The sequence below is a fragment of the Canis lupus genome, chromosome 6 (genome assembly GCF_003254725.2).
Source record: "Canis lupus dingo isolate Sandy chromosome 6, ASM325472v2, whole genome shotgun sequence".
Lineage (NCBI taxonomy): Eukaryota > Metazoa > Chordata > Mammalia > Carnivora > Canidae > Canis > Canis lupus.
This window is the reverse complement of record NC_064248.1, coordinates 55,615,786-55,839,017: the sequence shown is the minus strand read 5'-3', so window position 1 is coordinate 55,839,017 and position 223,232 is coordinate 55,615,786. Positions and strand designations below refer to the sequence as shown.

The 223,232-nt window shown below is 35.5% G+C and overlaps 3 protein-coding genes across 29 annotated transcripts; 2 read left to right on the top strand and 1 right to left on the bottom strand.

Moving 5' to 3' along the window:
• The first annotated feature begins 23,696 nt into the window (after positions 1-23,696).
• Positions 23,697-101,726, top strand: MTF2 (metal response element binding transcription factor 2). 12 transcript variants are annotated; one of them, XR_007411483.1, is made up of 20 exons: positions 26,480-26,606; positions 27,014-27,076; positions 58,261-58,459; positions 58,592-58,673; positions 62,642-62,737; positions 62,974-63,074; positions 63,459-63,607; positions 65,932-66,027; positions 67,160-67,228; positions 68,087-68,210; positions 74,656-74,723; positions 76,260-76,430; positions 80,423-80,528; positions 80,651-80,703; positions 80,815-80,919; positions 82,686-83,001; positions 84,610-84,661; positions 96,596-96,630; positions 97,166-97,248; positions 99,315-101,726. XR_007411483.1 is itself a non-coding variant. In XM_035718019.2 (18 exons), the coding sequence occupies exons 5-18, from the start codon at positions 62,662-62,664 to the stop codon at positions 86,650-86,652; spliced, it is 1,536 nt and encodes a 511-aa protein (XP_035573912.1). In that variant the 5' UTR covers positions 23,697-24,003; positions 58,261-58,277; positions 58,358-58,459; positions 58,592-58,673; positions 62,642-62,661; the 3' UTR covers positions 86,653-87,198. The 12 variants fall into 12 exon arrangements, 10 of the variants coding, with proteins under 10 accessions (XP_035573912.1, XP_035573911.1, XP_048967631.1 ...); XM_035718019.2 differs by lacking the exons at positions 26,480-26,606; positions 27,014-27,076; positions 96,596-96,630; positions 97,166-97,248; positions 99,315-101,726 and adding exons at positions 23,697-24,003; positions 86,603-87,198 and having other exon boundaries at positions 58,261-58,277; positions 58,358-58,459; XM_049111670.1 differs by having other exon boundaries at positions 96,596-101,726.
• TMED5 (transmembrane p24 trafficking protein 5) lies at positions 99,510-116,496 on the bottom strand. 2 transcript variants are annotated; one of them, XM_025417629.3, is made up of 6 exons: positions 115,939-116,496; positions 110,185-110,282; positions 105,443-105,626; positions 103,311-103,357; positions 102,605-102,612; positions 102,396-102,457 (listed from the first exon to the last, which is right to left on the bottom strand). In XM_025417629.3, the coding sequence occupies exons 1-6, from the start codon at positions 116,125-116,127 to the stop codon at positions 102,396-102,398; spliced, it is 588 nt and encodes a 195-aa protein (XP_025273414.1). In that variant the 5' UTR covers positions 116,128-116,496. The 2 variants fall into 2 exon arrangements, with proteins under 2 accessions (XP_025273413.1, XP_025273414.1); XM_025417628.3 differs by lacking the exons at positions 102,605-102,612; positions 103,311-103,357 and having other exon boundaries at positions 99,510-102,457; positions 115,939-116,444.
• A 66-nt stretch (positions 116,497-116,562) lies between these two features.
• CCDC18 (coiled-coil domain containing 18) lies at positions 116,563-222,926 on the top strand. Of its 15 annotated transcripts, none has more exons than XM_025417614.3 (30): positions 116,565-117,017; positions 118,768-118,903; positions 119,634-119,808; positions 122,342-122,500; positions 127,140-127,246; positions 128,363-128,491; positions 140,122-140,218; positions 142,043-142,164; positions 143,372-143,663; positions 146,553-146,671; positions 147,480-147,640; positions 152,037-152,257; positions 153,417-153,527; positions 154,584-154,715; positions 159,113-159,247; positions 159,417-159,494; positions 164,580-164,696; positions 167,010-167,177; positions 169,884-170,026; positions 175,335-175,498; positions 175,764-175,977; positions 180,763-180,862; positions 184,753-184,869; positions 186,014-186,157; positions 188,100-188,303; positions 191,182-191,319; positions 193,822-194,022; positions 203,308-203,775; positions 216,076-216,110; positions 217,759-222,926. In XM_025417614.3, exons 1-29 carry the CDS (start codon positions 116,675-116,677, stop codon positions 216,076-216,078), a joined length of 4,698 nt encoding a protein of 1,565 aa, XP_025273399.3. In that variant the 5' UTR covers positions 116,565-116,674; the 3' UTR covers positions 216,079-216,110; positions 217,759-222,926. The 15 variants fall into 15 exon arrangements, with proteins under 15 accessions (XP_035573903.2, XP_025273399.3, XP_025273393.3 ...); XM_025417612.3 differs by lacking the exon at positions 216,076-216,110 and having other exon boundaries at positions 116,613-116,752; positions 116,961-117,907; XM_025417616.3 differs by lacking the exon at positions 216,076-216,110 and having other exon boundaries at positions 116,619-116,752; positions 116,961-117,017.
• Positions 222,927-223,232: the final 306 nt, after the last annotated feature.

Below are 223,232 nucleotides of genomic sequence, written 5' to 3'. Positions count from 1 at the left end.
ATTTCCTGGGATTGAGCCCTGCATCAGGCCCCCTGCTTAGCAGGGAGTCTGCTTGTCCCTCTTCCTCTGCCCTCCCCCCTGCTTGTGCTCTTTCTCTTGCTCTGCTCTGCCCTCTCTCTCTCTCTCTTAAATAAATAAAAAATAATAATAATTCTACATTCAGAAAATACTTTGAGCTCCTATTCTTATAATATTTATAAAATAACTCAAAAGTGTTCTATGCTTTAGCTACATGAACCTTGATGGAAAAAAAGTATTTTTCTTGTTAAATAGCATTATAAATAACTTACTTGATGGATGGAATGAGAGTGTGTTACACTAGCAAAATAAGTCAGTCAGAGAAAGACAATTACCATATGATTTCACTCATACGTGGAATTTAAGGAATAAAACAGATGAACATAGAGGAAGGGAAGGAAAAATGAATAAGATGATAGATAGATAGATAGATAGATAGATAGATAGATAGATAGAGAGGCAAGCCTTAAGAGACTTTTACCTATAGGGAACTGAGGGTTGCTAGAGGGGCGGTGGGTGGAAGGATGGGGTAATTGGGTGATGGGCATTAAGGAGGACACATGATGTAATGAGAACCGGGTATTATATACAACTGATAAACCACTAAATTCTACCCCTCTAACTAATAATATACTATATGTTTACTAACTTGAATTTAAATAAAATGTAAATAAATAAATAACTTGAATATTTCTATTAGACAGTTTGTATAGATGACCTTTACTTATTAAGGCCATTAAATTAACTGTGGATATAAAGCTATTTGAATTTTATCATTGAGCATCTGCAATTTTAACTTACAAACTGCCTTTCTATTCATTTATTCTGGAGAGGGTTGGGGGCTGATGAGCTTTTCCTTAGACGTCTCCTGGTTTATTTGACACACATCCAGACTAGATACATGCCCTAATGAACCATAACCATGTTCCCACAGCATCCAACTGCTCACCCCCTCCCTTCTTCCCTCAGTCAACCACAGCCCTCTTGGGAATTAAAACCTTTTGTGCAGGGTAATCTGTTCCCACTCAAACTCATGCTTAGATATTCAAGTAATCATGGCATATATTTTTACCAAACTTCTCTTTTAAACTGAATTGGGAAAAGGTGTGAAAAAGGACTCAGTAATTTACTCTTCTAGCTTTTTTAGGTCAAGACAGTATATAGGAGAGATGGAAACATCCGATTAAATTGAGAGCCTGCAGATTAAAACATCATTTGCTCAAAGTCACTCAGTTGGAAGAAAAGACCAGAACTCAGGAAATTTTCTTCCCTCAGATGCATTGCTTATCCAAAGATGTAACTAAAATCATTTAGAAATAGAGTATTTCTCAATCAGAGTTGGCTTCATGGACATGCAAGCCCCTTAGGGCTCATGCTCAGAAATGTCCACCACTTGGTTTAATGCTCTGCTGTCTCCATCTGGAAATGTTTAATTATTTTATCTTTGAACTTAAATTTTGTAAGTGAAGTCTGGTGGGACAATGTGGCATAGGCAGAGATAAGAGTGTCATCCATTCTTTGCTGCTGAATTTGCATATACTTTTCTAGATTTGCCCCCACAAACACAAAATTCCAGTGGAGAGCCATACAGCCTGGGAGTTTAGTGAGTTGTAAAGCAAGCACAAGATAATCACATTATATCTAAAACTAGCAGGGCCCTGAGAAGCCATTTTTTCAATTCAGACCAGAACTTGCTCTAAATCAGAGAGCAAGCAATGGTATCCTAAAGAAACACAAATGACTCAAATCCCATCATATCCTTCTTTACTCATGTTACTTCCCTGTATTAGTCAACTACTTATGCTGAAAATGACAACATAGAAGGAAAGAAAGAGAGCAACCTATGGTTCTTTTCCTTTCAGTTCTTCCTCACTCATCAGTATGCTGAAGACAGTGCTGGTATAATGTGTGCATAACAAGAAGTGAAATAAGTGAAATAAACAGTTGAGTTTGTTTTGTAGAGTGTTTCCATTGTTCTGGTAAGAACGAAGTATTTGCACAAGTATGAACTATAATATATGAATTGTGTAATTTTGGTAATTGTACGAGTGAGATGCTCTTTTTTTAAAAAAATATTTTATTTATTTATTCATAGACACAGAGAGAAAGAGGCAGAGACACAGGCAGAGGGAGAAGCAGGCTCCATGCAGGGAGCCCGAGGTGGGACTCGATCCTGGGACCCCAGGATCATACCCCAGGCTGCAGGCGGCGCCAAACCGCTGCGCCACCGGGGCTGCCGAGATGCTCTTTTTTAAAAAAATATTTTATTTATTTATTCACGAGAGACACAGAGAGAGAGAGAGACAGGCAGAGGGAGAAACAGGCTCCATCCAGGAAGCCTGACAGGGGACTCGATCTGGCGTCCCCAGGATCACGCCCTGGGCTGAAGGCGGCGCTAAACCACTGAGCCACCCAGGGTTCCCAATGCTCTTATATTTACATTTAAAACTAGTTATCACGTAATACAAAGTGAACATTAAAATTCATGCTAATAATTTTAACTTTTATATTTTTTATATTTAGAATGACATTACATATCAAATAAACAACATCATGGCAAGTCCAGAAAGAAACTTCAGAAGAAAGGAAAAAATATTTTAGTACTTTTTGAAAACAACTTTATTAAGGTATAGATCACATATCATATAATTCACCTGTTAGAAGTGTACAATTCATTGGTTTCTGTTATATTCACAGAAAAGTACAACCATCACCACACTCCATTTTAGGACATTTTCATCTCTCTTTTTTTAAGATTGTATTTATTTATTCATGACAGACACAGAGAGAGGCAGAGACACAGGCAGAGGGAGAAGCAGGCCCCATGCAGGGAGCCCGACGTGGGACTCGATCCTGGGACTCCAGAATCACGCCCTGGGCTGTAGGCGGCATTAAACCGCTGAGCAACCCGGGCTGCCCACATTTTCATCTCTTAAAAAAAAAAATTCATTCCCTTTCCCCAGCAAATCCTCGGCCCCTCCCCCCCCCAATTCAGCTCTAGGTAATCACTAATCTATTTTCCATCTCTGTAGATTTCCCCATTAGGGATATCTCATATAAATAGAATCGTATAATATATGGTCATTCTGTGACTGGCTTCTTTTACTTAGCACATTTCTTTGAAGGTTCATTCACGTTGTAGCATGGATCAGTACCTCACTCCTATTTATGGCTAAATGATATACCATGTATGAATGTACCATTTTTGTTTATCCATTTTTCAGTTATAGACATTTGTGTTGTTTCCATATGTTTCCTTAATGTGGGTCTTATGAATAATACTGCCATAAACACACTGAGGTGGGCACTTGACGGGATGAGCACTGGGTATTATTCTATATGTTGGCAAATTGAACACCAGTAAAAAATAAATTTATAAAAATAAAAAAAACTGCCATAAACATTCCATTTTAGTACTTTTTATGGTGATTTTCTCCTGCTTTTTTAACAAAGTCACCTGGTATTTTCACTTTTTACCACACCGGGCTTTCCAAATTATGTAGCCAACCCTGGTTTCAATTAACCTAATTCAAGAAATATTCACTAGGTTTTACCCTGCCCAATGTGTTATAACTGATAGTGTCTGCCCTTAGGCAGTCTGCAGTGTGATAAGCAAGTATAAATTACATACATCTCACACTTGGATCATTGATTTCAAAGGAATTATAATATCAAAAAAGTTCTTAGCACTAAAACACTTTTTTTTAAAGATTTTGTTTATTTATTCATGAGAGATACAGAGAGACAGGCAGAGAGAGACACAGGCAGGGGGAGAAGCAAGCCCCACCCATGCAGGGAGCCTGACGTGGGACTGGATCCCAGGTCTCCAGGATCATGCCCTAGGCTGACGGTGGCGCTAATCTTCTAAGCCACCCGGGCTGCCCTAAAACATTTTAATATATAGAGTACAATCAAACCTGGAAAGAGAGCTTTCCATGGAACACTGTGGCTCCAACTTCTGGAATCAGCATTGATCAATTTCACAAAAAATGTTGTCTCAGGCTGATAAGCAGAGCACTTTTTCTCTAAAATAAGCAGGAAAAGACACATATGCTGACGAAGACCAGGAAAATCCAGCTTCTGAAGCTACCAGGTGGATCTGTTTGTAGAAAACAGGGTAGAAAGGATTTAATCTTTGGTAAAAGCCATTATAGTGACTTCATTCGATTGTGTCTTTCTGTTGCAGTTACTGTTTGCCATTAAAATAAATCACAGTTGACTTGTGAATGGTCCAAATGAAAAGAAGACTAGGACATCAATCTGAATCAAAAAGTACTTCTATGACTTAAGAGTAAAGATAAGCCTGAAAGACGCCTTCAAACTTCAGAATTAAATAGAATGGGTGGGAACTGAAGAAGAATGACTTCCAGGACACCCTTAAATAAGATTCCTGGGTTATCTGCAGTTATAAAGTAGGAAGGAAAAAAAATCTTGTAAGAAATATATAACAAGTAATTCACATTGGGTTTTCTTGCCTTTCTATGGGTATATATAGACTAATGCTACTGAAAAATCATTTCATTGAAAAGGCAAAAGAGAAATTCTGTTTTAAAAAAAGAAAAAAATTTTTTTAAATAAAAAAGAAGGAAACAAAAAAGTGGAACATAGAGCTACCCTACAGCCCACCCAGCAACTGCACTACTAGATATTTACCCTAAAGATACAAATGTAGTAAAAAAATAAAAAATAAATTTAAAAAAAGATACAAATGTAGTGATCCAAAGGGACACCTGCACCCCAATAGCAGCAATGTCCACAATAGCCAAACTATGGAAACGGGCCAGATGTCCATCTACAGATGAGTGAATAAAGAAGACACACACACACACACACACGGGAATACTACTCAGCCATCAAATAAATGAAGTCTTGCTATTTGCAATGATGTGGATGGAACTAGAGGGTATTATGCTGAGTGAAATAAACAATTAAAGAAAGAAAATCATCATATGATCTCACTTATATGTGGAATTTAAGAAAAAAAATGGAAGATCATAGGGGAAGGGAGGGAAAAATAGAGCAAGATGAAATCGAAGAGGGAGACAAAGCATAAGAGACTCTTTTCTTTCTATGATAGTCACAGAGAGAGAGGCAGAGACACAGGCAGAGGGAGAAGCAGGCTCCATGCACCAGGAGCCCGACGTGGGATTTGATCCCGGGTTTCCAAGATCGCTACCTGGGCCAAAGGCAGGCGCCAAACCGCTACACCACCCAGGGATCCCAGCATAAGAGACTCTTAATCAAAGAAAAGAAACTGAGGGTTGCTGGAGGGGAGGAAGTTGCGGGGAGGGAGTAACTGGGTGGTGAACATTAAAGAGGGCACTTGAGGTAATGAGCACTGGATGTTATATAAGATCAATGAATCACTGAAGTCTCCCTCTGAAACTAATAATACACTATATCTTAATTAATTGAATTTAAATTAAAAATTAGGGCAGCCCGGGGGGCTCAGCGGTTTAGCGCTGCCTTCAGCCCAGGGTGTGATCCTGGAGACCCGAGATCGAGTCCCACATCGGGTTCCCTGCATGGAGCCTGCTTCTCCCTCTTCCTGTGTCTCTGCCCCTCTCTCTCTCTGTCTCTCATGAATAAATTAATAAAATATTTTTTAAAATTAATTAATTAAAAATTAAGAAGAAAGACAATGTGCGTAATCAGTGTCAACACTTTTTCCCCCTCCAAATACAACTTTATTTTCAGAAAGCATAACAAGGAAACAAATGCTGTTCTTCTTTCTTAAAAGGTTTGTTTGTTTGTTTATTTATTTATTTATTTATTTATTTATTTATTTATTTGAGAGAGAGAATGCACACAGCAGGGGGAGGGGCAAAGGAAGAGGGAGTAGCAAATTCCCCACTGAGCAGGGTGCCTGATGTGGGCTGGATCCCAGCATCCTGGGATCTTGACCTAAGCTGGAGGCAGATGCTTAACTGACTGAGCCACCCAGACACAAATGCTGTTCTTCTGTTGTTTCATCACCCTATTTATATTGTGAGCCTCCCCTATAATAGGACATAGAGGGAAAAGGCATAGCCTTTTTTTTTTTTTTTCTCAAGAAGCCCAGACTAAAAGGAAGAAACAAATAAATCAGTATCTAAGTAAATCACAATGTGAGCAAGTGAAACATGGACATAGGAACAAAGTGAAGCACAGCAGGAGCTTTCCATGTTGGCACTAATGGGATGAAGATCTAGAACATCTAAACTGGTCTTTGAAGGATGAAGAGGAGCTCACACATGAACAAGGAAATGTCCATTTTCATAATGGTAACAGATTAACAAAAAGTTCACATCTCTAGGCCTTTGCTCCCAAGTCACAAACTTTCCTTTGCTTGCCTATATTTCTAAATTTATGTTCTCCTATTCCCAACACAATCCCCTTGTTCTAGTTAGACAAACCTACTTGCTATTCACTCCACAACACTCCATTGGTGGGGTACTGCATGGCTGCCATCTGTCACCTGCACATTTTATCTCATTGGATGTAGAACCTCCCTTAACTCCATACACTGGTTTCACTTTCCTCCTACTTTCTTTCTGTGCAAATTTAAAGGCTCTTCCTCCTCACATAACCTTGTTCTTATTTCTATTACAGCATTTAATTTGTATTGCAGTTGTTTACTTACTTTTCCTTCACTTAACTGTGAGGGTAGGATTCATAAAGACTCTTTGGTTTTTCTATCTCCAGCTGCTAGCGCAGTGCCTAGCACATAATAAGCACTAAATTAACTCTTATTAGAAAAAGGAAGAAGAAAGAGACAGGTATTTGTGTTTGCTTCTGATCATATTCTGCATTTTCATATATCTGTATCTAGTGCTAATCTTGAAGGTCTACTTCAGCCCTCCTCGATTAACATCTATTTACATTTTAAGGAATAGGTTTGTACTGTGTTTGTTGTAATATTTTCATCTTTACCTCTAAATATGCTAATTAACTATGTAAAGTGTTATTTTTCTAGTCCAGATTAATAATACACCATATCCAGTTGTATTTGTGTGTGTGTGTTAGTGACCAGAAACTCAGCATATGATACAAGTAGTGCTGTTTTAAAAAACCAAAACCAAAAACACAATCATGTCATCATATCTCTCTTTCATAATCTTTGTGTAAATTTGATGTTTCACAAAAGACTGTAGCTTTCAGGCAGCCTGGGTGGCTCAACAGTTTAGCGCCGCCTTCAGCCTAGGGCATGATCCTGGAGACCTTGGATTGGGTCCCAGGTTGGGCTCCCTGCATGGAGCCTGCTTCTCCCTCTGCCTGTGTCTCTGCCTCTCTCTCTCTCTCTCTCTCTGTGTGTGTGTGTTTCTCGTGAGTAAATAAATAAAATCTTTTTTTTTTTTTAAAAAGACTGTAGCTTTCATGCCAACTGAAATACTCATTTTGATTTATCCAGATACCCTTCCCATGAAAAGTTCTAGAAAAATGCTAATGAAACTTTACTTATTCTGGATCATATGAGACTCAGTTTCTTTTGATGATATTTAAAAACTATATTGTTCAACAGTCCTTTTAAAGTATAATTCTCTATTTTACAAATTATTTTTTATTATATTTTAAAGTAGATGCTTTTTTTTTTAAGTAGATGCTTTTTAATGACCTAAAAAGATATATACTAAAAGCCTATTAACATGAAAATGTAAATTTTAATATTTCAGGACTGTTTCTTGCAGACAACGATCCCCATCAATGTTTTCACTCAGTTCAACAAGTATTTTGTGAAAGCAGAAGAGTGAGTCAGAGCTTGGCTCAAGCCTGATTATCAGGAACCAAAATCTTTATTATTGTCTATGCTCCTAGTACCATACTTGGTAACAGGACAATGCAAAATTGAGTAATATGTATATATCCTACCTCCCGAGATGTCATTGATTAGTGAAGGAAGGAAGCAAAATATATAACTAATGACAATATAAGCCAGACTGTGTGATTATTTTTTCCCTTTTTTTTTTAAAGATTTTATTTATTTATTCATGAGAATACACAGAGAGGGGGGAGAGAGAGAGAGAGAGAGGCAGAGACACAGGCAGAGGGAGAGGCAGGCTCCATGCAGGGAGCCCAACGTGGGACTCAATCCCGGGTCTCCAGGATCACACCCTGAGCTGTAGGCGGCGCTAAACCGCTGAGCCACCGGGGCTGGCCTTTTTTCCCTTTTTTTAAAGTCCCGTCTGTGATTATAAGCAAATGCTGACTTAGTTCAATGGTTGAGGGACGCCTGGGTGGCTCAGCAGTTAAGGGTCTGCCTTTGGGTCAGGGTGTGATCCCGAAGTCCTGGGGATGGAGTCCCGCATTGGGCTTTCTGCATGGAGCCTGCTTCTCCTCTCTCTTCCTACGTCTCTGCCTTTCTCTGTGTGTCTCTCATGAATAAATAAATAAAATCTTTAAAAAAAAATCAATGGTTGAGTTAGGAGTAGCTTTACAAAACTAGGGACATTTGCTTTAGAACATTTGCTTAAAGAATATGATAGGGAAAGATGAAAGGATTAGCCAGGGCATTCAGGCAGATTGATAAGTATGAAAAGACAGCATATTCATCTGATATGCCTGAAATGATGGAAAGTGGAAGCAGGATGGAAGGTGGTAGAGAATATGGCCAAGATGAGAATACGGGGAGAGTGAGTACTTTCAGTGGAAGAAAGGAAGGCACTAAGCACTAAGTGCTATCCGATGAGTAACAATTGAAGGCATGGAAGCAGATGAACTAGTTTAGAAAGAGTAGACTGGAGAATAAAAAGGAAAAGGACTGATGAAGGTGTGTCATGGTTACTGGTTAAGGGCTCAGGAAATGGAAAAGAATCAGCAAACATGCAGGTGAAAAATCCATCACAAAAGTATTGAGATTTGCAGATTCATATTATTTTATTTTATTTCTCTTTTTCATTAAAAAAGTTAGTAACCTTAAAAAAAAAAGTTAGTAACCTTTAATTTTCAGAGCAGTTTTAGGTTTATAGAAAGACTGAGTAGAAAGTAAAGAGAACTTCCATATACTCCCTTTCCCTACCCTTAGGGCTTAGCGTCCCCTATTATTAGCATCTTGCATTGGGTGGTACCTTTGTCAAAATTGATGAGCTGACATTGATACATTATTATTTACTAAAGTCCACAGTTTACATTAAGGGTCACTCTGTGTTGTACAACTCTATAGGTTTTTTTTTTTTATATCTTCTTGATGTTCTTCCTCACTTTATTTTTTTTTAAGATTTTATTTATTTATTCATGAGAGACACAGAGAGAGAGGCAGAGACACAGGCAGAGGGAGAAGCAGGCTCCACGCAGGGAGCCTGACGCGGGACTCGATCCTGGGTCTCCAGGATCAGGCCCTGGGTTGTAGGCGGCACTAAACCGCTGAGCCACCAGGGCTGCCCTCTTCCTCACATTAAAGATATATCTTGAGGGGTGCCTGGGTGGCTCAGTCGGTTATGTTCCCACTTTTAGCTCAGGTCATGAGCTCAGATCCTGGAATCCAGACCTGCATTGGGCTCCTTGCTCAGCAGGTAGCCTGTTTCTCCCTCTCCCACTGCTCCTCCCCCACCCCACTCCACCCCCCCTTCATGCCCTCCCTCTGTCTCAAATAAATAAAAATCTTTAAAAAAGCTTTAAAAAATTAAGTTAAGTTTTGATAATGAGTTTATTCATCACTTATTCTTCTTTATGGCGATATTTTATGATTAGTCCTATGTAACATTTTTTGAAATTTTCTTGGGAATGGGAATTACAGATATATCCCATTCTGCCATCATAGAGCTATTCATCATTATCTCCACAATAGGTATTAGAAAAGAAAATATTCACAAATCTATCTAACCACACTTCTAGCATTTCCCACTTCCAATGTAAATGAACCAGGAATGTCATATTTCTTTCTTTTAAAATAAGTATTTTATATAGAACTATGAATACCACACTGTTAATGGTGTTCATGTCTATGTGGATTATGAATAATTTTTATTTTATGCTTTGTACTTTTCTATATTTTTCCAGAAATAACACCAACACGTTGTAATTGGAAAAAATATGTGTTAGAGACAACTATTGGCTGGCACAAAACTTTTTTTTTTTTGGTTTTGTGAAGATGCAAAAGAAAAATCAAATGTTATAATAGAAATATGTTATATGTTAACAGAAGAATCCTTTTACAGAAAGAAGTCCTTAGAAATAAAAGGCCAAAAGTCCTTTTTAATAAAAGGCTTAATTTTAAGGCCAAAGCTAAAGTCATGTCATGACTTAAAAGCACTTTACTTCCAAGTATATGAAATCTGTTAACTTAAACAGTGAGACTATTGTCCATAAGAGTACCAAATATTCTGGATGTAGAGAAGCCTCTAACTGTAAACTGAAGGACTTTTGTGATCTAAAAGCAGCTGAGGGTTTCAACCCTTAAGAAAGGATTTCTCATGTTACAGCAATTAAGACTGTGAAAACATATAGAACAGATTGTGTTTCACTCTTTATTTGCACAGCTTGTTGAAAGTGCATTAATACTGTGAGAATTCTTATTTCATTCATAACTGTGAATACGTACTTATGGTATTTATACATCCAGAGTGTAATTGGTCACTCTTGTCACCATCTGCACATGGATAATTTTTACCCTAAGAGTTACTGGATCCAATGTATTGTTTTGACATTAGACACTATACTTGATTCAAACAGAAGTAAATACCACAACAATTGGTGCTCTAAACCAAAATTAAGCCCAGTAATTTTCACATTATTATGAAATCTAATATACTCATCAAGCACACTGAGTTCACTACATATCAAGGTGAAAGTTTGAGAAAGTAAGAATAAGATCTGGGTAGAAATGATTACCATTTGCTTACCAAAAATTTCTCCATAAAATCAATTGAGACTACTGACTTCGATTTTAAAAAGTTAGACCTTCCCCAAATTTATCAACTATGACTATTGACTGATATCCATGGCCTCTCTTCCCATTTATGTTCTGCTGTTTCTTTTAAATCATAGTATAGTAGAGCCTATTTAAAATTTGTTCAAGGACTGAAGATTCAAAAAAATGAGCAATTTAAAACCAGAACTTCTTGGGATTATAGATAAACTAAAAAATATGAGCATGTAATATGGGGAAATCTTTATAGCTTATGATGTTTTAGAAATTTTAATAGCAGCCAAGGCAAAATAGGTACCAAACAATGAAATTGCAATTACAAAAGATGGTTTGAAAACTCATTTTAGAAAGTTTTATAAACTGCTCCTCAATAATTGTAACACTTCCCACAAGCTTAAAAAAAGAGTAAGGGGAAAGCACATGGATTATAGAGGAGAATCATTTTTAGACATAGTTGACAGTATCTATTTATAAGATTCATACATTTCTAAACATCATAATTAAAATTTTTGAAAGATTTTATTATTTAAGTTAAGTTGACGTATAATGATATACTAGCTTCAGGTGCACAACATAGTGATTTAACAAATCTATATATTATTCAATGCTTACCATGATAAGTGTAGTTAACGTCTGTCACTATACAACATTTCAATATTATTCACAGTATTCCTTATGGTGTACTTGTCATCTCTGTGACTTACTTATATTACAATTGGACATTTGTATCTCTTAATCCCTTTCACCTACCTCACTCATCCCCTCCCACCTTCCCTCTGGCAACCACCAGTTTGTTCTATGTATTTATGAGTCTGTTTCTGTTTTTGCTTGTTTTGTTTTTTTCTAGTTTCCACATATAAGTGAAATCATATAGTATTTCTTTCTGCATCTGACTTATTTTACTTGGTATAATATCCATAGGACCACCCATATTGTCAGAAATGGCAAGATCTAATTTTTTAAAAAAGATTTTATTTATTTATTCATTCACGAGAGACAGAGAGAGAGAGAGAGAGAGAGAGAGGCAGAAACACAGGCAGAGGGAGAAGCAGGCTCCATGCAGGGAGCCCAACGTGGGACTCAATCCTGGGACTCCAGGATCACACCCTGGGCTGAAGGCAGGCGCTAAACTGCTGAGCCATCCAGGGATCCCAAGATCTCATTCTTTTTTTAGCTGAGTAAAAATCCAGTGTATGCCTATCTGTCTATACCACATCTTCTTTATTCATTCATCTGTGAATAAACAGGTTGTTTCCATATCTTGACTATCGTAAATAATGCTGCAGTAAAGGTAAGTGTCCATATATCTTTATGAATTAGTGTTTTCATTTTCTTGGGGTAAATAATACAGTAGTGGACTTACTATATCATATAGGATATCTATTTTTAATTTTTTGAGGACTGTCCATACTGTCTTCCACAGTGGCTGCACCAATTTACATTCCCACCAACAATGCAAGAGGATTCTCTTTTTCCACATCCTTTTCAGCACTTGTTATTTCTTGCCTTTTGTTACTAGCTATTCTGAATGGTGTGAGTTGTTTTTTTTTGTTGTTGTTGTGGTTTTGATTTGCATTTCCCTGATGATTAGCAATGGTGAGCATCTTTTCACATATCTGTTGGTCATCTATATGTCTTCTTTGGATATATGTTTATTCAAGTCCTCTGTCCATTTTTAATTGGATTGTTTGGTTTTTCTTGATGTTGAGCTGCAAAAATTCTTTATATACTGTGGGTCTCAACCCCTTATCAGATATACCATTTGCAATTATCTTCTCCCATTCACAGGTTGTTTTTTCATTTGGTTGATGATTTCTCTGCCTATATGAAACTTATTATTTTGGTGTAGCCCCGATAGTTTATTTTCGCTTTTGTTTCCCTTACCTGAGGAGACATATCCATAAATATGTTGCTAAGACCAGTGTCCAGGAGATTACTGCCTATTTTCTTTTAGGAGTTTTATAGTTTCAGGTATCACATTTAGGTCTTTAATCCATTTTGAGTTTATTTTTTGTATATGGTGTAAGAAAATGGTCCAGTTTCATTCCTTTGAATGTAGCTGCCCGGTTTTTGCAACACTATTTACTGAAGAACCTGTCTTTTCTGCATTGTGTATTTTTGCCTGCTTTGTCAGATTAATTGACCATATATGCATGAGTTTATTTCTGGTATTTCCATCCTGTTCTATTGATCTATGTGTCTATTTTTGTGCCGATACAATACTGTTTTGATCACTACAACTTTGTAGTATTTCTTGAAATCTGGGATCCTTATACCTCTAATTTTGTTCTTCTTTCTCAAGATTGCTTTGGCTATTTGAGGTTTTTCATGGTTCCATAAAAATTTTAGTTATTTGTTCTAGTTTGGTGAAAAGTACTGTTGGTATTTTGATAGGAATTATATTGAATTTCTACATTGCTTTGTGTAGTATGGGTGTTTTAACAATATTAATTCTTCCAGTCCAGGAGCATGGTGTATCTTTCATTTGTCACCTTCAATTTCTTTCAACAGTGTTTTATAGTTTTTAGAGTATGGGGTCTTTCACTTCTTTAGCTAAGTTACTCCTAGATATTTTATTCTTTTTGATACAATAGTAAATGAGGTTGTTTTCTTAATTTCTCTCTCTGCTACTTCATTTTTTGTGTATAGAAAGGGAACAGATTTCTTTATATCAACTTTCTATTTTGAATTCTGGATATGTATTTTTGCAAATGTTTTCTCCCAATCCTTGGCCTTCTTTTCATTATCTAAATGGTGTTGTTCACAAAGCAAAAATATTTTTCATAAAGTACAACTTATCAGTGTTCTTAATTCATGGAACATGGTTTTAGTGTTGAATCTAAAAACGAATTGCCAAATGCAAGCCAAATAGATTTTCTCCTGTTATCTTCTGGAAGTTTAACAATTTTACATTTTACCTATCCATTTACACCAGTTTGTCAAACAAATTAGTGAAGGCTAATGGTAGTAGAAATAGAATAGATGAATTTGGGTGGGAAGAAAATTACTGGCTCTACAGATTTTGTAGGCATCAGTGTGTAATTAACAGTTAAAGCCTGTTGGGAACTCATTTAGAGAACTAAGTTGATAGTTAAGACATCGTTGAGACAGCCAGTTAATCAGAAGACAAAAAAATAAAAAAAAAAATCAGAAGACCAGGATTCAGTGTAGACCAAGGGCAAATAAGTCAGAAGAGAAACACAAAGATCTGATTCACTGGTCAGAATTTCAGGAGAGGCAGTTTAGTACCCTGGAGAGCTCCCCAAGGAGCCCAGATTTTGACAGCCTTGGAGCTTCAAAATGCCTCTGGCAGCATCTAAATTTTCTCATGGTCACATGACCGAAAACCTGTATTGCTGCACTGTATGAGTTTTAAATAACCTTTTAAATATTAGAAGTTCAGGAAAATTAGGAAATAGGGACAAGCACAAAGAAGAAGAAAAACTTACCGCTTAGAGATAACCATAAACTCTACTACTACTACCTCTACTATTATTATCATTTGTAAAGTTTTTGCTTTTAAGTGGTCTCTACATCCAGCATGGGCAAACTTACAACCTTGAGATCAAGAGCCACATACTTTACCAACTGAGCCAGCCAGGCACTCCAACTGTACATTTATTATTAACTGATGACAATGGTGAAACAAAATCCATAAACACTATTTGCTCATTCTTGTCTTCTTATCAGCAATCCTGCAAATCCTCTAGTTTAATATGTAAATTTTGTGAAATTAAATTTGATTGCCTAATATTTTATTCTGCTTCAATTATAATTGCTAATTGTGCCAACCTCTTATTCCTAGCATAGGAGAGTCGGGGGAGAATACTAATGAAGCAGATTGGATTGGAGTACTAAGGGTTGATTAGGTGTGTAGTTTTCCATCTAATAATACCAACCCACTCCTTTCTGGAGCTCCAGATGCATCATTTCCAGCTGCCCACGGGACATACTCATTTCAATATTCCATGGGCACCTTAAATTCAACTTCTTCAGAACTTAATTTCTTTAGTTTTTCCTTTAAATTGTTCCACAGATTTTATTACTTATCTTGGTTAATTTCAACATCAGCCACCTTATGTTTTTTTTTTTTCAGCCACCTTATGTTAAGATGAAGTAGGGAAGAAAGGGGAGAGAGAAGAAGAAACAAAGAAACACAATCATCATCTTTCATCTCATTCAAGCCACAAACCTCAAAGATTAAAGTAATTTTTTAAAAAGATTTTATTCATGACACACACACACACACACAGAGAGAGAGAGAGAGAGAGAGGCAGAGACATAGGCAGAGGGAGAAGCAGGCTCCATGTGGGGAGCCTGATGTGGGACGCGATCCTGGGACTCTGGGATTGCACCCTGAGCCAAAAGCAGACTCTCAACCACTGAGCCATCCAGGCGTCCCTCAAAGATTATTCTTAAATCAATTCACTCTTTCACGTACCTCTTCCAATGACTGTCAAGTTTTGTTGATGTCTCTTTCTGTCTTTGGAGTGCCTTCTTTTTCTCTGTCCAGGCATTCACCCATTACTCAACTGGACAGTTGCAGTGGCCTTTTCATTTGCAGTACTTCCAACCTTGAATCCAATTTCCACAACATTATTCGAGAGATATTTCTGAAGGATTTATCTTTTCTTTTAAAGATTTTATTTATTCATGAAAGACACACAGAGAGAGGCAGAGACATAGGCAGAGGGAGAAGCAGGCTTCCTGCAAGGAGCCTAATGCAGGACTTGATCCCAGGACTGCAGAATCACACCTTGAGCTGAAGGCAGATGCTCAACCACTGAGTGTCCCAGATGGATTTATCTTAAAGCCTCTGATGGTTCTTCTGTTTCTATATAGGAGAGTGGTTAAAGAATGGTTCCAAAGTAAACAAAACTGGATTCAAATCTGCACTTATTTGTGCGACTTTGGATAATTTATCTTCTCTGTGTCTTTGTTGCTTTACCTGTAAAATAAATAGGAATTAATATCTTTTTCTTAGGGTTTTTGGGAAAATTAAATAACATTTGTAAAGTACTTTTCATACATATTGACAAAGGATAAAATCCAACAGATGTTATTATTATTATTAACATTATTACTGCTATTATAACGGAAGTACAAACTTCACTGCATATTAGTAGACTTAAAATATTTGGGCAGCCCAGAAGAACAACCCCTTTTTTGGTGGAAACACCTTCTCTTCCACTTCAATTATGTGCTTCTTGTGGTGGCATCTGATAAGAAAACTCCACTTCTTTGGCTACTGGGATGGGTACTGATCTAATTTTTGCTGAACATCATAGCTCATCTTCTTGCCTGTAACATCAGGTCCAGGTTGGGCATCTGACCCAAGCCTAGTCCATTGGAATACTTCCTTTCCCTTCCCTTCTGTTCCCTTCCGTTCCCTTCCCTTCTGTTCCCTTCTCTTCCCTTACTTTCCTCCTTAGAGATCTAAAGGTGAGGAGTAGGGATTGGGAAAAGAGATAAAGGGAGAAAATTCTCTTTTCTTGACTGGTTACTATAGAAATATGTAGCCTTGCCAAATGCCCTGTTTCCTACTAACCAGAGATGGCCATCTGCAGAAGAAGAAAATGAAACACTCCAAGAAGAGCAGAAGCAAGAGAGGGAGAGAGAGAAGGGGGAAAGGAGGAGATTGAGAGAGACTGAGATGGAGGATCCTTCATCTTTCTTGTTTCTGTCTCCAGGCAAGACCAAGGCAAAGGGTTCTGGCCCTCCCAGGCTTGCTCGGGTTGCAGAAATGACCCTTGCAATAAAAAAGTCTTGACCTATATACCACTCATCATATGAGGTCTCTCGCAATAAGACCTGGCCATCTTTCTATCCTTGTTTATATCCTTCACACTAGGTCCCACTGAATTTGTTCTCACTCCTAGGATATATCATACCTTTTCACATTTTTATAGATTTATATTTTACCTTAATTACTTATTAATATCACTATCTCTAGACCCTTTAGCCTACTTTATGGATATGTATTATTGATGTTTGTATCCTGTCCTGAACAGTCACAGCATAGTTCTCCACATATAGAAGAACATACTTAACATTGTCAAGTAAATATCCATTTTAAAATTTAGTTATTGTAAGGGTTATTCTGTGGCCCAGATGTTTCCAGGGATAGAGAAATAAAGAAGAATAATGCCCTTCAGTATATGTGCTGCCGAAGCGAGCACAAGAATAATGCCCTTCAAACCTCAAAGAACTTGAAGTTGAATCAGGGGAGTCAAACATGTCATAATTGTTCCAAGAGGAAAAAAACACTTTTATATATACCATTTCAGTTATTCTGTGTGATAAAGATTGAATGTTGATATTCTTAGCCTCCCCATTGACCCCCAAAAAAGAGTCAGACTGTGAGAGTTTAGTGATTGTTCAAGATCACTCAGCTAATAAAGCGACATAATCTGGCTAGCACCTAAGGTCCTCAGTCCTCTGGGATTTCTACTTTTGTTTCTCTGCCTCTCACTTCATGCTGTCTCTCTTACCTTGTCCACATCTTTGGCTCAGTGGGCAAATTAACAGTGTAAAGATAGATAAGACAGTTTATCTTTCTTACTATTGGATATAATTCTCTCTTTCTCAACCTCTCTCTCTCTCTCTCTCTCTCATCTCCCTTCTCCCAAATTTTGGTGATTTAATTTTCCAAAGCTTGTGTTATAAGCAGGTATATGGAAATGGGAATTGGAATCTAGCTCTTATGACTTTTGAGTGATTTGTTTGGACTGAACACACCCTTTTCAATCACTCACCTTAAATTTCTGACTGCCAAGACAGCAGAAATGTCACTTTTAATGGCAGCACATGCTAATTCTTCTGGGGTTGGGGTAGAGTGAAGATGATTTCACAAGCCTGAGGAAGGTGCATATACGTCTGGATCTAGCTCTGGGGAAGCTGTGCACACTGTAGGAGGCTGCTGAGAGTGCACTTAGAACCAAAAGGGAAAACTGCTTTATAATGCATGGTCTCTTCAATTCTCTGACAAAGCTTAACGTTCTGGAAGCTGGCGAAGGAAAAATATTTAAAGGGTCCACATCCATTTTCACAAAGCAAGTAATGAGTGGATTTAGAAATTACAGGCAATACATTGATAATGGGCACACTACATTTTAAGGTGTATTATATGAGGGGTCTAAATTTTCTACACATTTGAGCCTCGAACAAACATGGGTTTGAAATGCACAGATCCATTTACACGCAGATTTCTTTTATAAATACAATAAAGTACTGTAAATGTATTTGACTTATGATTTTCTTCTTCTTATTCATTTATTTGAGAGAGAGAGAGAGAGGGGAGGGAGGGAGAGAATGAGTGGTGGGGGAGAGGAGCAGAAAGAGGGAGAAAGAAACTCAGACTCCCCACTGAGCGCAGAGCCTGATTGCTGCACTATCTCAGGACCCTGAGCCCATGACCTGAGCCGAGACCAAGAGCTGGATGCTTAACCGACTGAACCACCCAAGTTTTCAAGAAGATTTTATTTATTTATTTGAGAGAGAGAGCAAGTGAGGGGGTGGGGGAAGGGAAAAAGAAAGAAGCAGACTCCCTGCTGTGCAGGGAAGCGAGAAGAGAAGCGGAATCAGGGCTAGTTTGCGGCATGATCTCAGGACCCTCTGATTATAATCTGAGCTGAAGGCAGATACTTAACCAACAAAGCCACCCAGATGCCCCTTATGAATTTCTTTTCATCTTTTTTTTAAAAAAGATTTTATCCATTTATTCATGAGAGACACTGAGAGGGAGAGACATGGACAGAGGGATAAGCAGGATCCTCGGAAGGAACCTCCTGTGGGACTTGATTCGGATCCGCGGACCCAGGATCACACCCTGAGCGGAAGGCAGACACTCAGCCGCTGAGCCACCCAGGCATGCTCCCCTTATGATTTTTTTTTTAAAGATTTTATTTATTTATTCATGATAGACATAGAGAGAGAGAGGCAGAGACACAGGCAGAGGGAGAAGCAGGCTCCATGCCAGGAGCCTGACGCGGGATTCGATCCCGGGACTCAAGGATCGCTCCCTAGGCCGAAGGCAGGCGCCAAACCGCTGAGCCACCCAGGGATCCCCCCTTATGATTTTTAAAAAAGATTTTTATTTATTTATTCATGAGAGACACAGAGGGAGAAAGAGAGACAGACAGACACAGGCAGAGGGAGAAGCAGGCTCCATGCAGGGAGCCCGATGTGGCACTCGAACCCGGGACTCCAGGATCACGCCCTGAGCCAAAGGCAGACGCTCAACCGCTGAGCCACTCAGGCATCCCCCCTTATGATTTTCTTAACGTTTTATTTTCTCTAGCTTACTTTATTGTAACAATACAGTATATACTACACATAACATACAAAATATGTGTTACTCACTGCTTATGTTACTGGTAAGGGTTCTAGTTAGCAGTAAGCTGTTAGTAGTTAAGTTTTTTGGTACATGTACTCCCAAAGCTAGCACAGTAGTTAAGTTTTTTGGGAGTCAAAAATCATACATGCAGGATGAGGGTGGGGTCAGTGTTCCTAACTCATGTGTTGTTTAAGGGTCAACAGTACATACTTTTTACAACAAATAGCTGTGTTTTAAAAGAGGTGTTGTTATATATGGATGCTTAAACTTTGGACAAAACTAAAAGGGATTTTAACAAATCCTTTTGATTTGATAATTAGGAAACATTTATTTTTCTTTTGCTTTTTCAGTTTTACTTCCCTTTCCAGATTTATGAAAGCAAACTACAAAGACACAGAATGTCTTTCTTTGACATATCTGACTTGTCTGATGATTTGCATTTCTATTTACAGTGCACAATGTTAAGGGTCTTCTAGCCCTTTTCCATGAGAGAGTAATAACTAATAATTGAGAGCTTTTAGTCTTATAAATATAGTATTTTATTATATTCCTTGTGACTTCTCAATATTAAATATTGGGAATTACCTAGTGTTTTGAATATTCTGCTAAATTCTCATATTTTTTATCTTCAGTTTTTAAAAATATTTTATTTATTTATTCATGAGACACAGAGAGAGAGGCAGAGACATAGGCAGAGGGAGAAGCAGGCTCCCTGCAGGGATCCTGATGCGGGACTCAATCCTGGGATCGGGATCACGCCCTGAGCCAAAGGCAGGTGCTAAACCACTGAGCCACCCTGGGATCCCCTAATGCTATTATTGAGTTCTATTCCATATTAACATATCTAGGTTATATCAGTCAGGATAAGCAATACACATAAAAGATGCTGGGTGGCAGACAATTCCAAATTGCAGTGGTTCAATACAACAACATTTTATTTCCTCCAATTTAGTATGCACATGCAAAAAGATGAATACCCGTATCTCATAGTATACACAAAAATTAACTCAAATGAATCATGGACTATAAAGAAGCTAATCTATAAAACTAGAAAGAAACATACTAGAAAATGTTTGTGATCTTGGGTTAGGCAAAAAGTTCTAAGATATAAGATCTAAAGTTTTGGCATTTAGAAAAAAGATAAATTGGATTTAATCAAAATTAAAAAAAACTTTTGAGCTTCAAAAGACACCATTAAGAAAATGAAAAGAGAAGACACAGAGTGGGAGCAAATGTTTACAAATCATGTATCTGGTAAAGGATTTATATCCAGGATAAATAAAGATCTTATAACTTGATAATAAGAAGACTAACAGTCCAGTTAAAAATGGGCCAAAGATATAAGAATGGCTAGCAAATAAGCACATGGAAAGATGCTCAAAATCATTAGCCTTTAGGGAAATAAAAATTGAAACCACAATGAGAAATCACTTCACTCCCACTGGAGACAACAGTTCTTTGATTCTTTGTATAAATAGAAACATAACCAAAAAACAAGATGATATTCACCCAACATTTATGGAGTAAAAGAGGGAGAGAAAGAGAGAGAGAGAGAGAGAGAGAGAGAGAGAGAGAGAGAAAGAGAAAGAGAGAGACTCTGGGTTCTGTTAGCAAAAAATGAATCTATAAGACATCTCCTAAGAGGTAGGATAATCATACATTTGACTGGGGAATGGTTTGGCTAGGTTGAAGATAGTACAGTTAGGTCATGGTAGAAAGTTAGGTAACTTATCCTTCAATTTAAATAAGTTAGACAATATCAAGTATGGATGAGGATGTGGAGAAATTGGAACCCTCAAACATTGTCACATTTTGTAAAACAGTTTGGCAGCATCCTAAAAAGTTAAACATCAATGTGCCATACAACACAGCAATTCCACTTCTAGGAGTCAAGTATCTAAAAAGACTTGTACAAAAATTTTCATAGCAGCATTACTCATAATAGTCAAAAATTGGAAATATTTCAAATGTGCATCAACCGGTGAAATGATAAAGCAAAATATGGTACATTCATTCAATGAAGCAATCCAAAAGGAAGAAAACATTGTGGTGAGTGAAACAAGCCAGATCAAAATATTGTAGGAGTCCATTTATATAAAATGAGCAGAAGTGACAAATCTATAGAGACAGATACCTGGGGGTGGAAATGGAAATGGTGGTTGATTAGAAAAGGGCATAATGAATATTTTTGGGGTGGTAGAAATGTTTTAAAACTAGATTGTTGTGATGGTTGTACAACTCCAGTTTCTGCTTATTGTAGTCATTAAGGGACCTAAAGTGACAGATGTTCTCTTTCAACACATGGTTCCATCATCACCACAGCAGGAGGGAAAGGAATGTGCTTCTGCCTCTTAAAGCTTTTCCTAGGAAATGATACACATCACTTCTCCTCCCATTTTATTGGTAAAAGGGAGTTACAGGGCCAAGCCTAACTTCAAAGATGCAAGAGAGTACAATTTTACTATGCCTGGAAGCGAGGAGAACCAGAACAATCCTAATGACTATGGTATAAATAACAACAGTAAGGTTACAGTTTGACTGGAGTTACTTTGCTTTTGCTTCTGAGAAACTTAACATTAGGAGGAGGATCCTAGGCTCACTTCCTGCCACAGATATACCTACATAATACCCATATCTATGTAAAGTCCTAATCTATCACATGTTGCTTGGTTAACAGAAATTTCTAAGCCCCCAGTTATGGTTGTTCTTTATATTTTACTGTGACTCTCAGTGCCTTTGATACCCTGAGTACCTGATTTCCCTAAATCAATGAACTTCTGAACCTTGTGTGTTTATGTAGAAAAATGACAAGCTTTCTTTCTCTCTCTCTTTTTTAATAGGCATCATTGCTTCTGTAATGTGTAAGGGATTAGAATACTTCTGTGTGGCTAAAGAGGCCAAAAGTTAGATCAGTAAATGGAAATCATAGGAAGGCAGATTATACATTTACAGATGGAGTTTTCTAATTACTAGCATTTATGAAATTGAAATGACTGTCTCTGAGCTACTGAACCACTCAAGATGTTGAAGTTGTGGCTTGATGACCCGTTGAGAGAAACACTGAGGAGAACTTAGACCAAATGTTCTCCAGAACTGATGTTATTAGGCTTTTTTTTTTTTTTCAAGATTTTGTTTATTCATGAGAGACACAAAGAGAGAGAGGCGGAGACACAGGCAGAGAGAGAAGCAGGCTCCATGCAGGAGGCCGGATGTGGGACCCGATCCTGGGTCTCTAGGACCTCGCCCAGGGCCTAAGGCGGTGCTAAACCACTGAGCCACCCAGGTGTCCCTATGACTAGGCTTTACTGCACAGCAAATATACCTCTTTGATAATATCTCTATCCATTTTTGGACTGCATCTGCTTTATTTAAGTCAAAGCTCTTCTCAACCAAAAGTGTTAAGGGGACTGAGGAGGAATTTATGAGCAACTATAATAGAATTGAGAAAGTGAAACTTGAAAGATAGCAGATAGAGGCTACCTTTAGTAAGACAGACTGAAATTTGATTAGGATTATTAGGAGAAGCAAAGGACTGGAAGGGTATGACTAAAATATTAAAAATATTGAATGGTGTGTATAGAATGAATATTTATTTTCCAGACCCTGAGATTATAGGCTGAGGGAATCCCATTTGAAATATGAGCAAAGAGAGTTTAGGACCAAGAAGTACTTTTTCAGAGAGAAAGAAAACCATGTATTAATTTAACCGTGTATTAGTTATCCCTGTTATGTAATGAGACAAACATATAAAATGATTTAAAAAACATTTTGTCAATGCTATAAGCAAAGGTATCCCAGGTAATTACTAAGAGGAGTTGGGCAGCATCTAAGCCTAAGTCGGAGACAAGCATGCACTTCCAGTTTGTCACTTGGGCTTCCGGTCGGCAGCAGAATATTGGCAGGCTAAGGGTCTGCCCTGGTATGAAAAAAGTTCTGTATTCCTAAAATAAATCACTTTGCACCCGATGATTCTCAGGTTTCATCACAATGAGGAATGACTGCAAAGCAGACACACAGAAAAACCTTTCATTGTTAAGGGGGGAAAATGTCCGAAAATCTTCTATGCAAGGAGCTCCTGATAAAGAATTTGGGACTGGACAATAATCGCCGAGCACAATTTAATTCTGACATCCAGGATCTGCTCGCTGAAGGCAATTCTAACAGCAGGCTGCAAGGTGAAGATAGAAGAAACGTGCTTTATCTAAGGTTACAGGAGGAAATCGGCAAGACAAGACGTAGTACAGAGCACTGCCGCATTTCTCAGGATAAAAAAATAAATGCACGGTGCAGACTGGACACGACGCTTTCCTTTATAAGAGAGAGAAACAGCAGTAAGACAGCCGACCGCCAGAAGCGCAGCGACCACTATTGTGTTAGCGCCGGCGGCGGAAGGACCTGCCTGCACCGCTGCGTTAAAGAGTCCCTCTTTGTTCAGCTCCGGCCAGGGCCGCAGCGCGCCGTGTCCTTCCGCGCTCGCTGCGCAGTCCCCGCCCCCTCGCAGCCCTGGAGAGCTGCCATTCGGCACCGGAGTCGCTCCGCGCTCCCAGAATGCACCGGCAGTCCGCGGGAAACCAAAATGGCGAAGGGCTGTAGCGAAGTGGGCTGTGTTTGAGGCCGGTGTAAGAAGGCTCGCTCTACTCTCAACCCTCGTCCCCAGGACCTCGGTTTGTGCGTGTGCATGTGCGGGGTGCCCGGTGGGGCGGGTGCCCAGTAAGTGCTTGGACTCGCAGGGGAAGCGCCCAAGGGGACGTGATTGGTTGTTTTTTCCTGTATGAAGCGGTTGGCACCACTGAAGTGACCGAATGAGGTGAGAGACCTTGGCCTGGGAACCAGGCTCTTCCGGAGGAGGTGGGGGCGGGCGGGGGGGAAAGAGGGAAGAAAGGAAGCAAGTATAAAAGGGAAAGATGGAGGATCGAAGTGGGGGTGGGATCTTCAGTGTGTGTATGCGGGTCCCTTGCATTTATGTGTATGTTGAAAAGAATGGACAGAATGGAGTAGTCAGGTGTCGGAGAAAATAGGGAGCGAGCGAGGCATCAGGGAAGTCGGTTAGAGGACCAAGATAAAACGTTGAGACGGGGAAGCTGTGTTTGGAGGGGCAGGAAGGAACCTGGGGGCGGGAGACGGTTGGAGGGGCAGGATGAACCTGGTGATGAGGGGGTGGGGAGCCGAGAGGAGGAGCCGTTAGGAAATGCGGACTGAGGGAGACGTGGGGAGCTGAGTGGAGGGGCTGCCTGGGACCTTAGGGGGCGCGAAGGGAAGTAGCAGTTTGGAAGCAGGGGGTGGTGGAATTGTATGGAATTGGAGTAAGGGGCTGCAGTAGAAGGGCAGGATGGAGTACCAGGATAAGTGAAACGCTAAGTGGAGCCTGGAAGCAAACCCCGAAAGCTGTAAAGGGGACAAGTGGGAGGGAAAGTGTGAGAAGGGGGAGAGACACAATGAAATCTAACTCCTATTCCCTGCTCGGATGTAGATATGTATTATTCATTTTCACAACTGAGGTAATTACGGTTCAAGGGATTTTTAACTGATTTGCCAAGATTTCTTAACATATTTTGGTAGTGCCAGAACTCTTAACTCTGTGTGTGTGTGTGTGTGTGTGTGTGTTTTACAATCTGGTGTCTTTGGTTGCTAGAATTTTTTCTTTGGAAGCAACTAGAGGGAACAGATGGATTTATCGGGGTGATTTGACGAACAGAGAGGGTTCGTGAACAATGGGAAAAGGGATATGGAATGTTATTCTATGCTTGAAAACATTTCACTTTAAGCGTAGTTAGAACCATTTACAAATTCAAATATGCAGACTTACGTAGGCCTGTGGATAACGTAAGAAAGCACCACATGAGGTCAGTACAGAACTAGAAATATGTAAATAGTGCCTGAATTAATTGCACTCCAGATGCTCCGGTAGTAGTAACTTTCTCCCTCAGTATTGATTCCATGTGACCCCTCTGTATACCTTGCCTGCGCGCTGGTTTCATTTCCATGTTTTCATTCTCTCTTGAGAATTCCTTTTTTGTTTTCTTTTGGGCAGTAGATTGCAAAGACTGCATTTGAGAGTATTTTACGAGGGTAAAGTAAAATACACTTGCATTAAGTGACCTTTTTCAAAGGTTTGTCAAGCTTTACGGGGAGCCATTTTGACTAACAGCTTTAGGTGCCCTGTAGTTTTGGCAAGGAAAGAGTTGATTTTAAATTTCTTAACATAGAGCATTCTATCATTGATATTTATAATGTTATTCACACTCTGGCCATTTGCAGTAAAGCTTGAGAGGGAATACAAGGTGAAATTCTGTTCTTGTTTTTTTAGGTTTCTAAATATAAAAATATATTCGAATGCACATTTTAAGTTTGCTCACCTTCAGTTTTTTTTTTAAAGTGCTAAAAATATTCTGAAATATTTGAATTAAGAATGCACCTGTTTCCTGATGCTGCATATTCATGTTAATGGCATTAACAGAAATCTATACTTAATCAGGATGAAATGCACACAGTTTTAGAACTAGAAGTGTAGAAGTCATCTGGTTAAACTTTTTTTCTAGTGAAACAAAATATATTTAATGATCTTTTTAATTATGCCTTAAAGTTCAGTTTGGAAAGGGATTTTATTCTGTGTATTTTGGTATGGGTCATAAATTCTTTGATGTCATTGATTTATAAATATACCTTTCATTAGATCCTTAACTGAAAGTGTAATTTGCTTTATTCTTATTTCAGCATAATCTTTATATCTGACTTTAGGAAACTGGTGGTATAGTAATAATTTTTAACAGATGGAGAAATTTGCCTCTGAAGAGTTGTCATGGTCAACATCTGTAGCTAGGTGGTTCTGAAAGTAAAATTTAACTGCTGTTTTAGTTAGTCTAAACTTCCATGAATGATATTCTTTGGTTGATATTTTTATGTTTTGTTTCCCTTGTTTTTCAGGATTTGTTTATTACAGTAAAATACTGTGTAACAACCCTAAATTGGAGTGTATAGGTTTGTGGAGATTTTTTATTTACCTGTATAGTGCTGTTCAATAGTACTTTTTCCACTGATGGCAGTGACCTGTTTATGCTCTATCCACTTATGTTAGCCCATAGTCACATATGGATGTTGAACACTAGACATGTAACTGGTATGACTGAGAACTGAGTTTATAATTTAATTTAATTCATTATAAAACTAAGCTTTAAATGGCCATATGTAGCTAGTGGCTGCTGTATTAGACAGCATAGTATTAGAGGGTATTGCATCCATATATTAGGAATTGTTGCATCTCATAACCATGGAAACCATCAGAACCCAAGGGAAGGGAACAACTATCTTGGAACTAAGGATTGAAATTCTCTGTACATTTTTAAGATGAAGTAGTCTTCATTTTTGCCTCACATCAAGTCTTCTGTTGTATCCCTGCCAAAAAATGAAAAGGTAGCAACTTCTCTAACCTTTTTCTATTTTTTTTTTTTTTTTAACATTTTGTTTACTTGAGAGGCGCCCACACACCTGTGAGCATGGGAGGGGATGTGACAGAGGGAGATGGAGAAGCAGACTCCCCACTGAGCGTGGAGCCCAACTCTGGGGTTCCTACCTGATCATGACCTGAGCAGAAGTCAGAAGCTTAACCGAGCCACCCAGGCACCCCTTCTCTGATCTTTTAGTTATCTGATTCTGTTTCCTTTGTCAAACAACAACAAAAATGGATGTTGACAAAGTTAGTTTACTTTGTTATTTTTAAAAAAAATGTTTATTTTTATATTAAAAATTTTTTTAATAAGGAAAATTTAGAAACATAAAGTGAACAGAATAGTATAATAAACTTTTTTGTATTCCTATAGGTTTCATCTATATCTCTGCATTCCGCACTCCATTGTTTTTATGATTTTAAAAGGCTTTTTTAGGTAAAATTTACATATATTAACTATATACTTTTAAAATAATAGCTTTATTGAGATAATGCATATATCATATGTAAATAATTTACACGTATATACCCTTTTAAGGTATAATTTACTGACTTTTTTATTGTATTCACAGAGTTGTGCAACCATCACCATGATCTAATTTCAGAATATTTTTATCAGTGCAAAATGAATATCTGTAACCATTAGCAGTCACTTTCCATTATTCACCTTTTATATACAGCTTTTTAATATCTATCAATCTTGTGTAAACATAAGGAAAATATAATTGAAATACATTGTGTTAAGGTATTCCTACAATATCCTATTAAGTCTTTGGAGTCACTAAAGAAAATAACAACCTTATTGAAATATATCATATGCCATTAAAATTAAGCCTTTAAGTTCTAGAATTTAGTGGTTTCCCTCCACCCCATGGAACATGTAATCATCACCAACTGTCTAATTTTAGAAATTTTTTTACCCCCAAAAGAAATCCCATACCCGTTACCATTCACTTCCCATTTCCTCCACCCCCCTCCACCCCCTGGCAACCACTGATCTATTTTCTGTTTTTATTTTGCCTATCCTAGACATTTCACATAAATGGAACCATATAATATATGGCCTTTTGTGTCTGGCTTCTTCACTTAGCATAATGTTTTCAGGTACATCCATGTTGTAGCATGTATCATTCCTTTTTACAGCCAAAATGTGTTTCACTGTGTGGATATTTATATGATTTTGTTAATCCGTTCATCAGTTGATAGGCATTTGGATTGTTTCCACCTTTTGCTGTTACAGTTTTTATTTGCAGTGAATGTTCGTTTACAGGGTTTGTGTGGACATGTATTTCCATTTCTCTTGGTTACATATCTAGGAGTGGAATTGCCAGGTCAGATGACACCTGTGTGTTTAAGGTTTTGAGAAACTGCTGAACTGTTTTGCAAAGAGCCTGCACCCTTTTAGTCTCACCAGCAGCTGTGAGGGTTCTAGTTTCTTTACATCTTTACCAATACTTGTCTGTCTTTTTGGTTATAAGCACTCTAGTGGGTGTGCAGTGGTATCTCATTGTGGCTTCGATTTGTATTACCCTGATGAATAATGATATTGAGCATCTTTTCAAGCAGGTCCTTTGCCCATTAAAAAATTGTATTATTGTGTTTTCACTGTTGAGTTGTAAGCAGTCTTTATGTGGTGTGGATAGAAGTCCTTTATCAGCTTTGTGGTTTGCAATTATTTTCTCCTATTCTTTGGGTTGTTCTTTCGCTTGATGTTCTTTGAAACACAAAGTCTTTAATTTTGATGAAATCTAATCCTTTATCTTGTTTTACTTGTGCTTTTGATTTCATATCTAAGGAAATGTTGCCTAATGCCAGTACAGTTTTGACAAATGGATATACCTGTGAAACTTCAACTCTTATCATGGTATAGACTATTTTTCTCTTCCCAGAAAGCTAAAATTTAGTCTTTTTAGCCATTCTCTGCCGCAGCAATTGTTCTGATTTTTTCCACTTTAGATCAATTTTGTCTAGAATTTCATGTAAATGGAATCATTAAGTATGCATGTTAAAATTAAAAAAATTTTTTTTGTTTCATAAAGCTAGAACTGCAGCCTTACCTTGAAAATTCCATCCTGCAAGGAATATTGTAGAAGTGGCTTAAGAATCTTATATTGTGTTGTGACAGTCCTGACCACCACTACTTTGTGATATAAAGTTTTTGTTTTTGTTTTGTGGCTTGTGAAGACATTTCTGATATTTGAATGGATAAAGTTGAGTAAGGAATTAGTGAGTTTATACTTCCAAATATTGCCTAAGATTAGGGGAACAGGGCAACGTGAGGGATCCTTTTGATGTTGGAAATATTGGTAGCTTGCCTGTATTGATGCTAATATTTTGGTTCTTAAGTCTATCATTCTTAAAGATGCTACCTTTTGGGAGAGCTGGGTAAATGTTACATGGAATGTATTATTTTTCACAACTGCATGTAAATATACAATTATCTCAAATGAAAAAATTCAGTTAAATAAAAATTAGGGAAAAAAGTGGCCTAAAGCAGGCATAGCAAGAGTGGGTTGAATTTGTTTGATTTCTGTCAGGTGATAAAAACAAACTAAATATGAGCTTTTGTTTTTCTCTACCCCTGCTAGTGAAGTTTATATTGCAGTAAAAACTCTAAACTTTTTGGTTGTGGTGGGGGGTGGGAAAATGGGAAGGCAGTTGTCTAGTAGAGAGTACTGCATATATACTCAGAAGATTAGGATATGCTTTTAACTTGGAGCTCTGCAGTTGCTTTAGGTTTTGTGTTTTGTTTTGTTTTTAATCTACTAAATAGTAATGTTACCTGCCTTATTATTCACAGGATTGCTCCAGGGTCAAGAAGGAAATAAAGGAGACAGCACTTTATAAACTCTAGGTGTAATGTATATTATATATTTACAAAATCATTTTCCAGAAGAATTGCTATATAGAACAATGAATCGCCCAAGTATGATGAAGCCTATGAACAAAAAACACCCTGGGATGTTTTATAAATTGCTGAGCAGCCCAGGCACGTGGGTGGCACACTTGGTTAAGGATCTGACTCTTGGTTTCCACTCAAGGCATGATCTTTAGGGTTCTGGGATCAAGCCCTGTGTCAGTCTTCATGCTCAGTGGGGGTTTGCTTGAGATTTTCTCTCCCTCTGTCCTTCCATTCACCCAAATAAAGAAATCTTTAAAAAATTTGCTGACCAGTCCGTATAGTTCTAATTGACATTACATAAACACCAGAATCACCTGTAGAGCTTAAAAGCCCCCTCAAAAAACAAACCCTAACAAACAAAATCAGTTTCTTGGAACTCATATCCCAGAGATACCAAATTCCAGGTTTGGTGGGTGTATATTTTTCTATTTTAAAAATTTTCCCACTTGATTTTGTTTTGTAGCCAGGGTTGAGAAGTGGTAGATTCTGTTCTAGGGTCAAGATTAGAAATTTACCAGTTCTTATGAAAACATCACTAGGAGTTGTGCAAAGGAAATACTTGAAAAAGGAAAAATATTTTAGCACTGTTTTCATCACACTTATATTTAAGATATTTTAAATTGGTGGTTAATAAAGTAGTAGAACTTTGTAGTCTGGGAAACTTGTGGACTAGTAAAGGCTATATAAAATTGCATTTAGGTGTTGTGAGAGAAAATTCTCCATTCAACGAAGTGTTCAAGCAGAGGCTGCATGATCATCTTATTTAGGGATATTATAAAGATGGATTTTTTTTCACTTCCTTGGAAGTAAATGACTTTCCAGGTACTTTCTAAAACTGAAATAAGATTTAGGGCAGCCCGAGTGGCTCAGCAGTTTAGGGCCACCTTTGGTCCAGGGCGTGATCCTGGAGACCTGTGATCGAGTCCCATGTCGGGTTCCTTGCATGGAGCCTGTTTCTCCCTCTGCTTGGGTCTCTGACTCAATCTCTCTGTGTCTCTATGAATGAATAAATAAAATCTTAAAAAAAAAAGGTTTAGATTATAATGAAAACGATGGGCACTGTTTTTCCCTTAGATTAGTGACGAGAATAGTCATTGAGGATTGAATCCTTCTCAAAGTCAAGTTTGTCCTGAGTTTCCTTTTTTCTGTTTTTTTTCCTAGGTTTCAGTCTTTTCCACTTTTGACAGTTGTCTAAATCATCTATTTTTGGTTCTAAAAAACAAGCAGAAGAATATGATGTTATCTTAAGTTTTTAAGAGTTTTATTGCTGCTTATTGGAGAGGAATAAACAAAAGTGGTTATTTGCATACATTAAAAAATATTTAGAACATTATCACAGTATATCCTAGTTCAGTGATTCTCAAACTTTTTGGTCTCAGGACCCTTTTACACTCTTTAATTATTGAAGACCTCAAGAACTTTTATGTGGGTTATCTCTAATATTTACTGTGTTAAAAATGAAAACTGAGAAAATGTAAAAATGAGTACATATGTTCACATACCATTAGTTTTCAGAGTGAAATCATAACATATTACTTAGCCTCTGGAAAATCCCACTGTAAACTTGTGGGAGAATGAGAAGGGAGAAAGGCAGATAAAATAATGTTTTAATATTATTTTATTAATTTATTTTTAAGTAGGCTCCATGTCCAGCATGGAGCCTAACATGGGGCTTGAACTCATGACCCTGAGATCAAGACCTGAGTTAAGATCCAGTTAGATGCTTAACTGCCTGAGACATCCAGGTGCCCCTTAATATTATTATTATTTAAAAAAAATTTTTTTTTATTTATTTATGATAGTCACAGAGAGAGAGAGAGAGAGGCAGAGACATAGGCAGAGGGAGAAGGAGGCTCCATGCACCGGGAGCCCGACGTGGAATTCGATCCCAGGTCTCCAGGATCATGCCCTGGGCCAAACGCAGGCGCTAAACCGCTGCGCCACCTAGGGATCCCTTTTTTAAAAAAAATGTTTTATTTACCCCTTAATATTATTTTAAAACTAGCTATGACCTTGTAGACCCCCAGGGAACATACCTGAAGACCTGCTACTTTAGTCCTCTGTTTCTTTAGGCAGTTAGGGTTTCATATGTTACATGGTGTTTAATTTAGCATTCCTAGCCTCTCCTTAAGCAGATTTTTTTTGTCTCTTCATAGAAAAAATTTGAGATGCAGCCACCCAGGCACCCCAAGTTTGATTTTCTTGTAGGTAACTTGATTTTTGTCTTTGGAAATTTGTGATCTCCTATTGTCAGTTATGCAATTTTCTGTGAATTTAGTATTTTTAAAAATCAGTACTTTGAAAGTCCAGTTGTTTTGAAGATTCCCATTTCCCTTTGTTCCTGGGAAATTTTCTTTTATTATTTAAAAAGTAACTTTCCTTACACCTGTTGGAATGGCTATTATAGACAAGAAATAGTAAGTGTTGGCAAGGATGTAGGGAAAAGGGAACGTTTGTATACTGCTGGTGAAAATGTAAATTGGTCATTTACTATGAAAAACAGTATGGAGGTTCCCTAAAATATTAAAAATAGGGGGGCACCTGGGTGGCTCAGTGGTTGAGCATCTGCCTTTGGCTCAGGTCTTGATCCTGCGGTCCTGCGATTGAGTTCCCCATTGGGCTTCCCGCAGGGAGCCTGCTTCTCCCCAACTTATGTCTTTGCCTCTCTTTGTGTCTTTCATGAATAAATAAAATCTTTAAAAAAAATGAAAATAGGACTACCAAAGATTCAGCAATTCTATTTCTGGCTATTTAAAGAAAATGAAGACACTAACTCAAAAAACTATATGCATCCCCTTGTTCTTTGCAGCATTTTTTATAATAACCAACATATGGAAACAACTAGGCGTTCACTAATGAATAAGTGGATAGAGAAAATGTGGGATAAGCATGCAATGCAATATTATTTAGCCATATAAAAGAAAATCTTGCCATTTGCAGTAACATAGATGGATGTTTAAGACATTTTTTTTTTTAAGATTTTATTTATTTATTCATGAGAGACACAGGGAGAGAGAGAGAGAGGCAGAGACATAGGCAGAGGGAGAAGCAGGTTCCATGCAGGGAGCCCCATGTGGGACTTGATCCCGGGACTCTAGGATCACGCCCTGGGCTGAAGGCAGGCGCTAAACCCGTGAGCCACCCAGGTGTCCCAGATGTTGAAGACATTATGCTACTGAGGTAAGTCAGGAAGACAAATACTGTATGATCTCACATGTGGAATCTAAAACAGCAACAACAAAAAACTGAGTTCATGGATACAGAGAACAGATTGGTGTTTGGGCAGGGAGGAGAGGGCAGTGGTGGTAAATGGGTGAAGGGATCAAAAGGTACTATGGAAGTTATGAAGTAAATAGGTTACAAAGATGTAAAGTACATCATGGTGACTCTAGTTAATTATATCAAATTGCATATTTGAAAGTTAAGAGTTGCTTAAAAGTTCCCATCACAGTTTTGTAACCATGGTGATGCATATTAACAAGACATTGTAGTGATTATTTTGCAATATATACAAATATTGCAAAAGAAACAAAAACAAATATTGAATCATTCTGTACACCTGAAGTTAATATAATATATATCAGTGAAAAAATATTAGGCAGCAAAAATAAATAAAAAAGACGTTAAAGAAATATAATTGCTAGGTACAGAAAGATGTTCCTGATATATTGTTGAAGTAAAAGGGCATGTTTCAGAGCAGTATGCAAAATCAAATTTTTGAGTGATAATATACATAGGATCAAAACAATTATTTTGCCTTCTGCATTATCTTTTGTTGAAGGCTTCTTTTATATTTTCTCTCTCCTTGATTCCTGCTCCTAGTACTCTGGGGACATTTTCTTTCCGTTTTCTAAAGATTTATTTGAGAGAGAGAAAGAGAGAATAGAGGGAGGAGCAAAGGGAGAGGGAGAAGCAGCCTTCCTGCTGAGCAAGGAGCCAGGACTCTGGGCTGGATCCCAGGACCTTGAGATTATGACTTTGGTTGAAGGCAGACACTTAACCAACCGACTGAGCCACCCAGACACCCTGCCTGGGAACATTTTCATTGATTAGTCTTTTAGTTCAATTAAATATTTTTTCATTTTTTTTTTTAATTTTCAGGAGTTCATTGTTGGGCTCTGTACCTTTTTCATGTATTTTTAATTTATGGATTCAACAGATCCTTAACTCACTTTCTCTTTCCTGCCTTCCTGCCTTTCTTTCTTTCTTCCTTCCCTTTCCTTTCTTGAGAGCTCACGCAGAGGTGGGAGGGGCAGAAGGAGAGAGAATCTTAAGCAGCCTTCATGCCCAGTGTGAGCCTAACATGGGGCTTAATCTCACAACCCTGAGATCATAATCTGAGCCCAAATCAAGAATCAGATGCTTAATTGACTGAGCCACCCATATGCCTCTCCTTGATCCTTGACTTTTCCTATGTATATCAATTAGACTTTATTTTTTAAGCTCTCTCCTGTTCTCTGGATTGTTTTCTTTGGAGTCACTTTTCTTAGAATTTGTCTTTTGTATTTTAGGTTTTCAATTTTTATTATATCAGGAAACTATGTTTGGATACATGGCATGGCAGGCTTTAATTTATGATGAAATGTGGGGAGACGAAAGCTATTTCCCATGGTGCTAGAATTTATGGCTTTACTTTGGGACAACAGTGCTTATTCATCCTTCCTTATTAGTTCTTTTCATATACTTTTCTTGTAGGTTAAAGCCTCATTTTTCTTCTTTTCTTTTCTCCCAGGACAAGCTGCTGGTCATACCAATGATGGTTTAGATGTATAGGAGGCAGCCAGTTCTTGAGATGCTCCTCAAGAATGATGGTATATTAGGAACATGGGGAGATAAATAAGGCACTAGGGTGGCTTAGTTGATTGAGGGTTCTACTCTTGATTTTGGCTCAGGTCATGATATCTGGGTTCTGGGGTCTGGCTCTGCCCTTAGCAGGGAGTCTGCCTCTCTCCCTCTGCCCCTCCTCCTGCGACTTTTTCTTTTTTTTTAATTTTTTAATTTTTTTGATTTTTTTCTTTTTCTCTTAATAAATAAATAATCTTTAAAAATTTTAAATTCTTCTTGAAGAAGAAATGAAGGGAAGGAGAATTAATGCTTTAGTGAGTTGCTTTTATTAATGGAGATTTTTAGAAGCTTTGGGCCAAGATAGAAAAAAAAAGATTGAAACATACTTGTTTATAGGTTCCAAACATGACAGATAAAGCCCTTATGGTCTGTTTCTTGACAACCCCATGTACTTAACATGTAAAATTTTTATTTTATACCAATTGTAATACAGCTTTTTAATATCAATCTTGTGTAAACATAAGGAAAATATAATTGAAATACATTGTGTTAAGGTATTCCTACAATATCCTATTAAGTCTTTGGAGTCACTAAAGAAAATAACAACCTTATTGAAATATATCATATGCCATTAAAATTAAGCCTTTAAGTTCTAGAATTTAGTGGTTTCCCTCCACCCCATGGAACATGTAATCATCACCAACTGTCTAATTTTAGAAATTTTTTTACCCCCAAAAGAAATCCCATACCCGTTACCATTCACTTCCCATTTCCTCCACCCCCCTCCACCCCCTGGCAACCACTGATCTATTTTCTGTTTTTATTTTGCCTATCCTAGACATTTCACATAAATGGAACCATATAATATATGGCCTTTTGTGTCTGGCTTCTTCACTTAGCATAATGTTTTCAGGTACATCCATGTTGTAGCATGTATCATTCCTTTTTACAGCCAAAATGTGTTTCACTGTGTGGATATTTATATGATTTTGTTAATCCGTTCATCAGTTGATAGGCATTTGGATTGTTTCCACCTTTTGCTGTTACAGTTTTTATTTGCAGTGAATGTTCGTTTACAGGGTTTGTGTGGACATGTATTTCCATTTCTCTTGGTTACATATCTAGGAGTGGAATTGCCAGGTCAGATGACACCTGTGTGTTTAAGGTTTTGAGAAACTGCTGAACTGTTTTGCAAAGAGCCTGCACCCTTTTAGTCTCACCAGCAGCTGTGAGGGTTCTAGTTTCTTTACATCTTTACCAATACTTGTCTGTCTTTTTGGTTATAAGCACTCTAGTGGGTGTGCAGTGGTATCTCGTTGGGTTTTGATTCGTATTATCCTGATGAGTAATGATGTTGAGCATCTTTTCCATGTAGTTATTACCTTTTTGTATACCTTCTTTGGAGAACTGTCTATTCGGGTCCTTTGCCTATGTAAAAAATTAAATTATTTATGTGGTGTGGTTAGAAGTTCTTTATCAGCTTTGTGGGTTGCAATTATTTTCTCCTATTCTTTGGGTTGTTCTTTAACTTGATGATGTTCTTTGAAACACAAAGTCTTTAATTTTGTTGAAGTCTAATTATCCTTTTTCTTGTTTTGCATGTGCTTTTGATGTCCTATCAAAGAATGTTGCCTAACACAGAGTGACACAAATTCTGTTTTTTTTTCCTAAGAATTGTGTAATTTTACCTCTTAGGGTTAGTCTATAATCCATTTTGAGTTAATTTTTGCATGTGATGAGCTAGGTGTCCAGCTTCATTTTTTTAAAGATGTGAATACCAATTTCCTTGAACCATTTGTTAAAAAACTTCTTCCCTGTTGATTTGTTTTGACATTCTTTTCAAAGATCCGTTGAACGTGAATGTAAGGATTTGTTTCCAGATTCTCAATATTCTTTTTTCTTCCTTTCCTTTCCTGTCCTGTCCTTTCCCCTTTCCTTTTTCCTTTCCTTTCCTTTTTAAAGATTTTATTTATTTATTCATGAGACAGAGACACAGAGAGAGGCAGAGACATAGCAGAGGGAGAAGCAGGCTCCTTGTGAGGAGCCTGATGTGGGACTTGATTCCAGGACCCTGGGGTCATGACCTGAGCCAAAGGCAGACGCTCAACCACTGAGTCACCCAAGTGCCCTCAATTTTATTTCACTTTTGTGTCCTTATGCCTGTATCATAATGTCTCTCTTCTTATTACTTTGTGTTAACTTTTGAAATGGGGACTTGTGAGTCTTTTGGTTTCCTTCTTTTTCAATGTTCAATGGATATTCTGGATTTCTTGTTCTTATTTTTTTTTTTTTTAAGATTTTATTTATTTATTCATGAGAGACACAGAGAGGCAGAGACATAGGCAGAGGGAGAAGCAGGCTCCCCGCCGGGAGCCCCATGCAGGACTTGATCCCAGGACCCAGGGATCATGCCCTGTGCCAAAGGCAGATGCCCACTGAGCTACCTAGGTATCCCAATTTCTTGTTCTTCTATATGAATTTTAGGAGCAGTCTGTCAGTTTTTGCAAAAAAGATGCAGCTGGAATTTTGATACTGTAATGAATCTGTAGCTCCATTTAGGAAATATTGTGCTCTTAACAATGTTAACATCCTAACAACAACAACAAAAAACAAATGTTAACATCCAGAAACATGGGATGTCTTCTTTCTGGTTATGTTTTACTTAATTACTTTCTCTTTGTTATGCAGTTTTCATTGCACAAGCCTTATATTTCGTTGTTGTTAGATTTATTCCTAAGTATTTTGTTTTTATTTGGTGCTATTGCAAATGGAATTTTTTCCTTAATTTCATTTTCAGATTATTCACTGGTAGCACATAGAAATGCTTTGATTGTTATATATTAACCTTGTATTCTGCAACTTTGCTGATCTGGTTTATTCTCGTAGGGTTTTGTATGTGTGTGTGGATTCTGAATCACTTTTCAGTTCTGTAGTATAGTTTACTCAGTGTCAATTTTGTGTATTAGTATTGAGTATTAGTGACAGTATTGCTTAAGCTAATCTATATGAGTATTAAAGTAATTATAAAAATTGGTGCTGGGCTCTATTGCAGATTTATAGTTAAGGATAGTATGTCTGTTCTTGATTCTCACTTTGAGAAACCAGCTGAACATGTCTCATTTACTATGTACTCCACCTTCTCTCACAACCATTTGGTTTCTTTAGGGATAAAAGATGCCTCAGCATTTTCTTTAATATTTCCTCCCCATTGGCTATGAACACCAATTCTCTATGTTTTGAATCTGGTGCTGTTAGTGTATTTATATGCATTGGTAATGAGTACTTTGTTCATGCTGTCTGGCTATTTGCTGATTATATCACCACTTACACCACAGATCTACATTTCATAGAGTTAAAATGTGAAAAATTGTCCTTTGGTTAATGACTTGTCTAGGCAGTAGGACCAACCAGTTGGAGCTGTTTAGGCAAGAGAGTAATTAAAACAGGTTTTCCATACTGCAAATTGAAAGTGCATTAATTAAAGGATGGACCTGTAGCAGGAAGATCAGAGAAGTATATGGTAATAGTGCAGGTGAGAACTGGTAATGACCTGAAATAAGGTAGTGGTTTTAGGAGATGTTTGAGAGATGAACTTTAAGGAATAATTAGGACTTGGTGCATATTTGGAGGGTTAGGAAAGAGGGAAGAATCAAATAACACTTCTAGATTAAGAACTGGTGAGACAGTAATGGCATTAACTGGAGAAAGGGGAAGAATTTGAAGAAAATCTCATTTCTGTTAAATTAAAGGTGCTAGGAGAATCCAGGTTGAGATGTCTAGGGCAATTGGCAGTAATGGTCTAAAGCTTGTGAGACAGGATGAGACTGGAGATTTAGAAATTGGCAACAGATAAAAATTAAATGAAGCAATAGGAGAACATGCAGAACATGTAGGACAAAAGAAGGGAGCCCTAGACCACTGCAGCATTTTAAAGGGTTGGCAGGGGAGGAAAAATCAGTACAGAAACATCAGAAAGGTATGAGAAGAATCACTACAGGTGATAGATATCTCAGAAACAAAGGAAGTGAATTTCAAGAAAAAGGTCATGACCATCAGTTATTACACACAGATTGGGTATGGTGAGAACTGAAACAAGGACATTGTCTAGTATTTGGTTATTTGGAGGTCTTTGATGCAATTGTTAACAGTAATCAGGACAGTCAATTTGTAATGGATTAAGTGGATTGTACTTTTTAAAGTTTATTGGTGAAAGTGAGAAAAATGAAATCATTTGTAAGGACTATTGTTTTTCTTTTTTATTTCATTTTGGTTATGGCAGATTTGCATCAAGGAAAATTAAGATTTAAAATAAAGGAAAGAAGTTAATTTATCAATTAACTTTATCAAGTGAGATTATTCTCTAACTGGAGAAAGAAAAGCCATGTCCACTTTACAGAAGTGAATTAGGTACATGCTTTTGTGGATATATTTCGGGGAAGGAAGGGTAAGGAGAAAGTTGAGGAATTTCATGTTTGTGGCTTCTGTTTTCTCTGAAATAAGACCCTACCTTGCTAGTGAAGAAATTGAATGCTCCAACAGACCTTTCATCAAGTTCCTCTTTCTAAAGATTTGTACATAACAAAAATTATTTTTTTAAAAGAACTTTTTGTTGTGTAGTAATAACTTTGCATATACATCTAGCTAACGCTCCTAAGGTTTTTGAAAAATATGTATCTGCTTTCTCTTGATTTCAAGTTCCCAGAGGCCAAGAGACTAGATTTTTTTTTTTTTTTTAAGATCTTATTTATTCATGAGAGACACAGAGAGAGAGAGAGAGAGAGAGAGAGGGAGAAACAGGCCCCACATGGGGAGCCCAATGTGGGACTCCATCCCGGGACTCCAGGATCATGCCCTGGGCCGAAGGCAGATGCTGAACCGCTGAGCTACCCAGGGATCCCAAGAAACTAGATCTTAATCATTTTGAACTTTTAGCTCTTTCAAGAGTGGCTGGCATATTTACCACCAAATTGTCCTAGGAGAGTTGTTTGGTTTTGTTTTGTTTGAGAATTAGTTTTCTAATACTAAGATGCTCTAAACTTATACAGGAGCAAAACAAATCAGTTTTCATTGAGAAGAGAGTGTCATATCCTCCTGTCTTCAATATTAATCTTTTGTGAGCGCTTGAACTCCTCTGAGGACTTTGTGATAGTAATTTGCAAATTCTCCGTTAGGTAGATAGCATTTTATGCATCTTAACTCTGGTTAAGAGCTTACCTACTGGAAAACAGTCAACAAAACTAAAGGGCGACCTTCTGAATGGGATAAGATATTTGCAAGTGATATTATCTGTTAAAGGGCTAGTATCCAAAACCTATGAAGAACTTATCAAACTCAATACCCCAAAAAACAAATAATCCAGTTAAGCAATGGGCAGAAGACATGAGTAGACTTTTTTCCAAAGAAGGCATACAGATGGCTAACAGACACATGAAACGATGATCAACATTATTCATCATCAGGGAAATAAAAATCAAACAATGGGATACCACCTCATACCTATCATAAGGACTAAAATAAACAGTCTAGGAAACTGAACAGATATTGGTAAGGATGCAGAGAAAGAGGAATCCTCCTACTCTGTTGGTGGGAATGCAAACTGGTGCAGCACTCTGGAAAACAGTATGGAGGTTCCTCAAAATGGTAGAAATAGAACTATCTGAAGATCCAGCAATTGCATGACTAGGTATTTACCCAAAGGATACAAACACATTAATTTGAAGGGATACATGCACCCTGATGTTTATAGAAGCATCAACAATAGCTAAATTATTGCAAAAGCCCAAATGTCCATCAACTGATGAATGGATAAAGAAGAGGTGATATATACAAACAATGGAACGTTAGCCGTAAGAAAGAATGAAATCTTACCATTTGCAACGACACAGGTGGACCTAGAATGTGTTATGCTAAGCACAATAAGTCGGTCATAGAAAGACAAATACCACATGATTCCACTCACATGTGGAATTTAGGAAACAAAACAGATGAACATAGGAGAAAAAAATGAGAGAGTTAAACCATAAAGCAGACTCTTAGTTGTAGAGAACAAACTGAGGGTTGCTGGAGGGGAGGTCGGTGCGGGGGATGGGTTAAATGGGTGATGGGTATTAAGGAGGGAATTTGCTGTAATGAACACTGGGTGTTATATGTAAGTGATGAATCACTAAATTCTAGAAACTAACATTACACTATTATGTTAACTAGAATTTAAATAAAAACTTGAAATAAAAGAAAGCTTTTTTTTTTCAGCAACGCTTTATCTGTTGCTGAAAATATATTTATACTAAATTTCAAAACATTCTCATAGTTTTGGTTTCTAACATCTCTTAATCATAAGTTAACATAAATATCTATTGGTTGCCTCTCTTGAAGAAAATACTTGATAGTATGTGCTGTGGAGAATTTGTTTTCTTATTTGTTCAACAAATGTTATTGAGGACTCCTATATGTGACATTGTCTTAGGTGGTAGAAATGCATTGTTGAACAAAGCTATTTATACTGCCGTTGTGGAGTATGCAGTATTTTGAAGGAGTCACACACCCACATACAAAACAAGTAAACACAGCATCACCAATGTAGTGTTTCTACTAAAACTGTTTAACCTCATTTCAGTCATGAGGAAACAATAAGACAAATCCAGAATGTGTAGCATGTTAGCATTCAGAATAGAAGTTAGAAGATGACTTCAAAAAATATCCTGTTAAAACAAGGATATAGTTGAGATTAAGGAAAGGGAAGAGACATGACAAATACAATGTGTGAATTCTGCTGGATCCTAGATTTTGAAAAAGCTTTAAAGAACATTTTCATGTCAAATAAAGAATTTGGACTGTACATTAGGCAGTAATATTAATGTTAAATTTGCTGGCTATAATCGTAGTCCTGTGGCTGTATGGGACAAAGTTCATTCTGGGAGGAGGTACATCTTTTTTTTTTTTTTTTTTAAGGTTTTATTTATTCATTAGAGAACACAAAGAGGCAGAGGCATAGGCAGAGGGAGAAGCAGGTTCCCTGTGGGAGCCCAGTGTGGGACTCCATCCCAGGATTCTGGGATCATGACCTGAGCCAAAGGCAGATGCTTGACCAGTGAGCCACTCAGGTGCCTGGGGGGTGGGGGGGAGTGCATCCTAATATTTACAGGTAAAGTGTCATGATGTCTGAAACTTTCAAATGATCAGCAAAAAGGTGTGTGTGTATGGGAGTGAGAGAGAATTGTGAAATATTAATGGGTGAATCTAGGTGAAGAGTATATTGATGGTTATTATTTTCTTCTGATTATATTTGACAGTTTTCAAAATAAAGAATGGAGAAAAATGTAGTTACAGGTTATAATAAGCGCTTTAAAGAACAAGAGTTCTCTGAGAGAATACTGTAGAGTGCAACTACTTTATAGAGTTACTTAGAAGAATCAGTCGTATGCAAAGAAAGCTGGAGTGGAGAGTTTTGATACTAGGTACAGTATGTATGGATATCTTGAGTGGGAAAGATCTTGGTTTGTAAAGAATTGAAAAAGGAGCCCTGTATGGCTAGATCTTAAGGTGCAAAGATGTAATAACTCCTCCTACAGGAGGAAAAAACTAACCTGTATTTCTAACCTTTTCAGCCTAGTAAATATCTTTAAAATTTATTTTTAATTAAGTTTTTAAGTCCAGTATAGTTAACATACAGTACTATATTAGTTTCACATGTACAATACAGTGATTCAGAAATTTCATGTGTCACCCAGTGCTCATCATGACAAGTGTGCTCTTTAATCCCCATCACCTATTTAATAATCCATCCTCCTACCCTTCTCCTCTCTCTTAATGATCAGTTTGTTCTCCTTAGTTAAGACTCTTGGTTTGTCTCTCTTTCTCTCCCTTTTTCTCCTTCCTGGTCGTTAGTTTCTTTAATTCTGCATAGGAGTGAAATTGTATGGTATTTATCTTTCTCTGACTTATTTTGCTTAAATTTTTTTTTTTTTTAAATTGCATTTATTTATTCCCAAGAGACACACAGAGAGAGAGAGAGAGAGAGAGAAGCAGGCTCCAGGCGAGGAGCCTGATGCGGGACTCGATCCCAGGACCCAGGATCCCGCCCTGGGCCAAAGGCAGGCGCTCAACCACTGAGCCACCCAGGCGCCCCATTTTGCTTAAAATTTTAATCTTTAGCCCCATTCATGTCCAGCCTAGTAAATATTTTAATATTTTAGTTTTGTTTGAACTATTTATAAAGTCCTTTTGTATTTATCTACGTAAGACTCTTAAATGCAGAGCTTTGAAAAAGTAAACTAGAGACAGATGTCCTTGAGTTGTGTCAAAATCAGGGGCAGCCAGCTATTCCTATCCTAGGAAACTTAATCAAGTTGAATCATCTCTAGAAATGCCTTTCATTACTGGTAGACTTAAATTAGGCCAGTAAAAGCCTTGTAGCTAAATAAACCATGGTCTAGAGGCTCGATAGTGGCATTTTACCACTTGTTAAGTCTGCAAATATTTTTGACCGTACCACTTATTTTATGACCAGTTCATAATTGGGATACCAGATGACAAATACTGAGACTAACTTTGTCTACAAGACCATGTGGCCTGCTAGAGTTTACCATATATTAAGAGTCAAGAGCTTGGGGATGTAATCCAGTATTACCTGACATTTTTAGAACTTCAAGAGAGTGATTTAGGTATAAATTTCTAAAATATTGTTTGATTTGGTTTTTAATATGTATGTTACACAGATTAATCTCACTTTATCATCAGTGTACGCAAGTAAGAGAGTAGGTTTCTTAGATTATGAATGTTATTTTTCCTTTAGTTTTAACAGTTTCTTCATTTTTGTAAGCAACAGCTAGTATTAATGTTCAGATATTTTCCACCCCCAAACCTCCTTTGATTTCCTTGAGGAGCCACAGTTTTAGAAAAGTAACCTAAACTCAGCCTGTTTGTTTGTCTTTGCTTCTAAACCCCATGTGGTCTGGCATTTGAACTCTGTGGTCTTAGGTGACTTTGGAATTGTTAACTTCAATAAACAGTTTTTATTATTCATTTTATTTAACCTACTAGGTACATACTACTACTACTACTACTACTACTGGTTTTCCTTGTTTTTTTTTTTTTTTTTTTTTTTTTTAGGATATTATTTTTTCTAGGTTATCTTTCTATTTTTGTTTTGACTTATTTCCTCAGAGTTGTTTTTTTTTTTCCTATCATGCCAATAAGTGTTTTCTAAAGATTCTCTGATTTGATTTTCATGAACGATTGACTGTCTTTGGCAGAATGGAAATAGTGTACTGACATAGGGTTGCCAGCTTTTTATTTTGGAAAAGTAAGAATGTTTAGAAATTGCCACTTACTGCCTTCACTCACTAAAGAAAAGGTACTAAGAGTTTAAGAAGGATGTGCTCTCAAAATACAGAATGGCTTAAGTTGATTAATTTTAACTTAATTAAAAATATATTGTCCTTGCTTTTCTTACTTTGCTATAGATTGGTACTGGTCTATGGAATTGATTACATTTGAGAACCACTGCCTTAAAACTGTCGTGAGGGAGTGGGAGTCCTTGTGATCTAATGTTAGCAAAAAACTGTAACGTGTGTCTTAACATATCAAAGCTTCCAAGGTAGTTCTGTGAAAAAGCCTCCGAGTTTACCTGGTATTAGAGCCCCTTTCCACGTAGTATTTTTTTTTAAATTAAAATACTACTTTGGAATGCCTTGGTGGCTCAGTGGTTGAGCATCTGCCTTTGGCTCAGGACAGGATCTCAGAGTCCTGAGATCAAGTCCTGCATCAGGCTCCCTGCAGACAGCCTACTTTTCTCTCTGCTTAGGTCTCTGCCTCTCTCTCTCTGTGTCTCATGAATAAATAAATAAAATCTTAAAAAAAATTACTTTCTGAGAGTGTGAAACATCAAGCTCTAGTTACAAAATTCTAAAAATATGTGAGTTTTTGATATGTTCTCTCTACCTTTCTTGGAGGCAACTGCTTTTTAACTCTTAAGCTATTTCTTTATATTTCTGAGTAAAACATTGCTTTGTTTGATTCATCAATTTTGGGCTTTTTTTCAATAATGTTAGATGAGGAATTTCTATCATAGTCTTTTCTATTCTTTCAATACACTTATACAAAAAATTTCCTTTGTATGATTATATAAACATTGAGTATGAGCCACATGGAATATTGACATGGCAAAGTAATGCTCATAGTTAAATGAGTTATTACATGAGTTACTACATGCTGTTAAATGAGTTATTCTTAGAACTGTGCTAAACATTTGTTAGCTGTTTTTAGCTATTTTTTCGGGATTACATTTATTTCTTACAGAATCGGATTTAAAATTTTCCTCATTAAAAAAGTACAGTGTGTTTATGTTTTTTGAACATTGAGATCTTCACATGTCTTTCCACTGTTCTGTAAAATGTCTTGCATTTACTTGCAGTTTGCATTTGTCTAGCAGTTACTTTTCTATACTGCCCATCTGTCCTGTAATTTATCAGTTACATATGTTTTTCTTAGAGATACTTTCCTGGAGCTCTTCTGGAGTTCTTCTCTAATCTGGACTTGCTTTCTAGATTTAACTGTACAGATTTAGTCTTGGGGCTCAAGCTTCACAGTCACCCTGGGAATTCCCTTTATCTCCCCTGTGTTGATTCCTTTGCAACCCATGTCTGTCTTTTATTTGTTTATTGCCTCTCTTTGGTATTGTCTATTAAGACCCAAAAAAGGGTGTTTGGGTGATAAATCTTCATAGACTTGTGATTCCACAAATTTGTATATTATAGTATGTTCACCACAAGTGTAGCTCCAGCTCCTGTCTCCATATATTGCTGTTACAGTATCATTGACTGTAGGCTTTATGCTGTGCATTTTATTCCCATGACTTATTTATTTCATAACTGGAAGCCTCTATCTCCCACTGCCCTTTTACCCATTTTGCCCAACTCCCACCCTTCCCCTCTGGCAGCTATCAGTTTTTTCTGTGTATTAATTAATAGATCTGATTCTTTTTTTTTTTTTTTTTTCTTTTGGGGGTGGTGGGGCAGAGGGGAAAGAAGGAGAGGGAGAGAATCTCCAGTAGACAGTGCTGAGTGTGGAGCCAGATGTGGGGCTTGCTCTCAGGGCCCTGGGATCATGAACGGAGCCAAAACCAAGAGTCGGAAGCTTAATCAACTGAGCCACCCAGGTACTCCAGTGGAGAGAGAATCCTAAGCAGGTTCCATGCCCAGTGTGTGGTGCAGGAGGTGGTACCCAATCTCTCAACCCTGAGATCATGACCTGAGCCAAAATCAAGAGTTAGATTCTTAACTGAGTCCCCCACAGGTGCCCAAGTCTGATTGTTCCCTCCCTCCCCATTTTTGAGTGAAATCATATGATATTTGTCTTTCTCTGTTTAGCTTCATTTAGTACAACACCCTTTGGGTCCATCCATGTTGTCTCAGATGGCACAAATCTCAACCTTTTAATGGCTGTATAATATTCTATTGTGTATATACACCACATTTTTATAGATTCATCTATCGATAGACACTTGGGTTGCTTCCATATCTTGCCTCTAAATAGTGCTGCAATAAACATAGGGACACATATATCTTTGAATTAGTGTTTTCATTTTCTTTGGATAGATACTCAATAATGAAATTACTAGATCATATGGTATTTCTATTTTTAATATTTTTAGGAAACTGTATTCTATCTTCCACAGGGGCTATACCAATTTATGTTCCTACCAACACACCATGAGGCCTCCTTTTCTTTCTTTTTTTAAATATATCTTTCTTACGTCTTTTTTTTTTTTAGATTATCTATCTATCTATCTATCTATCTATCTATCTATCTATCTATCTATCTGAGACACAGAGAGAGAGAGGCAGAGACACAGGCAGAGGGAGAAGCAGGCTCCATGCAGGGAGCCCGACGTGGGACTCAATCCCGGGACTCCAGGATCATGCCCTGGGCCGAAGGCAAGCACTAAACCGCTGAGCCACCCGGGGATCCCTGAGGCCTCCTTTTCTCCACATTCTTCCCAACACTTATTATTTGTTGTTGTTGTTGTTGTTGTTGTTGTTGTTTTTAATTTTAGCCATCTTAACAGATGTTAAGGTTATATCTTATTGTGGTTTTGATTTGCATTTCCCTGACGATTAGGGATGTTGAGCATCTTTTAAACATATATACCTTAGGGGCGCCTGGTTAAGTGTCTGCTTTCAGCTCAGGTCATGATTCCGGGGTCCTAGGATTGAGCCCTGTGTGGGGCTCTGAACTCAGCAGGGGGTCTGCCCCTTCCTCTCTCCTCTCTACCCACCTCCCCCCCCCCCGCCCCACTTGTGTGCTCTCTCTTAAATAAATGAAATCTTAAAAAAAAAAAAAGTGTTTTAAATCTTTGTTACTTTCCTCTTTTTTTCAATTTAATTATTTTGGGGTGCAGGTTATTTGTGGAAGAAACTAGGTCATTTGACATGTAGATTTCCCAACTTGGATTTCGCTGATTACATCTGTATTGTATAGTTGAACGTCATTTCTCTGCATTTTCTATAAATTGGTGGTTAGATATAGAAGTTATCCCAGATTGCCTTTTTTTTTTTTTTTTTTTTTTTTTTGCAAGACTATTTCATAGGTGTGGTGTTCTCCCACCAAGAAGCATATAGTGGTTGTTTCTCTTGTGCTGTTAGAGCCACTGGTACTCAATGCCTAGATCCATTTATTTATTAGGTATTGAAAAATGTATTTTTAAATTCATTTCTTTTTCACGTAATGGCTTGAATTAATTGATTAATTATTAAAATATTATTTATTTATTTATTCATGAGAGAGTGAAACAGGCAGAGACACAGGCAGAGGGAGAAGCAGGCTCCATCCAGGGAGCCTGACGTGGGACTCGATCCCGGGTCTCCAGGATCACGCCCGGGCTGAAGGCAGGTGCTAAACCGCTGAGCCACCCAGGGCTGCCCTTGAATATATTCATAAAGAAAACTTACCCCATTTTCAGTAAGTACTTTACCTGTTCTCTCTGTGCTTTCTGTTTGTTTCCCTTTATTTAGTTCTTTGAATGGATAAACTTTCCTCCGTCTCCTGATATGATTTATAGATACAAGATGTGACTAGGGATCCACCTGTCCTTTTATGCAGACTTCCACATATTCTTCTATTCTTTGAGCTCACCTGACCTCTGTCTTTTGAGTCCGGTGCCACCAGTTCTTCAGTCTTTGGGGTTCTGAGGGACAAGTGGTTTGTTTCTCATCATTTTTTTTCCTTGCTGGGTGCTTAAGTTTAATTTTCTCCATTTTGTCAGTGTTGTTTATTCTTTCAGCTGTTTTCCATTTTCATATATTGTGATTTAGAGTTTCACCTATACTCTAGTATGATTGAAGATGGCGTGGTTTTAAGTTTTTCTTTTCTCTTTGTTTTAGCATGAGAAGGGGCAGAGAATTTTCACTTTGCTGTTTTACTATAGTAAAGTTCTCATTCCATTTCTCTTCTCATTTTTATTCAGGGCTCCAAATACCATCACTGTTTTCATGACTTCAAGTCTTTATTTCCAAACCTGATTTTCTTTCTGAGCTGTGCATCTTTTTATCCAACTTCCTAGATTTCCTGATTATTCTTCCCCAGATATTTGCCAATTTTATCAGTGCAATTTATAAATGAAATTTAAAATTTTTCTTCCTGATAGTCTGTTACTAGTGTATAGAAATGCAACAGATTTTGGTATATTGACTTTGTATCCTGAATTCATTTATTAGTTCTAACAGTTTTCTGGTGGAGTCTTAGGGATTTTCTATATATAACATCATATCATCTGCAAATAGTAACAGGTTTACTTCTTCCTGTCTAATTTGGATGTCTTTTATTTCTTTTTCTCACCTAATTGCTGCAGCTATTGCTTCCAATACTATGTTGAGAAAGATAAGTGAAAGAGGGCATCCTTGTCTTGTTCCTGATCTTAGAGGAAAATTTTCAGCTTTTCACTGCTGAACATGAGTTAGCTGTGGGTTTGTCATATATGGTCTTTATTATGTTGAGGTGTGTTCCCTCTATTCCCACTTTGTTGAGAGTTTTATCATAAATGAATGTTGACTTTTATCAAATGCTTTTTCTGTATCTGTTGTGATCATAAGATTTTTATCCTCTATTTGTGGTGTGGTGTATCACATTGATTTTTGTGGATGTTGAACCATCTTGTTGTTTTTTTTTTTTGAACCATTTTGTATCTGGAATAAATCCCACATAATCATGATGTTTGATTCCTTTAATGTATTGAATTCAGTTTACTTAATATTTTATTGAGGATTTTTGCATCAGTGTTCAAGAATATTACCCTGTAATTTTCTTTTGTTGTGGCATCCTTGTCTGGGTTTAGTATCAGGATAATACTGGCCTCATTAATGAGTTTGGAAATGTTATCTTTTTTTCTGTTTTTTTGGAAGAGTTTGAGAAGATTCTTTGAAAGTTTGGTAGAATTCACTGGTGAAGATGTCTTGTTTTGAACTTCTGTTTTTTTGGGAGTTTTTGATTACTGATTTAATCTCCTTAGTGGTAATTGGTATGTTTAGATTTTCTGTTTCTTCGTGATTCAGTCTTGGTAGGTTCTATGTTTCTAGCAATGTATTTCTTTTAGATTGTCTATTGTTTTATAATTGTGTATAGTAATCATTTGTATTTCTCTGGTATCAGTTTTAGTGTCTTCTCTTTCATTTCTGATTTTATTTTTATGGTTTTGTGGGTTTTTGACATAGAGTTGACACACAATATTATATTAGTTTTCCATTATGTTCTTCTCACCATAAGTGTAGCTATCACCCCACAATGCTTTTACAATGTCATTGACTATATTCCCTATTGTACCTTTTATCTCTATGACTTACTAATTTCTTAATGAATACCTCTACTGAGGTATCAGATTTTTCATCATCAGTGCTGAATATTAAATGTAACATAGGTACATCATCAAACTTCTTAGGGAAAATATTTTCAACATCAAATTCCATATCCAGGAAACAGCAGTCCATCATGAGTTTAGGATTGAGATAGGTTTAGATACATAAAGGCTCAGGAAATGTACATGTAGGGGCATCTGATGACACAGTTAAGTGTCTGGTGATTTCAGCTCAGGTCATGATCTCAAGGTCCTGGGATCGAGCTCCACATCAGGCTCCATACTCAGGACAGAGTCTGCTTGAGACTGTCTTTCCCTTTTTCTCTGACCTCCCCTTCACTTGTTCTCACTCTCTCTAAAATAAAATAAGTTATAAAAAAGAAAATGTACATGTATATATCCTTTAATTGTAAGCCATAGCTCCAACAAAAGAATATATAATCAAGAAAATAGAGTGATAAGAGAAACTTTGAAGATGATAAGGCCTAGAGAGTAATCAGTGCAGAGTGGTGCAGGAATATGGAGAGCTCCAAAAGCAAGAGTTACCTGTAGAGAAAAAGGTTTTAATAAATTCTTGACAATTTGAAACCAAGGAAACAAAGGAACACGTTAATAAGCAATTCCAGGAAAAAAAAAAGTAAGAAAGATTGTTTGTTGGAAGTGTGCCATTTAGCTTTGCGGTGATGAATATTTATAGTTTTAATTAGTTAAAACATAATTTTATTTATTTATTAATATTTTATCTAAGTTCAGTTTTCCAACATGTAGTATAACACCCAGTGCTCATCATGTGCCCTCCTTAATGCTTGTCACCCAGTTATCCTGTCCCCCCACCTACCTCTCCTTCTGCAACCCTTTTTTGTTTCCCAGAGTTAGGAGTCTCATGGTCTGTCTGCTTCTCTAATTTTTCCCCACTCATTTCTTCCTTTCCCTTATGTGTGGGTCCTTTCCTTATTTTTTATATTCCACATATGAGTGAAACCATATGATAATTGTCTTTCTCTGATGGACTTAGTTCATTTGGCATAATACCCTCCAGTTCCATCCATATCAACACATTATTGATTTCATGAAATTAGTCCAATAAGATTGTAGAGTTTGGGAGTTGGTAGTTACATTTTTTTTTTTAAGATTTTATTTATTCATGAGAGACGCAGAAAGAGAGGCGCAGAGACAAAGAGACATAGAGGGAGAAGTAAACTTCTTGTGGGAGCCTGATGCAGGACTGATCCCAGGACTCTGGGATCATGACTTGCGCCAAAGGCAGCTGCTCAGCCACTGAGCCAACCATGTGCCCTGCAATTTTTTTTTATTTTAAAGATTATTTATTTATTTGTTTGTTTATTTATTTATTTATTTATGATAGACATAGAGAGAGAGAGGCAGAGACACAAGAGGAGGGAGAAGCAGGCCCCATGCTGGGAGCCCAACGCGGGACTCGATCACAGAACTCCAGGATCGCCCCTGGGCCAAAGGCAGGTGCCAAACCGCTGAGCCACCCAGGGATCTCCCCTGCAATTTTTAAAAAAAAAAATTTTTTTTTTAAATTTTTTTATTTATTTATGATAGTCACAGAGAGAGAGAGAGAGAGAGAGAGAGAGAGAGGCAGAGACATAGGCAGAGGGAGAAGCAGGCTCCGTGCACCGGGAGCCTGATGTGGGATTCGATCCTGGGTCTCCAGGATCGCGCCCTGGGCCAAAGGCAGGCGCCAAACCGCTGCGCCACCCAGGGATCCCTCCCCTGCAATTTTTAATAATAAGTTAGATGTGAGGTGCACGTGGGCGCCCCAGTCAGTTAAGTGTTTGCCTTCAGCTCAGGTTACAGTCCTGGGAGTCCTGGGATTGAGCCTTGCATCAGGCTCCCTGCTTAGTAGGAAGTCTGGTTCTCCATCTCCCTCTGCCCTTCCCCCTCCTAATAGTGTTCTCTCTCTCTCTCTCTCTCTCTCTCTCTCTCTCTCTCGATCACACTCTCTCAAGTAAAATAAAATCTTTTTTAAAAAGTTAAAAAAAAGACTTGAAATAGATCCATTAAAAAGAGAAATATAAGCACATGCACATTATTTAGAGCTACGGAGGTAACCTCCCAGAAGAAATAGCTGAAAGAGTTAAGAAAGAAAGCACCGACCTCTGGAGAGCAAGATTGGGATGTAGGAAGGGATGGGTGGGCAACTATTGCATTTCATTTTAAACCTTTTTATCTACTTGAAATTTTAAAAATATGCATTGTTATGTTTTTATAATTTCTAAAACTAAGGATTAGAGTAGAGCCAGTCATTAAGGTGCCTGCTTTATGATTTCTATTTTCTCAGTCTGACCCTGGTCCTCTTTTTTTTTTTTTTTTAAATTTTTTTTTTTTTAATTTATTTATGATAGGCACACAGTGAGAGAGAGAGAGAGAGGCAGAGACACAGGCAGAGGGAGAAGCAGGCTCCATGCACCGGGAGCCTGACGTGGGATTCGACCCCGGGTCTCCAGGATCGCGCCCTGGGCCAAAGGCAGGCGCTAAACCACTGGGCCACCCAGGGATCCCACCCTGGTCCTCTTTGATGTTCTACTTTCAAGGAAATCTCTACCAAAAAGAATTTAGCCAGCCTCAAGCTTCATTTTACTTACACCTTCTGCAAGAGATAAAAGAGAATTATTTTCCCATACCTTTAATCCAGGCCCAAGCTTCAGTAGATTGTCTTCTGCTTGCACCTGGGCCCTGGTTCAGCCCTGCACAGCCTCATGAGTTTAACCATATCCTTGTGAAAAATCTCACCAAATGTGGCACTTGTTAGGTTATGTTATATCGTTCACATGTGATTCACCCACACATGTACTACTTTTTCCTGAGATGGGAAGAAATTGTGTGAAAGAGCCTGGGATAGATGGCAGCTCTTGTTTTTTAAGAGATGAGATTGGTTAGGACGGGACAGATAAAAGGATAGTGGCAAAATCAGTATTTTCTTCTTTTTTGTAGCAGTCCCTGTTATTTCCTGCAATTGCATACTCTTTTGACTTTTTGGAGTAGGGTGAGTCAGTGAGAGAAGTGTTCCACTGGAGGGTGACAATGCAAAGTGAGACTAGGTTTTCCTTCCTTTGCTGCCAAGTGGAACTTCATGGGTTGAAGAGTAGTAATAAGGGTACTAGAGACTTAGTGGGGGATCAGTCATGACTGATTGGGTTATCAGAGAATAGGAGGGGAAACTCAGCAGCAGAGGGATGAAAGTTCCTTATGGGGAGATAAGTCCTATGTTGGGGTAGTGGCATTTGGCTCTTAAGAGATTGCCTTTAATTAAATTACCAGTTAACTATTGGTAATTTGCTATTGATTATGTTCTTAATACATTCTGGCACTAGGCTAGGTCTGGGGAAGGAATGGTAAACAAAATGGGACATTTTCCCTCCGAATACAAACTGTTGAGGAAGTGGAGAGTAGATGAAGAGAACTAAGGCAATTGGAACACAGTATGAGAAATACAGTGATGGGAGAACTATTGCATACCAAGAGAACATCTAACCTGAACTAGGTGGGTGAGGTTGAATCAGGAAAAGAGACTTAAGAAGGAAGGTCTAGTTGAGTCTTCCCTATCAAAATCTTGGACCCTGAGGATAGAGACCTTGACTATCTTATTCACCAGGCTTAGAACAGATACTTACTAAATATTTATTGAAGGAAAAATAATTAACCTTAAAGTCAAATTTCTTTATATTTTTTGCCATTTATTGAGAAAATAGTTCTTAATCCATGTTTTTTAATATTGGCCTCATAGATTATTGTAGACAAAAGAAATTAACTGTCTGTGGTCTCCCATGTAATTAATATTCAGATAGTTTCCTTGTTAAGTGGGGGATATGCACTTTATTTGGCAGTAGAATGAAATTTAACTTTATCTAACTCCATTTGGGAGAAGCAACAGTATTATTGGCACTAGTAACATGAAAAACAAAAAGGCATGGACTGGAGATTTGATGGGTCTTGAGAAGAACATGGGCACCTTACATAACCCAACAACAGAGGTTGAGAGTACACAGCTTAAGAAAAAGGGCAAGCACACCAACTACTTTATTTGCTTTGGTTTTCTGTTTAAATTTTCTCTGATCTGATTTTTTTTTCTTTAAATTCAGTTTGCCAACATATAATGTAACACCCAATGCTCATCCCATCAAGTGCCCTCCTTAGTGCCTGTCACCTAGTCACTCCTTTTCCCCACCCTCTGTTTCCCAGAGTTAGGAATTTCATGGTTTGACTTCCTCTAATTTTTCCCCAGTTTCCCTCTTTTCCCTTGTAGTCCCTTTCACTATTTCTTATATTCCACATATGATTAAAACCATATGATGATTGTCTTTCTCCACTTATTTCACTCAGCGTAATGCCTCCCAGTTCCATCCACATCAAAGCAAATGGTAGGTGTTTGTCCTTTCTGACAGCTGAGTGTGTGTGTGTGTGTGTGTGTGTGTGTGTGTATATATATATGCATATATATATGCGTATACAGAATATATATATATGTATATGCATATATATATGCATATACAGAATATATATATATATATCCCAACATTTCAGTTTTAGAAAAAGACAGGATATCTGCTGTTTCAGAAGACATACAAATTAACAAACCTGTGGAAAAAATCCTTTTCTAATAATAATAGAACTTTAGATAGAAATCTGTGTGTGTGTATGTGTGTGTTGTCTGTCGAATAGGAAAAGGATAAATACTGTTGGTGAAGGTATGGGCCTTCAAGTACTGTTGTGGTAGTGTCAGTGAGACTACTTTTTTGGAGATTCATTTGATATTGTAATTTAAAATACATATAATGTAAAATGGGGTGTTTAAATGAAGTAGTTTTGGCCATGAGATGATAATTGAAACTGGGTGGTGAGTACCTGATGATTTGTTATACTTGTTTGGTCTGCTTTTGCATATGTTTGTAATTTTCTACAGCAAAAAGGGAAAAATGTGTATATTCTCTGATACAGTAATTATTTTTTATTAATTTATCTCATGTAGTGGCAGAAACACTTAAAAATGTAAAAGGATGAGCTTGGGATCCCTGGGTGGCGCAGTGGTTTGGCGCCTGCCTTTGGCCCAGGGCGCGATCCTGGAGACCCGGGATCGAATCCCACGTCGGGCTCCTGGTGCATGGAGCCTGCTTCTCCCTCTGCCTGTGTCTCTGCGCCTCTCTCTCTCTCTCTCTCTCTATCATAAATAAATAAAAATTAAAAAAAAAATAAAAGGATGAGCTTTATATTGCTTGTAATAGTAAAACATTGAAAACATACTAAATGTTCTTCAGTTGGGTTGTATTTGGAAAGTAGCTTGGCATTTGAAGAAACAATTATCTTACATACTTTTGTTTTATACTTACATAAATGGATATAACATTGTCAAGATACATTACTATATGTATGATAAGTTATAGAACGGTATATTTAATATTCCGCTCTTTATTAAAACATTAATTATGTCTTTGTATGTGGTATTTACATAAGAAAAGTCAGGAGATTAACAGTTCTTTTGTGGGAGGAAGTAACATGGAAAATTTTCATTTTCCACTCTTTCTGTATTATTTACCATTTTATGTTTACCTTTAATCAGAAAGGAAATAATAAATTCTAAAATTAGAAAAACTAATCCGGCTTCTAATAAAGGTCACATTCTAGAGAAGAGGGAAGTAATCAGTGACAATAATGGGTGAAATAACCTTGGGGGAGGAATAAATGTAGTGTTTATCCTTATTACATTTGAGTTGTGCTATATTATAGGTCATTTGCTTTACTTTCTTGCTTTATTTTTTGTTAGTTTCTTTGGGCAAAAATTCTAAAAGGATAATACTTTCCATAAATACCGGTTTATTAATGCAGTTTTGTATGATTTATATTCTTCATGTTTATGTGAATAAAAGATTGTATTTGTTGTGGTATGTGAATTAGATTCTATTGTTTATTCAGAACAAAACAGATTATTTGTGCATGCAATCATTTTTAGAAATAATATAACTCTTTAAATATAGATTTTTCTTGAATTGCTTCAACTTTATACATTTCCATATAACCTTTCTGCCTTTTATGTATCATGCCCTATGCAGAGCATTGTAAGACAGACACATTCCCTGTTTTTGGTGTGGAGTATTTGAGTGAGGGAACAGTGATTTGTGTTGCAGTGGGCTGAAGAGTAAATGGGGAAGAATATAGTAGAGAGAGTTGGAAGTGTGTAAATTTCCTCCAAAGATTTGGCTCTGAATGGGAGGAAAGAAAATGGGAGTGTGGTGGAAGGGAGCAGGGAGCATAAGGAAACAAGGGAATTTTAGTTGTTCTCTTTTCCCTCAAAGATCCTTATAACATTTTAAGAGAGTAAGGTGGGAGACAGTTGTGAAAAAGAATCTGTTGAAGTAATAGCATAGCATACAAAACCAATCTGGGAATGTTTGCAATTTTGATTTTTGTACATTTTCCAGTCTAGAATTGGAAGATTCTAGGTCCGAGTAGCCACCCTGGCATTCTATTAAGTCATTTTTCACCTATAATTAATTATATTGCTTGCTGTGCACACAAATGGGGGGAGGAGCAGAGGTAAAAGCAGACTCCCTGCTGAGCAGGGAGCCCAGTGTGGTTCTCAATTCCAAGACCCTGAGATCATGACCTCAGCTGAAGGCAGAAGCTTAACCGACAGAGCCACCCAGGTGCCCTGGATTTATAGTTTTCCAGAAAGTACTTACTGTGATACGAGTCATTTTCATATTGTGATTTGAAGGCAATAAGTTGTTTAGTGTCTAGTGAAAGAAGATTCTCAGCCTAGCATTGAGCACTCCGGTTGGTAAGATTAATGGTAGTTATTCATTCTCCATTTTTCTCTCTAGCACTCATCTTGTCAGACTTTTAACTCCTTAATCATCATACTAAATGCCTTTTCCTTACAGCTATCTATGGCAGACATAGTCCCTTTATTTAGATACATATAACATATATTCTTTTATTTAGAGCATGGTTCTCATAGTGTGAGATGGATCACACTACACTACATCCATTACTACAATAGATCCTTGTAGAAGTTTGAAAGATCAAAATTATTTTCTTAATACTTAGATGTTATTTGCCTTCTTCACTGTGTTGATCTCTGTATAGATGGCATGAAAACAATGTTTGGTCAAACTTCTGTGTACATTAGCATAAACAAGGCAATATTTTTTATTGTTGAGCACTTACAGTAAAAACAAAAACAAAAAACCCTCCATATACATCAACGTGCCCACACACACAGAGAAAACCCTGTTTCACTTAAGAACATTATTTTTTTTTTCCTTGAGATTTTATTTATTTATTCTTGAAAGACACACACAGAGAGAGGCAGAGACCACAGGCAGAGGGAGAAGCAGGCTCCATGCAGGGAGCCTGATGTGGGACTTGATCCCGGGACTCCAGGATCACACCCTGGGCGGATGGCAGCGCTAAACCGCTAAGCCACCAGGGCTGCCCTGATGTTATTTTTTAACTGGGATTTAAATAAAAACTTGAAAAAAAATACAGTATCTTTCAAACTGAAACTCTGTACTACTCTTTAAACACCAGCTCTGCATGCTGACCTCCTCCTGGCTCCAGGCAACCACCATTTTGCTCTCTGTCTCAATGAATTTGATACTCTAATTACATCATATAAGTGGGATTATACAATACTTGTTCTTTTTATCTGGCTTATTTTGCTTAGCAAAATGTCTTCAAGGTTCATCCATGTTCAAGCTGATGACAAGAATTTCCTTGAATTTGTGTATTCTTAGGTATTGCAGTAGGGTAGTTCCAATTCCTAGCTATTGAAACATTTTTTCTTCCCTACTTATTTTTTATTGTTAATTTTTTAAAGATTTTATTTATTCATGAGAGACACATAGGCGAGAGAGAAGCAGGCTCCATGCAGGAAGCCTGATGGTGGGACTCAATCCCGGGACTCCAGAATCACACCCTGGGCCAAAGGCAGAACGTTCAACTGATCAACCGCTGAGCCACCGAGGCGTCCCACCTACTTGTTTGTTTCTTTTTTTAAGATTATTTATTTATTTATACATGAGAGACACAAAGAGAGAGAGGCAGAGATAGGCAGAGGGAGAAGCAGACTCCATGAGGGAGCCTGATGTGGGACTCGATCCCAATACTTCAGGATCATGCCCTGAGCCAAAGGCACACCCTCAACCGCTGAACCACCCAGGGGTCCCTACTTGTTTTATTTTTACTTAACTTTTATACTATCTACTTTTCAGTTACTGTCTAGTTTTATACATTGTTGTATGTTTAATTAGTAAAGCATCTAAGTAAAGAAAGTGAAACAAAACAAACAGTACTTTGTTACCTTTGAGAAAAGTTGATAGTAGTTATGCTATGGATATGCTGTGCTGTTTGTGGAATAATTAATATGCAAATTATAATGTATTTTTGGGATACAATTTTGGAGTCTTGGTTAAAAAATGTAAGTGATGTTATACCTCTCGTTTGAATATGATTTTGTGAAATTGGTAGTTCTTAATTTTTATAAACTCTTAATCTTTGTATTTGAGGGACTTGGGACATGTTCTCATTAATATACAAGACTTAATTCAGTAGGGTTCCCTGAAAGGAGGTCATCACTACTCTTCCAATGAATTGAATATATGTAACCACCCCAAAGTCATTGGTCAGTGTGTTTTTACTATGTGTGGCCTAATCATTTTTATTCTTTCTCATGTGCTTATGGAATGTGCCATGTAACTTCTTTTAGTTTATTTAAACCCAGTCATGAGATTTAAGGCATCCTTTGCTCAAGACTGTGGCTTACCTACTTCGGTTTAGAGCTGTTATATTGATAATAGTTGACCTGAATATGTGTGATCTTGGAGTGGTTGCTGAATCCTTGCCTCAGTAAAAGTAGGCACTGAATGAATATTGAGAACATCTACCATTTTCTTTTAAAGTTATTTGTTCCTAGAGAGCATTTGTGATTTGAGGTTACCTATTATATTTTTCTCCAATTTAAGGTTCTTAATAAATCAAAATTTTTGATTAATATATAAAGCATATCATAAATAAGCTCTATAAGTAAGTTAATCTTATGTATGGTCTTTTACTTCCTAAACAGAGACTCTACAGGGGCAGGTAATTCACTGGTCCACAAGCGGTCTCCTTTACGTCGAAACCAAAAGACCCCAACATCCTTGACCAAGCTGTCTTTACAGGATGGACATAAAGTCAAAAAGCCAGCATGTAAATTTGAAGAGGGTCAGGATGTCCTAGCTAGATGGTCAGATGGCTTGTTTTATCTTGGAACTATCAAAAAGGCAAGTTACCTTTATATATCTTTTGCTGTTTTTTTTTTGCAGTAAACTTTTAATAATTTTGAATTATAAATTTAACTTCAAAACTTAGTTTTTGACTTAAAAGGAAATCACCATAATTCCTTTATATTTCAGATAAACATATTGAAACAGAGCTGCTTCATCATATTTGAAGACAGTTCTAAATCTTGGGTTCTCTGGAAGGACATTCAAACAGGCAGGTGCTTCTATTTCTCTTGAACATGATTTACACTAAAATTTGATTTCCTTTAGCCTGTCATTTTCTATTGAGTAACTCTGAATCACTTTTGAGAAAATGTATTCTTCACAGTCCTCAAGGAGTTATAATCTATGTCATTGACCCTGTAAGAATAGGGATTATTCTTGTTAGAGTAGTGATAGACTAAAGAACAGATGCATCAGTGATGCACATCTATGAACTATTGTTAGGACCCATCTAATAACTCTGAAGAAAAATTTTTAGCCACTGATATGGAAATACTTTGGGCTTCAATTTAACTGTTACTTGCTTATATTAGTAAAAGTAATGCAGAGAGCTAATATTTATTGAGAACATACTATTTGCCAGATGTTTTGGGGGAAATTAGGGTATTTTAAACAGGTTTAGAGTATTAGAAGTATTCATTAATAAGAATGATTTGAAATGATCGGTTAATTAGAATTTTTAATGTTTAGATGGGAAAATTATTCTGTATTTGTGTAGAAGTAAAAATGAATACAGGTATGACTTGGTTTGGTTATAGGTATGTTTCTTGTAATGCTTTCTATTTTATTGTAATAATTTCTATAATTACGTATGCCCTTTGAATCTGCCATATAAACGTGTTATTCTAGATATTTCATGAAAAGTGATTTATAAATTATGATTATTAAAAATCTAAGTATTGGGCAGCCCGGGTGGCTCAGTGGTTTAGTGCTGCTTTCAGCCCAGGGTGTGATCCTGGAGACCCGAGATCGAGTCCCGTGTCGGGCTCCCTGCATGGAGCCTGCTTCTCCCTTTGCCTGTGTCTCTGCTTCTCTCTCTCTCTCTATCTCTCATGAATAAGTAAATAAAATCTTTTTAAAAAAAATCTAAATATTTTAGTTGTATACCAAACCCCCACTTTTTTTTTTTAATTGCGATAAGACCTGTGTTTCATATCTTGTAGAAAGGAGACGTAAATTTTCTTTCCCTGAAGGTTGGATATCTTTCTAAAGTACTTAGTGCTTGGGTTTTTAATTTGAATCCCAAGTGGAACTCTGTGGTAGGTTACTACTGTGTTCTATTTCTTCATTTCATAATTTTTTTAAAGACTAAGAAAGTTTTGGTAAAAGAATTAGAATTTCTAATTACCATATACATAGTTTGGTACTCAGGCTTTGCTGGGGAACTCAATAGCTCGTAACTCTAGTAAAATGTCTTTTAAGACAAATTTTTTATAGTTTTTAAGACTAATCAGTTTAAAGTACTGAAAATATGTTTTGAACCTGAAATTGAGTCAATGAGGAAAGGGATAGGAGGATAGTTCTCCAACAGTAGTGATACTGAGCAGGTCTTGTTACCCTGCATACAGAATTTTTTCTTTCTTAGTTTGTAAACTTCAGTTTTTCTCTGTGGTAGGACTGAAACATGTTATACTGCTTCTGTTCCCCTGTTAGTTATGTGACTCTCTCAACTTTTCAGGGTTCTTGCAGGTTAAAAATAGATCTTTCTGTCTCCTTTCTTCCCTCTCTCTACTCCTTCCTTCCAGACAGGAAGAAAAATGTCAGTAGTACATATAGAAAGTTGTTACAGTAAGAAGTACTGTCCAATATGTGTTGCACCCAGTTTATCAGCTAAGTGGTCTGTGATTGTTTTTGCTGACTGGCTTTTTAAAAATTATTATCCTTAGAATTGAAAAGAAAAAAAGGATCACTCCTTAGCTATTTAACCCTTTAAAAAAAATTTTTTTTTTATTTATTTGAGAGAGAGAGTGTGTGCCCATTCATAGGGGAAAGGGACAGAATGAGAGAGAGAGAGAAACTCAGGCAGACTCTGTGCTGAGCATAGGACCCAATGCAGACCTCAGACTCACGATCCTAGGATCATGACCTGAGCCTAAACCAAGAGTCCAATGCTAAACCCACTGTGCCACCCAGGCACCCCTATTTAACTCTTTATAGCACCCAAAAAGCACACATGTAATTGTTATAGAATGACCAAGTGAAACTAAATACTGCACTATGGCAGATTTCAATGTAGGAGAGTAGCTTTAGTAATTTTCTTTCTGTAAGAAACTTGCTAACAATAGATATATATCAAAATAACTTGATAAATTGGATTAATTTCACCTGTCTAGTAAGACTCTTAAAAATTTTATGTAAATAAGGAAAAATATATAGTCATGTTAGTAGTGAAAGAAAAGTGCATTACAAAAGGGAGATAGGTTAAAACAAATTTAAAAGGATTTTAAAATTTAACAATATTATGGTTTCTGTGAAAATAATTTTTATCTTAAATATTACTTTAACAATTACATTAATGTTTTATATTCTTTAATCGATACTGCATATGCAGTTCTAGCAGTTTATTCAAAAGAAATAATTCAAATGAAAAGGTAGGTGGAAAGTATTTACTGTAGTTTTATTTTAACAAAAACAACAAAATTGATATACCTAAGACAAAACCTGGGGCTGTCAGTAATTGCAGACTTGGACTGAGAGGTGCCAGGCTCAGTCTGGTTGCTCTCCTGACTGGAATCATAAACTTAGAAGCTATGGAGGCTGTGTCCTTCCAAGTGTACAAAGAAGTAAACAATGCCTGGGAGAGAGAGGGTGAGAGGACGAGAGACCAAAAGACAAGAAAAACTGCAAAAAATGAACAAATAAAAAATTTGTTAACTTACAGATCTAAGAGTAGAGGTGTAATAAAGTAAATTTGGTTATTTCCACTGGATGTAATATTATACAACTATTAGAAGTTATAATTTTGAAAATAGCAGTGTGAATAATACTTTTGATAGAAAAAATAGGACAAAATAATGAAAAGAAGGAAGGAACTCACAGTGGAGAGAGTATGGACTCTGGCATATCTGGATTTGAATCCTAGCCTTGATACTTTCTAAGAGTCCTTGGGTTGGTTAGTTTATCTTTCTGAGCCTCAGTTCCTCTCTATAAGTGAGATACTCTAAAATTCTAATAATTTTAGAATTAAACAAAGTAATATATGTCAAGAGCCTAACAATACCTGGCCGGCTGATTGCCCATAAAGGTACATTTTTATTATTGTTGACCAATGAATATACTGTGTACTTTAACTATGAAATTGATGAGAAGAGAATACTGGGAATAATGATGTTAGAACATTAAAATCATATTCTAAATTCTGTAGAATACAGTTGTTTTTGTTTTGGTTTTTTAATAATAAAATTGTTTTTGGATACTGGGAATAATGATGTTAGAACGTTAAAATCATATTCTAAATTCTGTAGAATACAATTGTTTTTGTTTTTGTTTTTTAATAATAAAATTGTTTTTGGAGTAAAAATGCCTAAAGAAATAATTTACCTATTCAGGTAAAAAATACAATTAGTAACTGTGAAACAGCTTGACGTTTGTTGCATTGAGATTTTGTTAGGATATTCTATTGGACACCATATTTCCAGATTTCAGAAATGGGAGATTAAATCATTGGAGTTCAGCTTCTTTCATAAGTTAGTAAATAAAAAGAAATGTATTGAATCCACAAAGAAGTCACTGACATTATCTTCTTTGCCCTCTTTCTTTAGTCTCATGATGGTAGGCAGTGTAGGGTAAGTGAATATATGTATATAGGTAGATGTGTAGTCTGGAGAATAGTTGGAGTGTTCACAAAACATCCCATCTTCTTGTCCAGCAGGGGAGTAGTAATGTTAGAAGTGAATGATAAGAGATTTGCCTGAGAGCAGTTTGCATTATGCCCTCTGCTGTAAAAACAGGTTAAATTATCAATGTAGGTAGTTAGGTATCTTAAGTTCAAGTGGGAGGGACAGAGGGGGCATAGAGATAGCATTTTATAGATAGTACTTTGTCTTGAGAAGAAATCATTATGATCTAGTGAATAAATATTGCCATTGTGGGCTACCCACTGAGTCAAAAAAGTAGCTTTGTTATATGAGATACTTCTATATTATGACTGTCTTTTAATATATATTTTCAACATTTTAGGAGCCACTGGTAGTGGGGAAATGGTCTGTACAATATGTCAAGAAGAGTATTCAGAAGCTCCCAATGAAATGGTTATTTGTGATAAGTGTGGCCAAGGTAAACCTTTATTTCCTTTAATCTTGTGGAAAAGCTTTATTACCTACTTAATGCTCCTGTTGAAAATTAATGATTAAAAATACTTTACATTGATAATTTGAAGCTGTTATCATAAATTTATTCATCAATTGTAAATATATTAATGTAGGCGAAGAGTACTGAAATGCCTTCTTGAAATTGTGTTGCAGTATTTATTAATAAAATAGAATTTGCTTTATGCTTTTTTTGATATTAAGGATATCATCAGTTGTGTCACACACCTCATATTGATTCCAGTGTGATTGATTCAGATGAAAAATGGCTCTGTCGACAGTGTGTTTTTGCAACAACAACAAAGGTATCTTTTAAGTGTTTTGGGCTAAAGCCCTAAATGGAATTTGTAAGGCATTCTCAACGTAATGATTGTGTATGTTCAAAGTTTATGTGACTGAAATGAGCAATCAATGCTGGGTAGAAAGAGGTGATGCTTATTGTTTGACTAATGATGCTTAAGTGACTTGCAGCTATCCTTGCACTTATTTTCTGATAGTGAGTGGTCTTGGAATTGGGGCAATAATTTGAAAGACAAAATAAAGATTATTATTAGTCAAACAGTCTGTGATATGGTAAGAAATTTAGAATGGAAATTTCTTCGGAAGTTTCAGAATCATTTTTATGTTAAAGAATTGTATTTAAAATTTTATCCTTCATTCATTTAAATAACTTTTTCCCTCTAATATAGAGGGGTGGTGCGCTTAAGAAAGGACCAAATGCCAAAGCATTGCAAGTCATGAAGCAGACATTACCCTATAGTGTGGCAGACCTTGAATGGGATGCAGGTCATAAAACCAATGTCCAGCAATGTTATTGCTATTGTGGAGGCCCTGGAGAGTAAGTAAATAGTTATTTTATGCCCCTTAAGTGATTTTTGTTTATATTCTTTATTTTTGTTATTGATTGTGGTGTGAGAATGGTAGTGAATTGTAAATGCATGAAAATATCAATAAAGAAAATTAGGGGAGAAAATTAGAGGCCATAGTTATAGTCATCTTTATCATGGAATATGAGCTAAATAAATGAGTCTAAGAATGTTTAGAAATTTATCTTTAACTGCTGGTCACTGGTCCTACTTTTGCTCTTTGGAACTAAATGGGTACATCTTATCTTTCTTAGGAGGTAACTCTTAAAATATTTCAATCGAGCAATCATATTTCCTACTCTCATGATTCGTACCAATAGTTTTTTTTCCAGGTTAAAATCTCCATTATGATCAAACATTCTTTGCAACATGACATCTAACCTCTGTCTTTGTTGCTCTCCAGTTTTTGAAAGTTAATCTTGAAATACGGTGTTATGATTAGAAAATACAGTGTTTCTAAGAATAGCCTTAGAATATAATTGAGCTGTTAGAGTTCAGAACGGTATACTTCTGTTGTTTAAGGAAAGATTGTACATATTATTTCTCTTGAGTTGTCCCATTTTATTTTTTTTGGCTCATTTTGGGTTTGTGGTGGTCAACTGATACTTCTAATTCTTAATTTTTTTTTAATAATCTCATTAAGCCAAGTCATACATCATGTATTTGTACTACATTTAAAAAAAATGACTAGTGAATCATTTTATATTTCACTCTTTTAGATTGTAATTATTGGATTTTTGTGTCTTTCTTCCTTCCAGACTCAGTGTTTCTCTTAAGGCAAGGGTGCCATTTATTTAATTACTTTTTTAAAAGATTTTATTTATTTGAGAGAGCAGCAGAGAGAGAATGAGGGGTGAGGAGGGGCAGAGAGAGAGGGACAAGCAGACTTCCCATTGAGCAGGAAGCCAGACGCAGGGCTCAGTCTGAGGACCTAGAGATGTCCTGAGCCAAAGTCAGATGCTTAACAAACTGAACCACCCAGGCGCCTGATAAGGGTGCTGTTTAGGAGAATGCTGGGATAGTCATTGTCATTAAATGACAGTCATTGTCACTAACGTGTTCAAATGCATGGATAGAAAATGTCTTTAAAAGTTTACCATGACTGAGATATACGTTGTTCAGTGATGAAACATGAATAAGTGAATGTATAGATGAATGAATTTTTAGGTCTTCATTCTGCTTAATCTTTAGTACTTAATGGAGTTTTTTTGATTTAACATTTTTATAACAATTCTTAGTTTTTGGTCATGTGCAGATTTTTAAGAAATATTTGTCTAGTTTCTTTAATCACTTATAAAGGAGATACAGTGAATAATGATAGAGAGTGATCATTTCCTTTACTCAGTTTACACCTGCCATTTAGTTTAAAGTATTGCTCAAAATTGGTGGAAGTTGTCATAGGCATTTTATGAGGTGGATCATTTGTTGTTCTTTAAATACCATGACCACATGAACTGTGTTTAATATTGCTAGCCACTCTAACTTTAGCAGGGACCTAGCTAAGTACCTGGAACATAATTAGTATTTATTAGTCTTTTGATGAATGAATAACCTTACTTAATATCAGTCTTCTTGTCTTTGTGTACATATGGCTTACAGTTAATGGGGTACTCACTTGTTGAGCAAAATAATTATTGGAAGAAAAGGCATTATTTGGGTGGCAAAGATATCAGTATATCAAAACCATATACTAGCTGAAAATAGACGATATCCTTAGGCTAGAGATTCGGTTTTCTTAGCTTCTTCAGCTATCTGAAAAAGAACAAAACCTGCCACAAAGCCTTTACATTTGGTAGAGTCTTTGATTAGACTTACAATTTTGTTAACCAAATTTATTAAATTCCTATTCTTATTCCTTCTCATCATAATGGACAAAAATAATGGAAACACTGAAGAAACAAAGCTGCCTGTGACTATTTGGTATATGGGGCAAGTAGCTGCATACATCAGTAACTTCTGAAACTAATCTCTCCTTATTCAGTGTAGAGAGTTAATGTGAAAAAAAATCCTAGGTTGTTTTTTGAGATTCTTTACTAGTGTAGGAACCAGGCATTTGTTGACTGGAAATAGTACATGTATCTTTAAAGAGCTTATATAAATCTTCGTGGATAAGAAAAGAGGGGTGAAATCATTCATCAGTAGCCTTTTTGGGAAAGAAAAAATTTAATGCTAACTATAGCAAAAATGTCATAGTGTAATCAGAACTATTTTGTTATAATGCAACTTTTGGTTTGGTTTTGTTTTTAAAAGTTTATTTCCAAAGGTAGTAATTTTAACCTTAACTCTCTTGTTATAGCTGGTATTTAAAGATGCTACAATGCTGCAAATGTAAGCAGTGGTTTCATGAGGCTTGTGTGCAATGCCTTCAAAAGCCAATGCTATTTGGAGACAGGTGAGAAGGGTATTTGACCTTTACCAATTGACTTAAAAAAATTTTTTTTTTAGCTTTTATACTGTAGTTATGTTTGCAGTTTCAGATTTCTTTTTTTTTTTTTTTAAAGATTTTATTTATTTATTCATGATAGTCACACAGAGAGAGACAGAGAGGCAGAGACACAGGCAGAGGGAGAAGCAGGCTCCATGCAGGGTGCCCGACGTGGGACTCCATCCCAGGCCTCCAGGATCGCGCCCCGGGCCAAAGGCAGGCGCCAAACCGCTGCGCCACCCAGGGATCCCGCAGTTTCAGATTTCTAAATGTCATTGCAGCGGTGATTTGCAGAGTCACCTTATTTTTTAAATTTTTTTTTAAGGAGTCACCTTAGAGGGAAAATACTGAATGATATACTAGAATTATGCATAATTTTAAATACAAATAATTTTTGTGCTTTTAGATGTTATTCCAGAACAATTTTAAGTATTTGATCAGTGATTATATTTATTCCTATTGCCCCACAATGCTCTAAACTATTCCCATTGGTACCTTCCTTTAAAGAACCTCAAATGGATCCTATGACAGAAAATTGGAAAAGGCCACAGAATTTTGGTACAAAATTTACACCTTCGATCTAAAGATTTTACAAAAGCAGACCCACTGTACTTTCTGGATTAGGAGAAAGTGGAATAGTAGAGGGCTCTAGGAAGAAAAATGAAAGGGCACTGAACTTGGTGTAAAAATCTGGGTTTAAATGCTGCTTATGCTGCTTACTATCCTTCAGAACTTCGGAAGATCAGCTTATCTCCTTTTATTTTACCAGATTGTTTAGAGCATTGAATATAACATTGTATATGGGGGCTGCTATTTGCAATTCATGGTGCACACAAACCATTAGTAAACTATACCTGTGTATGAGTCTGTATGTGAACTCTGAATGTCTAATGGGTAAAAAATACTGCCTTTGCCCCCCCCCCCCCATTATGAACTATTCATCTGTTGTTACTGGAAAACTTTAAATCACAATATCATAATTCAAATTATACTTTGTGTATCACACAACTATTGTAGGATATGTACCTGCTGAATATTAGTTTTAACTGTTGGATAATTTATGTATACCCTTGATTATTCAACATTCTTTTTTCCTTAGGTTTTATACGTTTATTTGCTCTGTCTGCAGTTCTGGACCAGAATACCTCAAACGTCTACCATTACAGTGGTAAGTATGGACATTTCTGTTAAGGAGCAGTAAAGGGCCATGTTCTTAAACCTACAGGGTGAAACATTCTGTATACAGTAACTTGGTTTAAATAAAAAATCGCTTTTCTTTATGCCTGTCTTTATTTCTTTTATTTATCCTTAAATCTGATGTCATTTCACTAAAGATTATCTAGTCATCTTGCTAAAATAATAAAGCCAGTTATTTTCTAATGCATAAAATGTAGCTTTACATATTTTTTAGATTCTTAAATTCTTATTCATGTTTTTAATTCTTTTGGGTCGTCAGAATAGCATACAATAGAGGAGAGAGGTCTTATACCTAATATGCCAGTTTCTGCTTTGGTGTAATTCTTGGGTATGGGAAGTTTGATGAATTTTGGAGATTTACTGATAAAATGCTTATAGTAAATACTTAGGAATTTTTATTAAATGCTTAATGTATTTTAGGAAAAGATAAGATTTAACACATGAATCAGATAAAGTGTTAAAGTATGATCTGTTGTAAGGCTTATATGTAAGTGAAATACAAAATTTTTTATTTTAAGTTATTTTTTCATATAGTTACTTCCTCTTTGAATGTATTTGAAGTAATTATTCAGATATTTTTTACTTTATATTTACTACTGAGTGTATTTAATGTTTTCCAGTTATTTTCTTTTTTTTTTTTTTTTTTTTCCAGTTATTTTCATGTGATGTTTTATTATATTGTGAATATGACTTATGCTGTTGACCTTTTGGTTACCTAAATACTTCACTTTGGACTTTTTAATTGCTGTTTTTATTTTTTTTTAATGTGATTTCTTAACAAAACCCAAAAACATTGTTTTTGTATATTGTGATTATTTTTGGATTCCAGGGTAGATATAGCACACCTATGCCTTTACAACCTAAGTGTTATTCACAAGAAGAAATACTTTGATTCTGAACTTGAACTTATGACATACATTAATGAAAACTGGGATAGATTACATCCTGGAGAGGTAAGTGGTCTTAGTTAGGGTTAACTTCATTAGCTGTTTGATGTCTTGTTTTGTTTTGTTTTGTTTCTATTAAAAGCAACTAAGATACATGTACAAGTCACACATTTAAAGTAGAATTTTATTTTTAGTTCAGGGTGAAGTAACATTGATGAGGATATCAGGACTAGTCCTCTTATCCTCCCATTTATTGTTTCTTGACTCAGAGAAAAATGTAGAAGGAAGAAGAAAATTACTTGATTCTTCCATTTTCTGAAATGAGAATTGTTGTAGTTAAAGATAGAAGGGAGGGAGAAATCCTAATTATTGTATATCTTGCATTTGGTTCCTCCTCCTGTTTTTCTAAGTTTCTATAAGCTTAAGAGATGTAACCAATACTCTCCTTTCCTCTCTTATTGGTACTCTCTTATATATGTATGTATATCTTTGACTTCCAGGAATGGGAGGACCCAGTAATAGTGTAAAATAGTGAGTTAGGGAGTGAAGCTATCCTAGTTGGAGATTATCCCTCTCATTCTGCTTTTCATTTGCGAAGTCTAATCACATATGCTGGTTTACAGAGTCTTTTAGAAAAAGCAATATAAAAGTTAATGCATATTCATTGAAGAAGATTTTGAAACCATAGATGAGCACAAAGCAGAAAGTGACTTTAATAGCTACCTTGTTTTTAGCATTTTTAGGATTATTAAAATATGGATATTAACTACTCTTAGCTTAATGTTTTGTTTTTCCTTTAGAGAGCGTAGGAATGATGGGGAAGGGTAGGAGGAGGGCAGAGAGAGAATTTTAGCAAGTTCCATGCCTACTGTAGAGCCCAATGCCATCTTGGGCTCCATCTCACGATCCTGAGATCATGACCTGAGCTGAAATGAAGAGTCATATGTTTTGACTGAGCCACCAGGTGCCCCTAACTACTCTTAGCTTAAATAAAAATTTTGTTTTATAGTATGTGGAATTAGATGTGTGAATTTTAGTCACATTACTTTTTGAGGTATAAACTAATGTGAAATTTAGGAGGAATTTCTGTTTTTTGTAGCTTTTAGACATGGGACAGTTTATAAAAAGTTCTTGTCAAATAGGATATCAGGGATTTTTGGGTTGTTTTGGGTTATTTGGGGCAGTTTATAAAAAGTTCTTGTCAAATAGGATATCGGGTTTACAGGGCATCAGGGAGAGCAAATAATGCACATTTAAAAGTTGGTGGTAGATCAGCTACGTAAAATATAAATCAAACACTTGTAGAATACTTAAAAATAATATTTTTAAAATCAAAGATATTAAAATTAATTGAGTTAAGATGTTTTGAGTGTTTTAAGTTAGAAATAGAACATTCTTTTCTGTTACATGCTTTTTCTGGATGAAATTTGAGAGAACAAGTGACTAACAAAATTGATAAATTTTAATAAACGATTAGTAATAAAAGAAAAAAGTAAATATAAGGCACTAATAACTGTAGTGTTCATTATAGTCATCTTATTATATAATGCTTTAATATATTCTTTTTAAAAATGCTTTCTTTTTTGCCATGGTTCTTTTAGCACTTCATATGCAGATACATCTATAGTCTTAGTATATTTTATGGTTCACATTAAATTCTATCGTAGTTACTTCATGTAGATGGTGGGCACACATATAAAGACTCAAGTTATTTTATTTCAAATACTATCTTATTAAAAATGCTATTTAGATTTTACTCAAGAGACTGAAAATAAAAAACAAAAATCAGTCTGTTTCAAAGAAAGGAATTCAGGTTATGAATCTCAGGATTCTCAGTTCTAGCTGTACATCAGAAAAAATTCACTAGTAGATAAATTTTCATTTTCTTTAGCTTATGTAATAATGTCCTAGAAATAAATTTCTATTTCTTATTGCTAATAGGGAATTTTTTTAAATTAAAAAATTAAGAACATTATACTCTTTAAACTTTACAGTGGAGAAGTTTTACTTTTCTGAGGAGTGTTTCCATTTTTTTGGAGCCATCAAATTTATTATCAGAGGGACACTGGGTGGCTCAGCAGTTGAGCACCTGCCTTTGGCTCAGGGTGTGATCCCACAGTCCCAGGATCGAGTCCCACATTGGACTCCCTGCATGGAGCCTGCTTCTCCCTCTGCTTGTGTCTGCCTCTTTCTCTCTCAGTGTGTCTCTCATGAATGAATAAATAAAATCTAAAAAAAAATTTTATTATCAGAACAAATGATTTTCTAATCATTTCTGATTGCTTTTTCTCTGCATTAAAAAAAGAAAATATTCAAACTTAGTCATTCCATCTTCAGATATTTACAGATAGAAGTTAGCTTTTAATCCTCTGTATTAATCTTTTATATATTTATATTGTCATTATAATTGGTTTTGAGAGTGTGATTTTAATAATGAGACCATAAAATTTATACCAGCCTGTAGCATTTATTCAGTAATTTTCATTTAGCTTACTTTTAAATGTTTGTGATAATAGAATCAAAGGTAATACAAATAGTGGATTATTCTAGATTATTAAAATAGTATGTCTTTGGTTAACTGAAATTGAATTGCAAATTGAGTTTTGTCACTAGTCCAGACTTAGGTTTATAAAACTTTTTGTTCAAAAATCTTTTTATGTTAAAAATCTTTTTTAAAGTACCTTTAATTACTTTTAAAACATGGGAAATACTGTATGTTAAGTATATTGTTGGTTAAATGAGTACTTGAGTGTCATTTTGACCATTAGTTCTTACTATATATACTTAGATTATATGATATAGACACTTGCTCTAGAAGTTTCTCTTCAAAGATGAAACAATACAGAAAAATAGTTATGATTTTGCTCTCTCTTAAATGTGGAGTTTCTTCCCCCATGTGGGTAAAGGATGACTTGAGAAGTTGATTGAAATTTTTATGGCATTTTGGTTAAGAATACATGTGGACACACTAGTCATATGGAGGCACTTATATTTATCATTTCTGAGCTGAATTAGGACTTAATTTGAGCTGGTCAAAATTTAATGGTAACTATGTTATTTTGGAAGCTTCATAAATACTTATTTCTATTTCTAGTTAGTTGGAGCAATTTTAATTGAATCAGTAGTATCCATTTAGTGTTTTGTGCTTTGTTTTTGGTAAGAGAAAATACTATGACTTCTTTTATAACAAAAGTTTCAAAAATATTAAACTTTTTGGAGAGTATATCCTTTCATACTGAAAGGCAAATTTAACATTTATGTATAACTTTTTTTCTTAGTTGGCTATTTTGAGATTGTGAAGAGAAGCTGAAATTTCTAGGACATATTGGAATATAATGATAGTTCTATATCATGTTTCCTTATATGATTTTGTTTTCTTTTACATCTTTGTAACTGATTCCTTGTATAGACTGTAGCTATTTGAGAAACTATTGTTTTGTAATATTTTCTTGGAGATAGTAAAAGTATGTAATGCAACATTTGAGATCCCAAATAAATTTTGCTTAAGGTTTTTATTTAGATTGAGGAATTAACAGTTGTACCAAATTGCTTTTAGGAGTTAAAGTGAGATATTCATACTTTGGAATCTGCTTATTATCATTTGTCCTTAATTCCTAATGTGATCTGAAATCCTGATTCTGTAAGGGGAGCCTACTTTTCTGTTAACGGTAATCTTAAATTTTAAACCTCAAAGATTCATAGCAGAGTAGTGTATTGCTACCTTTTGAAGGATGTAAGGGAGAAAGGCATTGATAAAACTTAAATGAAATACTATAGCAGAAATGATGTTTTGGCTAGAGAAAAAATGTGTAATAGAGGTGTGTATTAATAATACTTGAGACTTTGTGTGTTTCATATTAATATGCAGCATATAGGTTGGCAAACAGATGACTTCATCTGTTTTTGCATACTTAAGCCTTGGCAGCATGGAATTCAAACTTGGTGATTTAAAGGTATATTTTATTGACAGGAAGAGTTTTAACTATACTGAATAGCATTTTTGTCTATACAGAATTTACAACCCTGAAAGTAAAAGCTTAGTGTGAGATTAATGTCTGTGACGGGAGGAACAAAAATGGTTATTATGAAAAAAAAATGGTTATTATGTTAGCAGTATAAATTATAAATCTCATGGTCAGGTGGTCAACATACAACATGATACTCTTTTAGTACAGGTTATTTGATTTAAACTGTAATATCTGTACTTAGAGTCTTCAAAATACAGAAAGGAGATCCTTGGCTCCATAATGCCAGTTGAAATTAATACTTCTATGCAAAATAGTTTTGGAGTGCCAAAGGAACTTACAGGTAAAATTTCTGAGAACCATAGAGAGGAAGTACCAAAAAAAGAGTTCATTGTACTTTTCAAAATGCAAAAGAGTAGATTTGAGAAGTTAGTTTTGTTGTCAGAAATTGTAGAGCACATTTTTCAGATGTGGTTTGTGAAGATTTAAAAAGCAATAAGGAAAAACACTATTAGAATATTAAATACACTAGTTTTTTTTTTTTTTTTTATATGGTTAACCACACTGGTATGTCAAATGCTATGGGTGTAGTATAGACATAGTATAACTGAATTTCACATTAGATACTCAAATTTGAACTGGTTAAGTTTAAAAGTAAAAATTAAATGGATATGTAGCCAATTGAATAATAGAAACAAAAGCAGTCAGTGTCTTGGAAATAACCTTGACAGAGTGTCTCCTGGAGAGCCACAGAGGTCTGTCTTTGTGTCTACCCCTAATTCTAGAAGAATGAGAGAATCTAGAGAAAAGATTATCTCAAACATTGACCTGAAAACCAAATCAGATTAACAACAGTTATAAAGTTCTGCTTTTAGACTTAAATATAACCAACCAGTTCAGAAGAAGCAATGTATGATAGCGAATACTTGATTTGATCAGTTTATCTGATAAGATTTTTGAGTTGAGATGGGGAGGTGAGGGATAAGGAAGAGCTGGAATTAGTTAGCCAAAGCTTAATATGAAGTAATCATGTAATGTGGCTGCTAAAAATTTTCAACTTAATTTTAAACTTAGACATATCCTATACTTAGACATGATAGCTGCTGTCAGATATTTGAAGAACTGTCTTGTCAAAGAGGGAATAGAAGAAGAGTTCCAGGAAGAAAGGTTTTGTCCATCTATGGATTGGGCTTCCTCAGTGGGTACCTCATCAGCTTTCATCATTGGTAATATTTAAACCAAGGTTGAATGACTATCTGTACTATATATTAAAAGGGATTGCAATATTGTTGGAACTTTGAATTAGATGGACATCTAGAGTGTCTTTCAAGCTTTAAGGTCTGATTCTGTTATTTCTTCTTTAATAAAAATTTTCTGTCATTGAACACTACAGAAATTAAGAGGAAATGGTATGGTTTAGAGGCATGGGCACAAAACTGTCCCATTTCTTTCTTTTTTCTAAAAGCACCCAGCACATTAGCACAGTATGGGCTCTTAGTGAATGTTGAATGAAAGGACTTATCATCACCTGTGTTCAGATTCTAGCTCTCTCACTAATCAGCTATGTGAATTTGAGCACTTTATTTAACCTTTATATCTGTTAACTAATCTGTAAAATAAAGAGAATTGAAGTAGATGGCTCTATAAGTCTCTTCTACCTCCAACATTCTATTTGGCAGATTTGTTTGATCTTTTTACCTGAAGCAGTTCTGAGGTTTGGAAATTTAAATTGGTAAAGAGTATACTGGTGGTACCCTTGAAAATCAATTGTAATATTCTGGATTTTTTAAAAAAGCTTTTGTGGCTTGAGTTGAAAATGGTCCTTTTATAATTTATATTTTTTGCTATTAGGTCTTTAAACTTGGAAGAGGCAGAAATGACTCTTAAGGAAGCCCTTTTGAAACAAAATAATCTTTTCTAGAATTGGATAGTGTTCAAAATGATTTGTGATAAGAAATTACTGAGACATTTTGAATTTTAGGGCTGGCTAAAGTCTATAACTTTTATGAAATAACCCCCTCCCCCCTGAGTTTCACAGAATTATTCAATGTTATAGAGATTATTGGGTTCTGCTAATATTACAAGTATCGGGAAGTAAAATTTTATCTTTCTCATTACATTTTATATTGTTACTTATTAGTATCGATTAGAATATCTATTAGAACCTATATATGGTTGATATTAAAGTCATTCTAATGTATTATTTCCTCAGATTATAGAATTAAAATAAATTTAATAAAATCCCATTTTTGTAGTGTTTTGCATTTTACAGTTCTTTCAGACATATCATTTGATTCATATAATTACTAGTAAGGTAATTAGAGAAAGATTTTTACTCCCTTTTTCTAGATAAAAAAACAAGTCTTAAGAGGTTAAATGGCCTTAGATCATACAGCTAGTCAATGAAGACGTGGAATTAGAACTTAGATCTTCTGACTTACCAGTCAGTACACTTTTCTTCTGCATCACATTGCCTCTGTCTAGCACCTGTATATTACTAATTGATGAAATTATAGTGCGTTAAATTGTTTCTTGATACTTCACAGCTGGCAGACACACCAAAATCTGAAAGATATGAGCATGTTCTGGAGGCATTAAATGATTACAAGACCATGTAAGTTGATTTATTTTATGTATCCCTATGAGGGAGACATTTAGTAAGTATAAGGAATAATGGCATTGTTTAAGAATTGTGGGATTGGTGTTTAGAACTAGTACAAACCATTAAAGCTTTTTAATGTCCTATTCTTTTTCAGTCAGAGGTAAAGCAGTGATTCTCAAGGGTTGGAGAAGGGAAGAGCATTCCTCTGGGACTGGTGGATGGGAGGCAGGCATATCAATATCTCAGGGGAATTTGGCCTGTTCAGTTGAAAAACATGTTCAGTAATGACTTGTTTTTATAATACAGTATTCTGAAAATAAAGTCTTAGCTGGTGGGAAAATGCAAACAGTGGAAAGTATTATAGAGAATATTGGTTTTAAAATGATTGAGATTTTCTATGGTTTTAAGATTCGTTATTGTCATCAGTTACAGAGAAGTAGTATTAGTACTAAGTTTTTGATAATTGATTATTGTTTAATATATTCTTCCATAGGGCTTTCTTTTTTTTTTTTTTTAAAGGCATATCTACGTTTCTTTAAAATATTTAAAAATTTCAATAGAAATAATTTTGTAAGTGTATATGCTGGCTCTAACCAACCATTGAGCTATTTTATAAAATACTTGTTTGTAACAAGTTGCTTTTTTTGAACTTGACGGCGTTTTCTCCTTTAAAATGTCATAATTACTAGTAGCTAGATCTTTAGGCCAGTTCAAAAAGCCATAAAGTGCTTGAGCAGTTACTGTGCTGGTAAAAATACTTTATGGGATGTGAATTCTGTAATCCAATCTAGGGTACCAGATAATACATTTGTTGCTAATCTGATAGAAACGAGAGCTCCCCTTTCTCAAACCTGCATAGCAGTGGAAGAACATTCCAACCATTTGGTGTAGTGGTTCCTGAGGCTAGGCAGGGTCCTAGTAGAATTAAGGTAGGTGGGGATGTTTTGGAAAAAGGAGCCTGAGGACTTTGGGAAAGAATTATGGGGCACATTTTTCAGAGATCTAAACCCACAATGAAATAACCTTTCTCTGCTCCAGGTTATTACCAGTTCTAGATCTGATACACTAGATACTCTTTTTATTTTTTTGGACCTCTCATACTGGGTCCTCTTTACCAGTGCTAATAACACTTGTTACTTTCTGACCAGTGGATCTGACAGATCCACCCTGAAATATAATTCTTCTTTTCCTAAATCTTTTTGGACATCTTTTAAACAGATGACACCAAAATATGGGAAAACACATGTTAGGACTAAAAAGACACTACTCTACTCTTCTTCCTTTAAGAAGTCAGATGCCACATTTTAAAAAGGGAAGTGGACATGTACTCTTCTCCCTTCCTTCTGATACTATCCCTCCCTCCTTATATCCTGTGGATTTGGCTCTGGAGCAGATAAGAATCAAGGAAAGCAAAGGGAAAGAGTGAGTTGTGTAGTATTGGGTGGACTTTCATGTGTAAAGGCTTTATATCTGAAAGTTATGAGTTAGGGTCTGCCATGTATATGTGTTCAGTTTTTAAATTTTTAGTTAATTTTTTTAAAAATTTAGGTTTATGTCTGGGAAAGAAATAAAGAAGAAGAAGCATTTGTTTGGGTTGCGAATTCGTGTTCCTCCTGTGCCACCAAATGTGGCTTTCAAAGCAGAGAAAGAACCTGAAGGAACATCCCATGAATTTAAAATTAAAGGCAGAAAGGCATCCAAACCTATATCTGATTCAAGGTAAAAGTTGATCTGTGGCTTAGTTTTTCTCTTTAGATTATTTGTAACTAAAAATGTATTATTTAGTCTTACTAGTATATTTGAAAGTACTTACTAGTATATTTGAAAGTACAAGTGGTAGTTACCTTGATTTGTTTTCCTGTTTATAATTTCTTGCTTAGACAAGGTACAAAGAGTTAAATTAGATGTTTATTTATTTATTTTAGATCTTAGGCTTTCCAGGAATAAGCCCTATTGATTTTGTTAGCAGACAGTTTAAGTACTGGCATATTCATTTGTTTGTTCATTTCTCATTCATTCATTCATCCATTTATTCATTCCATATTTCAAGCACCTTACTATCGAAGTGCTGTGGATGTAATAACAACAAGACAGACTTTCTTTCTGCCCTGATGGGGTTTACAGTATAATGGGGAAAAGTGACAAAATACAGATCATGCCAGTGCCATCTAGAACATAGCATATGGTTTTAGATTGTACTGGGATGGATAGAGGGTGAAACAGTTTATTAAGAAGAAGGCTTAAGGAATGCCTTAATATTTAAGATGATATTTAAGCTGAAACACCAAGAATGAGACTAACCTAACAGTGTGAAGAACAAAAGAAGAATACTGCAGGTGGTGGAAATACAAGTATGAAGACTATAAGGCAGGTTCTAGGAAATCACAGACTATTTAGGTATGAATGAAGGCTAGATAATAGCATCAGGTGTTGGAAAGTTTGGGTGGGGCCTGATCATATAGAGTTCTGTAAGTCTTCTATGGAGTTTTGGTTGGTTGTTTTTCAAGCGTAATGGAGAGCTATTTAAAGATATAAACAGATTGAATTATCCTTTAAAAGTTGGAAAGTTTGGGTGGGGCCTGATCATATAGAGTTCTGTAAGTCTTCTAAGGAGTTTTGGTTGTTTTTCAAGCGTAATGGAGAGCTATTTAAAGATATAAGCAGATTGAATTATCCTTTAAAAATACTCCTTGTATGCTATTTGGAGAATGGATAGGTATAGAGTTTAAGAATAGAAGCAAGAAAAAATACTTGTTGTCCAGGTGAGAGATTGCCCCGGTAGGTGGTATCAAATGGAGAGAAAATAGATCCAAGACCTCTGTTGAAGACAGAATTTATTGCCTTTGCTAATGAATTAAATTTATGAAAGAAAGGGAGGAATGAAGTTATATAATGCCCAGATTTCTGGCTTGAGCAACTGGTCAGTGGTGATATCTGTTACCAAGACCTACAAGAACAGATTTTGGCAAGGTGAGTGAAGCATTCTTCTGTCTCATACCAATTGAGTTCGGGATTTTTTATAAGGGATATGTAAGTGATGATGTTAAGTACAGACAACTGGGTGTATAAAGCCAGGAGCCTCAGGAGAGATCAGGGCACATGATAGAAATTTGGAAGCTGATTTAGAAGGCCTTGAAAATGAGTGTAATTGCATAGGAAGCAAGAGCGGGGTCGGAGTGGGGGGCTACTGTGACCCAGAATAATGCCCTGTTATCATTTGGAGATTTGGAAGAGGTAAAATAAACGAAAGAGGCTAAAAAAGGATGATCAGTAAGTTAGGAGGAAATCAGGAAAGTTTGGTGTCTTGAAAACCAAGAGAAGGGGAGTGTTGCAAGGAAGATGAGCATAATAAACAGTATTGAATACTGCTGAGAGGTGGATTTAAGATGAGAGAAAAATGTTTATTGCATAAAATAACATTCTGTTATTACTGACTTTGACAGAAACAGGAGGGTTTTTTGTTTTTTGTTTTTTTTGGAGGTAAGGATAGAAGTCAGATTGAAGTGGTTGAAGTGTGATTGAATCCAGCATTGCTCAATTAACATGTCAAGACTGGGCTTTATCTACAACAAAGGGACATAGGCAGATTCAAAATAATAATGATGATAATAAAGGAAAAGGGGAAAATAGGAAATAATCTTTAAGAATTCTGAATGAGAAGGGAGAAAGTGGAAAGGATATCTGTCACCAACACTCAAGTAGTTTTATTATGAAGAGAGGTAGACAAATGGAAGTTTGAAGAGGAGAAGGAAGTACTCAAGTGATGATATTTTAATAGATGGAAAATTAATTGGAACCTATTTTTATGTGCTAGTAGGAATGATACAGTGGAGAGGAGATTGGCACAGGAGAGTGGGAAGGTAAAGTCCTTGAGAAGCTAAAGGGAAAGGGATTTAAAACTTAAATGTGGGAATGGCCTTTGATTGAAGGACTTTACACTCTTGTTGAAATTGGGTGAAAATGGGTAAAGATGCTAGTACTATTATAGAGTTGACATTTGGAAGATGACTAAGATTATTGCATGGTAGCTTCTGTTTTCTAAGTGAAATAATAAGTTGTAAAGATGGCTGAGAGGTTTGTGTAGAGATTTAAGGAGCAAATAAAAGGTATGAGATAGTCATCTTGGAGAGTAAGAAAAGATAATTACACAGGGTTGACAGTGTTTCATATCCATTTGAATTTGTAATAAAGTAGATACTGCTTTCAAGTTTTTTTTTCCTAAAGGAAAAAATTTTCCTAGCACTTTCAGATTTTATCATCAATCCTTTGCTATCAGTTGCCCATATTATGAATTAGAAAGTTTACGCAAATTTTCTCATTTCTATCATGATATTAATAAGATAACTCCATATGGGTTAGCTATCAGGTTTTCATTTGATGCTACCAGGAAATGGTTCAACTTTCTTTAAAGGCATTTCTCTATTCCTTCTGGATCCTGTCTATGAATTGGTCCTTTTAATCTGAGAGTACTTTCTTGAGTCCCAGAGTCCTCTATAAATGTTGACCTCCCCCCCATCCCCCCGCCCCACCACCACCAAAATGTATACCCCATCTACCTTATCCTTGAGACTTTTGATTATAGTTCTAGTTATGCTTTGTTTTTCTAGTTGCCTTTCTCCTTCCTTGTACTTCCCCAACTTTAGTTGGGTGCCTGGAGTAGTTGTCTTCTGGTTTTCTCCATTCACCTCTTTCTAGCCTATTATATATTATTATTCCTCCTTTTCCATGTTTTTTTATTTAAGTTTTCCTGGGTAATTTTCTTACAGCACTGAACCCTTTTTATTAGCCTGCTTGTATATATCTTTGTTAACTTCTGACTATATTTTGAACCCCTTCACACAGGAAAAATCTTTATATTTCTATGATCTAATATTAATATCCCTTTTATATGGTACATATGTTTGTTGAATAAATTAAGTAGATGTTCTATATGTTGGTATTTGCCCTTTTTCTTCTTCCCTTCTATTAATTAGAGATAATCTTTGACCATTGTTTTTCCTCCCCCCTGCGTGGTGCTTGGATACTTGCTTTTATGTCTCAAAAATGGTTTTTTAGATCTTTATAATTGTGCCTTTTGAATGACTTCCTGCCTGTAAGAAGAATTCCTTCCTCTACACTGCCACCCTGGGCTTCATTTCTTTCTTATAAACATAATTCAAGGATAAATATATATTCATTTCTAAAGGCAACCTGTGTTTATAACTATTATATTTTAATAATGATACTTCCTGGCTCCATGTGGGTAACTACTAAATTTGTAATAACTTTTAGTAGTAAATTTTTGAAATATCTCCCAAGTACCCACATAATACCTAAAACTACCTAAACTAAATATTGAACTTCTGGGAGTTTTGAAATCGTCTAGCCAATATAAGTAGTCTATTTGTTTTTTGTTTTTGCTTTTTAACTCTTAGGTGCTATATATTTTTCAGAATTATAAAGAGAACACTTTTTTTCCTTAAACCTTTCTATGTAAATATCTCTTAAATCAAGAAATATATATTTAAATTAGAACGTATTATCTATGCCCTTGACTAAGCTTATAGATTCAACTTACATTTAATTTCTTTGTTTTTATATTACCATTAATATAAAAATATAAGAAGTATAACCTAATTATTACATAAGTAGAGCCAAGCCACTGTGTATTATCTATTGTCTTTTTGTTTTCTTTATGTAGAGATTAAATACTTAATGGTTTTATGTTTCAGGGAAGTAAGCAATGGAATAGAAAAAAAAGGAAAGAAAAAATCTGTAGGTCGTCCACCGGGCCCATATACAAGAAAAATGATTCAGAAAACTGCTGAGCCACCTTTGGTAAGAGGACGTGTTGTTATATGTTCTCAAAGAGGAAGGATGCTTGAAGTTAACTGAGAAATGAGCATCTTTTCCACTTACTTTAGAACACTGCTTTAAATATGTCATTTTTTATTTTGCAGGATAAGGAATCAATTTCAGAGAATCCTACCTTGGATTTACCTTGTTCTATAGGGTAAATAGCAAGTTATTTTCTCCTATCCTAGGAATTTTCTTTTGGGGGGAAATGAGTATTTCTATTGTTATGTAATATAGTCGTTATACCATTTAAATTCTTTTGTCTCAGGAGAACTGAGGGAACTGCACATTCATCCAATACCTCAGATGTGGATTTCACGGGTGCTTCCAGTGCAAAAGAAACTACCTCGTCTAGCATTTCCAGGCATTATGGGTAGATATTTTATATTCATACTCCTTACTCATTTTCTTCTAGATAATTTTTTTCTTGTAAAGTAATGATTAAATAAATTTTTAGCAATTAAAGTGATTTAAGTATGGCTTTCAGCATTTGGGAAGCAATCCATATGTAGATTCCTTAGGTTGTTAATATTTATCAGGAAATTTTCCTTTTGAACGGAAAAGAGGTATACTGGTGTTTATAGGCTATGTTCTTTTACTTGAGACCTTTTTATGCTTATAATATTTAGGTGTGCCTTGCTCATGAAGACTGTTTTTTTTTTTAAATATCTAAATCAGACATGTAAATCCTTTTGTTACTAAAAGGATTTTAAACTCAGGATTTCTGTCAATAGCAGACTTCTCCTCTAATATTTTAGTTAACCTGACTATTCAGAAGGACACCTTTCTAAAGCATAATACCAGGTATGAAGAGAGAGTTTCTTGGGGTCAGAGCTATGAGTTTGCAAGTTTTATATTTCCCTTAGGGTTTTTTTTTTTTTTTCCTTCCAAGATTTTATTTATCCATTCATGAGAGACACAGGGAAAGAGAGAGAGAGAATGAGAGAGAGAGAGAAAGGCAGAGACACAGGCAGAGGGAGAAGCAGGCTCCCTGTGGGGAGCCCAACGTGGGACTGGATCCTGGGTCTCCAGGATCATGACCTGGGCTGAAGGCAGCACTGAACTGCTGAGCCACCCAGGCTGCCCTATTTCCCTTAGTTTAATTTTTGTTCACAAATGAAAAACTGCTCATGTACATCATACGAAATTCAGAGTATTAAAAAGCTTAAAATGTAACTCATTTTTTAATGAATTATGATTAATAGGGTGAACTATTTTTGGCCTCTTACCCAAGCATTGTGCTGATCTTCATACATATATTGTCTTATTTAATTCATAAAACATTCTGTTGAATTGTAAGTCCTATTATTCCCATTTTAAAGATAAACTGAAACTAAGTTTTAAGAAATACGCCAAACTAGCATGTTTATTAGCAAGCATAACAGAGCTGGGATGTTGAGTTGAGCAGTGTTACTGTTAAAGCCTTTGAATTTAGCTGTAATGCTATATGCTTCCCTTGTTATAAGATTGTAAAATCCTTGAGTTCCTGAGCTGAAAATGACTGAAAGATGATCTATTTCAACCCCTTCACTTAATCTCTTTACAGAAGAGAATACAGAGGAATATTTGAATTTGGCCAATATCACAGAGCTAGATTCAGGGGTACCCTGATTTCTAGTTTATGCTTGTTCCAGTTCATTATATTACTTCACTAGGCCTAGAACTGGTAATAAGAGAACATTTATTCTAGTTTTACCATTTATTTAAGCACAGGGAACAATGTTGAGTATGGAGTAGGTGCTTATTAAATATTTGCTGTATTGAATGAGTGAATGAACTGTTTTCTATTTATTGATAACTGTTGACAATATATAATGCAATAGGACCTCTTCTTGGTAAGAATTTGTCTTATTGGCCTCGTAATTAAAAACTTCCTCTGATTCTTTTAAGCTTAATAGTACATTGTTAAGGAAGAAAAGCTCTTCAAAGGTCAGCCCCAAGAAGGTGATGGAATCTAACGAAGGCGAGTGATAATCCATTTATAAAAATAGCATGTATTGTTTTGGTTTGGCTGACTTTTATGTCAGCAAGGATATATACTTACAGTAGAGTGATAGAAAAAAATCTGAGAATGTACTGTTTGGTCAGAGGATGCTTTATAAACTCAGTAGACAATTATAGGACTCTGTTGTTCCATAGATTATCTGACTCCAGAAAAAGAACTCGTACAGGAAGATCTTGGCCTGCTGCAATACCACATTTACGGAGGAGAAGGGGTCGTCTTCCAAGAAGAGCACTCCAGACTCAGAACTCAGAAATTGTAAAAGATGATGAAGGCAAAGAAGATTACCAGTTTGATGAACTCAACACAGAGATTTTGAATAACTTAGCAGATCAGGAGTTGCAACTCAATCATCTAAAAAACTCCATTACCAGTTATTTTGGTGCTGCAGGTAGAATAGCATGTGGTGAAAAATACCGAGTATTGGCTCGTCGGGTGACACTTGATGGAAAGGTGCAGTATCTTGTGGAATGGGAAGGAGCAACTGCATCCTGACTGTAGGACTGAACATTATGTTCACTGCACTCTCATTTTCTGTAGGTACAGTTCAAAGCCCTAAAGGATAAAGGAGTCTGGCTTTTACTATCTTTCTTAAAAAAAAAAAAAAAAAAAAAAAAAAGTCAAAAAAGTTCACAAAAGGAGATGATACTAGCCTTAACATGTACCTGTCAATGTTATGGATATTGTCATAAAAAGATATCTTTTAAAAATCAGAACAGAGACTTAATTTTTTAAATCTTAAGATTTGTAGAATGTTTCTAGGATAGGATATTAAAAATGATTCAAATCCATGCATGGTGTTAGATAATTTTTCTAATTATTCCATTGAGTCAGTTTTTGTGATTAGTGGTTATCAGATCAAACAGATCATGTAGATAGATAGCACAAGTATTTGGAGAAACGTTGTCTGTTTTGTTACCAAAATGTTGGAAAAAATTTATTTCAATACCTTTCAGATTTCATAAAGTGCAGTGTATATAATGCCTACTAAAAGACTGTAAAATATTGAAATTTTCTTTCAAGCAAAGTGTAAAAAATATATTGAGCCTGTAAATTGCTCTGTGACTAGACTTCATTGTCGTCTTAATATATTCTTTGCATGTGCATATATATACACAAGGGTGTATATATATGTGTGTGATTATGTGACCTATGCAATACAAATTATGGGAATGGGCAGCTTTGGAGTATATATCCCATAATTCTTTTTTCAGGAATAGTTGCAGTATTTACACAGCAGCATTTCTTCTCAGGCTTTTATTGGGTGCTGTTGCTTGCTATGTATGAAGAGAAATGTGTCAAACAAGTTTAAAGTTTAGTGTGTTCTGAAGAAGGGTGTGAACAACAGTGTTCATGGGCTTTTAGAATGCTTTTCAGTTTCAGTCCTTGTAACTCAGCTGTTCAGTACCTAAAACCAATTCAAATAATATGAACATTATTTCCTACTAGAAGTAACGTTTTCAAGTTTTCATGGCACATTATGATTGTAAATGTCTCTCAGTTTTAACAGTAAGTCTATAGGAGTCCCGTGAAGATTCCTGAAATGTCTGTAGTAACTGTTAGTCATGTTGAATAAGTGTAGTATGAACAAAGTATTTTATTGCACAGGGTTAACAAACAGTATGTTGCCTGACAAGGCTACTGCTGTTTTATTACAACATTACCTCTTGTTTTTATAAAATGTACCAAGATTTAAATTGATAACTTTATTTTACATGTAAAAAAACAGTTTCTTTTATCACCAGTGTTAGAGTTGTCTTCTGTTTCTTTTTGTTTTGTTTTGTTTGTTTGTTTTCTTTTTTAGCCAAAGAGTAAACAGAAGAATATTCTTATTTTGGTGGCTATTCATTTTACTCTTAAAAGTGATTGGTGGATTTTGCCTAAAAATTGGGGAATTTGCCGCCAAAATGAAAAATATGTAAAGTGTAGTGGTTACAGAGCGGTAAAAATGTGGGTTAGTACTTATTTATTCCATTGATTGATTATTTGACTGTTTATAAAGAAAGTTGCTTTATTTCTTTAAACATCTTCAAAAGATGACCTTTTCTTATCACATTATAGCCAAAAGAAGCAGAGAACTTCGTTGTCCTGCATTTGGTTCCTGGTTGGCCAGGTATAAATGAGCTTTACAAAAGTGCAAATTAAAAACTGTCACTTCTGTTTACCTCCACCAAAACTTGATTTTCCCCTAGCTATTAATTTAAAGTTGCCTTTCCTGCAGCTGCAATATTTTGAATAACACACAGAGTTTGTGTTGATTTTGAATGTTTGTTTATATCTAGGGGTAATGGAAAATGTAAATCCCGTGTAACCTTATTCACTCCACCTGTATCATATTATTTCATTTTCCCCAAAGTCCTTTAATTCTAACTGAACACCAGCAGTATTTTTAGTAACTCTTTCTTTAGTATACTTGGAAGATGATTTATTAAGCTGAACTGTCTTTAGACGTAATTATTGTGAATGTCTGTCTTATTTTATCATGGTGGTTCCACATGGCTCTGATGTTCAGTTTGTATTTTTGGAATTGCTTTACTTAGAATTAAAACAGACCAACATTAAATGTGTGTATTTTTTAAAGAGCTAATGAGTTTTGCTTCTGTATTTGCTTGAAAATACACACTGATGCAGTAGATGACTGCTTTTATCTAGCCAGGGAGCTGAGGATTTTCCAATTCCATTGTAAATATGTTCACTTGAATTAATCGTTATGAAACTCGGCTTTCATTTTCCTCTTGTCCCTTAAATAGTAATTATTGTATGTTCATCTAAAATGATTCTTTAAAAAATAAACTATGTTTAGTCAGTTTATACACTTCCTACTTGAAAGACAATATATCTCCCCCTATCTACATTGTCCCCAAAATTCAAAAAATTTCAGACTTTCGACTTTTTTTTTCTTTTTGCTTATATAGAAGGTGTCAGGTTCACAGCAAAGGATTTTGGTTTTGTTTTTTTTTCCTAAAAAGCTTTGCCCCTAGACTATAGAAAGAAAAGATGTAAAAATAGTATGCCTTACTGGTTTTATTCAAAACAAATGCATTTTTATAAATATCCTGATTATAAAATGAGAAGTATGGATTCTTACATGATCTGACTAGATCAGAATGTGAGCTTATCAAGAGTTATTCTATAAATTCTAATGTAGGAGTGATGAAGTCAGATCTTGCTAGTCATCTTTTGTTACTAAATGTTTAACAAGTAAATGTTCACTGATGTGTGAGTGAGGGTACCTCTCTCCTTATATTTTACAAGTTACGTCCAACTGTACATGTTTGGTTTCTATTGTGTATATACTCAGAAGATTACTGTTATCAGTGTTGGGAGTAGAATTCTTTTGGACTATTTGGTTGAGTTCCTATCAGGTACTATTAAGTTTTGGTTGGAGCATAGTCTGACTTACATAGTTAAAGTAGACTGTTGTATAACGTAATTCTAGAGTTGTTTGAATGAGGATGTGATGACAAAGGAAGATGTCCATGCACCTTTGGAAAATAGTAAAAAGAATGCCCTTTTTAATGTGGGGAAGTTTTCGTCTTTAAGTTATATTTAAATACTTCTACAAATAATACACTCCCAAACATCTCCTTTAATTTCTTCTGCGGCAGTTGATCAGTCAACTTCTTTCCTCAGGAAAATAAAAACTTAACAGTTAAATGTAAAGTGAGAATTTTATCTGGTAATGGATTCTTTTATAATTAGTAGTGGTTAAGAAACCAGATGTCAAACTGATAAAAATTTAGAGATGAGAGAAGCTATGAAAGCAAACTGATTGGCTCTCTGAATAACAAATAGTATGGGAGTAAATACAATATTTGTACTTTTTAAGTTATATTAAAATGTCTTAGAGCAATAGCTAGATCAAACACTATATTGTCTTTATTTTTAAAATTAGGATAAGACTGCAAATTAACTAGCTCACTCTATTTTTCTTCCTTTCCTCACTTCTGCCCAACACAATCAGTCTTTGCTTGCTCCGTTTGCTATTTTCTCTGTTAGAAATGATGAGCATTGAAACTGAATGCTTAGTAATAATAATTCCTTACTTTTGCAGCACCTTCAAGGAATGTGATATCTTATTCAAGAAAATTCTACTGGATTTAAGCAACAAATGAACAAAACCTTCATAGATGATAAAATATACTTATTGGATGAAACAAAAATATACCTTGTTCAAAATCATTAGTCTAATTTTTGTTCTTGGATTTACCAGAAGATAATTAATTTTTTCTCTTTTTCTTCCCATGCATGCACAGTAAGGGTGATACCGTCTCAAAACAGACAGATTGGTTCATAGGGGTCAGAAAAAGTCTTAGATAATGGTTTGTGGCCCTCCAGAGCTCAACTTTATCCAATAAAAATCTTATTCCTTAATATTTAATTACTTTCATTGAATTTTCTTGAGTATCATAGGGATAGCGCTGCCATTGAGTTCATGAAACAAAATATATGCAAGATCGGTGCTACAGAAATATGGCAGATAAATGTTTTTGGAGGGCTCTATTCAATATTGAAGGCGTAGTGTGAGAGGTAATCTCCATGTGCCTATTAGTGTCTGCAGATTCCCTTGTGGATATTTTATGTTTGATCCTTAGTGCTTTGTGTGTGGCCTAGACTTAGGGATTAAATAAAACTAGTTTACATTTGTTACGGAGTTCTACCAAGTTTATTCAACCCATCATTAATTATGTCAAATGCTTAAAAGAAAAAAATGTTGACAATATCTGAATGAATATCTAGCAGCTAATTAAAAGTAAGTTTTTCATAGCCCACCAAAAACAATTCTTTTAAGAAATCAAGCTTTAAAATAAAATCTTAAAAAAAAAAAATCAAGCTTTTCAAATGTTTTGAATGTCTTTTTAAAATTTGGTGGGCACGTGACGGGATGAGCACTGGGTGTTATTCTATATGTTGTCAAATTGAACACCAATAAAAAATAAATTTATTAAAAAAATAAAATCTAATATTACTATTATAGTGTTTCTATAAATTATGCATATGTAGTTGTAGATATATAACAATTTATATAAGTAAATAAATAATAACTCAAAATGAGGTTGTAGTATTTGGTATAAATACTAAATATATGCTTAGTGAAGGGTTACAATTAGTATTGTTTTGGCTGGTAATTGACCTCTTATGTATTTTATCTTTGACTTTGTTAGTGGAAGTAAGGAAATTTTGCCTATATAGAATTTGAGACAAGATTTTTGAAAATTTGAGTCCCCTTTGCAAAGTATATAAAGCTTGCTTAGATATCTGTGAAGTTAAACTTTTTCTGGAGAAGTTTAAGGAGATGATGCACATTGGAGAAGGTTTTGGAAGGGAAAACCTATTAGCTCATCTAAGATTTGTGGAACCACAGTTTGATTCCTATATTCTTTTATTACCAAATCTCTTCCAGAATCCTAGAGTGGATCTATAACAGGTCTGGCTTTTCCTTTGTATTATAATTTTGCATAACCTGGTATTTGAGACTTTTCTATGTTATTTTTATCTTTGGGTGTAAAATTTCCAGTGAAATGTGTCACTAAAAACTCATTCTTGATCCTCCTCATAAATCATAGTTTGTTCTTTAAGAACTTTTAAGCCATTAAATGAGACCAGAAATATTTAAAATGCCACTTCATTAAAGATTTTCCTAGAATGTATTAAGTACTGATGTTTTTAAAACACTATCTTTAGCATGTTAATCTTTTTCCTAATTACTGAGACATTGTGAACATTAATCTATTATATGTTGCTATAATATGGTGGTAGTCTCAGAGGTCTAAATGTGGATAGGGGAATCAGTCCGTATTCTTCATGACTTAGGCTAGGTGGTGCTTTTATATTATACTTGTCTGCTTTACATATATCTTCTGTGGCAGTGCCACATTAATAAACTACATTTATTTACAGTGCAATGAGTGGCTTTCCTTTCTCCCACCTTGCTTCTAAACATTATTAATTCACTGTAGAATTGAAAAAAAATTTAAGCAAGGTTTTCTGGCACAAAGACAGAACCACGTAAAAATTTTAAACCTTATTTTACCCACAGTTCTGAATTTTTTTTTTTTAAGATTCTTGAGTATGTTTTCAAGAGTGATTTCCTTTGAAAAACTAGCAGCCCACTTTTGAAATATTCATTACTCAAAAGGATTTCTCATTTTGTTTTTCTTGCTTCCTATTTTATAATGTATAAGTGGTTGAGATTTTTAGAAATCTGACAACTGAATAAGTACATAGGCTAGAGTAGGTTGACTATTTTGTGCCTCTAAACGATGTTGAGATTACCTTAAGATAGCAAAAATGTATTGGAAAACGTAGCACCATTGTTTTCTATTAACTAGAAAGTGGAACAGGACAAAAGCAAAATTACAGTACAAAACCAATATCATTAGACAAAAGCAAAATTACAGTACAAAAGAATATCAGTGGATCTGCTTTTGGATTCTGGAACAGATTTGATGATAAACAGGGACATAGGAACCAAAACTGCCTCCATGGCTCATAGTTGAGCCAGGTGGCTTTTCCACTCCCGTAAGATGATAGACTGAATGGCCCATGCCATCTCTGCATTATGGAAAAGAGAAAATAGTGTCTTGTCTAGTGTGGTACTTGTCATATAAGAATAGCAAATTGACATGGCTTTGTTATATGCACATACTAAATAGTCATAAAGGTAGCTTGAAGGAATAAAAAGGAGAAAAGGAGATGATGTTTCAATCAGAGCAATAATTAACGACTGGAATTTCCATGACTTTGTAGGTTAAATGAGTGCAAGAATTGATACTAAAAATTTTAGCTTATTAGTACTTTGCTGAAATTGCAGTTAAAATGTCAGTCAAGCTTCAGAGGATCATAATTTCTAAGAAAATAATTGTTTTACCAAATTCATGTAAACTAATGTTTGTATGTCAGCTGAATTTTTTTGTTTGATTTTGGTGCAAAAAAAAGGTGCTTTTATTAAAGCATGGGGACAGGACCTTTGGGCAGAAAGACTAATAACTTTGGTTTGTTTTATGAACTTGGCTTAAGTCAGGAAAATGTGTAAAATTTAAGTTAACCTGTGCTTGTTACTTTTTTTTTTATGTGGGAGGTATAATTCAAAACATTTCAGGATTAAACTTCTGACTTTTAAAAAATTATTTTTGAAATGATTTTCAAAAGTTTGAAAATATTTTAAAACTAAGTTTGAACTTAAAAAGTAGTACTTATTATAAAGGCTTGTGCTCTTTAAAATACAATTTAGATTTATTTTGGGATCCTTCCTGGACAAAATATGTATGTTATCAGCTGTGTTATTATAATAGATTTTATCTGCTAATGGAAGTTGCCGGTGTCTTAGATAAGCAAAATTAGAAAAATACACAGTCATACATATATTTGGAATCTGAGAGCTTTACAGTTAGTTTAGGCTCATTGAAATTATTTGTGTTTCTTAAGCATACTGACTTAAGCGAAAGTTGGATAACTTTGAAACATGGCATAATAATTAAAAGGGAAGTGCTGGGTTAAATTTTTTTTAATAGAGAATAAACAAAATGTTGGTCCATACCTAATACCAAGTTAGGTTGAAAATATGAACCTTCACCATTAAGAACATTCAGATTTATATTGCAGTGAAAATACAGTGATAAAATAGAACTTCATCTATTCACAACGAATTATTTGCTTTAGAAATAGCATGGATTTCTTTTTCATAGCATACATGGGTATAACTTTGGTTTTACATCTTTTATTTTTTTTAAACATGTTTTTTTTTAATTTTTATTTATGATAGTCACACACACACACACAGAGAGGCAGAGACATAGGCAGAGGGAGGAGCAGGCTCCATGCACCGGGAGCCCGACGTGGGATTCAATCCCAGGTCTCCAGGATCGCGCCCTGGGCCAAAGACAGGCGCCAAACCGCTGTGCCACCCAGGGATTCCGGTTTTTATCTTTTAAAATTGTATCCTTAACATAGGACATTTTATATTGAGAGGTTGCACTAAACTCAGTTTAAAATAAGCCACAACTTATTTATAAATAAAATCCATTGCATAAAATGAGGTAAAATAAAGTTTTAGCAAAATAAAACCCAAAGAAATTATTTCCTAAGAATCTCATTATCTTTGAAAATGAAGAAAAGTTTATTTTCCTAGATGCTTAAATGCCATACAACTGAGGTGTTTGTATTTGTTTCCCAGGGCTGGCATAACATTTTGTCACAAACTTGGTAGCATTAAAACCACAGCAATTTATCTCTTAACGGTTCTAGAGGCTAGAAGTCTGAAATCAGGGTGGTGGCAAGGTTGATCCCTTCTGGTAGCAGCCAGCAATCCTTGGCTGTAGACACATTGCTCCACTTCCTATCTCCAATTTTATAGTTTACCCTCTGCCAAATCTCTTAATTCTTTATAAAGATAGCAGTCATTGAATTAAGGCCCCACCCTAAAACCAGGAGGATGCTCTCTCAAGATCTTTAACTTAATTATACCTATAAAGACCCTATATCTAACTAAGGTCCATTCACAGGTGCTTAAATTAGGACTTGGCATTGGTTGGGGAAGGGGGAGATAAAATTTAACCCACGAGTATTATTACAGGACTTTTTTTTGTATGTTTCAGTTCCTAATGGTATTTCAAACCATTTTGTGCTGTTTATTTAAATGCTACAGTCATTCTTTGAATACCTAGGAGTTGCTGTGAAGGGAGATGAAATATTAGGAATCCTGGTCTGAGTTCTTAAGTTTTGAAGGGCACAGACCTATAAATACAGCTAAATTTAAGTTGAAATGTGGTAAGTAGTATGGAATACTTGTCAAAGTTCCATAGGAACCTGGAGAGACATTAGAGAAAGATTTTTTTTTAAAAGAGATTTTATTTATTCATGAGAGACACAGAGAAAGGCAGAGACATAGGCACAGAAGCAGGGAGCCTGATGTGGGATTCTATCCCAGGACCCCAGGATCAAGTCCGCATCAGGACTTAAGCCAAAGGCAGACACTCAACCACTGAGTCACCCAGGCACCCCTAGAGAAAGACTTACTGAACAGAATGTTGTTTGCATTTGGCTTTTTTTTTTTAATATTTTATTTATTTATTCATGAGAGACTCAGAGAGAGGCAGAGACACAGGCAGAGGGAGAAGCAGGCTCCATGCAGGGAGCCAATGTGGGACTTGATCCTGGGTCTCCAGGATCAGGCCCTGGGCTGAAGGCAGCTCTAAACTGCTGAGCCACCTGGGCTGCCTCTGCATTTGGCTTTGAAGGAGGATCAGATTTTGACTGGCAAAAGTAGGATAGGATAAGAAACAGTATAAATAAATTCAGAAGTGATCTTTGGTTAAGGGAAAGTTCAAGAGATATAGAAACTGGCACAGTTGGGGAGGTAGGTTATAAACCTGAGAATTAAATAACATTGGAAAATGCGACTCCAGGTATCCAAGTATCCAAATAGGTGCTATATATATATCACCAGAGAAATGAGATTGTTTTGGGCTGTCATACTTGTTAGGTTGTACCTTGAAGAGTGGGTTAGCTTAAATATATAGGCTAAGGGAAAATAAAGCTCAGTTCATAATGAAGGAGCAGAGTAGGAATAGGCCTGGCGTTGAGATTGAACATCTCATTTGGTATTTTGGTGTCGGTAGTTTTCCAAGAGACCACTAGGAGGAAAATGTAGAATAGATGCAAGTTACCTTCATCCCCTAGTTTTCTTTTTGCTAGGAAGATAAGAATGTGTATGTTCAGTTATTTAAAGGGGTTAGAGTCGCAAGAGGATTTGAGGCAGGAGAGGTTACTTTTGTCCGGGGGGCTGGCTGTGGAGGACATTTTGAGAGAAGAATTATTACGGAAGACTTAATGAAGGAGTTTAAACTGGAACACGAAAGATAGGAACCTGTAGAAAAGGGAGCAAGTGAAAGAAGGAAGAAGGTCTTTAAGCCTACACACAGAAATGGTTGGGATGTGATGTGGGTGAGGCTGAAAAGGGTCAGGATTCTGATGAGACTGCCACGTGATAGTGTGTTTTGAGATTACTTTGACACTGGTGTGTAACATCACTTTGAGGGAAATGGTGATGAGTGCCAAGTCTAGATTTGCATGTAAATAAATCTGAGGTAGAAGCAGTGGGAATGGTAGGAATATGTCTAAGAGTGATTAGGGAGCTGAGCTGACAGTACCTGATGGCTGAGCAGGTAAGGCTTTTAAGTTTTGAGAACCTGGGAAGCCAGTGATATTAAATGGAATAGATGAGGAGCAGGTCTACTTAGAGAATAGTAAGGAAGGTAGATGTGGTTGTAATAAAAAGTTCATGCTTGAAAGTAATGGAAGAAGTAAAGAAATGGAGTAGGACTGTATTACTGAGCAAGAATAGTTGTTAGTTGCTACTGCTAGGCATTTCCCAGAAGCTTCTGTTCTTTAGTATTAAAAATTTGCTTATCACCATTAAGCAAAGACCCTAAAACTTACTTAAGTTTCTTCATGATGGTACTATGAAGAAAATTTGTAGAAAAATTTCAATAAAAATATGACCATATTCTGTCTCACCATACTATCATAGAGAACTAATTAGAGCAGAATTATCGTGTTAGCTGAACAAAAGCAAGTGATATCTGTATCAGGGGAAACTTACGTTTTATTCTGAAGCAAAAGCACTTGGAAGTGTTTCCAATAGAATAATTGGTGGGGCTTTGTAGGTGGACACTGTTGTGAATTCAGATGTCTGCTAAGTCCAAAGTGGTGTTGCATAAAAAGCAGGTTGTAATAAAAATAATAATTGGAAATACTTTCTGAAAAGAATACAGAAAATAATGTGCAAGTAGTTTGATTTTTAAAACGAATGAGGAAAAGACTGTCCTGGAGAGAAAAATTAATGATAATACTTAAAATACTTATATTCAGAGTGATAGAAAAGTATCAGGTGGGCTTCTTGGCTAACACTAAAAAACAGCATCAAAATATTCAAGTAGTTACTGAATCTGACCTCACTGAAAAACTACACTATTTTGTCTTTGGTATTAAAAAGTATAAGTTTAGGTTTAGAAAATGACAAGCATTTTGCTATAGCCCAGTATTAGAGGACCATGGAAACTAAATATTACTAAGTAATTTCTCCCTTTTATAAGTAACCTGCGGTAGTATTCAATACTGGATTTTCCTGTGATAGAAATTATTCTAACCTGGGGTGAAAAGTACTCCTTTGCCCTATTTAACCCTGACTTGGAGTTAATAATGCTAATGTTTCTAAAGTATTGCTTTTCTGCTTAACCCCAAGTTGTTTCTCAGCTGGCACCAAAAGAGAGAATTAGTGAAGCAGTCCTAAGAGAATGAAACTGTGGTTTAGAAGAAAAGGGCATTGGATATGGTAGATAAGAAAAACAAGGGAGGAAATCTTTTATCAACTGTTATTTTTTTTCCCTGAAAGGAAAAGCTTGGGATCCCTGGGTGGCGCAGTGGTTTGGCGCCTGCCTTTGGCCCAGGGCGCGATCCTGGAGACCCGGGATCGAGTCCCACGTCGGGCTCCCTGCATGGAGCCTGCTTCTCCCTCTGCCTGTGTCTCTGTCTCTCTCTCTCTCTGTGTGACTATCATAAATAAAGAAAAAAATATTTAAAAAAAAAGAAAGGAAAAGCTTTATTATTTTCTGTGATATAAAAATGATTTAGCAAGAAATTTGTGTAACACAGAACTCCAAAAATCTTCCATTCTACAGTCCAGAGATAATGTTATATAAACATAGCCTTAGGGATCCCTGGGTGGCGCAGCGGTTTGGCGCCTGCCTTTGGCCCAGGGCGCGATCCTGGAGACCCGGGATCGAATCCCATGTCGGGCTCCTGGTGCATGGAGTCTGCTTCTCCCTCTGCCTGTGTCTCTGCCTCTCTCTCTCTCTCTCTCTCTGTTTGTGACTGTCATAAATAAAGAAAAAAAATTTAAAAAAACATAGCCTTAAACTTGTAGACTTTTAATTTATTTTTACTAAAAGATCATTCCTGTCGTTTTGAACTTCACATCTCATTTCTAAACAGTGGGCATCATCTTTGCATTAACAGATACTGTGTTTTTTTTAGGCATTGTGCTGGATGCGTGGGTAGAATAGACCTATACTCTGCTGTCAGTCTGGTAGAGGGTTTGTATGCATTAATTATGATACGTCATGGTCAGTGCTTTGAAACAGTACATGAGAAGGACACAACCCAAGTTTGAGGGATCCCAGCTAAATTCTTGGAGCAATGAATGATAAAGCTAAGAAAAATGAGTAATTGATGAGTCCTGAATACTAGCCTTTCTCTCCAGTTACACTGTCAACTCTTAAAGGGCAGATTTTTCGCTTTTGTGTTCTACAAAGGCCTAGACAATAATGCTCAAATTTTTCTCATTCTAAAAATTAAAACTTAACCTGGAATATTGTGATAATTTTAATTTGTATTAGATGCTTTGAGGATATAAAGGTACTGCATCCTCATCTTCCCTTGGGTGCCAAATAGAAAATACCCTTCCTTTGATAATATATGTGGGCTATTTGCATAATGTTACCTAAACTTTCCCTCTTCCCCTGTCTCAACAAACTGGTTTTTGTTCATCCTTTTCTCCTTTGCTGTATGTCCAAGGATAGTGGAGTAGTAATTCCTAGCACATTTGGTTTTAAATTTATGTCCCTTTGGCATTTAAGAATTTATAGTAGTTTGTATTATATTTAGTAAGGTGCTTCTCAGTCATATCTGCCATATAGGCCTTAATCCTAAGGGTCTTTACAGCAAAAAGACTTTGTTACCTTTTGGGTGAAGGAATCAATCATTGTGTTCAAGAGTTTCATTATATACTTGTATGCCTGGATTGTCCACTGAAAAATCAGCTTTTGAGAAAGTCAAGGATAGCTTCTCTGTTGAGATACACGGAAAGCTGATTGTGCAACATTGGGAAATTGGTGTGGTTTTCCCATGGTGGTGTTCTGATAACCACGTAATTGTAGTATAACCTCTGGACACTCTTTTAGAATATAGAATTCCAAAAGAAAAAGTTTGACTTTCATTTTTCATGTAAAAACAATCAAGTTCAATTCTTAAGCTCCCTGAAATATATCGTGTTTCCCCTTTCTACTAATAAATCTTAAGGATTGAGGTAATACCTAAACTGACAATCTGTTTTTAACTGAGAATATTTTAATTTTATTTAAAAATAATTAAATTATATCACTTGTTCTGGCTTCACTCAGAGTATGTACATATATACCAATATTCTAATAATGTCTGTTTCAGGTATAATGTTAATCTGTGCCGTTTTGTTTAAAATTTTTATTTTGGAATATATATTCACAAGTTGCAAAATACCCACAAGGAGTCCCTGTACACTCTTCCATTTCCTTCAGTGGTAACATCTTGCATATAGTACAATATGAAATCTAGAAAGTTGATGCTGGTACAATCCAGAGTTTATTCAGATTTCACCAATTTTACACATTCATTTGTGTGTTAATATAGTTCATGTAATTTTATCATACATAGGTTTGTGCAACTACCACAATCAAGATACAGAATTGTTTCATCAGAAGGCTGTCTTTATAGCTACATTCCCTTTGTTCCCTTCATTCCTAACACCTGGCAACCACTAATCTGTTTTCTATCTAATTTTGTTATTTTAAGAATATTACATAAAAGGAATCTTACGGTTTGTAACCTTTTAAGATCCCCCTCCCAACATTTCCCTTGAAGTCCATCCAAATATTACATGTATCCAAAGTGTTTCTTTTTATTGCTGCATAGTATTCCAGGGTATGGATGTTCCAAAGTTTAACTATTCACTATTTGTTTTTTTTTGGGGGGGGTGGGTGGAGTGGGGCAAAGAATATTAAGCAGACTCCATGCCCAGCTTGTGAGCCTGGCTTGGGGCTCCATTTCGTATCCCTGAGATCATGACCTGAGCCGAATCGGATATTTAACCAGCTGAGCCACCTAGGTGCCCCTAACCAGTTTTTCACTCTTTGAAGGGCATGTGGGTTATTTCTAGTTTGAGGCTGTTAAATATGAAGTTGCTATATGTAACTTGTGTACAGCTTTTTATGTGCACATTTTTATTTCTCAGGGATGTGTCCAAGAGTATAAATGCTGGGTTGCATGGTAAGTGCATGTTCAATTTTATAAGAAATTGCTAAAATATTTTCCAGTGACTACCATTTTTTTATCCCACCAATAATGTAGTGATCTAATTTTTCTAGCATCCTTGTCAGCATCAGGTAACTTTCTAAAAATTTAGAAGACAGAAAATGTTACAGTAGTTTCAGCTGTTAGTGATGTTTATATTAGCCATTTGGGTAGTGATACTTCATTTTTTAAAAAAAGATTTTATTTATTTATTCATGAGAGACAGAGAAAGGGAGAGGCACAGACATAGGCAGAGGGAGAAGCAGGCTCCATGCAGGGAGCCCGATGTGGGACTCGACCCTGGGACTCTGAGATCACACCCTGAGCCAAAGGCAGATGCTCAACTGCTGAGTCACTAGGAGTAAACCTTCATTATGGTTTTAACTTGAATTTTCCTAATAGCTAATGAAACATCATTTTGTTGAATATATTTTCATATGATTATTAGGCATCTACATGTTTTTTATGGTTTTTGCCCCTTTTATAACTGATTTGGTTTTCTTGTTTTGAGCTTTGAGAATTTATGTACTTGACCCCTGAACAACACGAGTTTCAACTGCACAGAGTCAACTGTATAATCTGGTCCTTTTTCAGGTAAGTAGTTTGCATATATTTTATTTTCTATAGCTTACTTTTTCTAACCCTGTAACAGGGTCTTTGCTGGTGCAAAAGTTTTTACTTTTTTTTTTTTTTTAAAGATATATATATATATATATATATATATAGAGAGAGAGAGAGAGAGAGAGAGAGAGAGAGGCAGAGACACAGGAGGAGGGAGAAGCAGGCTCCATTCCAGGAGCCTGACTTGATCCCGGGACTCCAGGATCGCGCCCTGGGCCAAAGGCAGGCGCCAAACCGCTGAGCCACCCAGGGATCCCCAAAAGTTTTTACTTCTAATGAGTTCTGGTTTATCAGTTTTTCCTTTTATGGGTCATGTATTTACTGTCAGGTGTGAAAATTTTGTCTAGCCCTATCTAATGGTACTAAAGATTTTTAAATTTTTTTGAAAACCTTTGCAGTTTTCTTAATTTAAGTTCATGTTTTTACCTGTTTATTCCAATTGCTATAGACTATTTAAAATACTGTCTTTTCTGTATTGCTTTTGCACCTTTGTCAAAAACCATACGGTCTTCTTTGGTGTATTTCTGGAATCCCTGTTCCATTATATATCTGTCCCTCTACCAGTATCACATAGTGTTGATTACTGTAGACTTTATTCTTTTTAAAAATTGTCCATCCTTTTGTCCTGTTCTTAGTCTTTTGCCTTTCCATATACATTTTAGAGTAAGCTTGTCTCTGTCTGCAAAAAAAATCTTGCTGGGTTGCCTGGGTAGATGAGTCAGTTAAGCGTCTGACTCTTGATTTTGACTCAGGGCAAAATCTCAGAGTTGTGAGATCGAGCACTACAGGGGCCTCTGTGCTCAGTGGAGAGTCTGCTTGAGATTATCTTCCTCTCTCTCTGCCCCAGCACTTTCTCTCTTTAAAATAAATCTTAAAAAGAAACCTTGCTGGATTTTGATTGGAATTATGTTAAGTTTATAGATTTAGAAAGAATTGACCTTCCAATCCATGGCACATGGTACATTTCTCCACTTATTTGGGTCTTTAATCTTACCAACTTTTTCTAATTTTCAGCATACAGATCTTGGACATGTTTTGTTAGAGTTATACCTAAGTGTGTCATTTTCTTTGGAGTGATTGTCAATGGTTTTGTGGTTTTTTGTTTCCAATTTGGTTTTGAATAACAGGCAAGAATTCAGCAAAATGGAACTCTTAACTGTGTCTTTTTAACTGTGGCCTTAAAGCTTTCTCCTACAAATAGTATTACTAGTTTTTTTAGAATTGAAGTAAGGGTAGAAAGGTTAGGTTTATTAGTCCCTCCTCCCACTTGATATCCAATATAGAAATAAACTCTTTGATATCTGATAATTATTGCACTTGACAACTTCCAGGATTCAGGAGTAGTTTCTTTATATAGAAGGGAGTTCATGTTGGATAACAGATTCTCTTTTATCATTCTGCTGTTGACTCATGGACATTGAAGACCTCCAAATTTTTCCCTGCTTGGCATTTTCTCGCCTTTTTCTTTCAGATACAGGGATCCAGAGTCCCACCTCAACGTGCTCTCTTTCATGTAATATCATGTTAGGTCTGGATTCTTTATGGTGTACCTTTTTCCCAGACAGACATTACATGTAACATAGCTCTAGCTTCTGATGACACAAACATTCCAGAAACCCAGACACCTGAAAGTGATGGGAATGCAGAAGCAGAAAGGTGCGTAAGGAATTCTAACAGCTTGTGGGAGGAGAGTGTCTTGTCTGGATGGTATGAAGGAACTGACCAGTAACAACCTCCACCAAGCACAGGACTCTCTCATATGTGATTTTAACCAAGTGTTAAGATACTATCTAAAATATTTCTACAGATAAATGGGCTCAAAGGAATTTGATTTTCCAGTATCACCCAAGATAACACCAGAATCCCAAGTTGCATTGGTTAAAAATTAAGATTCTAGAGCCATGTTACAGACTAAACAATTTCTGGGGTGGGGTTAGAGGAGTGGAACAAGCTCTTTAGGGGCTTATTGAGCATTCCAATTTTCAGAAGTAATCTTTGCCTCATTTTTTTTCCCCTCTACATTTTGAACCACTGTATAGTTAAAATGCATGTTTGGACAACAGATGAATAAGAACACATGTAAAGAGAACTCCAATGCAAGGTAAAATGATAGACAATAAGCGCAGAGAACTATGGGTTTTCAAACGGAAGCAAAAGCACACATGGCTAAGATAAGATCAATGAAGGTTTTAAAGATTAGACAGCATTTACAATGACTGGTAGATTAACAAGACTTTCTTTGATTGTGATTTTTATTATATATATTCAGAACAGTATTCATTGCTCATTTAATATGGCCATTCAGAACTCTAAAGCAATTTGAGCAACACTGATGTGATATTTAAAATGAAAAGTTATTACATGCTGAGTCATTTTTTAAAGAAATTTAAGATAAAGAATTATTTGGGGATGCTTACAATTCTATGTATTCGATTTTTGTTAATTTTAAGACATAATAGCAATGCTTACGAAGGATAAACATACGTAACATAAAATTACATTTCAGTTTGTAATTTATTTCCATGCTGTTTTCAACCGTTATTTACCTTCTTTACCTTAACATTCACATCAAAGAATAGACATCATTAACAACCCAAATGCAAATTAGTAAAATCCTAGGCTTTAAATACTGTATTTTAAGAGTTTATGTAACTAAAAACCAAAGACAAAATCAGCCATTAAGTGGTAAGTAGATTAATTTTAGCATAATTTTACTTTCAAAATTGAATACTGGCATTTAAAAAGCCATGAAGCAGATTAATATCTTTAGAAATATTAAAGAATTTAGTTCTTTGCTCACTAATTATGCTTTTTTTGCTTAATACAAGTAACATTCTTCGCATTCCCACTCTTCATTTTGTTCCTAGAAAAATAAAATTGTCCTCAATATTCCTAAATTCTTTGTTTTCCATATAAGGCCATTATAAGGTAAGACATTACTGAATCACAAGTTTAAAATCAGTGGCATAAATCATCTGTAGATAAAGTAATGAATTCATTGGTAAGGAATCAGTACAGTACAGTAACCAGCCAGAGGTAGAATTCTTAATCACAGTTTTTTAGAAAAGATGCAGTAGTTTATATTTGTACTGTTTTATTCTAGTATGGTAAGTTTGCTTCTCATGATTAGTTTAACAGGAGGAGGTGGGGGAAGGTCTCTTCATAGGCGATTATTGGTCCTTATAATGAATGCATATATTATAGGCACTCCTGGACACTTAATTAAACATTTTCTTGGCCAGTTAAGGTAATCAGTTATATATGGCATTCAGGTCAGTTTTAAAGAGCTTCAGAGTAGGGATATCTAACCTTTGTTTTCCCAAGGGCATAAGGAGGAGGGAAATCTCTTTTTGTGCCACTCTGACTGTAAATTAATAAATGAAACCATTCTCTCAATATCATTGCTTATTAAGAATTCCAGCAGTACTAATGTACTATGCTCAAATTTTTAAATTGTTTCTAAATCATATTTGTCTTAAACAATATTACAAATGTGTATAACCTAAAATTTTATTTAATTCCTGATGTAGCTAAATTACTAGTATTTGAATAATACTCCACAGACTGCAATAAGCAAGGATGGCACAGACTTTACACAGGTTTATTCACATATTGACTTTATATTTGGGATTCTGTGGGTTTTCAATACTTACTTGAATGTCAATAAATAAAGTGATTAGAAAGGTCATTTAATCAGTTATAATAACAATTGTAAAGTATGTACCCAGTGCTAAACCTTACAGTAGAGTTTGTTTTATAAAATGTACCTGAATACTTAATAAAAGACAATTCAAAACAGAATAAAACTATAAAAAATAAAATCCTAGCCAAGTACAGTTTCTTCAATTATCTAGAATTTAGTCTCATGATATTAGGATTGGGTCATTATTATGAATCAATCAGATTCCAGATACTTAGAGTTTATTAAGTAAACTTAATTTTGATCAGATATTCTCAGGTTTACCTTAATTCTTTTTTATTGCTTTTGTTAGTTTTTTGTTCTTGTTGATTTTGAGAACTCAGAAAAGGAGATACTTATTTATGTAAAGCCCAGATTTTTAAGCAATATTTTCTTCACAACTGCTGGTAATGTATCATCCAAGTCAGTAATGATGTTAAAACTAACATAACACTGCTGATAGTAATATAAAAATAAAATTATTTTCCCTCACATTTAATTTCAAAATTCTACGTCTTACTTAAGGACTAGACAAAATGTGTCCTTATGGAACCTGAACAACCTTTAGCTATTTAATTTCAAAGAGAAAATCTGTTGAATTATAGTAACAATTAAGCATTTTTAAGAATTATCAAAATGTTGGCCTTTGGGGAATCTAAGCTAAGTACACAATACTTTTTGCTAATATTTTAAATTGAAATATATTTGGTTATAGAAATCTCACAAATCTGTTTTTCACAGCTATGCTTCTATTTACATAACAGGAGAGATACATATGTAAAAAGAAAAGAAAAGTTGAGTTTTTGTCTTCTGAAGATATATCCAATCCATGATTAAGTAATTTCCAGAGGATTTGGAACTTAATATATTGAAAAATTATACAATAAATTTATAATTGCCACCTTTACAAAGAAACTTCTAGGTAAGAGAATCTTTTAAAAACATTATTGGTGTTGCATTTAGGACCAAAGTTCATTTATTTAAATCACCTATGACAGCTGGAAAATTTTTTCAAACTTATGAAAATGCTGATTAATATGGTTTCATTCAATTATACCTATGTTCTGCAAAATATTTCTGTTATACACTTAAGTACAACTGAAGCAATAAGATTACTTGCACAGACGAAAGCGAAGACTCCTTTCACCTTAAAATTATACTTGTTTCACACTGTGGTAATGCCTGAAAACATTTTTAGAAAAGACTATTGGTCTTGATTATAACAGTGTATTGCATTTTTCTGTCTCTCTCTCTTTTTTTTTTAATGTTAAGTACTTTAAAGTTTTAAGTTCTACTTTTCCTCTTATCTTCAAATAGACTCTTTAGCATATAAACTTGAATGGCTGACACCACCACCATTACCACTAAGTTAACCATAGACCAGAAGTTGACTCTATCAAAGTTGCTTTCTTGTATGTTTCGATCACGGGCTTCAAATGCTCTAAGCAGAGTCTGGATATGGCCACTTTTGCTTAGTCTGGCCTTGATACTGTTGATGGATTCCTGGAGATAAATAAAATAATTTTACTATAAAAGAATGCTCAGTAATTTTAAGTTAATTTAAACATGTGACTCACAGTACCCGGACATTCATATTAGTTTTATATTCAAACACAATTTTAATTAAGGGACAAGAACTACTTGGATTACCTAAAAATCTTCTGTAGGTTTATGTAATAGTTCTCCTGATATATTTAAATTGTTTACAAATAGTTACTTGACAGTTGCAAATAGTTAACTTTAACAGGAGCAAAGCTAATGTAAATTGAAAATAATGTGAAAATATATTTCAGTGGCATACTGTCAGGAATTTTATATATATATTATCTTTCTTAGCCCTCACAACCATAAGAAAAAGACTTTAAAAAGTTTTAAAAAGGGGATCCCTGGGTGGCTCAGCGGTTTAGCGCCTGTCTCTGGCCCAGGGTGTGATCCTGGAGTCCCGGGATTGAGTCCCGCATCGAGCTCCCTCAATGGAGCCTGCTTCTCCCTCTGCCTGTGTCTCTGCCTTTCTCTGTGTCTCTCATGAATAAATAAATAAAATCTTAAAAAAATAAAAATAAAAATAAAAAGTTTTAAAAAACCAGATAAACCAAAAAAAAAAAAAAAAAAAAAAACCAGATAAACCCTGATAACAGCTTCTAGGTATTTATCTTTATATATAATGCATTGTGTTTATTTTCTTTGAATATTATCACTCTTGTCCAATTTAGTGTATAACAAAACAGCTAACTTTTTTATGTCAGAAAATAATAGTGAAATTAGAAAATATTCCAATTTCTGATATGCATATTATATATCCAAAAGTATAATCTATTTTTAATATGAAAATGTTCAAAGATTATATTTATAAAACACTCTAACTTGTACATCTTCTGAGAAATCTATTTTTATAGTAAGGTCCTGGAGAGAGAAGTGATTTGAAAACTATAAAAAGGCTATAAGAATATAAGTTAAAATTAAGTTGAGACTTAAAATAATGTCAAAGTACAGTTGACCCTTGAACAACGCGGGGGTTAGAGGTGCTAATGCCCTGCATGGTTAAAAATCCATGTAAAACCGTTGATTCCTGAAAAACTTTACTAATAGTTTACTGTTGACCAGAAGCCTTTCATAAACAACCAACACACATTTTGTGTTATATGTATTATATATTGTATTCCTATAATAAAGTAAGCTAGAGAAATGAGAATGTTACTAAGAAAATCATAAGGAAGAGAAAATACATCTACAGTACTGTACTACATTTACTGAAAAAAATCTGTGTATAAGTAGACCTGCAGAGTTCAATCACACATTGTTCTGGGGTCAACTGTATTTATGGCAAAAACAAGAAAATACTAGAAACAGATTTTCCTGGATTTTCTTACTTAAAATCCTTATTTAAGCAAAAACTATACTCAAAATTTCAGACTGTCCTGCTAAACCTACAAAACTACAAAGTGTAATATTTGTTATTTGGACTTATTTGTAAAGCAACTGTAACCTAGTAAATGCAAATATTTTCTAGAAAAATAAGGAATTCAGGTTCCCAAATAAAAAGATCATGCATAGTTCTTTTCAATATTACAGCAATGACAGTCAAATACAAAATTATTTATAAAAGTTTGCTGTTATGATACAAAATTTTGGGGAAATGAAGCTCTTCAGGGATACCTGAGTGGCTTAGCGTTTGAGCTGCCTTTGGCTTAGGTTGTGATCCCGGAGTCCTGGGATCAAGTCCCGCATTGGGCTCCCCACAGGGACCTGCTTCTCCCTTTGCCTATGTGTTTCATGAATAAATAAGTAAAATAAAAGAAGGAAATAAAGCTCTTGAAAAACATTTTCTTTAAAAAGGACTCCAAATATTCAAGCCATATTTAAATCTGGCTAATTTTTTTAACCATGTAAATGAATTAAATCTCTTGAGAATTTATAAGTACTAGTGTTTTGCTGGCAAAATAAATTTAAAACGGAAGAATAAGTTAATATGACTGAAATTTACAAGATATATACATTGGAAATTATGGTGAGATTAAAAACTGTCATGTAAAAATTCATACTAATCAAACTTAATCCTTTCAGTTTTGTATAGTAATACCAGTGGAAAAGGTAAGAAAACTAACATTTATTGTGCTATACACTGTTTATTTAATTTTTTTATTTTTTATTTTTTAAGATTTTATTTATTTATTCATGTGAGAGACAGAGAGAGAGAAGCAGAGGGAGAAGCAGGCTCCATGGAGGGAGCCCGATGCAGGACTCCATTCCGGGACCACGGGATCATGCTCTGAGCCAAAGGCAGACACTCAACCACTGAGCATCCCTAGACACTGAATAAACCTCAAGTGATCAAAATACGTTATTTTAGAAAAGTTCAGGTTATAAGAGTATTAGAGATTACAATTTTAATTTGCAATGACCATATTATTTCTTCTGCAGGAATTTCTATAATACAGCTATAAATGCTATTTACAAATACCACTCAGTAAATTCTATCATTTGATTACATCTACCTGTGGCTGAAGGGTAATGACCTTTTCCCCACTCACCAGTATTATTATAAGCAAATAAGTTCTTACACATGCACATTTCATTATGCACGTTAATGATAAAGTATAAAGCAATTCAAACAAGCCATATTCTAAAAGTTTTTACTCCTGAATGTAGTCATAGTTTCTGATAACTGCTAGGTCTGGTCTGAGTAAACAGTGTTCCCAAATTAGTCATGTAATATCCAATTTCATGTTATAAAAACTATGCTGTGGGAAAAATGCCTATACATCATCTTAAGTGTTAACTGCTCACTTTTTTTCTATGTGCAAGCATGCTATAGATTATTACATTAATCTCCCCAAGCCAAAACTGTCATTGGAAAAATGGAAATAAATAATCCTCACAGAGTTAAGTAAAGATTACATGAGATAATGCAGAGAAAATGCTTATTTCAGTGCCTGTCACACAGTCATATCTCTGGATAATTTTTATTTATTAAAAGACCATACTGACCAGAATGTCTTCCAGTTTCATGTCCAACATGTCTGTGCCAGTAATATATTTCTTCCAGTCCTCTTGCTCTTGCTCCTGTTCTCCCATATTATCCAGGATTAATTCAAAGAAAATCACCTTCTCAGAAATGGTGCTGAATGTATTATCAAAGCAGAACATGTAGTCACCATCTTCAGTCTCTACCCTGCATTAAAAAAAGTGTATGTCTTTATCTGTACTTCTCTTTGGGATCAAAGGAAAAACTGTAAGAGAAGAAATAACATGGTTTTTAGTGACTGAACATTTTGCTGATATAAAGACTTCCTTAGTATTGAAAGATTATTTCTTGGGAAAGAGGCAACCTGGAAATATATATATAAATAGATAAGTAGTTGCAACTTAGATGTGCTTGGCATTTACTCAGGAAATTATGGCAAAAGATCTTGACCTAATCTTTGGAAAAGGATAGGATTAAAAACATTAAAAAAACATAGGTACATGATACCTCACAATGACCTTTAATATTTATACATTATTAACACTAATTTATCATGAGTTCAATTCATAGGCAAATATGACCACAAACATCCCTTTGAGTTTACTCTCTAAAATGACTTTTTTTTTTTTTAAAGCAGTGATAGATTGTTCTAAATGCTTTCTTCCAGGCCTCCTACTGATTAAGAACATCTTCATAACATAGTTTACAAAGGTTAGGGATCAGTTGCTAAAACAAATAGAGCTTTACTCTCCTGGCATTACTTTTACTGAATAAATGCCATTCACATCTAAGTTAAACTTATATCTTGGTCTCATTAGTTTCACATTCAAGATAATTGGCCTGGGCACAGTTAATTTGGCAAAGTGGTTTCCTAATTTATTTGTGGCAACTTTAACAAGCAAAGTACTGCATAGGCTAATGGCATTTACTGCTGACTACAAAAAAGGTTCTAATCAGGTTTTAGTTTTTGTTGTGACTGTTCATAAAAGGTTGCTCTAAATGATTTTGAAGTTTTATCTCCAATACACTGGACTGCTTAAACCGAGGTGGCTTATATTATTTTCTATAGCCTTGTGACTACAACATGTGATCTTTTTAAGCCAATCTTTGCTTCTTTTTTACCCTTATTTCCAACTTAAAGAATAAGAAAGAAATGCTCAGCAATTTAATTGGATCTTAATATCCTATAAATAAAAAATAGCCAAGACTTATATACCCCTTCATAATTTACACACTGCTTTCATATATTCTAGTTCCTTTAATCCTTACCATCATATTTGGAAGTAGGTATAATTGACCTTTTCGAGGTAAGTATAAGGTTCACATAAATTAAAATACTTGCCTATGATCACACAGTCTGTCATAGGCATAGATGAAGCTTGGTTTTCTGACTCTCATGTTAATTGATCTTTCTTTTCTATAATACTGCTCAGAGCCTGTCTGCATTCCTTGCAATCTCCTCAGTCATGACCAACCTTTGTCTTGCAGATGTATTTAACCTTTGGAAGAAGCATGAAGAATATACTGGCGAATACAATGTGGAACAATTTTAAAAGGAAAAAAAATGTTATAACTATTATTATATAAAGTTCAATGTTAATCACTTTTAAATTTAACTCTTAATTTTCTTTTTTTTTTTTTTTAAGATTTTATTGATTCATTTTAGACAGATACAGAGAGAGAGAACATGAGCAGGGGTAGAAGCTGAGAGAGAGAGGAGAGGGAGAAGCAGATTCTTCGCTGAGCCAGTGGCAGACGTGGGGCTCCATCCCAGGACCCCGGGATCATAACTTGAGCCAAAAGCAGATGCTTTGAGCCACCCAGGTGCCCCTTAATTTTGTTTAGTCTTAATTTTTTTTTTTTAATTTATTTATGATAGTCACAGAGAGAGAGAGAGAGAGAGAGGCAGAGACACAGGCAGAGGGAGAAGCAGGCTCCATGCACCGGGAGCCCGACGTGGGATTCGATCCCAGGTCTCCAGGATCGCGCCCTGGGCCAAAGACAGGCGCTAAACCGCTGCGCCACCCAGGGATCCCTTGTTTAGTCTTAATTTTATTTAACTCAACTTTATTTAGCCATTCTTAACCCTGCATTGGATTAAAAGGGGAAGCTTTGTATCTATTCTTTTTATACGTGAAGTACAGATACACATACGGTACAAAAACTGGTTTTAAAATTTCATGGGGTGATGCTAAGGCAGAAAAGTCTGGAAAGGTTGCATGAGGACAAAAGTAAAAAATGAAAAGTTTGAAAAGCACTGACTCGTGTATGAGCTTCAGCATGTGTATGAAAAAAGATGTTTTATTAACATAGTCATTTCTATACTAATCTCTTTCTAAATATATGTTGACTGCTTTTAGTAGAAAGGAACTTTATTAGTACAAATGATATAAAATACTATCCAAATAAAAATGGCACAGAGTTAATTTTCCTTTCAAGTAGAATAAAGAGCATAAGTAGTCCAGAGAGGGGGCATCTGGGTGGCGCAGACGGTTAAACTTCTGCCTTCAGCTCAGGTCATGATCTCCAGGTCCTGGGACTGAGCCCAAAGTAGAGCTCTCTGCTCCATGGCGAGTCTGCTTCTCCCTCTCCCTCGGCCTCTCCCCTCTACTAGTGCACACACACACACACTCTCTCAAATGAATAAATAAAATCTTAAACAAAAAGAAAAGAAATAGTCCAGAAAGGGTAAGTTATGGTGTGAGTTATGGTGATACTAATTCAGTTGTATAGAAACACACACACACAAACAGACTTCTCATTTCTGGAAGTGCCAGCCAAAGGTATCACTTAAGCTGTTTACAGTTGTTTGGAGACATTTTTACTAACCCTGCCTTCTGGAAGGACACTATTTGTTTTAAGGATTTAAGAAAAAAAACTACTTCGGTGCCATAACACCGAAATAACAGATATTTTAGTTGCCTTTAAAAAGTTAATATAGTTCAAGATAAAATTTTGTTTAAATCTGATTTTTTAGAAAGTAGACTTGTAAATTTGGTGCAGTGATTAAGAGTGAACTGGACAGCCTGATTTTAAATCCTGGCTTTGCTGTTTGCTAGCTGTGTAACTTTTGTTAACTTATTTTAGTGCTCTATGCCTCAATTTCTTTATTGATAAAATGATAATACCATGTACCTCATAGGGCTGTGGTGAATAATAAAAAAATTTAATAAATACAAAGTGCTTAGAACAGTAGCCTGGCACATCAAAAGAATTCAATAAATGTGAACTCTTATAAACTCATTTTTTTTCTCCCACTGGTTTAATGAGAGGTAATTCCATGCAAGAAAGCAATAAGATATTTTCTCCTTAACAGTTAATCTTAAATTATCTCTAAAGGAAAGGAGAAAATTGGAGAAAAAAAATGACAGAAATTCTACAGATTTTCAATATTCTGAAATTTGAAGAAAAGCTACATTTTTAGTTTCTGTTCATGTAACTATCAAAGAAGAAATATAGCTCCAAGTATATAAACTAACTTTTTAAATTACTGTTTCTCTATTTTATTAATAGTTTATACAAATATTTTTTCTGAGTTCTGCACAGGTAAAATGCCATTTTAAAAAGCACTTTAATAAAAAAATGAATAAGAAATTTAAAAATTTTTAAATAAAAACTTAAAAGAGCCATTAAAAATTAAAAAACAAAAAGTTTTAAGTTAAATAAAAAATAAAAATAAAACACTTTGAAAAGAGTATTATTTTTCCTCTCATTCATTCATACATTTATTTAGCATTTACTATCAATTACATGCCAAGTATGCTGGTTAACAAAAACCAGTAACTATAATAACTAGTACTTACATAGTGCTATGTGCCAGAGATGTTCTAAGCATTGTATGGTAAAAAGCAAGAATTCTGATCCATCCTGCTTCCTCCTCTTAATGTGTATCCCTGCAGACTTATTTAACTTCTCTGAGCCTCTTTGTCTGTAAAATGGGAATTGGCGAATCAAAGAATCTCTCACAGTGGGCTGGAATGATTAATTTAGAAGCATATAAAATGCAAAGCCTAGTTTATGGCAAATATTAGACCGTATTTGTTTGTCTTCTTCCTGTAAACTCACAGTTGAGTTTTAATGCAATAACATGAGTAAACAAAGTGCTATAGTAAAATAATAGAATGAACAGGGAAACACACCACTGAGATATGAAAAAAGAGAAATGAGATTAAGAGAGCTGTTGTCAAACTCTAAACTTATAACAAGTTATTTTCTTTCTGGTTTCCTATGGTCAGATCTTTTACTATCACATCTTCTAATAATCTAAAAAGAATGAGGTCTGATTTGAAAAAAAAAAAAAACTTTTACATACACACACCACACATATGCACAAAGATGTACTGTGCTTGTTTTTTTTAAGAAAGTAAATAGCAAAGATGAGATAGCCAGCAGCTCAAGAAACTATAGGATACATACCTGGAACAGGTATATATACCTTAAAATGGAAAGGTTGTGCTAGTCAGACAGGTTTAAATGTCACAATAGACTGAATGCAACATCTAGGGCATACTCATCTTATTTAACCAAAGCAAAGAAAAAATTTAGTATCAATACAAAATGCCTAAAAAAAAGAGAAAAAAATTAATGGAAAACACTTTAGATTATGATAGACTACTATTGAGGACTGTTTAAAATGTTCATATGGAATCATTTAATACTGATGTTTGCATCAAGTGTGCTAAATTTCCCTACCTTGCAGATAACCCCTTGGTATGACCCATCCCCCCCCCCGCCCCCCCAGGAACTCAACTTAAAGATCACTTACGTGTGAACTCCATCTGATTTTCTTTGTTCAAAAACTAAGGTTCTTCCCTCTGGAGAGGCAAGATGGAAGTCAATATCTAATCCTGCTCCATCTAAAACCTATAGAAAAGCACAAAAGAGAACACATTACAAATTCTGAAACTAAAAAATATATAAAGTAGATCATATGATGAAAAGATTTTTTTTCCAAACCTAGAGAGGTAAAGATGCATGTAAGAGCTAGAAAGGAGCAAAAAGATCATCCAATTCCATTCCATTTCATGAATTGGATCATCCAATCCAATTCAATTCTTGTTGCTATCACCTAAATTTAGGCCTTATAAATATTTTTGAAATAATCTTCCTAAAATGGTGCCTTCACTGAGAAGTCCTGTAGGGTGGAAGAAACACAGATGGGAGTTCAAATAGTAGACCTTTTTACTTAGGCAATTTAGAGCATGCTATGTAACTTTTCTGAGTTTGTTTCCTCTTCAGTAAAATAATTAGCTAGTTCTTAACCTGGAACTCACAACTTCCATGATTTGACTCCAGTTGACTTCTTCAGTGCATTCACCTATTACTCAGCCATATCAACTGAATATTCCAAGTAGACTATTTGCTTACTGGCCAGGGAACACAATCTGTTCCTTTACAATCCCAAAATAATGATGATAGCTAACAATTACATTATGTCCCACACATTGTTTAAAGTGCTTTGTGTGGGTTAATTTCCTCACAACAACTCTAAGAGGTAGGTCTTATTACTGTTCTCAGTAAAATAAACAGAAAAATCAACAGAATAAACAGAAAAAAACAAAAAAATGAAGACAGAGAAATACTTTTCTCAAGGTAATACAGTCGATGAATGGCACTCAAAATTTGAACTCAGCAATTTTCCTCTGATAACTACTCTTTTTCTTATTTAACACTCCATTTTATTTTTCTTGGTGGTTTTAATGGAATGATATAAAAAATTACCTATTGCTGTGCTCTACTTATCAACAGAAGTAGTTTCAAATAGCTAGGTAAATATACATAATTCTCTTCAAATCCCAATAAAAAGAAGAAAATACATAATGATACAAATAATCCATAACACTGGAAATCTAGGAAGACTGTTAACAGGCATGAAGAGTGAGGAATTTCTGGAAGATATTCTAGGCACCAATGGCTGAGCAAAGGATGTATCTGGCTACCAATAGCTATCAATCTCAAAATCCTCACTGAAACAGACTAGAGAAGTACATTTGTTGAAATCAATACCCTCTTTTTCATGCTATTGGTTTTATTGAGAGGATCAAATTCTGAAAAAATAGTTAATATAAACAGACTGAAAAATGTTTCCTTGTACATCCTCAGAGAAATTCAAAAATGTATAATTCATAAAAAATGAGGTTGCTGATATGAAAAATAAGTTAAAAACATAAAAAATGTGTTGCCAAGATAAAGCCTTAATAAATGTAATGACAGCAAAATGAATATGGGTAGAGACTAAAAATCAGCGAACTAGAAGGAACCAGGGAATTCTCAGAACAAGTTGAAAAAGTACATGAAAAGTATGAGAACAGCGGTAAGACCCTTTGTGAAGGACAAAGCTAAACATTTCAAATAGCTAACAAGCATTTCAAAGAGAACCAAGAGAAACAAAGATAGGAAATCATCAAATAAGGGACAAAAATTCTTGTTTCAAAAGAGAAAAAAAGTCTTTAGACTGGAATGGGCTAATAGATGTGAAGCAGGATAAATGAATAAAGATAAAAATCCTACTGACTTTCCCAAAGGATTTAAAAAGAACAACCTAGAAACTTCCAATGATAATAGAGAACTATAAAATAAGAATTGGGATTGAATGGGATGCCTGGGTGGCTCAGTGGTTGAGCATCTGCCTTTGGCTCAGGTCGTGATCCCGGGGTCCTGGGATCGAGTCCCACATCGGGCTTCCTGCATGGAGCCTGCTTCTCCCTCAGCCTGTCTTTGTTCTCTCTCTGTCTCTCATGAATAAATCTTAAAAAAAAAAAAAAAAAAAAGAAAATAAATAATTGGGATTGGAGTCAGAATTCTTAAAACACTAGATGCAAAAAACCATAATGGAGTCATGTCTTCAATGATCTCAAGTAAAATAAAAAATTGTATTTACCAAAGTAAAAGCAAAAAGTAAAGCCATTTTCAGATGTCCAAGGACTCAAAGCATTTTAATAGAATTACTCAAAATTATCCTCTAAAAACCCGAAAAAAAGATACCCATTAAATCAGAAAATAAGAGATCTAACAAAACCAAACAAATGTTTCAGGAAAACAGAAATTAAAAGATATAATTGGTAGTGGCTGTCATGTATAAAGAAGTTGTTAAAAATGTTATTTTTATCATTTATCTGTGTTCTGGGATGAACACAGAAGATAACTTAAGAATATACAAAACAATTTTAAAATAGAAAATATTTATTTAAAAAAACACCATAATCAGAAACTAAACTTCCTGATGATTTCCCTGAGGATGACAAGTGCCAGCCACTCTCAGGTTCTGTACTATTGTTGTAACAGTCTTTCAGTTCCTCAAAGGGTTTCTTCTGTCTTCTTCCTCAGTGCCTTGGCACATGGTATTCTTTTTACCAATCACCTTGTTCTAATCACCCCCTTATGCCTAATAAGACTGATTTTTATATAGATCTGAACTCTACTTCTGGAATGTCTTCTCTCAAGAAGATGAAAATTAAGTCCTCCTGTTAAATCTTCTCATAGTTGTATATGCCTACCTTCATAGCACTTATTAGAGTTACAATGTTACATTTATTTGTGTAACAATTTGATCACTGTCTTCCACCATACTAGACTGTATGAGAACAAGGACTGTATTTTTACTCACCATTATATCCATAACACTTAGCATAGTGCTCCCACAAATTAAGCACTCAACAATGATTTTAAAAAGTTAATTGAATGATCTAGTTTACTCATAAGATATGCTGATTGACACTTAAAGTTTTCAAAAACTTAATGAAATGTGAGGCAGGTCAATTATTTTAATAAAAGTGTCCTCTTAAACCTGAAAAGTAAGAAACGGTTAAAAATTTTCAATATGTCACAGTAATCCAAGGGCAGTGTCTGGAGTGTCTGTTCCCTGACATTTAAAAAATGACAAAAAGCAGTAAGCTTGTTGTTACTGGAAAATTAATCATGGAGTTGAAAAATGCAAACAAAAAGTTGAGGATTATCTCTTACCTTACAAACCCCTCAATATTATCTAGGACCAGACATTAAATCATTTTACTTCTCTCCTCAATCAAAACAATTAAGTCGTTTAGAAGGAATGCTTTGTGGGGGGGAACACTCCCTTTAAGATGGACTAAAGATGGGTGGCCTGGGTGGCTCAGCGGTTTAGCGCTGCCTTTGGCCCAGGGTGTGATGTGATCCTGGAGATCTGGGTCCCATGTCGGGCTCCCTGCATGGAGCCTGCTTCTCCCTCTGCCTGTGTCTCTGTCTCTGTCTCTCTCATGAATAAATAAATAAAATCTTAAAAAAAAAAAAAAAAAGATTGAGGGATCCCTGAGTGGCGCAGGGGTTTGACGCCTGCCTTTGGTCCAGGGCGCGATTCTGGAGACCCGGGATCGAATCCCGCGTCGGGCTCCCGGTGCATGGAGCCTGCTTCTCCCTCTGCCTATGTCTTTGCCTCTCTCTCTCTCTGTGTGACTATCATAAATAAATTTTAAAAATTAAAAATAAAAATAAAATAATTAAAAAAAAGATTGACTAAAGATGCAGAATATAAAGCCAAACCAGGCAAGCTATATTAATTCTAGAAGTGTAAATGTAGAAAAACTAACATTCACTACATATTTACTAGTGTCATTTTTTTCAAGTCAACTCTATGAGGTAATTACTATTATCTCTATTTTACAAGTGAGAGATTAAGTAACTTGTTCAATCACATAGGTAGTGACAGGATTTCAACCTAAGCATTTTATCTCTAGAGGTCTCATATCATAATCATTTAAGAGATCAGTAGTTAATATACATTTCCTCCTTAATACCTGGGTAAGTACTAAGGAATTTTCAAATAAAATAGTTTTCTTACCTGGATTATTTCACTAACCCCCAGTTGGGTTTCCTTGCCTCTAATTTTGCCCTCCTTAAATCCATTTTCCACACTGTATTCAGTGATCTACCTGAAAGACATTTCTGACTGTTCCATGCTGCTTATATCTTCAGTGGCCCTTGTACAGAACAAGGGCAAAGCAGCCACTCAGTATGGCACACAAAGGTTTAAGATTCATGATCCCCGATCCAGCCTCCTGACCTTTCCAATCCCTTTTACTTCTACTCTCACCCTAGGCTTCATCCGTTTTCAGGTCTAATAAAAATTCAGCACTTGTGTCCACATACTGCCCACCAACAAAACACACTTGGATTTTTAGAACTATTCTTTTTTTTTCCTTTTCCTGAAATGCCCCTCCTTCCTTGCATTCTTGTCTCACTTAAGCATCTTTCCAGATTCAAATTTATTTTCTCCAGGAATCCTGTTCTGAAACACCAGAGAAGTGGCTCTCCTCTAACAGCACTTAACCATACTTTATTGAAATTAGCTATTGGCCAGTATCCCTTAAATAATAAGACCCTTGAAAACAGGGACTTTTTTTTGTCCCTGTCCTAGCTGGTCATCTTATCCATACTCCCCAACCCCATTACTGGTGCATGGTAACAACTTTTGAACTACATTGGAGATCAAGAAATGTTGCGTTCTAGCCTCAGTTTTGCTCACTGTCACTTTAGATACTGCCCTCTCTATTGCTTACCTTAAATATAATTCTAAAGTTCCTTGCGATGAAAATTCTACACAACTTTTTTACTTTGCTCTATACGCGACAGTAAATGTTGAAAAAATCCTTTACATCAACTTAAAAAAATTACCATCTGATTATAAATTAATTTGTGAAAAAATTAAAAGGTGAACCACACCAACGAATCTTTTTTTTTTTTTTTCTTTTTTTTCCAGTACTACCCAGAAACCTCAGAATTAGCTGTGTGGAACTAACAAGATTTCTTCTTAGAAATTACTACCCTCTACCACAATGACTACATAAAATTAGGGCACATCCTTACATAATATTGTGAAGATACTCAAACAATGATATGGGAGAAATGCTTACAAGGATGAATGAAAGGTTATAAAGTTTTAATATACAATTAAATATTGCTTTGATTGAAAACCAAATCGATAACTGAGAAGGCAATGTATTGGTATACATCAAATACCTTCAAGAGCCCCTTTAAAAATATTCCAAAATGGAATTTGGTCACAAGTTCACAATTCAGAGATCCTTAAGCGAAGCAATGACCGTGAAGATTTATAACACCGGAATTGGGCGAGCGTGATAGGGGTAACAAAACAAGTGTCATCATCTCCTCCAATGATGAAGGAGAACGTGTTTACCAGTCCTGTATTGCGAAATTCCCAGTACTGGGACATGTGCTGGTCAGCAAGGCGATGCGCGAATTGTGGAACAAAGGGGAAAAAGCACCGAGATCGCCAGCGCTGGCCTCTTTCCGACCGGAGGAGAGGGGAGAGGGCGGGTAGTCCGTTCCAGGTCCCGCCTAACTTGTCGGTCCCCGGGCCCAGGCGGGCCGAGCCTCGCGCGCCTGCGCGGAGCCGCCGGCTACCCGGGCGGCCGTCGCCTCTCCACCCCCCGGGCGGTCCCCAAGAAGTTTCCAAGCGGGTGAGAGGCGGAGACCCAGGGTAGCTGGGATAAAGAAAGGAGGCCGGCTCGCCGTCCGCACTTACTTGGTACTCGATCTCCAGCGAGGCCTTCGGGGGCATGGGCTGGTAGAAGCACTCCTTCTGGCCGGCCGGAAGGGTGAACGTGAAGTCGCTGTCCAAGGAGGGCGTGAAGCTGGCCGTCCCCGGCAGCAGCGCTGGGAGCAGACCGGCCAGGAGGAGCACCGGGCAGGGCAGCCAGGTGTTGTCGCCCATCCCTTCCGGGGCGATCTCGGGCTGGAAGCGACGCGGGAGGTGTGGGGGGTTCACCCAGGCGCCGCTTTTCCTCCCCCCGCTCGACTCCTCGTGGTTGGCAGGGAAACCTGGAGCCTGAAGAAACCCCGCGCGGCGGCCGCGACGGCGGCACGGAATCCCTCCGAGCGGGAAACGCCGGCCTCCGCAGGGTAGGGACCGAGGGGCGGGGCCAGCAGTCCTTTTCCGCACCCTCCTCGGTCTCGGCCCCCTCAGGCCCCGCGTGCGCGCGCCCCGCCTCACCCGCGGGAGGCCGGTTCCCAGGGCTTCCCTCACACCAACGCACGTCTGAGAGGTAATTATGGGAAATGTAGTTCCGGGCGAGCGGGCCTGGACGCGCTCGCAGACCACGATCCCCGACAGGCCCCACGCCTCTGGCGTCGCCTCACGCAGAACCTGCGCGCGGGGGGGCGGGGCCGCGGCCGGGGAGGCGCGTCTCCAACGGCTCCCGCGGCCGTTCGAACGCCGCGCGGCCGGGGTTCGCTGGTTCCCCGCGTCCTCGGAGCGTCCGATGCTTCCACGCCCCGAGCTCGGGAGAGGGTCCGAGGCTTCCGAACGCGGACTACAGCGCGGCGTGCGCTTGTGTCAGGTGGGTCGGCTTCCCGGCTACGACGCGGGCGGTGACTGCTCCTGGGAAGGTGAAAACGGGCCTACCTGGGGGAGTTTTCCTTTTCCCTCCCGGCACGTTCGGACGCCCTTCGTACGGGCTTCACCCTTGGCTGCGCGCGCTGCTCCGCAGGGTTGTGTTTCACTTGAGAAACCCGAGAGGTGGATGTCATATTTTCCTGTCCTTCCAGGTGAACGTAGGATCAGTCCTGTCAAATTGAGATTTGTTGGTAACAGGACACTACAACGTAAGTCTACGGCCTCCTTCCAAGATGAGGCATCTTTTCCCACCACAGCCCGTCCCTATTACATACAAGGTTTATAAACGACACCTGTTTTTCGGTGTCGACGGGTGTACGTGCGCGTCAAGCTACCAGCGCGTCAGTAAGGCCAGAGGATGATCTCGTCAGGGCCTGTAGGTAGCGTGATGTACTTTTCCACATATGTACAGGCACTGGAGATAGACTTTTGTAACTACTCTAAGTTGAAGGGAAGAAAAATCTTCATTTGACGATAAATGGTCCAGTAGGGGGGAAAAAATCTAAAAGCGCATGTATTCATTGCTACTTAAGAAGTGGTAGGGAACTGTTAACATAAAAAATACACAAGATGCTGTACGTGAAACGTGACTTCGTTGAAACGTAGTATCGAGTGACGTTTTAGAATTTATCCAAATTGTACCCTTTTTTCCTTCACCATTCTGTAGGAAGCTAGAGATGTTGAAAAGATAAAGCAGAATGGGGACCTGATCCACTGAGTTTTGTACGGGGCGGTCTTCTCACTAAAGCAGAAGCAAATTTGTGCAAACGAAAGGGGAAAAAAACAAAAACATTTTCTCTGCGATTACATAGCGTCTCATTTAATTTCCTGCCACAGTTTCTTACAATAAAGTGAGGGCTTTTAATCTTCCTCCTTACACCTGAGGAATTTTGAGTGGAGAATAAATTTACCATGCTATTTTAGCTGGATGAGGGGAAGAAAGGGCAATTAAGCAATCATTTATTCACTGAACATATTGAGCTTCTGGAAGTGCTTTCCAGCCCAGAACATAGTACATTGAGACTCCTAACCTTTTGGAGCTTGAGATGTGGTCAGAATTCTAGAAGGGTGATGAAAGAGAGATGCTACAATGACAAAGGTAAATACGATCTGAAAGAGGATAATTTTAAGATGCATAAAGATCTATGCAGGAGCAGTAGAGATTTTAAAGCCTTAATTTTTATTATATCACATTAATATGTATTTTAATACATAATGATTATATGTTTTTATTATTAATAATGTGGCCCTTTATCATGACTTCTATGTGCAAAGGTTAGTAGAGAATTTCACAATCTAGAGATACTTGAAGAAAGAAAAACTTTTCTTCACGTATTTCTATGCATTAACTTGTCATATGCCATTTTGATCTCTATGGTTGTGAAGTGAATGTGTTTTTAAAATTTTATAACTTGTGAATGGGAGAAGGAGATAACCTTTATTTGGTAGTAAATTGCCATTAAGAAAATACAAGAGACTATAATGATACCAATTTTATCAGATTTCTAGAGCTTGTAACTTATGTAAGTTCAAGCAGCTCATCTTGAATTAATCTATAATAAGTTAGAAATTGCAGTGTGACATAATTAAAAGGTCTTTGGATCCTGATGACTTAGGTTCAAATCTTGTTTCCAACATTTAGAGTTTATGTGACCTTGAGCAAATTAATTTGCCTTATTCTTAGTTTCTTCATCTTTAACATAGAATAAAACACTTAATGCACAGTATTGATAGAAAGATTAAATGTGCTTAGAAAAGGGAAACTTTCCATTTCCATGGCTTTATACTGCAGAGAAATTCATTGTTTCTGGGGTTTTATTTTGTTTAAAATTACTGTGAAAGATTGCACAACATTTGTGATAAATAGAAAATTAATGAGTTAAATTCTACTGGTGTGAGAATGTTTTGACTGATACCACAGACTCTTTCTGGCAAGAAATTCACTTCTTTTTTTTAAAGAAATGGAATGTAGTTCATCAGACTACTGTAATAAAGACAATGAAGAAGAAAGTTTGCTTGCAAATGTTGCTTCCTTAAGACATGAACTGAAGATAACAGAATGGAGTTTGCAGAGTTTAGGGGAAGAGTTATCCAGGTAAGAAAGTAAAATCACATATGAACTTCAGAATATGACTTTAATTTATGAATGTAAAATGTATTAAATTATTATATATTGTATTTCTAATATGTATTTAGACTAGGAAATAATGTTCTGTGATTTTTAATGTAATTCTTGGTTTAGGAAAAAATAGAAATATTAGAGAAGTATTTATACATGAAGTAAACACCTTTACTATATTAGGACTCAGAGAATAAAATATCTGTCCTGGGCTTAATTAATCATTTATTATTATGATTTTTTTTTTGAATCTTAAGTAATCCTAGCATACAGTTTCTGGACTATGCAGATTGTTAGCTTAAAACTCATTACCGGGGATCCCTGGGTGGCTCAGCGGTTTAGCCCCTGCCTTTGGCCCAGGGCGTGATCCTGGAGTCCCGGGATCGGGTCCCGCATCAGACTCCCAGCATGGAGTCTGCTTCTCCCTCTGCCTGTGTCTCTGCCACCCCCCCCCCCCCCCGCCATGTCTATCATGAATAAATAAACAAATTCTTAAAAAAAAAAAACTCATTAGCAAAAAAAATAAAAATAAAACTCATTAAAATTTATTAAGAAATTTACTTGAAACATTGCCTTAAGTTCATAACTGAATGTGATTTCTAGCAGAACTTCAGGTGCTTTTCTTTCTGTTTTCTTATTTAATGTATAGAAATTTGAAGTGAATACCTAAATTAGGAACTAAAATGTATTTTTCTTTTTTCTCTAGTGTTAGTCCAAGTGAAAATTCTGATTATGCCTCTAATCTCTCAAGGTCTGAAAAATTCATTCTGGAAGATCTTTCTCAGCCTAACCCGCTTGGACTTTTGAATCACTCACCTTATAAAAGAGTTTGTAAAATGTCCACTGGCAGTACTGATTTTCAAAAAAAGCCAAGAGATAAGGTTATTGTTTTTAGACCTGTCTACTTAAAAGTAGCTTTAGTTGTAGATCTGTCTACTTAAAATACTTTGAGTTTTTTTCTCTAAATGCCCTATTTATGTTTTCCATAGTCTTTTACCATTATGCTCAAGACTCTTGAATTTAAATATTATGGTTCTTGTGTCCTAACAAGAAAGAAGTTGCTTTAATGTATATTATTTTTAAACTTCTATATTTATTGCCTTTTTGCAATTAAATGTTTAGTTTTCTTAAGTAAATTGTAACCTCTGATTTTTGGCACTCTACATAGTAGATAATCAATTATTTACTAAGTGGCTAAAGTCTATAGTAAAAATAAATATACTTTATTAAGTGGTTAAAATATATAGTAAATACACACACACACACTATATATATATATATATATATATATATATTTTTTTTTTTTTTTTTTAGCCTGGATCAGGTGTCATATGATAGCATGGCTCTGTTCTCTTTTCATTATCCCTAAATTTTGTAGATTATCTAAGACATCTTTACTGGTCTGGAACTCTCTCCCTCTGTCTTTCCTATTCAGTCCTATTATCTACGTCCTGGTGATTACTTCTTTTCCTTACTCAACCCTTCAATTTCCCTTTCTACTTTTTTCTTCCTATTCTCTATCAGCTCACTGCCAGGTATACATGCATATGGTTGCATATGCACATCATTACATTTTTCATAAAAATGTGCTCTTCACACTTCAGAAAACTAACAATTGGGAGGTTTTCTTTTTGTGAGGAAGCTCCTTAATGAAGCTATGTGAACCTGCAATATAGAAAATGAATTCAAATTCCAAATTCTGGGTATTTTGACCTCTATCCTAACTCAAATTGCTGATCATTTTTGTTACATATATGCTTTAACTGAAATCATTGTGTTTTACCATAAGCAAAATCAAAAGACTAATGACAAATTGGAGGGGAAAATATTGGTAATGCCTATTAAAGATAAAGAGCTAATCTCTTTAATATGGGTCGAGCTTCTAGAAAGAAAAGATCAACAACCTAATAGAAAAATGGACAAAACACATGTGAAAAAAGAAATTAAAATGATCTTCAAACAAATAAAAAGGTGTTCACGCTCATTCATATAAGAGAAATTCACAAAGTATTCTTAGGTACCAGTTTATATCTATCAGACATTTGATACTGTGTTTTGCTGGTGAAATTAAGAGGAGATAGGCATTCTCATTAACATTGCTGGTAGCAATGCAAAATGATACAACCTCTATGGAGGTGCATTTGATAATGTTTCCCCAAATCACAAATGCGTTTACCCTTGACATGGAAATCGCATTTCTAGAAAAATACGTGACAAGTATGCCTGCATAAGTACAAAATGAGGCTTTTGTTGCCATAATAGATTAGAAATACTTCAAGTGCCTAGTATAAGAGATTGGTTGAATAAACATGCAATGGAAATTGCAGCTGAGGTGGGGGGATGAAAGAATAGGAGTTTCTAACTATATTGATTGTAGAGAGATTGACAAGGTATATTTAAGGAAAAATGCAAGGTACAAAATGACATATATAGTACCCTAGTTTTTGCATAAGTCAGTGTGGGGGTGGTTAATTTTTATTGCTTGCAAATGAAGGTGGAAACCATGAAAGACTAGTTTTGAATAAGACCATAATTTAACTCTTTTGTATAGGCAGTTCCTATTTTTTTGCTGTATGATTGGTATCTATAAAAATTTATAAATAAGAAACTTAAAAGGGTGCCTGGGTGGCTCAGTTAAGTGTCTGACTTCAGTGCAGGTCATGATCTCTAGGTCCTGGGGTCAAAACTCCAGTTGGGTTCCATACTCTGCAGGGAGTCTGCTTCTCCTTCTCCTCTTCCTCTGCCCCTCCCCCAACTTGTGCTTACTGTCTCTCTCTCAAAATCTTAAAAAAAAAAACAAACTTATTTTGGTTACTTACCTACTAAAAATGAGAATGAGGAGACTTTTTTTTTTTTTTTTTGAGACTGAGGCTTCTATGTGTACTTTTTCTTTTATGTAGTTTTGACTTTTGAATTGCATATTTTTTTAAAAAAATCATGTCTTAAAACCTCAACCCTCAAGAAAACTAAAGTGATTTATTATAAAATATATATTCAGAAGTATAATAAATTTATCCGTTATCCATTTTGTTGTTGATGGTCATTTGGATTCTTTCCATTTATTGTCTTTTACGGACAAAATAGTTGTGAATATTTTTATATTTTCAGGTGCAAAAGTTTTAGATTTATACCCAAGAGTAATATTGTTGAGTCTTAGCATGTTCAACTTTACTGGATAATACCAGAACTTTCCCAGAGTGCATTGTTTCTGAAGCTGTACTATTTATGTACTCATCCGCCAGCAGTGGAGGAGAGTGTTGATTGTCCCACACGTTCCTCACCAATACCCACTAAATAACTCATTTTCTCAGCTATTAGTCATTTTACTAATAATTGTTCATCATTTTTTCATTAATTACATATAATGCTTAATGAAATATTCCAAAATAGCTTACTCTTTTTTTCATTTTTCAGATGTCTTTTTCATCTACCCCCATGGATCAGGAGATCAGAAGTCTTCGAGAGAAACTTAACAAACTCAGACAACAGAATGCTTGTTTGGTCTCACAGAATCATTCTTTAATGACTAAAATGGAATCTGTCCATTTTGAATTAACACAGTCAAGAGCAAAAGTATGTTTCTTCAAGTGGTGACTATGCTAATAGAAAGTAATTGGAATCATTTTACATTTATAATTGGAAAAATATTCCATGTATTGCCTTAATGTGTTGTTTATAATATTTATTATGATATGGGATCAACATGTTATGGAATCAATTTTACATGAGTTTAGTATCTGAAAATGATTTAGAAGAACTTGTATAGTGTTTATTCTTTTTTTTTTTTTTTTTTTAAAGATTTTATTTATTTGAGAGAGAATGAGCACAAGCAATGAGGTGAGGGAGAAGCAGACTCACCACAGAGCAGGGAGCCTGACTCGGGGCTCAGTCCCAGGACCCTGATCATAACCTGAGTAGAAGGCAAATGCTCAACTGACTAAGCCTCCCAGGTGCCCCAAAAATGTACCTTATTTATATTCCTTTTTAAAGTAGTACATTCTCATTGTTGAAAACTTTAAACATAGAAAAAAGGAAAGGGAGAAAGATCACCCAGTTTCCACGAAAGAGAAACTAATTTATTGGTTTATTACATATTGAATCCAGACTATTGGAATAGTTTTCTTTTTTCCTGTATTTTTTACTTTGTCTAAGCATTTTCTGATATGTTTACTTGGTTTTTCTTTTTTTTTTTTTTTTTTTTAATTTTTATTTATTCATGATAGGCACACAGTGAGAGAGAGAGGCAGAGACACAGGCAGAGGGAGAAGCAGGCTCCATGCACCGGGAGCCCGACGTGGGATTCGATCCCGGATCTCCAGGATCGCGCCCTGGGCCAAAGGCAGGCGCCAAACCGCTGCGCCACCCAGGGATCCCTTGGTTTTTCTTTTCTTTTTTAATATTTATTTATTCATGAGAGAGACAGAGAGAGAGGCAGAGACACAGGCAGAGGGAGAAGCAGGCTCCATGCACGGATCCTGATGCAGGACTTGATCCCAGGTCTCCAGGACCACATCCCAGGCTGAAGGTGGTGCTAAACTGCTGAGCCACCCGGGCTGCCCATTACTTGGCTTTTCCAATGATCATTTTTTAATGGTACCATTGTTTCCTTATGTACTTATACCATAATTTAATTAATAACTCCCCTCTTTACATGGCTTTCTATTTTTATTTTATTCTTTTAAAGTAATCTCTACACCTAGTACGGAGCTTGAACTCATAACTCCAAGATGAAGAGTTGCATGCTCTTCAGACTGAGCCAGTCAGCCATCCCTAGTGGTTTCCAATTTTTTGCTGTATGATTGATATTATACAAAAAATTAGAAACAAAAATGTCCAGTAATAGAGGGATGGAAAATTATGATATATCCATATAATGAATTGTACAAAACTTTTTTTTGAGGTAAATATATGAGTTCTATGATATAGTTATTTGACTTTTATGAAACATTATGAAGATTAAATGATAATAATATATGAAAAGGCACCAGTGTCTGCATATAGCACTCAAAAACTGTTACTAATGGGACACCTGGGTGGCTCAGTAGTTGAGTGTCTGCCTTTGGCTCAGGGCGTGATCATGGGATCCGGGATCAAGTCCCACATCAGGCTCCTAGTGGGAAGCCTGCTTCTCCCTCTGCCTCTCTCTCTCTTTCTCTGTGTCTCTCATGAATAAATAAATAAAATCTTAAAAAAATGTTACTAACATATTTAATGGTAGAGAATCATTATAGAACCACACCCGCAGGCAGTGATCCCAGTTATGCTTTTTATTAAAAGAGTAAATGTGTTTATATGTTTGTGTGTATATGTATAGATATCTATGATGTATATAAGAACATAAAGACTGTGCTCCACATTACTGTTGATAACTTTGAGGGATTGGAATGTCGTGCAATGAAGCTTTCACTATTTACTTTTATAGATGTGTTGTTTTAAGTAGTAGGATTATGGGAGATCTTTATTTTTCTTTTGTATTTTTTAAATAGGATGGAATTTTACAATGACCAAATCACAGGGAAAACTTTTTTTCCCCAGGATTTACTGTACTCTGCATGTAGTATTCTACTGAGGTTTTTTTTTTAAATTTCTATATTTAATTTTTTTGAGGGAAAAATATATTGGTTTTCTTTCTCATAAGGTTTACCATTTTGGTATATTTGTTTGCCATGTATATTTCTTTATAGTTTGTTCACCTTTTCTGTTTATCAATTTTTAATTTTTCTACCATAATTATAGAGTCTTTCCTTAAGTCATAGTAGTTTATTTAAAAACAAAAAGATATTAAGAGAATTTTACTAATAATCACAGAACTGATAATAGCATTTTCTTCCTTTCCTTTAATATATAGCTACACCAGTGGTTATTTATTCCAAGTAGTAGGATAGTTGTTTATATTTTGCTTCCCACTTCAGCATTTTCTACATTGCCTAACAGAATATTTTTTAGGGAGACTCCTTTTTCTAGGGCAGGTCTCAGCTTTTAATGTTGTGTATTTACTACTACTGAAAATTTTGTGCTGAAATTCCTCATTGTACCAACCAATATAATAATAATTTATCTTTTTCAATGTCAGCAGTTACACTTACAAAGCAGGCATCCTGCTCTTTCCGAACTTATTGCCCTCCAAGGCCTGTTGTCCAACTGTTCTTCTGGGACTTGCCTTGATGTTTTGGGTTGGATCTACTGTTTTCTGGATCCTGTGTCTTATTCTTTCTTACTTTAGTCTTTCTTTAATTGGAACATATTTTCTAGTAACCCCATTGCATGTCTGAAATGTCCTAATTTCTCCCTTACATTTGATTCTAGGTTGAAAATTACTTTACCTCAGAATTTCTAGGACATTACTTTGTCTTCTGCTGCTTCTCTGAAAAAAAGTGTCTGTTGCCATTGTGAATCAGTTGTCTTAGTAGAATTTGTTTTTTCCATTTGTTTTTCCTTTCATGATAGTTTTAAGGATCTTTCCTCTTTTCTTGGTGTTTTAAAATTTCAGAATGATATGGCTTTGAATAGACTTTTATTCAATGTTGTAGATAAATGAAGACCCTTTCAGGCTTTAATCCTGTGTTCTTTGGTCCTGGAAATTTTTCTTATGCAATTTCTTGGATAGTTTTCTTCCCTCTGTTTTTTGTTTTGTTTTGTTTTATAAATTTTCCCTCTGTTTTCTTCTGTTTTTCCTATTAGGTGAATATTGGATCGCCTTAATTGGTCCTTCTAACTCTTTTAACCTTTTAATCTTTTAAGGTATTTTTTTTCCTCATGTTTTCCATCTCCTTGTCTTCCCACGATACTTTTTAGATTTCCTCAACACTGTCATCTACACCTCTGTTGAATCTTATTTTAGCTGTCATATTTTTTCATCTTCCAGAGCTTTTTCACATTCTCTGGTTCTTTTTTTTGTATTGAATAATATCCTGATGTGTTATCCTCACATAGCTTTCTGAAGATTTAATGATATGTTTGTGCACATTTGCTTTGCTTGCTGCCAGTTGCCTCTTTGTTTTTGCCTCTGATTTTTATGTTAGAAGCTTTTTTTCAGATGTTAGTGTTTTAGCTATTTATATTTAAGAGAAAGGCACTTACATGCTGTTTGGGAGCTCTGTGTATGAAGGTAAAGTTCGTTGTCCAGTGAGTTTCATATGTTGGTGATGCCTGGGGAGATGGCTCTTTTGTAGGGAGATACTCTGCCTTTTTAATCCAATATCATTTCTGAGGTCTTTTTCTTTGAAGCTGTTGAATTTTTCCAGCAAAGAATCCTTTGACTTCCCACCTGTGGGATAACTCTAAATGAGATGAAGTAAGTAGTTGGAAACTGACTGTTTTATATTTAATTTGTTTATAACTACCTCATCCCTGCTCATGATTCTACGTTGTGTCCCAGAGTCCTAAACCTTTCCTGTTCAGTTTTTCTAGGTAATAAATTTTCTTTCTTCATAGTAGGCCATAATTTGACTGTTGGTATTTGGGGAATGAGAAAAAGGGTTGACTTACTAACAGAGATTTTTTTTTTAATTTAAAGATTTTTTTTATTTATTCATTCATCAGAGACAGAGAGAGAGAGAGGCAGAGATACAGGCTGAGGGAGAAGCAGGCTCCATGCAGGGAGCCTGATGTGGGACTCAATCCCGGGTCTCTAGGACCTCTCCCTGGGCCAAAGGCAGACACCCAACTGCTGAGCCACCCAAACCTCCCTCCAACAGAGATTTTGAGCTATAGTCCAGGTTTTCTTTCCTGGCCCTATGCTTTTCTGTATTTTCTAGGTTTTCTCTAGTAAGCATGTATTCTAAAATTAGGTTTTAAATTGTAAAAAGATTCAATTGGTATATTTTATTCACTTTTAAAAATGATTTAATCCTTTGTATATTTAATTTTCTGATTTATGTGAAATTTATCTTCCTGGATTCAGCGGTCAGAATTTATCTTCCTGGATGATCTTCCTTTCTTTTATCCGCCCCCCCCCCCCAAAATAGCTAATCGATTGTCTTGAATATTAAGTTGAGGATAATGGCAGGAACTTACATGCTGACACTGGTTTGTGATGATGACACACCCATGTAAATGTTGATCAAAGGAATAGATAGGGTGAGCTTCACATTTGACCAGTGATTGGGAAGTTATATTGACACTCTCATCAGAACAGGGAAAAAAACAAAGGACCAAGTAGATGAATGTCTTCTGAAAAGAATTACTCTTAGAGTTATCGGTTTTGTTTTAGGTTTCTATGCTTGAATCTGTTCAACAACAGGCAGCCAGTGTGCCAATCTTAGAAGAACAGATTATAAATTTGGAAGCAGAAGTTTCAGCACAAGATAAAGTTTTGAGGTGAGTATACTTTTTATGGCTTTAAAATTTTTATTTCCTACTTTTGCTTTTTGATATATCTTGTGAAATCTTGTTCCCCACCCCAATTTGTAGCATCCTATAGACTGTCTTAGAACTAATGGAACCTGTTCCACAATCCATTATACCTCCTCTTGGCTCCAGGATGCATGCAGTTTAAGGGGACTAAAAAAACTAAAGCTCAGCTGAGATGCTTATTTACATGCTTTTATTGAATATGAATTTTTTCATTGGTTTTCCTACATAGTAGTATATACTGGTGCTTAAGTTGGGAGTTCAAAAAATAAGATAAAAAGGAAGCAGGTACTTTATAATTTTATTCCTAGGTATTTTATATTTTTGGTTGTTGTGAATTTGTTCATTGATGGTATTTAAGAAGGCTGTTGCTTTTTATGTAATATATAATTACTTTGTAATTAGACTATTTGTCATACTCTTTTATTCTAATAATTTTTCATTTTGGTTCTCTTTGATTTTCCAGGCAGCTAATGATATTATCAGCAAAAAAGAAAATACCGTCTTTCCTTTTCAAAATTTATAATTACTATTTTTTAATTTTTCTTTATGTAACTGTCAGAGAAATCATTAGTTATAGTGCTGATAACAGTCATTCTTACCTAGTTTCTGAACTGTATGGTTATGCTGCCAATACGTGACTATGAAACAGAATATAAGCTGTTATTTCAGATATATACATCATTTCATTCCTTCTAAAGACTCTTAGTAGACAAGCGATGAATTTTGTCTATCTCTATTAAATATTGGTTTCTCTTATCTCAGTGATTTAAAGTGATAACAATTTCTAATGTCGAGCTATTCCTGTATACCTGGAATAATCTCTTGAATAGCCTTTAAAAAATATCGTTTATTGGGGTGTCTGGGTGGCTCAGTCGGTTGAGTGTCCGACTCTTGGTTTCTGCTCAGGTCATGATCTCATGGGTTGTGAGGTGAACAGCCTCCCCCCATTCCCCACCTCATCAGGCTCTGCAGGGATTCTGTGTGATGGTTCTCTCCCTCCCCTGGCACGCACATATGTGCACACACTCTCTCAAATGAATAAATCTTTATATATATATATATATAATCTTTATTTTATAGAGAGGCAGAAGATAAATTAGAGCAGAGCCAGAAAATGGTGATTGAAAAGGAACAAAGTTTGCAAAAGTCTCAAGATGAATGTATAAAGTTAAAGGTGGACTTACTTGAACAAAGTAAACAAGGAAAGAGGTATGCCTTTTTAAAGCAAATTGTTTTTGTAGAGGGAAAAAGAATATATTACCTATTTAAAATTATAGCTGATTTTTCTCTTTCTTCTGCCTGTGTCTCTGCCTCTCTTTATGTCTCTCATGAACAAATAAATAAAATCTTAAAAAAAACAAAAAAACAAAAGGGATGCCTGGGTAGCTCAGCGGTCAAGCATCTGCTTTCGGCTCAGGGTGTGATCCTGGAGTCCTAGGATTGAGTCCTACATCAGGCTCCTTGCATGGAGCCTGCTTCTCCTCCCTCTGCCTGTGTCTGCCTCTCTTTCTGTGTCTCTCATGAATAAATAAATAAAATCTTTTTTTTTAAATAAAATCTTTAAAAAAATTAGAGCTGATTTTTTTTCTTTCATTTTTTTTTTTTTTTTTTTTTTAATTTATGATAGTCACACACAGAGAGAGAGAGAGGCAGAGACACAGGCAGAGGGAGAAGCAGGCTCCATGCACCGGGAGCCCGACGTGGGATTCGATCCCGGGTCTCCAGGATCGTGCCCTGGGCCAAAGGCAGGCGGCAAACCGCTGCGCCACCCAGGGATCCCAGAGCTGATTTTTAAAATGAAAAAAATTTCAGAAATCTAGCAGTAGAATAATTTTAATGTTCTTTTTGTCTATTAATTTTTTTATTTTTCATTAAAAATTTCATGTTATTGGCATTCTGGATTGGGATTAGAAGCCTGATAATGATTATCAATGTAATATTTGCTTATTTCTGAAATTAAGTTGTATACCTACATAAAATTCATGAGGAAGTATACTTGGGTCTTCCTTTAGAAATACATAAGTAATGCAAAAGCATGTTTTAAGATAAAGGTTTGTAGGTAGCCTTGACCATTAACTCTGAATGTTAATATTTAAAATTTTTTTGTGTAGTAATATTTTCTAGTATCATAATATAAATATAGCAGCTTTTACACAGGGTAAAATAATAATCTGCATTTTTATCTTAAAAAAAAACTTTTTTTCAAGATTTTTTAAAAATTCCAGTTAGTAAACAGTTTGGGAATACTAGCTTCAAGTGTGATGAGTTTAGTGCTTTATCACTTACACAAACCCCTAGTGCTCATCACAATTAAGTGTCCTCGGGACACCTGGGTGGCTCAGCGGTTGAGCACCTGCCTTCAGCTCAGGGTGTAATCCTGGAGTCCCGGGATCGAGTCCCACATCGGGCTCCCTGCATGGAGCCTGCTTCTCCTCCTCTGCCTGTGTCTCTGCCTCTCTCTCTCTCCCTGTCTCTCATGAATAAATAAATAAAATCTTAAAAAAAAACAAAAAAACAATTAAATGTCCTCTTTAATACCCATCACCTATTTAACCCACCCTCACTCACCTCCCCTCCACCAACCCTGTTTGTTATCAATAGTTAAGAGTCTGTGGTTTGCCTCTTTTTTCCTCCCCCGTGTTCATCTGTTTTGTTTCTTAAATTCCACGTATGAGTGAAATCATACAGTGTTTGTCTTTCTCTGACTTATTTCACTTAGAATAATATACTTTAGCTCCATCTGCATCATTGCAAGTGGCAAGATTTTATTCTTTTTGATGAATGAATAATATTCCATTGTATATACATACCACATCTTCTTTATCCATTTACTAACTGATGGATAGTTGTTTTTTTTTTTTTTTTCATAATTTGACTATTGTTGATAATGCTGCTAACCATTGGGGTGCATGGATACCTTCAAATCAATATTTTTGTATCCTTTGGATAAATACCTTGTAGTGCAATTGCTGGGTCATAAGATAGTTCCATTTTTAATTTTTTTTAAAGTAAACTCTATTTTTAACTTTTTATGGTAGCACCATCCTGTTTTCCAGAGTGGCTGCATCAGTTGACAAGGGTAGAGAGAAAGGGGAACCCTCTTAACACTGTTGGTGGGAATGCAAAAAAGTTTTTTATATTCAAAAACCATACTATGATGAAATAAGGTTATGAAGAAAGTTTTTTTTAAGAAAATATTTTTTTGGAAAGTTGTCATATATAGGTTAAATATTTGTTTGCATGCACATTTAAGTTTTAAAAACTGCTAAAAATCCATAAGTCATTTTTTATTAAAATGAATTTGGAAGAATATTTTCTCAGCAACATTTGGTTAGTCTAGTTCAAATTTCAGTATATGTTTGGAAGATACTATTACTTTATGGAAATATTTAGGCTTTGGAGTCAACTAGATTTATTTCTCAGTGGCTCTGTTTTATTTATAATATAATTATAAGTAATATATAATTAAAAATAATTATAAATAATATAATTATTAGGCAGATTATTTAACCTTCAGCCTCAGTTTGTTCATCTGTTAAATCAAGATGATATTTCTATATAAGGATTTAATGAAAAAAGAAATGTGAGATGCTTCTTAATGTGGCTATTTTAAGTTTAAACTGTGGGGTTAAATATTCTGAAATTAAGACTTATTCAGATAAATTTTTATTTATTTAAATTTTTAAAAAAGATTTTATTTATTTATTCATGAGAAACACAGAGAGAGAGATAGAGGGAGAGACACAGAGGAAGAAGCAGGCTCCATGTGGGGAGCCTGATGTAGGACTTCATCCCAGGTCTCCAGGATCAGGCCCTGGAATGAAGACAACACTAAACCGCTGAGCCACCTGGGCTGCCCTATTTATTTAGATAAATGTGTTGTACATGGTTATTTGAAATAGTGAGATGGTAATACACAAAGACTAGCTTCATAATATAGCTAAGAAAAAGTGCGGAAGAGTAACTAGTTGTCTCTGTAAAACTTAGGATAATTTTTATGGTAGGGTATTGACTTTGTTTTCACAAAGTGAATAAATGTGGGTGGACACATTCTGGACATGTGCAAAGGCATAGAAGTATAAAAGAGCATCACTGCTGAAGAATATGTAATTTTGTGTACTTATAAATGGATAGATGTAGTAGGAAGTGAGGCAAGAAATACAGGCTTGATCTAGACTATAAATGCCTTTTTTGTAATGCCAAAGGACTTAGATTTTAATCTGGAGAGCATAAATAGGCAATTGAGGTTTTTAGGTAGAGATGTGACATCTAAGTATTTGGAGCTTTTTAAGGAAGTAGAATGGCTATTGGCATTCTGAAATTGAAACTTTTGCAAGGACGTTTTTTGGGGGTGCAGATTAATCATAATCATAATAGATTAGAAAGCTAGAGTCAAGGAAGAGATTGTTTATCTTTATGCTGGTTATGAGACATGCCAAAAATATGAGGACACAAAAATTGAAAAAAGGATTTGAAAGAAATATTTCAGGCAAATAGTCACTAAAATAAAGTAGATATAGCTATCTTAGTATCACACAGAATAGATTTAAGTCCAACAAGCATTACTAGAGTTAAAAAGGACTCTTATAGGGGTGCCTGGGTGGCTCAGTTGGTTAAGCACCTGACTCTTGATTTCGGCTCAGGTCATGATCTCATTCATGGTTGTGAGATTGAGCCCTGTTCTGGGCATGGAGCGTGCTTAATATTCTCCTTCTCTCTCTCCTCCTTCCCGCTCCCCATGTCTCTCTTTCCCTCTTTAAAAACAAAAACAAAAACTTTGTATATTGTTTAAGTAATACTTAAGCAAGAGCCCTAAAGATTCTAAAGTTGTAAAATTTCAATGGAAATGAACAAGTCTGTAATACAGGGAACATTTTTACACATTTACTAGGAATTGTTAGACTAGTAACAAGAAAGCAAGAAGTTGAAGAGTTGAATGACAATTGATAATCTTGGTCTAATGTATGTATATATGGAATCCTGTACCCAACAATTTGAAAATTCATATTCTTTTAAGCACTTCTAGAACATTTGTAATCTTTTACATCCCTGTGCCAGAAAGTATGAGTTTCAATAAACACCAAACGATTGATGTTGTACATATTACCTTCTCAGACTCTAGTACAATTAGGTTAGAATGTAATCCCCCCAAATCATGTATATTCAGCAATTTAAAGCCAGCCTTCTTGCTACTTATCGACCATTGAAGAAATTAGGATAAAGATTAGAAAACTTTTAGAACAGAGTGATATTAAAATGTAAAATTAATGTATGAGTGGAAAAAATGAGCTCAAACATCTAATTTATGTAGTCAAGAGAAGGACAGTAGAAGAAAGAGCATCAAAAGAAAAATAGAAATTAGGAATATTGAAATAATAAAGGATGAAATGGTTGAATAGAAAACAAGAAAGCAGAATCACTAAAACCTAAATCTGTTTTTTTTTTCATAATGACCAAACTAATGGGTATCATATTAGATTAATCAAGGAGACAAGGCAGAAAAGGAATATTGGGATTGAAAAGGGACTTCAAATTACAGATTTAGCTATGATTTAAGAAATAAGGCCAAATACTATGAGCCATTTTAGGATGGTAAATATGAAAACTTAGACTGAATAAATGATTTTTCAACAAAAATAATTTAACAGAACTTAAGAATAAATTGAAAACCTGAATAGATATATAGCCATTAGAGATATTGAATCAATAGTTAAAGTTCTGCCTACAAGAAAGAAACCAAACAAAACAATGGGGATGACAAAAGGAAATAGGCCCATTATGGCCTACAGTGGCTAAAATGAAAATGATTCACAATATCGAGTTTTGGCAAAGTTGTGGAGCCCCTGGAATTCTCATATATTTCTAGTAGGAGAGTAAGTTGATAGAAACACTTTGGAAATTTCGCCATTATGCTAACAGTAATGTAAGTCACCCTGAGATCCAGCATTCATGGCAACAAAAATGAGTGCATGTGTCTATCAAAAGATAGGTGCAAGAATGTTCAAAGTGGCTTCATTCATAATTGCTAAATGTTAATCAAAAATAAAATCCATCAATTGTGTTATAAATTAAGTAATATATGTATCAGTGAAAAAGAGCAACTATAGCTATTAACATGAATGGATATCACAGATATAATGTTAAGCAGAAAAGCCAGATGTAAAAGAGTATAGTACATTTCCATAAGAAATCAATAATAGGCAAAATTGATGATGTTAAAAGTCCAAAAAAGTGCTTACCTTTTTGGGTAAAGAATATTGACTGAGTGGGTACACCAGGGAGCCTTTTCAGTTCTTGAAATATTCTGTATTTGATCTGGATAGTAGTTATGTGGATGTATACATATACAGAAGTTCATTCACTTCTACATTTTACTCAGTAAAAAATTAAAAACTAAGTTAAATAAAATATCTACAGAAAATATGTACAATCTTAATGTTTTATTTATTTTTTTAAAAGAGATTTTATTTCTTTATTCATTCATGAGAGACACAGAGAGAGAGATAGAATGGCAGAGACACAGGCAGAGGGAGAAGCAGGCTCCATGCAGGGGGCCTGACGTGGAACTCCCATCCTGGGTCTCCAGGATCAGGCCCTGAGCTGAAGGCAGCGCTAGACCGCTGAGCCACCCAGGCTGCCCACAATCTTAATGTTTTAAAATGTGCTCAGGATTTGTATTAATTGGGTATAGTTAAACACACAGACATGGAAATGACTGTCATGAAGAAGGAAGTTATACTCACAAATCTCTAGATAAACAGGAGACATGACAGGCCATGCAGGGGGCCATGCAGGGAAGCATCAGGGTCGGTCAGGAGACAGAGAGATGGGAAAAAAAAAAAAAAAAAAAAACGTGAGCAAGAGATGTTATTGTGGTTTCTGCAGGAAGGAACAGTTAAGGAAGAAACAGGTTTAGGATTGGGTAGTATGAATAATCTCAGTGGGCTGGAGTGTAAGGCTGTCCTGAGTTGTCTAGTACCTGGTCCTGAGGCAATTAGGACAGGGCATTATTGGCCCTGAGTGTAAGAGCCAAAGAGAGGAGTGAGGAGCAGGCTCTTGATTAGATTGCTTATGAAAGGTACACTTCCAGGTGAGTAGTTTACTGTCTCTAAGAATTGGCTAACCCTGGGAGGGTCAGTCTTCCTAGGATCTGTAAGGCCCCAGATGTCAAAACATGAGAATAAAAGGAAATGTTGTTTAATTTAATGGAGAAAATTATAAAATTTTATTGAAAGTCTTAAAATAAGATCTAACTTGCAAAGTATATACCAGTGCTTGCTTCAACAGCACATATAATAAAATGAAGTATATACTATTTTTCCAAAAGGAAACCTAATAAAGTATCAGTTTTTCCCAAAATAATTGATATAGTCAATACAATTCCAATCAATATCCCAACAGATTTTTGGTAAAATGTATTAAACTGACCCAAAAATCATATGGAAGAACCAAGGTCCAAGAATAAGTGAGGCAGTTTTGAAGTTGTAGATCAAAGTGGAGAACATGCCTGAAGATACCAGGACTTCTGAAGTTATATGAAATTAAGTTAATGTGATGTTGGTATAGGAATAAACAAACAAAAAAATCAGTTGTATAGAACAGACCCTTTTTACCAAACACACAGACAATGGAAACTTGATATGTTAACAGGTGACATTGCAAATCAGGGGAAAGAATAGAAGAATCAAAAAGTTAAGATGTTGGACAGACTGACATTGTGTGTGTTTCATCTGTGGTATAGTGAGAAGGGTACAATGTCATTTATGTAGTGTGCTCCCAGGAATGAGTACCCTAAATCTCCTGATGAGGAAACCGGCAAGGTTAAGCAGATATTTAGCAGCATGCATTCACTGATTTACTGAATTTCTCACTTGGTACACATTAACAATCTAGAGAACAGAAGAAAACCCTAGTTTGACGTGTTTCTCTCATGGTGAAGCACAAAGGCTTAAGAAATAGTAGATAGTTGAGAAAAAGAGGGAAGCAGGATGAGAAAAACATGTTGTAGTGATAATTTACTTCCAAATAGCTTAAGTAGCTGCTGCACATTATGTTAGCATTGGTCATAGGTCGTTTAACTTTATATATCATCACATTAGGAAGTAAAAGAAGGAAGAATCATTGAATCAAGTAAACATAGAATTGACCATCAGCTTCTGGCATTTGAAGATCTCATCTGTGTGACTTTTCAATACCAGTGCCAGAATAGACCTTTGAGTAACCTGTGTGTGTGTGTGTGTGTGTGTGTGTATACACACATGCACACAAAAATACATATATATATGAAATGTTTTTCTACATACTAAACAGAGAATGCTCATATTTCCCTATATAAGAGAATATTATTTTGCATGGCATGATTCTAAAAGCACGTTTTTTTGTGCGCCTTATTTGACATTTAATTTTGTATCAGTAGTCTGTGTACCCAGATCGTTCAGAGCAAGACCCCACCTTCTTCTTAGATTCATACATCATGTTTACTACTTAGTATTTGTGAGGACATACCTTAAGCATACTGTTTAATCTTTCTGGGTGCTAGTTACAAAATAAGGATAATCCTTGATTTACTGAGTTGTAACCATTTGATTAGGTATATAAAGCAGGTAAAACTTTCTGTGGGACATAATAAATGTTCAATAAATTCAAGGTATTGTTGTAAAAAAAAAAAAAAAAAGAAAGAAAGAAAGTTGTCCTGACTTACAGAAAGCTGAGATATTCCAGATTAAATGAACTAAAGATATAACTAAAAGCAGTATGTGATCCTGGATCAGAAGGAAAAAAAAAAAAGATCTATAAAGAACATTATTGGAATAACTGATAAAACTTACATAAGAATTATATGTTAGATAATAGTATTGTAACAATTTTAGATTTCTTGAATTTGATAGTTGTGGTTATATGAGGCAGTGTCTGTTTTCTTAGGATACATGCTATTTAAGAGTGAATTCTAATTTCAATAGAATGTAGTTCAGTACAAAAAAATCTCAAGAGAAAAAACCAATTGTAAGATATCAAAAATCAGTGAATCTGCATTAAAGGGTACCAATTTGAAATTTAAAAAACAAAAAAGTCAAATAATGTTCCTGGGAGAATTGATTATTAATATACAAAAATTAAGTTAGATCCCTGCTTTAGGAGTGCTGACAAAACTGACTCTATTTTTGGCCCTCTGTCTTGTTCATGTTCACTGGATTACCTCTCCGGCTACGTGTTCCAGGACCCTTGGAGAAAAATATACATACATACCTTAGAAATGCTTATCAAGGTGTAGGGATAGGGGGAGGCTTGCTTTGGCCTCTCAGGAATCTATTAGAAATAACATTGTCTTTCCCCTTTTGGATGCACAGTAAGTGCCACAAGATCTAATTAAAGGTTCGCTGTCAGTTAGATGCATGCAAACCCTTCAATCTCACCACAGTGTCTTCTCCCCCCGCACCCCCCATGTGTCCTCTTGCTTTATAAAATCTATAGATTAATGTCTGGACTTTGTGGAGAATAGCCATGGTTCTACATGGATTTTTACTAATTGATATCTCCATACTCCCCCACCCTCCATTAAGTTACCTTGAATAAAACTGTGTGTGACCTATACGGAGTGGTGTGCTTTGTTTTCTGGTCTCAAAGTACTTTCTCAGTTTGGGGGATACTTTACTGTCCCTCCCCTACCTCCTACTTGTATACAAAAAACTATTCCAGATGGGTTTAAGACCCAATTGTGAAACGCAAAACTTTTAGAGAAAATACAGAGGAATGGTTTCCATGATGTCTCATGAAAGGAGGCAGAATGTTTTAAAATGAGATCCAGATATATGTTACTTAATTGAATTTAAATAAATGAGATCCAGAAAGCATAAATACTATAGGAAAAGATGGCTAAATTTAAAATGCATTAAAATAACAACTTCCTGTTCTATAAAACACATCATTTAAAAAATGAAAAAGACAAGACAGATACTTGGGGAAGTATTTGCAAATAATTTAATTCACAAAGATTCGTATCCAGAATTTATAAGACCTCTCAAAAATCAGGAAGAAAAGAGAGGGGGAAAATCTAGTAATAAAGACAAAGAATCTGAACAGGTAAAGGACAAGAAATCCAAATGGCAAATGGAGCTTGGAAGATTGCTCAACTACACTTGATCAAAAATGCAGATTAAAACTACAATGAGGTTGTAAGAGTATAGTCACTTAACACTATTATATTGGCAAAAGTTTTTAATTTGGTGATGATTGTAATAACCTACTCAGCATTCATTATGTGTAAACACTTTTCTAAGTGCTTTTAGTGTTTGACTCATTTGCTCCTTAAATATCCACATGAGATTGATAACATCCTCATTTTAAAAATGAGGAAGCTCAATTAGAGATTGAGAACAAACAGTGGTAGAGTTAGAATTTAAACCCAATAGCTCAAAAAAATAAATAAATAAAAATAAACCCAATAGCTCTAGGGCCCACTGGATTGAATAGCATACCAGAAGTAGTAGTGCAAAATGGTTAAGTAAAGAGATTTTGGAAATAGGTTATATTCACTGTAACCTGTGAGGTCTTGGACAAGTTACATAAGCTGTGAGTGTCTTGCTTTTGGCACTTACTTTCATTATAGATTGTTGAGAGGCTTACGTAGGTTATTATTATTATATACTGCTTCTCTAAGCATGGGTAAAAGTGTAGTACAAGAGAAACTCATACACATTTTTGGTTGGGAGTATAAATTGATACAAATGCTGTACTAATTTTTTAAAAGATTAAAAAAAAAGATTTAATAAAGTTGAAGTGCTCCTACATAGTACTTTCAACTTTGAAATACTTCGGAAAATATCAAGCAGTTCAGCTCCTAATTATCTTAAACTCTTCCACATATTGCTGAGAAGCTGTACACTGGGATGCTCATTGCATTGTGTTGGTATAAGTGGAAACAACCCTAATGTCTATCAAATGAAAAAGGAATAAATTACAGTATTTTCATTTAATAGAATAGCATGCCCTAGGTTTTAAAAAATGATTTATAGTCATAAAGATGATCATAGTTCTTGAACAATACTGAGTAAAAGCAATCTGCAGAAGGTTATATATAGTGCAATGCTATAAACATATATAGTGTGATCACATAAAGTATAAAAACATGGAAGAAACTATGATCTATTTAATGTAAGATTACACAGATTTTAAGGTGCACCATTATTTAGGTAGTCATCAAGAAAAAATATCACCGTGAAACTATTATGTACCATTAATTATAAAATACATACCAATTATAGAGATGTTAAAAATTTGAAAACAATGTGCCTCTTGGAATAAATGAACTGTGATGTATTATTTGTGGGTTTAGGTTAACATGGGAATATACAAAATGTATTGTAAAAAAAAAAAAAGAACCCAAAAAACTAAGTTTACTCTGTAATCCTAATCAAGGGAATGGGATTTGGAAGGGACACACGGAGATGTCAACTCTGTAATGTCTATAACATTTTCTTTGCTTAAAATAGAAAAATGCCACGTAAGGCAAAAATAGAGAAGATTCTTTGAAGCTGGGTTGGGAGTACATAGATGTATTTATACTTTTCTCTGTGGTTGAAATATGTCTTAACTTTTTTTTTAAATTGGTGGTGAAGAAAAGATAAAAGTAAAGGTAGATAAGTTTGGCTTGAAAGGAAGGATGAGAGAAGAAAGCAAATGGAGGGTTTTGTTCATTTCAGTGCGAAATACAGGTATCCTATGCTTTCTTAATTCTAGCTACTCAGACTAAGTAATGGAATATATTCTCTTAGATTTTCAGATAAATGCCTCATTGTTCCCATTTATCTGAAACTTAGGAATCAAATAGACACTTCACTTCTGCTGTCATCAGTTGCTATCCAAACTTAACCACATAGATTTAGAAAGTAAGAGATACTTCCACTGAATCTAAAAGTCAGTAGAGAGAAGGCTGGAAGTATGGAAGGTAGCTTATGTCCCTGAAAGGGAAGACTGGAGATCTAGAGTAGAGAGGAATTCAACCTTGACAAGAGGAGGTTCACTAACTTTCCTTACACTAGAAAGAATATGATGAGAAGAGGTTTAAATAATAGAAAAACTTTTCAGTGTGGGTATGATATTAACCACAGTTCAGCCCAGTATCAATTCAATGTGAAAAGTATGAGGAAAGGTCAGGGTCAACTAAGACAGCGCTGGGAGGCCTGGGTGGCTCAGCGGTTGAGCATTTGCCTTTGGGTGAGGGTGTGATCCCGGGATTCCTGGGATTGAGTTCCGCATCAGGCTCCTTGCATGGAGCCTGCTTCTCCTCCCTCTGCCTGTGTCTCTGCCTCTCTCTGGGTCTCTCAGGAGTAAATAAATAAAAAATCTTTTTAAAAATAAAAAACTAAGTGCTTAGTAGTGGTTGGATTTTGTTGTTCAGATTTTTGTATCTTTTAGATATATCTTCTGAAATATGTTTTTGAGAATTTACTTGCCCTTTGCAAAGGTTACAGGATTTACTGTGTATTTTTAATATATTAGACAGTGGACTGATTCTGTAATAACTGATCTTTGAAAATTTATACAGCTTAGGCCACTTCTCTTAATCTGTCTTTTCCAGATAGAGAAAAAAATTGCCAACACATAAAAATGTATATATATTTCAAAGCTTATTAAGTGTTTTATATTTCATTTTTCATACTGATAATAGTGAAGAAATTTTTGTAGTCTCTGGGCTTCATTTTGTAGTTTAAGCCTTTTTAGTACTGCTCTTTTTTAGTACTTCTTATATCCATTTTTCCTTAAAATATAGATTACTTTGGAATTTGACTAAAATGCAGAGCATTCTTTACTTTTATTAATTATCTCTTTTTAAATTTTAGAGCTGAACGACAAAGGAATGAAGCACTATATAATGCCGAAGAGCTGAGTAAAGCTTTCCAACATTATAAAGAAAAAGTGGCTGAAAAACTGGAAAAGGTAAGAAGGAGATATGCCAATTCAGTGTTTTATGTTACTGTCTATATTCTAAATCTAAAAATAGACATAAATAGAATACATTTGTTTATAAGTGTAAAACAGAGAATAATTTTCATGACCTCATAATAAAATAGTTGGAATAAAAAATTTATAAATATTGGTGAAGGCTGGTGTTTATAATCTTCTTACAATAAGCAGAAACCTTTTTATCCAAAGTGGAAAAAGAAAGGAGACAAGGGGAAGAACAACATATAGAGAAAGGAAAAAATAATGCGGAGAAGGATGAGGTGATTGAGCAGAGGTTGGAGCTGTAGACATAGAATCAGAAAATTTATTCCCATCACCTCAATGAAAATGAAGGCAGGGTAGACTGTATAGCCTTCAGATGGTCTCCCTGGACCTACCACTCTGAGAGGGTCTGTCTTTTGCCTCTCAGAGGGAAGATTCCTTGAACAGATTCTGCATAGTAGTATAGTAGCTTTTTTACATTCATTTAATATTCTCAAGTAATACCAGATGGATAATAAAACCTGTTTGGAGGAAGGCCACATGCTGAATATTCAGATGTTGAGCTCAGAAGAAAGGTCTGGTCAATGGATACTGACACAAGAGACTTCTTTCTGTCTTGAGATAATAATTGAAAGAGAGGAAGTTAATGATTCTGTTCAAAGAAAGGTAGAAGGGTAAAAGAAATATTATTAAAAATATAATAAGACAAATACCATATGATTTTACTTATATGTGGAATCTAAAACCCAGACAAACAAAAAGGAGAATCAGACTTGTAAATCAAGAAAACAAACTGATGGTTCATAGAGTAAGCGAGTGAGGGGGAGGGCAAAATAGGTAAAAGGGAGTAGGAGATACAGACTTCCAGTTATGGAATGAATAAGTCACAGGAATGAAAGATGCAGCATGGGAAATACAGTCAATGGTATTGTAATACTGTTATATGGTGTCAGATGGTAGCTACACTTGTGGTGAGTGTAGCATAATGCATAGAGTTGTTGGGTTACTGTGTTATACACCTGAAACTAATTTAACATTGTATGTTAACTATATTTCAATAAAAAAAATTTTAAATCGGGATCCCATTTGGTACTGGTCTTAAGTGTAAATTAAATCACTGTTTTGAAAGCCTTGGAGAAGGTCCCTGTGGGAATGAAATACCACAAAAGGGATTTTTAATAAGGTAATCCTTAGCGGGAGGTAGAATGCTCAGTGTGTGTGGGGGAGATGTCCTCAGGAGAGTGAGGATTTTATACAGGAAAGAGAAGAAAAGGTAAGATGATTTTTTTTCACTTAAGATTATCAGTTTCAAACCATGCTCAGCAGAGCCCTATAGTTATATAGATGTAACAGAGGAAGTGGGGCAGATCTTCTGAGCCCTTCACTCCCACCACTCCAACCTGCGTGCTTGACTTTTACCTGTCTTAGACTTGGACTGTTATTTCAGTGGGTTATTCAGTGGCTAAAATTTCAAAAATTACTTCAAAAATATTGCAGTATAGTTAGCCTTTAGTAACATGATGCAGCATCCTTACATGAGTTGCTTGCCTTGCTCCTGTGAGGCCAGAACATTCGCTTTCAGATGATAGTACCATTGCCCTTCTGTTACAGGCTCTTAACCATCTCTGAACAGGTGGTCGAGTTCCCCTCCCTGTCCTTTGTTACTGCCCAGGAAGTTTACTTAGCTTCTTTCACTACTTGTGAAGTACTTACTCTACTTTCCTGCTTATTTCTGAAATCACTACTTTTTAGTTTGAAACACCTAAAATTTATGACCACAGTAGTATGTCCACTTAAAACAAATTATTGTTTTAGGTGCAAGTTGAAGAAGAAATATTAGAGAAAAATCTAATTAGCTGTGAAAAAGAAAATAAAAGGCTACAGGAAAAGTGTGGTCTATATAAAAGTGACCTTGAAATTCTGAAAGAGAAATTAAGGTACAGTATCCTGTTGTGGAAAAAGGATTTTTGTCTGGAAATGGAAAAAAGAACTGAAACATTTTAAAACAGATTATTTTGTATAATGTATTTATTGTAATTATGGCCTTAAATTACATAGAAAGATAGGTTTCATGACTGAAATTCTTTTCTAGGTACAACATTAAGATTTTTAATGAATAAAGCATGTTAATATTAATATACTTCTAAATACACACACATCATATCCCTATAGTGTGACAACATTAACTGGTAAGTAAAGTATGTGTTCTTCAAATCATGAAGAATCACCTAGTCCAGCCTTCTCATTTCAGAGCTATTAACAGTCTGATAAAGGAAACTGAATGTACTGCGATGTATATCAGTACTTCATTTTTGTTAAATATTATTCTGCTGTATGGATGTACCACATTTTATTTATCCGTTCACCAACAGTTCTAAAGATTGGATTGTTCTAATGTTTGACATGTTTTTTTTAAAAAAAGATTTTATTTATTTATTCATGAGATACACAGAGAGAGAGAGAGAGAGAGAGAAGCAGAGACACAGGCAGAGGAAGAAGCAGGCTCCATGCAGGGAGCCTGACGTGGGACTCTATCCTGGGTCCCCAGGATCACGCCCTGGGCTGAAGGTGGTGCTAAACCGCTGAGCCACCTGGGCTTCCCTTGACATTTTTTTTATAGGCGCGCGCGTGTGTGTGTGTGTGTGTGTGTGTGTGTGTGTGTGTGTGTATTTGAAAATAATACTGCCTAGTAATCTGTTAATGGTTAATTACTGTTTTTTGGAGTTATGGCTAATAGTTCATGACTTTTCCTTATGTAATCTAAAACTTTCTTGATGTTGTGATATGTTGAATTAGGATTTTGAGTTATATCTCCTGTCTTATACTTTTGAAAAGGGAGCAGAAGTACTTTGAATATAATGGAGTTATCCTGCCCTCCTACTTACTGTGAGACACTGGCAAAGTTTCTATAACCTTTCTATACCTTGATTTTCTTATCTATAAACAGAGAGTGATAATAGTGCTGCTACCCACATAAAGTTGTGAGCACCTGGTGTGCAGAAAGTAGGCACTCAGTACATGTGAGCAGGTATTATTATTCCAGAATAAGGCTTTAAAATGTTTTAAAAGTGATATTAACTAAATGTGACTACTGAAAATGAATGTATATTTTATTTTCATTATTGTGCTTTTTTTTCTTCATAGGCAGTTAAAAGAAGAAAATAACAATGGTAAGGAAAAATTAAGGATCATGGCAGTGAAAAATTCAGAAGTTATGGCACAACTAACTGAATCTAGACAAAGTATTCTGAAGTTAGAGAATGAGTTAGAAGACAAGAAAGAAGTACTTAGAGAAAAATTTTCTCTAATGAATGAAAACCGAGAATTAAAACTCCGTGTTGCAGCACAGAATGAGCGACTGGATTTGTGTCAGCAAGAAATAGAAAGTTCAAGGGTGGAACTGAGAAGTTTGGAAAAAGTTATGTCCCAATTGCCAGTAAGTATGGGTGAAAAAGAAAATTTTACTGAAATGCTTTATAAGAAGTCATCATCTTATGGTTGCTTTATTAGCTTTTATTGATTGATTTATTTTTACATATCTCTACTTTCAATCATGAATTTCTTTTGTACTCTCTTTTCTTTTTCTGCATTTAACCTTTCCACTCTTCCACTCTTCCTTAGACTTGTGGTGCCTTGTATAAGAACGACTCAGGATTTTTTAAAAATAGCTTTGAGTAACATTGACATAATACAGAATTCACTCATTTTAATTGTACTCTTCAGTTATATTTAGTAAACTTACAGGTTTTGGAATAATCCCACAATCTAGCTTTCAAACATTTTTATCATCCCCAAAAGATCCCTTGTACCTATTTATAATTAGTCCCTGTATGCACACCCACCCCTAGGGAACCATCAATCTACTTTTCTGCCTCTAGAGATTTGTCTTTTCTGAGCATTTTTTTTAATATATTTTTTTCAATTTTTATTTATTTATGATAGTCACAGAGAGAGAGAGAGAGAGAGGCAGAGACACAGGCCGAGGGAGAAGCAGGCTCCATGCACCAGGAGCCCGATGTGGGATTCGATCCCGGGTCTCCAGGATCGCGCCCTGGGCCAAAGGCAGGCGCCAAACCGCTGCACCACCCAGGGATCCCCCTGAGCATTTTATATAAATAAAACTATAGTATAAAGTCTTTTGCATTCTAAATATTTTGGGAGATCATTCGTTGTGATATATATCAGTACTCATTTCCTTTTACTGTTGAATATTATTCCATTGTATGGATATACTACATTTTATTTATCTATTCACCAATAGATGGACATTTGGATTCCTTCCACTTTTGGACTATTGACAACAATGCTGCTATGAACATTTGTGTACAACTTTTTGTGTGGATGTACTTTCATTTCTCTTGAGTTAGATACCTAGTAGTGGAATTTCTGGATCATATGATAAAGTTATGCTAAATTGTTTTCCAAAGTGGCTGTACCATTTTTTAAAAAGATTTTATTTATTTATTCATGAGAGACACAGAGAGAGGCAGAGACATAGGCAGAGGGAGAAACAGGCTCTATGCAGGGAGCCCAATGTGGGACTCCATTCCAGGACTCCAGGATTACTACCTGAGCCAAAGGCAGACACTCAACTGCTGAGCCACCCAAGCATCCCTGGCTGTATCATTTTATGTTCTCACCAGGAATGTGTGAGAGTTCCTGTTTTTTCCTCAACCTAGCCAACATTTTTTATTATCTATCTCTTAGATTATAGCAACCTTAATGGGTATGAAGTAGTATCACATTGTGGTTTTAATTTACATTTTTCTAATGACTAATAATGTTGAGCAGCTTTTCATATACTTATTAGAATGCACAGAACATTAAAATGTCTTTATGATAGTGCTGACCACCATTTTTCTTTCAGTTATATATATGACCATATGTATGAATGAGATTAGGAAGAAGGTAAATATAACTGGGTCAGAAATCATTATTGAAGCATTTATTAAAAGAAATCCATTATTGATAGGTATAAAATAAAAGTGAGATCAAGAGAACATATATATATATAAACATATATAAATGTGTCATGGCTGGTTTCAAATACATTTGGATGGGTGGTAGACTCTTAAAGAATTTTAAACTGTAATGGAATTAACAAGCTACGGGGACCTGAGAACTCATCTGATTCAATGCCGTCATTTTATTTATGAAGAAACATACACCAAGGAAGTAAGTAGTTTTTAAATTAGCTAATAGAATTAAAACTAGAATGTATGATTCTTGGTTCCCAGCCCTCTGCTATATCTACTGTTCAAGGATTCTAATTATTTGTTTAGGTTTTTAATGTACTGCTTTTGAAATTTGATAGTAATTAGATGCAGATAACATTCATTTAAAATTGATATTCTCAAAAAAAAATAAAATAAAATTGATATTCTCATTTGACTCAACATCAAGAATTACTTTGTATGTGATTCTGAAATTGGTGTGGTAATATATGCTTGTTTCGATTTTTTTTTTTTAAAGCTTTATTCATCCATTCAAGAAAGACACACACACACAGAGAGAGAGAGAGAGAGAGAGAGGCAGAGACAGAGGCAGAGGGAGAAGCAGGCTCCATGCAGGGAGCCTGTCATGGGACTCGATCCCGGGTCTCCAGGATCATGCCCCGGGCCGAAGGCAGGCACTAAACCACTGAGCCACCCAGGCTGCCCTGATTTGATGTTTTATGCAGTGCTAATAATAACATGGTTTGGAAATGTGAATTTTTTTCATTTCTAGAAAGCCTGGTTCGGTTGTAGTCATTAAGTGCTTATCTTGCCCCTTTTCACAACTAATTTTAAAAATTCTCTATTGTTCAGACATACAGAAAAGCAGAGACCAATGCAGCATACCATTTGCTAAATCTGAGTAACATATTGGGATATTCACTTCAGATTTTTTAGAATAAAATTTTACAGATAAATAAAGCCTCTTTATGTACTGTGTTAGATGCCAATCCTTCCCACCTCTTCTCCGAGGTAGGCATTATTCCAAAACTCATGTATATCCTTCTTATCCATATTTTAAATATTGCCACATATGAATGCTATAGAAAAACATATATAGCTAATCTATTTTGGAAAATACTACATGTGCCTCTGTTGTTTTCACTTAATGCTATGTTATATGATGTCTCCAACTGATTTATATAATGCAGGCTTATTTGAACTCTTGTGGTTTTCCTGTTAACATTTTATAATGTATTTATACATTTCTCCTATTGATGGACATTATGTTGTTTCTATTAATTCACAAAAGTTTTCAATTGGTGTTCTGAATAATAAAACAATTGCATCATAGATGTTAAGTTTATATATGTTTGTTTTTAAATTTTCAGTTACAAAGAGAAATGTTTGGTTATAAATCATCTCTTTCTAAACACCAGATGAGTAGTTTGTCAAACAAGGAAGATATTGGCTGCTGTGAGGCAAATAAAATGGTGATTTCAGAATTGAGGTATGGTTTTCAGATGCTTAAGTTGTAGCAAATACAATGTTGTTTTTTTAAATTGGTAATTAAAATATTTGAGAAGATGAAAAATATACAAAAAGTTCTACAAATATAACAAATATCTGTGTTTCCACAACTAAGAATTGATTCTTAACATTGTGTGATAGTTTTTCCAAATGTGTTTAAGTAAGAACTAAAGACATTATGAGGTTTCCCTTCCCACTATCTAGAGAATTCTCCTTCTAAGTATACACCATCCTGAATTGGGTATATATTCTTCAGTCCATTTTGTATATGTTTATATCCACATATGCAAAATACACTATGTGCTTATATTGTTTGTAATTTTGCTTTTTCACTCAGCATTATTTTTTAAGTTCATACATTTGAGGTAGGTAGTTAAGAGTGACTGATCAATGGGTGGATTAGTATGGTTAGTCTATCCTATAACAGTATCACTATTTATTGATAGTTACCTTGTTTCTGGTTTTCTTCTATTAGAAACAGTGCTGCAAAATATATACCTTTACATGTTTCCTTTTATAATATGCCAGAGTTTCTCCAGTATATATTCCTAAAAGTGAAATTGCTGGGTAATGGTATGTGTACATTTTTAGTTTTACTATGTACTATCAAGTTTTTAAAGTAGGTGAACTAGTTTACATTCCACTTAATGGTATTAAGAATTTCCACATCTTGCCCAGTAGTTAATAAATATCAGAGTTCTAAAATTTTTGCTAACTTGAAAGGTAAAAATGGTATGAGATATTTATATAGGATATTTCTAATTTTGGTGTATTTTATTTTGTTCCAGGATTAAGCTGGCAATAAAGGAGGCAGAAATTCAAAAGCTTCAGGCAAACTTGGCTGCAAATCAATTATCTCAGAGTCTTATTGGTTATAATGACAAACATGAAAGTGGCAAATTAAATAGTTTAGAGACAGAACCAGTAAAACTAGGAGGTAATCAATTAGGTGAGTGTATTAAATTGAATTCTTTAATTCTAAGTCTTTTATGATAGTTTTTTAGAGAAATGGATTACCGGAAGTTTAGTTTCTATTATTGATAATCTGGTAGTACTAGTTGTGGGTTGGTAAGACAACAAAAATTTCAAAATTGTTGAAGTTTGCATTATTTTTAAAAAATGTACTTTACTGAGATGAGAATTTACCTGACATCTGAAATCACTGTCTTGAAAAGATATCTGCACTCTGTGTTCATTGCAGCATTGTTTACAATAGCCAAGATATGGATACAACCTAAACATCCATCAACAGATGAATGGATAGAGAAAATGTGGTATATATATACAATGAAATATTATTCAGCCATAAAAAAGATACCCTACCACTTGTGACAACATGGATGAACCTTGAGGACATTAGGTTAAATGAGAAGCTAGGCAAAGAGACAAATACTGGATGATCTCACTTATGTATAAAATGTCAAAGCAAAATAACAAACAACAAAACAAACTCAGAACAAATTGGTGTTTGCCGGAGGGAAGCATTAGGGGTGGGAAAAATGGGTAAATGTCGTCAAAAGGTACAAACTTTAAGTTATAAGATAAACAAGACCTGGACATACAATGTATAGAATGGTGACTATACTTAATAATACCATATTGTATATTTGAAAATTGTTGCGAGAGTAAATTTTAAAAGCTCTCCTGTCTCCCCAAACTTTGTAACTATATGTGATGATGGATGTTAAGTAGACTTATTGTGGTAATCATTTCAAAATATATACGTATATCATCATGTGGTATACCTGAATCTAATACAACATTATATATATGTCAATTATATGTAAAAAAATTAGCTGGAATAACTATACTAATTTCGAACAAAGCAGAGTTGAGACTGACAGAACTAGAAGGATAAATTAACAAACCCACATATATATTGAAGATTTCAAGACTACTTTCTCAGTTGCTGTTAGAACAAGTACACAGGGGGATCCCTGGGTGGCTCAGTGGTTTGGCGCCTGCCTTCAGCCCAGGTATGATCCTGGAGTCCCGGGATCGAGACCCACATCAGGCTCCTTGCATGGAGTCTGCTTCTCCCTCTGCCTGTGTCTCTGCCTCTCTCTTTCTCTTTCTCTTTCTTTCTTTCTTTCTTTCTTTCTTTCTTTCTTTCTTTCTTTCTTTCTTTCTTCTCTCTCTCTCTCTCTCTCTCTGTCTCTCTCTGTCTCTGTCTCTCATAAAAAATAAAATCTTAAAAAAAAAAACAAGTACACAGAAAATCATTAGGGGGGAAAGAAGACTTAAGTACTATAAACAAGTTTAATACGATTGACAGTCACTCAACCCAATAATCACCAGAATACACAATTTTCTCAAGTGCATTTAAAATATTCATCAAGATAGTTCATTTGCTGGCCAATAAAGTAAGTCTTAAAACATTTTTAAAAACTGAACTCAGGTTCCTTCATGAATTGATGTCCACTATTGGTAACAAAAAGATACCTGGAAAATTCTAAATACTTGGAAATAAACACAGGAGATATCATGATATTTTGAAATGAATAAAATGAAAATATAACATATAAAAATTGGTGGGATACAACTACAACATTGCCTAAAGATGAGTTTATACCTTTAAATACTTACATTTTAGAAAAGAAAAAAGTGTTTAAAATCTATAATCTAACATTTCACCATAAGAATAATTAAAGACAGAATTAAACCCAAAGAAAACTGAGGAGTATAAGGAATCCTGAAGGAAACAATGTTGTGATTTTTTTTTTTAATTGAAGTATAATTAACATAATGTGTTACGTTGGCTTCAGGTGTACAATATAGTAATTCAACGTTTCTATACATTACTCAGTGTTCATCATGAGAAGTGTACTCTTAATCCCTTTTACCTATTTAACTCTTTCCCCCACCCTTTGGCAACCACCAATTTGTTCTTCATATTTAAGAATAGTTTTTTTGTCTTTGTTTTCTTTGTTCATTTGTTTCCTAAATTCCACAGATGAGTGAAATCATGCAGTATTTGTCTTTCTCCTACTTATTTCACTTAGCATGGTATTCTCGTGGGCCATTCATGTTGTAAATGGCAAGATCTCATTCTTTTTTATGGCTGAGTAATATTCCATTTTCCACATATACACACAAACACACACCCCATCATCTTTATCCATTCATTTATTGATGGATATTTGGGTTGCTTCTATATCTTGGCTGTTATAAATAATTGTGCGGTAACTATAGGGATGTGTATATCTTTTTGAATTAGTGTTTTTATTTTCTTTGGATATATACTCAGTAATGGAATTACTGGATCATATGGTAATTCTGCTTTTAATTTTTTTTGGAACTTATCCTGTTTTCTAAGGGCCTGCACCAGTTTGCATTCCCACAAACAGTGTGTGAGTATTGCTTTTTCTCTACATCCTCAACAACACTTGTTTGTTGTTCATTGTGTTTTTGATTTTAGCTATTATGACAGGTGTGAAGTGATATCTTACTGAGGTTTTGATTTGCATTTCCCTGATGATTAATGATGCTGAACATTTTCTCATGTGTCTATTGCCATTTGTATGTCTTTTTTTTTTTAAGATTTTATTTATTCATGAGAGACACACAGAGAGAGAGGCAGAGACACAGGCAGAGGGAGAAGCAGGCTCCTTGCAGGGAGACTGACGTGGGACTTGATCCCGGGTTTCCAGGGTAACGCCCTGGGCCGAAGGCAGGCTCCAAGCCGCTGAGCCATTCAGGGATCCCCCCCATTTGTATGTCTTTTGATGGAAATATTAAATGTCTTGGTTGTGGTGATGATTACAAGGGAAACATTTGACAAAATATCAAATTTTATATTTTAAATGGGTGTGTCTTACTATAAGTAAATATTACTTCAGTAAAGTACATTTTTATTTATTATTATTATTTTTTAAAGATTTATTTATTTATTCATTAGAGACACAGACTGAGACACAGGCAGAGGGAGAAGTAGGCTCCCTGCAGGGAGCCCAATGTGGGACTCGATCCCGGACCCTGGGATCATACCCTGAGCGAAAGTCAGATGCTCAACCACTGAGCCACCCAGGCATCCCTATTTATTATTTTTTAAAAAGATTTGTTTTTTGAGAGAGAGAGAGCATGGAGGGAGAGGGGCAGAGGGAGAGAGAAACTATCATCTTGATATTTGTTTGCTATTTATTTTTTCTTAAAGATTTTATTTATTTGAGAGAGAGAGAGAGAGAGAGAGAGAGAAAGGCAGAGACAGAGGCAGAGGGAGAAGCAGGCTCCATGTAGGGAGCCTGATGTGGGACTCGATCCTGGAACTCCAGTATTACACCCTAGGCCGAAGACAGGCACTCAACCGCTGAGCCACCCAGGCATCCCATTTGCTGTTTATTCTAATGGCCTTTATTCATCTTTCCTGCTTTCTATTGGATCAATTATATTTTAATATTCCATTTTTTTGTCTCTACTGTTGATTAGTTAACTATACCTCTTTATTTTCTTAATGGTTGCCCTAGAGGTTAACATATGTATCTTCAACTTATCATGGTCTGTCTTCAAATATGATTGGCTGGTGGCAGGAAAAATGACAGCAGAGAGAATTAGATATCTAAGTAATTAGAGAGAATAGGGATGAGTAATGAGATTATTAGCAAAATGAATGCTAGTTAGTAGAGGTGTTGATGAATATGTCATAAATTATCTTACATCAAAGAGTATAGAGCTAATGATAGTCTAGTAAGTGAAATATTAGGGATATGGAAAATTGATAGGAAATAGCACTTATGCAACCCTTGAAGGCATGGTGCATCTCTACTAATTTCTGTACCTATGTATACATTATGCCTCTTTAAAGCACTCCTGAAAGCTCAATCACTTTTAGGTGGGAGTAGATTTATATGTTTGTAGTGAAAAAAGGATGTATTTGAGCAACTACCTTTGTTTAGAAAGGATTCCCTTGCCTTCGGCTTGTGAACTTGCAGCTATATACACTTCATCAAAATATTCTTGATGCCAGGTTATCTAGAGAAATTTTATGGTTAACTTCAGTTTAAGGAAACAGGACAACTTTCTTTTAAATAATGCTTTGTTTTACATTTTCTATCCAATAAATGGGAACTTTTATAGGTAGAGAAAGGCTTTTTCTGGTATGAAGGAATAGTCCAGAAAAGTGAGTGACTTTGAGCAATTTATTCCTTCTTTGTGATGTACTTAGTAATAGAAATACCTTCTTTACCATGCTCCTTCATTATATTTTCCTTAATGTATGTCTCATTCTCCATTTCTTTTAGAATTCTTCGGATGAGAAATTATTTGTTTATGATTAAATCTTTCAACATTGAATAGGTTTTTATTCTTTAAGTTTTTATACAGAATAATTTTCCTTTTATGTTTGTTAGCAGAAAGAATAAAAGACCGTCAACATACTATGAGCAAGCAATATGAAAAAGAAAGGCAAAGACTTGCTTCTGGAATAGAAGAACTACGTACTAAGTTGATGCAAATAGAAGCTGAGAATTCTGATTTGAAGGTTAATATGGCTCACAGAACTAGTCAGTTTCAGCTGATACAAGAGGAGCTGCTAGAGAAAGCTTCAAGCTCTAGCAAACTGGAAAGTGAAGTAAGCTTGAATGAGCTGTTCATATGTACTAACTTTGGAGACAAAAAAAGATATTATAGAGTTTTGTAAAAGTTGTATGTGTTAAGTCCAGATTTATACATTAAAAAAAATTAATGGTACCACATCATTTATAAATCCTCTTAAAATTATATTTGGAAACCTTTGGGTTATAATCTATGTTAAAAGTAAGAAATTACTCTCTAGTGGCTAACAGGTCTCATATATGATAGAACTTGTGATGTATTGTGGTCTATTATTTCTTCTAAGTATAAGTTAATATGGCTAAAACACATTTACAAAAACAAACATTTACAAGTAAAGAATTTGGATTATGTCATTGGGAAAAAAAAAAGGAGTGATAATAGAGGATTTTGAATGTTAGCTAACAGCAGGACCAGCTGGGAAGCCTATTAAATAATGTGGATTTCTGGGTACTGTTCTAGTGATTCTGATTCAGTAGGTATGGAGTCATGTTCAGGAATCTGAATTTGTGAACAACTGCATATAAATTTGATATGCTTGGATTACATTTTGAAAATTGCATAATGTGTGTTTTGTGAATATCTGATTCTCATTTCTATTGAGAACAGAACAAGGACACCTTTTCAGGTAATTATAGACCAGGACCACTTGTGTATATGTTATACTCACACTTTAAACTGAGGCTGATGCCATCTATGGGAGTACTTTTAAAATGTCTGATTTCTCTTTGTAAAATCTGTAGCCTAGACTGAGGAAAAGATCTGTGGGATTACTTACATTATGTAAGTACTAGAAAAAGAGATTTAGTCTAAATCTAAATTATAGGCAATAGCTTACTTAAAAATAATCTAGTACTGAGATTAATAACTTTTTAAATACAAAATTAGCACAGTTTTGTTGAAAATACAGAAAGGACAAAGAACAAAATCAATTATTAATAATTCTACCACCAGAAATAGCTATTGTTAACATTTTATTATACTAATGTCAGTCTTTAACAGCTACTGTTAAGAAATGAGTTAGGATGAAGTCCTTTTTGGACATGGGGTCAGAATTAAACTATTTATGTATTACATAGCTAGAACAATCTGTCATATACCCAGTCTTCACTCACTATTTTTCTTCTAAATTGTCATTTATTTTTAAAAACTGATTATTTATTACAATGTGTTTTCAGATGACAAAGAAATGTTCTCAACTTTTAACTCTCGAAAAACAGCTGGAAGAAAAAATTGTTGCTTATTCCTCTATTGCTGCAAAAAATGCAGAACTAGAACAGGAGCTTATGGTAAAAATTACTGTTTGGCTACAAATTCACTGTGACTTTAAGGCACTTGATTTGTGACAGCATGTTTTATAATCATTGTCATACATTATACCAAATAGAAAAATATAAATTCTACTAAACTTTTCTGAGGATTCATTTTCTTGTTTCTGCATTTTTAAGTTTATAGGCTTATATGGCAAGTTGTTACCTGTAATTTCTTGTTTTTATTCTAGTAGAATTGAAGGAAATAGTATATTTCTTTGATATGCTTGTCAGTATTTTAAAATAGTAAATCTTTTTTTTTAAGGTTTTCTTTATTTATTTCAGAGAGAGAAAGAATACTGGCAAGGTGAGGGGCAGAAGGAAAGGGAGAATGGACTCTGCTGAGCAGGGAGCCCAGTACGGGCTCAATCCCAGGATCCTGAGATCATGACCTGAGCCTAAGGCAGACACTTAACTCACTGAGCCACTCAGGCACCCCAGCCACTTACTAAAATAGTTAATTTTTTTTTTCATTTTGATACAGTTTTTAAAAATAATCATTTTATCTTTTCAATAAATGTTTAAATATTTTTGAAGTTTTATACACTACTGTGAGTCTTCAAAAAATAGAATATGACAAATTTAATGATTTACTTATATTCTTTTATGTAAAACTAGTTCTTAATTATATTCTTTTAAAGTGTGTTTTTTTTTTTAATATTTTGTTTATTTATTCATGAGAGACACAGAGAGGGAGAGGCAGAGACACAAGCAGAGGGAGAAGCAGGCTCCATGCAGGGAGCCCGATGTGGGACTCGATCCTGGGACTCCAGGATCATGCCCTTAGCTGAAGGCAGGCACTCAAGCGCTGAGCCACCCAGATGTCCATTTTATTTTATTTTATTTTATTTTATTTTATTTTATTTTATTTTATTTTATTTTATTTATTTATTTTATTTTATTTTATTTTATATTTTATTTTATTATTTTATTTTTTATTTTATTTTATTTTATTTTATTTTATTTTATTTTATTTATTCATGAGAGACACAAAGAGGGAGAGGCAGAGACATTAAAGTGTTTTTGTATTTCTAGGAAAAGAATGAAAAGATAAGAAGTCTAGAAACTAATATCAATACAGAACATGAGAAAATTTGTTTAGCTTTTGAAAAGGCCAAGAAAATTCATCTTGAACAGCATAAAGAAATGGAAAAGCAGATTGAAAGAGTAAGATACTATGTTTTTCTTTTCTGTGGCTGAATAATACTCCATTGTGTGTGTGTGTGTGTGTGTGTGTGTGTGTGTGTGTATCCATCAGTTGATGGACATTTGGGCCCTTTACATAATTTGACTTTTGTTAAGTACTGCTATAAATATCGAGGTGTATTTGCCCATTTAAATCAGTATTTTTGTATCCTTTGGGTAAATAAATTATTAGTGCAATTCCTGGGTCATAGGGTAGTACTATTTTTAACTTTTTGAGGAACCTCTATACTATTTCCCAGAGTGGCTGTTGCAAATATCTGGTAGAGTATATTATGCTAAGAGAAATAAGTCAGAGAAAAACAAATACCATATGATTTCACTCATATGTGGAATGTAAGAAACAAAATAGATGAACATAAGGAAGGGGAGAAAGAGGGAGGCAAATCATAAGAGACTATTAACTATAGAGAACAAATTGAGGGTTAATAGAGGGTTGTAGGTGGGGGCTAGGCTAAATAGGTGATGGCTATTAAGGAGAACACTTGTTGTGATAAGCACTGGATGTTATATGTAAGTGAGGAGTCACTAAATTCTATTCCTGAAACCAATATTACACTATAACTAACTAGAATTTAAATAAAAACTTGAAACAAAATAAAGAGTTAAGTATATGGCAAAAAAAGATACTGTGTTTCTCCAAGTAGATACAATGTATATTTAGAATATGAAAGCTGAAAAGAACCTTAAACATAACTAGCTCACTTTCTTTTTTAGATAAGAAGGAAACAAAGACATAGAATAGTAGCCAGTACTATAATTAGCATCCCATTACTTCTGGATCATTTTACAATGCTTTCTTAAATAATACTCTTGCCATTTCTTCTTCTTCTTTTTTTTTTTTTACTCTTGCCCTTTCAGTTTAATAATTATTTTTGACATTATTAAAGTAAGAGTGATTTTTTACTCTTTTCCACTAGAGATATTAATTGCTTGAGGATTGAGAGTAGAAGTGTTTTTTGTTTAAAAGAGTAAAAACAAGGTAATGAAGAACGTGTGAGACCAAAAACATAAGACTAAGTAAAAAACAGATTATTTGGGTGGATTTAATATAGAATGGAACTCTTATAGAATAAGAGAAAAAAATATGAGCTTGAAATATAGAGCAATAACATTACTCAATCTGAGCAACAGAGAGAAAAAAGATTTGGCAAAAAGAACAGAGCCTAGGGACCTGTGGAATATATGTCAGAACTGAAACTCTGTACCTGTTAAACAATACCTCCTATTATCCCCTCCCCCCATCCCGTAGCTACCATCATTCTACTTATTTCTGTCTCTATGATTTTGACTACCTTAAGTACCTCAGGTAAGTGGAATCATATAGTATTTGTCTTTTTGTGACTGGCTTAATTCAGTTAGCATAATGTCCTTGAAGTTCATCCATATTATGAAATATTGCAGTATTTACTTCCTTTATAAGAATGAGTGATATTCTGTTGTCTGTATATTGCACGTTTTGCTTATCCATTTATCTGTTGATGGGCACTGATTGCTCTGGCTAGAACTTCTAGTACTGAATAGAAGTGAGAGGAGGCATCCTTGTTTTGTGCTTGATCTTAGAGGAAAAGCTTTCAGTCTTCCACCATTTTGAGTAGGATGTTAGCTGTGGGTTTTCCATATATGGCTTTTATTATGTTAAGGTAATTTTCTTTTATTCCTAGTTTGTTGAGTGTTTTAATCATGAAAAGGTGTTGAATTTTGTCAGGTTTTCTTCAATTGAGATGATCATGTTTTTTTTTTTCTTTCATTCTGTTGATATGGCAATGTAATCATTGATTGATTTTTACATATTGAACCACCCTTGCATTCCAGGAACAAATCCTACTTGATCATAGTGTACAATCCTTTTACCACGCTGCTAAGTTTGAATTATCAATATTATATTCATTTGGCATTAATGTTCATAAGGGGTATTGATCTATAGTTTTCCATTAGTGTCTTTGTCTGGTTTTGGTGTCAGGTTAAAACTGGTCTCAGAATTAGTTAAGAAGTGATCTCTCTTCCTTAACTTATTTTGGAAAAGCTTGAGAAAGATTTTTGTTGTTTTTTTTTATATTTTACTATTTGAGAGAGAGGACAAGGATGGGGGGAGTGGCAGAAGTAGAGACTCTCAAGCAGACTCCTTCCTGAGCACAGAGCCCAATGCCGGACTTGATCCCATGACTCATGAGATCATGACCTGAGCAGAAATCACAAGTCAGACGCTCAACTGACTGAGCCATACAGGCATCCCTAACGATTGGTATTCTTTAAATGTTTGGTAGAATTCACTAGCAAAGCTGTCAGGTTCAGTGCTTTTCTTTGTTGAGAGATTTTTGATTCCTGATTTAAAATCTTACCAGCCATAGGTCATTCAGATGATCTATTTCTTCATCATACAGTCTTTGTAGGTTTTATATTTCTAGGAATTTGTCCATTTCATCTAGGTTATTCAATTTCTGGGCATACAATTATTCACAGTACTCTCTTTTGTATAATCCCTACTTTCATTTCTGATTTTGGTAATTTGAGTTCTGTGTTTTTTAATCTACTCAGCTAAATATTTGTCAATTTTACTTATTTTTTTCTAAGAGCCAATTTTTTGTTTCATTGATATTCTTTATTTTCTGTTCTCCATTTTGTTGATCTTTAATCTTTATTATTTTGTTCCCTCAACTAGCTTTGGGTTTGGTTTGTTCTTTTTCTAGTTCCTTATATTTTGAAGTTAAATTATTGATGAGATCTTTTTTGTTTTTTAATGTAAGCATTTATAGCTGTAAATTTAGGGATCCCTGGGTGGCGCAGCGGTTTGGCGCCTGCCTTTGGCCCAGGGCGCGATCCTGGAGACCCGGGATCGAATCCCACATCAGGCTCCCGGTGCATGGAGCCTGCTTCTCCCTCTGCCTATGTCTCTGCCTCTCTCTCTCTCTCTCTGTGACTATCATAAATAAATAAAAATTAAAAAAAAAATTTATAGCTGTAAATTTACCCTTTAGCACCACTTTGGTTGTGTCCTTTTTAAGTTTTTGTAAGTTGTGTTTTTGTTTTCATTTGTCTCCTAATTATCTTCTGATTTCCCTTGTGAATTCTTCTTTGATTCATTGGTTGTTTAAAAATCTGTTGTTTAATTAATGCCACAATCTTGTGAATTTTTTAATTTTCCTTTCATGGGGCACCTGGATGCCTCAGTCAGTTAAGTATCTGCCTTCCGCTCAGGTCATGATCTCAGGGCCTGAGATCGAGCCTTGCACCAGGCTCTCTGATCAGCGGGGAGCCTGCTGCTCCCTTTCCCTCTGCCTGCTGCTCTGCCTACTTGTACGCTCACTCACTCTCTCTCGGTCAAAAAAATAAATAAAATCTTAAAAAAATTTAAAATTTTCCTTTCATTCATCATTTCTAATTTCATCTGGTTGTAGTTAGAGAAGGTACTTTGAATGGTATGTGTCCTTTTAAATGTGTTGAGTCTTCCATTTGTGGCCTAACATGGTCTATCCTGCAAAATGTCCCCTTTACACTTGAGAAGAATGTGTATTCTGTTGAGTAGAGTGTTCTGTATATGTCTATTAGATCTAGTTGGTTTATTATGTTAAGTCATCTGTTTCCTTATTTTCTGTCTGGTCTTCTGTCCATTATTATAAGTGGGGTACTGATGTTTCCAACTATTTTTGTATAACTATTTTTCCCTTTAATTCTGTCAGTTTTTGCCTTGTATATTTTGATTGTCATTACATGAATAAATTTTATAATTATTATATCTCACTATTATTTAGAATTTTTTAGTAAATAATGTCCTCCTTGTCTTTACCACCTTTTTTGATTTAAAGTGTTTTATCTGATATTTGTGTAGGTATCCCTGCTCTCTTTTGGTTACTATTTGCATGGAATATCTTTTTCTGTTCTTTCACTTTCAACATGTTTGTGTCTTTGGATCTCAGGTGAGTCTCTTGTAGACAGCATATACAGTTGCCTCTTGAACAACTTGAGTTTGAACTGCATGGATCCACTTATTTGTGGATTTTTTGCAGCAGTACTATAAATGTATTTTCCTTATGATTTTATTAATAACATCTTTTCATCTAGCATATTATAAGAATATGATACATGTAACATACAAAATATGTGTTAATCAACACACACAATCAGTATGTGTTTCTGTTATTGGTAAGGCTTTGGTCAAGAGTAGGCTCTCAGGAGTTAAATTTTTGTGTAGTCAAAAGTTGTACACAGATTTTCAACTGCAAAAGGGTCAGCCCCCCCTAAACTCTGCATTGTTCAAGAGTCAACTGTAGTTGGATCATGTGTTTTTATCTTCTATTTAAAATGTTTCATGATTTTAAAAAAATTATATGAAAGTTAATAAATTGTGTTTATATGTTTAGCTTGAATCTCAACTAGAGAAGAAAGACCAACAGTTTAAAGAACAAGAAAAGACTATGTCCATTTTGCAGCAAGATATAATATGTAAACAGCATCATCTTGAATCACTAGACCGACTCTTGACAGAAAGCAAAGGGGTAAAATCACCTTTGTAAAAGTGCTGTTTAAAGCTGACTAATCATTTATGTTTCTGTAACCTACCTTCAATTCTAATTAAATCAATTGTTTAGCAGCCCATTAGTAATGCTAAAATTAGAATATTTATACATATACTCATATTTTTGCTACCAATCTGTGTGTTTTTAGGAGATGGAAAAGGAAAACATGAAAAAAGATGAAGCTTTGAGAACATTACAGAACCAAGTATCTGAAGAAACAATCAAGGCTAGTACGCTAATTTTTAAAAACTTTTTTCTTAATAGGGACATTCTGTAGCTTTTATACTTTTCTCTATAAATTGTAAAAATTATTTAGATAACAATTTGCAGGTAAAGATTTTACCTGAGTGAGTGAATTTAGTTTCTGTAAATATATTTTCTTCAATGTGAATTATGATCTTAATTATTTGATTTTTGGTAATCTGGCTTGTTGATTGTTTACCCTATTTTTTGTTTTTTTTTTTTTTGTTTTTTGCCTTAAGAAAGGTTTCTTTTTTAACAAAAAATGTGTTTTTAAGCATAGCTACTTATCAGTAAAGAATTAACAGAGGAAGTGAAGGGAGAGGAATATATAAGCAGTCGAGTTTTGCTTCTTTTTACCAGTTCTGCTATAAGATTAATTAGGGGATGAAATCAAAATTTCCAGGTAAAATACAGTTTTGTAATTACTCTGTCTTCGTGGTTTAAAAAATGGGTTTTGGAGCTAAGTTGCCTTGGGTTTCCGTTCTGACTTCACGGTGCTTATTAGTTGACTTTAACAGTGGCTAGGTTATTTAAGCTCTCTGAATTTCAACTTTTCATCTATAAAATACAGATTATAATACTCTAGAGAAGGGTCAGTAGGAATAATAGATGAAATGAGATACATGTAATGCTCAGCACATACTCAGTTACTGAGAGTTTAATAAGTATTTATATTTGATATTTCTTCCTTGTATTTTTAGTGTTAAAAACAAGTCCAAAGTTGCTGTTATCTTTATTCTGTGATATATGGATTGAATATAAAGAATGTTTTTAAAATTCAGTGTTATTTTTGCCTAGTACTCTGTATTTAATCCATTTTGTTACCAAATATGCCTGTGTAAATACAATTATATCTTTATCCATAACTTTGTATAGTACTCTCCAAAACTTAACATTTAACGCCATGTCAATTCATTTCCTCATGTAAAAATAGTCTCTAAGATCATTAACATGAAAAAATCATAAAAGTTATAGGCATAAAATAATTTCATTAAATAAAATCAATGTTGCTATTTAACTCCTGTTTTTTATTAAATTATATAACCCATCTAGTAGTTTATTTTTATATATTAATAACCAGATATTAATATCGGTAAGAATAAATTATGTTATTGGATTTTATTCCCTTAATAGCTCTAATACTGGGGCAAATACCAAAATGAGGAAGAAATATAGAAGCAACATTCCTATGACTCAAGCTATATTAAACTTAACATACTGGATATTTATAGCAACAAAATTGAAGTTACAAATCTAGTTTCTTCTTGATTATGTGATTACCACTTTCCCTTGTTGACTTTTGGCTATGTCCCTCTACGTACCTCTGTTTGTTCTTTGCATTAAAAGTAATGAATTCTTAAAAAATAACCAAAGGGCAGCCTGGTGGCTCAGCGATTTAGCGCTGCCTTCAGCCCAGGGCATGATCCTGGAGACTTGGGATCGAGTCCCACATTGGGCTCTCTGCATGGAGCCTGCTTCTCCCTCTGCCTGTGTCTCTGCCCCCCCCCCCCAACCCCCGTGTCTTTCATGAATAAAGTCTTTAAAAAAAATCAATATATTCTTACAATCGACAAATTCTTTTTTTTTTTTTTTAAGATTTTATTTATTTATTCATGAGAGAGGCAGAGACATAGGCAGGGGGAGAAGCAGGCTCCATGCAGGAAGCCTGAAGTAGGATTCCATCCTGGGACTCCAGGATCACGCCCCGAGCCACAGGCAGATGCTCAACCGCTGAGCCACCCAGGCGTCCCACAATCGACAAATTCTTGAAAAATGCGTCAATCCAACCATTAACAAAGGAAGTACAAATAAAGCTAATGAAGTCACAAAAATTATTAATTTTCTATCTGCAAGAGATTTCTAAGAATCAATTTAAAGTTGTATCACTTATGAAAGTATGATTAATGAGAAGTAGAAGATTGATGGGAAAATTCTGAACAAGAACAAGAAACTAATAAATTAAAGCAGTTATGTTACATGTTGTTAAATAGAATATTGAGAAAGTTGCTTATTAGATTTAGAGTTTTGTTTACTTATTTTCTTTTGTTTTGTTTTTATGTTCCACTCTGGATTTTTTTTCTTTTCCCAAAGAAAGTTGTAAGTGGAAAAAAATTTAAAAAGAACCTAGCTGCTTTTGTTGAAGGTAGGTAGGTAGAGCTCACACCTGGTTACCCCCATACTATACTTCTGAGGAAATTCTTTGGTTCAACAAAGCAATGTCTTTGTTTTCATTTCTATTCATTCATGTCCATATGTATACATGTATATTTATAATGGTATGAGGTGAATGATGCTTATCCATATGAGATATAGACTCTCAAACCCCTTGTTCAAATAATAAATTCAACAGAGTAGTAAATGGTTTTTACTATTTTTTAAATTGATTTATTAATTTTACTTAAATTTTATTTTGAAAAATTCCAAACCTACAAAAAAATAGAAAGTATAGAGAACATTTGTGTACCCTTTACTAGATTTACTGTTAAACTGTAGCTACATTCATTTCATATCTCCCTATACACATGTATGCACATACCCACTTTGCAGGCTTCTACCCAGTCTCATACAGACACATTTCCTTTTTGCCAGACCACCTGAGAGAGGGTTGCAGATGTCATAACTCTACACCTTCAATATTTTTTTAAAGGGACTTTTATTTTTTGGTTTTAAAGATTAATTATTTATTTATTTGAGACACAGAGAGAGGGATAGAGAGAGAGAGGCAGAGACACAGGCAGAAGCAGAAGCAGGCTCCATGCAGGGAGCCTGATGTGGGACTCGATCCCAGGACTCCAGGATCAGGCCCTGGGCTGAAGGCAGCGCTAAATCGCTGAGCCACCAGGCTGCCCCTATACCTTCAGTATTTAAACTTGCATCTCCTGGGGACAGAAACTTTTTCCTATGTGACCATACCACTCTACATACCTGAGAAAGTAAAAATTAATTCAGTGACATCAATCAACACACAGTCCGTACTGAAATTTTTCCAATTATTTAAAGTCATTCTGTAGCCTTGTTACTCAAAGCATGATCTGTGGACTAGCAACATCAACATCACTTAGGAACTTGTTTGACTTGTGGAATTTCGGTTGTAACCCAGGTCTACCAGAATTGGGACTAAGGTGAAGGAAGTGAATTACTTCTGATGCAAAATTTAGGGAGATGCTTACTCTCAGGGTCATATAAGTGTAATGTTGGCACTTGGCATGACCCTGAGAGTGAGTGTCTCATTATATTTTGAGCCCATGTCTCCTGTTTTATATCATCCTATTCCTTGTCCTTCTAACTGATTCACAATCTGTATTTCAGTAGGGTGCCCAGCTGACTTGTATGCTCATTAAAACCTTTAAAAACACTACTTTAGATTTTTCTTGTTCTTTTTCCAGCCTAGGATTCAATTATACTTACATGTTGATTTTGGCACTTTAGGTTTCCCTAAGCTCACTCTCTATTCTCCTATTCTTCTTGAATCTTCTGAAAAGTCTGGGTCAACTAGAACATCCCATGAGTTATACTGTGTTCTTCTGCTTCCCATCAGGAAGCACATGTCAAACCACCCCATTACTGGCATTGCCAATATTGGCACTTTATTTAAGCTGATTGCTGCCAGATCTCACCATGTGAAGGGCACATTTTTTTCCTTTATAATTAATAAATGTGCAGTGATTCTTTCAGGCCATGTGAATGCCCCACTCCTCAACAACCTATAACCAGTAATTTTAATAACTAGTGATAAATATTGCCTGAATTAGTCTTTATATTATTAATTATCAGGTGTGGTATTCTGACAGTCCCCAGATTTTATTTCTTCTCTGTGTGCGGGGATGATACAAGTGCCAGTGCTCATTCTCACGCTTCAGAAAGAAAACTCAAAACAACAAAAACCTCAGAAAAAAGAAAGAAAACTCTTAAGTATTTATACCTTTCATAAAACAAACATTAATTTAAAAATTATTATACTAGGGCAATAATTTATTAGCAAGGATAATAATTCAAAATTACCAACTCTTTAGCTGTTAATGGTTATACTCACAGACTAGAGGGACTGTCTTCAAAAATTGTCTTTCAAGATTGTCTATTTAGAAATGAGTTGCAAGAATAATTTTATGATATAGAATAAATAGTATCTGCAAGAGGGAGCATTTTTCTCTTTGTCTCATCTTGAGATTTCTTTTACACCTTCAAGATGACTTATAAGAATGCTTGCTTTAAGGGGGGAAAAACACTCCCGAAAAGCTCAAAATTATAGTAAGAAAGGAGCAAGACAGGCATCTTATTGACATGTGGGATATGGATCACATGTGCAAATTTTGGCCCTTGAACTAATTTTTGTGGAAAAAAAAGTTACTGAATTTGGGTTGCTCTTTGCTCATTTGCTCTTTATTATTAAGGTTACAGTGTAAAGCATTTGCAGCTATTGAACCAAGTTACGGTGCTGCCTTTCTGAAAATGTTTTCATTGATTCAAAACAAATGCAGCCTCCTAAGTTTTTTTTCCAGCTTACAGAAACATTTTCATTTTCTTAGTGACTTCATCATATTTAGAATATTCACTCCATAGAATTATTAGCATAGTACACCAGTGCTTTTTTCCTTGATCAAGGGAACTTAAGGAATAGGCTTATATATTGCTTACCATTTTAGGTTAGTGTTTTAGGGCATTTGGTCTACAGGTTCTTGACAGTTGGCCCCAGTATGTCTTTCCAATCTAATCTCCCAAATACCCATCTCCTATAAACTGATACTCTTCATACCCTAAATTGCCAACTTCACACCATTCCTTTTCACATTGTCTTGTCTCTGGACTTACTCCCTCTCCCCAGAATGCCCTTCTTCACTTGTTCATGTTCTGTTTATTCTTCAGGACCTCAATCTCCGATCTCCTAATTTGCAATGAAAAATTTGTTTTCTAAATAAATCTTTTCTATAATACCATTTTGTACCCTAAGTTGGGCTGAGTATTCACTGTTTGAAGCATTTAGGTAACATAAACCTGTAAAATATTGAATATATAATAAGCACTCATTACTATGAATTGATTTTTCTTTTTTTACTTTTTTCCTGCTTAGGTCAGACAACTAGATTCAGCACTGGAAATTTGTAAGGAAGAACTTGCCTTGCATTTGAATCAATTAGAAGGAAATAAGGAAAAGTTTGAAAAGCAGCTAAAGAAGAAATCTGAAGAGGTAAATTAGCACTTTTGTAAATAGCATATTTTTCACATGATTTCTTTTTGAGTTTTTTTTTTTTAATATTCTTTAAAAGTACATCTTAATGTAGCTGATAAAAAAAAAAATTTTCATTAAGGGGCATGTGGGTGACTCAGTCAGTTAATGTCTGCCTTTGGCTCAGGTCATGATCCCCGGGTCCTGGGATAGAACCCCATAGTGGCTCCCTGCTCAGAGGAGAGTCTGCTTCTCCCTCTGCCCCTCCCTCCCACTTGTAATCTGTCTCTCAGATAAATATATAAAATCTTTACATTAAAATATAAATTCTAATTTTATATTCTTTGTTTTTTTTTAAGGTTTTATTTATTTATTCATGAAAGAAACAGAGAGAGGCAGACACAGGCAGAGGGAGAAGCAGGCTCCATGCACAGAGGCCGATGTGGGACTCAATCCCAGGACTGTGGGATTATGCCCTGAGCCAAAGGCAGACGCTCAACTGCTGAGCCACCTAGGTGTCCCATATTCTTTGTTTATAACAAACATTAATTCAGTGCAACACAAAATATGACACCTTAAATTCTGATTCTTTTATCTATTTCGAGGGAATCAGAAGATGAAATTATTTAGAGTAATTCTAATATAAAATGATTAATATAGAGAGTAATATAAAATGATTAACACTTAGAATATTGTTTTAGATTTAGAAGTATAAAATGCCTCAAGTTTTTTCATTTTGTTTTTGCTTTTTCTGGTTGTCTAAAGGATTGAGAATTAGATTTAGAAATTCAACTTTCTCTATTGAGATGAATTATTGAGATACTGGATAATTAGAAGAAAGGACCAAGTCAGAGTTCTCTTCTACTATTTTCTAGCAGTTTAAAAATTCTTTCTTCTGGAATACTTATTGGAAAGATTTTTTTGCTTTAAAAGAAAGGCTTTTATTTTCCTTCATGTTAAAAATTGTTATGTAAGCAACAATAAGAAATTTTTTAAAGATTTACCTACAATCCACTTTCTAATACTTAAGCTTTCAGTAGTCTATGTGCCTGCCTGTTTTTCATAATTATGTTAGTGAAATGTAATTCTGGGGGGGTTTCCCCCTTAATTTCATTTTGTAAATATTGTATTTGCTCCTGTCTTTTAAATTATGATTTTAAGTGGTTGCATCATTTTAAATCAGATTGATATATCATCATTTATTAAACTTTTCCTCTTTTGGGAGCAGGTAAAGAATATTAAAAAATAAATATTAAATTATGCTGCATTATTAATTTGATTTTAACATAATTTCTTTTGGCAGATTTATTGGATTTGGATTATTAGGACAAAGGGAATTTTTCTCCTTCCTAGTAAATACTTCCAGATAATTTTAAAGGTATCTTTTAAAGCAATTTTGAGGACCAGCATATTCAAGCCTTAAATATGTGGAGTGAATGAATACAGTTTCTTAGTTGATATTGTCATTCCTTTATGTGTTTTGTTTTTGTTTTTAAGGTTTTATTTATTCATGAGCGATACAGAGAGAAAGGCAGAGACATAGGCAGAGGGAGAAGCAGGTTCCCTGCAGGGAGCCCAATGTGGGACTTGATCCCAAGACCCTGGGGTCATGACCTGAACCAAAAGCAGACATTCAACCACTGAGCCAGCCAGGTGCCCCTCCTTTATGTGTTTTTTGGATCGTGAATATTTGCATGATTTACTGAGATACCATTTTATAAACAACAGCAATAGTTTTACAACAATTACAACAATTATTACAACAATAATATAATAAATAGCACCTAACATTTATGCAGTGCTTATATGCCTGTAGTTTATTATCAGTAAGGAGAAAGTTTCATTATATGTAGCGTGGAGAAATCCATGGCTTCCTGGGTTCTGTCCCTTCTCTGAGAGGAGTCACATAAAACATGCTTCTTTCTCTAGCAGTGAAATGTGGCAATGTGTGTGCAGTGTTTCTGCCCAGAGAAGTTTGTTTATGACTCAAAGTTCAGGATTTTTACTGGGGGCTAGTCACCTAGGACAAGTATCAAAATTAGAAACTCCCAGAAGGAAAGTGTGATTCAGTGCCATAAGCCAAAACAATCTCATCACTTAGGGAATGTTTCAGAAGCCACATTCCCAGACACCATCCAAGAGTCAGTCGTATAAACAGACCCTTCTAATGTATCCTCCCATCAGAAAAATGAACCTGCCCTTCCATGTAACAAACTATAGCCATAAATACAATTATCCCACATGACACGTGAAGGTAAGAAGGAAGACTACTTTGACATTTTACGGCTTTTTATTTGACATGTCATTTTAATGAGAAATTTATATATTTGTTAGGTATACTGCTTACAGAAAGAACTAAAGATAAAAAATCACAGTCTTCAAGAGACTGCTGAGCAGAATGTTATTCTACAGCATACTCTTCAGCAACAGCAGCAAATGTTACAACAAGAAACAATTAGAAACGGAGAGCTAGAAGACATTCAAACTAAACTTGAAAAACAGGTATATATTATTGGTCAAAATAGTTTCACTTGTATGAAATAGAAATTTTAAAAATCAGTAATAAATATTTTGTTATTAATTGCTGTTTACCTGAAAAGATTTCCTAGTCTAAGAAATATTCTATTTTAACATTGAAAAATAGGTAAAATTCTATTTTTGTGTATTCTAACCTACATCTCTAATGCTATGGGCACATTTTTATCATCTATGGAACTTAGTTATAATTTAGACTTCTTCATTCAATCATGTTTTTGGATCAGGATGTGTGATAACCCCAAAGAAATGCTAAAGCAGTGTACTACAAGAAAAATTCCAAAGGAAACTATTTCTTTTTTTTTAATATTTAATTTATTTATTCATGAGAGACACAGAAAAAGAGAGAGAGAGAGGGGAAGAGACACAGGCAGAAGGAGAAGCAGGCTCCATGCAGGGAGCCAGACATGGGACTCGATCCCAGGTCTCCAGGATCAGACCCTAGGCCGAAGGCTGGCGCTAAACCGCTGAGCCACCAGGGCTGCCGAGGAAACTATTTCTAAAACTAAATGATAACTACAATGAAAGAATCTTAGGAATTTTATACTAGAGTTGAATCTTTTCTCTTTCATTCATTACCAGTTCATCTGAATTCTTTGGACAGCTATTTCATATTTTTGGTTTTGTTTTTTCTTTTTCAAACTTTATAAAAATGTATAAATTAAAAAACATTCCCTATAATCTCACAACACCTTACCTTTTTGTAATTTGGATGACTTTTTATTTATATATTCTAAATTCATCTTCAGCCTCTCCAGTGGAACTAAAGAATCTCTCAATGCATTCAGAAATATGAAGCAGGTATTCCCTGTTTTCTTTTTTTAAGAGACAGCTGTTCTGTGGCTTTCCATCCCTTTGTTAAAGTCTAGACCTATTGTTTGCTATGCCTACTGTTCAGCTTCATCCAAAAGCATTTCTTCATCTCTTCTGCGCTTGATTCCCACTTCCTAAGTCCCTTGTTGTTGACTCTGGTTTTCAGAATTGATTAAAATTCTTGTTCCTTCTGAAGTTGTTTTCATTTCAGTAATGATATTATGGCTTTCGTCTCTTTTTTTCCCCCATAAATCTACCAATTCATTTGTATACTCATTTGGTAATTTTTTTTTCTTTGTGATCTTTAAGAGATTTTTGTATGTTCTTTAATTTCTTCGAGGGTCTAAAGAAGTTTTTGTTTATTTTTTAAATTTTATTTATTCACAAGAGACACAGAGAGAGAGAGAGAAAGAGGCAGAGACACAGGCAGAAGGAGAAGCAGGCTCCATGAGGGAGCCTGATAGTGGGACTTGATCCCGGGTCTCCAGGATCAGGTCCTGGGCTGAAGGCAGCGCTAAACCGCCGAGCCACCTGAGCTGCCCAAGAAGTTTCTATCTCAAAATTTCTCTAGTATTTGGAGTAAATATTCCAGTGTATACAGAATTCTCTTTCTGCCTTTCATTTATTTCCCAGTATGCATAGATTACATGTTAGATCCTTTCAGATTATTACTCATTTTTAGATTCTTTCTGCTTTATGAGTGTGCTATTTAATAAAACGCAGATGGTTCTCTTTAGTTTTTACCTGGGTTCTATTTTAATTTTATTCTTGGAACTTGAATTAGAAGTGTAGAATTAATAACTTATAATCTGTATTCAGTTCTTTAGTGAGAGGTTTTAGAAGAGCAGAGAGGATATTAAGGCCATTAGCCAGAATTAACTTGAAGAGCACAGTCATGTAGATGTTCATTGAAAACATGGAGTGTCTGAGTTTAACTAGGGAGAAAATACAGAATAAGAGGTGAGAAGATTAACTTGAACAGATCTCTATGAGATATGGTACATAGAAGCCAAAGTAAGTATTTCATGAAATAAGGAATGATAATTGGTGCCATGGGCTGCTGAAATCAAGATCAAGTAAAATGAGGGCTGAGAAATGTCCACTGGAATTAGCAACATGGAGGTCATTAGTGACACTGCTCAGTTTTGTAGAATGGCTAAATTGCTTTGGTTTGGGGAGTGAATGAGAAGTGAGAAGATGATACAACAAGAATAGGAAACTGGGAAATTGGGCTTTGAAGAGGAGGAAAGAAAGGGTGGTGGTAGTTGGAGAGAGGTAGAGGTATGGAGGATAGTTTTTCATAATGGGAATGTCTTGAACATTTTAAATGCTAATATAAAGAAGCCAAGAAGAGAGAGCAGTGATAGTCAGGAGCAATTTGACTTATATGGTAGGAAAAAAATACGTGTTTCACTGTAGGAGAACAGACGAAATAATAGGAGCAAATACAAGTGGTAATGTTTGAGAGCAGTTGGGAATTTAGAAGTCTTCATGAATGAATGAATTTGTGAAGAAGGAAAGCAACATAGTTTGACCAGAGAAGAAAACATTTCAAATGGATTTGGATAATGAAAAGGGGCACATTAATCATTATTTTGTTCAATTCTTGTAAATCTTATCTTAGTGTTATGATGTGGCTACTTCTAAATATGTATATGAATGAAATATCTTATACAAAGTTAAGTTTTGCCTTTTTATTTCCAAAACATTTACTTCCTACTCTGTACTTTGAGTTTTATAATACTGGAAACTGGAATCTGGAAACTGAATGATAGGCTAAAATTTATATAAATATTTTTATTCCAAAGAATGTTATACTGTGACTGAACTTAAAATACTTAATGAAAATTGTTTTATAAGGTATCAAAACTGGAACAAGAGCTTCAAAAACAAAGGGAAAGTTCAGCTGAAAAGTTGAGAAAAATGGAGGAGAAATGTGAAGCAGCCACACGTGAAGCTGATTTGAAAAGGCAAAAAGTTATTGAGCTTACTGGTACTGCCAGGTAAAATGAATATGTTAGTTTTTCTTTTTCTTCCTATTTGAACATCAGTAGTTACCTGAATTTCAATATCATATAATGTTAAGTGAAGCATTTGTTTAAAGATTTAATTTTTTCACAGCCTGTGTTTTTACAGCATTTTGTTTATACCTTTATATCCTTCTTTATGCTTTTTTTGTATTATAGTTAACATCCTTTATCCTCCTATTGTATTAAAAGTTCCTTAAGGCCAAAATAATTTCTAGTTTACTTTAGGATCCTCCCACAACAATTAGCATAGTTCCCTACACTTCATAGGCACCCAGCAACTATTATATTAAATTGTGAATACTATTAAAAGTTGTAGGCAAAGATGTACTCATTGAAAACTTTCATGGTGTCTAATTGTTTATGGAGGAGATTAGCTTAACAGAATACAACAGTGATTTTGAATCTTGGCTGATCATTAAAATTACCTGAGGAGCTTTAAAAAGTACTGATGCCTAGGTCTCACCTCCAAGGATTCTGACTTAATTTGGTTGAGTCCAGACCAGGAATCATTAGTTAATTGGTTAAGAAAGGACCCATAAGGTGAAAGCATTCCCCAGCTTCCCCAGACCTCTAATGCTTTGTCAGCAAGAGCTAACATGATTAATACACTCAAAGGGGGGGCCACGTGTGTGGCTCAGTTGGCTGAGCATCTTCCTTTGGCTCAGGTCATGACCCACCGTCTTGGGATTGAGCCCTGCATCGGGCTCTCTGCTCAGTGGGGATCCTGCTTTTCCTTCTCCTCCCTGCTTGTGCTCTGTCACTATCTCTGTCCCTCTTTCTCAAATAAATACATAAAACCTCTAAAGGAAATTATACACTCATAATTAACTACAATGCTACCAACAGGAGTCAAGAATTAACTTAGGTATTGAACTAAAACCCCATGTCCTCAGGTTCCCTCTCTCCCACTGACAAGAGTAAAGATCAGGGCTTTGTGCATTGAGTAGCAACTTGCTTTTCTAGATGTCAACTGTCATCTAGAACTGGGTCAAGAGGATTGCCCTGTGTTTAAGACTAAGATCACGCACAGTTCTTCAGACCTCCTTCCTTCCATTGACTGATGTCTACCCACACAACAGCCTCACCACCAGTGTCTAATTGAATAGTTACATAATAATGTTATCCTTGCTTATGCCAGACACCACAAGAAGCTGTGTACTTCGAGGTCAACAGTCATCTCTCATACTAATTCCCCAAAACCTCACCACATATACTGTTTCCTTCTCTCAGCTTATCCCAACTTCTGAGAGACTTCCACTTGTCCTCTGGAATTCACAGTCTATCCTGAGAGACATTATCTATATTCTTTACTTCTTTTTTCTTGCTTTAACAGAAATCTTACTCTTCCCTGAGAACCTTGCTTCTTGTCCTGTAGCCCTCTAAAGTAAAAAATTTTTCCCACAGTTCTTTTTTTTTAAGATTTTATTTGTTCATTTGTTCATTTATTCATTCATTCATTCTCTCTCATACAGAGAGAGAGAGGCAGAAACATAGGCAGAGGGAGAAGCAGGCTCCTTGCAAGGAGCCCTATGCGGCACTCGATCCCAGACCCCAGGATCATGCCCTGAGGCAAAGGCAGACGCTCAACCACTGAGCCACCCAGGCGTCCCTTTCCCATGGTTCTTGTACCACAGGGTTGAGATATGGAGTAGTACACCATACTCTGAACTTCTGGTCTTCAGACCATATCATCCTTCACTGTTGTGACACCTACAGGCCACGTGATGTATTGTTATTTCCTGCAACACCACTCCTGTCATTATTATTGAAGATTTCAATATCTGTTAGCTGATTGTTCTGAGATGTTAGCTTCTTATTTAAAAAATTCCTTTCCTCTTGGGTTCTATCATATCTCATGATTTGCTCTAGACCTTGTCATTTCAAAACATCTTCAGTTTTTCTGTAATCTAAATATTAGGCATCTATATCTCTGTTACCACCTGATACCCTTTAATTCCCCAAATTCAACAATTCTTTGATCTCACCAAGATCTCTAATTCATCAGTTCCACCACTGTCTTATTCCTTGATGTCCTCCTCTCATTTCTTTACTGAGCTTAAATTCTAGTCAAATATCAAAATCAATTATTTACATCTAGTTGCAACTCTGTTACCTCTCTCTCACTTTTTCTATACAGTACTAAAAATCCAACTCACACTACTCCATGCTGGTATCTCTAGAGAAGCTGGAGGAAAATATGAGCATGCTGACCAGTCTTGCTTTAAATTTGTAATTTCAGGGGTACCTGGGTGGCTCAGCCAGTTAGACATCTGCCTTCAGCTCTGGTCATGATCCCAGGACCTGGGGCAGGGAGGCTCCTTCTCCCTTTCGCCCCTGCTCACTCTCTTGTTATCTGTCTCTCAAATAAAGTCTTTTTAAAAATATAAAAATTCATAATTTCAACCTTAAGGGACCCCCTTTAAGGGACCTGCTGCCTGGCAATCACAACCTTACTGACTTGTAGAAGACTCTTATACTTAGCCCTTTTCTTTCAAAACTCCCAACAGCTCCTTCCCAATCTTTGCTCTCACTGATGATCTTGCTTTCTGTTTTTTGTTTTTTGTTTTTAATATTTTATTTATTTATTCATGAGAGACACAGAGAGAGAGGCAGAGACACGAGCAGAGGGAGAAACAGGCTCCATGCAGGGAGCCCAATGCAGGACTTGATCCTGGGACTCCGGGATCATGCCCTGAGCCGAAGGCAGGTGCTCAACCACTGAGCCACCCAGGCATCCCTTGCTTTCTGTTTCAATGAGAAAATTGAAGCAATTGCTTATTCCTCTTCTTACCTTTACCCTTTGGCTTCTAGACAAAACCTCTTCTTGATTATAGCTAATAGGCACATATAATAGGAAAAGTGTCCCAAATGCTAATAAGCCTATCAGCAAAACAGTTAAACTTCATAAGAAAGGAATACTCTAGTTCCATGATATCTTCTCTTCAGGAAGCAGGGTTTTCTCTGCTCTTCAGTTTCTCTGGTCTCATTATTGCTTCTTTCACTTCTGGAACTACAATTTATAAAACTCTTTTTTTTCCTCTCTCAAAAGGTATTACAGTTAAAATATCTCCTTGGATCTGTTTTAGAATTAAAATATCTTCAGATAGAAAGAAAGGAGACTAATTTATTGAATGCCTTTTTGTGTGCCAGGCAATGTGCTAGGTAGACACATTAACTCATTCTTCAAAACAGCCCTACAATATGGGTTTTTATTATTTATTTATTTATTTATTTATTTATTTATTTATTTATTTATTTATTTTCCCTATTTTTAAAGTAAGAGAGTGAAATTCAAAGAAGTTAGGTTATGAAATGCATAGTTTAGATATGCTTTAAAACAACCAACTACAAGGTGCTTCTGGTACTACATGTAAATGTCACTTCATGTAAACGATCCTGATCCTGGCTTCTCAGTGCTGAGGCTCCTATAGCACTTTTTAGATTTCTCAGACTGCCTCCATTACCATTGTAATTTTTTTTTCTTTTTTTTTTTTTTTTTTTTTTTTTTTTACATTGGAAGAGGCCAGAGAGTCTCAGCTGTCACATCTAAAAGTTTAGTATGTTTGCATGATCCTTCCTTTGGCTTTATTTCCAATCTCAGACTTGATTGCTCTGTAACCCTGCAATAAGAAGGTGAAATATTTCTGGTAAAACTGACGAGTTTAAAGCGTGTTGTAAAATTTTGAAAGTTAAGGGGAAATCTTTGGTATTGGATTATTTATATAATAATTAAAAATTTTTAAACCCTTAAATATTTATTATACTAATGCCTCATTCACCTAGCATCAAGAAAGAATGAGTAATTGCTGATAAGTAAGTGTGGAATTTATCGAGTACTGAAACTGTATTACAACAAAAAAATATCCTTTTTGGTAGAAATTTTCTAAAATATATATTTTCTTGTCATTTTTAATTTTTCTGGTCGTCTCAGGGTTTTCATTACAAATACATCAATTATTATACCATGCTGAGATATATAATAGCACCTCAACAAAATATTGGAGTTTTTTACTGTTTTTTACTGTTTGTAGATTACTGTCCTTTTCCAATTATTGTATATTTTTAATATAATTTTCCTCCAACTTCCTTGCTGACAAGCTTTCGTCTCTTGGTACTATAAGCCAACCTCTTTCATGTATTATTTTCTAATTATGTTTTATATCTGCTGTAACGTAAGAAATGAATTAGTCAAGCTAAAAATCACTTATGTGGAATTTTAGAACTGTAAAAGGGTAATTATCATTTATCAAATAAGCTTCTTACCTTTTTAGACTGTGAACATATTTGAGGGCATGATAAAGAGTTATGGATTATTATCAATACATGGAACATATGTATACATAATTTTGCATATTGTTTCAGGAGTTTTATAGTTTTCCTCAAGTTCTGTCATGGCATCAGATTAAAAACCTCTTGAACAAATTCACATTTGTCTAAGTTGCATTTATAAAAGCAGTGTTCCTGCTTGCAAACTCAATTTAGAAAATATCAAAGACATAAAGAACAACAGTGACAAAAAATGTTGATTCAGGAAGCATCAATTCTACCGACCATTGAGGATGACATTAACACTTATTTACTTAGTGAATATCACTTTGGAATTACCAATAAATGAACTTAAAACTTTCACTGTGTTAGTTTATCTATAGATGAAGGATCTTCCATGTTGGAATAAGTTCAGGGCTGACTGAAAGTTAGTAAACCTGATTCTCTCACTGTTAACTTCTTTGTCTTATGCCAGACAATTCACGAACCTTCCACTTTCCTCATCTGCAAAGCAAGAAAGTTGCACTAGTCTGGGAATCTCTAGTTCCTTGTAAAGCTAAAAAAGATAACATAAATAATAAAGGTCTGAATACAAAGAACTGACTTGGTTCTCCTATAAGTAGTATGGTCATTATGGTGAATATTTTGATTGCTTGGCTTCCTTATTTTCTGTGTGGCAGATAATAAAAATTCCAGATGAATCAGACAACTATCCATGGATGTTCTCAGTGTACAAAGCTTTATACAAGCTAACTGTAGTTAGATTGAAAAGAAGGCTAACCTTGTTAAATATTACCAGGTAGTACAGTACTATTTAGTGGTACATAATTGGCGCAGAATTAGAATCTTTTAGCATTTTTAATAATAGGACCTAAGGGTGACCCAAGATTCTGATGATGTTTTGCTGGTATTTGCCCTTATATAATTTGCAGATCTTTTTAGTCAGAGACTAAAAGTCAATTGGCTTTAGGTTTCCAAATTATCATTTATGGTTTTATTTTTTGTTTTTAATTAGACAAGTGAAACTTGAGATGGATCAGTACAAAGAAGACCTATCTAAAATGGAAAAAGAAATAATGTACCTAAAACGAGATGGAGAAAATAAAGTAATGCATCTCTCTCAGTTAGACATGATCTTAGAACAGACAAAGACAGAACTAGATAAGAAGACAAATTCTGGTAAGCTAACAGGTTAGCTGAGCTTAGCTGCCTGTTTATTTATATTTAAAAAGTAGAATAAAGTGAGAATTTGGGTTAGTAGGACTGGAAAGGACAATATGTATTTTATAGCCTCTTGTAGATGAATAGAATTCGATATTCTTAATTATAATTATTTACAAATTTTTAATAAATGGTTTTTATATAGTTCTAAAATTATTCTCTCTGGCACATTGAGTTTAAATAAAATGTTTTTAAAACTAAAATTATTCTTTGCTTTCAACAGTGAAGGAATTAGAAAAATTACAGCACCACACTGAAACTGAACTAACAGAAGCTTTGCAGAAACGGGAAGCATTAGAATCTGAACTCCAGAATGCTCATGGAGAATTAAAAAGTACTTTAAGACAACTTCAGGAATTGAGAGATGTACTACAGAAGGCTCAATTATCATTAGAGGAAAAATACTCTACTATAAAGGATCTTACAGCTGAACTTAGGTGCGTTAAATAATAAGAAATGATATCACAATTACAGATATTTCACTTTATTACTCTGACTCCTTGGGTCATATAGTAAAGTTTTTTGCTTAATTCTGGATGTCTAAATTTCTCAACTGCCTTTGGCTCACTGTTCATCCCAGTCAGCCTGTCTTTATACTCCATCTAAGTAGTTCAGCCATTCCTTGTGACTAATATTTCTATCCTTGGTCTTTAGACCATTTTATTCTGACCCTCTCCTATATTATATAGTGGTAAAGAATAATTAGGGCAGTATACAGCAGTGGTTAATAGCAAAATGATATTAATAATAACATGTTTTCTTTATATTAAGCCTTTATTTTGTGCCAGGATTATGCCAGGGGCTCCCTATATGATCTTACTCATTTCTTTACAATAAACCTATCGTATACATATCAGCGCCTTTTTACACTTGAGAAAACTGGGACTTGAGAAAATTAAGTAAAATACTCAAACTTAGATAATAAGGTCCAGAGAAGGGAGTTAAACACAAGTCTGACCAACTCTAAAATCTGGGTACTTAGATTACCAGTGATAACATAAAATGCTGTTCCAGCACACATCTTTGGTCAGTGCGGGTAGAGAGCCAGACCAGAACTAAGATGTAGGAAATAGATTCTGAGAAGGAAAGCAGAATTACAAACCAGAATGTGAAATGTGGGATGACAGGAGAGAGAGCAGCAAGAAGATCCAGGAACTTAGATATCATCCCATGACTCAGTGAAGGACCTCCATCTCTTTTCTACCCACAAACTCATTCATAGTAAATTTCATATAGCTTTAAATACCGTGTGTCAGGGGCAGCCCAGGTGGCTCAGCGGTTTAGCGCCGCCTTCAGTCCAGGACATGATCCTGGTGTCCTGGGATTGAGTCCCATGTTGGGCTAACTGCATGGAGCCTGCTTCTCCCTCTACCTGTGTCTCTGCCTCTCTCTCTCTCTCTCTCTCTCTCTGTCTGTCTGTCTCTCATGAATAAATAAATAAATAACATCTTTAAAAATACATACATACATACATACATACATACGTACATACATACTGTGTGTCAGACTTCCACTCACATCTCTAGTAATGATCTCTTCCCCAAACTGCAGACTCAAATATCTAATGATTTACTTGTTACCTTCACTCAGGTATTCTTTTTAAGATTTTATTTATTTATTCATGAGAGAGAGAGGCAGAGACCTAGGCAGAAGGAGAAGCAGGGTGCCTCAAGGGAGCCCTATGTGGGACTTGATCCTGGAACCCCAGGATCACATCCTGAGCCAAAGGCAGATGCTCAACTGCTGAGCCACCCAGGCATCCCTCACTCAAGTTTTTTTTTTTTTTTTCCTCACTCAGGTATTTTTAAGAGGCATCTTAAACTTGGCCAAAACAGAACTCTTTTTTTTTTCTTTATAACTCTACCCTTCATCCATCTCAGAATCAGGCAATTGCTCAAACCAGAAATCTGTTGTATCTCTTTTCCTCTCTCTTTTTTTTTTCATCCAGTCATTAAGGAATTCATGTGAACTCTGTTTCCAAACATATTCTGAAATCTGTTGATTTCTTGACCTCTTTTCTCTTACCACTTTAGCATAAGCCATCATCATCTCTTACCTGGCCTGTTGCTGTGGTTTCCCTAACGGTCTCTCCAGTTAAATTCCTGACCCTCTCCACAGTCCATTTCAGTTTATGGAGTTAAGTTTATGATTTAAAACAGAAATGGATTTAAGTTTATTATTTAAAACATAAATTAGATTATATTTTCATCCCTGCTTAAGCCTTCCAATTGCTTCCCAAAATATTCAGAATAAAATCCAAGCTCCTTGGGAAATGTAAATCAAAACTATAATAAGATACTGCTTCACACCCACTCGGATGACCATGATAAAAATAAAAAAACCCAAAACTGAAAATGACAAGTGTTAGCAAGTATGTAGAGAAATTGTAACCCTCATACATTGACGTTGAGAAACTAAAATGATACAGTTGACTATGGAAAAGTGTTTGGCAGTTCCTCAATAAGTTAAACATAGAATTACCATGTAACTCATAAGTTATTTACCCAAAAGAGTTAAAAACAGATGTTCAAAAAAAATTGTGCACAAATGATCATAGCAGCTCTATTAACAATAGTCACTAAGCAGAAATAACCCAAATATCTATCAGTAGTTGATAAATACAATGTGATATATGCATACAGGGAATATTATTCAGTCATGAAAAGGAATAAAGTACTAACATCTGCTGTAACATAGATGAACCTTGAAAACATTAAGCTAAATAAAATAAACCAGGTACGTGTGTATAATTCCATTTATGCGAAATATTCAGAATTAGCAAATCCATAAAGATAGAAAGCATCTTAATGGTTGCTGGGAACCAGGCTGGGACAATGGAAAATAATTGCAGATGGATATGAAATTTTCATTTGGAGTGATGAACAAGTACTGGAAATAGTGGTGATGGTTACACAACATTGTGAATTTACTTAATGTAACTGAATTGTATATACACTTTTAAAGTGATCAAAATGGTAAATGGTTAAAATGGTAAATCTTGTATGTATGTTACCACAATTAAAAAAAAAAAAAAAAGCCAAGCTCCTTAGCATAGAATATAAAGCCCTACATGATAGGATTCCTGCCTGTTTCTCTGGCCTTATTTCATACTGTTCCCCTTTCTCCTGACCTTTTTGTTGGTACTTAAAACTTGATAAATTTTTCCTACCTTTTGACTTTGCGGTAGCTGTTTCTTTGGCCTGAAATAATGGTTCAATGGCCAACTTCTTGCCCTTCATGTTACTTCAGAGGGCCCTTTTCTGACCACCTACTCTCAAGTAGCTACCCAGGCACTATCTCATCACTGTATTTAATGCTCTAACATAGCACTTTATATTTTTCTTGTTTATTATTTATAGTCTGTCTTCTTTACTGGACCTATTCATATGTATGCTCCATATGATGAAGGACATCTGTTTTGTTGACTATTAAATTCAAAGTACATAGAATCCTGATATATAGGAAGCATCCAGTAAATATTTGCTAAATGGTTAAGTGAATGAATGGATGAAAGAAGTAAAAATGAAATCTTAAATTCTAGCTAATGGCTAAATTTTTGGAAGCTCAGCTATTCACTTATACAACGATTATCTTTAGAATTCATTTAATAATAACTTGTTAGTGTAGCCTTGTATTTTATAACCGCTGAGATCTTTTTTTTTTTTTTAAGATTTTGTTTATTCATGAGAGACACAGAGAGGCAGAGACATAGGCAATGGGAGAAGCAGGCTCCCTGAGGGGAGACCAATGTGGGACTCCATCCCAGGACCCCAAGATTGTGACCTGAGCCAAAGACAGACACTTAGCCACTAAGCCACCCAGGCGTCCCAACTGCTGAGATCTTTTTATAAGTGCTGAAAATCTTTTTTTAAAAGATTTTTTGAAAAAGAACCTTTAAAAAAATTTTTTTTTAAAAAGCTTTTTTAAAAAGATTTTTTAAAAAAGAATCTTTTTAAAAAAGGTTTTTTAGAAAGGAATCTTTAAAAAAAGATTTTTAAAAAAAGAATTATCTTTTTAAAAAGATTTGACTGACTGATTTGAGAGAGAGAGAGAGAGAGAGAAGAGCAGCATATGAGTGAGGGAAGGAGCAGAGGGAAAGGGACAGACAGACTCTGCGCTGATTATAGAGCCTGATGTGGGGCTTGATCCCATGACCCAGAGATCATGACCTGAGCTGAAATCAAGAGTTGGTCACTCAACTGACTTAGCCACCCAAGCGTCCCTAATTGTTAAGACTCTTAAGAGAATAGTAAATAGTTTATAAAAGAATTTCAGAATCTGCTTTTTAAAACCAGTACCTTTGTTCAGTATTGTTCATATTTAAGACTGGAAAACCACATGAAGATTTTAAAGGTCAACATTTTTATTTATTTTTTATCTTTTTAAATATTTTATTTACTTATTCATGAGAGACACAGAGAGAGGCAGAGAGAGAGGCAGAGACAGGAGAAGCTGGCTCCATGCAAGGAGCCCGATATGGGACTCAATCCCAGGACTCTAGGATCATTCCCTGCTCAACCGCTGAGCCACCCAGGTGTCCCAACAACATTTTTAGCCTTTGTCGTATCAGAACATAGAGTCCCAAATTAAAATTCTTTTATTGCATTTTCTGATCTGCGTGGTAGTAGTCATAAAGTTGTGTCAGTATTAAGCATTTTTATAGTATAAAATTATAAATAAAGGATTTAGGAGAGCTAGAATTTATTTTAAAAATTTCTGTATTAGACTCCAATACTTCACTATATGTAAGGTGTCATTTGAGTAAAATTCCCATGAGAAACACAGTGGTCATTTACTGAGCTATGGATATCAGAGATACCAACCATGAAATAAATGCCTCATTCATTTGCAATAAACTTACAGCGATGATACAGAAAAGACTTTCAAATGCTTCCTTGACCTGTAAATGAAAAATTTGGACATATTTTTAAAACTCTTACACTAATTCAGCCTTATACCTTGGGAGTGCTTTAACATTTAGCTTAAATTGTCTATAGTAGTAGTGTTAGAGTTAACTTTTGCCTTTTGAGAATACTCTATTAAAGTAACTGTATTAATATCAATCATTTTCATTATACATTATTTCTTTAATTTGAGCCCTTTCAACCAGAAATAATTGGATATGTCTTATCACTTAAAGGAAGGTAACCCAATTGATTAATTTTTAAAAAACGTAATATTCCTACTATTTGCTTTGTTCTTTTTCTTTTGGTGAATTACAGAGAATGCAAAATGGAGAATGAAGATAAGAAGCAAGAACTCCTTGAAATGGATCAGGCACTTAAGGAGAGAAATTGGGAACTAAAGCAAAGAGCAGCTCAAGTTAGTTTTCTTACTTATAATTTAATGAAATTTTCTGTTACAGTGCAGTCACACAGGGTTTCAGAGGTCACCACTTTTTGGCAAAATGGACATTTTTAAAGCATATATGTTTTTCTGTGCACATTAATATATTTTTTTAAAGATTTGTTTGTTTGTTTATTTATTTATTTATTTATTTATTTATTTATTTATTTATTTATTTATTTATGATAGACACACAGAGAGAGAGGCAGAGACACAGGAGGAGGGAGAAGCAGGCTCCATGCTGGGAGCCCGACCCGGAACTCGATCCCGGGACTCCAGGATCACGCCCTGGGCCAAAGGCAGGCACTAACCGCTGAGCCACCCAGGGATCCCGCACATTAATATTTTAAAAATTAGAAATATATCTTCATCTTGCTATTTTTATAGCAAGTGGATTTTTGAGAATGAAGGTTAGCTTAGTGTTTGAACCTTTTGATCTCTTATATTACTGCACATCAGGAGACAATGGGATTAGAAGAGTTACTCTAACTCCTTTAAATAGTGTGTTTGTTGGAGGAACAAAAATATTCAAAAGGTATTATTTAGCAGCATCTTTTTTAAAGTCTTTATTTCTTAGACCAATTTTAGGTTCACAGTGACATAGAGCAGAAGGTACAGAGATTTCCCATATACTCCTTGTTGCCATAAACACTCAGCCTTCCCCATTATCAACATTCCCCACATGAGTGGTACATTTGTTAATAGTTGATGAGCACAAACATAATCACCCAAACCCCATAATTTACATTACAGTTCACTCTTGGTGTATACATTCTCTGAGTTTGGACAAATGTTTAATGACATGTATCCATCATTATGGTATCATCCAGGGTATTTTCACTGCCCTAAAAATCCACAATGCTCCACCTAGTCATCCTTCTTCCTCTTCCCCAATCCTAATAACCACTGATTTTTTTATTGTCTCATTTTCCCTTTTCCAGAATGTCATATAGTTGAAATCATATAGTACATAGTCTTTTCATATTGAGTTATCTCAGTAATATTCATTTAAGTTTTCTCTACATCTTTTCATTGCTTGATACCTTATTTCTTTTAGCACTGAATAATATTCCATTGTCTAGGTGTACTACAGTTTACTTACCTACTGAAGGACATCTTGGTTGCTTCTAAGTTTGACAATTATAAATAAAGCTGCTGTCAACATCTGTGTACAGGTTTTTGTGTAGATATAAGTGTTCAACTCCTTTTAATTACCAAGGGCCAAGGTTGCTGGATCATATGGTAAGATTATGTTTAGTTTTTAAAAACACTTCCAAATTGTGTTCCCAAGTGGCTTGTACCATTTTTGCATTCTTACCAGCAATGAATTTGAATTCCTGTTGCTCCACGTTCTGGGTAGCATTTGATGTTGTCAGTGTTTTGGATTTTGGCCGTTCTAATAGGGGTATAGTGGTATCTCCTTGTTAATTTGCACTTCTCAGATGACATATGACATAGGGGGTATTTTCCTCTGCTTATTTTTCTATCTGCATATCTTCTTTGTTGAGGTGTGTTACTGTGTTTGGCTCATTTTTTAATTGAGTTGTTTGTTTTCTTATTGTTGGATTTTAAGAGTTCTTTGTATATTTTGGATACAAGTGCTTTTTCAGAGGTGTTTTTTACAAATATTTTCTTCCAGTTTGTGGCTTTTATTCATAGTCTTTTGACACTAGCTTTTACAGAGCAGAAGTTTTTAATTTTAATGATGTCCAGCTTATTAAGTATTCCTTTCGTGAATTGTACCTTTGACTTTGTATCTAAAGAGTCCACCCATGGTCATCCAAGATATTCCTCTGTTATCTTCTAGAAGTTTTATAGTTTTGCAAGCTATATCTAGGTCTATGATCCACTTTGAGTTAATTTTTGCAAAAGGATGTGGTCTAGATTTATTTTTTTGCATGTTGTCCACTTATTCTAGCACCATTTGTTGAAAAGACTTATTTCTCCATTGTATTGCCTTTGTTCCTCTGTCAAAGGTTAGTTAACATAGTTTCTAGATTCTATTCTGTACAATTATTTATTCACCTGTTTTGGTTTGGGTTTTGTTTTTTTTTGTTTTGTTTTGTTTTTTGCCAGTACCACAGTCTGTTTACTGTAGCTGTTTAGTGTCTTGAAGTCAGATAATGTCACTTTTCCAACTTTGTAATTCTTTAGTATCATGTTGGATATTCTGGATGTTTTACTCTCCATGTAAGCTTCAGAATCAGTTTGTCAATATCCACAAATTAACTTGCTGGAATTTTGATTGGAATTGCCTTGAATGTATAGATTTAGTTAGGAAGAACTGACATCTTGAATCTTGATGATACTGAGTCTTTCTGAGTCTTCCATGAACATGGACTCTATTTGTTTTCTTTAATTTCTTTCATTGGAGTTTTATAGTTTCTCTTTATAGATCTTATATATATTTGGTTAGAGTTATAACTAAGTATTTTGTTTTGGGAAGTGCTAATGTAAGTCATATTATGTTTTTAATTTCAAATTCTTGTTCATTGCTGGTACCCAGGAAAGTGACTTATGTGTATTCCTTGTATCTTACAACCCTGCTATAATCACTTACTAGCTCTAGGAATTATTTTGGCAAATTTTTTGGATTTTCTCCCTAAATGATTATGTCATCTGTAAACATAGTTTTGTATTCCTTCCTAATACGTATATCTTTTATTTCTTTTACTTGTCCTACTGCAGTAGCTAGGACTGCTAGGACAGTGTTGAAAAACAATAGTGAGAAAGAATATCCTTGCCTTGTATCTGATCTTAGTGGGAATGCTTTGAGTTTCTCACCATTAAGTATGAAACTAGCTGTTGTTTTTCTGTAGATATTCTTTATAGAGTTGGAGAAGTTCCACTCTATTCCTCATCTACTGAGAGTTTTTATCGTGAATGGGTGTTGAAATGTTTTTGGTTTGGGTATTAGGATAGTACTGGCCTCATAGAATGAATTAGAAAGTATTTCCTCTGCTTTTGTCTTCTGAATTGGATTGTAGAGAATTGGTATAATTTCTCTCAGTGAAGCCATTTGGACCTGCTGCTTTCTATTTGGGAATTAATTAAAATCTATTTGGGAATTTAATTAATTAAAATCATTAATTTCTTTAATAAATATAAGCTTATTTAGGTTGTCTTTTCTTGGGAGTTTTGGCAGATTCTGTCTTTCAAGTAATTTGTGTATTTCACCTAATTTTATTAAATTTGTAATCAGAAAGTTGTTATAGTATTCCTTATCCTTTTAATGTCTTTGAGAGTTTTATTAATATCTTCTCTTTCATTTCTGATTACTAATTCATGTCCACTCCGTTTTTCTTAGCCTAGGTAGGGGCATATTGATTTTATTGATCTTTTCAAGAATCAGCTTTTGGGTTTTGTTGATTTTCTCTCTTTATTTCCTAATTTTAGTTTAACTGATTTGTGCTGTTTTATTTTTTTCTTTTTTGTTTACTTTAGATTTAATTTCATCTTCTTTTTCTAGCTTCCGAAAGTGGAAGCTTAAATGATTGATTTCAGATCTTTTCTTCTTTTCTAATATATGCATTTAATGCTGTACATTTTCCTCCAAACACTGCTTTTGCTACATTCCACAATTTTTGCTATGCTACATTGTATTTAGCAGCTTTTACCTAGCATAAAATGAGAAATCATTTATTTGTCATTTATGAACATAGTTGTAGCTTTAAGATTCTATAATACAAGGCTTAAGATTTAGTATTAATAAGCAATTAATATTTTTCTGACTTTTTAAAATAATTTGAGGTGAGTTTATGTTTCAGTATTATCTACTGTAAACAATTTTAAAACACATTCCAAGCATGCAATTTTTTATGTTATAATAAAGTTGAGTAATAGTTTAATGTTACTTTTGTATTGAGGTTACACATTTGGATATGACTATTCGTGAGCACAGGGGAGAAATGGAACAGAAAATAATTAAATTAGAGGGTACTCTGGAGAAATCAGAATTGGAACTTAAAGAATGCAACAAACAGGTAAATTATTTTAAATTACATGTTTTATATTGTTTTTAAAAACAACATTTAAAAATTTGTTATTTTTAAAATGACATTCACATAATGTGGCTTTTTTATAAAATACATACAATAAAAATACTACATAATTTTAATCCCCTTGTGCATGCTACTTTAAATTCATTTTTCTCTTAACTTTTTCCCCAGGTTTATTGACCTATAATGACAGAAATTGCATATATTTGAGGTGTACAATGTTTTGATATACACTGAAATAATTATCACAATCAAGCTAATTAACATATCCACCTCAGTTATTTTAATTATTTATTTTTGCTGAGGATGCTTAAGATCTATTTTCTTAGCAAATTTCAAGCATACATTTATTACTAACTATAGTTATGTGCCATACATTGAATTTCCAGAATTTACTTATCTTTTTCAACTGAAACCTTACATACCTTAACCAACATTTCCTCATTTTCCTCACTCCTCAGCCCCTGGTAATTACCCTCTTAATGTTATTTTAAATGTAGTTTTTCTTGTCTCAGTGTGTCTACCTATTTACCATCATGTGTACATGTTTGAATATGTATAAAATATCTCTGGAAGGATTTCTAATTCTCTTAACTAATGTGGTTGCCACTAAGGAAAGAACACAATGGAAAGGGAACTTTGTTTTCACTAACTATATTTGTCTCCTCTTGCACATATTACCTATAAAACAACTTGTAAGGCCATGTAACATTTGTTTTCTTGACCCCAATTTTCCTTTCTTATACAAATGTGATTGAGACTTTCATTTCTTTTGGTATATTGTAGGTATACAAGAATTCTGATGTTAATGTCTAAGTTATGGTGATCTTAAAAACACATTTTTATATTTTACTACTTGATATATATGTATTTGACACTTGACTTACTTGGACTGCAGTTATGATTAAAGAATTTTTCCGGGCAGCCCTGGTGGCTCAACGGTGTAGCACCACCTTTGGCCCAGGGCGTGATCCTGGAGACCCAAGATCGAGTCCCACGTTGGGCTCCCTGCATGGAGCCTGCTTCTCCCTCTGTCTGTGTCTCTCATGAATGAATAAATAGAATCTTTAAAAAAAGAGAGAGAGAATTTTTCCTTAGCTACATTAATATTGCTCTGTTTAAATTTCAGATAGAAAGTTTGAATGAAAAATTGCAACATTCCAAAGAACAGCTTCGAGAAAAAGAATTTGTAACACTACAAAATGAACAGGAGATAAGCCAACTGAGAAAGGAAAATGAACGAACACAACAAAAGATGAAAGAAATGGAAAGTGTAAGCAAATTATTTTCTGCCTAAGGAACAAAGTAAAATTATATAAAAAGTGATATAAATCTTTATGTTTTAAACCAGTTGGTTTCAATATATAGAAACTGTGCCATAAATATTTTTAGGCTAATTATTTGTGTCAGATAATTATTAGTTTCTTTGATCTTTTTAAGTATTTTACTCTGATGTTCCAGTCATAGGCAAGGGCATCATCGTACTTCTCTTTATATTGCCTGCAGGCATCGACATGATATCTCTCACATAGTAAATGCACAATATGTGCTCACTTGGTCAACAAATATTTATTGAGAACATACTGTGTGATAGAGCTGGAGATACAGATATTGATAAGATATACTCATTTGTCCTTGAGGAACTCCATCCAGAGAATAAATGAACAGATGACAATTGTACATGAAGTTTGATGACTTCGTATCATCAGTTTGTCTGTGTTGACTGGTGAACCCATTCTACCGACTTGCCTTTTTATTTTTATTTTTTTTTAATATTATTTATTTATTTATTCATGAGAGACACAGAGCATGAGAGAGAGAGGCAGAGACACAGGCAGAGGGAGAAGCAGGCTCCCCATAGGGAGCCTGATGTGGGACTCGATCCTGGGTCTCCAGGATCACAACCCAGGCTGAAGGCAGCACTAAACTGCTGAGCCACCCGGGCTGCCCCCACTTGCCTTTTTAAAAAGTGAATTTGCTTCTAAGAGCTCTCATAGATGTAATTTCTTTTTGTTTTTAAATACTGTACTCAACTTTAAAACTTCATATAAGCTCTTTATTGTGTTTGATTATCTGATTGCTCCAGTAGAATGTAGAATCCATAAGGTTAGCCATTTTTGTCTCTTTTCACTTATAAGTCCTCAGTACCTAAAACAGCACATATTACATAGTAAGTAAGCATGAATAAATATTTGTTAAATTCTTTTTTTTTTAAGATTTTATTTATTTATTCATGAGAGACACAGAAAGAGAGGCAGAGATATAGGCAGAGGGAGAAGCAGGCTCCTCGCAGGGAGCCCAATGTGGCACTCGATCCCCGGACCTGGGATCATACCCTGAGCCAAAGGCAGACTCTCAACCACTGAGCCACCCAGGCGTCCCAATATTTGTTGAATTATATACTATACACAAATTAAGCAGGATCTGTGAGAACAAGTTTGGACCCCAGGGAAAACAAAATAATTATTGGCCCAATCATTTCATGTTTCTTAACAAAAGCTGGCTAAAAATAGTTACATGAAATTTATATTGATATGTAATACAGTTAGACCCAAGGTTCCATTCCATACATCAGGATCCTAATGATTTGTACTCATTTCTTTCCTTCTTATCAGCCCTAAAGTCAAGTGTCATTACCTACCTTCTAATCTCCCTCACTAAGCTAATTTAGAACTAACTTACTTTTCACTGATTTTTTTTCCTCTAAGAAGATAATACTAGGGATTTAGCTTAGTAATGTGGAAGTGTTTAGGAAGGAGTATCAGTCCCAGTGACAAATTTTACTTTTACAGAGAATAAGGTCATGACCTTAACACAAACATGTGGATTAATGGTTAGTTTCAGGTATTCATGCCAATACATTCTCTATTTGTAAAATGAATAATCAGATATTAGCTTCTTTTTTCTCTCTATATTATTATGTTTTCTGCCATGTTATATTCACAATGATAAAGGATTATACAACTTGCATATTAGTCATGCAAAATATATCAGTTAGTCCCAGATTTATTATAGTACATTTTCTTATCATTAAAAAGGAAAAAAGCATTTTCTAAGTATCAGTTTCACAGTGTGGATGATATGCATTGTATGTTCAATTTTATAGAGACCGAGTTGGGATGGGGGAAATCACTTATTAAAAGAGAAATCAGAATAAGAAATAAGTTATCTATATTATTTAATTTTGAAACCTACAAATATTTTGTGTATCTCAGGTTATGAAAGAACAGGAACAGTACATTGCAACTCAGTACAAGGAAGCCATAGATATGGATCAAGAATTGAGGCTGACTCGGGAGCAGATGCAGAACTCTCATACAGAACTGATGGAAGCTCGTTGTCAACAAGTTCAAGCACAGAGAGAAATAGAAAGGCTCTCTAGTGAACTGGAGGAAATAAGGCAACTCTCTAAAGAAAAAGTAATCCCTATTCTAAATAATTTTACCTTACTAAAAATCTTTAAAATTTTAGCATTTACGTTTTTAAATTGTAGATTGTATTAACTGTGTTACACTAAATTTATGTAATGCCACTGAATTTACACTTAAAACTGGTTAAAGTGGTAAACTTTATGTTACAGATATTTTATTGAAATTTTAAGAAGAAAAATGTTATATTTAGCATAGCTTAGTAATACAACTAAGAAATCCTGCAGAACTGAGCTTTAGCCAAACTAATTAGTCTTTAGTAAATTGCATTATAAAGTACTTTTAGACTTTGAAATGAATTTAACCTATCATTTGAGGGAAAAAAAGTTAATCTTTTTTGAGTAAAATTTTTACATTTGTAGCTACTGTTATAAGTGAAACTGATAATCTAAAGTTATAGCTGTTATGAAGCCTGTAGTCCAGAACCCTTAGGAAGAGAAATTGCTTTTATTTCTCTTTTGCAAGAACAATAATATAAATTATTTTCCCTCAGTATTTGTTAGAAGATTAACAACTCTGCTTAAAAAATGCTTGGATTGATATGGTTAAGTTAATTACCTAGACTTTGAGAAAAATGTATTTATTGGTGTTTCAGGAAAGTGCCTGTGGATTTCTGCTTTTTATTATGGTTACTGATATAGTATAAGAATGTGTTAAAGTAACTTTTAATTTTGGTAAACTTAATGCTTTTTATTCACATTTCTTTTTTTTTTTTTTTTATTCACATTTCTGATTAGTTAGACTAATAAGGAATATATAAGGAATTTTTATTAGAATATATTAGGCATTTGGAAGTCTCCTAGGAAAAGCTCCTGAGAAGCTATCTACTTTCATCTCTGTCCTTATCAGTAGTATCTAAGTATAATACAATTGATTTTATGTGGATAAGGTAAGCTTAATTAATCAAAAAGTGAGTGCAAGTAGGGACTTATTTAAAGTGAGTTTATTTTTTTTCAAGTTTTATTTAAATTCAAACTAGTTTCAGGTGTAGAATTTAGTGATTCAGCACTTACATACAACATCCGGTGCTCATCACAAGTGCCCTCCTTAATCTCCATCACCTATTTAACCCTTCCTCCTATCTACCTCCCCTCTTGTGACCATCAGTTTGTTCTCTATAGTTAAGAGTCTGTTTCTTGATTTGCCTCTCTTCTCCCTCATCCCTGAATGTTTATTTTGTTTCTTAAATTCCACATATGTGTGAAATCATATGGTATTTTGTCTTTCTCTGATTTACTTCACTTAGCATAATTCTCTCTAGCTCTATCCATGTCATTACAAATGGCAAGATTTCATTCTTTTTTGTATGGTTGAGTAACATTCCATTGTGTGTGTGTGTGTGTGTGTGTGTACCACCTCTTCTTCTTCTTTTTTTTTTTTTAACGATCCTATTTATTTATTCATGAGAAACAGAGAGAGAGAGAGAGACAGAGGCATATGCAGAGGGAGAAACAGGTTCCCTCTTGGGACCCTGATGCAGGACTTGATCCCAGGACTCCGGGATCACAACCTGAGCCAAAGGCAGACGCTCAACCACTGAGCCACCCAGGTGACCCTATACCACCTCTTCTTTATCCATTCATCAATTGATGGATATTTGGGCTTTTTCCATAATTTAGCTATTGTTGATGCTATAAATATCAGGGTGCACGTATCCCTTCAAATCAGTGTTTTTGTATCCTTTGGATAGATAAATGCCTAGTAATGCATTGCTAGATACTAAGGTAGTTCTATTTTGACCTTTTTGAGGAACCTCCATACTGTTTTCCAGAGTAGCTGCATCAGTTTGCATTCCAACTGACAGTGTAAGAAGGTTCCCCTTTCTTTGCATCCTTGCCAACACCTGTTGTTTGTGTTGTTGTTTTTGGCCATTTTGAGATGATATTTCATTGTAGTTTTGATCTGTTAGAAGGACAGTTTAAGATAAAATATTTCAACTCAAAACTCAGAGTTATATGTTCATATGTAAATCTTTTAATTTAGGACTAAACCTTATTTTTTGTGTGTATGGGTAGGGCCTTTGATTAGAATTGCACCCACTTTTTGCATTCCATACTCCTATTCCATCATCTGTTTCCAATTTTCATTTTAAAGTAAAAGGAGGATTAAAAAGACATTTGTAAATCAGTCAGAATATAACGTCTTTTGTTTTACATGGGGTTTCTCACAGCATTTTACAACTATTTTCACTGCTTTAATTGGGTAAAAAATGTTTATGACTCATTCATTGAGCTGCTTCAAAGCATATAACTTTCTTTTCATATAAAAACTTTCTTTTTTGCATGTGTATTTCCTCAATGTTCATACATAATGTATATTAGAATTGCACACTTACAATCACAAGCACAACTAGTATAAATAGGTTTGGGTAAATACACAACTGACTTTTTAAAAATACTTTTTTTATTTGAGAGAGAGCACACCAGTGGGGGGAAGGGACATAGGGAGAAGCTGACTCCTCACTGATCACAACCCAAGTGAAAGGCCGATGCTTAACTGACTGAGCCACCCAGATGCCCCACAACTGACCCTTGATAAGCAAACAGTGCATCTGGTGAACAAAATGCACAGGGAAACCTTAGAGTAGACTTACCTGCCAAAGTTCAACATGCTTTGGTTATTCATTTGTTTTACAGAATGCATTGGTTAGTGAACTTCCATTATTTTATAAACAATATACTATTACAATACAATCCCATTCATGGTTTCTTCAATGTCTAGATTTTAAAGTACATCATTTAATAAGTTAACTTTGTGTATGAGTGCTTATATAGTATTATAAAAGATTAAAGTACTTCCATAAATGCACATGATTGGTTTAGCTATGGTAACCAAATAAATAACCTTTCCTTAATATGTTATTTTTAAGGAAGCTCATGGACACCATTTAGCTGAAGAGTTGGGGGCTTCTCAAGTACGTGAAGCTCATTTAGAAGCAAGAATGCAAGCAGAAATCAAGAAATTGTCAGCAGAAGTAGAATCTCTCAAAGAAGCTTATCATCTGGAGGTAAAGAAAGATGTAATTTGTTCTAGTATTCCCTGCTAAAGAGGATTGACCTATCTGGACAAAAGTATAAATCTAGCTTCTAAATGTTCGTTATAGAATAACTCATTGTGGTCCTCATTTCTGGTAGCTTAATATAACTTTCACTTCATATCCAGTGAGATAACATACTGTGGGGTTAAGAGCTTAAATTCTTGAGGCAGGCAGTCTAAATTTCACCTTATCATTTAGCACTTATGTGACCTTGAACAATTAACATCTCTAAAATGGGTGTAATAATCATATGTACCTCATAGAACTGTGTTGAGGATTAAATGAATAGAGTTTAAAGTTCTTAGACAAGAGGCTGGCTCATCATCATCATCCATCACCATCATCAGTTATAAAATAGCACCTGACAAAACTGGAGATACTCAGTAAACAGCATAAGCAGTTTCATGTGACATGAATCTATAATGCTTTGCAATTTCCAACATTTGTTCTGATAGTGAATTAGATAGGCAATATTAGAACTTGGTGCTTTTTATCTACTAGTATCTCCTGAGCCTTTATAGAAATGAGCAGTTTTAGCAATTAGAATAGCATTTCTTGTCTTTTTAAAAAACTACATTTAAAGATATCTAAAATGTATGTATTAAACCTAAATCAATTACTTATGGAGTTCTAATAAAGCATTTTTCTGTTTCAAGGATTACAAATACATTTATATTGAACTCCTTTCAAAGGAGTTTGGGACTATTTTTGTGAGGGATTGGTAGGGCTTGTAGTCCATCTTGTCTTGCTTAAATGCATTTAGATTCAGATAGCTTTGAAAATGTTGTGTCTGCCAAATAACACACATTCGCAAGCTGAATCCAAATAGTAGGCTAAGCGATTTCAATCCTTGGTCTTTAGAGACAAGTGGAATGCTATTGGATTCAACATAATTATTTAATAAATATTAGCTACTCAATCAAGTGACCATCAGTAATAACTAGTCCAGCTCAACTGTTTATCAGCAAGTATTCTTTGGAGTTTTATTATGTAGACTGTTCTGACTCAATTTTTTACTTTAAGTTTTATAAGCCCTCTGAAATGATTCATAAGCAGGTAGTACATGAAATGAATTGTAAAAATAGGTTTTACTACTGCTGTTTAATATTTGTTACAAATGTCTTATATACGTATGATATAAAAATTTGTAATGTTTTTATCCTCTTTGGTGCTTGACAAAAATTTATTTTTAAAGCATATGTTTGAATATAAAAATGAAGGAATATGGCATTAAAGCAACAGAGTTAGTAAGAAAATGTTCAATAATTTTTAACAGCATTTTAAAAATTACAGGTTTCAGAATTGTCAGAAAAATAACTTAATAGTAATTGCAAAACCATTGATATTTTTAATAAGAATTAGATTTTTTTTAAGTTTTCATTATGGAAAATTTTGAAAGAATGGTATAAATCCTCCTATATTATTCAACTTTAGTAATTGTCAACTAATGTGATTTCACTATAAGTATGTTGACTGTTTCTTTTTAAAAGAGAATACTTTTTAGAATGAAAAAGGAGGGCTGTTTGTAACTACACCAGAACACCAGGCATAAAACCTGATCCATCTTAAGCAAACTGGGAAGTATGATCACCATATCTTTAACCTCACTCACTTCCCTTCCCCCACATACCTCATTCTATTTTGTGTGGGGTTTCTTTAAAGATTTTATTTATTTGAGAAAGATAAAGAGAGAACACAGCAGGGGGAGGGGCAGAGGGAGAAGCAGACTCTCCGCTGAGCAGGGAGCTTGATGTGGGAGTTGATCCCAGGACCCAGAGATCATGACCTGAGCCAAAGGCAGACACTTAACCAACTGAGCCACCCAGGTGCCCTCATTCTATTTTGAAGCAAATCCCAGACATCATTATTTTATCAGTAAACAGTTCAATAAGTATCTCTAAAAGATAAGGGCTATTTTTTAAAAACATAACCACATTATTATCACACTTAAAATTTGACAGTAATTCCTTAATATTATCAAATACCCATTATTTGTTCACATATTCCCAAATGTCACAAAAATATCTGTACAATTAAGTGGTTCAAATCAGGATCAAAAAACAGCCCATTATATTTGGTTAACTGTTACTCGGTAAATTTAAGACTATTGGTTTCTTCTTCCCTTTTTATCCTCTAATTGGTTATTTGTTGAGACGTCAGATGTGTATACCTATAAACAGAATTTACTTTAGTATAGAGGCATCTGGGTGGCTCAGTGGTTGAGCGTCTGCCTTTGGCTCACATTGTGATCCCAGAGTCCTGGGATTGAGTCCCGCATCCAGCTCCCTGCAGGGAGCCTGCTTCTCTCTCTGCCTGTGTCTCTGCCTCTCTTTCTGTGTCTCTCATGAATAAATAAATCTTAAAAAAAAAAACAAAACTTACTTTAGTATAAATGGAAGTGAAAAGTATTAGAATGTTTTTGAAACCAACTCCACTCAGTTTTTTTTCTTTGTCAATTTTGGGGCTGTATAGATGATTTCACATCAAGAGAACCATGCAAAGTGGAAGATTTCTGCTGATTCTCAAAAGACTTCTGTTCAGCAACTAAATGAACAGTTAGAGAAGGCAAAACTGGAATTAGAAGAAGCTCAGGACACCGTAAGCAATTTGCATCAGCAAGTCCAAGACAGGAATGAAGTAATTGAAGCTACAAATGAAGCATTACTTATTAAAGTAAGTAAACATATAAAAGTACATAAGACACATCAGTGAAAAAGTACATTTATGACTTATTTTCCCTGTCCTTGTAGTTTATAGAGGAAAATATGACCAAATGTTGACCAGTTTTAATAAAAAACATTTTATTAAGAAGACATTGGATGTGGGAATTATGAATATGATGTATATCATATTACCACAGGAGAAATAATTTATAAATGTTCAAACACAAACTTCTCATTTTTTAGATTTCTTTTTTTTTTTTGTAAGAACATTTAAGTCCTATTTTCTTAACAAATTTCACAAGTACAATACAGTATTACCAACTATAGTCACCATGTTGTACTTTAGATCCTCAGACCTTATTCATCTTTTAGCTAAAAGGTTGTACTGTTTTATACTAACCTCTTACTATTTCCCCCACCACCCAGCAACCCCTTTCCTACCTGCTGTTCCTGAGTTTGATTCTTTTTTTTAAGATTCCACATATCAATGATAACCGTGAACTATTTGTCTTTCTCTATTTTGTTTTATTTAGCATAATGCCCTCAAGGTCCATCCATGTTGTTACAAATGGCAAAATGTCCTTCTTTCTCATGGCTGAATAATATTTCATTGTGTTTATGTACACACTATATCTTTATCCATTCATCTTTTGATGAACACTGGTTGTTTGCCTATCTTGACTAAAGGGTTCTGTGAATGAACTTAGGAGTGTATCTATCTTTTTGATATCCTGTATTATTTCCCTTTGTGTATATACACAAAATTGGTGTAGTAGGATCATATTTGTAGTTCTAACTTTAATTTTTTGTGGAATCTCCATACTGTTTTCCACAGTGGCTGTCCTAATTTGCATTCCCACAAACAGTGCACAGGGATTCCCTTGTCTCCACACCCACATCAACGCTTGTTATCTCTGGGTTTTGATGGTTTTTTTGTTTTCTGTTGTTTTAATACTAGCCATTCTGACAGAGGTGAGGTAATATCTTATTGTGGTTTTGATTTGCATTTCCCTGATAATGAGTGATGTTGAGCACCTTTTCACGTGCATGTTGCCCATCTGTATGTCTTGGAAAAGTATCTGTTCAGTTCCTCTGCCGATTTTTAATTGGATTGTTTGGCTTTTGAGTTGTATGAATTTTTTATAGATTTCAGATATTCACCCCTTATCAAATATATGATTTGCAGAGATTTTCTCCTATTCTGTAGGTTGCCTTTTCATTTTATTTATTTTATTTTATTTTTTTTGCCTTTTCATTTTATTGATAGTTTACACTGCTGTGCAGAAGCTTTTTAGTTGGATAAAGTCCCATTTGTTTATATTTGCTTTCATTACCTTTGCTTTTGTGTCAAATCCAAAAAACTATTGCCAGACTTGATGTCAAGTAGCGTAACCCCTATTTTTTCTTCTAGGAGATTTATGCTTTCTGAACTTAAATTTAAATCTTTCGTCCATTAGGAGTTGATTTTTGTGTTCAGTATAAGACAGTGATACAGTTTCATCCTTTCTGCATCTATCAGTTTTCCCAGCACTATTTATACTGATACTATCCTTTTCCCATTGTGTATTCTTGGCTCCTTTGTCACAAATTAACTTGCTATATATGCATGAGCTCTTTCCTGGACTGTTCTGTTGATCTGTGTTTCCATTTCTATGTCAGTACCATACTCTTTTTTTATTACTATAGCTTTGTAATATAGAATGAAATGAAGAAATGTGATGCCTCCAGCTTTCTTCTTTTTTCTTAAAATTACTATAGATAGATGGGGTCTTTTCTGGTTCCATACAGACTTTAGGATTGTTCTATTTCTTTGAAAAATGCCATTGGAATTTGGATTCCAATGGGGATTAAAGTGAATCTGTAGATTGCTTTGGATAGTATATTAATATGTACCCTACAATTTTATTGAATTAATTTATTCTAACCATTTTTTATGGAGTTTTTAGTGTTTTCTATATATAATATCATGTCATTTGCAAACAGAGACAGCTTCTTTCCAATTTGAATACTTTTTTTTTTTTAAGAGGGAGTGGAAAGGGCAGAAAGAAAGGGAGAGAAAGAATCCTAAGCAGGCTCCTTGCCCAGCACAGAGCCTGACATGAGGCTTGATCTCACAACCCTGAGATCATGACCTGAGCCAAAATTAAGAGTCAGATGCTTAACTGACTGAGCCACCCAAGTACCCCTTATCTTTCTTTTTCCTAATTGCTCTGGGTAGGATTTCCAGGATTATGTTGAATAAAAGTGGCAAGAGTGTCCTTGGTCTTACCGGATGTTGAATTTTTTCAAATGTTTTTTCTGCATCTATTGAGATGATCTTAAGATTTTTATCCTTCATTTTGTTAATGCAGTGCATCACACTGATTTTTTTTTTTGCAGATAATCTAACCATCCTTGCATTGTTAAATTCAAATTTTCTGCTATTTTGATGAGGAATTTTGTATCTATATTCATCAAGGATATTGGTCTCTGCTTTTCTTATAGCTTCCCTGTCTAGTTTGATATCAGGATGACACTGGCCTTATAAAATGAGTTTGGAAGGATTCCCTTCTTTTCTGTTTTTTGTTTGTTTGTTGTTTGTTTGTTTTTTGGAAGAGTTTGAGAAGGGTTGATATTCTTCCTTAAATGTTTGGTAGAATTTATGGCGGATGTCATCTGATCCTGGGCTTTTGTTTCTTTGGAAGTTTGGAAAAATTAATTACTTACCCAATTTCCTTACTATTAATCAGTTTTTTCACATACTCTATTTCTTCATGATTGTCTTGGTAAATTTTATGTTTCTTAGAACTTACAAGTTTCTTCCAGGTTGTCCATTTGTTGGCATATAAGTCTTCATATCAGTCTCTAATGATTCTTTGTATTTGTTTGGTAGCAGTTGAAATGTCTCTCATTTCTGATTTTATTTATTAAAGCCCTTTTTTTTTTCTTGGAAAATCTAGCTAAATATTTGTATTTTGCTTATCTTTTTAAAAGCTTTTTTATCAGTTTCATTGATCTTTCCTGTTGTCTTTTTAGTCTCTCTGATCTGTTATTTTCCCTTCACCTAACTTTGGGCTTAGTTTATTTTTTTTTTTTTCTAGTTCCTAAAAGTGTGAAGTTAGCTTATTTGCGATCTTATTTTCTAATGTAGGTGTTTAGCACTATGAACTTCTCTTTTAAAAATGTTTTTGCTGTATCTCATAATTTTTGGTATGTTGTATTTCCAATTCTCATTTATTTCAAGATAATTTTTTAAAAATTTCTTTAGCCTATTGTTTGGTAGCATATTTTTTAATCCCCACATAATTGTGAATTGTCAATTTTCTTGTAATTTATTTCTAGTTTTATACTATTGTGTTTGGAATATATTAATATTTCAGTCTTCTAAAATTTACTAAGACTTGTTTTGTGGCCTAACACATGGTTTACTTTGCAGAATGTTCCTTGTATGCTTGAGAAGAATGTATACAGGCTTTGTGCTGTATGGAATGTTCTACAAATGCTTATTAAGTCCATTTGATCTTATGTGCAGTTCAAGTCTAGTTTTTCCTTATTGAGTTTTCTGCCTTGATTTATCCTTTGATGAAAATGGGATATTCAAGTCCTCTCCCATTATTATATTTCTGTATTTTTCTCCCTTCAGGTCTGTTAATATTTGCTTTATATATTTAGGTGCTTCTATGTTTTTTTGGTCCATAAAAATGCATGTCCATAAAATTATATTTACATAATATACTTATTAGATTGATCCTTTTATCATTACATAATGATATTGTTTGTCTCTTCCTACTGTTTTGGCTTAAAGATAATTTTTTCTGATGTAAGTATAGCTACTCCAGTATCCTTTTGATTTCCATTCACATGAAATATATATTTATCTCTTTTATTATTAAATTTTTAAAATTTTTTATTTAATTTTTAAAAAGATTTTACTTATTTATTCATGAGAAAGAGAGAAAGAGAGGCAGAAACAGAGGCAGAGGGAGAAGCAGGCTCCATGCAGGGAGCCCAATGTGGGACTTGATGCTGGGACCGTGGGATCATGCCCTAAGCCAAAGGATGCTCAACCGCTGAGCCACCCAGGCATCCCAATTTTATTTTATTTTGAATTTCAGTACAGTTAGCATACAATGTTATATTGGTTTCAGTTGTACAATAGAATTATTCAACATTTCCATACATTACCCTGTGCTCATAAAAACAAGTGTACTCCTTAATCCCCATCACCTGTTTTACTCATCTGTTTTCTTAATTTCTCTTTCTATTACTTCATTAGTAGTATATAGAAATATGATGGGTTTCTGAATATTGATTTTTATATTCTGCAACCTTATTGAATTCATTTATTTTCCAGTAGTTTTTTTGGTAGAGTCTTTCGGGTTTTCTATACATAGTATCATGTCATCTGCAAATAGTGAAAATTTTACTTCTTACTAATTTGGCTGCCTTTTTTCCTTGTCTGATAACTATGGCTAGGATTTCCAATACTGTGTTGAATTAAAGTGGTGAGAGTAGACATCCTTGTCATATTCCTGGTTGTAGGGGAAAAGATCTCAGTTTTTCACCATTGAGTATGATGTTAGCTATGAGTTTTTGACATACGGCCTTTATTATGTTGAGGTATGTTCCCTCTAAACCTTTGTTGACAACTGATGTATTATTGAACACTACATCTGAAACTAATGATGAGCTGATATATTAGTTGTTTCAGAGCACTACATCTGAAACAACTATATGTTGACTAATTGAATTTAAATTTAAAAAATTTAAAAAACACTACTTTGGGAAAAAAATAAACCTACTTTGTTAAGTGATTTTATCATGAGTGGATGAATGGATGTTGTACTTTGTCAATGCTTTTTCTTTGCCTATTGAAATGATCTTGTGGTTCTTATCATTTCTAGTGTTGATATGATGTATTACATTGATTTATGAATAGCAAACCACCCTTGCAACCCCAGAATAAATCTCACTTGATGGTGGTGAATGAACTTTTTTAATGTATTGTTGGATTAAGTTTGCTAATATTTTGTTGAGGATTTCTGCATCTCTGATAGATTTTTTTAAATGTATTCTGTCTCTATTGAGGGTGTCACTGAGGTCCTCCACTCTTTTCTCAAGTCCAGTGAGGATCTTTATGACTATTAGTTTAAATTCTCCATCAGGCATATTATCTTTGTTTCATTAGCTCTCTTGCTGTGATTTTGTCCTCTTTCATTTGAGATGGATTCCTCTGCCTCCTCATTTTGTCCTTCTGTGTCTGTTTCTGTGTTTGGAAAGTCAGCTATGTCTTCTGATCTTGAAAGTCACAGCCTTATGAAGAAGAGGTCCTGTATCTGACCCCACACTGCACTATTCCCTATTCACCAGAATTTCATGCTCCAGAAGTGTCTTTTATGTGTGTTCTACGGTTGTGGCTGAGCTGCATTTGCCTTCAGTCTATTCATCTGCAATGGCTGTCTTTGCCTGTTGTGGACAGGGTTTGGTCCCTGTGTTATTAGTTGGCCAGTCTGGGGCTGCCTCGGGCTTGGGTTGGGTCAGACCAGGCATTTGCTAGAGCTACAGTAGCACTGATCTGCAGGATACCCTCCGTGTGTTGTCCCCAAGAAGCTTTTGTTGGTGGGCAAGGCCTGCAGTCAGACCAGATGTCTGCCCCCAGCCCACCTCTGGGGCCACAGTTGTACTGATATGTGTGGTTATCTTCCCCTCTTCCTGGAGCAAGAGGCACTTTGGAGTGGTGGTGGCCCCTGTCAGGGCTGCTTTCACACTGCTAACTTGTACCACCACTTTAGATAGATTCCTGTCAAGGGCAGGTCTGCAGGAGAATACAGGGGTGGGATGCACAGTATTTGCTAGTCTATGGGAGGGGACTTGGAGCCACTTTTGAAAACTTGCCCAGGCTAGGTTGCATAGGGCAAATCCGCAGGACATAGGGATAGGGCACACTGTTAGCAAACTAGGTGGAAAGTGTTTGAGCTGCACTGGTTCCCACAAGTGTCTTATTTATCTAGGCTGGGGGGCAAGGGAGGGAAGTGGCTTCCAGCAGCTCTTGTGTTCTTAGAGCCTTCCAAAGATTCCTGCCCCCTCCAATACACACACCCTGAGATTAGTAAACTGATCTCCCTCTCATTTACCCCAGGCAGTTTTTCAAACTGCTGCTTCTATGCTATATCTTTATGGGACTGTTTGCTGCTCTGTCTCTCTAAGGGTGGGGCTCTACCCTTCCAGCTCCTCTCCCAGAGTCCAGCCTGCTGATTTTTAAAGTTCCACTGATGGTAAGAACTCACAGAGTTGAGCCCCTAAAGTTTTCAAAGCCAAATGTTACAGGGATTCATCTGGTATACCAGGGCAGGTCCCCTGGGGTTCTGGCATAGAGTGTGTTCCTCTCCATGCCCACAGTATCATTCCCTCCAGACAGTCCCACTGGTCAGTTTGGCTCCCAACCAAGTCTCCTTCCTTCCTACCCTCTTCTTTGTGGCCTCTTCTCTACAGTTAGCAGTAGAGAATCTGTTCTGCTAGTCTTTGGGTCATTTTCTGGATTAGTTACCCTGATGTGTGTGTTATCTAGTTGCATCCGTGGGATGAAGTGAGCTTAGGATCCTCCTACTCGGTCTTTCCAGGAACTCCTCCCTATGTCTTTTTTTTTTTTTTTTAAGATTTTATTTATTTATTTGTGAGAGACACAGAGAGAGAGACAGAGAGAAAGGCAGAGACACAGGCAGAAGGAGAAGCAGGCTCCCCGCAGGGAGCCTGACGTGGGACTGGATCCCGGGACTCCAGGACCATGCCCTGGGGTGAAGGCAGGTGCTAAACCGCTGAACCACCCAGGGATCCCCCCTCTCTATGTCTTTTAATTGTTTATATTAGAGTTACCTACCATCAGAACATTAGAGTGTTCTGAATTTAACTGTATATTTACTTTTACCAATGAGACTGAAACTTTAGTGTTTTCCTGGTACTATTTAGATTTTTTTTTTTTTCAGCTTGAAGAATTCCCTTTAAAATTTAGTGTGAGTCCAGTAGAGATGAATTCCTTTAGCTTTTCCTTGTTTGGAAAATGCTTTAACTTTTAATTCTGAAGGACAGCTTTGCCAGGAAGAGTATTATTGGTTGGCAGGTTTTTTTCTTTCACCACTTTTAATATATCATGCCACTCTCTTCTTGCCTATGATTTTTCTTTTGACTGTTTCACAGGAGTTTCCTTATATATAAGAAGTAGTTTTTCTCTTACTGCTTTTCAGATTCTCTCATTGTCTTTGATTTTTGACAATTTAATTATAATGTGTTTCAGTTTGGGTCTCTGGATTCATCATATCTGGAATTCTCTGTGCTTCCTGGATCTGGAGGTCTATTTCTTTTCTTAAGTTAAAGAAGCTTTTGTCCATTACTCTTTAAATAAACTTTGTAACTCTCAAAGTCACTGTTAACTGGCTCTAAAGTCTAGACTGAAGAAGAGTTAAGGAGGACAGAATAGGGGATCCCTGGGTGGCTCAGCAGTTTAGCGTCTGCCTTTGGCCCAGGGTGTGATCCTGGAGTCCTGAGATCGAGTCCTGCATTGGGCTCCCTGCATGGAGCCTGCTTTTCTCTCTATCTTTCTCTCTCTTTCTCTCTCTGTCATGAATAAATAAATAATTTTTTTTAAAAAAAAGGACAGAATAAAAAAAAAGCTAATAGACGAGCAGAAGCTGGCATAACTATAACAATTAGAAGTAGCTATAAATAATAGCAGTTCCACTGACAGCAGCAGTAAATGACAGAACAGAAACAGAAGTGAGGGAGAAGGAAGAATGTTGGAGGCAACTGATCTTTCCAGCTCACTTAGTACCCTCATAAATACCCTATTATGAGGTTAACTGGAACAAGGGCAAAGCTTAGACCATTTTCTGAGAGTGCTAACAGCCTTACTATATTATGGCATGCTGTAACAGTGACCACAACAGTGATCTTCTTTGAGTCTTAAGAAAAAGTTGAATTAGGTTTAAAGGTATACTACATTTCATTATAAGAACTAAATATTAAACTGAAAGCTACATGGATTCCTACTTATCTGAGATACCACAATCCTCAATTATGGCTAAATAACTCTGTAGCTAGAGTTAAAAAATATCAACTGCACCCAAGCTGTGGGTGTCAATTCTATAGCTACTTTATTAATTGTGATTATAAGAATGTAAATACAAGATTTACTACAAAAATTGGCACTCTGGCCACTTGAGGTTTTTGGGGGGTTTGTTTTGTTTTGTTTTGTTTTTGGCCACTTGTAAATAACTTTTACCAGATGAAGTAACAGATATCAAAGAACTGAAATAATCATGTTAAACTTTCATTTTGTAATGTATTCTGTGATTATGAGTTTTAGTAAGTATAGTATTTTTAGAAAGAATAGAAACTATCAGGGGGATCCCTGGGTGGCGCAGCAGTTTGGTGCCTGCCTTTGGCCCAGGGCGCGATCCTGGAGACCCGGGATCGAGTCCCACATCGGGCTCCCAGTGCATGGAGCCTGCTTCTCCCTCTGCCCTGTGTCTCTGCCTCTTTCTCTCTCTCTCTGTGACTATCATAAATAAATAAAAATTAAAAAAATTAAAAAAAAGAAACTATCAGATTAAAAGTCACTAATACCTATAAGAAAAGGAAAAATGTATTTGAACAGAAGACTACTACACATTATTTGTGTCTTCTCTTCATTTTTTTAGGCTTTATGATTTTTCAGTACATGTAGTCTCATTCTTAGGATTCCAAAGTTGGGTCAGAGGACCCAAATGAAGGACATGGAAAAATAATAAGAATGAAAAGCTTAATATTTAATCAGTCCTTACTAAAAGGCTTTTCTTTGAAAAATTTCTGGTGTAATGAAGCTTTTGTATAATGAGAATATGTGAAGCAGAGTAGTTAATATAGATTTATTTCCTATAAGGAATTCTGAAGGGAGAAGTTTTTCATATGTATATATATTTTAGGTGAGCAAAATATAGTGTATCATTATACTTAGGAAAAGAAATTTTTAGATGTAACATTTCAGCCTTAAATAGAAACTGATACTGTCATTAGCAGTTTAAAAAGAAAAACTGGTATAAGGAAAATCTAGTTATCAGGGAATTCCTTAGTATAGTTTTAACATATTTCAAGTGAACATATTTGTCCCAAAATGAAGGGTTTAAACAGAGCTTTGAAATATCTCTTGGGTTGCTGCTATAAAAGAAATTTGTGTTCTGGGCAGAAGGTTGACTTAAGAAATCATGGATGGACTCTTAGAAGACATTTAAGTAACTTATTCATTTAACAAAAATGTATTGAACACCTATATATTTTTCTACAGGAATCAGAATTAACCAGATTACAAGCCAAAATTTCTGGACGTGAAAGGGCAGAAGACATTAAGTTTCTACCAGCCCTGCTTGCATCTGCAACAGAAATTATGCCTGACATTCAAGATCCAAAATTTGCTAAACATTCTCACACAGCCTTTTTCAAGTGTAGAAAACTGCGTCGCTCTATTAGTGCCAGTGACCTTAATTTCAAGACTCATAGTGATGAAGATCTTTCCGAAGAATTACTGCAGGACTTAAAAAAAATGCAGTTAGAACAGCCTTCAACATTAGAAGAAAGCCAGAAGGATCTGACTTATACCCAGTCAGACTCATTTAAACCTCTCACATATGACCTAGAAGATGATAGTTCTGAGAATAATGACTTCAGTACTCTCAGTGGAATGCTAAGATACATAAACAAAGAAGTGAGACTATTGAAAAAGTCCTCTATGCAAACAGGTGCTGGTTTACCTCAGGTATGTATGTCATATATTCAAAGTTATAATAATTTGTCTCCAATGAATATAATTTTGTTATTTGTAGAAAAATATATTTAAATGAAGCATGCCGGGCAGCCCCAATGGCTTAGCGGTGTAGCGCCCGCCTTCAACCCAGGGCATGATTCTAGAGACCCGGGGTCTAGTCCCATGTCGGGCTCCCTGCATGGAGCCTGCTTCTCCCTCTGCCTATCTCTCTCTCTCTCTTTCTGTGTGTGTCTCTAATAAATAAATAAAATATTAAAAAAAATAAAGCATGCCATTGAGTGATATACAAATATTGGAAGTTCAAAAAAAATCCATTGTAAGTAGGGTTGAAAATTTAGCTTTGATTAAAATAGCCTATACATTTGATTAAATATATAATCTTTATATTTGATTAAAGAACTAAGTCTGCTTCATATTAGAAAAGTATTTTGAACTCTAGAATAACATTGTTCCTTGAATAGTGCAGGGTTTAGGGCCACTGACTCTTTCATCCTGCCCTGCAGCGCAGCTGAAAATTCATGTGTAACTTTTGACTTTCCCAAAACTTAACTGGCAATAGCCTGTTGACTAGAAGCTTACTAATAACCTGAACAATTTAATTCATTTTGTATGTTATATATATTATATACTGTATTCATACAATAAAGTTAGAAAAAAAATCATAAGAAAAAGTACATTTACAGTACTGTATTTTATTTATTGATATCATAAGTTTGTATCATCTGTTTATAAGATTGTCAGTACCTACATCAATATTGTCTTATACAAAACACTGTAGATGTTATATGTGTAACTAACATTAGATATCAAAAATGAAAAGATAATATGAAAAATTTGTATTTATTTACAGATATAATATGTATTGATAAGGAAGCAGTAGCAATATGAATGCTTTATGGTAGTCTAACCTATACACAAATAATGAATCATAAAATTTTTATGGCAAACAATATTCTAATCATATTCATAACAGTATTGAAAAAAGTGTTACTTTTTTTTAAAAACCACTTATCTGTAATGATGGGCTGCTATGCACCTTCCTCATTGACTAGAGAGAAGGGCACACTCTATGGTAATGTTACTCTTTGAAAGCAAAGTTATAAAAACAGTAAGAAAGCTAACACATTATTGATTTTAGGGGGGGATCTCTCTATTTCCTGGATCTGAATGCCTGTTTCCCTTCCCAGATTAGGAAAGTTTTCAACTATGATTTGTTCAAATACATATTCTGGCCCTCTGGCCCTTTCGGCGCCCTCGGGAACCCCAATTAAACTGTAGGTTTTTCTTCCTCAGGCTGTCGTTTATTTCCCTTAATCTGTCTTCATGGTCTTTTAATTGTCTGTCTCTTTTTTCCTCAGTTTCCCTCTTTGCCATCAACTTGTCTTCTGTGTCACTCACTCGTTCTTCCATCCTGTTAACCCTCGTTAAGACTTCTAGTTTGGATTGCATCTCATTCAATTGATTTTTAATTTCTGCCTGATTGGATGGATCTAAATTCTGCAGTCATGAAGTCTCTTGAGTCCTTTATGCTTTTTTCTAGAGCCACCAGTAGCTGTATAATAGTGCTTCTGAATTGGCTTTCTGACATTGAATTGTAATCCAGATTTTGTAACTCTGTGGGAGAGAGGACTGTTTCTGATTCTTTCTTTTGAGGTGAGGTTTTCCTTCTAGTCATTTTGCTTAGTGCAGAGTGGCCAAAAACAAGTTGTATTGGGAAAAGGAGAAAAAGAGAGAGAAGGAAAGAAAAGAGAAAGAGAAAAAAGAAAAAAAGGAAGAAAAAAGGAAAAAAGAGAAGAAAAAGAAAAAGAAAAAGGGGGAAAAAAGGGTGGGGGAAGCAATCAGAAATCAAAAAGAGAAAAAAAAAAAAAAAACACGGGGGAGTATCTTCTGATTCTGTATACTTTAAGTCCCTTGACTTCCCCTGGAACTTGTCCGTCTAGCTGGTCTTCTGGGGGAGGGGCCTGTTGTGCTGATTTTCAGGTGTTAGCACTTGGGGAAGCTGCTCTGCCCCCTGCCTGGTGCAGGGCTCAGTGGGGGTTGTTTACCCCGTGAGGCCCCTGGAGGAACAACCCCAGTGGCTGCGGCAGCTCTGGAAACCTGGATTCAGCCCCCGCAGTAACTCCGGAGCTCTCCGTCTGCAGGGGCCTGGAGGCTCCGGGGCGGGGCCGCTGATGTGCTCAGCCCCGGGTAGGAGTGTCCTTGCTGTCCTGTGCCCTCCCGGCCTCTGCCTGTCCTGGGGGGAGGCCGGATCTTGGGCTGTGTCCCGGCGCCCTGTGCTCCCGAGCCTGCGCTGTTGGATTCACGCTCCCGGTGGCACAGCCCCCTCCGCGGAGCCACCGCCGGAGCCCCACCGAGCTGCTCCCCGGCCGCACAGCCCCCTCCGCGGAGCCGCCACCCGAGCCCCTCCAATCTGCTCCCGGGTCAATGTGTGCACGCTGCAGCCCTTAGCCCAGGTGCGCACTCTCCTGGACGGGCAGGTGTCTGTTAATGTCCCAGGGAGCCTGAGGGCATCCCCGCCCTCCTGGGGTCCTGCTCTAACTCCCTGCGGGCGTCTTCACATTGAGTAGGCTGAGAAAAAGGAGGGGTTGGTCTTGCTGTCTTAAAGGGTGGCAGAGGCTGAAGGGGTAGAGGAGGTGGAAGAAGAGGCAGGAGAAGCAGACACATTTGGTGTAACTTTATGAAAATACATTAGAGTTTCTCTGTGATTTTTTTTTTTTTTGCTTTTGCATTTCTTTAAAAATGTTTTTATACATTACCAATCCTTCTTCTACCATTTGCCTGTGGTTCCGTGCCCATATCATAGAAGGGTCCATGTCATAAAAATAAATGTCCTTTGAGGCATTTTTGTCCAGAACAGGAAATTTTTGACTGTATTAAAAACCTATTCAGACAGATATCCTTTCTCCTCAGTAATTTTCTTGATGATATCCAGGAACTGTCAGCTGCTTCTTGGTCAGCAGAAGCTGGTTTGCTTTACCTTGACATTTTTTGGCCAAACCTATTTCTAAAATTATCAAACCATACTTTGTTGGCTTTAAATTCTACAGCTTTAGATCCTTCACCTTTCCTTTGCTCTAAGTTGTCATATAATGACTTTGCTTTTCCTTGAATTGTATTAAAGCCTCCAGGCATGCCTTTCTTACAACAGGTCTTATAATCACATAAAGTTGCATTTTTAACACAAGATAAAAGTTGCAAGGTTTTCATATCTGCTAGCGTAATTGCAGTGATGGCTTCACCAATTTCTTTTTCTTTTTTTACGATGGTCCTTATACTGGATTCACTTATCTTGAAATGGTGGGTAAGCACAGCTGCAAACCTCAGTCTACAATACATACCAAGCAATTCAATTTTTTCTTGTAATGCCATGACTCTTTTCTGCTTCTTGAGAGTACTTCCAACATCACTAGCAGCACTTTGTATGGGTCCCTGGATATTTTTTAAAAGTTTATGGGAACACCTGGGTGGCTCAGTGGTCGAGTGTCTACCTTTGGCTCAGGTTGTGATCCTGGGGTCCTGGGATTGGGTCCAACATCAGGCTCCCAGGGGGGAGCCTGCTTCTCCCTCTGCCTGTGTCTCTGCCTCTCTCTCTTTCTGTAGGTCTCATGAATAAATAAAATCTTTTAAAAAAAAAAGTTTATGGTATTGTACTAAACACCAGAAAAAACATGTGAGAACTGCAAGAAGTCACTTTTTTATTGCAGTATATAATTTGCTGGAGAGATGGAGGTGATTAACATCATATAGTGTTCTAAGCAATACAACACTTGAGCTTACCACAATAGCAACAGGTGGTGCCTGCAAGATTATTACAGTAGTACTACATTTAATTTTATGCAGTTATTTAATACTGTATATTTACATTTGTTTATATTTCAACTGCAGATGATGCCATATGCAGTCTGTATGTGTGTAAATTTTGATGAATCTTAACTTTTTTATAATAGACTTATGTGTATTTTATGTATGTATGACATACCTTTTCTTAATTTTTTGATATTTCTAGGCTGTGAGGTTCTTCTGTGACTTTTTTTAATTGTTGCAATTCTCCAAGAAAACAAATACATTGAAAAAATTAGCATAAAAGTGGACCTGGGGGCAGCCCTGGTGGCTCAGCGGTTTAGTGCCGCCTTCAGCCCAGGGCCGGATACTGGAGGCCTCGGGATCAAGTCCCACATCAGGCTCCCTGCATGGAGCCTGCTTCTCCCTCTGCCTGTGTCTCTGCCTCTCTCTCTCTCTCTCTGTGTCTCTCATGAATAAATCTAAAAAAAAAAGAAAAAAAAAAAAAAGGGACCTGTGCAGTTCAAACCTGTTAGTCAAAAGTCAACCCATGTTATTCAGGAGCTAGCTGCATTGGAAAATGTTTTTGGATCTCCAAAATTAGTTGTTTCTAGACTTCCTGGAAACCGTTCTAGTAAAAAACTAGTAAGGTGACCTTTGCTTTGCTCACAGACTTCCACAGTAGCAGAGTATCTCATTTACATGATTTATCTACTCCCATTATTCCTTGAGCGTATCATACTGAATTGGCAGTTCTGTCCCTATTACACATACATTACAGACACTAAACATTTTTTAAAAGATTTATTTATTTGAGAGGAGAGAGACAGAGACAGAGTGTGTGTGCACACGAACAGGGGGGAGGGGCACAGGGAGAGGGACCAGCAGACTCCCTGCTGAGCCCTATTTAGAACTTGATCCTAGGACTCCAAGATCATGACCTGAGCCAAAGGGCAGACCCTTAACCAGCTGAGCCACCAAGTGCCCCACTGACCACCCACGTGCCCCTCAACATTTTTATAAACATTTAGTCTATAATTTGCATATAGAAATAATCTCTTCAGGGAAATCCAGCTTTTCTCAAATGCTTGTTTCATTTTCAAACACATCAAACTAGCATTGGTGGCCTAAAAAATTTAACAAGCGTTTTTAGCATGGATCCAAGACAAAGACTGTTAGACCTTTTTATTTCTCCACATTAAAAAGAGCTTAATTTACTGCTTATACACAGAAAACTAAAAAAATAATATTTGTATTGGTAAAATAAAATTTACACACGAAATCTCAAGTGTATAGTAAGCAAGTTAGATGGTATAAGGCAATCATGTATAATGCCTGATAGAATTAGTTTTCATCTAGCCTTTAAAACTATAATTGTGTTTATTTTTTATCATTTATTCAGCCATTTCATTATTAATTGAGTATCTACTATACACCAGGCACTAGGGTTATAGAAATAAACAAAAATGACTAAGACCCTGTCCAAATAGAGCTTACATTTCAGTGGGGAGACCATCAGTAAACAAGTAAATAGACATATGCTCTAATGCTAGGTGGAAATAAGAGCATGCAGTGTGACGGGGGTACTGTTTAAATAGGGTAGTCAGGGAAGGTGTCTCAAGAAGGTGACATTTGATCAGAGACCTGTAGGAAGTAAGGAAGTAAGCTATCTCAGTATCTGAAGGAAGAGCATTGGAAGAAAGGGAACAACAAGTACTAAAGTTCTGTGGTAGTAGCCTGCCTGACATGTACAAAAACCAGCTAGCAGGTGTCTTGCTGGTTTGGTATAAACAAGAGGGAAAATAGTAGGAGATAAGAGATGATGGTGGGGGGTGGGGGTACTCTAGCAGTCTTGTACCTCCTACAAGAACTTTCAATTTTATTTGAAGTGTGATGGGAAGCCATTGGAGGGTTCTCCTTAGGGAAGTGACACTTATCTGATTTATGTGTTTAAAGGATCAGTCTGGCTGTTTTAGAAAGAATGGATGATAAAGGAATAAGAGCAGACCCATTTAGGAGGCTATGTATAATAACCTAGGCAAGAGATGATTTGGAGTAGGCAAAAGGATAGATGTGGAAGTGTTGAGAATAGTTCCATTTCTTAATATATTTTGAAGCTGGAGGTTTTATGTAGGTCTTGAGCGAAATAGTAGTCAAGGAAGACTCCAAAGATTTTGGCAAGAGTAACTGAGCTTTTATTCAGTTGGGGAATACTATGAGATGAGCAGATTTGAAAGCATGGAAAGTTCAAAAAATTAACATTTGATATATTAGAGATTTCTATTAGATATCCAAATGAAGATGCCAAACAAATGATTGAGTTAAAGAGGCTGAAGTTACAAATTTAGGTATCAGCATATAGATGATTGCTAAAACCATAATGCTGGATTAAGTCAAGGGAATTAGTGGAAGTAGAAAAAAGCTGCCCCCAAATTAAGCTTAATTTAGTAAGGCTAAATTACTTTTAGCAGGATGCCTGGGTGGCTCAGCAGTGGAGCATCTACCTTTGGCTCAGGTCGTGATCCTGGAGTCCCAGGATCAAGTCTCACATTGGTCTCCCTGCAGGGAGCCTGCTTCTCTCTCTGCCTATGTCTCTGTCTCTGTGTGTGTCTCTCATGAATAAATAAATAAAATCTTTTTTAAAAATTACTTTTAACATTCAAGAAGTTGAGGATCCAATAAAGCTAACTGAGATTTAAACAGGAGGAAGAAATAAGGAAACATATCACATGTTTCAGAAAAGAGATCAAATGTTGCTAAATAAAGTGAGGATTAATAATTTTTGTATTTGGTAATATGCAAGCTGTTGATGACATTTATGAGAATGGCTTCAGGGTAATAGAATAAAGCCTGGTTAGAGTGTGATCAGCAGAGAATAGGAGGAGAAGAAATGAAAACACCAAAAACAGGCAACTCTTTTGATGTAAAGAAATGAGGGAGATGTAATGTCAAGAGAGTTTTTTGGTTTTGTTTACTTCTTTTTTTTTTTTTTTTTTTTTTAGCATAAGAGATAAAACAACATTTGATTGGTGGGAATGATCTGATAGAAAGGAAAACTGATAATCACAGAGTAAGAGTAAAATTCTTAAGGTAGGCTGAAGGAGATAAAATCCAGCAGAGGAGTAGATTTGGCCTTGGATAAAAGAAGAGTTAATCCACTGTAGTGATAAAGTACAATATATGGGTGCAGAAACACATGGTGTAGATTTGGTGAGAAAGGAGCAATTTTTTATTGATTGCCTTTATTTTCTTAGTGAAGGTTTTCTTAGTAAGACTATGAGCTATGGCAGGGTAAGGTGCTAGAGGATTAAGGACTGGAAAGGTATATTAAATAGTTATCTTGGAAAATGAGAAAATATAAATGGACTAGGGAAGTCTAGTAGGATGTTTTGTTTGGTAAAATGGCCCTAAAGATATATCTGGCATGTTTTGTCCTTTTGGTTATATGCCAGCAAAAGGATCTCCCCATCACAGTGACAACCAAAAAGAACTATCACAAGTTTTCAGAATGTTCCTCAGGGGGAAGTACTGCTTTCTTTGAGAATATTCTAATGGCCCTAGTATCTTAGATGTGCAACAGTATTTCTGATAAATAGAACTTATTTTTATATAGGATAAACTTGATTAGTACAGTGACAGATTGTAATCATGGTAATATATTGCATTTACTATATGCCAGGCACTATTTTAAATGCTTGCATAAGGGACACCTGCCTAGGTGGCTCAGTCAGTTTGGTGTCAGACTTCAGCTCAGGTCATGATCTTGGAGTCCTGGGATCAAGGCCTGCATTGGGCTCCCCATTCTGCAGGGGGTCTGCTTCTCCCTCTCCTTCTGCCCCTCTCCCTACTTGTGTGCTCTCTCAAGTGAGTAAAATCTTTAAAAAATAAAAATAAATGCTTTACATTGACTCATTTAATTTTTATTGATTGGTATTATTACTTTAATAGTACCAAATAGTTCTATTGTAGTGGGTACTATTATTCTCCTCATTATGTAGATGAGTCTTTGTTCTTAACTACTTTTTTTAAAATTTAAGTTCAATTAACATATAGTGTATTATTAGTTTCAGAGGTAGAGGTCAGTGATTCATCAGTCTTCTATAACACCTGCTCATTACATCATGTGCCCTCCTTAATGCCTACCACCTAGTTACCCCATCCCCCCACCTCCCTTCCCTCCAGCAACCATCAGTGTGTTTCCTATGATTAAGAGTCTCTTATGGTTTGTCTTAATTTTCCCTCCCTTCCCCTATGATCCTCTGTGTTCTTTCTTAAATTCCACATGAGTGAGATCATATAATTGTCTCTCTCTGACTGACTTCTTATACTTAGCATGATACCCTCTAGTTCCATCCATGTCTTTGCAAATGACAAGATTTCATTTTGTTGATGGCTGAATAGTATTCCAGTGTGTGTTTGTGTGTGTGTACCCCATCTTCCTTATCCATCATCTGTTGATGTACATTGTTATAAACATTGGGGTGCAGATGTCCTGATCGCTATATTTCTATCTTTGTGGTAGATACCTCGTAGTGCAATTGCTGGGTCATAGGGTAGCTCTATTTTCAACTTTTTGAGGAACCTCCATATGTTTTTCAGAGTGGCTGCACCAGCTTGCCTTCCCACCAATAGTGTATGAGGGTTCCCCTTTCTCTGCATCCTCGCCAACATCTTTTGTTTCCTGACCTGTTAATTTTAGCCATTCTGACTGGTGTGAGGTAGAATCTTATTGTGGTTTTGATTTGTATTTCCCTGATGCCAAGTGATGTTGAGCATTTTTTCATGCGTCTGTTGGTCATTTGTATGTCTTCTTTGGAGAAAGGTCTGTTCATGTCTTCTGCCCATTTCTTGATTGGATTATTTGTTCTTTCAGTGTGGAGTTTGATAAATTCTTTATAGATTTCGGATACTAGCCCTCTATCTGATAAGAAGTTTACAAATGTCTTCTCCCAGTCTTTTAGCTGTCTTTTGATTTTGTCAGCTGTTTCTTTTGCTGCACAAAAGCTTTTTATCTTGATGAAGTCCCAGTAGTTCACTTTTGCCTTTGTCTCCCTTGGCTTTGGAGATGTGTCTAGTAAGAAGTTGCTGTGGCTGAGGTCACAGAGGTTGCTGCCTGTGTTCTCCTCTAGGATTTTGATGGATTCCTTTATCACATTTAGGTCTTTAATCCATTTTGAGTCTCTTTTTGGGTATGGTGTAAGAAAATGGTCCAGTTTCATTCTTCTGCATGTGGCTGTCCAACTATCCCAAAACCATTTGTTGAAGAGACTTTTTCCATTGGATATTCTTTCCTGCTTTGTTGAAGATTAGTTGACTGTAGAGTTCTCGGTTCTCTATTCTGTTCCATTGATCTATGTGTTTTTGTGCCAGTACCATACTGTCTTGATGATTACAGCTTTGTAATATAGTTTGAAGTCCAGAATTGTGTTGCCCCCAGCTTTGATTTTCTTTTTCAACATTCCTTTGGCTATTTGGGGTCTATTCTGGTTCCATACAATATTTAGGATTATTTGTTCCAGCTCTGTGATAAAAGTTGATGGTATTTTGATATGGATTACATTGAATGTATAGATTGCTTTGGATAGCATAGACATTTTAACAGTATCTGTTCTGGGCAGCCCCGGTGGCGCAGCAGTTTAGTGCCGCCTGCAGCCCGGGGTGTGATCCTGGAGACCCAGGATCGAGTCCCATGTCGGGTTCCCCGCATGGAGCCTGCTTCTCCCTCTGCCTTTGTCTCTGCCTCTCTCTGTGTCTCTATGAATAAATAAATAAAATTAAAAATATATATGTCTGTTCTTCCAATCCATGAGCATGGAACATTTTTCCATTTCTTTGTGTCTTTATCAATTTATTTCATGAATGTTCTATTGTTTTCAGAGTATAAACCCTTTGGCTCTTTGGTTAGGTTTATTCCTAGGTATCTTACGGTTTTTGGTGCTATTGTAAATGGGATTGCTTCCTTAATTCCTCTTCTTCTATCTTATTGTTAGTATATAGAAATGCAACTTATTTCTGTGCATTGATTTTATATCCTGCCACATTGCTGAAATCTTGTATGAGTTCTAGCAATTTTGGGTGGAGTCTTTAGATTTTCCACCTAAGAGTGTCATGTCATCTGCAAAGAGTGAGTTTGACTTCTTTGCCAATTCAGATGCCTTTTTTTTCTTTTTGTTGTCTGATTGCTGAGGCTAAGACTTCTAGCACTATGTTGAACAACAGTGGTAAGAGTGAGCATCCCTATCATGTTCCTGACCTTAGGGGAAAAGCTCTCAATTTTTCCCCATTGAGAAGGATATTTGCTGTGGGTTTTTGATAATGGCTTTTATGATATTGAGGTGTTCCTTCTTTCCATATACTCTTCAGAGTTTTAATCAAGAAAGGAGGCTTATTTTGTCAAATGCGTTTTCTGCATCTATTGAGAGGATCATATGGTTCTTGTCCTTTCTTTTATTAATGTGATGTATCACGTTGATTTGCAGGTGTTGAACCACCCCTGCAGCCCAGGAATAAATTCCACCTGGTAGTGGTGAATAATCCTTCTAATAATGTACTGTTGGATCCTGTTGGCTAGTATCTTGGTGAATACTTTGGCATCCATGTTCATCGAGGATATTGCTCTGTAATTTTCCTTTTTGGTAGAATCTTAGTCTGGTTTTGGGATCACGGTAATGCTGGCCTCATAGAAAGAGTTTGGAAGTTTTCCTTCCACTTCTATTTTTGAAACTGCTTCAGAAGAATGGGTATTCGTTCTTCTTAAATGTGTGGGTAGAATTCTCTGGGAAGACTTCCAGCCCTGGACTCCTGTTGATTGGAATGTTCTGAACTACTTTTGTTATACTGATTACATAGTTGTGTCTATAGTTTCTTCAGCACTGTTTACATAGTTTGGTCTTGTACCTGCTTAATCAATTAGAGATTAAGAGTTTAGGACTTAAAAGTTACTACATAACTGATTGGTGGGATGATTTCTCACTGTGTAGGTTATTGGAATAAACAGATGCATTTAAATAATTCAAGTCATTATACTTATTATGTTGTAATGGAAGCTCAGAGCGAAATTAAAATATGCAAAATTCTAAATCCAGTTTTTTAGAAATTCCAGCCAAAGCTAAATTCTGTTCACATCTAATTTTAATGCTCTACTGAGTTTTAAATGTACTAACCACAGTCAGTACTCAATGTTAATCTCACGTGGGCTTCATAGCTCATGAGCCTCAATTGCATTACCTGTCTTGGTTTAATTTTGTCTTCGACAAAAGCGGCTGGTTCTTTGGGTTGCTCAGAACTCCGTTCTGTACACCTTTGGAACCCATACTGGACTGATGCTTGACAAATGCTCATCTGTGGGTTTTATTCAATTTTTGGATGATCATTACTTGCATTTTAACTTTACTCTTAAGAGAGAGATAACTGAAAACATCTCAATACTTCCTCTGTAGGGACTCCTTTGTTTCCCCCCAGTGTTTTTTTGGGAGTGTTTGTTTTAACATAAGGTGAGAAAATTCAGAGCAAGACTACTATCATTGAAAGAAACTCTGACTTGCTATGATTTGACAGACTAACTTCATGGTCATTTACATGTATTGCATTAATAAATATAAAACTTGACATATTTTAAATTGGGTTGTAGAACCTTGATCTATTGGCCATTTCCAGCCCTTAGCTCATTTCACCCACACTAAAGTATGACATTCCATTGTTTTGTTTTGTTTTTTAAGATTTTTTTATTTATTATATGAGAGACAGAGAGGGAGAGAAAGAGAGAGAGAGAGAAAGAGAGGTGGAGACACAGGCAGAGGGAGAAGCAGGCTCCATGCAGGGAGCCCGATGGTGGGACCCAGTTCTGGGACTCCAGGATCACACCCTGGGCCAAAGGCAGATGTTCAACTGCTGAACCACCCAGGTGTTCCTTGGTGTTTTAAAAGTAGAAATTTTAAACTTTTTTTTTAAGCCAAGGAACCTATTATTTAAATATAATGTTATAAAGAAACCCAAATATGTCAGTCAGGTATAAAGAGAATTTATCTGATTAAAGGTGGATTGTGGGGATTCCTGGGTGGCACAGCGGTTTAGCGCCTGCCTTTGGCCCAGGGCGCGCGCGATCCTGGAGACCCGGGATCAAATCCCACGTCGGGCTCCCGGTGCATGGAGCCTGCTTCTCCCTCTGCCTGTGTCTCTGCCTCTCTCTCTCTCTGTGACTATCATAAATAAATAAAAATTTTAAAAAAAGGTGGATTGTGTCTGACCTTTAACCAGTTACTTACTTGTTCACCTCTTTACATGTCTGCTTATGCAAAGACTCCAAAGCAGCCCTGGATTAACCTTTGAGGAAAATAAGCTTGAGTTCAGGGCACCAAGAGAAGGGGAACACCACAGTTTTTGGCCCTGGCTATCATGCCCTTTACTCTTTCACTGCCACACTTAAGTGTAGGAAATTGTTTTGTAATTGTCTTTATCTGCTATGTTGCAATTTAATGTGCACTGTTAATGTATCTTTTTTCTTTGGTATAGTGAGTGACTGACTCGGGGCTAAGTTTGATATGAAGGTATTACATTTTTTTCTGACTATGGTGTGAGTTCCACTTAACCAATTGGCATTTATGTCATGTACTGATTTGTGTAAAGAACCCTGAAGCTCTTTATTTTAAGCAATGGATGGGTTAGGGGGCATCACTGTTGGGCTGTGTTGAGGGCATTAGTTGGTCTTAATCCAGCCCTGCTCCAAAGTGTGCAATTTTAAAGTCCACTGATACAGCAGAAAAAAACCTAGAAATTACTGTGTGAGAAGTATTTAATAAGTGTTAGCTCTTTTACTGTTGTAACCCAAATAATGATTTTTCTAAAAGTTAACTATGTTGCCAGTTCCATTCACAATAAAGCTACGGACAAAAGCTTCAGAAATCACAAAAAATTGCATATGCACAAAATTTTGGACACATTATCAAGGAGTTCACAGACATCAAGTTAAAAACTCTTGTTTGAGATTTGAATGGTGGAATACTGTGCTGTGATTACTGATTAATTAGCTAATTCACAGTTTAATACGAAGTTATAAGAAGTATTGTTTATATCTATCTTATTTCCAAAAAGGAAAAGTAGTAGGACCATTTTACGAATGTGGTCCATATGCCATGCAATAAGATGAAAAATAAGAATTGAGAAAGTCAGCTGTAGGGAAAACAGAGATGGAAAGAAGGTGAAGTAGGATTAAAGGTAATACCTAAGGACATGGTAACATTTTCAAATCCCTGGCCTAATAAGTAAAGACCAGGATACGACAAGAGTATTTGACCTGTATTTTTAGTATCTCCTGGGCCTCGGGTCCTGGGTGGCTCTGTGAGTTGGAACATCTGACTCTTGATTTCAGCTCAGGTCATGATCTCAGGGTCATGAGATCAAGCCCAGAGTCAGGCTCTGTGCTGGGTGTAGAGCCTGCTTAAGATTCTCTTTCTCCCTCTGCCCCTCCCCTTGCTCTCCTTTTCTCTCTTTAAAAAAAAAACAAAACAAACAAACAAAAAAAACCAACAACAACAACAACTCCTGGGCCTTTTCCCTGTATTTTTCTACTTCTCTATGTTGTGCTGTTTCTTTGTGCAAACATTTCTATCATTATTTCCCTTTCCTGCTTTTTTTCCTTTTCTTTTTCACTTTTTTTCATGTAGCCCTTCATCTCCCTTCCTTAATGTGCCCTCAGTCAAAACCATAATGTGACACCAGTGTCTAAATATCTTACTTAACGTCTTCTGTTTTTGTTTTGCCTTTTTTAAAAAAGATTTTATTTATTTATTCATGAGAGATAGAGAGAGAGAGAGAGAGGCAGAGACACAGGCAGAGGGAGAAGCAGACTCCATGCAGGGAGCCCAACGCGGGACTTGATTCCAGGTCCCCAGGATCACACCCTGGGCCAAAGGTGGCGTTAAACCAATGAGCCACCCAGGCTGCCCCCTGTTTTTGTTTTATAAATAAATTTAGTTTAACTTTGCACTCCCTCCCAATGCCCCTCAACCAGAATTACTTGCTTTTTATAATCCACGTGGTCCATTATTGACTTTCCCTGATTCATATTTCTTAATTGAGTAAATATTTCCCATTCTTGCTTTATTTATGCTCCTGATTATTATAGTAGACATTAATGCTAAGTTAATACAAGGATATTTCAAAAGCTAATCTTTTTTTTTTTTTGCATTATTCCAGGGAGAAAATTTGTAATTAAATGAAGATATTGATGTGATGAAAAATGAGATTTTTGGTACTGTGTTTATTACATGTAGCTCATACTTCATAGAAGCTGTTACTTTATTGCTTTTGAATAAATTTTTATTTCAGTATATTTTTAAAAAGTTTTCTAAAGCTTATTCTTTTTGTGAAAGTTCATTTTTGGTTTAAAACTTGCCACCTACCTTGTCTTTCTTTTTTATATAAAAATCATTTTTAAAATGCATAATAAGTACATTTACTAACTTGTATTTTCAATTAGACTAACATTTTTTGCTTACTTTCCTAGTAATACTTTATTTTTAAAATAAGTAATATGAATTTAGAAGTCATTCTGCCACAGGTTCATAATTGTACTAATAATGGCTAGCATTTGTTGAGTGTTTACCATTCATTTTTCAGTCACTATTCTGGGTACTTTATATTTGTTAGCTCATTAAATTTACATAATCTATTTTATTTTATTTATATGAGAGGAAAAAAAGCATGAGATGGGGAAGGGGCAAAGAGAAGGAGAAGCCAACTCCCCACCAAGCAGGAAGCCTGATGCTGGGGCTCTGTCCTAGGATCTAAGATCATGACCTGAGCTGAAGGTAGATGCTTAACTCCCTGAGCCACCCAGGCGCCCCTCACATAATCTATTTTGTGAGGTATAGATATTATTATACATGGTGTGTGTGTGTGTGTGTGTGTGTGTGTGTGTGTGTATTAGTAGAATTATTTAACATAATGACACAAGTATGTGTTTCAAAGAAAGGGATTTGTTGTAAGTATCATGAGATGGACTTTGGGTTAATGGCCCCATTTAGACATAGCTAGCTTTATGGTAGAATAAAAAAATGCAGCAAAATTAAGATGACATATTTAAACCTTCAAATTAAAAAACCTCCCAAAAGTTCAAATTTGTTGTCTTTAGACCAAATATTTAAAGTGTATATAAATATGTCCTTAAAAAATAATATGGAGTTAATTTTTTTCTAATATGTAAATAGTAAAGCCATTAATGTTGACAGTACTATTTGAATAACACTATTTCAGAATTTGTAATTACCTGTCAGGAATAGAATAAAGTTTATCTTTTTACTTCTACTTGCTAGTGACCCTAAGAGTTAAATTATTGTTAGTCTTCTTAGCACCCTATTTCCCTTTCCCCTAACTTTCTACCATGTGCCTTATGAGCTCTTGTTAATGGACTAGTGAATATTATTTAGTCACATTGTACATCTGACACCTTCATTAATTTAGTTTCCAATCTGAGATGGACTGTTAATTTTGACAAACTCTAACCTCTTCCTCTTAGCTTCCTTTCTCTTCCTCTTGACAGGAATGTTAATATTTGTTATTCTTTTCAACTACCTGCTTTACTGCATCTTCCATACTTTCAAGAGATAACTTAGCCACATACTTCAGAGGAGATCTTCAGGTCCAATCTCCCTCAATTTCCTTCATCTTTATAGACCTGCCTATGTCAGCATGCATTCATTTTTTCTTCCCTCCTACCTCAGAAAAGCCTATTTCTCTAAATGGCCAGTCCTTGTACTTGTATGCTAAATTCCATTCTTTCCCTTTGATTATATGATTTTACTGTATTAAATATCCCACGTCTTGTCCTTTATCTTTAATTCTATCCCTTTGATTTCTTTCATTCATATAAATATGTTCAAATTGCTTCCGTGGCCTAAACAACAAAAACTAAAATACCACCTTTATAATACCTACTCCTCAAGAAAATACTGTGTCCTTATAGTATATACTTATCTTATTTGAACTTTTCCACATCACATTGGATTTCACATATAGTTGCAATTGGAATAGCCGTGTTATGCTCTAATCCATTCACCTCCATAATCCCTGGCTACTGTTGATTCATCCAGGGTTAGATACTTTGTTTAGGTGGAGCCAGTCTTTTCTTAGGAATTTTGAAACTGAGACTGCAAACAAACTCCACTATCTTTTTGCATGCCTTCACTATAAAATCCAAGACTCCAGAGTTCTTGATAGCCATCTTTCCTACCATGTGGGCCAAAGCAGCAATGCAACTAGTCTGGACAAAGAAGGAGAGAAAATGAAACAAACCTACAGAGAAGAACAAGAAAAAGAATAACAATAAAAAGAATCTTGGTTCCACATGCTTTTGAGACTCAGCCACATTAGTGTCCTTGCATTTTGAGATACCACAATATTCTTATAGTAAGCCCTTTTATAAAGCTCATTCAAATTGGATTTCTGTCACTTGCAAGCAAAAAAGCACTAATCAATACACTTTGTCTTTTATTTTTTGCCACCAAATATCTTAGAAAAACCATTCTGTATTCCGTGTTTTACTCTTTACTTCCAAAGCAATCCTTAACCTAATACAATCTGACTTCTACCACTGTTGCCACATCTAGCATCCTGTTTTCATTATTTGATTTTTGGTAGCATTTGAGATTGTTTACCAGCTCTCCTGTGTTATCTCTTGATCTTGCTCTAGAGCATTGCTGGTCTTTCCTAATTCTCCTTTTAAAAACAAATAGCTAATCTTTATGTAATGCACACTACGTGCCAGGCAATGTTGTAAACTCTTTACAAATACTACTATATTTGTAATGAGGAACAACTGTGAGGTAATATCTTTCCAGGAAGTCATGCAACACAGCACTATAGTACCATATGATATAGATCTAAAATAGTTTATTGAGGAAAAGTTTACAAAGAGGGTAGTAATAGAATACACACAAGCCCTCAAACTCTTATCCTATAGCTTAGGCATAGTCTCCATTCACTGTCTTCAGAGTTCCAGTGGAAAGAAACCCTGCCTCAGTAATATTCTACATATTTGGGATGCCTGGGTGGTTCAGCAATTAAGTATGTCTGCCTTCAGCCTGGGGTGTGATCCTGGAGTTCTGGGATCGAGTCCCACATCGAGTTCCCTGCATGGAGCCTGCTTCTCCCTCTGCCTATGTCTATCTCTCGCTTTCTGTGTCTCTCATTAATAAATAAATAATCTTTAAAAAAATAATTCAAAAAATATTCTACATATTTAATTTTTTATTTAAATTCAATTTGCCAACATATAACATCACCCAGTGTATTCTACATATTTATTATTGGAATGGGATAGGGAATATCTGTGTAGCTATGCACTAATGGAAAAGTCTTTGTAGATGAAGTGGCCATGTTAGAGAGAGGGAACCTTTCTGTTCCTCTGTTGAGCTAACTGAAATTTGTTGATACACCTGTCTTTGCTACTAAAAGTTTGAGAGGACAGGAGATTGGGGGCTGAGCCTCCAGAGCTATCGTGATTGTCTCTCATTAGGCAAGTGCTAGTATTTTTCACTGTGTTTTACAGAAGAGAAAACAGGCACAGAAAGGTTAAGTAATTTTTCTCATGGTCATGGTAACTTTATAACAGCTGAGATTTGAACTGACTCCAAAGTCCATGCTCTTAACTACTAAAGCCACATTGCCTCTTTGTATTGCCTTTTTACTTCTTTAAATATCCATTCTTCGTATACTTATCTGCCTACTCTAAAACACTGGGATTTCCTAGGCTTCTGCCTTCCTCTTCTGAAGATACATGTTCTTACATCATCTCATCCAGACCTGTTGCTTCAGTAATAATCCTTATGGTAATAACTTTCAGATCTGTATCTTCATTTTTTTCTTGCAACAGATCTGTATTTTCATTGGCCTATCCAGAAAGTTCCCTGCATATCCTATAGATATTTTTTAAAGAAAACTTTAAATTTATCCAAAACTAAAGTCATGATATCTTCTCAAAATTTACCTGTCCTGCTTTTGTATTTTCCTTTTGTTTAGATGTTTGCTTATTTTGCATCATCATTCACCCAGTTCTTTAAGATTTATTTTAATTTATTTGTTATTTATGATGAGAGAGAGAGAGAGAGAGAGAGGCAGAGACACAGGAGGAGGGAAAAGCAGGCTCCATACCGGGAGCCCCACATGGGACTCGATCCCGGGACTCCAGGATCGCGCCCTGGGCCAAAGGCAGGCGCCAAACCGCTGAACCACCCAGGGATCCCTTCATTCACCCAGTTCTTGCAGTCAAAGACCATAATCTGGTGGCTGTCAGGTCACTGTTCTCTCTATGCAAAACATAGCGATTAGACTATTCTGCTTAAGCTCTCCATGCCTATAGGTTCTTGTTAATCGTGTTTCATCTATGAAATCTTACATTCCAGCATTCCCACTGTCTGACAACAATCTTATCTTTTCATCTCTCTCTCTCTAATCCCTGTTGATATTTTTCCATATTATTAAGAACGTATAGGGATGCCTGGGTGGGTAGCAGTTAAGCTCCTGCCTTTGGCTCAGGGTGTGATCCTGGAGACCCGGGATCGAGTCCCACATCGGGCTCCCTGCGTGGAGCCTGCTTCTCCCTCTGCCTGTGTCTCTCCCTCTCTCTGTCTCTCATGAATAAATAAACAAAATTAAAAAAAAAATCGTATATCTGGGGCACCTGGGTGGCTCGGTTTATTTGGCATCCAACTCTTGATTTTGGTTCAGATTGTGATCTCAGGGTCATAGGATTGAACCTCACTTCAGAGCTCCATGCTCAGCGGGGAGTCTGTTTAAGATTCTCTCACTCTTCTAGGGGTAAGCACAATGACAAAAAAAATATAGTGTTATTCCTCACTTCCTAGACTTTGTCCCAGTGTACAGAATTCTGTGATTCTGACACTAACTCTGAGAAGGGTTGCTGCTATCAGCCTTGCCCACTGTGACTTCTCTACACCGAAGGAGGAACTCTCTAGATTGATGCCCACAGCACTGTGATCAGAGCTTCCAGACATTGCCTTGAGAAACGAGAGGGCAAGTGTCTTCACCCAAAGCCCCCAGGGCTCCCTTTCTTCCCAATGTTAGGAGGCAGGGATGTCAACAGCCCTCTCACTGCAGCCCCTAGCACTTGGTCAGTCACCCTCAGCCTTAGCACTTTGTTCACTGTCCTGTGTCAGAGCACTGAGCTCCACCCTTTTCTGAGAAAGTATGTCGGCTGAAGGTGGTTCATTTGTTTTTTAATTGTATATCTTTTTGTATGATAAAAACTATATTTTGTACTTAACCAGATATATTTTCACCCCAAGTGGGGGGTATTCTTTGTAAAAAAAAATAAAAATAAAAGTTTTTTCATGAAAAAAAAAAAAGATTCTCTCACTCTCCCTCTGTCCCTCCCCCCACTCATGCTCTCTTTCTCTCTAAAACAAATGGATAAATCTTAAATAAATACGTGTGTGTGTGTGTGTGTGTATACTTTCCATTTAATGGTTTTTCCTATAATGTGGAATCCCATGATAGAGGTAATATAATATGGTTAAGAATATGGACTTTGAGTAGGATCCTTAAATCCATGAGAGAATTATTGGTATTTGTCTTGCCCTCATGTCCTAAACAATTATAAAACTGGACAAAACATGCAAGGCAGTTCTTTTTAGGCATTGAGGAATGGGTAG

Bases quoted from the DNA above. Each gene is read 5' to 3' on its own strand.
- MTF2 (XM_049111669.1), top strand. The intron at 27,077-58,260 runs GTAAAATTTACA...CTTCCTAAACAG, and splicing joins ATTTTAAAAGGCTTTTTTAG to AGACTCTACAGGGGCAGGTA. The intron at 58,674-62,641 runs GCAGGTGCTTCT...TCAACATTTTAG, and splicing joins CTGGAAGGACATTCAAACAG to GAGCCACTGGTAGTGGGGAA.
- CCDC18 (XM_025417613.3), top strand. From the start codon at position 116,675: ATGCTTCCACGCCCCGAGCTCGGGAGAGGGTCCGAGGCTTCCGAACGC. The intron at 159,248-159,416 runs GTAAAATCACCT...GTGTGTTTTTAG, and splicing joins TCTTGACAGAAAGCAAAGGG to GAGATGGAAAAGGAAAACAT. The intron at 184,870-186,013 runs GTAAATTATTTT...TTTAAATTTCAG, and splicing joins TTAAAGAATGCAACAAACAG to ATAGAAAGTTTGAATGAAAA.
- TMED5 (XM_025417628.3), bottom strand. From the start codon at position 116,127: ATGGGCGACAACACCTGGCTGCCCTGCCCGGTGCTCCTCCTGGCCGGT. The intron at 105,627-110,184 runs GTAAGTGATCTT...TTTTTAATGCAG, and splicing joins AAATCAGATGGAGTTCACAC to GGTAGAGACTGAAGATGGTG. The intron at 102,458-105,442 runs GTCAGTATGGTC...ATTTATCTCCAG, and splicing joins TGAAACTGGAAGACATTCTG to GAATCCATCAACAGTATCAA.